The sequence below is a fragment of the Aulostomus chinensis genome, chromosome 4, assembly GCF_037954235.1.
Source record: "Aulostomus chinensis isolate RoL2024-O1b breed Wild chromosome 4, RoL_Achi_v1.0, whole genome shotgun sequence".
Classification (NCBI taxonomy): Eukaryota; Metazoa; Chordata; class Actinopteri; order Syngnathiformes; family Aulostomidae; genus Aulostomus; species Aulostomus chinensis.
This window is the reverse complement of record NC_141323.1, coordinates 19423082-19711439: the sequence shown is the minus strand read 5'-3', so window position 1 is coordinate 19711439 and position 288358 is coordinate 19423082. Positions and strand designations below refer to the sequence as shown.

Genomic DNA, 288358 nt, shown 5'->3' with positions numbered 1-288358 from the left:
CTTTAAAATACTTGAAATAATACTTTAAAATTTACACAAGGATTAACAATGAGGATATTGCTTTTGACTGGCTTCCTTCAATTTTGTTTTCCTTTGCAAGGTAATGGATAAAATGTTATCATTTAACAGCATTTCTATGCTATTCACACCTTTGAACACATCGCGTTTAAAGGAGACGTAGGCGCTGTCTGTTTTGGGCTTTTCTTTCTTTTTTAATTTAACAAAAGAAACACGATGTACAAACAATATGGCATAAATCTGTCTAAATCATGTTTTGAGTCATACTTTGATCATGAACCCTCCCTCCTCACTCCAACTCGCCGTCGCGTTTTGGTCTAGCTCACAAGCGACACTGACGATAAATTAGCGCAAATATAGCCTCTATAGCAAGCTAGCAAAGTCGGCAAATGGGTTTCTTACCTGTCCAAAAGATACGCTGCTACATGAACATCGAAGCTAAAGCTAGCTAAACCTTTTGATTCTTTTAGACTCCTCCAATGAGCAAATGAATCCCCAAGAATCACTTACGTTGCACTGAGCCTTTTATCCTTCTCCCTCTTATCTATTTCATGTTCTCTAAAAGACCTTTTTCTTTTTACTGTGTTTTCTTTTGGCTCCATTCTCATCCTCCTTAATGCTGCTCACCCAACACTGATCCAACAGGGTTTTGATACCAGCTTTAGGGTTCCTGGTCTCAGCCTATTGACAGACAGCTAAGCTGCCCAATCAGGTGCGTGCATTCTGATTTCGGCTGTTGCTGGACAGCAAAACGGGCCAACCAATTTAGCTGGTAGCAGTTTTTGATTGGTTGGAGGAAAATTTAGCCCTGCACCCCTTATGTTTTCAGGATTTTGATGCTTCCTTTTTTAAACATCATAGTTCATTGATTACCATCGAGACATCGTGACAATCTCAGGGATTATAACAAGAAGTACATAGAAATCTGGGAGCCTACCCCTCCTTTAATTAAGGAAAGTCCTCTCGCTTGTCAGTCATCAAAATCAGGCATACAGATTTACTGTCTACTTCTCTGGTGGAAAATCCTAAGTGGAGTGCAGCTGTGTTATGTATGTACCACCAATGGACCATCATCCTGCCCTTCTCTGACAGGCAACCGTATTTTTATTGCTTTCTGGCGTAACAAGTGAACAGGGGAGAACAAGCAAATTATTGTCAGTTAGCTGTATGCTGTATATCTGTCACTCATTTTACTAGGTATTCATGGTTCAAATGTATGCCATCATCATTTCTTACAAGGGACGGCAAATCCCCTGATGTTATTTATAGGCAGCTGTTTTCCTTTCTGTCAGTGCTGTCACCCTCGTGTGTTTATTGCATCTACTTGTTCATATCTCCAGTGACAAGAAGCTGCAGTTAATAATAAGAAACATTCCACTTTTCACTGTAAGTGCTTGTATTGTCAAGAGTTACTTTTCAGTGTCATTACAGGGATGTGGAAAGAAATCTCAAAGAAGCCCTATCATTTTGCATGCTTTCTCTATAATTACCCACACATCATACATTTATAAAACGGATCAGATAAAAAGCAAAAGATCATTATTGCGATCACATTGTGCCTACTTTCAGATTTTCAGACATGCGCGTTCATATTTGTTAGCATGTGTGACCTGAACTGTTCCTGTCGATGAAAAGACACTTTCAATTCAAATTTCACTCATAGCCGCACGCTCCATTCCTAAGAGACGATACATCAGGGATGCTCTGCATAAATATGAATGAGCTGAAAATACTGACAAGTGTTGCATGCAGTAGCCAAATCTTGCTACATATCTATGCAATACACCTCCATTACATTATTATAACACTTTGAGACACATCAGGTCTCCTTGTTGTGTTGACTGTGTTCTACAGTGTTTATTCACGCTGAGATTTATTTGAGTCTTTTGCACAAGTGGTTGTAAATAGTAAACTCTAAATCAGCTAACGTTCTTGTTACTTGTTCGGGTAAAGTTTGCTTGAAACTAAGCTGTCCATTTTGGCATATTTCTCTTTTGATTATGTCAGGAATCTAAAACAGCAAAAGGGTCATATATTTCCTGTCTGCTGTGTTACCTTCGAACTGTCAACAGAATACTTAGTTTGAGAGTGTCAGTTTAGTGGTTACCAAGCTTTGTGTTAAGCTAATCTAACCGCCTTCTGGCAGTAGCTTCCCACATATGCATGGCAGGAGTTTCTCCATATTTTACACCCAAAAAGGAAGTGAAGAACTCTCAGTTCTCTAACACCTTTTTCACACTGAAAAATGCATGTCGTTGTTCGGCATTAGGGCGCATTCAAGCTTCCAGAAGACCCGGGTCTGAACTCCTGCTGTGAGGGCAGCGTGCCTTTGTTTTTCTCTCTCGTACGTCATCGCGCTGACATCATCATTACATATAAACGTGCGCCAGAACACTGAGAGGGAAACAAATGATAACATGGACGTCGTCGAGTCGAACGTTACCGTTGTCGTTGCGTGCATTGCAATGGTGTCTCTTTTGCAAAGCATACAAACTCGGCGCAGATTGGAAAGTGTCTGAATGCTATTGCAGCGAAGGAGGATGGAGTTTTTGGCTCGTCTGGAAGGGAGCGGAAGAAGCTAGAGGCGAAGCCTGACAGGCGGCACAGAGACGAAATCAGGATGCGACAGGGAGGTCGCGTGAAACCTGAGGCGACACGGGTTGCCTTTTTCACACTGCAGGCGAGCAGAGCCAGGCCGCTATACACCCGGGTCACTTGGTGAGTCGATTGACGTGGGACGAAATGCAGAGTCGACCCTTTCAGAGTGCCCAAAAACCTGTGTTGACCCACGTTTTTGGTGCAGTGTGAAAGGGACTTTACAGGAACAGCACACTTTAGCAGCATTGCAAACTCATCAGTAAGGAAAGCTATCCTCAGCTACCCAGGTGACCATTGGCTATCCTAAAAATTGCTTGATGTCGTTGTCCATTTATTTGCTCAATAAGTAAATTGCACGTAATGGACACAAAATGGTGGAGAAAGGATAAACATTGTCGGAGAGAGACAAAAAAAGACTAAAAAATGACCTGAATAGGTTTAGACCTACAAAGTAAATTTTTTCCATCTATCTTTGTTTTGATTTCATATCACAATTCGACAGAAACAGTTCATGATGATGATGATGATGATGTTGATAGAAGAACTGGAAATACATAGCAGAATTGAATCAACAGCTGCTTTGGATATTTTTGTTGAAATATCAGATTTTTCAAAATGATGTCATGACTTCAGAGTGATGCCGTCAGTGAGACTAACTGCCGGAGTGCTTCTGCTTGTTTAGGACGTAAAGGACATAAACATGCTTCTGCTTGTTAAGGACATAAACTGGGGAACAGAGCAACTTAAATTCACGTCACTTTGTCACTAAAATGCGCTGGTATCAACAAAAATTCTCAAAAGGACGAGAAAAAGTCCCTCGTTTTTACACTGGTGGTTTCTGACGATTAAAGTTACCAAGGGGGTCTGGAAAATCACCTGATCAAGTGGCAAAGTCATCAAGCTGGAGACGCTGCACATCCGATCAGAAAGCATCAAAGCTAACCTTTCAATCATATTTTCAAGCTTGGTATCATAGAATAATTAAATAGAATACTGTTTGATTCCTCTGCAGGGCAGAGTTTAAATCCTTTCATACACTCTCTGCTCATGCGTACATCAAATAATGGCTTTTCTGGTTCCCTTTATTGCTGAGCAATGCACATCTGTCCTGCAGTGCTATGGATCTACTATTGCTGAAGAGAAGTAGATTATTGCATATGTCAACAGCACAGACCTTCCTTTTCGTTGCAGCAGTTATGGAGGCTATTGGTCAAACGCATTTTTTTTTTTTTTATAGTATAAGAACAAGACAAACAGAAAAAAAAGATCCACGAAGGCCAACTAAAATCACCAATGGCTAACATGTATGGTATACATGTCACTGTCTTTCTTTTGGCTAAAATGCTACAGTTACAGCATAAATGTAAAGTGATACAGACTTTGTTGTAGTTGGACCTTTATTTCGTTGTTAAAATGATTTTTTTTTTCTTTAAACCCTGTCCTCCTAAAAGGAATGCTGAGCTCCAGAACTTGCAATAAATCCAAAATATCCCCTTAATTTCTCAGAATTGTTTTATTTTTCATTATATTCATACATTACGTTCAAAAACTCTCTTGGATTTCCACTCCTTTACCCCTAAAAATCTTTGCGATCTCTGCACCATATAAAATGACAATTCAAAGCGGACTTTCTGTTGTGGGTCTGGACACATTTCTGTTACTCAAACTGATGTGGTGAAAGTGAAAAGAGAGAATAAAATCAGAGCGTGTGTTGACTTTCCCTCTGAATCTCTTGTTTTGTTTTACATGAACGTGTAGATTTACAGCTTGAGATGTAACATTCTGATGGCAGATGGACCAGATAACATCAGATTTTACAGCTCCCGAATCATCTGCTCTGACTCCGAGGGAACAGATTCAGCTTGCGCGATGTGCAAACATGCCCCACAGAAACATTGTTTGAAAATACATGATTCCTATTTATGCTGTTACTGCTTTTTACTCACAAGCATCATTCACTTTTGTTTTCATGTAAACATATAATAGATAATGGGGTTGAAAGGCTTATGCCATACCCTTAGGTGTAGTGTCCAGCATATCTGTACCTCTGTTGTCATTGAACAGTACAATTTTGTCACCGCTGCTGTGACTTTAAAAGAACTGATCACCTTAAAGCAGGTCACCACTAATTAGTTCCTGACCAGGTGAGAATGTCCTCTAAATGAAACAATAAAATGCAACACAATTGTCCTCCGCAATGACACAAGGGACATCATCCTTGACAAGATGTCAACATTATCAATCTCATCTACCGGAAATACGTGAGATGGTACCAGGACATCTATGAAGAACGCAGCCCGCAGCACCTGACAAAAAGAAGAAAAATGTCCAAAAACTAAACAAAACTGGTGTGGACTAACTAGAGATGCACATAAACACAAATAAACATGTTAAATAAACATAACTAAACACAAAAAAATAATAATCAAAGAACACAATATAGTTTAATGAACTAGTTCAAGAAACTTAACTGAAAATAAACACAAGAAAATATGAATGAAAAAAAGAAAACAATTTAACACAACAAGTGAACCAAAATACCAAAGGAAGATGAATAAACTCAAACGACGTAAACAGAAAACAAATACAAAAGGGTTTTAAACCAGTCTTAAAAACAGAGGAAGTCCAGGCAGCAGTCAGCTACTCCGGACAGAGAACTCCCTCTTGCTCCCCACCAAATGGCCAAAACAAAACCAAAAGAACAAAATTACAAAATCCCAAATAACAGTGAACTAAAAAAGAACTACATAAAAAAAAAAAAAATCCCAAATAAAGAGAGCTCAGCCCATGAGCTAAAACAGGTACAAATGAAAACATAGAATAAGAATGAGAGAGCCAGAAGAGCAGCGCAGCCCAGGACGTAGTGGTCAATGGTGGGCCAGACAATTACAGATCACTGCAGGTGCAGAGAACCCCAGTTAACCGGGGGTCGAGCCTCAGGACACAGCTCGAGTACCACCTGAGAATTATGCACAGGTATAAATTAGCTGAGTGCAGAGAGACAGGTGGGACGTGACTGCAGACGATGTGCAAACATACCAGAACAGGCAGATAGTAACTGCTCTAGCAGGTCACCCTGTCTCCCCTGGCCCTCAATAGTCACAGCGAGAGTGGAGATCAGGTCGCCAAGGTTGGCATTACGCACATTGTGCCTTGACAGCAAACAAACGGCATGAAATTATATGCAAATAACCCATTTGGAGTGATAAATGTACATATTTCTTTGGCTCTGGGTCTCCACGGTACCTGCCAGTAGCCCTTCAGAAGATCCAGCCAAGTCACAAATTTTGCACTTGCAACCACTTCCAAACCCACAGTCCTCAATATGCGGCAATGGGTAACAACCTGGTTTGCTAACTGCATTCACTTTTCTGAGATCTGTACAAAATCTATTCGTACCATCATATTTGGGAACCAGCAAGCATGGTGAGGCCCAGCCAGGTGACGCTGGCTCTGTAATATCATTCATGTACTCCACCTCCTTTCCATGTGTGAGTCCATGATGGAGTGTCTGCAAACAAAGGAAGGTGGTAATTAATCAAATATCTCAAATTTACTCTGTGCCTCATACTAATCACTCAGTTGACTCTCCAAGTTTTCCGAATAGGCAGAGTTGTTCAATTTACCCATAGCACACTGCTCCGATGGATCTGCAAAATTCATCCATCCATCATGCATTTTGCCACAGATCAAATGATACATCTATAAAACTGATTTTGATTTCATGAAAAAATGTAGTCAGTGCTTGATAAAAGGGGAGTGGTTGGTGCAGTCTTTCTAGATTTGAAGAGGGCCTTTGATACCATCAATCATGGTGTACTTCTTGGTAAACTATCAACATTTAACTTCTCCTCAGCCACCACCAACTGGATACATCCATTTTCTTCCACTTATCCTGTTAAGGGTCGCGGGGGGGCTGGAGCCTATCCCAGCTGCCTTCAGGCGAGCGGCGGGGTTCAACCTGGACGGGTCGCCAGTCCATCGCAGGGCCAACACATACAGACAGACAACCATTCGCTCTAACATCACAGGGAGAACGTGCACAGAAAGATTCCGTGCCCGAGCTGGGGCTCGAACCCGGAACTTTCTTGCTGTGAGGTGACAGTGCTAGCCACTGCACCACTGTGCTGCCCCCATTACTGCCATATTTTACTGAAATACAAGTTGTTACACTGGGGAGGTCTGAATAAGTATTGACATTCCTGTCTTCAGTACAAAATCATACATGGACTTGCTCCTCCTGTGTTGCGCCATCCACACGGAGTGCAGCTAGAAGAGACCATGTTGCCCCATTAAATTTTAGTTCTTAATTTCCTCCTTGTATGCTGCTTTTTGATGCCATCTGTCCTGTCGTGTTGTCTGACAGTTAACTAATTGTCTTGCATCATCGTTGCTTTATGTACATGGCTTTCTATCGTGTTTATTCGCTATGTCCTGCTTGCTTTTGAGGCCGTTTTTTTTTTTTGGTGCATTGCTTTTTGGAGGTACTTATTGTCGATTTCCTGCTTGCTTGTGGCGTGCTCGCTTTGTTGATGTGATTTGTGTCATCAGTCGTTGATGTCGGTGCTGCTACTCAGTGTCGTTTTTGTCCGTTGCAACTGCCTGCTGTTTCAGCTGTCTGTTAGCATGTGGATGTATGTATGAATTTTTATATTTTTGTATTGTTCTTTGTCACTTAATCTTTATTCACAGTTAATCCTCTTTATTTTAATGTATTTTTTTGTATGCTTATAACTGAATCTCTCTATTCTCTCAGGGTGACTATTCAACATCAGTCTAGGGACAGCAGATGTACAATAGCCTTATGGCTAATTCTGGCATGTTTGCTTGTCTTATTAATGTGCATTGTCCCTGATCACTAAACCTATAATTGAATAAATAAAGAAAGAAAGAAAGAAAGAAGGAAAGATTCTCCAGCTGGTCCAAAATGCTGCTGCTCACGTATTGACTAGAACTGGTAGAACTGACTCCATCTCTGCTGTACTGGCTTCTCTGCATTGGCTCCCTGTTAAATTCAGAATAGAAACTCACTTCAAAAAACTTCTTCGAACACACAAAGCCCTCAACAATCAGGCACCTTCATATCTGACAGAGCTCATAGTCTCGTATTTTCCAGCTGGAACCCTTTGCTCTCAGGATGTAAGGGCAGAGCCTTCAGCTATCAGGCTCCCGTCCTGTGGAACCATCCATCCATCCATTTTCATCCACTTATCCTGTTAAGGGTCGCGAGGGAGCTGGAGCCTATCCCAGCAGGTTTCGGGCGAGAAGCAGGGTTCACCCTGGACAGGTCGCAGGTCCATCGCAGGGCCAACACATAGAGACAGACAACCATTCAAACTCACAGTCACACCTACGGTCAATTTAGAGTATCAATCAGCCTCGTCCTCTCTTTGGACTGTGGGAGGAAGCTGGAGTACCAGAGAGAACCCACACAGGAACAGGGAGAACATGCAGATTCCACACAGAAAGATCCCGTGCTCGAGCTGGGACTCAAACCTGGAACCTTCTTGCTGTGAGGCGACAATGCTGACCACTGCACCACCGTGCCGCCACCTGTGGAACCGTCACCTAGTTTCAGTCGGAGATGCAGACACCCTCTTTACTTTTGAGAGCAAACATAAGACCTTCTTTTTTGATAAATCTTATCGTTAAGGCTGGCTCAGGCTCGCCCTTAGATATGCTACTCTAGGTTTAGACTGTCGGGGGATGCCCCATGGTGCACTGGGCTTGTCTCTCATCCTCTCCATCCTCTCTGTCCTTCTGTACTCATATGGGTTACTAAAGCCCCTTTCACACTGCACCAAAAATGCGGATGAACATGGGGGTTTGGGCACTCTGAAACGGTCAACTCTGCATTTCTATGGAGTCAGAACAGTCTCATAAGTAATAAATGCACACAGAAAGGAATAAATGGACAAAAAAGATTCCCAAATATATTTTCAATGCACACACTAATATGTGTCATTCCATATTTGAGTAAAAAATATTCACGTATAAAAAATCCGATTCATAAACATATTTCTGATGCACACAAAATAGAAACTAATTTCACAAACATATACATGTAAAAGTATTTGCAATCTTGCAATAAATATTTGTAGCTTGTTACATGCATATATAAGCTGTTGGACCTGTATTTACGAACTGCTTTTAATTTGTAAACCTCACTGTATTTGTGTGTGAGACTTTTGAGACTCCCCTGACATGACTCCGATCCACAAATGGGTTTTTTCTAAAAGGAGATCGTCTGTAGCCAATCAGATGTCTCACTTCTTTACAGCCAATCACGTAAGTGCCTCCACACGCGGGGTGTTTTATGACGTCATTAAAATGCAGACAGCCAGAGCATCATGTACTTGGGCAAGAGGCTGGAGGATTTCCGCGCGCCGCTAAAGGAAAAAAGACGTCGGGAGACTTCGGCCAGATGGCCTCTGGTCACTCAAATGTAAGTGAAAACATTTCTTTTTCGTAAGTCATGTTTTATAAGAATGAATGATTGACGTTAACTCAGATTGTCAGAGAATTATTTGAAACGTGCTAGGTGGCTAGCCATGTTAAGTCGGGAATACTCTGGAACGTTGGGGGAGAGCCCAGCAATCAGTCAGGGACAATCAGGGAGGAAATGAGAACTGTTACTGTTGCTGCTACTTTACATACGTTTCGACCCGCGTCCACCGACCCTCCAAGCTACCAGGGTGTTTAGCGGCTCGCCTGGGCTCACCTGCAGTGTGAAAAAGGCAACCCACGTTGTCTCAGGTTTCCCGACCTTCCTGTTGCATTCTGATTTTGTCACTGCGGTGCCTGTCACGCTGTCATTGTGGAAGCTCCGGGAAAAAAAACCCCAAAAAACAAAAATTGGGCTAGGCTGCACTGCGAGAGCTGCTCACTCATCTCTCAATAGAGTTTTGGCCTCTGCCATGAGATCAGTCTTCCTGTTGATGTCCCCGAGACTCTATTTCACTCCTTTATTTCAAAAAATGTACATACGTATGATCTTACACTCTGAATTAATCTATGCTTGGGAACTCCCTCCAATCAGGAGACACGGTGCACTTTTTATGTGTAACGTGAACTGCTCAAGCGCGACCGTGTTTATACCAACTTGTATAGCGATCTTGCACATCTATTTTATTGATCATAGCAAGATGGTTAAGTCCGTGAGCTGCTCATCATCCGCAGGGAAGAGGAGATCCGGTGGCAGATTTCTGGAACCGTAAGGGACACTGTGATTTATGGGCACATCACTGGTATTTTGAGACACGGCGCACTTTTATGTGTAATGATGACGTTGTCAGCACGATGACATAGGAGAAAGAAAAATACAGGCAGCTCAGACCCGCGTCTGCTGGAAGCTTGAAAGCGTCCGAACGCCGAGCAAACGCAGGTACAAAAACCGGCTTTGACACCCTTGTTTCAGTGTGAAAGGGGTATAAGTTGTCTTCTTCACCAGAGCATTTGTGCTTCCCCACTTCCCAGATCCCTGACTGCTGCTGCTGCGGGAGAAAGCTATATTCCTGAAAAGGCTCAAGCTGCCACTCTTAGCATCACCTGTTCATGTCCCCGTCTGTCCGTTATTCTCTCCTCCTGTCTCTCTGCCCTTCTCTTTCCTTCTGTATATGTCTTTGTCTCTGCCCCACTCTCCTGTCCCCCCCCAACCCGTCACAGCAGAAGGCCGTTCCCACTGAGCCCGGATCTGCTCGACATTCCTGCCCGTTAAGGAATGGCTTTCATCAACACTGTTGCAGGATTTTCTTGCTTATGGAGAACTGTTGGGTGTAAATTCACTGAAGGAGTGTGGTACTAGACCTGCTCTACCTGTAAAGTCTCATGAGTTCACTTTTCCTGTGATTTAGCGCAATACAAAGAAAATGGTCTTGACTTGACTGATAGGTGGTAGTATGCCCTTCGATGTTTGCATGAGAGGTGTAACAATTACTAAATAATTAGCCAATCAGCATCTCTGATCAAATTAAATGTACCATTCAACATCAATTTTGCTTTATTCACCCATTCAAATATTACGGGTTTTTTAACGAATATATTATTTTTGCCCTGATTGTGTGCCGTTTGACCTTCAGGATAAATAATACTGCAGGACCTGCAGATCATGTGCAGAACACCCAGATCAATTTGGGCTGATTGAAGTGTTTATAGGCCGGAGTAAATCAATCCCCATTTGAATTTTTACAAATTAAAAGTCCAGTTTTACCCAGACTACTCTCCATGAGCAGATTCTGTATATAAATACACTATCTGTCGGTAAGGGAATAAATGTTGGAACAGGGAAGCGTCTGGTTTCCGTTTATCATTGAAGTAGCATTGACCAATCACATTTGAGATGTGGAGTGCAAAGGAGACAGAACTCATCGGTCCAAATGCAAGGTTGGAAAAATGGCTGTAGTCTCATTAGCAAAGCCGTTGTCACAGTGGTTTTAAACTGTTAAATGAATGTAAACTGCCTACTTTGGAAACCATCCACTTGTATTTGTCATCTTTCAACTCCATCCAAATGTCTAAAGTTGATATATGGATGGAAAACAGCGAGTGGCGGATGGAACGAGGAAGTCTTGGCCACACAGGAGCCCTTAAATACTGCCCCTTATTCGTTGAGCATAAGTCAACAGACATAGCTGATTGGGTCCAAAATTGCAGTCAGACTAACTCTATAATTTTTTTTTTTGTTAGAGAATACAATATGTTGAATTCAGATTGCTCTCCTTGCTATATACTTGGGTTTCCTTTCTTAGGAACTTGTCTCACTGATGTTTTCTTTCTCTGTCAAAATTGTCTTTGGGAGAATGCTTTTGAAACGATGCACAAGATGTCTGAAGTATCAGGTGTCAGTGGCTTTCTTGAAGGCTGCTTTGTTTTGTTTATATCGCGAGAGCTGCTTTAGGTTTCTTCAAAGAGTCATCTTCCCTTGCCGCATAAGCCCTCATTCCACCTGTTGGAGTTGACTTTGCTCATTTCCTTCTTCAAACTGATTTTTCTTTTCAGTTAGTCTCTGTGGTAAGGCTCCAGTTCCCTGCGGACAAATAGCATTTTCTCAGTGAGCAGCGGCATCGGTCGTTTCAGGATATCGATAAAAGAGAACAACGGGCGTTTTCTGGTTAAAGTGGTTTAAAAACCACTACATCTTTGATAAAGCAATAACCCACAACTCTGATGAGATTACTCTGTTTGCTCAGGATAACATGATCACAGCTTTATCTGCATCCATTTCCAGTTTATTTCTGATGGCTTTCTATTTGGTTTGCTTTGTTTTGCCTCCTGGGATCATCATTAATACTTTGCTTCAGTAACTTCCTGAGTAGAAATCTCATTGCTAAGTGCCAAGCTTGATGCCAGTGACATCTGAGTTTTACTATAAACATACATCACACTGTACATCCAGAAGGGGGGGATGGAGTCCTCTTACTTATTTCACAATATAATTCCTCGTTGTTCACCGGTTCTTTTATAAACTCCGAGATACAAAGAATGTCAGAAAACAAACTTTTTAGATTAAACTATACTTGAAGATAAAAGTCTAAACTCCCAACAGCCACTGTATGGATTCAGCAGGTTCAGAGACCAGACAATGTCAAAAGGTAAAAAGGTAAAGGTTTTTTTTTTTTTTTTTCTTTTTTAAAACCCTAAGCTACTAGAGTACAAAATGATGAGGAGGCAGAATGGAAAAGTTCAAAAATACATCAAAGAGTCTGATGCAGTCTGTGCCAGTTTTTCAGACAGTGTTGTAAGAAACATGAAATTGAACTCTCCAACAGTGTCGGAGAAAAAAAAAAAACAGGAGACAAGATAAATTAGTGTCTTAAGCAGAGCATAGAATTACAGTTTGACGAAATTCACATGAAAAAAAGGAACCAGCTAAGAAGGGGCTCAGTATAATTTACCCCCAAAAGAAGGTGGAAAAAGGTAAGAATGGCAGACGACACAAGACACTGAATGAAGTCTGGAGGACGAGATAAACGAGAAATAAAAGCTGTCGCCACAACTTCATGAATCCATGACATGGAAAAACATCCACAAAAGCATCTGCAGGAGCTTTATTTGCCAGTGTATTTAATCGCAATTTCGATGATCATAACAAAGGATAATAAAAACATGGATGGATCACAAATGTATATAACATGCATACGTACATTTCATATCCCCTGGGAAAAAAGGAAGCTGTTCCAGGGGTTTTGTGCTGATCTGCCTTGGCCTCACTTTGACGATCACTCTGGTCAAAACAGAATGATGATGGTTTCTGCGGCGGCACCAGTGGTTACCACCGTCGCCTCACAGCAAGAACGTTCCGGGTTCGAGTCCCGGCTGGGATTGTGGGTTCTCTCTGGTACTCCAGCTTCCTCCCACAGTCCAAAGACATCAAGAGGGGACGAGGCTGATTGATACTCTAAATTGACCGTAGGTGTGACTGTGAGTGTGAATGGTTGTCTGTCTGTATGTGATGGACCGGTGACCTGTCCAGGGTGAACCCCGCCTGTCGCCCGTAGCCGCTGGGATAGGCTCCAGCCCCCCCCGTGACCCTTAACAGGAATAAGCAGAAGAAAATGGATGGTTTCTGCTGGTTTTCTTCAGTCTGCAATGGATCCTTGACCGCTCGACTGAAGATCCACTGGACCTGTAGGCTCACAAGGGACCACCACCTCCAGTGATGATAATTTCAGAAAAAAGTCAAGTCAAATTCCAATTACTGTGTCAGTCAAACTAAAACTGAACTTTTGAAAATACATGAAAAAATGTTTGTCTGCCTCAGACGGCATATAAGTGAAATTTCTTCAAGTCCAGCTGACACGCCAGGATAAAGCAGTTGGGAATTTGATTACTCCAACATGTATACACTTAAACTGGCCCCTAACTGGCCTGGTGTTCTGCACATATTCCATAGGAGAAGTCAAATAGCAAACTGAGAAAAGAGGTATTATCAGAGTGGGAATAATCAGCAAAATCAATGCATTTCGAGACAAAGACACCAACTTTTTTTCTGTCTCACTCCCTTTGATGAACTTGCTGTTAGAACTGAGCTGGTAGGATAGGATATGTCATCAGCTGCAAGGGGAATAAATTGATTCTTCTCCAATTATCTATAACAGGACAACGACAATAGTCAAATTAAATGATCTAATCCAGCCTATAACCCTCTGTAACCCAAGCTTGACTTATATGCATGTAAACGTAATGAGCATTTTATAACAGTAGTGGGTTTCTGCAGTTGCTAATCAGGGCCTAAATTGTAAGGGCAAGTTTAGAATGACAGTTTTGTTCTGGTCATGATATTTCCTCCTGTAATCTCACGATGCTCATCAAAACAACAGTTTGACGTGCATAACAGGGACTTTAGGTCAGAAAACAAATCAACAATAAATATGAACGAAAGAGCTGAAACAAATGATGCTTCTATTCTGGAAATATTGCCCATGTGAATCTATCATGAATCTGTTAAACATCATGTTTTGCAAAGTTGTGCAAAAATGCAAACCTTTGCATGTCCTTGGGTACAGAGTTACCATGGTAACCAGGCAGCAGGAATCAGCTTTTGTTTTAAGTGTGATCATAACATTGCATAGAATGAAAAGTATTTAAGGTTTGGTCAAGTCATTTTTGAATTTTAAAGAAAGCAGAGCACAGTCATAACAGGCTTTAATCAGTAAGCCATTTATCGAAACGTTTCCAGCTATAGGCATCATAAAAATGTATCATATCTTTCGATAGATTTGTGGTTTTGAAAGAATTAAAACAAACATGAATACAATTATCATAGCCTCCAACATCATGTTGTACATAAAACATGTATTTCGAAGCATCTAATAAACCTGGTATGACTTCAATCTGTTTTGTGCAATCTATTTTGTGTGTTTAACAGTTCATTCAATCACACATCCAATGGATTTGCATTTCCTAGACTAATACTCAAACGGAGGCGCATATCTTAGCTCTTGTGCATAAATCAACATTGATAATCATATTGTAATGATCCCATTGATGAGGTGCCACTCCTGCACAGCCAAAGAACCAAGGAGAAATTTCCTCAGCCAGGAAAAAAAAAAGACCATCTTGACAGAGTATATGTCAGCTGATGTGCTCGTCCGGCAGGAGGAAAATATCGGTCTTCGGAAAAAAAAAACCCAACCAAATCACAGGTTTCAGCTATCTCATTACCTCATTCCTGCAGTCTTGAGATGTTAACCTCATCCAATGAGCTCTCTCCTCAACCGTTTAATGAGTCGCTATGACAACAGCTCTTGACATGGGGAAATCGGGTTTGATGTCTTGAAAAAAAACAAGTCTCAACCGGCATCAAAAGGACTATGACTAAGCCCCTCCAGGAGACAGCTGTAAAGAAGCTTGTCCACTCCGGAGCATAATGAAGCCACTAAATGTTATTCAGATCATTTCGTCTCTGTCAAAGAGGGAGAGATTATGAAGAGGGATTCTTGTTGCATTTGCAGAGACAGTGAGTGTCAATGGGATGAGTTTACCTAAATCTATTGACCTCTGGACAGGTGACCCACAGCCTAAGACCCCCACAGCTCATTACTGATGCTCAGTAATTAGTCATTTGCTTCACTTTGGTCCCACATCTTGTTATTCACCACCACGACTTCCTTGCCCTTTGGAAATAGCAAAATCATTTCTTCTTGTGCTGTGATTTATAGTTATGGCCCACTCGGTAATGTGGAGCTGAAAATGACCAGGGACAGAGTCTGTAACTCATTTCCACATCCTCCTCCTCCTCCTCCCACACAGTGTAATAAGTAATAATAAGTAATAAGTCAGTCTTTGTGTCCACAGCTGACTATGTCACCTTAGTCGGAGCATCTGATCTCCAGGAATGTTAAATGTGAGGTTTGGTCAAATTGAACTGCACATATTTCAGCCAAAGACAGATGGCTGTCAGATAACAGATAAGCTCTTGAGCAAGCCAAGTACGGACATTTACACATCAAAAAAAGGATTTGGCAACATTTCTCCTCAGGTAAAAAAAAAAAAAAAAAACGACTCCGTGCACTCCAGGTAGTTTTCACTCTAGTGTCATAAAAAAGTCAAATATAAAGAAGGGATTTTAGAAGCAACACATAGGGAAGATCATATATGACTAGACGATGCGGGTAATGTCTTCTTTTCCCAGCATGATCGTGAAAGCCAGTCAAACTGGGCAATGAAGCAGGATGTCAGGTTGTCGAATTTGAAAACCATCCTCATTTAAGCTTGTTTTTGTTTTTGTGTTCGTTTTGCCTCATGTGGCATTTATTTAAATAGCACATCCTGTTTCTTCCTTTCCTCTTCCTCTACGGATCACAACAAAATCACTACCCGGTAACCCTCCAGAAGAGGACATCGGCTTTAGGATCTGTAGTTGATGCCTCAGACCTGGCACAGTGAGGCCAGTAAACATGGATGATCTGCCTGCAAACACCTTGAAACCACCTGACCTCATCCCGGAGGCTGCAAAATGTGTGTGTGTGTGTGTGTGTGTGTGTGTGTGTGTGCGCGCGCGCGCATTTGTACGTGCATGTGTGAGAGAGAGCGAAAGAGAGCAAGAGAGAGCAAGAGAAAACGTGTGCAAAGGAGGACAAGGAGAGTTATAGACTGCACTGAGTGTTTTGGGAAGAGACAAACAGGGATGCATTCATATACTGTATGTTGAGTGCAAGTAGGAAAAGACCAAGAGGGATAGACAGAAGAAGGCCTTTGCTAAACTATTCTATATTCAACGTGCGCGTGTGTGTATGTGTGCGAGTGAATGTTTGTGTTTGTGTGAATGTTAAGGGGTGGGGCTGCTAGTCAAATGTCAGAGAAAGAGAGAGACACCTGGGGCCAAGAGCTTTTAACTTAGCCTTCTTGCTGGGTCAGGAGTGATTTTGAAGCATTCTGAACAAGGAAAGAAAACATTTTTACATGTGTGACAGGTTGATTGAAAAATAGGAAAAAATGCACTCTTATTCGAGCATGTTGTCCTCCATTTTTAGTGTCAGACAAGCAGATACTCTTCTCTTGAGTGATCACAGCGCTGCAGACCCTCCAATTAGTGTCACATCTGGTTCTGCTGAATGGGTTATGTTTTTTTTTTTGTGTGTGTGTGTCCTGTGTCCTATCTAATGCTTTTATTTTGTTTCTCACTTGTCTCTCTTACTTCATATCCTCCACTTCCGGCCCGTCGGTGATTACTTAGCTCTGTCCTAATGTCTTGCACCTGTTTCGCGTTTTCTTCCCTTAGCGTATTGAAGTCCTTCCTTTCCTGAGAGTTGTACCTGCTGATTCTCTACTATTGCTCGTGCTTACAGATATTTGTGTACCGACCCTGGACTGATTAAATCTTGAGATCATTTAGTCTCAAGAGTCTTGAAGTGAATGTTTGTATCACCTCACACCTTTGTGATAGTTAGCCTAGTCTCAGTGAGTGCTAGAAGCGGGGAAGATGAAGAAGCTGTCTCAAAAGTCATCGGTTAATTCTTAATCCAAAATAGTCTCGTTGAAAATTTTTGAAAATTCGAACATGTTAATTTGCAATCATCGGAACCATTACCATAAACACCACAAAGTTTAAGCATAATCCCTTGCTAATTAATCCACAAAAAGACTGTTGTAGATTAAAGTGTATGACTTTTAAGAAAATGCTAAGAATGCTAAGAATGCAAAGAATATGCTCCCATGTGGCACTAGTCGAGAGCTCAATGCACACAGAAAGAAGAGAAGGGTATCAGTCTGCTTGTCTAGTCTAAAAATGATGGTATTATCTATCTGGCATACATGATAGCCCTGTAATGGATGTGGATGTCGAGTGGAAATGAACTGAATGAAATTATGCCACCGTAAAATTACTGGGATTGTTAGTTTCACCGCTCTGCTCATGAAAGGTTGCAACATCATAAATATCTTTAGGGGGGCCATTGTGCTTTTCCAGCTTTTCAGACATATATGTTTAAAGTGTTGGATACTTGGTCCGGTGGATGTGGATGTGTCATATTATGTAGTTGGCGTGTGTTAAAGCAATCCCCGGGAGCAGTTTCAGGCAGCTCTGCACCGCTGGAACGCTCGGATTTGGAGAGTTCTTTCATAAGTCTCATTTTGTGACATCACAACTTCAGGGGAAGCTGATACGGCAACTGCCCTGGCACTTGTCTCAGTGCCCAGTGGTGCTGCCGCCCACCCCACTTTGCCACGGAAGTATATGGTGGGTGCAAACTACAGAGCTACAGCGTTGTCCAAATGGCTAACATTAAGTGTTTTTTCAGTTGCAAACATTTCTTATCTTTGCATGGACTTCCCAAAGAAGACAAATTAAGGCAGCAATGGGAAGATTTTTTGTTTTCAGGGAGCGCCCGAATGCTCTTGGCATTTCATGGAAAACAGTATCCTAAAAAGAAAAACCTCAGTTTGACGCTGGATTTGCAAAAAAGCTAATCCTTAAGGCAACTGCTGTCCTGTCTTTACATGGTCGTGAGGAGGACACGAACCACGGGCTGTAAGTAACATTCACTCAGTGTCTTGTCTGGTTTTAGCTCTGAACTGAGGTGAAAGAATTGCTCTCAGTATAAATACAAGCAACGGGTACGTACAGTACAGCGTTGGAGAAAACAGTAACAGAGTAGCGTATTAGTAGTTAGTAGATAATATGAGATGTGGTGGAATTTACCGTTTACCATTCAGAGACAGCTTGCAAAAGTAGTTGCTGCAACGGAGGTTCAGTGTATGTATCGTCGTTGCCTGGCTCAGATTCTAGGTCCAGGACATATGGTTTTATCTTTGAAGCTGACTTTTTAAAATGCTAAAATTGTAAACAAGCCGGTTACTGGGTGAGACAACTTCCTTGTATGTGAGAGGAGGCGTATTACAATGCAGAGGGGGGAGCTGGCACCTCAATACGCTGACCAATCTCAGCAGAGTGAGCACGGTAGGGGTGAGAAGGTGTGTGTGTATGTGTGTGTGTGTGTGTGTGGAGGGGGAGTGCTTTCAGAGGGAAGCAGGAAAGAGGCAGAATAGAGGGGTACACAGACTGCGATATGTGCTAATTATGGAGTTTTTTTATTGATCGAATCTTTCAGTAGTGCCCAACTGGGGTCCAACACCATATGAAAAACCCCTGAAATGAGCATAATAGAGCCTCTTTAACAGTGCCATCACTTTCAACTCTGTGTTACTGTATTGGGTGGGAGTTATGAAGGAAGCGCTAACGAGATGAGCTATAAACATTCTCTCTGCATGATCTAATCTGTGGCATTTCAATAATTTAGTGTAATTCAGCATTTTAAGAATATATATCTCTTGTTTCCCTGTCTGCTTAAAGCCCCTTTCACACTGCACCAAAAAGGTAGATGAACACGGGTGTTTGGGCACTCTGAAAGGGTTGACTTGGCATTTTGACCCGCGTTCACTGACCCTCCAAGCGACCAGGAAGTCTCGCGACTCACCTCGGCTCGCCTGCAGTGTGAAAAAGGCAACCCACGTTGTCTCAGGTTTCCTGCAATTTGACCCGTCGACGTAGATCTACCTTCCTTTGCATTCTGATTTTGTCACTGTGCCGCCTGTCAGGCTGTCATTGTGGAAGCCCTGGGAAAAAAAAGAAAAAAAATTGGGCTGGGCTGCACTGCGAGAGCTGCTCACTCATCTCTCAATAAAGTTTTGGCCTCTGCCATAAGATCAGTCTTCCTGTTGATGTCCCCAAAACTCTCTGAAAGGCAGCCATTTCACTGCTTTTTTTTCCAAACAATTTACATGAGTATGATCTTACGTGAATTATTCTATGCTTGGGAACTCCCACCAACCGGGGAACCCTAACGTGAACTGCACAAGCGCGACCATGTTTATTAACAACTTGTATAGCGACCTTGCACATCTTTTTCATCGATCATGGCAGCACACTGGCTAGATCGTGAAGTCCGCGAGCTGATCGCCATCCGCGGTGACGAGGAGATCTGGCAGCAGATTTCTGGAACCGTAAGGGACACTTCGGTGCACTTTTATGTGTAATGACGACGTTGTCAGCGCGATGACGTACAAGAGAGAAAAACACTGGCATGCAACCTTCTAAGCGGGAGCTCAGACCAGCGTCTGCTGGAAGCTTGAATGCGTCCAAATGCCGAGCAAACGCAGGTTCAAAAACCCGCTTTGACAAGCGTGTTTCAGTGTGAAAAGGGTATCAGAAACTTTAAAAAAAAAAATTTAATTCGACGTCCACATGCCAACAATTTTACTCCCACTTGCTGGATATGCATTAAGAACATACCACAATTCGAATCATTTTTTAAAGATTTTGTCATATGGCGCAATTCATTGTAATACAGCCCATTTTCCTCTAATTTTTTTTACGAATAACATGCATATGCACTCACATAAATACACACATGGCTCAACTGATCACAGCACAGCCTTAGAGGACCTAGATGTCTGCAGGGATGGAGTACTGTAATGTAATAAAGGTTAAGGAGGGACAGCTGGAGATGTGGCCTCTAGAGATCTGGATTACACACAACTGATGGACTTGAAGAAAAAAGTGTCAGGTGTAATGTGTGAACCAGCCGCACATTTCCAATCCAAGTTGACAAATTTTGGAGCTTGATCAGTGGCTTTAAGACCTCTGGAAATAAATATACAGGGCTGGTCAATAAAGATGCCCTCTGGCACCTGCAGTAAGTATGACCTGAGCAAAGGAGAGAACATGGTCATATGTAGAGAACAAGTCTGCACGGTACAGAGATCAGGATGGTGGATGGATCAAACAATGGAGACCGATGCTTAATTTCAGTGCTCATCTAAGACAAGGCCGTCTTTTAATAAAACTGAAATTTTCCCTGTAATGACATTGTCATTGTAACCATGACAAGAAAAGTAAGTTAGTAATCGTAAGTTAACAAAAGTCAAAGCTAACCAGATACTTTTGGGGTCTAAATAACTGGACCACAGTTGCAGTCGTCACACACCAAATAATACAACTGATTTTGATTTTCTTCCAAAGTACCACCAACAGGTGTATGTGATGATTTAGGAATGGCCAAACAAAAAGAAAAATACCTTTTAAAAAAAAAAAAAGTATCCAATACGGTTAAATGGAAGCGAAGTAAAATCTGGTCAACTGGACGTAAGTTTATCTTGAAGACGTTTCACCTCTCATCCGAGAGGCTTCTTCAGTTCTAGTGAAGAGTGTGGAAACTCCAGCTTATAAACCTATGTGGGAGTGGCTATAAGCTGGAGTTTCCACACTCTTCACTAGAACTGAAGAAGCCTCTCGGATGAGAGGTGAAACGTCTTCAAGATAAACTTACGTCCAGTTGACCAGATTTTACTTCGCTTCGATCTACGATGACCTGGATGAATGAGAACCTACACAGACTATACAGTTAAAGTATTGTTTTTGCTGTCAATCCAAAATATGGCCTGTGTGTGTTTATGTGTGTGTAAGGGACACAAGCAGCCTGCCAATACTGTCATAAATACCTGCTCACAGTTGCCAGTGGAGCCTTAGTGAAACCTATTGATTACCTGTGCTTTTCCCTACCGAGGACCCATTTGGTTTTGGGAATGAGATACGATTAATGCAGCTGCTGAGCGAGTGCAGCAACATCAGCGACAGCAGCCACACCAATAGCACCAGGCACAACTCAGCAGAGTTTTTGGAGTGCACGCACTGGTACTTAACCTCGAAGCTTAACCCTTCTGTGAATGATGCCCTTGGGAGTGGGAGGATGAGGGTTGGACAAGAGGAGGCGTGATGGAGGGGGAATCAAGGTGAAGGAAAATACAAGCAGAAACACACTTGCAGGGTGTGCAGTTTAAGAGCTGCAGAGTGTGGGAAGGTTGTATGGGAGGGTAGAAGGAGAGGAAAGAGTGTAGGAAAGGATGCCAGAAAGGTCACGAGGCAAAAGTGATGAAGTCATCTGTATTCGATTTTCTTTGCTTGTTGCCTGGATGAGCATTGGCTGCTAGCCAGAGAGGTGAGCCTCCTATACCTGTGGCCAGAACTCGTCAGGCATTAGCAGTTCATCAGTTCCCTGGATTCACATCATGTTTTACTCAGTATTTAGGATTTATTGAATTTATACAGCTGCTAGAAAAGGCGCAACTACCATCTCTACAAGCACAACATCCAGAAGCTCAGTTAAATTTTTCCACCAACTCAAACATACATGGAGAAACTGCGAAATGATCCATTTGACGTTGTGCCTTTCATGTGTTTTTTTCCCCACAAATCCACAGTTGTTTTCCTGCGGTCTGGTATAGTTTTCGATGTCTGTCTCAACAGGGCCACTTCGTAAAAAGCTAATAATTGTTCCCAAAAAGTTTGGAGACTCGGGTTTCCTTGAGGGCCTTGCATTCACTCCCCCTACCCGCCTCTGCAACGGCTAAATCACTGATGCAACAAATAGGCAATCCACTCCCTGTGGCCCAGGACAGCTCTAACGCTGAAGCTTCTGCAGTGAAGGCCGTTCCACTATTCGCTGCTAACCGCCACTGTCATAAAAAAATTCACATTTGTGAATCCAACATTCATCAAGGTCTTGACATCAGGCTTTTATATTTCTGCCAATACATGCAAGCAGCAGGAATTATGTTTATGAGGACTTGGTTTCATGTATTCACTATCTTCAGACAGTTTTGGTCACTATGCATTTGTGGCAGTTCGATTAAACCTGGAAAATACATTCTGGAAGAATTTGACTCTGAAAAAAAAAACTTGCTGTTTTTCCCCTGTAATTGGCCAAATGTGGACAAAATGATCACAACTGAAAGTAATGGCAAAGCACTCACAAGGAAAATTGAATCTTTAACACATTCGTAAAGGGCAATCATGTTATTGGTAAACTCTTGTCTCTGTAACAATCAGTTTATCAAAAAAGTAGAAAAAATATTTTAACCATGGAGGAAATTCATGATTCAAAATAATAATAAAAACAACACTGTCCCCCGTTAGACAAAAGCTTATACAGAAACACAGTTTTCTGTCAAAGTGAGCCATAGTGAAAGAGTTGTACTAACCAATGACAATAAAGAGAGGCTATATTTGTTTGCCTTTTCTTAGAATTTATAGTGGGACAGCTGAATCCCCATAAACATCACAGTGACAATGTACCCACAATATGAACAATATGCTCAGTTGGCCCGTGCCTCAATTATTCAAAGTTGCCGACAAATTGCCTCCTTAACATGGTGGAAGGGTCTGTGTTTGGCTGTGATCATGGGAGCTGTATTAGCAGGGTCATTAGCGTCTGCTAAGGTGTTTGAAAGAAAAGTGGACCTAAAGTTTCTTGATTAAACCTGATTTGGTTTCCCTGATAAGTGTTTATATTGGTGTGTGTGCAGAAATGTTATCCATGGGCAGATCTGGGACCTTCCTGTACACAGGCCTAGTAGGGGAGTTGCCAGTGTCTAGTGGCCGGGCTTTGACCCACTGTCAGAATAAGTAATGTAGCCACCACTATGTTGGTGTAATGTCGGGTTCAAATCCAGATGGGTGAGCAAGCAAACTGGTTTTAGGGACAAGGAATATTGCTTCTCTAGAAGGGCACCTGCTAGACTGTCTAGCGGGTGCCCCACTAGAAGAAGTCCAGCCTAGACCCAGCGTGAAAGGTGAAATGGTACCAGCAAGATATAATTGAGGTCACCTCCACACAGCATCAGCTCTGGGACCACAGGATGGACAGGTGAGTGGGCACTCACAAATCCCTGGTTGAGCAGCAATGTCATGGAATTCTCTTTGGCAGACTTAGATGCATACATACCTCATCTGCCCTCTGTATCCCCTGGGGGGGGGGGGGGGGGGGGTGGAGTATTTTACTTGGGTTTCCTTACTCAACCTGCTGCCACCACAACCTGGTTCCGAATAAGCGCTAGAAAATGGATGGGTTTAAAGGCAGCTGGCATGATGATGAATTAGTTATATCAAACACATTTAGTTTCAACAATGTCTGGATTTTCTCTGTGGAATATCTCCAGCCCCAAATAACACAGTAAACATGCATGTTTTAAATGTTTCACCCAGTTTTGTATCAAAGGGGTTCATATTTTCCAGAAATGTATTCATCTTCTGTGGGGTTGTTATCATGGCTAGTGTAACATCTGTCTTTAGAGTTATCTGAGTCCAAGTGAAAATAACATTTGCTGGAGTATTTGGAGTCACATGAGGTCAAATGTGAATGGTTGTGTAATATACTAATGGACTACTATTGCTTGTTTATTGGGAGGGGATCTATAGAGAACTTCATGAGTAGGGAATAAATGTTGTGTCATTGACTTCTATCTTATCTTCTTCCCTTCTTCATCTGTCTTAGGTGGGTGCGATAACATGCAGAAGTGTTGTGAATATTTCATAGTGAATGAACATGCAAGCTTACTGAAGGTTTAATGTACAACCCCGATGGATTGTGATGGCAGGGTTGGGGCACTCTGAATCACTGTGGAAAGTTCCACAAGGTAGGGACTGCCACACTAAAAGCTTTGCACCCAAAGATTCAGCAACTGGTGCGGAGGGTGAAGAACAGACCGGATGAAGAATGCCGGTGGAGACGGTCAGATAGGAACTAGGGGGCAAGGGAATGGAGGGATTTGTATGTGAGAAGGAGGATTTTATAGGTGATCTGGCACCTGATCTGGGAGCCAATGGAGTTCGATTAGGGTGTGGGGATATGCTCCTTATGCTTGGTGTGGGAAAGCAGAAGCTGGAAACTGAGTTCTGAACATACCGGGTCCTGTCTGGGGCTTCATTTTAGCTATGCTGACCAGGAAGCTTGCGAAGGTTTGTTCACATCATAACATAATACACCATAATATTGCACTGGGAAGTGATGCAAATACGACAAGCTGGTACTTCACACTGTTGAAAAACACGAAAAGTAGCAACCAGCTTGTTATAACTTGCCATTTGCCGTCAATTTCACAACATGAAAATACTTACCCAGTGCCCTCACATTGGCAACATGTGACATACAGCGCATCCTCCTAAAAGCAAGATTGGGGGGGCGGTTGTTCCCAAACGTTTGGGTTATTTACACTGGCAATTTATTTTGGCCTAATTTGCATATTTATGGGTAACTTGTTTTTAATGCAGCAACAAAAGCTACAATAAGAACTTATTTCATCATGTTTGTTCCTCCAGAGGGGCCACTCAGCCAAAGAAGACAAATTGTCTGTACTGGGAAACAATGGCCTGTGACTATGCACATCCTTACTTCTTACCCTATCATTTCCTTCCTTGCCCTTGTGTTCCTCCACCTGTTTCTTGGTGCATCATGAATAGAGTCTGTATTTAAGTTCAATTACTCATGTAAGTTCTTTGTTTCCTGCAACCTTGTCATTGTCCGAGTATAGGTCCAATTCCGCCACGTCAACCTGACAATTTCAGACCCAAAAGATTAACTTTGTTCAAACAGCCCTCAGTTACTCATGTTAACAACTATAACTACCTGCCCTTTTGGGAACATTATTATTAACATAATATCAATATTATTAACAAAGTCACTCAGTCCTCCTAGTGACAGCAAATATTTTTACTTCAACAACATGTATTGAAAAGGTGCTGTGTTCAACAGAATTAGTTAAAACTTTAAGGCTGCAGGCTGTACCTCAGTGAAGGCATATTTAAAAAAAGAACTCTTTTAAAGAACTTTTTAAAAAAAAATCATGGAAAGTATGTCCACATGATTAAATGGCTTTCTTTCAGCATGAACCAATTTTGTTAGTCCAACTTGATGCACTTGGGTAGGTTCAATGTCATTTATGGGAGTTGACTGAACTTATTTACTAGGTTTGGGTCCAACTCAATTTAGATGGGATGGGTCAATTAATTCATTGGGGTTGATTTAACTTGTTTCCTAGGGCTCGGACTGACTAAATATAATAGTATTGGACCCACTAATTTGACGAAAATTAGGAAAATTACACCAGTATATTAAGTTGATCCAATCCAAGTAAAATAAGTTTACCCAACAGAATTGGTTAATGCTGAAAAAAGCCATTTAATCACATGGAAAGACTTTCCCTCATTTAATTAAAGTCATTCCAAGAATCCAATTTCAGTGTAAACACTTTAAGGTCTGCAGTGATTAGTAACTGAAACTATAAAGTTGTATTTTCCAAATTAGTACTGGCCACAACACATATGAAATTAAAGTGCAACTTGCCACAACACAAAAATTGGGTTTTTTTTTTTAATGACAAACTGGTAAAATAATCCAGCACACTGGTTCCCCTTGTTTTTGAAAGTGCCAAGACAATGAATCACAGTACCAAGTATTTAATTAATCAAAAAAAAGTTACTAAATGGACTAAATGAATGTAAGATCATCTGAACTCCAAGATACTTTTGGGAGTTGGATCCCATCTTTGTAGTCCCCTTCAAACATTTCACTTTCCCCTAAAACATTTGCAAAACAGATTTTAACCAAATGGTGAAAATCAACAGAAACTACCCTCAAAGTCTACAGCCTGCTGAGTGTCAATGTTAGAAACATAAGAAACAGGTAGATGTTGCCATAAAATTGTTTGTCTCCAAATAATGCAGCAATGTTTTATAAAAGAAGTTGCTTGCAACAAAATAAAAACATAGTTTCTATTTTTCTCTGAAAACTGGTAAAATAATGCAGTACACTGCTCACCTTATTTTTGAAAGTACCAGTCAAATGGATCACAGTACTTAGTACATAATCCATCCATCCATTTTCTTCTGCTTATCCTGTTAAGGGCCGCTGGGGGGCTGGAGCCTATCCCAGGAGCTTTCGGGCGTGAGACAGGGTTCACCGTGGACAGTTCGCCAGTCCATCGTAGGGCCCACATATAGACAGACAACCATTCACACTCATAGTCACACCCACAGTCAATTTAGAGTATCAATCAGCCTCGTCCCCACTTGCATGTCTTTGGACTGTGGGAGGAAGCCAGAGTACCAGAGAGAACCCACGCATGAACAGGGAGAACATGGAGACTCCACACAGGAAGAACCCATGCTCAGAACCTTCTTGCTGTGAGGCGACAGTGCTAAACCACTGCACCACCGTGTCGCTGCTACTTAAGCCATTAAAAAAACGCAGTCTATAAAATCAGTCAAGACAAGATGCTATCTTGCCTTGCTTTTGTCCTTTGACCTGTTGGGAAATTGGACAATGCCTCCAGTCACATTCCCCTTAAACATTTACACTCATTAAATTTTACATATGTATGTGCTGGTGAACTCACAGAAACACAGATTAACAAAGGAACCTTCCATACCACAATTAGAGGACATTTTTCCGACCTGTTTTTAGGCCATCAGTGGCCAGGCTCAAGCAGCCCCTTAAAGTATAGAAAACCAGCAATGCTTTGAGAACTTGTACCTTTCTGGATAGTCTGTTTCCATCTAGTTCCATTATGATCTTCTGCAATCTTCAAAGGTATATTTTAGCTCTAGAGGGTAAGAGGATAACAAAATTAGTTAAGCTTTTAGCACTGAGATAGGATAACAATATAACTCTGAATACCAACTCAACAGTTACACACATGCTACTGGGCTAGGTGTAAATCATAAAATACACACAGCCTAATTGCTGCCAATTTGCAACCCAGTAATCCAGCATGGACCTCATTTGGACCTCATTTATTGATATATTTCAATATCAATCTAGTTTACAACATTGTGCTATGATGTCAAGTGGTGCTAAAATTGCTGGTGCAAGCCAGTGAGTGCAGAAATCTGTTTATGTGGCTAAGTTAGCATTAGCTATTATCACTGATGTTTGTCAGTGGAATTTCAGCACACAAAGGAGCAGTTATCCAGATATCTAGCTATTGGCTGACTGTTCATTCTCATATCCTTCAATTTGTAACATGAAGTGAGTCCAAAAGCTATTGTAGAATTACTATGTAGCATTAGCTTAATTCATTTCTTGCTACTTAGCTAGCTAGCTGCTACAAATGAAACGTCTGACAACATTACACACAGAACGGCATTTAAAGATAAAATAAAATGACATACCTCTATATCTTTAAAGGGGACTTTCTCCCCTCCTCCTCTTTCCTTCATTTCCTCACTTGTGTACCTGAAGGCTTGGAGCTTTTCATTTTTATGAAATACAGGTAAAATGTAAATACCTGCCTATCTTGTCCAAAATACAGACTCGGGCTGCCATGCATACGCATCACACGGTGACCCATCCCCCACTCTTAGTGCGCACAGTGCAGGTGCAGGGGCAAGGTGCAAAGTGTATTTCTTTTTTTCTTGCTTGCTTGCTTTTTCTTCTTTTTTTTTTTTCCTGTATTTGTTCATTTGTGACCACAAAAAATAAGGTGGGGCACCTATTGGCAAATTATTACTTGTTCATTTTTTTCCTCCCCAACCGCCTACTTCGCCTATGCCTAAAGCCAGCCCTGTGAGTGAGGCAACCTAGAAGATAGCATTGGCATGTTTAATATCCCCTACAACCTGTAGTCTCATTAAGCCATTCATTAGCAATCCCCTTCTCTAAGACCTGTAAAGTCTTCAAAAAGTGTGGTATTTACTGACGTATTTTATGCTGTAGAACAAAACGTTAGCATATCTAAGGCTTATATGAACCACAGACATAATTCCAGGCATTTACAGAAACCCCATTAAAAACTTTGAGAGGGGGGAAGTGAACATTTCTGGGCTTTGGGAATCATCCACTCTGTAGATTCATTTCTTGCTGCTGGTCTTCTAGGAGAAGGATAATAGCAAAACACATGTTCTCAATACAAAAACTCTTTTGTGCACCATCTTATTTCTGATCCATCACACCTCAACTGGAATGCAGTCAGCAACTGAGACACTTGTGCTGGTGAGTTTGTATATCCCAGTGTACAAAAGTTCACATCTCACTTTCTCAGTTACTTGCTGTTTTATCACATTCGCAAGGTTTTTTTGTTACAAGAAAACTAAGTGATATACATTTGTTTTCAGAGGTATACCTTTTGTGAATCCATTCACACGGAGGAGAATATTCTTGATTGATATTGATCTTCTCGCCCTACTCTAAGCAAGAAAGAGAATATTTCCCAAAATGTCAAACTCTTCTTTGGAAAAAAACTATTTTCTCCATGAGATTTGCTGCCTGCAGTCACATCTGCCAATTTGAAAAAGGCAGGTAAAGTGCAGAGTGAGGGCACTCCCCCCCCCCCCCCCCACGATAAAACAGATGTTGATGACATTGCTGTTATATTAGCTGATACAGCATATAGTCAGACCTATACATATTTCAAAAGGAGAGGACAATCAGCTCTTGCTTAATCACCCGTTGTAACACTCACCCTCGGCTCTGATCACGCACCGTTAAGTGTGCTGCTTCCATCAGTGAGCTCTTTTGGAAAATCAGTGCAGTCATGCCTCAAGTGTCGACACAGAGGCAGAATATTTCAAAGTTTTAATAACTGGGATTCAACGGATCCTGAGCTGCCTCCCCTACCGTTCCAGCTCTTCACATTTCTAAGAGCTCTTTGCATAGCTCAGCATGATTGGTTGTGATTTCTCAAGCAGAACTCCAAATGTCTGACAAGCCAGTGCAACATCGTTGAAAATGTCAAGGCCGGTCAATCAGCACATTTTGAAATGAAAGTTGCCAATTACCTTACAACCAAAACGTGGTATGCAGGGTTACATGCAAAGTAATATGGGTAGTTTTTTAAACAGTTTCTACAATTCATTGCTGTAAATTGTGCAAGTTCGTGTTAAATGCTGCTGTCACTGAAGGCAGCAAAGCGTTTGGCTATCACACTCCTATATCTAAACATGGCGCTTTTGCTAGTCAGCTAGAATGAGCAATAAATATTTGGCTATGTCATGCTGTTGCTCAGAGAGCGAAAAAATATGACACAGCGCATTATTGTATTTCTCATAACACCAATAAATTCAGTGCATGGTAAGAGGAGAAAAAAGAGGGAGAAACGAGGAAATGCAGGAGAAACGAGGAAATGCAGTCCACCTGGAGGCGACTCTATCATGCTGTTGTGAACCTTGGATTTTTGCACGTATAAATCACTTCACTAATATGACTGTAGCAAGGTAGCTGACCAAAAGACCAAGACTTCACACACACACAAAAAAAACCTCCCCCTCCATCCTGAGGTCCAGTTGTACTGACCTGAAAGGCACAAGGCAATTTCAGTGGCGAGTACAAGCATAATTACAGGTCTTGATGGAAATGAATGGTGGGGTGGAGAGCTCGACAGGGTAATACTTCACATTCCTTCTACTACTTTCTGGGTCAGGCGTTTTCTAAGATTCCCTGCATGCACACAAAACACAGAAAAGCACATACGCACATGCTGCCTGGCAGCAGTAGATGCATACAAATTTCATAGTTTGTATTCTGTAAGTGAGGCCATTCGGTCGGGTTGTCTAAATTTGTTATTGACTGATAATAGGACTGCTGGCAAGGACGCCCTGCTGGCAACATCTTGGCCCTTAACCATGTTACGAAGGAATATGATGCAGAGTCACTATGGGGGAACATGTTATACAATGCTGTAGGAATGAGCTTTAAACCTCAGTTCCCTTGTTTCAATGGGATATTTTTAACGGGTATTTGGTTCATTGCACGAAATAAGGTTCTTTCGAAAAAATGTCAGTGAATAGTGCGCCAGTAAATTTCAGAGTGTTAAAAACAGCAGTTGCTAACAAGTGTCTAAACATGCATCATCATGCTGAAAGTATAGGAATAATAAAATAGTGGAGGAATCATGTCATATGTTCCGGGCATAGTTCAGAATAAATGAAATAAATTTCATTGAAATAAATTTGTACTTCTCACGTTTGCATTCATGCTTCAAAAATCACGAAAGAGGTGTTAATTTGCGACAATTGTCATTTTCCTTATCTTATGTTTGCCACAGAGGATATATTTTTTGCAATAATTCATGATTCTGTGGAAAAATTCCTGCTACCCTCGAGACTGACCTACCAGAGTATGTTATCCCTGCAACTATTATGCCCCACACCCACCTGCCAGTGATGCCTTTGATCAAACTTTGTCTTTTATGATTTTATTAATAATAATACACAGATTATTGATCATTATAACATAGATCTTAATGAGATAGATCATATCAAAATAGAAAATAATTAATACAAACCCAAAATAAAGGTAATGAAATAACATCTGTGTGGTCTTGTTGGTCATTGGTGATAGTTTTTGTTCTCATATTAAGGTATTTATGACCGTGAAGTGTGTCATGATGATGCCCGCGGTTCGCGGTCAAGTATTCAAACATTCCTTCAAGCATTTAAATAAGGTTTTTAATTTTTCAGTGAGATTAGTTCTCAAGCCAACACCGATTCTACGGTGAACATGTTTTCCGGGACTTTGCTTTCAGAATACAACCACAGATAGTTGAGAAAGGACAATAAACACTCTGACTGAGCGAGAAATTAATTTCTGCTCAACATTAATTATTCCCTTTCAAGAATGGCACCTTAGCCAAACTACATAGGATGTTTAGACGTCGATAGCCTCAGAACATCCTTGTGTCCAAAACGCATCCATTCAGAAATTAATTACAGTCTCACCGTGGCAGAGCCATCACTGTGAGTGCAAGCTGTTTTAATTAGCACAGCGAGAGCTTAAGTTATTCAGTCAGTTAATTCACTGTGTTGCAGCACAAGCCAATACATGTGCACAGTTCAACGAAGTGAAGCGTGTCTGTGAATGCATGCAGTGTATGGCACACACACAGCTGGAGGGCATCGGGCCAGACACTCAATAGAGGGATGACAAAGACGGAGTGAAATATTTACTAAAATGTTTAAGTCATTTAAAACCTAAAGATGTTGATGCACGCTGCAGAGATTGCTTACACAGCTGAGTCTTCTCAGTTCCTACGCGTGTTTCCAAATCTCCTTCACTGCTCTGAGACAATCAATACAAAGCTTTTTCACTTCGGACTGCCAAGAATACAAAGGACCCCTGGGTAATAAAAGTCAGTCCCTGATGTCACAACTTCAATCTCTTGGCCTCTGGTAAACATCATTGATGAGTAAATAAAGAAAACATGAAGGGGCCCCAGGCAGCCACTTGTGTTTGCAGGTCAGGATTTCATTTATCTTCTCCTGATTATAAAGAAAAAAACACAATAAAAACACGTCCGTATTACCTTAGTTGACATTAAATGCAAGTCCTACATAACAAATGTGCAGCTTATCGGGATAGGCTGAGGGGACTGTGGCGTGATTGCGACAATATTAGGAACATAAACTCTGGATTTGTGTCATGTGAGCTTGACTTTATGGTCATTTTGCTTTCAGGTGAGCTTCTTGCCCTTCACATTAAAAAGAAATACCGACGGCTACAGAAAACAACAGTGCAAAGTCATTTATTTCCCTTGTGATCTCTTTGTTTTCCATTCCCTGCTACAAATGGAGGCATATCTGATCAGTTTAGTGGACCTTTCTTTGCATTGTGGAGAGATATATGGCATTTCAGTGCCGGTTGAAGTGGAAAGATGCATGAAAAGGGACTCTATATCCATTGGGGTTATAGATGGTGCTACATGGTAGAACCATATAGCTGAAACATAAAACATATACTTGAATTATTCATAGCTTCTTTACCCGTCTCTAATTCCAAACAAGCAAACAGATTTAAAGGCATAAGCAGTCCTCAGCATGCAAAAACCTTCCTTCACCAAATATCAAATGAATTTCTATTTCTTTTGCTGCGAATAGAAAGATGTCATGTGAAGATTGACCTTCCATAAAATCCTCAGTGCACAGATGAATACGCATCACAGAGTGCCCATTCCATTTGCTGTTTCAGTCAATTTATTGAATATGCATCAGGTCATGATTACTAATGCTCCTGTGGTCTATGCAGAGGTAATTAAAGTGAATATGATCAATGGTCTGGTGTTAAACAGCTCAACCTGAAACAGCAACTTAGCAATTGGAGGTGATGCTTAATAGGAAAAAGGCGAGGAAGGACGGGTGCAGATTAACGGTCAAGGAAGAAGGTCATAGAAGATAAGCTGTTCACGTAACAACTTAAGACCTGGTGGTGTCCTTGAAGGCATCATTATAGTGCTTCCAACAAAGCTGCTTTGGAAATATTTTAACTTTGCTCCAGTTCAAAATTATTCAAATCCACAGTCAAACTTAATTTATGGCAGATTTTGTAATTAAAATACAATCAACCTTCAGTTGGGACAGGCTGTCTGTTTTAATGTTTGATTCACAATGATCAATGATGCAATTAATTCCCAAATGATTCTGATAAAATATGATTTCTTTTCATGAAATTGGACTGTTTATGCAGCTGAAATGAGATTTTCTGTGCAACTTGACCAGAGGAGACTGAAAACATTTTTGTACTTTACTCCTAAGGTAGAAAATAATTCTGGGCTATTTTTGTTCAAGAAGCCACCAACAGGAGAGCTTAGCATAGCTTAGCATAAAGGCAGGAAGAAGGAAGACTCAACGAACAAGGTTGACCCTTTCTAACCCATCCATCCATCCATTCATTGTCTACCGCTTAACCTGTTAAGGTTCGCGGGTGGGGGGGGGGGCTGGAGCCTATCCCAGCAGCTACGGGCGAGAGGCGGGGTTCACCCTGGACAGGTCACCAGTCCATCGCAGGGCCAACACATAGAGACAGACAACCATTCACACTCACAGTCACACCTACAGTCAATTTAGAGTATCAATCAGCCTCGTCCCCTCTTGATGTCTTTGGACTGTGGGAGGAAGCTGGAGTACCAGAGAGAACCCACGCAGGAACAGGGAGAACATGCAGATTCCACACAGAAAGATCCCGTCCCTGAGCCGGGACTTGAACCTGAACCTTCTTGCTGTGAGGCAACAGTGCTCAACCACTGCACCACCGTGCCGCCCCCTTTCTAACCCACAATACCAAAAATTAGGTCAGTGCTAACTATGAGTCTCTGATTTAACACTGAGTGACATTCATATTTGGATAAAATTACTTAGTTTGAATAATTTAGATAAATTACTTATTCAAATGCAAATAAGTGCCTGGGAGAGGCTTTTTCATCTTAATGGAAAAGCAGGACTGGAAACACAGCAACAGGTTTCTCTTCATCCATCCTAACACATCATAACACATCACTTGACAGCGAAAAACACAACCGTCTACTTTCCTCTCTTTGTCTCCTCTCTCGTCTGTCTGTTTGCCTCACTTCCTCTCCCCATCACTCCCCCACCCCGCCTTCTTTTTGTTCTCAGTGAATTTCTCTCTCGAAGCAGTTGCACTCCAACCAAAACAGATGAGTCTGGAATGTTCCCACACACTGAGATGGATGACAGCAGTCCTCAGTGGGGTTGTGTGTGTTTCTCCCGCTCCGAGTGCGTTGTCACATCTTTTGCTTTTTTTCTTCAGCATTTTATGGGCCTCTTTTCATTCAAAACCTGGTGTCAATAGTGTGTTCCACCTCTCTGTCTCTGACCCCCCACCCCTTTCATCCAGTCAGCTGCCACTAAATTAGGCTATTCCATGCCGTTGCTCAATTGCCCAACAGCATGAGGCTCTGACCGTTGCAGTTAAGGCCTGGCGATACCATCTGTGTGCAAACACAGACACACTTTTCCTGCAGCATGTATATGCCAAAATGTGTATGGAGGGATATAGATGTGAGTAGACTGAAGGAGTGTGTGTTTGATCACCAACAGACCAGTGCACTCTTTCCTTCCCCCTTGTTTCACTGTGATACGCCATCATGGGAACACCTGCCTGCCTCCACTCCCCTCCATCTAGCTTTACCCATCTTTCTCCTCTCTGTTTATTTTTGCTGCTCCCTCTGATTTTGCCACACGAGCCTGCATGCTGTTTATCAGGCTCCATTCCTCTAATTCCTCTGCATCTTTCTTCTTTCTCCTTTTTACTTCCCTTACAGCCAGGCTGGGTATCATCTTGAGCAAGCTGTGAGTCTGCAATCAAATAAGCTTCTCCAAGACCCCCTGGGGTCTCTGCTGACATTGCACTTGCATTTCGGCAATCTGCCCTCATTAGCATTGAGTCAAAGGATATGACGTCTAATGTATATGCATCTGCTGGACAGTCACTCACAATGTATGATCAATCTAAATAATATGTCCTTTGTCTTTAGTGGTCTCATCAAATGCATACGGATGAAACCCCACTTTCTTCGGTCATTTTATGGCAACGCATTTTTTGTCTCATTCTCATGTGTCATTTAATGTCAGTGAGTTACCATATATATAAATATATGTACATATATATATATATATATATATATATATATATATATATATATATATATATATGTATATTTATTTTGTTGTGTTTCTGGCAACAAAACTAAATTGTTTATTTTTGAATACAAAGGAAACCATGATCTTTTCCTAAACCTTAAGACACACACACACACACACACACACACACACACACACACACACACACACACACAAAAACAACCACAGCAAATGTCAAATTGTAAAATAACACATTTATTTCATGGCATCAAATCTGACATTTTGATTTTTTTTTTTTTTAATATAGCAGCATAATGATGAAATTCTAAATCTAATACACTGATTCTTTATTCTACTCGGGTGCTATGTAAGCTCAATATATTAAAGATGCAAAAATGTGACTGACTGCAATGATTTACCAAAGGCTTTCAAAATAATGACCTTGTTAGGTTTTTGTCCAACAGTAGCATCTATAAACAAATAATGAAGCCGTTGCTGAAGTTACATGCATAAATCTCTTCATTATTTAGTTTTTCTTTGATTTTGGCTCTTTTCAGAAAAAAAATATTTACATTTTATTCATTCAGAATAGAAATTCCATTCTCTGTCAGGATTTTTGTGCCTCCAGGAATTGGCCTGGTAATAAATTTCAATTTCAATGTCTCTCTGAATGATATAAAGTGCATGTACAAAAAGGTGTGCATCCTTGCATAGTCACACACACACACACACATACACACACACACACACATACACACACACACACATACACACACACACACACACACACACACACACACACAAGGGTATACCTACACAAGACAAGCAATTGCCTACAAGCCCCGAAGTAAATACAACCCCTAAACATGCATCTTGTAAATCTATCATCTAATGAAGCAGCCATCCCATGCTCCCCTTTCAACCCAACCTTCCCCAGCGCCTGAGCAACACTTGCCCTTACTTGTTACAGGCAGTAAACAGGTATGTCTCCAGTCAGTATCTGAGTGCATTGTTATGTTATGGTTCAGAAGAGAACCCCCAGTGTGGCTCCATAACACACTTACTGTGAAGTCAGTCAAGACAGACTGCAGATCAGACGACCAGGCACAGGTGAGTCATGCACCAGTGCAGCATTAGCTAGAGACTATTTCAAGGTAGGAGAGAACTCTAAGCTAGGGAGCTTGCTGTTTCACTTCAGCTGTTTGGCTGACTCCAAGCCATCACAGTTGAGCCGTCTAATAGCAGGCTCACCTATCAGATCGATTAACGTATATCTTTTGTATATGTATAACGTATATAATTTTGCTTTGTTTTTGAAAGTTTCACAAGATATCAGACGTTAGTTCTATCTAAAGGTAACACATTCTGCTCAATACATACTTATGTGTATCTTTGAATGAATATTGTGTTTTCAATCTGCTCCAGAGTGAATCTCAAACCAGCAGCAGCGGCAACGTTACCACGTCCTCCGCTGTTAATACTGCAGATCATGTTCGCGCCGTGCCCCTCACTGTAAAACCTGCCATTGCTAACTGTTAAGGTTAAGTGAATGCCTTCTCTTGCATTACATTTAGATGACCATGACAAGAGACAGAGTCTGACTGTTTGTTACTCTTTTTTGTCCAAATAAGATGAGAGCATCAATATAGAACCGAATCGTTAAGCAGAATCGAAAATGGAATCATAAAAATCGTATCAATTCCCGTCCCTAGTCTTCAGTGTCGATAGAACAATCAGCCTATGCATGCCATGGTGGACACATGAGGTCCCTAGTTCAACAATGTTATTCCTGAGCTCGAGGTAACGTTCACTGTTGCAAAATGGCCAAGGTCTGGTTATATTTTGAACAAACCACATGAAGTCAACGCAAGGAAAACGTTATTGCTGAAGATGACCTCCTAGATGACCCATCTCCTGTTGCAAAGTGTGATATTTTTTGGAACCTACAACAATCTGAATGGACCTGATAAAGACTTTATAGACCTTATGTGTCAACGACAGTAACAGCACACAGAAACAATTAGTTATGTCTACCTTGGGGAAGCCAGGTGTGGGTTGTGTCCTAATGTATTAGTGCCTCCCCTTGTCAGACAGGACACCTGTTCTAGGGGGAGGAGTACAGGTGAGAATAGCATGATCCTCTCATATGCTATGTCCCCCTGGTGATATTCCCCATCACCATCAGATGAAAAGATGCAGTCGATGACTTCACATGTGATGGAAGAAGCATGTGGTAGTGTGGAGTGCTCCAAAGAGTGGCAGAGGAGTTGAAACAATAACCCAGACAGCTTGGTGGGTGAATTGGCGAGATGCATTCATTGGAACATCATTCTACTATCTTGAAAAAGGGAAATTTGTGTCTGTGAACATGAAACACTATTTTAAATTGCATGTCTATTACATGACAAGCAACATATACCATACAAATACATAAAAGTCAGCCAAAAATGTCCCTCAAAGAAACATGAAGTGGTTTGCTGTCTTTGTGACTACTAGGGTGTTTTCTTGAAATCTTAAAAATAGCAGCAAATAGTGCAAATCATGGATTGCACTGTTCATTTGGCAAAGCTATTTTTGAGATGAAGTCCGTAACTGATGGACAATTTCAGCCGATCCATATCCCAGGTGACACTAAAACATATTCCTCTCAATCTGAATAGGAAACTGATCTGTTTTGCTAGCCTAGCTCAGCTTCGTCTCATCCCATCTCAACCCAACTGTGACAACAAAGTTAATTACAAAAATCCCACAGAGCTGACAGTCTTGTTAGCCTCCAATTTACACTTTTAATTGAATCAAGTGTATCAGTATCAGCTGGCTTGCTACGTTCATCTGCCTCCAAGAGCCAATATCAAGAGTAACTCAGTTTGATTATGGATGAGTTCAAGTAATACACATGTAAAAGTATCCATTTACGCTTGAATCAACAGTCTTTATGTTTCAGTTTCTAAAGTAAATCTAATCACATTCAAAATATCTACCTTTGATTTTCTAATCCAAATAAACAGTGGCAGGGTTTAAAGATTACAATGAGATAAGTCATTCCAAATGCCCACCAACATAACACACTTAATTCCTTCATCCTTTAATAATATTGACCTTCACTTTACAAGAGCAAGCATATGTGTTATAACTAAGGCTACAAGCTCTGCACACACACAGCAGTTTAGAAATCCTTGCCTGGAGTCACTCTAGTCTTTGTACCGTGAATAATCTCCACACATTTCTGCCTTGAATTTGAAAATCTATACATGTTAGCTCATACTGACAGTGAATGTCGAAGGGCTAAAACTCCCGCCTTCCAGATAAAGAAGTCCTTGATATCTTAAATAAAAAGCTCTAGAAATTGGCAACAATCCACAAACATTTCTCTTTTCCAACATTGTGGAAGGAAATGAAGCATGCCTCATGTTTAGCTTGCCAAACAAACGTGTGGCAATTTAACATTCAGTGGCAATGATAATGATGGAGCCCGCTCACACAGCATGGAGAACAGTGCTTCTGGATATACGTTGTCTCTCTCTCTCTCTCTCTCTCTCTCTCTCTCTCTCTCTCTCTCTATCACATTCTGCCTCTATAAAAGTACAATTCAGCAATACAAGGCCCACAGCCTCGCTGGCATTCAAGTATCTTTCAATGTTGAGAAGTTGTGCAGATTTTGTCATCTTAATCAAGACCAAATTGCAACTGATATATATATATATATATATATATATATATATATATATATATATATATATATATATATATATATATATATATACATATATATATATATATATGAACTGCTGATGAACCACACTGATATTAAGGAACATACATAACCTCATGTCAAATGAGGACGAACTATCCCTTTAAGGCAGGGGCTAATGCTCATTGAAAACTTAAACTTCATGCTAAAGGGGTACATTAGTATTGATTCTTCAGTGTTTGACAGTTTCACTGTGATGTTTCAAGACTGATCTTGAATAAAGTCTGAATAAAACCAAATTAGTTGGCACAACTTTTTTTGTTCGAAATAATTTGTAGTATTTGCAATGTTATAATTTGTAGTATTTTGGACACTATATTGTAAGTTCATTTTTGAAAGAAAGCTAATTTGTCTTAAAAGATAATTAGTTGGCACAACTCAAGTATTAGTACGTATGGCGCAGCATTTCATGTTTTTGTTTACAAGAACGTCAGGCGATCTGAACAAAACAAACTATTAGTACATAGAACTTAATGGAAGTTGGCAGTATTTTTAATTTTTCTTCAAAACTTAAGATTTTGAGTTAGCCCTCAAAATGTAAAAAAAACACTATGCAGACAGTTGCCTTGAAATTTGAGTTTTGGTGAACTTTATTTTAACCGTGGATGAGATAACGCAGACACTGATCAGAGAGACCTAAAGGTGTATGGGGAACTGCACGATATGTGTCCTTTCCACTGTGTGTCAATTCATGGAATCCATTGCTGATGCCTTGTTCAATCTGGTGGACCAGGCTTGACAAATTAAGTTCATCCTATTGCCCTGACTCAGCTATCTGACTAGATATTTTGAATTCTCTTCTTCACTGTACTGACAGGCAGGATTGAGGGATCTTTTGGGCAGGGACATAGTCTGGTTCAGCAATGTTAACTCACTCATCCACTGACTTTTTGGTTTCACGACTTTGGGTTAGTTTTTTTTTTTTTAGGGACGATGCTAAAGCTTGTTGCAATATCTCTCTCTCTTTTTAACAGCTCCTCTGATGGTTGAAGGACCTGCTGATGGACCTCTTCTGTCTGTTTTGTACCTGTGGCTGCCTGTTCTGGTGAACCGTTTTGAATGATATATTGCAACTCAACAATCTTATCTTTTAAAATCACTACCTTTGACATACCCAACTCTTCCTTCTCCAAATGCCTTGTGATATGTACGATAAGAAAGAGAGGATGACTTTTCCCTGATACTGTACATTTTCAAACTTTCAACCAGCAAACTCAGAAAATCACAAACTTCAATCAAAGCATCTTTTGTTAGTGTGTACAGTCCACTACCAACTTCCAGCCTCCAGTCTTCTCGCTCTGAAGAATCCATCTCAGTCTGTAGCCCATGAACAAGATCAGTGTGATGCAGTTTTTGCAGAACAGGCTACACAGCTCTCTTGGCACATGTAGTTGACCTCAGATTGCATGCAAGTCTCGCCACGCAGATGAACCACCACACACTATTGTTGTCACGGGCTGAAGATATAATGGGACTGAATGATGACTGCGGATGTCTATGGAGGACAGCTGGCCCTTGTTTATATTCATCCCAGTGGTGCCTCCAGAATTTTACACCCTGAGACAGGAAATATGAATAAAGATTCTTGGACAATGCTTTTTCTTTAGCAGCTTCCTCAAGAAAGAAGCATCATAGCCAAGAGCTCCCCCTTCCGGCCTCTGCAAGCACAACTAATCGTGTCAGGTATATTGTAATGGAAAATTTTAGTACAACATTGTGTTTTTTATGTTTGCACTTTGTTTGAACTTTGGTTAAGTGACTGTATCTGTATCACACTGACACTGCCATCATGGGATGTGTGATGGGTTTTATATATATATAATTTTTTTTTTTATTATTCATATAAACAAAACCCCTTAACATGAAAATGAATAAAATTTTATGAAAAAGCATTCCTCCTGGAACCGTCACCTTACTGTGGTGGAGGAGTTTGAGTGCCCTGAGTACCCTAGGAGCTATGCTGTCAGGGGCATTGTGCCCCTGGTGGGGTCACCCAAGACAGACTGGTCCTAGGCATAGGGCCAGACAAAGAACAGTTCAAAAAGACCCTTCGTGGGAAGACAGAAAAAGAGAACATGCACCCAGCCTGGAGAGTTACCAAGGCCTCGCCCTGGAGCCAGGCCCAGGGTAGGGGCCCATGGGCACGTGCCTGGTGGCCGGGCTGCTGACTTCAACTGTGGAGATAATTGGACAGTGGAAGGAGTATTTGAGGAACTCCTCAATTCCAGCAACATGTATTCCATTGAGGAAACAGAGCCGGGGGAAGGACTTGGGGAGGGGTCGTCCAATCTTCGGGGCCGAAGTCGCCAAGGCAGTGAAGCAACTCCGCGGTGCTCTGGGGTGGATGAGATATGCCCTGGGTATCTCAAGGCTCTAGATGTTGTTGGGCTGTCTTGGTTGACACTTATCTGTAACACTGTGTGGACATCGGTGGCTGTGCCTTTGGATTCGCAGACCGGGGAGGTGGTCCCCATCTTTAAGAAAGAGGACCAGAGGGTGTGCTCCAACTATCGGGGATCAGACTCCTCAGCCTCCCTAGAAAGGTCTGTGCCAGGGAACTGGAGAAGAGGGTCAACAGGGCAGTAGTCAGACCTCAGATCGAGGAGGAGCGATGTGGTTTTTGTCCCGGATGTGGAACCGTGGATCAGCTCTTTACCCTTGCTGCGGTGTTAGAAGGGGCATGGGATTTTGCCCAATCAGTCCACATGTGTTTTGTCAATTTGGAGAAGGCTGTGTCCATGTTCCCAGGAGCACCCTGTAGGGGGTATTCCTGGAGTATGGGGTGAATGGCCCCTTACAAAAGACAAAGCTCTCAATTTACCGGTTAATCTACGTTCCAACCCTCACCTATGGTCATGAGCTCTGGGGAATGACCAAAAGAATGAGATTGTGAATACATGCGGCCAAAGTGAGTTTCCTCCGCAGGGTGGCTGGGCTCTCCCTTAGAGATAAGGTGAGAAGCTGGATCATTGGGAAGGGACTCAGAGTAGAGCCGCTGCTCCTCCATGTTGAGCGGAGTCAGTTGAAGTGGTTCGGGCATCTGGTGAGGATGCCTCCTGGGTGTCTCCTCCGGGAAGTTTCCTGGGCATGTCCAACCGAGAGGAGGCCTTGGGGCTGACCCAGGACACACTGGAGGGATTTTATCTCTCGGCTGGCCTGGGAACTCATCGGGAGGGCGATCTGGGTTTCCTTGCTGAGGCTGCTGCCCCCACAACCCAAACCAAGATAAGCAGAGGACACGGAAGAAAAACAGTTTCTAACCACTGCATCACCGTGCCAACCCCCCTAGCAATCGGACACACTCAATAAATACAGGATGCTTTTCTAAGTGACACTGAACATGGAACAGTATTACACTCTACGCTGAAACCTACTCTTGTACATGACTAACCCTAATGTTTCTGGCTTCAAAATTGTCTTTAGGATTTGAAATCGACAGACGAACTTTTAGGATGAAGTGAAAATGAGTGATATAAAAATTCCTGATTACTGACTCTACCAGTCATTTTCCCCCTCCTTTTTCAAATGACAGCTTCCTTCGTTTGACCAAACTTCAATTTAAATATCTGTAAGAATTTCTTCCAACCTTGTAACACTCAAGAGAATGTAATTGACCACAAAGAAATTGATTGTTTGAAGAGTAGACAGAAGGCAGTCAAATTTTGGCAGCCAACCTTCCCAAGGATTGTGTCTGCATGTTGTGGCCCATAGCATGCTTAAAACAGCCACTAAACTCCTCCTCAGCCCTTGTAATTTGAGATAATGGTTTTGACATTTCAGTGCTGGACCTACTGTGAGCCACAGTGAGCAGGCATCTTGAGGGGCAAGGCAATTTTTTTTTTTAAGTTAATGTTGCTGAATATGTAGTATCTCATTCTATGATGGACCATTCAGCAGTTTTGTATCATTGCAGAACATTTAGCTTTAAATGGACTCCTGCTGGCTGCTGCTGAGGTGTGATGGAAAAAGAAAAACATCCTAACTTTCAGAGCGTTCACTTGGGCCTTCAAAATAATTATCATTATCGAAACCTTCCTGCAGAGTTCACGCACCATTTATGTTTTTAATGAATGGACCAAATAATTTTAAGATTTGGAGAACTGTATTAAAGGGCGTAAAATTGCCAGATCCCCCACTGTGGCTTCCAAGAGATGTGAAGAAACAATAGTAGAGGAACAGTGCTGCTACGCTAAGATATAACTATAAAAGTACATTTATTTTCTCAATTAAATTGCAGGCAAACATTAGGCACATGACTTTGTCTGTACTAGAAGGTAACGTTCCATGACAGCCTGTAATTAGCCACAGATGAGAGCCTCGGCTGAGGAAGGATAGAAATAAAGACAGGCTGAGAGAAGCCAGTGTGTGTGTTTGTTCTGTATCCAAGTATGTGTGTTTATGTGTTTTTGAGTGTGTGCGACTGCCTCTGACTCAGCACATCTGCATGGGCCTCGGAGGCGGCTGGCTCTTTTATTACCTAATCCAGTTTAGAAGATGAATCCGGCCCATAATCTGATATTCTCATAAATGATACTCGCCATATACATGAATCCCTGACCTTAGCTCTCGCTGCAGTTCACAGGAGAGAGAAATCAACGCCCACACGGGACAGCGTTTCTGCTCTTCTCTTTTTCACTAATTGCTGCAGTGATTAGTTTAGCTACATCTGCCTAATGGTTTGATATTTGCTCTACCTAAACACAGCAACTTTAGAGTAGCAAAGGGTTCTGGTTCATGACAGCTCGCTCCCCACTTGCTCTGCTTGTCAAGTCTGAATGGATGCAAGCGGATGTAAATTTAATGTCAGCTTTCATCTCCCCAAATGTTGCTGTGCGGCTGATAGTGCCATCAAGGCACTTGCCGGGCCAAAGCCCCACGCTCTGAGACCAGTAACTGAGGTGAAAGCTCACTGACCAAATCCCTCAGAGATAATGTCACGCATTGTTTCATTTTTCTTGAATTTCCAGTCTAGCACCACACCACAGGGAAGAGTAACAATTTCTGTAAAGCCCACCATGTTAACATACCATCCCTACATTTAGCACGCAAACACATCAAATAAATCTTTTTTGAGTTTATTATCCAAGTTGAACATTTTCAGACTAACTTTAAGTCCATTGAGGCAAACAGGGAATTGCATATAGAATTACATAGTGAACCATGTTCTTTAAGGCAGCAATCCACTCCGGATAAGATTCAGGATGCGAGAGAGAGGAGTGGTCAATATCAGTTCTTAAGGTCAGTGCATCAATAAAAAGTACAGAAAGAGCTCACATCATTTGTTGCTCGTGTCTCATCTCACTGTGTCACAGCATGGGAAGGACAACTGCAGGAGAACGGTGCACGTGTTTGTACAGACGCAATACCTCTTTAGGTTGAATTCCACAGACAGAAGACAGGGATGCTGTCAGGGGAAAATATGGTATCTCAACACAGATGTGTCAGGAATAAATGCATCATTATACGGTTTAAAAGTGATTGTGTTTACGCTCCAAGAAACAAAAGGGCGCACTCCCACGAGTCATTTTTTTGCATCCTGTCTAGACACACAAGAGTGTTCCTAATATTTTGCACAAGGGAGAGAGAGAGCGCACACTTCCACCAAATCATTCCACCTTCTTTCTGAACAACTCCAAAATCTACTTGACTGTTTCTCAACCTGAGCTTCATCATTCTACCAACCTAATAATAATTCTACCAAACCCACCCCTAACTTTTTGAGTTTTCCTGCGAACAGACAACCTTGTCTGAGATCAAAAAAATAAGGTTGAACAAAAAAATAGCAGGAACACCTTCCAGTATATAACAGAACCCTACGGTAGGAGGACAATGATTCCAAATCTATCTTAAGGCACTTTTAAGGTAGTATTATTAAGGAAAATTGGCATATTGTATAAAATATGATTATAAAAACCTTCCCAAATACTCAATATTCAAAAAAAAAAAAACATAAAATACACTATGCTGAACTATGACACATTTATAGAAAAAATACAATCAGGTCATTTAAACTCATAAATATAACAACAACAAAAAAACCCAAAAGTGATGACATGTGCTCAGTATTGTAAGCGGCGTGACATTTGCTCAAAGGTTCTGTAAATTATATCCTCATTAATTTGCATTAATTATCAGCATAATACATAACCTCAAGAAAACGTGATGCAGTGGCACCTTTAGGTGGGCAAAACGTGTGTGTGCATGTGTTATCGCATTATTCTTTTATCAATCATTTCCTTAATTAAAAGGTGTTTCTCATGTAAAACCGTGTCTCAAATCCAGTTAGAAGGGGCATGGTCTACATGAGCAAATGATTATAGGCCAGGGGACAAAAAGGCAAAAATGTAAATTTTTACTCCTCTTATGCACTGCTCTTTAGGGTGGATGATCCACAAAATAGGAGATCAAAAATGAAGCGATTCTTACAAATATATGAACAAATATACCTCTCAAACCCAAGGAACCGGTAATAAAGGATACCTTCAACAAAAGCCTGATACCCTGGTAACGCTTGAGGAAATACGCGATACACTAGACACTTTGTACCCCAAATAATACAAAACAAAACAAGTACACTAACATCCCAGCACGTCTATGAGTGCACCAGTTTAATGCCCTGCCCAGTGTCCAGGACAGCAGGAGGGAACCAAGCTAGCTTACATCTCCTGAAGCAGCGCAAACACATGCTACAAAACCAGAACAGGTTCAGGCCACAGCACCAGTTGGACAGGTGAACCATTGGATATGTAACCTCAGGGAAATGAGTCTTCCAATGCTTGGCCACATCACTTCCTGTTGGCACATGAAGCGTGTAGTCGCTCCAGCGTTTGGACACACCATAGATAGCCGTTACTGTCCTTCCCTTCTCGGACCACTGGGTGTCACTGTCCGGGTTGCAGTTGAACTCCACCCATTCGGCTGTGAAGTCCCCGAGTAAGGGAATGTCTCCTGCCTCCAGGTCACTGGTGATACAGAGTTCGGCTGCCTGCACGGCTACATGGATACTCTCCACCCTACGCGCCTCTTTGACCCAGTGGAGGGAGTTCTCGGTGTCCAGGACAAGGATAAGTCGAGAACAGTGACCAGCGTTCTTCTCCTGCCACAACTCCAGCAGCTGGGCCAGACGGAAGCTCTCACCTCCTGCACCAGTACAGAGTGACAAAGAGGATGAGAAGAGATACATGGTTGAGAGATAAACAGAAAACAGAGAAAAACAGATAGTGATTTTGGAAAATAAAAATATAGACAGTTATTTAGTCACCACTGGTCCAATGTCTCGTTCAAGGACATCGCAACAGGATACCGGGCTCTTGATGAATAGACTCTCACTTGCAGTCCTGTCCATCTGAATGCTGTCACTCCAACCACATCGGCTATTGCGCTTTGCAGGTATATAGCAGTTCAGAAGTTATCCGACCTGGCTAACCCTTTCGGATGTGTTTAAATATCTTAGCAGGATACTTTGATGTCCAATAAAAAAAATTACAAAAATCAGTAGAGCCTAGCAGGTAAAAAAGTAACATCATAACCTTGTTTTTTGAAAGGAATGGTTAAAAAGTACACATTGGTGCGATCCACTACACCTGAATGCTCTGTATTTTCTGAATTATTGGACTATTCTTATTAATTACTGTTACTTATGAATTCTGCTTGTTTATCATGACAATTATTATTATTATTATAATCATCGCTATCATTATGATTTGTGCATAATGTACATTTATCTTTAGATGTTAGTTGTGGGTCAGGCTATTTAAAAAGAACCGAAATTGGACGTGTGTATTCTTTTACTGTGAATATTTGTGACTATTGTGAGAACATTTTAATTCTACACCTTATTCTGCAAAATCAGAACACAGAATCCGATCCGCTAAAGAGTGTTTGATCATCTGGGAAACTTTATATCTGGATCAGTACGAGCCAATCAAATGTTTTCATAAAAAAAAATAACAGGACGAAAGTAAGATTGATTTCTTGATCCTGGATAGCAAAACATATGATTTCCTAATCCTAACCATCCTGATTCTGAGTTTCGGAATGACTGAGATCACGTTACTGTTTTGTTTTGGTAAGATCACTTGGCCGTACGAACGTATTAGATCATGTTCAACAAGTCGATTCAGACTGAAATACTATTTCTTCCACGGATCACTTGATAATTTAGAATTTGACATCTTTAAACTGACTTGAAAACACCAAATGTTCCCACCTTTCCCAAATGTGTACGATCATCCACTGAAAATGTCTTAGCGCAGCCCTCAGAATGATGATAATGTTTTCCGTGTGGATCTTTCTCTTCATCTCCTTTGCTTCGGCACGCCGAGATAACGTGTCAAGTCATCTCTGAACAGAAGAGCTGACACACTGTTAACCTGCTGTGATTCTCATTTCTGTTGAGGGAACGCTTGTGTCGCGGCAGACTTTCACACAATCCTCTGTACTGGAACTGAACTTCTATGTGCTGTGTCCTTCACAGCAATTTTAACTCTTTTGATTCGTTTGTCCAATCTGTGCGAATCAGTCTCTAATTGACTGAAATGACGGGGAAGCCTGCAACACAAGATTACACGTGCCAGTTCAACTCGGATTCAACTCGCTGGTAATTGTTGCATGGTAATTAAATTGTGACAAATTGGACCAAACTCTTAAGGAGATAAAAAATGATTTTCATTTTACTTGCCACCTTTTTCATGACAATTTAAGGTGGATGTTTTCATGCTTTCGGTGTTAATTAACACAATTTATCTTGATGGAACTCTTTGACTCGAAGAGGAAACCATTAGAGACGAGAGTGAAACAGCAGAAACATTTTCCCGTTATCTCTATCAGCACTAAATATCAAGACCTATGGAGAGAGTGAGTGAGCAACGCCATGTGACACTTTTCCCACAATGTGTTGAAGCCCAACAGAGAGCAATGTTGAGCCAGAGGGAGTCTCAAGCTTATAATGATTTAAAAATTTGTCGCTTGAAACCCCTGGTTAACACAAAATATCGATCTGAAAACTCGTGTGCGTACCATATTTAATACCTCAAAAACTGAGCACGTGAGCAAAGCAGAGCAGCAGGAGTCCCAGCACAACCATTTATGAAGGAATCCACTCCGTCAGTTACTTCACTCACTCGGTATCACCTAAGATTTCACCCTGCTCCACCCAAATTGCTCAGTCAAAGAAACGAAAAAAAGCCGAAAGGCTGTGTTGTATTTTAACTTGAAGCTTAAACACGAACTCTGCTCTCTAAGTCAGGCATGCTGTCACCTCCTGGTTTGAGCAGAACCAGAGCGAAATTCAGCTGTTTGAAAAAACACGCTCCATTCAAAATGATCACACTCCACTCATATGCTCCAAGTTCCCATCCATCCATCCATCCATCCATTTTCTACCGCTTATCCCGTTAAGGGTCGCCGGGGGGGGGGGGGGGGTGGAGACTATCCCATCAGCCTTCAGGTGAGAGGCGGGGTTAACCCTGGACAAGTTGCCAGTCCATTGCAGGGCGCACAGCCACAGTCACGCCTATGGTAAAGTATCCCATTAGCCTAATCCCCTCTTGATGTCTTTGGACTGTGGGAGGAAGCTGGAGTACCAGAGAGAACCCACACAGGAACAGGGAGAACATGCAGACTCCACACAGAGAGATCCCGTGCTCGAGCCGGGGCCCGGACTGTTGTGTGTTGCTGTGAGGCGACGGTGCCGACCACTGCACCACCGTGCCGCCCCGTCTAAGTTCCCATGAAAGCTAAAAAATTGGCAGGTGCTCCAACTGCAATCCAATGTTGTTATCATAAAGAAACAAGTTTATTTTACTAGTATGAACATTGGTTTAAATGCCAATGCACCCAACCCTAATTCAAATGGCAATCAAGCAATTGTGTTAATTTCCTGAGTTAACAACAAAGAACGGCTCTCAACAGATCTTTGTAAGATTATACCTCTGATGAAGATTAATCTTGTTGTGGTCAAGTAATTCTTTAAAGTAATTCAAGAATTGTGACTTTGCAATTCCTATTATTACGTTTCACTTCAAAACTGAAGAAGAGGTTGAGAAATTTGCTTAAAATTTGCGACAAACTATCAACGCCAAATATAACTACTTTTAGCATGGAGTCCAAGAAGAAAAGAGGTCCTGATAATTTAGATCTCACCTGCGAGAGCCCAGGCCCCGGTGCTTTTGTGTGTGTGCCCACTGTAGAAAATCAGATAGGTGTCATGGCGTGGCCCGTCTTCCGTACGAAGCTCCATAAAGCTTCGAAGTTTGTTCTGCACAGCCTCCAATGTGACGCCGCTCGTGGAGTAGTCACAGCCGAACGTCTGGATCATGTGGTGAGAGAAGAGTCGCTGCACGTTGCTCAGCATGCCTGTGGAGCGCAGGTTCAGCTGCTGCACCTGCTCTGGTGGGAGCAGAGTGGGCTGGGCATCAGCGCTGGACAAGAGAGATGAGAGGACGTGAAAAGGTCATCAATGTGCATCTTTTTTTATATACTTGGGGGGGGGGGGACTCAAGTTAGGTGGCTTGTCAGAAGCATGGGTGGAGAAGAGAGATGAGCGCAAAACTGAGAAGAATAAGTGATAAGTTGATGGTTTGAAACACTGGGGTGGGGTAGCTGCCGGCATTAGTGGGGAGCCAGCAGACAGAGAGGAAAGGATGAGAAGAGATGGGGGGGGAGGGGGGGGCGGAGTGGTGGATCACCGCTGAAGGAAATCAAATTAGCCTCAGGGATGTAAAGAATAAAAGGGAAGTGAGATGGAAGAAAGAAAAGAAAGAAAGAAGAGGGATGGAGTGAGCCAGGTGACAAGAACTGAAAAACACAGTTGAGGGCAAAGGGATTTTATGAGTGTGGATACTTGTGTGTTCTGTCAGACAATAATGGCAGTTGGATGTGGTGCGCACACACAAACAAACTCAAGGCTGAAGGGTATTCATGGAGCCATTCATTTTCTTTCCATCTATGGACTTGATGCTATTCATGGCCAAGTGGATGCTAAATTCCCTCATGTACCCATCTTCATAACGGCACCATTATTCTCAGCCCTGTTCCACCACTAACACCAGCAACCTCACCTTGACAGGGGCAGGTGAAAGTTTATCAAATGGGCATGACACAGGATTGCTTTTCTTGGGTGGTGTTGCTTACGTAGACACCATTTATTCTAAGCTATTTTTTTCTTTGTCTCCTTTTCTGGAATCATACAAACATCTTTATTCATACTGGAGAGTAAATAAGCCTTCTATCAAGATGTAAAACACCTGAATCCGAGACATGACGTGCTGTAACCTCTGCATGGCTTGGCAAGCTCCCCGTTCATCTAAACCCATCTAATCTTTCCAAATCTCACGGAACCCAGAGGAGCGAAGGCTTGTAGTTTGAGATTCAGACCACATCTTACCCTGTAACACTCTCCTCTTTCATCTAAAAAAAAAAAAAAAAAAACAAAACCCTGTCCTTTTCTCCACAACTCCACCCTTCAAAATCCGCCCCCCCCCCCCTTTCTCCTCATCCTTGTGTACCTCACTGCTACTGTTTACAACCTCTCCTTGTGTTTCCTCCACTCCGCCCTACCCTCGCCTCCTCACCCCTATCATTCTAATCTCCCTGTGGGGCTCTTGTCATTGTGAAAACATGATCTGTAGCCATCAAACAGCCAATTATGCACTGCTGCATTCTCATCATGCTCGCAGTCCTCCCTATGGACGCTGCACATGCAGCCTCGCATACAGAACATCTGCAGCGCCAGTAGCACATTGGCCTGCTCCTAGAATTACCTACAGAGTTAAATACTAGTAAAGCTGGTCTCTGTTCAGATGGCTAACGATTAGGTGGAATATTCAGAGAGGAGTCATAAATATGTTTACGAGCTGAACATCTGTGGTGACCTGATTTCATAGGAAGGGCTGTTGGTATTGGAAATGCTTCTTTCTACCAAATGGCTAGCTGATATTGTTCAGTAGGAGACATGTCTGCATCATCAAAAGTAACTCCCCCCCCGCCCCCCCCTTTTTTTTTTTTAGTACTTGGCCAATTCAGTGGGGACTTTAAGCTACAGCAGCAGCAGGTAATGGCTAACTTCTCCAGCTGAACAACTTAGCATGCTACGGAGGGAACCCCAGAATGTTCCGTTTAGGGCCTGAATATTAGCAGCATATTTATGCGTAGTTATTGGCCTATTTATGCAGTTGGTTTTGTGTTAACTGAGAAGCGAGTTGCAAAGAGTGATCCTTTCTACCAGAGCCCATGATGGACAGGAGGGCTCACACATGTCACTCCTGTGTATTTATTTGGATAAATCTAACCGTTTACTCTAGCATAGCTGTGAGCAATTGCTGACAAGTAAATTAACTCCGGAGATCTCTTGTATAAAAGTGATGTTTCTCTTCATAAAACAGTTCAAATTCAAATTTCTTGAATAAGACTGTGATTTTTTACTGTGTTAAAATATACTGTTTACATATTTGTTTTCTTGCTAGCGGTCTTCCTCCTTTGTTCGCCCGAGGTATCACGGCTAGCTGGATACTATCACGCATGCATGAAAGAAGGAATTTGGATTACAATACACACGGGGAGAGGGCCTTAATTTCCACCCCTGACACCATTATTACAACATAGCTTTAGATTAAAAAAAAAATTCTTTCCTGCTATAGTAAAGTTTTATATCTTGTGTAGCATAAAAAAAAAAAAAAAAAAAACAGTTTCTCAAATGTACTCTCTTAAATTTTGGTATATTTGGGGGGGGGGATTTTTTCCCCCCTTTATTAGAGAGTAGAAGGATGACAGACAATGACAGGAGAGAAATGGATACAGATATATTACAGTCAGACTATAATCAGGAAGTTGCAGTTACATACTCAACGCATTAAACCGTTTGGCCACTATTTGGCACTTTCAGAAGTGTTAAATTTATAAAAAAATCCATCAAAATTTTCCTACATTTCATTGCTGGATGGTTGGTCAAAGGCTATGACAAATTTGGGTGCAACTGTGTTGCGGTTTGACATTTTATAGACTGAAATATCAATTGACTGATGAAAACTTCTGAGCCATCCAAGAGAGAAGTTTTCTGTGTTTTTGTCTATCTCAGTACCTGCAGAATGACGTAGGGATGACCAGAGCGTAGCCCACACAGGTTCCCCCAAGGCAGCTGCCCAGCTCGTGGAACATACTGTGGGTCAGAGACTCCAAAGGCAGCACCACCAACAGTATGCTGAGAAAAAGACCACAGGAAGGCTGCAAAGAGAGAGAAGAATCACTTTTGTGCGGCAAAAGCGATCAGATGCAGCTAAATGGTGGTGACACTTTGCTAGACAGTTGTACCCTACGGGACGGACACTGTTATCATCAGGCTAAGGCTTTTACAAAACCAACAGGAAGGTTGGCATATAACATAAACCATTTGAGCGACTACCTTTTCCGCTTCGGCGCTACTGTGACTGCACGTGGACTAGCATGGAGGGTTTGTTTTTAGCTTTTCAGGTGTCTGTGAATTCCAGACCTACATGGAGATGACCTGGATTATACTACACAATGCGCTTGAGAGTTTGTATGCAGATATTTTTTCGCACTTTAATGACTCCTGGGGCCACTAAGAGGCATTGCAGGATGGAGGAGGGAAAAAAAAAACCTGTTTTTGAACTGAGACACCTATTTGCAAGAACTCGGAAGGCTAAATGCACTTTTTAAATACTACACAGTGAAATGTTTTCCGTCAGTAATTCTAAAGAATTACACGACAATAATAATTCTGCCTTTTTTTTTTTTTAGGAACCATTCACATTATTTTTACATTTAAATGCTCTAGAGTAATTATTCAAACAAAGAATTGCATAATGGAACACACTAACACCTGTACCAAAATAAATGATACAATATGTTGACATTGCCTGGACCCCGTTCTTTAAATCTACTCCTGTGTGTTAAGTAGAACCAGCCCTCTAAATGTGATTCATACACTCACTAAACATTAAGTCATACCCCTTAAAAATTGAGCGTACTCTATGTTCTCCATAAGTAGTATAGGCAGAAAAGCATCAAACAATATAGTGGACTCTGCTGTAGAATTCAAAGTTTAAAAATTTCTAATAGATAGAGAATTATTGGCACACAGTCCAGAAGAATAGTGTCCGTGTGTGTTTTTGTGTGTGTGTGTGCGCGCGCGCGCTGCATTTAAAAGTGTGAGCTGACTTCAGACTAGAGATGCTGCTGTTATACAATGATGCATGGAAAAACAACTCAGTTTGTTCAAATTAGCTTTAAAAGGAAACACACTGGAAATTCTGAAACAGCGGAAAAAAAAAAAAAAATCACACACGCGAGCACTGACTGCTCCCACTTTCTAAAGCAGATTTGAAATTGGCTTCAACATTGTGCAGATCTCAAATTAGGACTCAGGCCCGTGAGACTCCTACAAGGTAAACGTCTAATAAGGCTAAATAAGTTATTGCTACTCTTTATGCAAGTAGATAGGGATATTAAAGTGCTAATTAAATCGGTTCCGCATGAGAGCTGAAGTGGCTCGGCTTGGGGAGCAACTACTAAGAGCGCACTGCCACTAACATCTCTCTCCAGAATTTGGAACATCAATGTTTGATATGTTTATGTGGTTCTTGTCATGAATCTCATTGTGATGGTAGGAGAAAGAAGTCCGACCTGCTAAATGCACTTCAAAAGGTTTCTAAATGGGCCAAGATTTAACAAGTGTAACAGTGCTGACGGGTGGAACGATAATCACAATAATAACTTTGTAGAAATATGACAGACTGAACAGTTGACAATATCCATGTTTAATGAGGATGAAGGGGCCATATTATGCCCATTTCTTCTTTTCAATTTTGTAATTTTGGTGGTTTCTTTACCATTATTAGCATGTATTTATGGTCAAAATGCTCTTTTACAGCACTTTAAGTAATGACCATGAATTGAGTTCACCTACAGATACATCCTGAAATGGAATTCACCCTCCTGACAGAGCACGCAAAAAGAAAGATCCAGCCAAGGGTGGTGACAATTTCAACACTTGTGATGCATTGTGAGGCTCACACCCAAATGACTGGGTTTTCTTACATCATCCTTGTGTTAGGAGACACATCAGAGATCCAAATAAAAATACAAACACTGGCAAAAGTGATGTTTTTAATTATATGGCCCTTTTACTCTTTTATTTTTTGAGCAGATTTCTACAGTTGAAGTAACAGCAACTCATTTGTATCGCCTACCTGCCAGGAAACCGCCCCCAGTATGACTGTGGATACCAGACAAAAGAACACCAGGCGTTCCGAAATGAGGCAGAAGTGTCGAATGCCCCTCGAGGCCATGACTTGTTCCAGACTCCGACGACTAGATCGCTGGGCCCGCCAGGCTTTCTGACACTCACTCAGCTTGGTGTGGAAGCCCCATATGGTGATCAATAGAATTATGTGGCAGATGGACCAGAACAGGCCAAACAGACAGAAGCCTGGGATCACCAAATACCACAGCTCCAAGTAGCTCAGCTAGGCAAGACATGAGAAAAGTGTTATGAAACACAGCCTTGACACATGTAAATATGAAACAAGCCCTGTTTTTCAGGTTACAAGTATGACAAAATAACCGAGAGTCGCAATGAACCCACATACAATAAACATCTCACATACATTGTTCACAAAATGCCACTAGGGTTACCTTTAAGGCAGCCAGGACAAAGAAGGTCAGCTCAATCAGACACAGAGGTAACATGGACAGCCGTCTCCACACCTTCCCCAGGGAGAGCACTGGCATCCAGCGCTCACTGGGTCCCAGTCCACTGAAATACACATCCAGCACAGGCTCACACAGCTGCCTGCCCAGGTAACAACCGAAGGCATAAGGGTTTGCTGTTATGTGTAAGGCACGGAAAAACACGAGGGAGGTAACTAAGGCAAAACTAATTAGGTTGGGGACAGCAAGGAGGGACTTCATCCTTAGGTCCACAATGAGAGCACCCAGGGCCACCACCAAGCCCATTATGGCCACTGATGTGGAAAGAAGCATAGCAGTGCTGGCGATGCCAAATCCCAGGAGCTCCAGGAGCTCCGATGATGTTAACAATACAGGTTTGTGACGGATGGCTCCACATATTCTCTCAGTTGCAGCCCATACTGTTTTCATGACCACACTGGCCAAGAGGAGATAGTTAGCAACGACTTCTTTGACATTTGAATCCAAGGCTGGGCTGTTGAGGAAGCACAGGAGACCAAGCAAAAAGCCAAACCACAGATGGAACAAGCTGTTGCTGGCTTGCTCCATGGCGAAGTAGTAATGGAGGATGCTGGCTATTCCCAGGACAAAAAGACCTAAGATGAAGATGACCAGGATCATAGGTTCGCTTGTCACCTCCCAGCGTACGTACATGCCAACGCATACTGCCACAAGGAGGTTGACGCTGGACAGATAACCTAGGCAACGTACTGACGTAAACATGTCCACCTCCTTGGGTCCATCAACAATCAGCTCTTCCTCTTCCTGAGCCATGACTGATAGCAACTGATCCAAATGCTGCTGAGGATTCTGGCTGCCAGTTTGCTCCAGTTAACCTCTATGGATGTCCAGAGCCTCTTGGTCACCATGTAAAATCAGCCCCTGTGAACAATTTAGAATACTATGTTAACAGTCTGTCTTTAAACATAGATAAAGCAATCAAAAAGCATACGAGTTATGCTTATGATTACTTGCTCAGACAAACTAAAACACAGTTAGTGTTACCATTATTGTCGATCTATAACAATTATATATACCTGTATGTACTAGCCATAGCATGGCAGATTTTCAACAAAACTAAACAGTGACTCTGGGCCTACTGTCAGCTTTTGAGGATGTGGCACTGCAGCAGAGAATTTTGCTAACATCGCGTTAGCCTCCCTTCTGACCAGACGTAACAGTAAGCTACCCGTGGTTTCACGATCCAATGTTGTCTTTTTAAATGTACACGAAAGTAGTAGCCTCTAAATATATGCCCATGTAAAAATCGAGATCATAAATGTAGCTAACGTAGGTACAATTAAAATATTGCTTACATGCTGTTTGTTTAGATGACAGCAACGCTGCTTCCGGATTCTATACTACGGCATCTCACAACGGTCAAAATAGACAATGCTTCGTCTTTCATGACAAGTCGGTAAAGCGCAGCTCTTCCAACACAGACCTGCTCAAACCCAGACTAGTTTTCTTCTGTCTAGCAATCACATCAGTCACCTCTCGAGTAGCAATAGCTGATTCAATGTTAATATAAAAATACATAACTCTATATCACAGTGAAAACTTACTGTTAAGCCCAGTGTCATTACATCTTCAGAAAAAGATTATGTCTCCATTTTACTATCGTCACGATATTATCAATATCTGACAAGGTCTGACTGATCCAACACATAGGTATCCTTAAGAAGGTGCTAATATACATTGTTAATTCGGAATATACTGTGTATATTTCCTTTTTCAAAGACTATAATTCAAAGAGCATTTATCAGCAGATAAAAATGTCACGTTGAGATGAAGCACGTGACCGAATCTAAAGTAGACCTTTGTTTTGATAGGTGATAAAAGTATAAATCTTGAAAATGCAAAACAACAACAACAACAACAATTGTAGTAGGATAAATAAAGATAAATCAAAGAAAGGACCAACTCTATGCAAAATTTCAACAAGCTGAAATTCTTCATTATATAGAGAAAAACAGCTCACGTTTGGAGACACTTTATTTATCAGGTATGATGTCTGAGGACAGCTGGTTACATGCACACAGACACACACATGTTGAAAAGGAACTAAAGGAATTCACAAAGATGTATCAATCACAAATAAAAGTGGACAACACAAAAGTAAAACTTGATAATCAAATTCTGCTAAACTTCTAAGTGTACTACCGTATTTTCTCCAACAACAGGTTAGCAAACTTGGCAGATCTCACCCAAGTGCCTCAGATTTTGATTATCATTTTATGTCATTTTTGCATGTTGGAGGACAGTAACTTCAGAGTTTTGAGTACAATAGAACCCACCATTAAACATTATTATGCTTTCAAGTCATTATAACATGCTTTAATTCTTATAATCTCTGAACAAACATACCTTGTATTTTTTTCACAGAGGAAAAAGTATTTCTCCATTCATCCATTTTCTACTGCTCATCCTGTTAAGGGTCGCGGTGGGGGGGGGCAATTTAGTGTATCCAATTAACCTAGTCCCCACTTGCACGTGGCCAAGCCGAAGAACCCAGAGAGAACCCGTGGAGAACATGCAAACTCCACACAGAAAGATCCCGTGCCTGAGCTGGGGCTCGAACTTGGAACCTTCTTGCTGTGAGGCAACAGTGCTGACCACTGCACCACCGTGCCACCCAAATACTACCACCCCTTACACTTAATACTAATATTAATTTCAATTAATTAAAATGTCTAGTGTATCTTTAATCAGTTACTTTGAGCAATAGAACTTCTTGGGCCTACTTACACGAATGTTAAATTTGATTATTCTGAAATGTGTCGTTTAAAAACATGAAGGGCTACATGAAACTGACTTGAGACAAATTTGAGGACTTGAGGACTTTGCCTAACTGATAAAAGACTAGACTTGATGTTGACTTGCTAGTCATGACCTCAGACTTTATCTGACTTAAACGTCTGATGATATCAAGATATTGAGAATTTTGCGTTTGATTTTGACATGTGATTTTCTGGTATGAGTGCAATCTGCACAAAAATAGCAACCTAGTAGGATGTGGCAGACCAGCAGAGGGCCAGAGGCCAATGCACACGCTAGTATTGATGGGGTGGCTACTCCAAAAATATCTGTAAAATGAAAGCAGGCCTATATTGAAATTCCCCTTTAAAGCATTTACTTGCTTCAATCATACTATGTCTGCCACAGAATTCTGTGTATCATAGGTTATATAGACCAAGATAAACCCATTGGCCTCTGGGATAGGAAGCCTATCTGCTGCATTACTGAGGAGAAGCCTGTTAAAAGGTTTATTTAGGATTTTCTACTGATGGAATTGTAACGATCAGGGGAACATGAAGAGGCAGGCTTACTCACTGCCCTCAGGGTATGCTAAAACAACTCTATGCATGCATGTGTGTGCATTTTTATGCCTGTTTTTATGTTTGTGTGTCTGAGCAAGCTGCTTTGATCGCAGGATGACAGGCGCAACCGGAAATACTCAGTCCTTTAGCCCCTCAGTTTTCTTAAGCATACGACCCTATTTTTATACAATGTTTACAGCTGTGAATTAAACGTAAACAATAAAATGTAGGATATATTTGTCCTCAGCATGAAATGTCAACATACAATTGACCAAAACTGACATCTTTGCCAAGCAATACTAAAAAGGGACAGGAATAGCCTAGGATGCTATGTTGGCTTTCAAAATTCATGTTGCACTGTTACAAATTATGGAATTTTGGCTGTTGCACACATAGTTCAAGTTGTTGAATGACTCCAACATCTCTGAGTATTTCATCGTTCAGTACAGTTTGTTCTCACACAAATCCAAGCAAATCAAAATGCAACAGAACAAACCACATTTGGCAGCCGTAAGGCACATAGCAACTGCTCATAAACCCAGAGAAGGAGAACATGAGAATGTTCACTCTGTTTATTGGTGAATTGTTTCTTGGGCAAAGTAAAAGAGTAACTACAGGTAGAAGGTCCTGTGTTTGGACTAGTGCAAATTTCTACTGCTTTTTTTTCCCTGCACAAACCGCAACAGTTGACTCTCTTACCTATCCGAAAACGCAAGAACACGGACACACAAGAGTTCTTTTGGAAGCCAACCTTGTTTGGTTCGCTTTTGATGTTCACCATAGTGGGATGGCTGGGTTCACACATGCCCAAACAAGTCACACTCAGGCTGTTTTTCATCTTGATATGACACTTTTGGATTAAACAAGGCAGATGTGGAAATACACTCAAGCCTTTGTAGAGGGCACACATACAGTATTTAGAATATGACTGCATGATGAAATTGAGCGCAAAGATCTATGTTCACAATCAAACCAATATATCTCTATTTTCATGAAAGGAACAATAGACAATATTGGGAAAACAAATAGTTAAATAAAACATCCACGGAATTTTTTTTTTCGAAAAATGCAGAATTTAATGAAAAAATATTATGATGGTGAAATAATTATTTACAATATCAATATTCCAGCAAGTTTGCCGACAAACCGCGAAGGATCTCTGGGCCAAAAGCAGGAGCTGCAGCATGGTGACTATGTGTCGTCACTGAACGCAGGAGCCAGTCAACCAGACAAATGGCTGACAAAAATAAATCTTCACTCTGTTATCCATCTCAGATACAAACAAAGGAGCAAGACAAGTGTTATCAACATCACGAAATGTATTGCAATGAGAAAGACCACAGGAATTGTCTGCCTCACCGCTTAACGCTTTTCCAACTCTGACCATACGTGGTTTGTTGTGTCTAGCAACCAGAAGAATAGCTTCGTGCGGCAAGACTGACCATTACACCTTGAAGTTAAAGATTTGATGACATCACGCTCTCACAAGATGTTAGGGTAGACTTTCATCATCATTGTGAGACAGATTCTCTTTGAGAAACTGGATGACATAAAGTCATTAGAGCTCCTGTTAATCTACTCTTTAATTCATTACATCCATTTATTTCTGGATAAAGAACAAGGTAGATAATACAATGAAGGAGTCACCACATTTATTTAATTAGCGCCTTAATGTTGCATTCATGTATAATTAAAGAATCTGGTGATGAAATCATCTTCCAGATCTGTAGTGTGTGCTGGTTGGGTATAATGAGGCATCTCTAAGGAGGGCAATACCACAGCCTGATCAGAGCTCGTGAGGTGAAAACATGTTATCATCTCCTGAAGGTTAAAGTGCTAAAAGATCTTCAAAAACACACATGGAGAGAGGCAGAGGAGAGAATGAAAACGAGAGAGATTTTAAATGAGGGTTACACGAGGATAGCAAAGAGTGAGAGAGAGCGGAGAGGAATATAGGAAATGAAAGGAGACAGGCTCATCTGAATTATGCAGAGGGTACCTTCATTCTAATGTCAGACACACCTCCACATCACCTGCATGTGCCTGACTACCAAATGTACTGCTGCACAGAAACGGACACACACACACACACACACACACACACACACACACACACACACACACACACACACACACACAGATTTACCTTAATTACTCAGAGACATTGGTGTTCAAGTCAGTAATCAGTTGTCTGCAAATACGGGATGATCATGACTAAAATGAAACAACACTAAATTCAGACACTTCAGCTTCAAGGTCGCACACAAAAAATAAATCATCCCAATCACCACATCTTCAGTTTTTACTTAATTACATAATGGGTACATTGCTTCCCGCATACCCAAGGACTTGCAGTGGAGGTACAGTTTTTCACTGTAACACTGGACCCAGGGAGGGGACTAAAGGGCAGGGAATATTTAGCTCCCCTTAGCCACCATCTACAAACAACAGCAAAACTGTACAAACACACCAGTTTACCAACTCAAGTTCATCATCTGAATCGGAGAATTGAGCTGTATTCTCAGGATAACTAAAGCATGGAAAACACGGCTTTGTATTCACAGGAGACAAATCAATAGGCCCTGTATTACCTGGTATTAACATGTACCTGACTAAAAGTGTGAACACACTCAGGACACACAGAGATGGTATGACTCGAGGCTGGATTGCATCCAAAGTGCCCGATGTTTGGTTATCAAAACACAAAGTAGTAATAAATAAAATGTTGTGATGGGTATAAAACTGCCATCTGCTCTAAACTAGTTTGGAGTTTAGTGCATCAGAGAGGCCTTGGCCTGATTTGAATCCAATCCCTGCCATTTAGAACGCCTGTGACGGGTGGAGTACTAGCCTTAATGGACGGTCCCATTCAGCTGATCAGCGCAACAAAACGTGACACCAAATTTGAAAAAAACATTTTTTTTCCTCCAAGAAACTCTGCTTGCGCATCCACTTGTTCTTATTTAATTGCTGTAAATCAGCATATTTCCACAATCACTGAACTGCCAGCTTGTTTGTTCTCCTAACTGTAGCTCTTGTTTGATGGTGTTCTCTACTACGCTCTTTTTCCAGCAGTGGTATAAATTCAACATCATCAAGTATGAGAACTAGAAGAACTACATAACTCTGACTTTCTGAATTATAATAGAGGTTCTAGGGATATCTGTCACCCCAAATTCCTGGCACCTATATCTTACTGCTTGAATTGTTCACTGCCAAAATTTATAGAGCTGGGATCGCTGCCTTGGAAAAGAGGGCATATGAGGCAGAGCATGTGTGAGGTGGACTTGTCTGGTTTTGGATTCATCTGGACCATCATTCTTGGACGTTGTGATGTGATGGGGACCAAGCAATAATTACGATAATTAAATTATTAAATTAAATGGCGTATATAAAAATGTGGTGGTGCAGTGGTTAGCACTGTGGCCTCACAGCAAGAAGGTGCCAGGTTCGAACCCCGGCTCGGGCACGGGGATCTTTCAGTGTGGAGTCTGCATGTTCTCCCTGTTCCTGTGTGGGTTCTCTCTGGTACTCCAGCTTCCTCCCACAGTCCAAAGACATCAAGAGGGGACGAGGCTGATTGATACTCTAAATTGACCGTAGGTGTGAATGTGACTGTGAATGGTTGTCTGTCTCTATGTGTTGGCCCTGCGATGGACTGCCGACCCGTCCAGGGTGAACCCCGCCTCTCGCCCAAAGGCTGCTGTGATAGGCTTTAGCCCCCAACCCCCCACCCCCGTGACCCTTAACAAGATAAGTGGTAGAAAATGGATGGATGGATATAAAAATGTTGCCACCTTTTCCTAAAATAGGGCTAGCTGTGTGGTGTGGTTTAGAAAATCTGACACAAGCTCCATAGGGGTGTTACAAAACAAGATTCACTTGCTATGCGTTTGGGCTGTAAGACTACACTTGGGATAGGTCACATTTTATGAACAATTGGAACACAAATGTGTCTCAAGCACAATCATGTACAGCAGCACGTCATTTATCTTCTTATGGCGCGTCTGATCATTTTTCTATGGTTCAAGGAGAAAGGGACATAAACGGCACAAAGCAGCTGTGGGAGCCATTTAATTATACACTCACTGTAGCAGTGCGGATTTCAGTTCAAAGGAATCCAGATACTGTACAGCTAACTTTATATAAGTCATTTATAAATAGGTTGTAGAGAGTGCACTGGTTCGCTAGCAAATTGCAAGAGAACATCTCACACCGCTCACTGGGTAGGTTACAGGGTATTTCAGCATCCTCATGCTGCCGCAGTGGAAGACACAGGTGTGGGCCTTGACCACCAGGAACGGTCGGTTCGATCAGAGTTTCATCTTCAGCCAAATCAGTGCAATAGAGTGGTTCACCAAGAGTGGATGTTGGAAGCAGACGGCATCAGAAACTGAAATCAAAAGATGTATGTGGTTAGTACATTCATCAAGGCTGAAATGAAAAACCTCGAGATTTGAAATCGAGAAAAAGAAAAGGCTGGGAAAGTTGACAAGGGAGAGAACATGGAATATAGGGCCACAAGATAAGATGCTCGACTTTTGTCTCTCCTTTTCAAGAAGAAAATGTCCTTTCCCGATGAACAGATTCGGAGCATCTTGTTGGAGTCTAGTGTCAAAGAGGAGGGAGACAAGGAGAGAATATGAACTAGGAGAAATCTTTAAAATCTCAGGATATGATAATAGCTTTCATCCTTCCTGTCTTACATCCCTGACATCAATATTCATAACAGCCTGGGACTTTATTTTTCTGTTTTTTTTGCTGGACAGCCTGTATTGCACAGCAAGAATGCAAAAAATGTATCCCTTTTCCTGATTGAGGCTGACGGAACTGAAATCCACCACTCGCAATCATGTACGGCTCAAAAGGAAAGCCATCTTTTTCGGACAAGGCTGCCAAGACACGTCATTTCGCAGTGGATTGGCTCGACCAAATGACATGCCGCTTTATCTCCTGTTAACAGACATGACGATGATGTTGGTGACGATAACGAACAGAAATGAACCCTCATGTCATATTGAATGAAAAAAATAGTGGAAAAAGTTCAAACTCATGCCACTTTAAGAAGGGTAGAGTTTGTTATGAAAAGAAAACCAAGACTCTGTTGACATTTCTCAGTTTGATAGTAGCTGTTACCTGAAACTATACTCTCAGTCTCTCCGTGGGCATGAACTTTGAAAAGAATCACAAATGGGGGGGGGGGGGGGGGGGGGGGAGACCACTTTACAAAACTAATGTATTCCTTTGCCTGAGAACCCTGAGGGAAGGGACAATGACTTTTTAATAACCTGACCAGTTCAGTTTCATTGAGCTGTGACGATGAAAAGTCTGATTCATTAATTGCGCTGACAGGGGGGAAAATTAGGATTCAAATAATTAATCTGTTTGTGCCATTGTCGGAAATGCTGTACTCTCCCTTAAAGTCTACCGCACACCTCCACCGAATGAATTTTCATTCATTGATTAACGTTGCTGATGATAATAGCATTGTTCATTAAACACCCACTTTTGCAAATGAGGGATTTGACTTCTATCTCCATTGCAGAGCTTTAGTGCTCGTCCTGTAATTGGCCTGGATTAGTCATCGGTTTGTCAAGAGTGAACACAGTTAAGTTGCACTTGCCTCCCCTTGCCAGATGGATCTGAGATAAAGATTTGGTCACTTGATTTTTTTCCACTCAGTTCTACAGAGTGCCCACGCCAGCTCAAAATGGGCTCGTCGAGGAAACCATGCCAGAGATTGGGCCAGCGCTCAGGAGTCTTGCTGTGCTTTCTCAGGTTTAACAAATCAGCATCTGTTGGCCAGTCTCCCTGCCAAAAACCCACTGACTCCAACCTGGAAAAGAGAGAGAGAGAGAGAGGGGGAATGAAGGGGCTGGGAGATGGTGAGGAATGCTGAGATGTTAATCGTTGAAGTTTAGGGTACGGCATAAAAATGAGCTGAAGTGCCATTTTGCCTGACATTCCTGTTTTTTGCCTTTAGCCATGACAGCACAGCACCGATGTTCGTCCATTACTCTGGTCCAAACAAAAGGATGAATCTAGTTAACCCCGTGAACCTCTGGAGTTCAATATTGTAAGTTGTACAGCAGTAACGATCGCCACTGATATCAGGGAGTCTGGCCGAATAAATTCGACTGATGAAACTAGATTGTGAGGTGATTTTGAAGTCCTAGCATGCAACCCTGTTTTAAGATGCATTGTGTTGAAAACATAGTTGTCTAAACTCACTCTTGAAAAAATGATTACGTCAGGTATAACATTTTGTTAGGCATATTATACACCTGGTTATAGGCTGTTCCCACCAAAATATTGTTTTTCTAATGAGCACTTTGAAAGACACTGACAGTCTCAACAAAATTTGAAAAGAAGTCGGTATAAGGTACTGTTCGACCTTTGCTTCACTCAAGAAGGATGCAACCACACAGAAAGATCCAGACAGACCGACTTGTCTGTCTGTGTGGGTTCATGAGATTTAATTCCTCATTTAATTCAGTCAACTGACCTAAATATATCGAGGGTGCTAAATATTTCCTCACGTGTGCCGCCACTGGGAACATAGCAACATTGCTGGAGATGCAGTTTGAATGGTGAATGCTCATCGTTGTTGTAGGCTGCCAGTGTCTTACAAATACACATATACTTCTTTATGAATGACCAACATACACTCGCATAGAGTTGACACAGTTCTCCCCATACCAATGCTGTGCAAATCTTTACAGTAAACGTTTGACTGATCATCTGAAGCGTGAGTTGCCTTAGAACAGAGAATTGACAAAGTGTCGGCACACAAGCAGGATTCATTGCGGTGTGAAGAGGTTTGCGTCATTTTCAAGATCATTATTACTGCATGACTCTAGCAGAAAGTAAACCACTGGAGCACAAATTCTTGTATCAAATGACGAACAAACATATAAATGCTACACTGGCTGTTAGTTGGTGTGCAAATTATGGAAATGTGCCATCCACAACTAGTGGCAACATTTGGGGTAGGACACCTTCTGTGCAATAGATGATGACTCACTTATACCACTGAGCGTACTCATTGTTAGAGTGCAGCTTCACAGGAGGTACTCATCATCATCATCTCTCTGCCTCCTCTCTTTTATTGTATCACATACGCCATTTTTTTGTGTCACTCCGTCTCCCGTTTGCATCACGCTCTTCAAATCATCTCTCCTTCTTGAAGACCGCGCCCGCACACACACACTGACACACACACTGACACACACACACACTTACACAGTGTCAAGGTGAGCGAGTTAAGCACTTTCATGCATCATTAGAGCAGTGATAACAGCACAGACATAAAAGGAGAGATGCTTGATTGACTTGGGAATGACTTTTACTTCACAAGATTATAATCGGGGAAAATGTCATGTAGGTGTGTATGTGTGAGTACATTGTGAGCCTATATTATGTGACTTGAGAAGCAAGTCTGTGTTGGATAATTAGTAGCCATAAATAATCAAAGCACAAGATGATTCACTCATCTTTTATTGAAGACAAACATAGCATTGTATGGTGGCCCTGCAGGGCAAAACAAAAATTGCAATTACGATATCAGAAAACACATTTCAGAAATGCTTATCGATTTTGTCACGTCAAGATCTGAGTATTGTGACAGCAAGTAGCACAAGCGAGGTCTGCCCACCATCTTGGACAACTCCTTCTCGTTTCAGTGTTGTGTAAAAAAAAAGAAAAAAACGAAAGAAAAGAAAGGAAAGACTATACTTGAAAAACATAAATCAAGGTCTGGTCAGTTATGCTTTCATGTGAACTTCAACAATGAAAAAGTGTGGCTATTTAGTTTTGCTAGTCGTATACTAAAGCAATATGCCTTTGAGTGTGCAAATATGTATGTTTTTTATTCTTTTTTTTATCAATCCAAAATCTTATTGTGGGGCGGCACGGTGGTGCAGTGGTTAGCACTGTGGCCTCACAGCAAGAAGGTTCTGGGTTCGAGCCCCGGCTCGATCACGGGAGCTTTCTGTGTGGAGTTTGTGTGTTCTCCCTGTGTCTGGGTGGGGCTGAATTTGGCCTGCCATATATTGCATTTTCCAAATATAAAAAAATAAATGCTTAACAATCATCATCATCATCATCATTTAACTCAAGTTTTTGCTCTCAAAGGAAAAAAAAAAAAGGGCAACCCTGCTATAGGGAGTCATAGTTAAATGTTAGCTTAAGATAAGAATATTGATTTACTGTATGCTTCCTTGCTAAGCAAAAATATTGCTATTCCTGTGGTATACCTTGCCCTTCACATGGATAGTCACGGCATAAGGTGCCTGCCGGTCAGCTATGTCTTGATTTTGATGTCCTCTTCATTCACCATCAAGAAATTATAATGTGAGTGTAATGCTAGCTTGTGAGTTAAGCTAGCACATGCGTGCATTACTCCTTTAGTCCTAAGATTGTCACGGCTCTCTTCATCATCATACTGGATTTTCTGCTGAAGCACCATTGAGCTTTCCAGCTGTCTGAATATTTTATTGCCAGCTAAGAGGGCACTACACTGCTACAAATCAGCAAACTATTTGAAAGAGAACAAACATTTTAAGAGCAAGAGAAAGTTGAAGAGAGAGAAAGATGGGGACTTCAACGAAATTAAATGAAAGAAAAATAAATGACAAGCTCGAAGCTAAATGCAGATTTATTGCAACTCAAGAACAAGCCAATAAAAAAAAGTTAAAACTGAAAGCTTGATTAATGATTTCATATACTGAATCATACATTGTCTACTACTGTTGAGTCCGAGGATTCAGAAAAAAAGACCCAAGCTAACACATGCCTGCATAAAGCTTGCTTATGGTCTTCAAAACAGAGAGTCGGTATCAATAAGCCATTCTTGAAAATGTTTTCGCTGGATGAGTCGGAAGGTGTAAACTCAAGCGTTGCCAGCATTCAGCACAGTTGCTCCCCTTCTCCCTCATTCTCTCCATTTCCCAGCAGAGCTTTCAGTGCCATGGTTCACCTGCAGCAATGTTTTCAGTCATAAAACAGCCGCAGTGTTTATTCAGAGCCAGCCTTCTCACTTTTTATGTGGTGACACCATTTAGTATATTGACCCAGCAAGAGCAACACACACACACACACACACACACACACACACACACACACACACTAGTAAGAATTAACTGTGCACAATCTTGACTAATGAAATGAATCATGAAATATATATGTGTGAAGGAGAGGTTCCGCAGGTCCTTCCTACCTGCAGCTGTCAGACTGTACAACAAGCACTGCTCCCAGTAACCACCCCTACCAGACCCTGGAAAATCTCATGTGCAATATTTAACACTTGCTGTGCAATACTTAACACGGTACTATACAATATCCAACACAACACTTATGCTGCTAATATTTATTGTAGTTGTTTGTAGTTAACGATAGTGTATCATAGCGTATTATAGTTTTTTATTGTAGTTTCTTGTAGTTTCTTCTATTTATTGCTTTGTCATTTTTCTGCTGCCTCTTCTGTTTTTCTGCTGCTGTAACAATGCCAATTTCCTCCCTGTGGGACGAATAAAGGCTTATCTTATCTCATCTTATCTGATCTTAACTTATCTTATCTCATCTCATCTCATCTTATCTGATCTTATCTCATCTCATCTTATCTGATCTTAACTTATCTTATCTCATCTTATCTGATCTTAACTTATCTTATTTCATCTCATCTAATCTTATCTGATCTTAACTTATCTTATCTCATCTTATCTGATCTTAACTTATCTTATTTCATCTCATCTAATCTTATCTGATCTTAACTTATCTTATCTGATCTTATCTCATCTTAACTTATCTTATCTCATCTCATCTTATCTTATCTCATCTCATCTTATCTTATCTCATCTTATCTCATCTCATCTTATCAGGAGCAATGGCATAAAATGATATTTGTTCTGTTTGTACAGGTCCTCTTGCTGGCAAGTTTATCCCTAGTGCCCACCCGCCCCGAAAGACTTTAATCCACACCCACATGAATGATGGACCTCTATTCTTGAGTGTGAGTTGAAACGAATAACTCCTGATAACAATGCTGATATTGAACCAATCAATACCTATATTAGTTACAAAAAGACACTTAAGATTGGTTTTGTAATTTTACTACCACACAAACCTGACGAAGCAAAGCACAGTCAATTTGCTTTATTGCAGACAGGAAATTTCAATTTATGTACATGTGACAAGTCCTAATCTTGCTTGTATGGTAGTGACAGTACATTCATGACACAGTATGACTCTAACCATCTTAAAAATATTCCAAAGATCAGAGGCTTGATGTCAAGACAGGATGTAGAGAAACACATGCTTCTATTTCTAGGCAGGATGACTGCAAAGGACTTTTCTGTCTGAGACAGCAATAAGACAGCCTCAGCTGCCAAGGTTAGACGAGAAATAGAACTTCAGTTGTCAGGTCACTGCATCCATTACAAGTTTCCTGCTTCAGAATTATATTTACTTAACCATTAATGACTAAATGGTTTAGGTCCAAGATGCCCATCACACCTTTAATTCTGAATGATCCTTGTAGACCTCTCAAGTCGGCTGGTTCAGGGCTGTAGACGATCGTTATCTGAGCCAAAACTCAATTTTCATAGTTTTCTCCTGAACCTTGTCTTGTTCCTCTTTGCTTTTCATTTTGTTTCTCCTGCTCTCATACCTTTCATCATCTTTCATCCTAGTTTGGACCCTCCCTCTCTGGCACCAATCTGTCCACACCCCCATCCCACCCCACCCCCTTCTTCTGTGCAGCCAGTGTTTGATAATGACATATCAATCTGTAATGTACTCTGGTCATGACTCACCCACAGATGGCTTGGAGAAATGCACTTTTTCTTCCCCTGCAGTGGCCCAGTTACCAATAAAGAGCTGCCCACAGCTGTCCAACCATGCTCTTTCTTGTGGTGTGATATTGAAATTAGATGATTTAGATGCTGTGGAGCACGGTGCCTGTGGGCTGGCAACTCTCATTCATAATTTGGAAATTGGGCCTCCATATATGTTATGATTAGGTGTGGTGCCCAAACCATGCAGAGACATTGGGGTAGCTGGATTTTCTTCTGATGTGCATCAAAACTGTCTGTATTGAGTGTTTTTTCCGATTGTAATCAGAAGTGACAGGGAATGTCTCGGAGACGAATGATACAGTTGAGACTGCTGGAAATGTAGGTGATGATGATGATGATGACCCCAAAACAGGACAATCGATATATGTGGGTATGTATAGGGGCTACAAATGTGGAAGTGAAGAATGATGGGAGTGTCAAGGGGCTGAGGGGAAGATATTTGACAACAACAAAGGCAGTCAAAACAGAAGAGGCTACTGAACATTTTTCAGTGATACAGATCTTGTTTTTTAAAAAAGAGTAATTTGTCAACCGTACAGTTTTGGAGAAGGTGGAAGGCAGAGACAAGGGTGTCTCATAGTACTGTTGAGATATACCCGATCAACTCCTGTCCTTTAGATCTGTTAATGGTCACCTGTCTGTCATTGTCAATGTAGTTGTTGCAGTTAAGTCTAACAGAAAATATATACAATATTTTAACACATTGGTTGGTGTGTTAAAGTTCCGTGCATTCACCAGAGAAACAATGTAAATCAGTGGTTCCCAAGCTACGGCCCGTGGAACGGACACGGCCCGCCTCCATATTTGGCCCGGCCCCCTGAACAATACCTGAGACGCATTTTGATTTTTTTTTCATATATGTGTGTTTGTATTTGATAATAAAATTTGGCTTTTGCAATAAAATGTTCCTTAGCTATGAACTACTTTCATTGTTAACAATACTGTGTGTTCACACCAAATGCCAATTCGCACTTTCGCCTTCACAGTTTCCATACACAGTCTATGCAGACTGGATGATTAATTAATTTTGCGTCGCGAAATTCGAGTCATTTGTGCAAGTTGAAAATATTCAACTTTGGCGAAAAATTTGCGTTAAGCTCGTTGAGGTTGTCCCGACATCACTCTGCTGACTGTGTCACAAGATGGACGACAAGTTGATTGTGGCTGTGTGTGGGAACCCGGTGCTTTATGACACAACGTGTAAAAATCACAAGAACCGGTTGAATATGTTGCTGTCCATTCGTGAAATTCTGTCACCAATCCTAGTTAGCTCGCCTCTAGATGGTGTTGTGAGCAAAGATACGACGGTGTTTAGTTTTCCTACGTATTTCGGCCTTCCACAGCAGGTACAACGCAACAGTTCTTTGAATATCCATGGTAAAATGGCGGTAAGAAACGTTGCTGGAAATAGTCGCTACTCGGGCAAGTGATCGAATTCGCGTTTGATGTGAACACACAGTCAGTTAATTAACTATTAAATACACGCATAGAACGTGACATTCTATTCCCCCCTTCGGCAGTCTGTGCCCATATCTGGCATTTGGTAGTGTTATTATGTATTTCCTGACTTTTTTCTGTGAAGAACCCAGAGAGGGTTATTTGGTTGTGTGGCTTTCTGGAAAACAATAAATTTTTACGTTTAGGCACCCCTGCGATCGTCACACTTTTTCTGTTACAAACTGACCCCGGCCCCCCCTCAGAGAAGGGGAAAGTTATGTGGCCCTCAAAGGAAAAAGTTAGGGGACCCCTGATGTAGATCATTAAGGATTATTTCTCTTGGTGGGCACAAGAGGCACCAGTTCCCTCGTTTAGCATAACACGTTAGCAGACAAGGTATTTGGTGCCAACAGCAGTGGACTCTCCTCTCTGCAAGCTTTATGGAGACCCAGACCCATATCAGACAGCTGACTGCCAGTTAGCTTAGCTTCAATGAACGCGAGCAATGGGAAAGGAAAGAAAGCTGACTATTTGTGCCTGAATCTAACCAAAGCTGAACTGTATTGAAACATAAAAAAAGTCTTTTATCCTGATATGATTTATCCATCCAACCACATGACCGCACTCTATGTGTTACAACATGATTTGCTATGTCTCCCATTCGTTTTACTCTGGGGGACAACTGGGGTGACCGTCATCAAAGTTTGTCCTTGACAAAATGTAAATGACGTGGGTTTGTTAGTGGATATGCTCACTGCCATTAAAGCATTCAGAAAACTCTGTACTACTGTAGATTTTCCATGTCTTGTATCATCCCTGTGGCTCGAGGTATTTTTTTTCTTTTGTTATTTGCAAGAAAACCGGCTGCACGGTGGTGCAGTGGTTAGCACTGTTGCCCCACAGCAAGAAGTTTCCAGGTTCCAGTCCCGGCTCGGACACGGGATCTTTCTGTGTGGAGTCTGCATGTTCTCCCTGTTCCTGTGTGGGTTCTCTCTGGTACTCCAGGTTCCTCCCACAGTCCAAAGACATCAAGAGGGGACGAGGCTGATTGATACTCTAAATTGACCGTAGGTGTGACTGCGAGTGTGAATGGTTGTCTGTCTCTATGTGTTGGCCCTGTGATGGACTGGCGACCTGTTCAGGGTGTACCCCGCCTCTCGCCCAAAAGCCACTGGGATAGGCTCCAGCCCCCCCCCCCCCCCCCCGCGACCCTTAATGTAGGAATAAGCAGAAGTCAGTGGATGGATGGATTTGCAAGAAAACACTTAATATGGACCACAGTAACAACATGACAAAAAGGTTGCATGTCAAACTCTTGTAAGGAAGTTACATTGAATATAGTTATTTATTGTGGGCGGGTGTCTTCACTCATTAGTTGGACTTTGCTGTAGCATGTAAAAAGTAATGTAAACTGAATATTACAATAAATAGTCGGATTATTGTCTGTGTAGGTTCTCATTCATCCAGGTCATCGCAGATCGAAGCGAAGTAAAATCTGGTCAACTGGACGTAAGTTTATCTTGAAGACGTTTCACCTCTCATCCGAGAGGCTTCTTCAGTTCTAGTGAAGAGTGTGGAAACTCCAGCTTATAAACCTATGTGGGATAGTCGATGATAGTCGGATTATTGTCATCCATGTAAATGTAGCCATAATAGGAGTTCAATCAAATCCTGCCAAAAATGTACACCATCGCTGCCTCCCATTCCCTGAGTCACAGAACAGACACCTATCACAAACACCCTGCTGCCTTCACCCTCAATACGTAGGGGTCCAAGACTGAGTTGACAGTTAGTTAGCAATGTATGCAGAACTGATGCTGGGACCCCAATTGTCATCACTCAGTTTTGGAAAAGTCTTATTTTTCTGTTGGTGAATGTGACACTGCAGCCTAAATGGTACAAGCTGGAAGTTCAACTATAATGATTGGTACATACCACTGCACATACCATGGCTGAGACATACACACACACACACACACAAATTATACTGTATATACCCACCACTGGGTGGAATTATAATGAAAATCAAAAATTTTAGATACATGTGGGCTCATGATTCTGAGAAACAATGCCCCAAAATTTTTTTAGTATATATGGACACATTTGCTGCGAGTGAACTCAAATTCTTTTCCATCAGTATATTTTTTGGGGGCAAAATCTCCTGATCAACAGTTTGTCTGATCAAAATGAAACTTGGCAGTGAGGATCCATAAACGGTCCTGACAAAATTTATCAAAAGAATTTGGATCCTGTCCAAAATGCAGAAATTATGAGGAAAAAAATCCTATGTGATGAAATCAAAACAGAAAGTTGTACATACCTTTCTAACAGAAATTTCTATCATCAACAAACTTTGGATTCTTAGTCCTAATGCATTTGAACTTAAATGCCAAATTTAACAACATTTTGCCACTAGGGGGCTTCAAAACTGAAAGTATATCATATTTTAAGAACAATAAGTTCAATCACTACCAATTATGAAGAGTAGTACACCACTGTACACTATGAGTAAAAAATAAAAAAGGCATCTATTGACTACTAGGTGGTACTTGCAAAAGACATTCAGAGAAAAACTTTTATAAAAGGGCAGCACAGTGGTGCAGTGGTTAGCACTGTCACCTCACAGCAAGAAGGTTCCAGGTCTGAGCCCCGGCTCAAGCACAGGGTCTGTCTGTGTAGAGTTTCCCTGTGACTGCATAGGTTCTCTGCAGGTACTCTGACTTCCTCCCACAGTCCAGAGACATGCAAATGGGGACGAGGCTGATTGATACTCTAAACTGACTGTAGGTGTGGCTGTGAGTGTGAATGGTTGCCTGTCTATATGTTTTAGCCCTGCGATGGACTGGTGACCTGTTCAGGGTGAACCCTGGCTCTCGGCCGAAGGCAGGTGGTATAGGCACCAGCCCCCCTGCAACCCATAATGGGATGGATGGATGGATGGATGGATATATATAAGCATCATGTAGAACATATAAAATAAACATATTTATTGATGAAAAAAATATATAAAATGATATATGACTCTTACTTACTCAATATTTTTCCTAAACAATTACAAAACCTGCTTTCTGTTGGCCCATTTTAGATTTTATATACAAACATTAGGGGTATAACGAGATATGTATTTGTATGGAAAGGTTTCAATATAGTGTTCAAGCCCACCCTCCTGTTTGGACTTATCCCGGACCTTTTATTTTAACACGGCTTCAGGAGATAAAAGACCAAGAGGCTAGTCTTTAAATCTATGAGTGGTGTATTCACTCTTCACAGCAGAATTACAGGCACAGACAAGCCCAGTGCTGGAAGACCTCAGACATAGCTTCCGTGGAAACCCAGTGAAAAGTTATATTAGCCTACATTATTTTAGAAATGCCCCTGAGTGGCCAATTTGGTGGAATGACAAATATTGGCAGAGCGTGGCACATATTGTATCAAAATGTTTTGAATCAAACAAAGATGTTCTGGGTGTGTGTGTGTGTGTGTGTTGAACCAAATCTGGTCAGTGCTAGCCACATTCAAGGATATCATCATCGTTAGTGAGGCAACGGGAGGAGAATTGGAGCAAATAAGCTTCACTTCTTTGGCCAATCTCCAAAAATCCCCCTTTTGATGTGTTCAATCAACACATAACTACACAGACTTAGGGTTAGAGATACACCTCTGGCCTTATTGGAATAGACTCATTTCCAGTCCCCCTTTAGAATTCCGATTTCTGAGAGGAGTTGGCTCACATCTTGGTTAGGTTATTTTTACAAACATCATTCAACGATTTAATCATATAATAGCATTTATGAATAGCAGACTCGAAGCATTCTTCATTGCAGACTACAAGCACCAAGCATCTCTCAGCACCCTTCGGGCGAGATGTGGGGTTCACCCTGGGTGACTTGCCAGTCCATTGCAGGGCCTCATTCTGTTCTTGGAGTCTATCAATATGATGTGTAACGTGTTTTCCAATTCAGATTCAGAAAACATTTTTCATCCCCGTGGCCGTGGGGTGCAATTAAGGGAGCAGAGAGTGGTACAGTTGGTTACACAACGACAACAACACAACAACATACATTAGGTAAAGGAAGTGCAAGGACATTTATACCTCCCAGGGTTAGCAGCAGTTGCCTTGTAAAGTGCATGATGGAAGTAGTAGTGCAGTAGAGGTAGTAGTGCTGAAGAAGTAATAGTGCACAATAGATAAGTAGTATAATTACATGAATGAATTTACATTAATGAATGAGAATCGTTGAAAAACATAGTGCTTCACGCCACTGTTCCCTTTAAGCCAGTCTGTATTGGGGGAGGTTGAGATTGCTCCAGAGCTCACTGGAACAGTAACACCATAAGTGTCCTGGCCTGGAGACCCCCTCCTATGCAGTGTTCCCATATCTTGAGTACCTCACTAAATCTTGGGTACCCATTTCTCTGGACCGCAATGGCATCTTCACTAACTCTGGTGTGTTTATTTTGGCTGGATAGTGTCCTCTCAGACCCAGCCATAGTGTGTTGACAAAATCTGACAATGGCTCACTGTCCTCGTGTGTGTCTATACCTGCATGTCTTTCCACCTTCCTGAGTTCTTCCAGGGATAATTCAGAGTGAATTCCAGTCACCTGAGCTATAGGTTATTCCCTTTCCTAATTCTAAAATTTCTTTATCCATGTAGAGGTGTTGTCCTTGATGGAAGGCAATTTAGTTTTAAGCCCTTCTTTATCTTACAAAGGGTGTACAGGTTACTTGTATATGGCCCTGGGAGTTGGTGGATGGAATCGGGGGCATCATGTAGTTAGTTTTCTGCATACAATGGTATGCATTTCCCCCTTGTTGTTTCTGCTTTCCTAGCCTTTCATGTGTGTTAGCTCCTGCTCCATTTCGATAGGCTATTGGCTCATCCTCCGATTCATTGTCTTCTTGATCCCTCCTCTCACTATCTTCTCATCCCTTTCTTTCCCTCTCTCTCTCTCTGCCCTGTCTTTTTCTGCTTCCTCCTTTTGCAACTTTTCGAAGAGCTGTCGCGTTGTCATCCAGGTGCCATCTTTATGCTGCACCAGTTTTTCCATATTAGTTGAGACCCAATCAGCTGTTCTTCTCTCAGGTACTGAGGTGAATATATGGCTATAAACTTGACAAAATCATCCTCCCTTTGAAATTTCTGTACTTATCTCCCTTTTGTGATTGCTGAGGCAATAGGATGTTCGATTGGGTACAGAGCTGTGCATGCATGAGTTCCCTGTAGGTTCTGGTTGTATTCTGCTTGGCCTGCCAGATGCTGTTGCTCATAAGAAAAGCCAAACATGATGCAGCACCCAAGCCGATCTGGCATCCCAAGCAGATCTGGTACCTATACCGGAATGGAAACTGTCTGTTTATTCTCCACCTGCAGCTACAGGCAGAGCCTGTGTATGTCATGGCTACGGCTGGCGAGAAACCAGAGCTTGAAGACCCTCCCTTTCTCATTAAAGTCTCCTGCTTGGGAACACTTTGGCTTTTTGGTTAAATATTGCAATCGAGAAAGATGAATGGATAAAACAAGGGCAGTGTGCTGACATTGTTCAGCCAAGATCGGGTACGTTTGTGGCAACACGTCAAACATGCTAACTCACTTCAAATGGCACCACCCAAGTGTGAATATCACTGCTACAAGAAAAAATTGCCTCAGTGCAAACGGAACTGACTTCAACATTCAAGCAGCCTCTCCCTAGCAGTTCAGATTGGGCCAAAGCAATAACAACTGCCATCAGACTTTTTATTGCAGCAGATCTAAGTCTGTAAACAGTTTTTGGAAATGCTGGTTTTAAACACATGCTAAATAGTGATTGAGCCCTGGTATGAAGTACTCACTCATCTACACTTCAGCCAGAAAATAATACCAGGCCTTTATGAAGAAGCTTAATTTGCTGTTGTCCAAGACTTGTCAAAGGTATGTGGAGGAGCACTCACCACTGATGGATGAACATCCAGAGCTCACGAGAGCTACATAACTGTGACTGCCCATCACATCACCCCTGACTAGAACATGGTGAGCCATGTTCTACAAAATCAGCCCATGTGTTAACAACACACCAATGCAAACCTGGCAGAGGGACTTTAAGAGGCAGTGTTGGAGTGGACATTGGAGAGCCCAGGAACAACAATTACAGTCACAACAGACAATGCCAGGATTATGGTAAATGCAGTGAGTGAAGCTGGAATGGGCCCCCTTATTGGGGGTTTTGCGCACATTATCAATCTAGCTTCACAGAAAGCAACAGGTCTTAACCAAATATCAAGACTCCTTGGTAAAGTGAGACGGATTGTGTCTCTATTTGACTGTGCCCCGACAGCTGCACACATATTGGAGAGTGAACAGGAGATGCTTAATGTAGCAAAACACACCCTTATTCAGGACGTCACCACCTGCCCAGAGACAGGACACCCAGAGGCATCTGAATCATCTCTTGTCAAAACGTCAGCAATGGCTGAACTGTTTGGTGAGCTGATGCAGGTGGGAAACAAGGAAACTTTGCAGCTGTTGAAGGAAGAGGTTGCCGCATATAAGGCAGTGAGCTATATTTCAGTAAACTCTGACCCACTTCAATGGTGGTGGACCAATGAGCAAATATATCCCGTACCTGGGCTGCACGGTGGTGCAGTGGTTAGCACTGTGGCCTCACAGCAAGAAGGTTCCGGGTTCGAGTCCCGGCTCGGGCGCGGGATCTTTCTGTGTGGAGTTTGCATGTTCTCCCTGTGCCTGCGTTGGTTCTCCCTGGTACTCCAGCTTCCTCCCACCGTCCAAAGACATGCGATTTGGGGACTAGGCTGACTGGATTCTCTAAATTGACCGTAGGTATGAATGTGAGTGTGAATGGTTGTTCGTCTCTGTATGTTGGCCCTGCGATGGACTGGCGACCTGTCCAGGGTGTACCCTGCCTCTTGCCCGTTGATGCTGGGATAGGCTCCAGCCCCCCCGCGACCCTTACTAGTAAGGAATAAGCGGAAGACGACCATGGATGGATCCCGTACCTGCCAACTTAGCAAAGGGCTACCTTGCTATAAGCCGTTACCTCTGCCCCTAACAAGAGGGTATTTTCAATCACTGGGGACAGTGAAACCGCCAGCAGTTCTGCACTAACTGCAGACAATGTCGACAAATTAATATTTCTGTTAAAAAATATGAAGGATGAATAGAGCAGAACAGGGCTACATGATGGAACTGTTAGTGCTGCACTTTACATTTTGACGTTTGTTAATCTGAGCTACCTCAAACTCTGAGGAATTTAGTTTTATAATATTTTATGCATTTTTATTTGAGAACATTTTATTTGAAAGCTTATTTTTTAGATATTTTGTTAATTTGATAATTTTATTTAAATTACCGACCTCAAAACCAAGGTATGTATCGAACCGTGATCTCTTTGTATCTTTGCACCCCTAACAAACATACATGAAAAGTTTGCAAAAAAGTTTTGACTACCCCAAAAATGCAAAGGTTATAAAAAAATGTTGCAGTTCAAACAGAGATTGCTGTGCAGTGCTGTAGTAACACAGGATTCTCCAGTGCTCCAGGCTTTTCATTAAATAAAGCTGGCGCTCTCAGAATAGGACCTTAGATGTTGCAACAGGTGGCTGATGGACCAAACAGTCGGCTGATGGACCAAACAGGCAGACACGGGTTAGCTCGAAAACACGATTTATTCAAGGCACTGAGGGGTGAATGGCAGAGGGAGTGTGGGGGCTGCTGGTGGTTCAGCGGGGTAACTGACGGTGGTGACAGACGGAGGAGGAGGTCCAGGATGAGGCCCAGGGAGGATTGAGGTCAAGGAGGGAGAGGGTCCTTTTGGCTGCTAACTGGCACGGCCAGGGATTCTGGGGAGGTAGGAGAGCAGAGCGAAGACGTGAGACAGGAAGCACAGGAGATCAAAACTCGAGGTAGCAAGTGATAAAAAAAAAACAATACTCGAGGGGCCTGACACAGACACCACATGGTAGACTGTAAAGATCTGGTGGGGAGTGGGTGGAGAACCGGAGCATTTAAGCTGGACAGTGATGAGTTGATGAGTAGCAGGTGTGCCAGTCAGCAGCTGCCACCATTGGGACCCGCCCCTGAGGAGGAAGGAGGAAACGCACACAAGGAAGGAAGGGGGCACTGGGGGAAGACCAAGGTGGGTGTAACATCAGATGTGTAAAAAAATAGTTCAATGGACTCTTTAACACAGGTAAAATCCAAAGAAACAGTCCAAAGCAAACAAATCCATGTGTGTATCTGGGCAAAAGTTGGTCCAATCAAAATTAAACTTTACCTTTAAATTTTACTTTTCTACATTTTATTCCTGTACCCCTGAACAGCTTTACCAAATTTGTTGGTGGTAGGAGCCACTGTGGCACAAAATTGCACCTAGATTTTTTTGTTGTTCATGTTTGGATTGAAATTGGCAAATATTGTATATACGCTGTCAATGAAAACTTATCAGAATAATTTTGATAACCAACTGCAATGGTGCAGTCCAAATGGGAAGACATGCCTATCTTGGCGTTACACAAAAATGAATGACTTACTTTACCAAACTCACTTGCCAATTTTGGAAAAACAAATTCCACACCTAATGCATTTGCATTGAAAAGGATAAGTTATTGAAAGTATTTTGATAAAATGAACGACCAAACATTATGAACACATTTTTGAATACCACACAAGAAGTATGGAGTTTCTCTAAAACAAACAGTCATATGAAAAAAAAAATGAAAAGAGGCTGAGTTGTTTCTGACATTTGGATGAGTCTTTGTAAAATGGGAGGTCCAATTTACATCATATCCATTCCATTATCACCAGGTTTTGACTTGGCAGGACTTGTTTTTTTGTGTTTTTCACACTTCATTAAAAAATAACAATCAAAGTTAATAAAGATGTGGTAAAAAAAGATACTAGGTTGCCTCTGGTTTTATCTATGATAAAAATACACATTGTAAAATAAGGAATCAATTTATGAAAGTGATCAGAGTAAAAAAAAAGGCAAAAAATGGATAGAGCGCAGCATGACAGTAAGAAATGGTGGACGGTGATGAATGAAATAATAGGCAGGTGTACCAGTAATTCTGCATCCTTCACTGAAACTGATAATCGTGTATTTATTACTAAGCCTAAGGATATGTCAAACTACCTTCATAATTATTTCGTGGATAAAGCTGAAAAATGAAGGGGGCGCTTATGCGCAAATGTAAACAACGAATCATGTAAGCTCACTGATGATCTCATAATGAGCGGCAAACATTGTACTTCTGAGTTCAATTTGGTTGAAATCAAAGAGGTTGAAAAAAATATTCCAGTCCGTGTTTCGAGACAACTCTGCTGGCACAGATTTTTTTGATGGTAAATAATTCAGAATAGCTGTTGATTATATGGCTCTTCCTGTTTGTCATATATTTAATCCCTGTCAGTCAAATGGAACCTGTCCAAAGCACTGGAAACAGGGAAAAATCATTCCCATACCAAAAGATCCCGCATCTACATTCAGTGGTCCTAACTGTAGACCACCGTAGACCTATGACAATCCTAGTTGTGCACAACATGCACCCAGACAGGGTCATTCCATTTGTACAGTCTTGGTAAAAATGACCGATGATTGGTTAAGGGGGACTGACAATTCAATGTTACTTGGTGCTGTTATGTTGGACTTCAGCGCTGCTTTTGTCCTTATTGACCTCACATTGTTGATTGAAAAACTAACACACTGTGGTTTTGGACCTACAGCAGTCTCTTGGTTTGAGAATTACTTATCATTAAGAACTCAGCGGGTTCTCTTAAATGGTACTCTGTCCACTAGCATTAATATTGATTGTGGTTTACCGCAAGGAGGTTGTTTGGGTCCACATATTTTCAATTCTTACAAATGATCTCCCTCTTTATTCAAAAATCCACTTTGGTTTCATGTGTCGACGACTCTACTCTGTATTGTTCTGCATCTACATGTTGTAAACTTAAGTCTGTTCTGTCACAAGATGCAGTGGTGAAGTGGGTTACAGCAAATAGACTTGTTTTAAACATATTAAAAACTGTGAGCACTGTCTTTGGATCATGGCATAGTCTTGCCACTGAGCCTACGTTTGATTTGCAGATTTCTGGACAGCCAGTCAAGCAGGAGAGAAAGATAAAGCTTCTAGGACTTTCCATTTGTAACACTGTCCTGTACTGATCATGTTGGGCTGACAGCTGCTAAGATGAGTAGAACTATTGCTGTAGTCCAGAAATGTGCCATCTTATCAGCTGCTCTATGGAGAAAAGGTGTTCAGACAGACGTATTATGCCATCTTGACGACTGTTCTGTAATTTGGGCCTCCACCTCTAAACCTGACCTAAGCATACTTCATATTTTACAAAACAGGCTGCAAACTTGCCCTTGCTGGCTCCTACAGATCAAACGTTGACTGGATGCATTCTAATCAGAATTGGCTTAAAGTTCATGATCCATTAGGTCCTTGATATTTATGAAGAATGTAATTTCCTCTCATGTTCCAAGAGTTTTCTCCAATGAAATTGATTTCTGCTCTGAAGTGCATTCGTACGGTACTAAAGCCGCAACAGCAGGACGAGTTCTACTACCACACTGTAGAACGAGTGCAACGAAGCCTTTGAATAGGAAACTTTTAGAATATGTTTACAAGTGTATCGGGTGCAATTCTTTCTTTTTTTTTAATCTATTTAAGAGGAACATCACACCTCAGTTTTCATTATGTATAGAAATACACAATGTACATACGCTCAGTGAGAAGTTAGCAAGAATGGTTATTTGCATCCCTAGTCACTCAGGAGGTACATCCAGCCATCAATCATAAACCCTTTATCCTGTTAAGGATTGTAGGGGGACTCCATTTTTTAATTCCGCCTCATAACATGCCATCTCAAGTTCAATAATCAAATTTACCGGAAGGGACCTTATTTAAAAGCTTTTCTAGTCATGCAGGAAGAGTTTGCTAATCCCATTCTCAGTTTTGCATTTTTAAATTCCTCAAATGGGTGATTTACACTGCGTTGTCTTTATTACTCTAAAAGCTGGGAGTGAGTGAGGAGCTATGACAGAAGAGAAGAAGGACAATAATGCATGAGGATCTTAAACTGCCGAAGGCTCAGGGCAACACTCTCCAGTGTTGTAGCACACTGAAGCAGGCAAAACTAACAAATGACTCCCTGGATACATAAGCCAGACCTCTTAGCTGTGAAAGCCTGAAATCCCACCCACCACAGCTATGATGGTCTCGTCTAGCGTAAGCAACAATGAGGGCTGTATCACCGCTGCAGGCTGTCCTTGGCTACGCCATCATGGTGAACCACAACACGTTCACATAGAGAATGGCAACCCTTTCTTGTCACATAGTTATAGCATATCCATCCATTACAGAGGGTGTGACAGCACTAATTGGAGGATACCTGTTTGTTTGTTCTGTGATAATAGAGGTGAACTGAAAAGGAAGCGGGTGGAGGTAAAAAATGAGAGGATGAGAGCAGTTGAGACAAAAGCATGTGTCACAGTCACTGTCTGTTGACTGTGATAAGCATGTTGAGGTGCAGCCCTCACTGCTCCCTGAAAAAAGCCCGAAACATAAAGAATGCAAAATTTCTGCTCTTTTGCTTTTTCTTCTCTGCCGTGATATTTTTACATCCAGGCTTGTTTGCCATATTTGTAGTAAAAAAAGCTAAAAAAATGTTCAGGTTCCTCTGTGCTTGATTTTTTTCTTGAGAACGTTTTACTTTTTCTCCCTCCATTTAACACACAAATAAATGTTCTTTCTACTTCATAAACAGGCTCAAAATTGACTTTTGATGCAACAAAACAACAATGATAGGCGTAAGAAGAGAAACAGAAAAGTTCTGTTCAGGAGCAGATGTTTTTTTCAATCTCCCACATAGGGGGCAGTAATGCGATATGGGTTTGTTGCAACTCGCCAAAAAAATTGAAAGGAAGAGGGAGAAAGATGAAGGATCTTGATGAACATATTGGTCATAGTCACTAAATAAAAAGAACAACAGAGTCATGTAAGGGACACTTGAACACAAAGTGGTGTCTTGTCTAGTTAAGAATGTGTTGTCTATGCTGTGTCAGAGCAGTAGCATCAAGTGAGTGACGACATGGATGAAGCTAATACTGAAGGAAAAGCAGAAAAAATACATGATGTACATTTAAGAGCCTGCATTTCTTTTCTTTGAGTAATTGATTGAATCAGAGATTCAAATTTTGCCAGAGTCTTGAATGATGAATGTGCACTTTTGCCAGTTCTGTACAGTATATGCACATCCCTTTTTTAAAATGTAGGCAATACATTTTTGTGTGTGTGTGTGTGTGTGTGTGTGAATCACTTTTTACTATTGGACTGTCAAGTGAATTAAAAAATGTATCCAGTTACTTACTTGTTTTGTATTTCATTATTTTATCAAAATGAATGACAATTTTGGCCGTGGCAAGCATTTGATAATCTTCTGTTCAAACTGATTTTGGTAAATGCGTATGTCACGCTTTTACTGTGAATTTCTTTTTTTCCTTAAGCAGACTAGTTGCTATCTGTAATCATCCATCCATCAAACAACCATTCACACCTACGGTCAATTTAGAGTATCCAATCAGCCTCGTCCCCAATTGCATGTCTTTGGACTGTGGGAGGAAGCTGGAGTACCAGAGAGAACCCACACAGGAACAGGGAGAACATGCAGACTCCACACAGAAAGATCCCACGCCCGAGCCGGGACTCGAACCCGGAACCTCCTTGCTGTGAGGCAACAGTGCTGACCACTGCATCACCGTGCAGTCCATCTGTGATCAATTCATTGAAATAAAGCACTGTTTTCCAACCACACTGTTTATGCAAAATTATGTGATTATGAGCATCTTTGATGGTGGCTCACAGACTGCTCTAAAAGGGCCATTAAAAAAAAGTAATGACTGAATTTAAGATGACTCATCTAAAATTTGGTAAACTATGGGGAATTGGTCATAAATAGTTATGAACTTGTGTGTGTATTCATCCTCCTTCATGGCTACAGTTGAATGTCATCTCAGTCACATCTAGTTTTAGGCTTCCTATTTGCTTTAGTGCTGGCCAGTGCCCTGGGGGCTGAGGAGGAGGAAATAACTCAGCACGCTGAGGCAAAGTTCAGCAGAACAAAAGACATTTCGGTTTAAGTGACGCAGTGAAACTCTCCTGGCTCTGCAGCATTATGTATACCACCACACAGCTACAAGGCATACAGCTGCTTGCTAGTAAACCACTGTTCTGATAAATGGAGATAGAAAGGAGAGGGAAGAATTTCCGAAAAAAAAAATTTTTTTTAAAAACCCATTAGCAATGGGGTTCATAGATGGTTCATATCCAGAAAATTAGAGTAAAGTCTAAGACAGCACTAGAGGCCATGAGCGCCTAAATGTATTGTCAATATTAGTGAGGGGCTGCACGGTGGTGCAGTGGTCAGCACTGTCGCCTCACAGCAAGAAGGTTCTGAGTTTGAGTCCTGGCTCAGGCACGGGATCTTTCTGTGTGGAGTTTGCATGTTCTCCCTGTTCCTGTGCGGGTTCTCTCTGGTACTCCAGCTGTGTGAATGGTTGTTTGTCTCTGTATGTTGGCCCTGCGATGGACTGGCAACCTGTCCAGGGTGAACCCCGCCTCTCGCCTGTAGAAGCTGGGATAGGCTCCAGCCCCCCCCATGACCCTTAATAGAAAGGAATAAGCGGAAGACGATGAATGAATGAATGAATATTAGTGAGCAGGATGGAAATGGTGCCAAACTAATATCCCCCCCCCCCCACACATACACACACATACATGGAATTATTATTTTATTTTTGGTATGTCAGAGATAAAATTAAATGCAATCTGACAGAAAGAACATTCAAATGGTTTATTATATTGGTTATAAACAAGTGTGTTCCTTTCTTGTACCTTTCTCCTGCCATTTGTTTGAATTGCTGTCCAAGCAAATGACACCATAAATGACTCATCCACTAAGGGTTAGGTTCTGAATCCTGACCAGTCACATACCTTGCGGGTGAGTGTGTGTGTGTGTGTGTGTGTGTGTGTGTGTGTGTGTTCGTGAATGTTTATACGTGGGTGGCTGCCTTCACCTCGATGTGATTTGTGTGTTATTGATGTTGTGTGTGTGAGCAGTCAGTCGTGTTGTTGTAAACATTTATTCCCCGTCGTGCTTAGGCATCATTAGGGAACAGCAGTGGCAGACAGTGCAGCTTCGAATGCAAATGAAGCTCAACAGCAAAATTTTAGAGGAAATTATTAAAGGAGGTTTTACGTCTGATGTCGGAAATGTAAAGGGTCCTATTTGTTGGTGTGGTAACAGTGTGAGATCAGGATAAGCACCATCATTATTATAAACCTTAAACAGTTAAGTAGAGGAAACATATCAGTTGCACGCATCATATGATAAAGAAGTAACTACATGAAATGAAATGATCTCAAGAAACTGTGAGATACACAAACAGTCCTTCTGATGCCATGTGGTGTGAATTTTTTCTGATTGTGCTCCTCCATCAATCAATCAATACTGTTGCCATTTTCCAATGTAGCTGAAAAAAATGTGGTGAAGATTGGTAGGGATAAACAGTAAAAAAAATACTGTTTCTGTGATTTTTGTGTCAATTAAAAGTGACAGGACTGATGCACCTCTCACTACTGATATGGTAACGGCAAACAAAATATATAGCTGCAAGCGGCAAGATACAGTTGCCATGGAAACTTGATTGGATCAAGTGTAGCTATAAGATAACAAATTTCATGTCAACAGGTAAAAGGTTGGTATGACAAATAAACTTATATTTGTCCATGATTTGGTTGGACAAGCAAGTTTGAGAAACCTATTATTCTTTTATTTTTCCAATACCTCATGCAGGCTCTATATAACTTGTTTTGGTGTGAAGGCATCATAGAGTTTCATTGGCTAAGATGAATGAACTGCTTTGAAAATCTAAGTCTTTATGATTTTGTGAAAATTGGTCTGAGGATCATTTGTACAATTTTTCTACTAGATTAGAAGAAATATATGGCCTGTGAATAATGTTTCATTAAATCCAATATGGAGAAGGAAAAAAAAAAAAAAACTCCATACAAGATATCTCCCAACACGAACAGGATATCCATCTGACTGAAATTAAATTTCAGTCCAGCCTGAGTAATTAGTCATAGCATAATTTAAATGGTTACTGTGGGGAAGCTGCAGGATTTGTTTACATGTGTAATGTGGAGCACTGCAGTCAAGAGTACGCCAAACAGAGAAAGTCAACTAACTTTTTGTGTTTTAAAAAAGAGATACAGTTGTAATTTAGTGTATTTCCTGAGCTAAATTAAAATGTAGCTACTTCCTGTATGTGTCCTAGCTTGTCGTACCTGCTGTCTTTAATGAGTGTTGTCAGCCTGCTGCTACACCTTGTATTCTTTACATGACCTGAAGATTTTGTGTTTTTCGTCAGACAAATACATGTCAAGTTGATTGTTTTCTTCGCACCAGCTGACATCTATGTTTGAGCCCCACTGCCTTAAAAAAAGACATGCAGCATTGTAGCATTTCTGCCTTTCAGCATTGCCTTCATATTTTTCAACTGGTTTTTAAATAAGTCTACTAATGTATTTGAGTCCAAGAGACCATTCCTTATCCATAGAATCCTGCATCATGCCTAGTGTGTTTAAGAAGCTCCTCTATCAGTTAGTTTTGGATGTGGTACTTTTTTTTTTAATTCAATGGTGGCACGTTGGTGCAGTGGTTAACACTGTCATCCCACGGCAAGGTTCCGGGTTCGAGGGCCGGCTCGGCTGTAGAGTTTGAATGTTCTCCCTGTGCCTGCGTGGGTTCTCTCCTGGTACTCCAGCTTCCTCCCACAGTCCGAAGCCATGCAAATGGGGACCAGGCTGATTGATACTCTAAATTGACTGTAGGCATGGCTGTGAGTGTTAACGGTTATCTCTCTGTATATGTTGGCCCTGCGATCGTTTGGCATCCCATCCAGGGTGAACCCTGCCTCACGCCCCGAAAGCTGCTGGGATAGGCTCCAGCCCTCCCACCCCCCCAACAGGATAAGAGGAAGGAAATGGATGGATTGGATGGATTTATTTTATTGTGTTTTGAAAGACCTTGGACAAAGAGTATAGACGCCCAAGTCATCAAACTCTTCTTCCATTTTGAACTGAATGGGAACATCATAGAATAACTTCTACAGAAAAAAGTGAGATGACCAAGTAAAGAAGTGTGGCATCAGTAAGTTCCTGGAAAAGTTAGCACAAATTTTCCCATTTATCCTTTAAGTTTTGCAGTCTGAAATAACAGAAAACCCTGAATTAAGTCCCTCGCAGGGCTCCAGAGGGGATTCCATAGTCCTATAGGGGCATTTCAACCCACACGTGTGCAACCACAGAATCACTTGGAGTGGCACGATTAGAAGGAATGGTCTCCCTGATCTGACTCCAAATGGTGTTTTTTTTTTTTATTGGATCTCTGTACAAGTCATGTATTGTCCATAAAAACCACAATATTTGAAGATAAGGATGTTCATGAGTGTACTTGGTACCAGAGCACCCTTGGGTGAAGGTCGATGATCAATTTCATTATTGTCTCATCAGACCTGAGGAAATATGTCTTGGACACTGGGGTTAAGAAAGGGGCTGAGTGGTGCGGGTGACTGGGAATGTCTGAAGGAGGTACCTGTTTGAATGGCCTTCAACTCTCCCCTCGGGAAGAGCTTTTCTGGCATGCAACCAGAGCAAGCAAGATTCAAAGCTTCTGTTGCCTAAGCTGCAGCTTGGAGCTGTGGCCTTGGGGTCCTAGGGACTTTGATGGGTGGATACCAGTGGTAAGGGAGGCAGTCTGACTGAAGAAGGAGGCCTTTCAGGGTAAGTTATCCTAAGGGACTCCGGAGAAAGTTGCTTGGTACCACTAGGCCCAGGACACTGTGGCCTTGGTTACCACCAAAGAGCTTAAAGACTGCTAGAACTACTCAGGAAGTGGTGTCACTGTCCCAGCATGTCTTCAGGTGCGCTGCTTTGGTGCTGTAGATGTGAGAGGGGCTAAGTTGCCAAAGGCACCCAACCAGCTGCTCATGCTTCATAGGACATTTGCTTGCCTAGGGCCCAATGAGATTCTAGCCATTGACTATACTCTCTTGGAACCCACTTGAGATGGGTTGGAGAATGTCTTTGTCATGACTGATTTGCTCAGTAAGTAGATTTAGGTTCTGGCAGCAGATTGGTTATCAAAGTTTGGAGGTCCCAGCCTGCATACATTCAAACCAGGGCCAAAACTTTGTGAGCCCCATGATTCAGCAGCTCTGCAGCTCTATGGCATCCAGAAATCCTGCATGATTTCATAACATCCAGCTGGAAACGGCCAATGTGAACAGTTTAATTGGGCCAAGTTGCTGCATACTCTCTCTGCCCACAGAAGGGGGACTAAAACTGTTGTCTTCTACAGGTCCTGTTTTCATATAACACCACTCCCAATAAGGCTACTGGTGACACCCCATTTTTTCTGATGTTTGGGCAGGAATCGTGGCTCCCAGCTGACTTCCTGGTGGGTTGAGTTCGGGATCTGTTGGTGGCAGCAGAGCACAGAAAGAGGAATCATGATCAGCATGTCCGAGAGTCCCCTCTGGAAGAGAGCCAGTAAGTGCTGTTGAGGGATTTTTATGCGAAAGGGCGTCATAAAATAAAAGATGTTGGAGTGCTGTAGTCTATAAAGTTATTCAAGTGCCAAAGAAGGGAGGCTTAGTATACAAATTTGCACCTGCAGATGACCAGACCAAGGCCGAACAAGTGCACTGTACACTGTTAAAGGCAGGGGGTTGAGATAATTCCCTGGGGAATGCCCTGCGCCCTTTTTCGTTCTCTCCTTTCATGTGAGTCTTGACACAAGAAGCGCCTTATGAGACCCCCTCACAAACTATGACAGTGTGACAGACTCCCGCCCAGTGGCTCCCACTTTCAGACCCAGTCCCCACTGGGCCAGATCTTGCAGTGGTTCCTGCTGCTGTGATGGTGGATTTTCCATTTGCCCATCGGACTGTGCAACCAGTCACCTCCCTTGACATCACTGAAGGGACGATATGAATGCAGGTCAGCACTCCAAAGTTCATCATCTCCCAAGATCCATGGGAGAACTGGCACATGGGAGTCTGAACTGTAGTCCTGTGTCTAATGCTGTCTCTGTTCTTTTAGAACCTGGAACAATGTTTGGCATTTGGCCTTGACTGAGTAATCATTGGGGTGATGATACAAAAAGGAGGGTCCAGATTATGGCAGGAGGGCCAGTTTGGTCTTGCTCCTGGACATGGAACCCTGTATATTTCTTGGTTGCTGCACTTTTATCCTCTTGCCACCTGAGATACAGGTACAGTATGTTAGTGATGACTATCTGTGGCAAGAAAGTGTCGGCAGCTTGTTTGCAAACATCAGTTTTTAATTTATAAATGCTACCTTAAGCAGTCCTGTTACGAAGTGTGTGCAGCATGCAGATGCCCGCTGATTTTTGCTGCTGTTTGAGCAGAAGATTGCTTCTTCCCTCAAGTGATTTCAGTTGCAACTGATCTGTATGTGTGCCTCAGAGTAGGTTTTGCTACTCAGCCGCATCAGTCAGAACGTAGTTAGTTCTTCTTTTTTTTTAATAATCAACTTCAGGTGGAATGATCTGACTGGTGGGATATCAAGTCAGAGAGCACCAGAAATACTCCTGCTTTGCTTGGCTTTACCCTGTTTGGCCTTGTGTTGCCTTTACTGCTGCGCATTCCTGCTCCACTCTGCCTTGCTGCCATCTCACCTGGCTGCCTCGCAGCTTGATTTTAAGTCTGCACGCCCTTGACACAAACTGACCAGCCATCGTTCATATCAGCGGATCTGTATTTTAATGTTTGAACGGTTTGTGGGGTTAACTCCCCTTGAGTTCTTTGATTGTTCACGATCTAGGGTGGGACGTTTGATTTTGTTTAATTTATTTAGCTTTTTCAATTATTTGGATTAGTGAATTTTTCAATAATTATTTTTTGGGGGGAATTGTTGTATATTCCTTTCATTGGCTTGTTTTATTTTAATTGAAAATTTTGTTTATATCATTTAATTTAGTTTCTGGTTTAGCTGCATAGGGATTTGCCTAATCCCTGCAACTGGCCTACTGTGGGTTGAATTATTATATTTTTTTCATTTTCTATTCTTTGTTTCATTGATATTCTTTTTTGAGTAAATTGTTTTCCTTTATTGCTTAGATTTTGTTGCTATTTGTGTTCTTTTGTTTGCTCCCCACTGGTTTCATCTCCTGTCCATTCAGTTGCAGAGAGCCAAATGTGGTGATGCTAGTGTCTGGGTGGGAGTCTCCCCTCCTTCTTGTGTGCTGAGCTGCTCTTGGTTGTGAGTTCCTTCACCGAAGTTTGTGTGGTTATCACGTGTGATTTAATTATTTTAGTTAATTTATTTATTTTACAAAATTTCATTGGATTCCTCATCTTGTAACAACTCATCTCCACTGGTAAGCTTCATTTCTGATAAGGCTCCCCCTCCCTTCTGTCACTGTATGAATGCGGGCTTTATAGGGTTTTCATTAATATTAATAAAATACATATTATTTTTAAAACTGGAACCACATCTCCTGTCCCTCAGTGGGATCAACCCGTGTGCCTTGCTTTGATTATCATCCCTTTAACAATTCCCTGGGTGAAATTCCCAGGATGGCCCTAACCCAAAAGAAAAGGATTTAATTCCTCTTACCACTTGTGGTTATATGCTGCCATGTAGTCTGCGGTTGTCAGGGCAGGTCATACCCAAGGAGCATCTCAACAGATGGTCTGCCTGTTTTGAAATGTGCTCGTGGACTTTTTCTCCAGTTGAAAAGAAATTGCAAAATAAAATTAAAATCAATTTTTAAAAAGAATTCCACCTTGTCAGATACAGCAGGGCTGTGATAATTACCTTATCTGCATCGAACCGCTCCGCTCACCTTCCAGTTGATTGATTGATTGATTCACAAATACTCACAGGTACGCTTGACCTAATTTCTCTGTTGTTTGCGTTCTTGAGCAAGCGCTTTCTCGCTTGCTCTCCTCACTCCTGTCCAATCAACATGGAAAAAAGCTGCCATCGCCATAGGTTTTGTTTTTTGACCAGATTTGTTTGCTGCTATGCTGCCCTATGATGAAAGGGGTGATGATGATGTGTGCTTCATTTGTAGATAACCCAGTTGACAGGTCAGAGGACATTCAGCATATGATGAATGAGTTTGGGGGCTCCCTAGCAGCCCTAAGAAGCTACTTATTGGCTTGTGGGAAGGGCCCTTGTCATGCCGAAAAGTTATTCTTTCCCAAAAGGAATTCCTGTCTGCTTGAGTGCCTGTTAAAGCTGTATTATCCATACTGCTACAGCTTAATATTCTTGTCTATATGTACATTTGGAAATATACTTTAAAACAATTAATGGGTAGCATACGTAAAAAAGAAATGATTTTAACTTTGCGATCAAGCTCATGACTCATAATTTTGTCTACCTGCAGGCTCTATTTCTGGTTTCTGACTACACTTGGAAACTGTACTGTAATAAAGATTGGGGGTTACAGCTTTAACAACCTGTGTACACTTCAACAGATGGGAATAACTTTTTTTCAGAAAAAAACAAAACAAAACACTTTTTGGACGATACTGGATCTGAAGGAGTCGCATGTTAACCCTGTCCCTGCACATACACCTGTGTATCCATGATGTACTCATACCAAGAGTGCTGCAGTCCCGCTCAAAAAATTACGGACAACAGACAAATCTACGTGGAAACAAAGCGCCATAGTTCGGGCGATGCAGAAATGACTAATGGGCCGCATTGTTAAATATTAAATGTTCTTACACATGTAGAACTTTTTTAACCCTCAATTTAGTCTTTAAGACAGGAAACGCGGCCTGATGACTATCTATTACTCCTTGCTGCTGACATTTACTCTGCACCTCTCGTAACTGGCCACCACCCAGGCTTGCAAAGACTTAACTAATACAAAAGGCACATAGTAAATGTCAGGAGAAAGCTTTACAAACAGCCTTCAGGCTACAATGCTATCATGTGTACAAACATTTGTGCATATAAACATAGCATGAATTCAGGCATTTCAACAAAAATTTATATCTGAAGTTACCTCTCACCTACATTGAAATTGCAGATTTTACCAATATAATGCAATGAATCTGAAGGGTCACAGTTCCTGGGACTGGCATTGTTCAGAACCATTGTTCCAAGTATGCAATTAAGTTGATGAGTTATTTATCGGATAAACCCACACGCATACATATTCAGGCGCACACAAACATATAGATGATAGTATACCCAAGGGAAATGTGAGAAGGCACAAAGAATCACTTTGTGAGAATTTAACCATGAATCATGTTCCCAGTCTGGCTCCACCTGTCACCACATTGAAAACAACGCAGCATTACCTCCCACTGGGCTCTGGGGAGTGAGACTCTATGCAGATGGATGGGCTGATACTGGAGGGATCTGGTTCATGGGATTGGTTTCTATATGCAGCCTGAGAATATAGGTCAGTAACACATTTACACTTTGTAATATTGAGCTTTTACACCAAGTGCTCCGCATCATTATGGCTCCCACTCTCCCATCACGATCGCTTTGTTGCCAGTAACATGAATCAGAGAGAGATTTTTAAGGGAGGGGGTAAGAACAGCAAAACATTTTCAGCTCAGCAGAGGAATGATTCTATAATAATTCCATGTTTAATAGTATTTATCCAGACACAAGCAAGACGCATCATAGTTCACCCCCCACCCAACCTCCCCCAAGAAGTTTAAATTGAACATTTTTTCTTCAACATTTCAAGATTGTCACGATAAATTTCTCTTATTTGCTGCAGGAGTAGGTTGTTTTGCCAGCACTGGAATTGTTTATGCTGTAGTTTGTGCTGTGTTTACAACAGATACGGAAGAGAGGGAGGGAAGGCGACAGCCGAATACAGTGAAATGGTAACGAGCAAGAGGAGAAGAAGGGAGTAATAGAGGGAGATGGGGGGGGGGGGGCATGCTGCAGTGTTCTGGCTGCTATCCAAGGGCAGTTGTGCTTCCAGTGAACAAGCAAAAATACTAACCTCAGCTAAATATAACATTTCCCCTCATACACAAGGCTTCAGTAGAATGACAGAGGCGAGAGAGGGAAGAGAAGATTGTGTGTGTGTGTGTGTGTGTGTGTGTGTGTGTGTGTGTGTGTGTGTGTGTGTGTGTGTGTGTGTGTGTGTGTGTGTGTGTGTGTGTGTGGAGGGTATTGGTCACTATGCCCCTGGACCGTGCAGCCGGACAAAAGGAGCCACTTGGAAATGAGAGTAGCTTTACAAACATGGGGGGGTCTGCTCCCGTTTGAGCAGCATCACACCTTCCTCTTCTTATTTCCCTTCTTCCCTCCAGTGTCACACTGCTCCTACCACCCCCAACATTCCATGAGAACTAAAGCTGTCTTAATGTAAAGTGCTAAATTAATGACTAAATAAATAAATGTAGAAAAAGCTCCATTATGGTGGCACGGTGGTGCAGTGGTCAGCACTGTGGCCTCACAGCAAGACGGGTCCGGGTTCGAATTCCGGCTCCAGCACGGGATCTTTCTGTGTGGAGTCTTCATGTTCTCCCTGTTCCTGTGTGGGTTCTCTCTGGTACTCCAGCTTCCTCCCACAGTCCAAAGACATCAAGAGGGGACGAGGCTGATTGATACTCTAAATTGACTGTAGGTGTGACTGTGAGTGTGAATGGTTGTTTGTCTCTATGTGTTGGCCCTGTGATGGACTGGCGACCTGTCCAGGGTGAACCCTCGCCTGAAAGCCGCTGGGATAGGCTCCAGCCCCCCCTTAAGAGGAATAAACGGAAGGAAATGGATGGATGGAAAAGCTCCATTATTTAATGTGTTCATTTGAAAAGAAAAATAAGCAGAGAAATGAAAAATAAATATATCTAAATATTATCCAAATTAATAAATACAAAAACGAAATAAATGAAGAAAAAAATATCCAGGAAGACACACTCGGTGGATATAATCATTTTTAAGGGAAAATACTAAGTATAACATTTAATACTGTAGTGCCAACCATGACCACTCATACTAATTATAGTAATAATAATGACAATAAAATGCTCTTATATTCATAAGATTTACACAATTATCCGATGTTGTATTTGCATTTCTGCGTTTATTTATTAGTTACATCATGGCAGGTTCAGTCTTTCATACTTCTTCACCTTGTGTTAATCTGGCTTGACAAACGGTAAAGATGACCCCCCCCCATTAAACATCTTTTTCTTGCTCTACATTTTCTGCCTCTACAGCTATTATACGATTTCAGCTTGCCTCTCTTTTCATCCGACACAAATACAGAGCTTTAAAAATGAACTACTGCTGCCGCCGTCGGACATTAATAATTCACGGGGCAGCTGAAGCGGCAGGAGAATGGAAATTAAACATAGGTTTTAGTCTGTGTATGCAAGACAGGAGACCAGCCATGCATGGCGTAACTGCTGTGTGTGTGTGTGTGTTTGTGTGCGCGCGCGTGCGTGCAGTGCGGGATGGTGGGAAAATGAATATGAGCAACCACATATACAGGCTACGATGTTCTATCATTAAAGCAATAGATATTGAAATTTAACTCCCCGCAGGTGTTTGTTGAACCCACAATTCTTGAATTACTGGTGAACTACAGACCAATACACACAAAACCATTTCACCTGGAAATCAAATCATGGCCGGTTTACTCTGCACGTGTGCATCGGTGTATGAACATTTTACATCTTTATCTTCCTCCAAGCTATTTTTCTGTGAAAAACAACTTTTTCAAAGACGACAACAACATGAGAAGGAAGACAGCCCGACGTTGGTGGCTACGAGGCGTGGACCAAAGACCTGGCACTGTTCCTCTTCAAGGAATTTGGATCCAGCCTTACTTGTGTGATGGTGAATCTTTCAGGTGAGAAGCTACAAAATAATCAACTTTCAACACCACTGGCAGCACATTTGCCTCCAACCGGTCAAAGCGGAAGACCGTCCCCCTGGATCTGCTCGACGTTCCTGCCTGTTAAAAGGAAGGTTTTTCGTCGCCATTGAGCCTGGTGTGCTTGCTGATGGAGAATTGTTGGGTGTCAATTCATTGAAGGAGTGTGGTACTGGACCTGCTCTACTAGTAAAGTGTCATGAGAGAACTTTTGTTGTGATTTGGCGCTACATAAATAAAATTGACTTGACTTGACTTGACATATCCAATACAGGAGAAGAGAACAAAGGTTGACAAAATTAATTTAGCACCACTGCCTGTCCTGACAGCAAGTCAGATCAATAAACCCCACCGCTTACGCTGTGAACAACAAACCCGTTTTCAAGCGGGGAATTGTTTGTCTGAATCGAATCAAGATGGCATTCACTGTTACCATTATGATCACTGCCACAGGAAGAGCTAAATTAATCACAGATAAGACATTCACACCTCCCTGTCAACTATTTCCCGTCCTTCAACAAATACACAGGGAGACAGACGAGCTGCGTTGCCACCCTCCGGCTGGGCATGACTCGCTATGCAAATTGACAGTTGAGCACATATTATAGACTTAATGATGAAATACTAATGGTATTTTGAGCCGGCGTCTCCACTTTTTGACATGTTTTGATTTGACAGCGCAGAACCTGTGACCTCCAGGTGTGAACGATGATATTTAGAGGGACAACCTCCCTCAGAGTGTGACAAGCTCATACCCTGGATGGAACAAATTTCACTGGAAGACGAAATTCTCTCGAACACTTGGGACATTCCTCGGGCGGTATGAGACATGACTGTCAGACAGTGACAAAAGGGGAGGGGGGTGACTTTTTCAAGACAGAATAGTCAGTTTCTCTGCGGCTGCTGTCGTGTGACAGTGTGATGGTTCACGATTCCCGCCATCACTCTTTAGTTACTGCAGTGAATCGTGCCCCAGGTAACTTACCGGGGGTTAACTCTTAGTGTTACCAGACACTTTCCCCAGTTTCATACAGACATGCATAACTCTGCTGATGCAGCTAAGTATCCTCACTGTGTAACCCACACTCCACACTTGGAACCTCAGGGACCCATTTGTGATGTGACGCACTTTGTCTTCTTTGAGAATTTTTCTGTGATAAGCCACAGGACTGAAAATCTGTCCGACTTAGGTCTTTCATTCCTCTTAATTTTGTAATAATTTAATAAAGGCTGAAATAGCTTGACATTTGCGGCATCTCATCATTTTCTTTTAGGATGAATTGGACACAGGGGTCCATCTTCCAGACACCCTGGATCCATTTCCTGGAGATAGTGATGAAGACTGACAGCTGCTGCAATTTTTAAAAAAAAAATTCATTTTATTAAATATTCTTTGTCCGTTCATGTTGTGTGACTGGTTTTGTGGACCAGCGATTATTGGCTTTTCAATTGTTTAAACCTTAAAAATGGTCAAAAAGATTGAAAGACAATTGTACTGCAATTTGAATGCACAAGATTAATATCCAACTTGTAAGTGACTTAATGAATTGTTTTTGCCACTCAATTATTCATTGTTTCCCTTTGTCAATTTTTTTTTAATTAAATTTTTTTTTTATCACAGATCTGTTCGTAGGCTGTCCAAATTATGTCGTTAATCCAAATTTAACTTGCGGTGCTTGCAAAAATAAAATCTCTCCTTTCCTACAAGCATGATTATGCTGTACACTAAATTCAAAAACCCAGAACTACATCTTATCACTGATTCGTCTCTATTTTGAATGAATGCATCAATAAATCCAATTCCTAGTATAGGAAAAAAGTATCCAGCAGCATATACCATTGAAAACTACAAGCTGCACAAGCTACAACATGTTGTTAAATTAACCGTTCAGACAGTGATGATCAAAACTGAAAATTATTCACCCCTGCAAAGTCGGAATAACACGGCATGTTGATCTGGATCACACTGGATTGTATGAGAGGATCTAAGACAGTGGGAGATGAAGTTTACACACACACACACCATTCAGAAAAGAAAAAAAAGAGAGAAAGAATATCTCTTCATACTCTGACTCCTCGCATTGAAAAGTAATAACCTCTTCCCAGGCGATTATGTTGTCAGTTGAAGTTTGTATTTCTGAACGAATATTCTTGAAACTTTAAGCAGCAACAGAAAGTTTCCAACTTTCCCTCTTTTCCATCACCCCCCCCCCCCCCCCCAAGCATTGCATGTATTTATTTGTGCCAGGTGTTGCAAAGCCAACCAAGTCCCTTTTTTCAGGACTCAATAAAAACCATGATGATAGAAAAAGGCAGTTCCGCTGGAAAGGGAAATGAAAATTGTCACACTTTCATATTGAATATTTATTGAAAACTAAAAACGAGTCAAGACAAGTCACAAACAGGATTAATGGGAGGATGGGGCGTGAACAAAAGAAGACGGTCTTCATTTTCCGAGCAGATAAGAACATAGTAGCAGATCCAGGGTTTTTTCAAATCGCATTAAACGTGACAATTTTGCAGGTTTCTCGGAAAGTACCAGATATATCACCATGAAAAAAAAAAAATGTAGGAACGCATGATATGAAAGGTTCAAACAAAATCTATATATTTTGATATGATTAAAACTGGGTACTTTGTGGATGCTTTGTGTGTGTGTGTGTGTGTGTGTGTGTGTGTGTGTGTGTGCGCGCGCGCGCGCGGGTTTGTCAAGATTTCTCAAAAACTATTTTGATTATAGCAGTAGAAAGATACGTTATACCACATGAGGAATGATTCATTTTTGGAGATGTTTTTCTTCTTGGTGGAGCTACCTACCTGCTTTCTAGCTAACCGTAAAGTCATAACCATCCAAGGGAGATTTAAGTTTTGATTGAGATTGTGAAACATTGGTGAGTGCTCATGTAGAGACCTTAAGGTCAAATCTTAGTGTCAACCTCGATGAGTTGATCCTGGTTCTGAGCGGGATCCAATGCGGGCTGCTTGACATCTGAATCGGTTGTTTCCAAAAAACTCTTGATTTATTCCCTCAATGCTCGAGTAAATATTCATGAATAGGATATATACTCTATAATACATGCATGTCGATTGAACATTTTTGCCATTCAAATCTATGGAAAATACATTTACATTCTTGTCATGGGTGTAGTGCTCTACGTCATTTGTAAAGCTAAAGTCATCTCAATCACTCATTTGGGGAATTTTCCACAAAAATTTGAATGAGTGCAATTATCCGCATTGCATAACATCACACCAATGGTGAATGTAACACTGAATGATTTCTGCAGCGCAGAAGGCCAGCTGGCTGATAGTTTATCAAAGTTTTTGCCTGACATGATGGTCAGGTGGAGTTTGTGACATTGATGAATGCAGGTTCGGGCTTGATTGCCCGTTAACACATGGAGTTAATAGCCAAACACTCTCTCTCCTGTTTATTTTCCATAGTTCCTGGCTTAAGGTAAGGCATATGCAAACTAAGGAGTTAGGAATTCATATATTTGATCTGAAAAGGAACATACTGAGGAATATGTAGGGATAATGTCATATAAATGTACTTTTTTCCTTTCTTGTATGAATTTATTCATTGTTGAAACTGTATTTTCTTTAAGACTGTGTGTGAGATGAAAGATGGAAGGTGGCTTATGGTTAAAGTGAATGAGCTTCAAAGAGCTAATGTGGTAAAAGCCCACATAGCTCATGATATATTAAAATTACCTCCATCTCACATATAATGTTTACTTCTTAAGTTGTCTAAACATACAGTCGACTGCCTATGAAATGAATATTTCATTACACTTAAATGGCTCTCACCAGCTATTTTAATTGAGCTGCAGCAACCGCAGAGCAAACCACACATTAGAAAAAGTCTATTAGACTCCCATTCACCATCACGAGAGAGTCTATTAAAGTTAACAAGGACTCATAACCTCCATGACTTCTTCTGCTGGAGATCTTGTTGTTCATCTCTCTCTTACTGTAGATACCAGCCTCATTCTGTCTCTTCAGAGGTCTTTGGCCTTGGCCTCTAATGTCAGTCGTGTGCAGAATAACATGCACTTGGCTCCGTTTCATAATTAATTTTGGCAAAAAAACAACAACAACAAAAAAACAGGTGTCTGACCCCATATTCAGCAACCACAATGTGGTGGCTGCTGCCTTAAGGCAGTCACTGTACTCCCACAGTCTCTCTTTCTCACACCCATTCACCCCAAATGGGGATCACTCCCCAAATACAGATTGTCACTGAAACATGGAAACATGGACATAGAAGTATTTAATCTAGCACTTGGAAACAAAGTTATTCCAACTTGAGCTCCTGTCATATTATTTTGAAATAAAAAAAAATATTAAAAAAAATACTGATGTGGCTGATGAGGCAAGGCTGCAAAGCCCAAGCAGGGGCCAGTTGGCGACCAAGCCACTTCCCGTATGAGACTCGACACCTTCTTTCTCAGTCAAAGTTCCAAAGTTCGAGACACAATTAGGTTCTATTGGTGGAGGAACTGAATATCTATTGACGATACATCTCCTCGATACGATTCATCGTGTGGGCGCAGGGATGTGGTTCTTGCCATGTCCCTTTTTACCAATACTCGTCATCATTATCCTGTTCATAATGGAATCTATTCAGGTGGCCAGCTGCTGAAAAACAGCTTTTTATTAGAATCATAAATCATGTGTTACTTTACCCATGGGAATGGATACATTCATTGGTCTGGTCAAGCTGTTTTTGCCATCGGGTGAAAAGTTCTTGTATCCTGTAACTTGTCTTTTTTCTTCAAAAGAGGTCTCAGTGTACACGTACAGTACAAGGGCTGCTGTGGTACAGTCAGGTTGTTTGAGTTTCAGCGTTTCTCAAGCAGATACATTTTAAATGGGAGTGCAGTCGTAAAAACAGTCATGATATATAAAAAAAAAAAAAAGTACAAATGGTGATCGGGAAAAATCGTCCTTAGATTTTACAAATGAGATACCACAACATTCCTCCAGAATAGTTTTCAGACACTCAGAATAATACAGTACTGTGCATCGCGACATATAATGCCACACACGTCATGTTGTAAATTTCACTAGCCATGATTGAAAGCATATTTCTACAAGGCTGTAAATAACATCCCCTGGTGAGAGTCAGGAGACAGGCCGATTACATACATTTCTTCTCCATCCATAATGCATTACCAGATGTTAGTTTATATTGAATTCCAGGTATGCGCGAGCAGACCCTGTGGTTTTTGGAGTCTGTCTCTGTGAAGGCATATAAGACTACTTGGAGAAAAATACCTTACAAACTCACCCCTAAGGACATACTTGCTGAGACAATTTCTTATTTTAGTAGCATGATGTTATCCTTTTGATCTTTTTTGTCCTATTGTTAAAAAAACAAGGTGAGAGCGGTGTGCAGCACTGCTGGGTTGATGGCGCGCTAAGGAGGACCATCCTAAATATATATTAAAATGCCCCCTAACCTTCTAGACACCTAGAAACCGGCATGCCACTGTTTTCTTTAAAGAGGATCGTCTTTGAAGGAGAGGATGGGGCCGCAGTTGTGGGACTATGTACTGACAGTGAACATGGAGGAGTTGTGAAGATAATGCTCACGCTCCCGGAGACAAAGTGTGTTATTCTAGGCAAGCCTCTGAAAATTCATTTGAACACCCACTCAAACACCTACGAGGCTGGCTCATCCATAGCCAGATCAGGTCTAGCGCTCAATCCATTACTTGCAGCTTGGAATGGATGGCAGAAGATTCCCGCAATGAGGTTTCAATTGTCAAAGAGGAATGTAGAGAGAGAGGGACTAGGAGATGGAAGGATGCCCAAAAGAGATGCCTGGTAATTAAGAAGGATATAAATATCAATCGGGGCTGCACGGTGGTGCAGTGGTTAGCACTGTGGCCTCACAGTAAGAAGGTTCCAGGTTCGAGTCCCGGCTCGGGCACGGGATCTTTCTGTGTGGAGTTTACGTGTTCTCCCCGTGTCTGCGTGGGTTCTCTCCGGGTACTCCAGCTTCCTCCCACAGTCCAAAAACATGCAATTGGGGATGAGGCTGATTGATACTCTAAATTGACCGTAGGTATGAATGTGAGTGTGAATGGTTGTTCGTCTCTCTATGTTGGCCCTGTGATGGACTGGCGACCTGTCCAGGGTGAACCCCGCCTCTCGCCTGTTGACGCTGGGATAGACTCCAGCCCCCCCGCGACCCTTAATGTGTAGGAATAAGCGGAAGATGACGATGGATGGATGGATAAATATCAATCAGATTTTTCTGTTTCTCCCCGGTTAAAGGTACCATTATTTTTTTGCTAAAATCAACACTCAATAGTTTTTCTTCACGAAGCTTGACAACATCATAATTATCCATCCATCTGTCCACTTATCTTATCCTGTTAAGGGACGTGGCGGGGGGGGGGGGTGAAGCCTTTCCCAGCGGCTTTCGGGCGAGAAGCGGGGTTCACCCTGGACAGGTCACCAGTCCATCGCAGGGCCAACACATAGAGACAGACAACCATTCACACTCACAGTCACACCTACGGTCAATTTAGAGTATCAATCAGCCTCGTCCCCTCTTGATGTCTTTGGACTGTGGGAGGAAGCTGGAGTACCAGAGAGAACCCACGCAGGAACAGGGAGAACATGCAGACTCACACAGAAAGATTCCGTTCCCAAGCCGGGACTCAAGCCCTGAAACTTCTTGCTGTGAGGTGACAGTGCTAACCACTGCATCCCCATGCTGCCAGAAATTGTTAGTTTCCATCTGACAAAATACAGATGAATATGACTGAATGGACATGACTGAAAATGTTTGCTAAGTACTGTTGGTTATTTATGAATTATTCTACATTACATAGTGTGGATGACTACTGACACAGGTACACTGTTGTATTACGGTGTACACAGGAAATAATCACCTGGCCTGAAGCTACCATGGCTTCATCCTCAAAGTCTGCTGTCTGAACACATTGAACCACTTCCCCCAGACGTGATAAATCAAACTCCCACACAGCCTCTCTGACAGAGAGATTCTCCAGTATTAACTGTGTTCCCTCATGGTGCTCCACTTTAATCTCTGTTTGGCCAACTGTCTCTAAAGGTTCAGGTAGTAGCTTTGCAACCGAACAAAGTGGATCAAATGAAGAGAATAAAATTCAATGAATTTTTAGAAGCAGTGAGACAAAAGGCGTCACAGCTCCCTTCGACAGAGTTCATGGGGTCCCCCGCCCATTTTTTTTCAGGGGCCATTTAAGTGGGAGCATTATCTGAATCTAAGCGTTTTACTCACTCACTCTCTCTCTCTCTCTCTCTCCGAGCCTTCCAATCTCTTCCCCTTGACTGCCCGTGTCACGTAGGATTATGGCTACATACACCAGTAAATGTTTTTGTCACAGAAAGACACTCGCAGTTGCATAAGGAAAATACTCCGTTCATAGTTCGCATGATTTGTAACGGAATACTCATGAAGCTATGATATCGCTCACACACACAGAAAGATCCCATGCCTGAGCCGGGGCTTGAACCCTGGACCTTCTTGCTGTGAGATGACAGTGCTAACCACTGCACCACCGCGCCGCCTGACACAAACAACAGTTTAGGGATTTTGATAATAGAAATGAATGTGCCTAAGGTGAACTATTATTAAGACAAAAGTATTTTATTGGCAACATTCTGAAGATGTTTTGCGGATGTTGTTGAATGCTTCATGAATTAAAACGTTATAATGTATTGCTTGAACAAACATTTGCACAATGTTTTCCAGAATTTCGTCTTACATTGCGGAAGAACGTTCTGGAACAAATTAAGTGCTTAGCACAATATGGGACATTGTAATATTAGAAAAACGAAAAAAAAAAAAAAAAACGTTACGGTGTGTACACATAGAGGACGACAATGCAGCAGGGGAAAATCTGTCCCCCAGCGTCAAACAGACATGGCCGTGAAACAGCATAAATACAAAAAGCAAGGTAAATGGAAGTATTTGCCCCAGCTGGAGTACACCAAAATCTAGCAACACAGTCAAATTGCAGTGCTAAATGACTTTCAAAGCCTGTGTTGTTTCTGTATGTATGTAATTATGTAAATGCAAGTACTTCAGGAGACTAACAATATTAATGGATAAAAAATAATTAATGGCATTTTTGGCCTGCTAGCAACAGATACAGAAGTTGTAGAATATTAAGGCTGGGGGTTGGGGGGAGTCAGGGGGATATTAATGGTGTCCTAATTAGCTTCTGTGCTTTGAATGCTTAATATTAGTGTATAACTGTTTGAACAGTGAGGCCCCAAAACTCATCATCAGCAATCCCCTTCAAAAATTCTTGATGTGCAAATTTTCTATATGAGCAAGCACCTCTCTCTCTATCTCTCTCTACATTGAGGCATGGCTTTGTCATCAATTGGCCCCCAGCGGGTAATTAGCTTGCATCTTATCATTGCCACTACGACTTATTTCACCCCAAATAACGAGACAAGATAGACACGTCATATTAAATCTGCCAGCACAGAAAGTTGGTCATTTATTTGTCTAGTCATATCACACAAGTGATTCATGGATGAATTAAGAGGTTTTGCAGTGAGAAAAGCAGTCCCAAGGACCCTCAGCATACATGTGGGTCTCAAAAAATGAGATACAGTAAAGGAGGCAGAGCAAAAAATAGGGTACACGTAGCTGCAGATGTAAATGCCTGTGCTCACTATTGTGCTCTTTCCCTGCTAAAAATGTAGGTGCCCTTCTGTAACACCTTGATGAGAATGCAAGCCAGTGCTTTGGAGGCGAAACTCTCGCTATGATCAGCTGAAGTCCTCCCTCTTTTCTTTGCTCTGGATTAAAAAAAAAAACACTGAACCACACATGGTAAGAGGACAGACCCACAGGTCTCTGCGTGATCCATACGTTTTTGTAGATGAGGAAACATTTTGATAAATCCAATTTTCTATTTCAAGAGATACAAAAGTAATGTGTTTCACCTATGTACTGTAATTGTGACCCGTGGCAACCTAACTGCTGTTTTTGTTGGATTCGTTACATTTTGCGGCAGTTTTTTTTTCCTCTACCAAACTAGAAGTTAGACACAGTTATCGCAGCGTTCTTAGAATGATTGCACTTTGAATTTCTGGTATTTTGCATGAGGTTTTCATTGCAGGGATTACATTGATCAATCAAGCTGTAGAATCAGGCACAGAGAATAATGCACAACATGAAAATATGTTTGATGGTTGTGCGTCACCGATGGGATTTGCCATTTGTATCAAAAGTGACAATGACACACGCGGTGTTTTACCAAAAGTTGAACATTTTTCATGTCTTGGGGGATGAGAAAAAGCCCTTTGTCATGGCGCTGCTGTTTGTATTGTGTATTCAAAAGATATCCTGACTTCATGAAAAAGTGCTTTGGTGGACACAGGCCCTAAGAGAACCCTTCTGCTATCTCTGAACCCATTAAATAACACTCATCCAGCGGCTCTTGGCTGGGTTATAGAGTTATCAGACCTGGATATTTGCTGTCAAAGGCAAAAAGGAGGAGGCCAAGCCCTGAGCTTGTACAGGCCAATTCAATTACTACTGGCCGCTGTCTAATGGAGAATGAACTAACCAGGCAAGGGGTTACTTTGGGATGTCTCTGCTGACTACTGCCTCTTGTCTACAGGATCTAATTTACTAAGACACACAGCTATTGATTGGCTCCTGCATGCCAACGGAGGAAAACCATTATAGATGCACTTTTGCCATCTAGAAGAGGCAGAGTAATATGCTGCTGCTGAACATTTATAAGCATCCAGAGACATAAACATACAGGTGTGCACATCGAGCGAGGTAATTTTCTTATCTGTGTAAGCTGCGATAACCAAATTGGCGAGGACGTCAAGTACATTGGTCAATGAACACAATCAATAGGCTCAACTGCGAGAAAATGGCTGATTTGTTCATTCCTTTATCCATATCTGCGGTTGAACAAGAGGGTCAAAGGGCGAACACAAACAATGTCATCACCCTACATTTGTCAGAGCAGCATTTTGCATACCATCTTTCTCCTGAACAACATCCCTTTTACCCCCCCCCCCCCTTTTTTTTTCTACCTCGAAGCTGTGGCTACAACAGTCTTATCTAGCGCTGCCTTGCTGTCAGCAAGAGTGGTCTATTTTCAGGTTTATCTTGAGCAAAGGCTGGGCTCAAGCCGTGGGTCTGAAGCGGAGCCGGTGCTGCGAGAGATAAGGCAGACAGGGACACTGTAACCTGCGTGTCTGCGGTCAGGGTGGGAATAGATGGCGGCTGCTCCACAATCAAACAGCTTCCACTTTGTGCTCGATGGATCGGATCAGGATCAAACAGCTGTGGAGGCAGGCTTAAAAATGTCTTTAAAGGCACAGTTTGTTTGAAAGGCTAAAGAAGGCTTTTTGCGGGTGTACACTAGAATTCTGTTATACTGTGGTGAAAGCTTTCATACCGTTGCAGATCTGGATGAATAGGATTGACTTACCGATCTACTTACACGCTTTAAACTTGTCGTCGGAAATTAAGTTCATAAAATGAGCTTGAATTGAAAAGAAAATTTAAAACCAAAATTAATTCAATGTTCACAAGTGATTAAGAACGTAAGTTTTTTTGTATTTTGTTTTATTTTGGACAAAATCAAACACAAACAATAGTTCAAGAACCGGATGGAGTCCGAAAAGTAATGAGGAAATTGGAGGTGTGCCCAGCGTGTGATCTGCATGAAAGACCCCAAGGTTAAGTTGACTCCTGTATGACAGATTCCACAAATGGGGAAAGCACAAGTGCGTGGGGCACCTTGGGGGTTTGAGAAGTGCAAGGGAAGATGGCGTGTAGAACGTGGGATGTGAGGTGGAGCAATATCACTATGGTTGAAGAAGTACTCTGCCACTGCCACGTCAAGGAGTCTGGTTCTTTGGTGATGTGGTTTTTGAGCATGTTTGTTACCCTATGGATCTATGTTCAACACCAGGTTGGTTAGTCAACCCTCACTACTCTTAAAAATACCGGATCTTGTCTCGGGAGATCATCAGAACATCCCAGCAAGTTGCAAGTTTGTTTGAAGTTGGAAAGACATTCGTTTTCTTCCACCTTGATGGTTGGAATTTTTTCCCCTTCCCAAGTACGAACACAGTATCAGCACCAAAAGATGCCAACCCAAGCCATTTGGGAATGGGGACATATCAGAATGCAGCATTATGCTTGCATATGTCATTCAGTATTGACAGACTATAGGGGTCTATTGTTTGCTGTGGAGCGTATTGTAGTACATGCCAGCTTCTTGACATGACATAACAGAGCAGCAGCACCTAGGTGAGAGAAGCAAAAGACAAGCTAAATCAAAAGAGGGTCCACTCAGACACTCAAGACAGCCTTCGCTACAACACAATGCAGTGAGACTGCAGATGAGAATATGTCTGTCTGAAGAGGGGGGGTTGGGGTAGGAAGGCAACGAGGAAGATAGAGAGGGAGAGACACCAGATGAGACGAGTCAGAAATACTCAAGCTCTCTCCCGCTGATCGGCATACTATGTCAGTCGACCGATTTCATTTTTAAAGCTTTTGTGTGCCAACGTGCCAGTGTGCGTTATCAAACAATGCCTTTTTGACTATCAACTGCTCTCCTAATGAAAAGCCCACCGGCAATGAAATAGAGTTCCATCCCTGAGGATTTTGAAACATATATATTTACTTAAGCGCTCTTCTCCTTCCCTCAACTCTCCTGTCTCCTGACTGAACTCTCACAAACATAAGCGTAACAAACATCAGCTCTGCTCCTCTGCAGCATGTTGTGAAACCCAGTCTTATCACCTCATGAGCCAACATGACATCCCCCTTTGTCCTAGCTCTGTGGTTATTTAACTGAATTGGCGTAGTGTTATTTCAGGCTAAACGATTCAATTACACATGGGCTTTTTTGTTTTGTTTTGTTTTGTTTTTTGCTTCTCATTGGTTCCAAAAGGACTTGCTTTACAATCAGAAATCATTCAGGGAACAGACAATGTAGTGACACCTCATTGAATCACTTCAGTGGTTTCAGAGCAATCTTAAGCAAGCAGGTACAAATCAAGGGAAGGTTTTCCTCATTTAGCCCTGCTTGAATCATCTTTGCTGTCACTTTATAATCTACACAAAGCTGCGTTGTTCTACTTTGGTCTCCAATTTCTGGCGGTATGAATGTCAGATAAAATGTTAGTTTCCATCCATCCATTTTCTTCCACTCTGGAGCCTATCCCAGCGGCTTTTGGGTGAGAGGCGAGGTTCACCCTGGACAGGTCGCCAGTCCATCACAGGGCCAACACATATAGACAGACAACATTCACACTCTTTAGAGTATCAATTAGCCTCGTCCCCATTTGCATGTCTTTGGACTGTGGGAGGAAGCTGGAGTACCAGAGAGAACCCACGCTGGAACAGGGAGAACATGCAGACTCACACAGAAAGATTCCGTTCCCGAGCCGGGACTCAAGCCCTGAAACTTCTTGCTGTGAGGTGACAGTGCTAACCACTGCATCCCCACGCTGCCAGAAATTGTTAGTTTCCATCTGACAAAATACAGATGAATATGTGCTGCGTTATGGTATGTGTGGTGGAAACAATGCCAGTATAAATCAACTAGGAGCCGTCTCCTGGCGGACACACACATTTCCTGGTTACAACATCACGCAGCGTTGCTCACTGTTATAATAAAACAAAAGAAAGTCCATCTGAGTGGCAGGATGGGGTTGGTTGTTAGAATCAATAAGTAGATTTTTTCAGCAGGAGAAGGGTGTTTGAGTCCTGTCACAGCAATGTGTTTCGCATTTACCCAGCCAATGGTATTTTCCTAACCATAACCTGCTGGGGGGTTTTTTTGGTTCTGGATGTAATCAAGACCTAGATGCAGCTGTATTGACTCATAAATCCTCTTTTCAACAGATTTATTTCAAGGAGCTTTTTTTCATGGAAAAAATTATATGAACATTCTTCAAAACTAGAAAAGAGCATTGAATGTCCTCTTCTGTGCTTTTTTTGTTTGTTTAACCAGAGCTTTCACATCTCCAACACAGAAGAACTCAGAGAAAGTATCTGTGTGGTGCCACTGGGATGTTGTACTTTTGTCAGCCATCTTCAAACTCAGCATCATCGTTGGTTCCCCCGATCAACAGCCAGTTGGATTTTTACATTGGATTTTCTGTCATGAGCCAAAAGCAAACTCTTTATGACATGAATTTAGTTTTTTTTAGTGTAAATGCAATTTGAGATAAATAAAGCTAAGAACAAAGTACACAGCCAAGCTTTGGTATTTTATGTCAGGCCTTATTTTTAGGAATTTAACTGAAAACTCGTTTAAAAAACTCACACAGACTTTGACACGAGGACCGATTCTTACGCCATCCTGTAGCCATTGCCCATGTGGTGCTGGCTCCTAATTTTAACAGACGCTGTACCACCACCACATAATGCGGTGTCGAGATGTTGTGCTCATTTTAGTGGTAATTTCATATAATTCTGTGAAGTTGTTGCATTCAAGGATTTTCTAATGGACGAATCATTTTGTCAACATAAACTTGCATCTTGTTTGCGCATTTGACCCGATGGCATATAATGGATTTCACAAGCAACTGATTTTGTACCAATAAGTGTTCCTCTGCCCACTGTTTAGGCTGATTTACCAAGGATGTGTTTAATTTCAATGAACCCATAGGCTACGCTAATGCATATTTATATCGGGAAGCTTCCCGGTTGAGCTGCAGTCATCTCTTATTAGCCACTATGCAGCACCACTGCGACAATTAGGTTGCACATCAATGAGGAGTCTGTCTCTACCATGCTGACCTCTTCATTTCATATTCAAAATGTTAAGGACTGTTCTGCATTCCCAACTGCGTGCGTTGCTTTGATGATAAAAATATTTCAAATTACAGCAAAAAGATGGCACGCTTCAAAGTGGTTTTCAATTGTTGCTAAGCAACAACAAGACCAGCGCTTCCCCTGTTTGGAACTATTAGCTTTAAAACAAGTCCCCCGTGGAGAGAAAAAAAAAATGTGTTCCTCATGTGAATATTTTTAGAGAATAAAGATTGATTATTCACCTCAGCAAATCAGTTGTTCTCATAACCCCCTTTTTTTGTTTTCCTTTGAGTCATCATGATGTATAATGCAGTTTTTTTTTCATGCAATCTGTTAGGCATATGTTAAATACAACATGTTTTCACCGTAGCTTTACCTTTGGGGCGCTCCTGCTTTATCGTGCATGTATTATTCAGTCACCTCCATGTTGGGGAACAATGAGATCAGTGCTCTGGATTTGCAGGTAATCATATCAGTGACACACATTGCCCTCAGCTGCCAAGCAAGCTGCTGATAGAGCTGATTATATTAAAACTTCATTCTCAGTAAGTTTTTTTTTTTTTAACTGTTCCCCAAGCTATTGCACGTATTCATACATTTCCTTGCCTTAAGGTAATTTTCATTTCATTTCATCTCATTCATCACCACGTACAGTATATACGGATGTTCCCTGACATAAGGACACATGCTTCTTATAAACTATAGGAAGAACAATCAATTCAATGTGTGTAAATGACAAAAAAAAAATCGTACAAAAAAAAATGTAGATTCTGCATCGCCGCTTTAAAAATGATTCTATCCTGCTTTGCTGTTCGTAGATGAAACTACCGCAATTATAGTGGAAGATAATTTTAGAAATAAGCAGCTCACTGTGGGCATCTTTTCACCCACGTTCTTTTCCTTTTCTTAATTTTTGCTGGCTCATTAAAAATCAGCGCACAAGCAAATTTCTATTGTGATTTCTTTTTGAGAGGAAACATTATCTGGAGACCCAACAGACTCGTGGTGAGACCCTCTGCGGTAGCTTAGTCTTTCATTGTAGTTGTGAAGTGGGGGGGTGGGGGGGGGTGTCATGGAGTAAATGATCCTACATCAGAACTGGCTTAACACTGCTACCACCGCACAACACTACACATCACTACTCAGAAACTCGTGAAATCGCAACAAAGAAATACATGCTCTTCTATGCCATCTACACAAAGATCACTCCTCAGCTGTGCGCTGTACTCTTCCTTTTCATGGACTGCTACAGTAGCACTCATGTGACCCAGTGTTCATCGAAATAATTGGAGTGAGTGATGAGAATTTCTGATCTTGTTTAGCCAGGGAGAGCTTTTGACCCTGGAGATGCAGTGAGGCTGCAGCACCAGTGGGGATAACTCAGATAATTGGCGAGCAGGAGAACCAATAAAAGGGCATCTGGGAAGAAATACAAGAGCGCTTACATTTGACAAAAGTGAGTGATAACACATCCATGTATAGAGCATTTCAGCTCAACCAAGCCTGTGTATTTTCAGTTTATTTGACTAAAATATCTTGCTCCTTTAAAAAAAAAACACGTTAGTCATGCCTGCTCTTTCAATTACTGTTAAGCTCCCTTGACCACATACCTATGGTAGAGTATACTGGTACTTACACCACTATATCTGACTGCAGTCAAATTACAAAGTAATTTATTTTGAAAATCGATTGAACTGTGATTAATCGTAGCACAGGTTAAATCTAATCAAGGAGCATAGTGATGAATGGCCTTGCTGACATAATGAGAACTCCATCCCTCTAGTATTTACTATGTCATCCCCAGCAAGTTAAAATGCTACTGCTCGACTTCTAACTTCGAAAAGGAAGTGGGAATACATAACACTAGTACTGACCACCCTTCATTAGCTTCCTGTCTGCTATGGGACTGATCTTAATATTTGGTTAACTGTGTGTAATGCTTTGAATGGGCTACTGCCTTTTTATCTTTCAGATGTCCTTAACTACCACAGCCCCTTTTTCATTTTGGCGTTCGATTCTAGCTGAGAGAAGTATCCCCTCTGCCCCTATTCTTGATTACGTCTACAGTTATTGCTCCTGTTTTTATGTACTATTTCTGATTGTATTTTCATTTATTTAACCTGTTAAGTGCTCTGTCAATCACCGCTGTAAAAATGTGTGACAAAATAAATATGAAAGAACTCATTTAGATTTTGAGCATTTTGAGCAGACTTTTTCTGACTGTAGGTACAGACTAATAATTTGTGTTTTCTACTTTTGGAAATTGCGAATGGTCCAGAATCCTAATATGATCCTTGACTTTTCCTGTGATGCCACCATGAAGTACACATTTCTCACTTCAAGTGAATTATCCAAACAAGCATTTAATTCCATCCATCCATCTTCTTCCGCTTATCCTGTTAAGGGTTGCGGGGGGGCTGGAGTCTATCCCAGCGGCTACGGGCAAGAGGTGGTGGACACCCTGGACAGGTCGCCAGTCCATCACAGGACCAACATATAGAGACGAACAACCATTCACACTCACAGTCACACCTACAGTCAATTTAGAGTATCAATTAGCCTCGTCCCCACTTGATGTCTTTGGACTGTGGGAGGAAGCTGGAGTACCAGAGAGAACCCACACAGCAACAGGGAGAACATGGAGACGCCGCACAGAAAGATCCCGTGCTCGAGCCGGGACAAGCGTTTATTTTTTTTTTGTAATTTTCTTATGTGTTTACATAATACATAGCATGCCGAATTTACTTTGTGACAATGTATTTAATCAAACAGTCCAGCTAGCATGATTTTAGGTTCTAGAAGTAATTTGGAATTCTTCCTTCAGAAATCATGTCCAAGGCAAAACTACGGAAAGAGACACTTTTTCTAGAACACCAAGACTAGGCCATCAGTCAACTGAAACACTACGAGATTGTTGGATCACTGCAGCCGACCAGGGTCAGCACAGCATCTTAGATCTGTTCCAAAGACAAAAAGAAAGAAAAGAAGGATGTAAGGAAGGATAACTATAAAAAAAAAATGGGCCTATGTGCCATTGGCACCAAGGCGTTGGATTACCCAGGAGGCACGTGATCAGCAGGCCCAGATATGTACATGAAGGGCAGATATATAAAGAATGCTCCAAGCACAACTGAGCTTCTTTGTGAAGGACTACATACCATACCCTTGGCACTCCCAACAACAGCACCTCTGGTATCTTGGAGAAAGGGTAGCAGGGAGATTTCCAGAGGATGGACCTACATCCTTGCATTTTTTGTTGTGGTGAGGTTTTCTTTTTAGTTCTCAATGGGACTTCTTTGTGCCACAACCACCAGCAAATGACAAGGTGATGAGCATCTTTTCAGCACAGAGTTCTTGGCAAATCAGACAATTGTATTCACATTTTGCACATTAACCAGATGAAGCCACACAAACCAGCATGTCCACCAGCTCCCCCACAATGGCTTTGTCCTTATTTCATCCAGAGGAAGAACTCTACTCAGTGCAGACATTTTAACTTCTGCTGAATTTCAGTACATAGCGATTCCTGTTCCTCTAAAGCGCCCTCAAAGGCTCCAAACCGGGAACTTTCAGAAGAGTGAATTGCATTTTCACCTGGAAAAACCTAAATAAACAAAACATGAGTATAGGGTGCTCCCAGTGGATGACCCTGCAGCCAGCACAGTGTCACCGTCAGAGACACATGATAGTCCCTGAAAACCTAATGTGACCTCATTGGCTAGAAATAGAAGCATGCATTCACGCCGTTCTTCCCTTTATGAAAGTAGAAAAGAATGGTTGATGCAAGTGTCTAACAGGTCATATTCATTTAGTTATATTTTTCTTCCCATACAAATGTATTATTTTCAGTAACACCCGGTCAAGTTTGCTTCATATTTCGCATAATTGTGAGCTTTTGTTTTGCTCACTTTGCCATGCGTGCACAGCTCTGCAACACCAGCTACATGATGCATTATTACCGAGCAGCAGTCTGATTGTTTAAAGATGCATTCCTGCCATGCTAAGTGGTTGCTATGCTAACTGATGCGGTAACCAGGAAGCTGTAATCAGTGAGTTGTTTATGTGGTAAACGAGAGCAGGAAAAAAAAAACAAAAAAAAACAACCTGGCATGAAAAGCCTTTTAGTTAGACTTATTGCTAAAACATCACCCAGAGTTCATAAATGTCACACGCGAGACTGCCTGGCTGGCTAAGATTTAGCTAGCCTTTAACGTTTACTGTTTTCATTGCTTCTCTTCTGAGCTGAGTGGAGTAGCCCTCTATGAACTTGAGAAGGAAGAATGTCTATTTGTAAAGTGACAAAACAGAGGTTTGTCGTCCTACATCAAGAGATTAAAAGTGACCGCTTTCCTCCGTTGCTGGGAGGGATTCGGGTGAGGAACAGCTCAGTGGGGAACAGATGCGAATTAAACTAGTGGGTGGGAGATTTGATATGAAAACGTATCACATAGGACGTGGGGTTATTTTTTTTTTGGTCTTATTTTATATACTTAAACCTTTAATCATTCTTATAGAAAAAGAAAAAAGAGCGCAGCAGGTAAAAATCACGCATCTCGTGTTTGCCCAGTGTCTGGCCGTGGCGTAACTTTGGTACAAATTGTTAGCTTTATATCCGTCATGAATATAAACACAATCCAGATAAAAATCTTGAATCCGGTTCTGAAAAATCTTAAAAAGCAGCAGTGCACAAGCAGAAAAATGTCAGTCGTTTGAAGAGCTTTTTTGAAAAGCAGGAATATCAATTTATTCCTGAATTGTAACGTTCCTGTTTCCACGCATGTGAACCATAACAATCTAGGACAGAGGAGCTGGAGGAAAAAAAACACACAAAAAAACAAAAAACTGCATTGATAAAGAAGAAAACTTTCAAAACACTGCTTTTTTCGGGGCCAAATGTAGTTGTTGATGACTAATGATGCCGCTTTGCTCTGGCTCCTTTTCAAACATTTTGTTTTTGTTCTTTTAGATGCATCAGGTCTGTTTCAGTGCTCACTCAATACACACGTGAGTCATAAAACAAGTGGTACCGCTTCACAACATATGATACACACATTTTTGCTGCAAATGGGCTCAGTCTTTGAGAGAAAGAGAGCCACTGCAAGCAAATATAATTCTTCGAGAGGAAAATTGAATTCTTTGAACGCAGGTGGTAGAAAATTACTTCTTCACTGTGGTGACCATGTTTATGGCAACATTCTTGAGGAAAGTCGTTAGGTCGCTTTGTTCCGCTTTAAAGGTTTATGTTTACAGCGGGGGGAAAAACAACTTCTAAATGAATGCAGCACAGGTTTTAAGATGTAATCAAAGTAGGAGATGATGCCTGCAGATATGCATCCTTTGAAAATTCTCAGGGGAATGAATGCTCACCTACTGTCTTGAAAAAAAAAAAAAAGTTATTTGCAGTGGAATATGACTGCAAAAATATGAAAATGTTGGTTTAACATTTTGCACACGCCTATAGGCAAATTAAATCCTTATCCAAGACAACAAGCGTCTATCCTTATTATTTTTGAAAAGTGCAGAAAATGCTTGATTTGTTCCATCAGGTTATCTCTAAAATTAGCACAAAAAGATGAATCATCTTCTCCACATACGCTCACAGATAACAGGCTGAGACAAGTATATATTTCTGCCAATAATGTAACAAAACAAGCCTTTAACCATGCCGAAAACCTCACCAGGAGTATGATCAAGTGTGCTGGTCTTTCCACAGTAACTTCATTTAATGGCTTCTCATTAGATTTGTCAGAAAAAGAAGTCATCGTGATTTGAAAAACCTGTTATTAGCATGTCGCTTTGCAAGCACCATAGATGGGATACATGACAAATGGATGATAAAAGCGCAGGTGACGTGAGGATCGGTCAAGTCGAGCATCGTTAATCAACATCGCCATTGATGCTGCTTGCCAAATTAAGATAGATGCCAAAAAAATGTGGTTGCATCATCACATTGATTTTGTTCCACAAATGGAACATAAATTCAGCCTGTTTTAAATCCACAGCTTTGAATGAGAAATTGCTACCTGTCACCTTCTGGAGCATTTTTTCCCCTCAGTCAGCTATTACACACATCATCCATAACCTGTCAGATATTCATAAAATTAAAGATGACAAATTAACATGAATTATTCCCTTCTTCTCTGAGAGAAGTTCCCTTCTGCTTGCCACTCCTCTCAAACAGCAGAGGAGAGCGCTCTGCTCGACTGAGCCTTTGTGAGCGTGATGGGCCTGACTCACGAGAATGAGATGTTTCCAAAAATAAAGTGGGGAGGGAGAGTGAGAGAGACAGAATGTGCTGAATAGGCTGGAGCACAAGAAACGAGTGGATTAATTCCCCCTCCCCCTCTTTTCCAAAAGCCCTTGGATTCAACACAAAACATGCCGAATTAGTGGGAACAAATCACCCGTGTAAAGCCCCTAAACAACTTACCCGATTGTCAGGATGCAAAAATAAGATAAATTAAAAAAAAAAAAAATTCAGAATGTTTTAAAAGAATCATATCTATAAAGGAAAACTGTGAATATGAACCCAGCTAGTATCTTCCCCTCTACTCCTCCGAGGGCAGATGTGCCTCACTGCAAGCAGATGTAAGCAGTTGGTTGCATGTTGTAAATAGGCGCAATCATGTATGTTTGGCTTTTCATCATGACAGATTTCCCTCTGCAAATGTAGTGTGCTATGAGAATATGGTACTTTCAGCCTTCTTGCTGTGAACCATAATACTTTGAAAGCCCCTATAAGCCAGATAGAAGCTTCTGAATATTTTAGTCTGCCGGGAAAATGTTTGCAATGCCCGTTAGTTTTGTCAGTTTTAGTCCGCAAGCGTGATCTAATTTGAGCGCTGTAAAAGGACTACTGGCTTATTGGTGGAGACAAAAATCATCACAGATATGTTCCTCTGTGTGCTGCTGTAGGTATATCTGGATCTTAGTGGATAAAATGATTATCTCAACATTCTTGCATATACAAAGAGATGATTTGAGATTGTGATCATCCACAATCTGGAATAAGGATTCAGCGCCAAGCAAAATCACCCTCATCACCAAGCTGATAACAAAAGAGGTCATCATTCATCATCAAGAGCATTGATTCACTATCAGGACTCAGACAGCATGGCAGGGTATCATGGGACCCTTTAATCTAGCATGAAAGACATGAGTAATCCTTGTGGGAGGGATTACTCCTAACCAGTACTCTCCCTTTGCATATTACAACTTTGGTGTACATGTGCTTAAGTACAAGCCTGGTCACGTCTACCCATCATGATTTATCCCTGGCTGCATCACTTATCCTGAGACTTAGCGGCGTAAAGGACATGTTTACTCTTGACTCCCACTGCAACCAAGAGGATTTACCAGTGAAGAAACAGAACCTATGAGAGCTTAGATTTTGACCTGTGCTCAAAACAGATTCCATTGCTCGCACCATCCATTCATTCACAGCAAAAACAACATTATGTAAATGCATTTACACTCCCATGAACAGCCAATCCTGCAGAATTTGTTCCGTCCAAAAAAAAAAAAAAAATGGAGCCTGCAACTGACAACAACATTGAATTTTTCATCCCTGTGCATTTGTGAAAGCCACTCTCAGAAGAAATGACCACAAAGATATGAGACATCATCTAACCCTGCATGTGTCACGCAGCAGGCAAGGCAAGGCAAGGCAATTTTATTTGCAGCACTGCAGCATTTTCTAAATAGCTCATTCTGAAGGTGGAACCACAGGGCAGCAGTGATGTAGCATTCAAATCCTACCCAAGGTTTTTTCAAACTCAAAGGAAAATATCGATATTTTGGGACACGCGTATTCTCTGCCTATGAGATAAGAGAATGGATACAACTCTCATTTCTGACTGGGCACTAAATATGCAGCTAAAGGAACCTAGTTTAGCTTAGCATAAAGACTTGAAACAGGGGGATACGGCTAGCCTTGCTCTGTCCAAAAGTATCACACTCTAAATCTCACTAAGAAATGTGTTATCACTATATTTTTTTTTTCTTTTTTGGCCGGGACCAGTTGCTAGGCAACCAGGAGCTCATCTCAAGGAAGTTACATATTCTGGCCAAAAAAATAATCTGGTATATAAAACAAGGAATTGTGATTTTTTTTTTTCCTCTTCTTTCCTGGTAAAACAAATAGAACCTAAAAATGTTAATCAACGAGTTTCAATGCCGGTGATTGTAGGCTGGTTGTTGAACCTTTAGACATTTCTAGGCTAGCTGAGTGTTAAACTGGCTGTCTGCTTTGGTTACATGTTGAGGCAACATTTTCATGCATTTATTTTCATTTGGAATATGAGGAAAAATATGAGGAAACATGATGATTTTTAACATAAAGCATGTAAACATATTCAAGTAGACATCCAAAATAAAAGTAAGTAAGTAAAACTTTAAAAAAAAAAATGAGAACCACATAGCTTCTTGAGCAAGTGGAAACCTGCTCTGGAAACAGTAAAGAAGGAATTCAATTAATTGTATACAGAAATATGGATAAATCATAATAAAAAATATTGTTATATCATAAACCTATTCTAGTAGTATCCAAAAGTCATAGTGAGAACCTTAAAATTCAGAAATATAGCCTCTACAATAGACTCAGCCACATAATCAAGCAACAAATTCATATGCAAATATAACAATAACAATGATAATTGAGAATTAAGCAGGTAAAACCCGTCGAGTAAACAACCAAAATAAAAGCATTAACCCCGAAAATTTGTATAAAATGGCCTCTTAAAAGAACAGATCTCTAATGCGGCTAAATATTTAGACAACATTTCATTTATTTTCATGTACAAATAGGGGGGAAACAGCAATTTTCGATTAAAGTTAAATTAGCATAATTGCCTCTTTAGTTAATGTGTAATTGTGGCAGTGGCTACATATTTAGAAATGAGTTGACAGGCAGTAGAGTGGTATCTGTACTCTAACCCTTAGGGAGGAAGAGAGTAACTAATCTGTTCAATTATCAACGACTCCTTCAAACCAGAGTCTTCAAAAGGTGCGTACCCTCAGCTGACGAGCAACCTTTGCCGTAGACTCATTCCTGTCTAGTGACCTTAATCAGAAATGTTTTTGGTCGACATGCTATCATCCAAATACAAGCTATAATACTTCGTACACAGTGTGTCGAGAAAACTCAGCATAGCCTAGAGACACATTCAGGTGCATACACGTGTGAAGCCAAAGATAGAACCAAGACTAACTCCTCTTCTAAATTTGCTCCCAGCAGATTTCCGCAGAAATGATCCAAGCACCGAATCTCACGTTACAGGCGGGAGAGCTAGAGAGAAAAATACTGTTTAAATATGCAGAATGGAACCTTTGAAGCGCCACCCGCAATTTAATCAGTTAATATTTAAAGCAGGGATATTCTTTATATAAGGCATTTGCATGATGGTTTGCATGAGCTGGGAGGAAATGAAGACATGAAGACTGGGATGTTTTATGTTGGACTCCACTTGCGAATTATTATCAGGCCTGCTGATCATTGCTATTCAGAGGTCTACACCGCCTGTTATAGCTTGTCTGACAATAAATACAGCAACATGGTTGTTTTTTGGGTTTTTTTTTTTTTTCAGGGCCTACCCCTGAGGAGTTGGAATTACGCTTATGTTCTAATTCATTGGAGCTTCTGTGCATCTTTGCTAATATAGTCACGTTACCTTTCATGAACCTACATGTAACTGGACCATGCGTTAGCACATGTTCAGAATGACATCTTTTTGCTTTAGAGAACCAGCTTGCTTGTCAGTGGATTTTCTCACACTGTCCTTGATGCTTAAGTGACGTGCTTTTTTTTTTTTTAATTATAATCGTCTTCGCTATTAATGGGCGGGGAGCAAACCATAATAAAACTCAAATTTAAAGTGTAGATACAAACATGTGAGGCTCCCACTATCACCAATTTGATGATAACCTATTTGCTGCGATACATTGGTTAGAAAGCTGCAACAGAATTAGCAAGAGAAGCACAGCGGGAAATGGACTATTTGGCTTCACACACACTCTTATTGCGCAAGTCAATGTGTGTTGTCACTGGACCGCGCTCTTGCATGCACATCTGACCAAACAGAAAATGCCACGGCAAACATTTTGTAAGTACATTTTCCATTATATGTCCACATCCTGGCGACACAAAACCAAATATACAGATCAGGGTGATGCCAAAACATAAAGCAAGACCTTCTTTTTCCTGATTTCCTTATAAGAAGATTGAGTCATCCATTCCATCATCTCCAGTCATCTGAGGTGGCTTTGAGTGCTTTTCTTTACTGCACTTTGGTGTACGTGACACAAATAGAAAATGCTTAAGGGTGCACAAAGGCTCACATTAGATGAGCCCCCCCACCATTGTAGAAAAACAAAATATCAACAGATGGTATTTACTCAAATTGTAGACAGCAAGCCTACTGGCACTCAATTAAAAACAATTGCGATTGTACGTGTAAATCCACTGAGATCGAAGGAGAGTGACATGGAATTAGGGATGGTTGTGGTATTCCTTGGCAGCCCAAGTCCAATAGTTAGTCCTCTGATCATAAAATGAAAAAGTATCTGCAGCAAAGCGCTATAATTGCCACATATAAAAAGAAATTACACACATTTTTTTCTTTCTTCCGTGATCTAAACACAAGCGCAGAGCCCATCCCTGTCAGGCTGTACAGTCGACTACAGCATCCTAATTGCTTTGATTAGGAACAATATGTTTCTCAGGAGACACGCTACCTTGCAGGGAAAAGAGTTCAGTACGAGAGCTTGTCTGCCAGAGTGAATCGCTTTCAAGCCAACCACCTCTGCCTGTCATCTTCCCTCAGTCGTGGAGGGAAGCGGAATTACTGGGGCAATCAAATGAACGTGTGAGGAAACGGGCCAATCCTCAAAAGTGCCACTGTATGGGATTTGGATGTGGTAAATGAGGCTAAAATATACATAAGTGAAATGTTAATTCTTGCTCAAGTCTCAAGTAGCACACTTTCAGGCCTAGTTTAAAGACTAAATCCCACAAAATGTCATGTCTTTTTCTTCAACAACAATGCCCCCTCTTAATCTCAAAGGGCACTTTCACACGTTTCATAAAACAAGACAAAAATTAGGACAGCATCGTGGCCAAAAAGTAAGACCATTCTCTAAAATTTCTGTCTGGGACCCAGGAGCGATCGATGTCTGAAATATTACAGTAATGACCAACCTCGAAATGAAAGTGGAGGGTTAATAGCAGTTTTCATCAGTGTATCCCAGTATGCAATTACCTGGAGTGTTTACAAGCCATTCAGCATCATTTTTTTGTTTCCAGGCCCTGGACTGAAGTCTGTATTAAACTGAATGTTTTTAGGATTATATTAGTACAGCGAACAGATTTCTGGTCAAAAACAGAACATGAAATTGACGTCAGAGCCATAAATATTTAGAAATTTCCGATATGATACTATTCTGTTCTTGGAGATGCACACGCCGGCTTACAAACGTAACAGAGAAATACCACTCAATTTAAGAATAAAGATGGATTACTCGTGGCCCCTGTTTTATACGGTTACGGTGCTCAACAAGAGCAGCTCTATTGGAAAAAGGTTTCTTTTTTCTTTATCCTTGAAGTGATACACACTCAAAAAAATGTATTTTGCTTTCACAAATAGTTGTCTTGAGCTCACTGAAAGTAGGGTTTTACTTTATTTTCTAGGCGATGGTTACGAGACATCTTTAGTTTCAGGCTAAATACATGTGACTGGCTCTTCCTGCTTTCTGGAATCACAAAAAAGGTGACGCAGCAGTAAAAAAAAAAAAAAAAAAAAGTTTTCGTGAGCTCAAGACATTTATTCATGAACATTGAGAAGCATGATAAACTTTTTAGGTGAAGTACAGCTTTGAGATACGCTGACAAATGCTGGCCTGAAACTGAAAATGACTTTGCTTGGAGCTTGGATCTATCATTATGTTTTTTGGGGGAAGCAGTGGAGTTGGCACATTTCTTCCAAAGTGCATTTAAAACAACTTAATTTTTTCACATTTAGTTTCACTTCCATCTTTCCCAAATTCATTTTCTGTGCAGCTGCACCTCAATTTGCACCTCGAGAATGACACAAAATGCTAAGTCATTTGGAGCTAAAGACTTGGGCGGGGAGGGTGTAAAGGTTTAAACAGTTGTGTTTTTTATATATATATATATATATATATATATATATATATATATATATATATATATATATATTTCCATCCAATATATCTGAAAATTCAGTGGTATTTTCCTTTAAAATGGTATGACAAACTACACATGGATGCTCCCCGTACATGGTCATGGAGATCACTCCCATTAAATGTCATGTCATGTTCCAGGACAAGTTTCAGGATACACTGTGTTTCAGCCAGGATTCCAATCGCATTCCAGAAAAGGTACATTTGCAATGTCTATCACTTTCACATGTAGGAAGGAAAGAGAGCGTTGGCATGAACACAAAATTATACATATAGTCGTCCTGTTAATACAAGATAACATCATTTCGACAATGCATTTCAAATATGAACCAATCATAAAGCAGCAACCTGTTTTCACCAGTGTGGATATCCACTGTTTTATAAAGAATCCAGGTGATACAACCTCATTGTAGCGATACATATGTAAATCTATGAATTGCAGCAAAGTCAGAAGCGTTAAGTTAATGATTTCCAGCTACTACCTTGACTACACTGAAGGCCGAACAGTATGATCTCCATCAAATGACAGGGATTAAAACAACCAAAAAAAAAAAACAAAAAAAAAAACAAAGTTGCAAAATGGAAACTTTTTATTTTCAAAAAAAGCAACAGATTACACAGTTAACTTTCAGCAAATGCAATCCTAACTGAAACTGTACTCACATTCGGGACTTCAAAATGAAAGACTCACATACTTACACACAATCTACCTATAATATACAAAAAAGAACACATAATAAATATTAAAATGGCCACAAGAGAAAAAATCATCAAAAACAATCAGTAGAGAGCAAATGTAGGGAAAGTAGAAACAAGACTGTGTGCCTTAAATGTCCCTCTTTTTTCTCCTTTTTTTTTTTTCCTTTTTTTGTTTCTTTTACATTTTTTACAAATTGTGCAAGATTTCATACTAAGGCTCTGGTCTTGAAGTGACTGTTGTCTGATCCACACACTCTGATCCACACACACACACACACACACACGCGCGCGCGCGCGCACACACACACATGTTCCCTGTGCTCTGAGCACTCGGTGGGGTGTAGCAAACCATTGCAGAATAAAAATGGGGCTGCTCAGTGTATGGCCTGTGATGCTCATGGGAGTGGACCAGCTTTTAAAATGGACATGCACTTCATGTGTGAAGACAGAAAAATGGCCCTTGCATCTAAAACAAATTTTTTTTTTTTTTTTAGGAGTGCATGAAATTAAAACAAATAAACAAATAAACCAACAACCAAGAAACATGACAATATCATAACCATTAAGGCAAGAACACCCGGAGTGGCATCAGCAATACTGTAACAATATGATAAGTGTTTAGGTACATGGATATGATGAAACATTGAACTACTTCTTCTTCAGTGTCTTTGTTGTTGTTGTTTTTTTGTTTTTTTTTTAAGCACAAGGTTCTTTAAAAGCAACTTTTTTAAAACATCATTTCAACTTTTTTTTTCCTCTTTTTTTTGTAAAAGGTGATAAGAAAATAACAATGGAACACTAGGGACATATGGTTTGTAAAACTACAAGAAATAATTTCTAGATTTTAAGTTCAAAACCACACGATGTAAATCCCCATTTTTAAGCCCCCACCCGGTAAATGAAAAAAAAAAGATATCACTTACATTAAAACCATTTTATCCTCTTGTGATGGTGTATTCCAACAGTTTTTGCTTTACTTACAGCGATTGTGTAGTCTGTTGCAAATTAAAGCATTCATTGTTTAGTTTGGAGAGAGACCAAAAAAAAACAAAAAAAGGGAAAAAGTTGTCCTTGCAAAGCAACCCAAAAAAAAGCATCTTACATCTTCTTTTTAGTGCAACTCTTAAAATGTAAAACATTTCCAGTGATTCCTTGAGAGGTATCATTTCTTTGTTTTGTGTTTTTTTTTTTTCCCCGTGTATCTTTTCATATTTTTCACACCTCACAGAGTAATGCATCTTCAAAAATATCCAAAGCAAGAGGTTTTTCATTGTTTTGTCTTTTTTTTTTCCTTTTTTTTTCATGACTTTTTGCTTTTCTGCATCGGCATGGCCTTCCATGGTGTCTGTTTACTAGAACATAAACACAGGAGAGGGATCCAGACCTCCTGCGTATTCCATTCCCCCTCAGCCTCCACGTTTGATCACATTCAATCACTCTGGCAGTGCCTCGTGATTGGCAGTCCGCCTTCTACCTCGCAAATGAAGGGAAAGGAGAAGGAGGAACAGGAGACAAACTGGAGGATGAAGAAAAGAGAGATAGAAAGAGACAGTTCGCTGTACAGTGGGAGCAAGCCCAGATCAAGATCAATCAGGGAAATAGAGACATTGAAGAGAAAAAAAAAAAACACACAGCACAACCTTCATATAACGCAGTAGGGTTCCCTTGGTAACCTGGATTTTCTGCAGTAGAGGAGTGTGGTGCTGAAACAGCGCCGCAGCTCCCTGTTGGAGAAGATGCAGATGAAAGGATTGACCCCAGCCTGGGCAAAACTCATCCACACGGCTGCTGTGAGGTAGCCTGCAGGAACCACGGGGCCCCTTGCAAACACCCGCCAGTAGCAGGCTACCAGATAGGGCCCCCACAGAGCCAGGAAGAAAAACGTCATGATGTAGAACATCCTACTAATCCTCTTCTCTGTTTTGAACTCATCCAATACCAGTAGGCGACGGCGGCCCGCTGCATTGCTGTTCTGTCGGATTCCCAGCAAAGTAGGTGGGGTGGGGCCTCGACCAAATCCGGCTAGCCAGTTGGCTGCTGCCTGCCCGCTGGCACCTGGACCATGGAAAGTCCAGTTCTGGCTGACAGCAGGCACAAACTGGACGGGCTTCATCTTTCGGCGGTCGTGGACGAAGAAGATGAGCTTGAGGTAAACCAGCTGTGTGGCCAGGAGAATGAGAGCCAGCAGGAGCATGAAGCCCAGTGAATCATTTGCCCTGAAGGAGCGGTGCTGGAATGTGCACTGATCCTCCTCTTGGATAAAAGAATACGTCCCTACGTCTAGCACTGGTGGGAATGCCATAGCGACTGACAATGTCCACACCATGCAGATGACAGCCAGACAGGTCCAGAAGGTCAACCTCTTAGTATAGAAGCGGTGATGTGCAATGGCCAAGTAGCGTGTGACACTAACACAGAATAGCATGAATGCAGTGTGGAAACAGGACAGCACACCCAGGAAGGCGATCACTTTGCAGGTTAACGTGCCGTATGTCCAGGCGGAGCCATTCTTGACTGAGGTGAAGACAAAGGGGAAGCAGATGGCTGAGCGCAGGATATCAGAGGCGCACAGGTCCAGCAGGAAATAGTAGGGTGCTCGGTGCAGGCTCTTGTCTTTGACCAGCAGGATAGAAATCAGGAGGTTCCCAACCACACCAACACCAATAATAAAACCCAGAGAGGTCAGTTTGAGGAAGGTAGCGAGAGGAGAGACATTCTGCAAGATGGTGTGGTCCCCTGCATGGCTATAGTTCGCCATAGATGGAGGAGGGATCATAAAGATAGCGGAATAGCTTCAGCCAAGTATCATGATCTAGAGGCAGGAGGGGGAGGCGATAGATCCATTTGGCGGTGTGCTTTGAAGAGGTTTCCAGGCATATAGGCAACCTCTCCTCTAAGGCATCCTTTGTTCTTTTGTCTCATCACACCTAGAGACAAAAATATTAACAACCCATCAGCATTCAGGGCCATAAAACAGCTGCATAGTTTGCATTTGTGAGGAGCAATCCGTCTGGTTGTCAATTATTTATTTATTTGTTTTAGATTTGAGCGTGGAACGGTATGGAGATAAACAAACCACATAGTGATTATTTTTCTTCTTTATAATGACCTTAATAATTAAAAACAAAACAAAACATTGTGTTAGCAGCACAGTCCTCATTAACAAACGACGCATTTTTACCCTTGATGGGTTGGGGGGGGGGGGGGGGAGTGCACAGAGAGCAACGATTGGATTTAACCGGACATTTCAAGCATATATGAAACATTAACAGAAATGCAGTCCAAGCTCGTCTCGATCACACCCTACAGCCTGCAGTACGGGAGAAGACGTATAAACTCACCCAGCCTTTTCTGTGCGTTATTGTGGCAAACTGACGGAGCGCGCACACAATGAAGCATCCATGTTTTGTCTGATTAAAGGTTAACTGGATTACGTTAATATGCACCGTTCTTAATGGGGCGATTATTGAGCCAACCTCCATTTTCCAGATCATCTTTTACATGACTAATTACAAAGAGTTGCCGTGGAATATTGACAGCAAAGCAACATTTCGACATCATAACGCGGGTTGACAACAAAAAATAAATAATCAGGTAGTAAGGATATGACTATGTTTTATTCAAGAGCAATTAGATAAGAACATATCTGCTTTCATTCATATTGGCTCTATACTTACGCGTCTTCTCCCCTCCGATTCCAGCCAGCGTCGGTCAAATAAAAGGAAGAAAAACACACAGTCGCCGTTGCTGCATCCCAGTCGTTAATGGTCAAATAAAGCACAAGAGTGTGGCTGATCCCCGCGTCAAATAGAGGAGAATTATCCCCAAGTCCTCTGCTAGGAATCGAATCGAAGCCACTACACAAGACGAGGCCAAAAAAAGAGGTGGGGGGGGGGCGGATTGTCGATCACAAAATCAATCAAAATCCTACCTGTTGATAATCCGATTTCCTCCTGGAGGTTATTTACATTGCATGCGTCGGGTTTTGCCGTTTTTAAAAAGCCTAATATGTTGCCTGTCCCCCTTTTTTTTCCTCCTCCACGGTGAATATCATACAGTAAACGGAGCCCAGTGCGCATGCGTTCTGCATCCCTATTTGTGATCCAAGACGCGTCTTGTCTCTTGTTGCAGCAGCGGCGGCGGCGACGGCGGCGGCTCCGTCTCTCTCATCTGCTCAACTAGGCCGCAGCTGCTGGCCGGTAATACGTTACAGTATTTAATCGAGGATCGCGGTGTCATTATTTTGATATCTGGGTTTACAAACGCCGACCTAAAAACAGCCACCATCATCCTGAGGGGTTCGAGATCGGTTTCGACCTACCTTCAAAACTCATTTTGTAATGTCACTCAACACAAAAGCGTACTATTTTATTCATCCGACCTTTTTGAATCCTGCTTGCGTCTGTATGAGAGCGTGAGTGACAACAAGTTTTCACCTTTTGTGTGTACAAAGTAAAGGGTTAAACGGGGCAGGGGAGTTCACCTCAAGGTAGAGTGACTTCCCTTTGCTGTATATGCATAATTGACAAGCACTTTGCCCGCTGTTGTTCGTCCTGCAGAGCCAAGGCAGCATGACAAATTCATTGACTTTGATTTCTGCATCATGTATGGGGAGCCCAAAATTCCATGTACACTAAAAAAAAAAACAAAAAAAAACGCACCCATATTAAACACAGCAAGGAGTAGTTGGTGTTGGTGTCTACCTGAGCCAGGAGACATAAATGTATGATGATCATACATGTAGGGAATCTGTTACCACTGGCAACTGATGAAAATTTCACGGAGTAGGACTGGCGAACGATGCAGATTTCTATTTTTTATGATTAAAGAGCAGTTAACATGCTTCTCAATTTCAGCTTACCAATGATCGCAGATGTGGTGAGTTAATAATAAATAAAAATGAATTATGAACAAGGATGGCGCGGCGGTGCGGTGTCAGTCGCCTCACAGCGAGAAGGTCCCAAGTTCGCGCCCCGGCTCAAGCCCGGGACCTTCTTGCTGTGCGGAGTTTGCATGTTTTCCTTGTACCTGCGAGGGTTCTCTCCGGGTACGCCGGCTTCCTTTCACAGTCCTAAAACATGCAAGAGGGGACGAGGTGAATCAGATACTCTAAATTGACCGTAGGCGTGGCTGTAAGATGGATGGATGGATTATGGACAAGAGCAGGCGTGAAAAGTCCTTGGCGATGCCATAATGTTCCAATTTGGACCTTCACTCATGGCAGTAAAATCTTTTGATATATCATCATGATCAAATGTTAAAATCGTTCAACAACTTTAAAAAATTGCCATTTTCTCATAAAAAAAATGTAGCTGACATCAAGTAAGATAGGATCTTCAATACCTGGTTTCACCTGCACAGTCGGCCCATAAAACTACATGCAGTGCGCTGTGTTTTCTGTCTTGTGTTTTCTTTGGACCTTTGGATCTGAAAACTAGATTAACTTCTTTCAGTCAGCGTTACCCGAATCGTGTATGTTATTGTTGTTGAGGTCAATTTCACAACGTTTTCTGACTTTAATTCCTTTCTAAATATTTATTCTGGCCTGGAAATTGAAATTCCATGATTTTCCAGCTTTTACGTGACCGTATGAATAGTATCCCGTCCCCTATTCAACTTTAAAAGGCTTTTCGTGAGCGTGAGGACAAATATCCAAGCAACTCATACAGGATATACTAGCTAAAAAGTGTTGCACCACACCAGTATTAACTAAAAGGCAGACTGCAACTATTTCCTGAGTTAAAACATCCCAAAAAAAAACCTAAAAAGTCAATTCAAAATCATGACCTTGACTTGTGAAGAACATGAAAGCCATTTATTTCCCACAAAGCTGTATTGTCACGATTTTAATAGCAAGTACACCAGCACTTGTCATATTGTGCTTCAGACAATGTTGTGTCACCAAAGAGGAAATTCACTCCAAAGCAGGAAAGATAGGCGAAAAACAGCAGCTTCTTCAGTTTCTCTTTGTATATAAAAATGCTTCAGAGTTTGGTCCTTAATCTCAGCTGTGTGGCAGCTTCCTGGACTCGCGCTTCCTCATTTTACACCACGTGATTCCTGCATAAACAAGGCACGTTTCTCCTCTCAATCGCTTCTTCGACACAAACCTTGTGCCAGGAGCTCCAACGTTCATCGAAACATGAGCACGGGGGACTGTTATAACAAGGACGGGAGCACGACCCCGGAGATCCCCTCTCTCCTCTCACAGCTGTCCGTTCCGCCTCCGTGCGTACCAGCCCAGGAAGGCGCAGAAGCCCACCACCGCGAGGACGGTCCCCAGCAGCAGGGCCAGTGCGTCGCCCGCGTCGTACGCCTCCACAGGGGGGATCATAGAGAGAAAAAGTAGGCAAATTATCCCCAAAATGTGAGAGACTGCAAGTTCGGGGACCATATTGAACTCTTCCGCGGTTGGCGTGTTGAGTTTCTGGAAGCGGTTGCTGCGTAAGAGTCACGTGATAGCAGCGTACTGACGGGACTTCCTGCTACAATCAGCCAATCAGCGATGCGACTTTATTTGCGCCTCTTGCCCCCTCGTAAAAGATCCAGGTCGATCTTGGAAACCTTACAAAGACTATTTCGTTTGTATTAAAAGACACGCCCACCTCATTACCCTCATTTCACAGAGGACGAGCATGTGTTGATATTATTGGCACACACAAAAAAATGACCCTTTCTGTCAGAAAGTCCCCTTTGAGTCTGTCTGTGGTTTACAGTCTGTTGAATCAGAAGCATTCATGAAGGTTTTCTGACAGCAAACCTTAAGATTCAAACTTCTGCTTTTTACCACTTTTTTACCTTGTTGGTGAAGGTCAGGGCTGACAAAATGTTAACAAGTGAAATGTTAGCCACACCAGTGAAGCTATTAGCACGTCCACATGCGTGTCAGCACTCCTGGCCCGTTGTAGTTTGTATTTTTTGTTTTCTTTTACTTTCTAGCTGTTCTGTATTATTTGATTGCATATTTATTCGTGATATTATTTTTGCTGTTGTTTTGTCACCTAGCAGGCAAAGCGCTTTCGACTGGATTCATGTAGCATAGGTACTTGCCCCTGAGGAAATTTGGCTGTTTTTCCACCTAATTCATTTTAGAGTGTGGGACCTGTAAAGTGTCATAAGATAACTTGTGCGATTTGGTGATATGTAATTAAAACTGAATAAAAAAAAAAAAAGAAAAAAATCAATTACTTCATTTGTCATGGCAGATTGAAATACACCAAAACTTCATTTGATAACAAACCGTTCCAAGAAGCAGCATATTCATTTTAAACACAGTTATTTAAAAAAAAAAAAATGCTGTACGACATCATGAACAACAATAATAATAGGAATAATGATAATACTAATAAGAGGAACAATGATATTAAACTACTTCGAATCAGCTGTGTTAAGATGACATAAAATTTCAACTCATTCTTCTTTGGCTATGCTGGGTCTTTGTCTGTACGCGTGTTCTTCTGGGGCATTTTGTTCATAATTTACTTAGAGAGCACAAGCCAAAGTAGAATGTTGACCCTGTAAGGCTGCCATACCTCTGTACCTACCAGCTCCAAAGCAAGCAACGAGACAAATAGGCACGCATTTCCTCTCCTCACGTCATACACACTCTCCCTTGCTCACTCCTGCTGTCTATTTGGCAGTTTGACTTGTAGCCTACACACACTCACACACACACACACACACACACATAGAGAGAGAGAGAGAGAGAGAGAGAGCACAACAGCAGCAACACTTATGCTGGATCACAGCGGTGTTGGTAATTGATCAGTGGGAGGATGATCCAGAAATGCGAGTGTTTGTCTAACAGGCCAGAACACTGGCATTAATCTTCCCCACTTATGTGATCTGCATTGTAATGTGCTGCCGGGGCACCAAATCCAAACTTTGTACATTATTCACTTTGTACACTCACTCGTAAGGAACAGTTTATTTTGAAGGAGCCCTAATTGCTTGTAAATTGAGCGAAATGTGAAGGTTAAAGAAATAAAGAAGAGTGCATTGGTGGCAACTCTCATGTTACAGAAGAAGCTAAAAACACCTTTTTTGGTCATTCTGGCCTTAACTCAGCCTAAGTGAAGAATGTTGGAAAAAAAGAAGAAGACATCATTCCATTTTCCATTGAAGAAATCTATAGAAATTTGTATCACATTATTTCAACGTTATTTTGTATCAGGTTTTGGTGAAAAAAAGTAATAGAATATAATTCGAATTGTAAACGTTTTCTTTATTTTACTGAACAAAACATGCCACTTAAGTTTATTTTCTGCAAAATCCATAATCCAGTGGAAAAAATCATATCGGCCAAGGGGAACCACTACGCTGCTTTTGTTGCATATTATTCCGAAAACCTGCTCAGCGCACATTTGTCCCTTCATTGCCTGAATTAAAAAAAGTCCATCGAAGAGACCCTTTCACACCAGATATTTATTTTTTCGAAAACACAGTTGTAAATTCTGGGATTAATTAATTCGTTCGTATTCATTCGTACACTCAAAACAAATGCTTCAGCAAGAGCTTAGAACAACCAACCCGGATAATTTCCGGTTTTCCTCTCCACACGGATGTAAGCATCGTAAGACTTTTGATCACTGAGTTTAAACCTCATTGCAAAGGAGGGTGTTTTTATGATTTTCAGTTTGACTTTGACAGTTGAGTCAAACTGTGACTGACTGCCAGGAATCATGTTTTCATCCATCCATCCATCCGCTTATCCCGTTAAGGGTCACGGGGAGGGGTGGAGCCTATCCCAGCTGCCTTCAGGCGAGAGGCGGGGTTCACCCTGGACAGGTCAACAGTCCATCGCAGGGCCAACACATAGAGACAGACAACCATTCACACTCACATTCATACCTACGGTCAATTTAGAGTATCAATCAGCCTCGTCCTCTCTTGATGTCTTTGGACTGTGGGAGGAAGCTGGAGTACCAGAGAGAACCCACGCAGGAACAGGGAGAACATGGAGACTCATGGAGCCCGGACTCAAATCCGGAACCTTCTTGCTGTGAGGCGACCGTGCTCACCACTGCACCACCGTGCCTATTTTAGTTTTCCTTCAGCATGTAATTTAATTGACTGTATTTTCATCTTGCCTCACTTGTGTTTTCCTTCATGTGATCCAAGGACATGCTATCCTCAGGTTGTCTGTCCTCAAATGATTCAGCTGCAGGATGAACTTCTAGATTTTGAATCTATTCCTTTTGTAAACATCACCCAATCTCAATTAGGTTTCATGAAGCCAAGACAGCTTCACCTTCACCAAATAGCACAAAAATCTCTCCCTGAAGATTAATTACTTTCTGAAATTGGTTTCTCAGAAAACACTGAAAAGCTTACTCTTTAAAGCAATTGCCGCTTTTGTAGAGGTTCAGTGCACCATCTATAATGAATTGTGCAGTGAGGGACATGACAAATGGATTTTCCTGTGTCTTTTATGTCAGTGTTCTAGATGTTAAAACACTAAAAGGGCCTGAAACCACAGTTGATAAAGAAAGAAAGGGCAGCTTGGATCTGTAGAACATGGTGTTGGACCACACTGACTCATGCTGTAAGGGACGTGGGATGAAGTGAAACGCATCACAGACCTGCAAAGAGATGACGCAGTGTAATTATTCACATTGAAAGAGAGAGTCTGAGGGTGGATGCTTTACAATCGTGAGTGTGATGCTGAAATTTATGTAATGCCTTACTTGAGATCATTCATCATGCATTTTGTGATATTATTATTTTTTTGGGGGGATTATATTCATCTCATATTTAGTCATCATTGCTTTAATCAGACTGGGATTACTGTCATGTGTTACAGAGTTGTAACCTTCCCTCTGGCTGTGCATAAAAGAGTCGCTCTCATAAATAACGTCGGCAGAAAATCACGCACCCAAAAAGAACTGAACAATCATATTACTTCCACTTTCATTGTGTGTCTGCAGCAAAGCGCCCAACTGTCAGTTTCCTACTCGCACCTGATCTTAATGAACAGAAAACAGCATCTACTTGCAACAGGTGAAAAATGAAGTTCGTGGTTTCAATCTGAGATTTACCGCGGAGCTGGAAATTGATCTGACGCTGTCGTTGAGCAAACGGTCGTGTTTCTATAAATCTGTCGTCAAGGGTCCGTCAGTACGAGTCCAATGTTAATAAATGGAGCATTTCATATTGTTAACTGCTCAGATATACAAAAATAAGAACATAAAGATTGATTGGTACCACTTTCCAATCAGTGTCCTAAATGACTGTAGGCTAATTGGGCTAGCTGATCTTGGTACACCTGTATAGCAAACCTTCATCTTCCCGAATAGTGACCCCGCGTTGAGTAAGGTAAATTAGGTTACAAGAAATGTACAACTGTTTTTTGTTTGTTTGTTTGTTTGTTTGTTTGTTTTGTGCAATGTTGACAATGTAATGAATAATGCAATTTCAATCAATTCTTATCCTTTAAAATGAAAGACTTTTTCTACATTGGTACTGATTCACTCTGACATGTCGGAGTGGCTGCTATTTTCTTTAGGGTTGAAGTGGTGGACCCACTGGCAGATTTGGCTCACCCCCAATGTTAACTCTATGGCAATTGCCTTGATTTGGACCCCTCACATTAAAATTAATCCAAAAAAAAAAAGAAATCATGTTCTTTTTTTGAGCTACTATGGAGGCCAACATCAGCTGGACTTTATAGATTGTACACATGACGCAGATCGTTAGATTCATCATGTTTCAAGTGACAAACGTTAGGGAAATGTGTTTTGAGATTTTTGTGTATTGGATTTATAGTGTTTGAAAGAATTGATCGATTGGCTTATTTCATTAGCTTCTCCAAAACACAACGCTGATTTATTCAAGGTGATCAAGCTTTCTTCAGACGCATTCTAATGTGTAGCCAGCATTAAATATGGCAGACAGTGGAGTGCATCAACGTTACTCATGGTGTGTGCGTGTGTGTGTGTGTGTGTGTGTGTGTGTGTGTGTGTGTGTGTGTGTGTGTGAGTGTCTGGCGAGAGAGTTTGTGTATGCGCATGTACACAGATGTGAGAAATTGATAGCTCATCACATAATGTAAATGTCACCTCTGTAGCTTGCTATGATGAACACAATCATGTGGTTGGTTTATCTCTCTCTCTCTCTCTCTCTCTCACACACACACACACACACACACACACACACACACACACACACACACACAGGGTCATAACTACCAGATTGAAAAACAGATATGTAAAACCTTCTCTACTGAGATGATGCCCTTTCATATCTTCACTGCATACACACATTCCCTGCATACATACATACATTTGTAGGATTATTGCTGCTGGAGTTAGAGTGGTGTACTTAAACATGCTACATAACATCAAGCCAGATTTTATGTTGGATTTTATGTTGGATCTTCCACGACAGTACCTCTTATTTTTGTAATAATCAGCTTAAGTTAAAGCCACTCTGTCAATGATTCAATCAAATTCCCAAAGATATTTTGTGTGGACAGATTTGAGGAAAGTAGCGTTATTGCTTCACTTCCTATTAAAAATGAAACGAGACGATAAAGGTCATATTAATGCCGCTTTATCACAGTTGCAGTCTCTTACTTTCCGATTTACTTGACAGCCGTAAAACACACTCAGTTGTCATTTATCATCTTGGGGTTACAGGTACAATCGGTAGTTCATCTAACAAGAGTATTTCATCCTCCATGCTCTAAATCAATAGAGGGCAGGGTATTAGCAACATTTCGGGTGCTTACTCTCAATTTACCAGTTTAGTTACTCTCATCGCTCAGTTCATGGTCAAAAGCTCTGTTTTGTGACTAAAAAAAAAATATGAATCTCTTTTAAGGAAGAAAGGTCTGGACCACAAACCCCTCATCATTTTACATTATAAAAGGATCGTGGTTCGAGTGTTGTCCCAGTTTTCCCACCGCCACCAGGTGAATAGCTTCAGAGCGACTCCAGCTTCTTTGCGGTGTGGTGACACACTTTCGCTCACTCTGGAGGGATTGGAGTTGAGCTGCAGCACGCTCCAGAGTGGCATCACTAACCAACTTGATTGGTGAGCATCAAATGATCCTCTAACAAATTGTACCTTTAAGCGACTGTTTTAGTTTGTAGTTATGTCTGTCTGTGTATTTGCAGGACTGCATAACATTGTGCTCAAATTTTTTTTTTTTTTTTTTTTTTTTTACAAATTAGGAATGTGTTTAGTTCTGGGGAGAGCAAATTAAATTCGGCAGCCTTTTTTGGTGGTGTGTTTTTCAAAGTGACACATCTGTGATGGTTCATTTTTTGGATTTCCATATTCTAAAAGAGTGGGCTTTTGTCCTTGGGAAAGCTTGTCCCCTAAGTGCACTTGTTCCACTATGTTTTTCTTTTCCTTTTTTTTTTTTTTTCAAAATAAGAGTTTCATGCATTGATATAGTCAGGCAGCGAAAGGAAATGTACTTTTGCTACCTGCTCAGTGGATGCTCTTCTCTCACCATGTTTATTTCATGGCAGTTGATAAGTGCATTATCAAACAGGCTCACACTCAACGCCCTTGGTAGCTGCTGCCCTTCAACAGTTTAGGGAAGAAGAAAAGGGAACGCATTCTTCACAAAATATGCTATATTTAAAGTTGATTAATAACACAACCAAAGCCTATTCTAGAAGACCTTTAGGTCTAGTTTAGTTTTTCATACTTTAATTTAATCCACCGCAGAAATTTTTTTTTTTAAAGAAAATGAAAAAAATGCTTAAAGCAGGAGAACAGTAAATAAGACCAGTGAAAAAGAGTCAACCAAATGATGCGAATATAAAGCAGGGAAGTCTGTGGATGGATCACAAGAACAGTGCACTTTCTTTTAGATGTAGGTGTTTGATCCCCGTTCACAGACACACTTCACCCAAGAAGTGGGTTTTTTTTCCCTTTCAAGTATCCAAAAATATGCATGTTGAGGACCCACATGACATTTTTCCACTGCTCTAACCCAAAATACTACTACTACTAATGATAAAAAAAAAACGTGCATGTGCTTAGAAGTGAAACTCTGAAGCGAAGTGCGTAATGAGTCATTTTTGTTTCAGTCAATTTTGCGAATTCTATTACGAGACGACTGTAAATGACTCAAGGATTCAATACTAATTGATGATCAAAGCGATTTCAGGGCCGGTGAGATTTAATTTAGTATAACGTCCCATTATAAAAGTTAGTCGGTGCAAAGGCATCGTTTTTTTTTGGGGGGGGGGGGGGGGGTTTGGGCTTGTTAAACAGATCTTTTATGTTTCTTCCTTGAATCACATTCCACCCCTTCACCAGGTACTTTTTGCATAATCCTACAATCTGACAAACAACCAAACAGGCGCGGGTGAACACATAACCTCTTCGGGGGAAGTGATACATTCTATGCCATGCTCTCCTCGTGGTTCTGTCAGACCATAGACAATTTTTCACTTGCTGCAAAAGGATGCATCTCAGGCTGAATCCCTTTTGATTAGATATTCCACGAATAATGATTTAATGAATAACTTGGGTAGCACAGGGGCATGATCTCATAGTGGAGGGGAGAAATTCTTAAAGATAATTCATGATGATTACAAAACATTTGCAAAGGTGCTTTAGATTTATGCATAAATTGTATTCAAACTTCCTCGACTCTTTTCCCACCTGCACCAGTTGGAGCCCCTCTCCTGTTGTCTGTTCTCTCATGCATCATGTTAAATCGCTGCTGTAAACACCCCATTAAGTGATCTATTTATCTGGGCCATTCCTGCTGGCTCACTCACCCCAATCACTTTGCAGGTGGATTGTCTGCTTCTGGATTGCTTCATATTGCTTTGCACTGAAATCAATAGTCCTGCAGACTCTAAAAGCTCTCTCATGTGTGCAACCAGAAGTTGAAGGCTGTGCAACTATGCATTCATGTCAATGTCTTTTTGGTTCTCATCTCATGTTTCAGTGGGGTGGAAGGATTTACATGAGTAGGTACCAAGCAGAAAAAAAAACAAAACATGGTGTCTAACTTTAAGTATTCATGTGTTCATAATAATATGTACTTTGTTTGCGCAACCTCTGTGACTGAAGAATGTTACAGGGCATCAGTTCCATTTACTTATAAAGTTGTACCAGTGCATTTTCTGCAATTGAGCTGTCAGCGGCTGCCAGTCAGGGGAAATTAACGAGTCTGCTGATTGCACTGCTGGTAATTACAGAGTGCAGATGGAAGAGCACTGTGTCAAGCCTGGGAGATATTTTCAGCTTACGTCTGTCCTTTCCCCCAGCAGCCAGGTCAAGTAATGCTCGACGGAGGATCAGCAGAGGGTTCTTAACTGACCGGACGATTTCTTACCACCAGTAGTGTCCCAGTGTTTACAGAAATGGTGACAAAACAAGAACGTTACAAGTTAATTTCTCGCCATGTCCAAGCCTGTGGCGTTCATGTGACCCCGTCGGAACCTATTTCCTTCAACAACAACTTCAACCACCTGCATGAGTACAGGAGAACATGCATCTCGGCATTCAAGGGGACTTGGCTCAACAAGGATGTTGACAACAGCGCGCTATGGTGTCCAGCAGAGGAGAACCACCTTTGTTCCTCCTGAACTCTGACCTCTAGTACCCCCACAAGGATCGGCACTTGCCACTTGTCGTACACTCAGTGTACACCTGTACTTTCTGTATGCTGCAATTATTTACACATACTCTGTTCATGCAGGAAGGCAGGAACATAAATGAAGGAGACCAAACCGTAAGGACATAATTTATTATTAAACGATCAAATAAAGAATACACAAAGTGGTAGCGATCTGGGAGTTCCCAGGGTTTCTTGACCAATTTATTCTTGCCTGTCCTTGTACAAGTTTTGTTTTATTTATGTCCTCATGTCTGTTTTACACATTGTTTTCTTTATTCCTCTTTTGTCCGCTTGCTGGATGATTTGTCCAACATGTTCTCCAAGTCATCATTTCAGTCTCCAGTGAGTTCCAATGTAGTATTCATTTATTTAATCTTATTTTTGTTGGTCAAGAAAACCAAATTCGCATTATCTGCCCACTTGTAAACTTTGCGTTTGGGTCCACTTGCTTCAACGCTACAAGTAAATGCTCCTCTTAAAGTCAAGGATAAATCACTTTAGTGCTTCAGATGTTGTTGGTTTTTTTTTTGTTTTAATCTCACGGGTTTATGAGCAATTACCCACATATTACATGCTATTGCTGTAGAGATTACCTGCTTATACAAACAGTGAGGGCTGCATAGATTAAAAATATTAAAACTGTGTGTCACCTCTTCTCCTTCACAGGTTCTCACTGCTAGCTTCCCTATTTGGCACGTACTCACATGCTCTAAAAACGTGGGTGGGCAGACTGTTTCACGTTAGTTAAGCTAAGGGTTTGGGCCCCTGCTGTGTCAGTGACATCTGAGATTTTGTTTTATCCTTTGGACTAATGGGTGGCACGGTGGTGCAGTGTTTACCACTGTCACCTCACAGCGAGAAGGTTTTGAGTTTGAGTCCTGACTCGGGCATGGGATCTTTCTGAGTGGAGTCTGCATGTTCTCCCTGTGCCTGCGTGGGTTCTCTTAGGGCACTCCAGCTACAGTCAACAGACAGGCAAGTGGGGATGAGGTTAATCGGATACTCTGCATTGATCGTAGGTGTGGCTGTGAAAGCAAATTTTGCCTGTCTGTATGTGTTGGCCCTGTGACGAACAGGCGACCTGTCCAGGGTGTAGCCCGCCTCTCGCCCGAAGGCAGCTGGGATAGGCTCCAAGCCTCCCGACCCTTAACAGGATAAGTGGCAGAAAATGGATGGATGGATGGATGGATGGATGGATGGATGGCCCCAGCAAAAGCGCCTGATTCACCTCTCACCTTGCTACGTCAAATAGGAACAGTGTGACTACTTTCAATTGAAAATATTCCATAACCCCACAGAACTGTCCCATTTCAAAAACGTTGGACATGACAGGTGTAAATGAAGCCGGGTGGAAACCTGGGCCACATCCCCACTAATAAGGTTTCATTTCAAAAGGCATAACTTCAGCTACGTTTATGCCTTTCATCCACATAATTTCACCATTTCAAAGCTAAAAAACCGTTGAAAACTCTGCTGCACTTTGTGTAGGTTTGTAAACTCTGCAGTGGCTATGTCATGAGCATAGGTTAATTCAGAATGGGTACTGGATTACAGGGGTCACTGAACTTGTTGTATTTGCCAGCAGCAGTTTATGTGGAATCGTTCCAGAGAAATGGTGAGAAACTTTTTGAATGAACTAAAACATTGTGACTGCAGACACACAAAACTGAGGACGCCTCTGGGTGCAACATTACCCAAACATTACCCATTATATTAACATGAGTGGCAAGGGAAGACTCTGGAAAATGCTTATGCTTGTGGACTTCCCCAAGATTTTTCATGTGTCTGTGTTGCCACCATCTTCCTGCATCCAGATTACAAACACCAAGTCCGGAGTCTTAGGGATCTGGTTGCCATCACCTTCCACTGAACACGGCATGTCACCATTTTCACCTTTTTTGGAACGTTGCCCCTTTTGTGTGTGTACTCAGGAGCGATACTAGGATCTAACTTTTAGGGAGGGGCTCAGCTCCGAGTAAGAACATCACTTCTCATTGTGTCATTATCGTGGTATAACAGAGCTTAATATTTCATGATATTAAGATAATATCCCATTATAACGAGTAATCATCTCGTTATCACAATTTAACAGCAAAAAAGAATTGCTAGAATGGCCTCTCTTTGCTTCAGTACTCGTGTTTTACTTTTCCTTCGAAGTATTTTCTGCACTCAGACCCGCACTTTTACCTCAGGTGTGTTACCACTGACGTTATTCTCTCCCTAATATGATGCACAAATATCCTCTTGTGTGGATGAAGACTGTGTTTGTTTCAAGAACCTCTTATAAGCTACCTATCTGCTTTGAGTTAGTTGTATCCAAGCAAGCCTGACACAAAACACGTGGAAGGACAAACTCGCTGTGCTTCCAGCAAACGTGTGTACATCTTAGACCTTTGCCCCCCAAGTAGAGTTCTTGAGTCTGTCCATTGAGGGTATATTCAGCTTTATGCAGGAGAAAAATCACAAACGAATTCAGACAGTATGTCCTTAGTTTAATTAGTCCGTCTGGAAAGGTTGGCTCATCGTTAAATCTTCTTTAGCACTCAAGGTGGTGAACAGAGCAACGCAACCGTTTCATACAAATAATTCCAAACAACAAAACAAATCTGGAGATTTCATCCGGACAGCTTTAATGACAAGTTGTGGGCAAATGCAGCTATCAAGTCAGGGTCACTTACTTTTCAATATAACTGGCATTTTATTCTTCTGTATTTGTTTCATTCTTTTCTCCACTTCATAATAGTAACTGTGGAGAGGGATGTATTCAAGGTGTTTATTTAGTTATTTTTTCTTATCATTTTAATGTGGTGATTCAGGTGTCGAAGCATGAGTCACAGCTCTCAACACCCTCATTTTCGCATGTACTCTGGTCAAAGCCTAGTAAACAATATGAGAAGAAACAAATCAAATTGTGTAAAGTACAGTAATGTTTTACCTCTATATTGCACGAATTTAAGATGGGGATTAGGTAAATAGGAAGGTTTTCATCTATAATATTGACATTGTTTGGGAAATTTGTGCTAAATTATTTACGCTAACAGAAAATGGTAGCAAAAACTGCAAAGCTGTTCCAAGACACATTTCATATTACATATATAAACCAAATGTTAGTGTTTTTCCTGGAAAAAGAGCCATTGGCCGAGGGTTGCTGCCTCAGTTTAGCTTCAAACTCTCGCTGAGTATTACATAATTCTTCCCTTGCCTCTGCATCAGATTGGACAGATAAGGGTTGTGCAGCTGTTTGTGTTAAGCTTGTGAGTGTGTGTGTGAACGTGCTTCTTTGTGTATGCGCGGATGTTTGTGTGTCCAAGAAGCTGCATAAGGTTATCCAAGTTGCTGCCAGGAACGCAGGGAGTGAGGCAATGTGAAGGATGTAGTAACATAATCCCTGCAACCTCATCCTAACAGCAGGGGAGATGTCTTTACAGTTTGAGTTAAAAAAAAAATCCCAAAAAATGAAGCTAGACTATTCTTTCCCTTATTTTCTTCTGTTAATTAATTTCCCCCTGACACTGTTCTGCCTTCATTTGTATGATTTAGCCATCTCTGCCTGCAAGACATATTTACAGTGGAAAGAAATAATGGCCCTTACTTCACTTTGTCTGGTTTATTAGTAAGCGCGTTTGCTCTGATCTATAAAAACATGATTTTGCGTGCAGGGCTTACATAGATTTTTGCAGTCCTGCCATTGATTGGAGATGCAATTTTGCCATCCTCTGAAATCCTTCAGGCCAATTTCCATATGCTTCTCGCTGGAATAACAAACAATGCAAGCAAGGCGTGGGGGAGTGAAATGATATATATGCCAAGGATGGAGTGAACAGAAAGTCTGCTGTATTAACCTGCATGTAAATGAACAGCCATAAAAAAAAAACAAACAGCTGCAGTGTCGCTCTCATTGTATAGTTTTAGGGCAGTGCAGCTGCATTTGCTGTCATCTGTCTGCAAATTGCTTGTAGCTGAAATAATACAGGCGTACTTGTAAGGTTTGAAATTGGAAAAAGACTATGTAGGAAAATTAACCATTACTAAACACAGCTGAGGGATCACTGAGTTAAAGAAAAAGTTAAGCTGTCTGAGCCTGCAACCTTGGGGAGGAGGCTGTTGGTTGCGTGATGTAAAATCAAACAGCAGTCAAATGCTCGCAGTGTGTCTTTGTATTTCTATGAGGCATCAATTTCACACAGAACAGCAAGTGTCATTTGTTTCTTTCTTCTCACATGTCTGGGCCTCACTTGCATGTTTGGCGAAATGAACACAGAACATTCTTTGCCAAGAGCGGTTGACCTTTCATCTGACCTAGGAGACTTATGAGGGCCCCTGGCTCATGGCCCTGTCAGCACACGCACGACAACAAAAAAAACCCAACATCTAGGGTTTTCACTTTTTTTTTTCTGTGTGTGGAGAGATATCAGCCTGACTGAACATTATAGAGACCCAGAGGACTACAAGCATTCAGGCATGCACACACACATACAGAGGAAGAGGTAGCTAGTGGAGTAGGACGCAACCTTGAAAAAGCTGTGCTCCCGAGGGAACTTCCCTGAATGGCCTGTTTGCAAGAGCAGAACAATTGCTTGTTCGCTCCATCGTTTCATCCCTCTCTCCATCTAACAAGGGAAAAGAGTGAAACTTGGATTCATGAGCGCAGAGCTGTGTTGATTGATGTTTTGTGGGACACACTGATGTGCGGCAATGAACATCAGGTCAGGCTGTCTGTGCGTCTTTGTCCTGATCTATCATCATTACTGCCCCATGTGTCTCGAATAGAACATACATACACACACACGCACACTGGCTGATCAAGAAGCTTGTTTTACAACGTCATGGGATGGAACGTTGTAGGGAGATAATATACTTTTTGATAAGAGATCTGACCAGGAAATTGTTCCACTGATCCATAAGCACCTGTAACATTTGTGTGTCCTGCATAATGTTGCTTTATATCTTCTCTTTAGTCGATAAGAACACGCTCATGCTTCGGCAGCAGATTGAACTGGCCATCTTTTCAACAGTGATTCCTTCCTCCCTTTTTTCTTCACTCTCCATCACTGGCGAGGTTCTGTCCTTGGTTCAACCTGCCCCCAAAACGAGTATACATTTGCATGCATTTGCACTCTCCCGTAGCTTGCCTGTTACCCACTGTGCCGTCGAGTCTGATTAATGAGCTGAGTGTGCCACTTCTCACAATAGCCAAGCAGCCAGCCTGCTTGTGCTAACATCAAATATCCAAGATTACATCTACGATAAAGAAAATGAAAACTATACTTGCTATACAGCTGAATATACAATAAAATACATAATGTTATTATAGAGGATATGCGAGGTGTGTTCATCCCAGGTCATCAAATATCAACCCTTTCTCATATTCTTTAGCATCCGATACCTGCTATTAAGCAATATCAGGGGAGAGGAAGTGCTGTTGTACTGAATATGATGTGTGTACCTTTAAGTTTTCTGTTGTCACACCAACATATAATCCAAACACTCACTACAAATGGATGCGATTAATTTTTCATCTATAATAATAATAATAATAATTACTATTATTATTATTATAGATGAAAAATTAATAAAATCAATAGAAATCCAGCAATTTTTAACAATGTGTGAAAGGCTCAACTGTGAACATCCGTAATCTGATCAAGAATAGAAACGAAGAATAGAATAGATCAAGAATAGATCAAGAATCTTGAAACGATGATGACCAGACAGAAGTGGTACTATTCCCTCGTGGGGGATTTGCTTTTGCACAAACAGTACAAGTCATTTCCCACTCGTGGAATGCCTGTTGTCTCATTAAGTCAAGTCAAGTCAACTTTATTTGTATAGCGCCAAATCACAACAAAAGTCACCTCATGACATGTTCCAAGTAGAGTAGATCTAGCATCACAATCCATCAATGACTTTAAACCCAACAATTCTCCATGAGCAAGCACATCCTGCAACAGCAGCAACAAAAACCTTTCTTTTAACAGGCAGGAACATCAAACAGATCCAGGCTCAACGTGAACCATCACCCGCTTTGACCAGTCGTGGGGAAAGAGAGCAGGCGAGCGGGGCAGAGACAAAGACAGATAATGGAGGAAGACAGATATACAGAAGGAAAGAGAGGTACAGAGAGAAAGGGGGAGAGTGACGGACAGACGGGGATGTGGAAGGCTGGAAGGAGGACAGTAAGTAATAACAGCAGCTCGCTACCAATAATCACATCTACTGTACACCATCAAATCTGGCATAATATGCACAATTGTATGGTAGCAAGCTGAATGCTGATGCAAATGCTAATACAGTATTGAGAATACTGACATAAATACTACGAGTACAAAACTAGAACAATGATGCTGAGGGTGGCAGCTTGAGCCTCTTAAGGTCTGTAGCCTCCTCCAGCAACAGTATCAGTCAGGGATTTGGGGAGTAGGGAAGCATAAATGCTCTGGAGAAGATAAGCTAGTAACACAAATGAGTAAAGGAGGACAGAGAGGACTGAGAGGAGAAGAGAGAAGCCCAGTGCACCATGGGAGATCCTGCAGTCTGAGCCTATAGCAGCATATCTAAGGGCCAGCCTAAGCCAGCCCTAACTATAAACTTTATCAAAAAGGAAGGCCTAAGTCTGCTCTTAGAGAGGGTGTCTGAATCCTGGACTGAAACTTGGACAAGCTTCCACAGGAGGGGAGCCTGATGGGGGGGGGGGGGGGGGGGGGGGGGGACTCTGGCTCCCATTCTACTTTTAGAGACCCTTGGAACCACAAGCAGCCCTGCGGGAGTGAAGGGTTCTAGCGGGATAACAGGGGACTATGAGCTCTGTCAGATATGAAGGTGCCAAACTATTGAGGACTTTGCATGTATACATGAAGGCTGCTTGCTCATGGAGAATTGTGGGGTGTAAATAAATTGAAGGAGTGTGGCACTCGAGCCGCTCTACTTGTAAAGTGTCATGAGATAACTTTTGTTGTGATTTGGCGCTACACAAATAAAATTGACTTGACTTGACTTTGTATGTTAAAAGAAGAATTTTGAATTCTATTCTGAATTTAACAGGGAGCCAATGCAGAGAAGCACAGGAGAGGTATGGTCTCAGGTATGATCGTGGTACAGGAGAGGTATGGTCTCTTCCACCAGTTCTTGTCAATATACAATGGTGTTTTGGACCAGCAGGAGAAGTTGTAAAGACTTGTTGACATAGCCTAATGGGGGGAGGGGGGTTCAGTCACCATGCCTTGAAATAATAAATGCACGGACTAGGTTTTCTGCATCAGTAAAATCCCACAGTGTTTTTAGAGGCTCAGTTGTGACCTGTTTGACAACACATTTCATTTAGAATAGTGCCCTCTACAAAGATAAAGAGACACTGAATTTTTTTTTTCACGAATTGCAAAGAGAGACTATGTTACAAACAAGAGCTCAGATGTCATTGTAGCTACTTGTCACTCTTTTAAAACAAATACACACCTGGACCAGCTGGAGAGTCTTTATGGACTTATTGGTGCAGCCTGATATCAGGGAATTGCAGTAATCCAGTCTGGAAGTGACAAAAGCATCGTCAAGTTTTTCTGCATCTTTTTGAGACAGGATGTGTCTGATCTTACTGATGTTACATAGATGAAAGAAAGCAGTCCTAGAGATTTGTTTCATGTAGGAGTTGAAGGACAGATCCTGATCGAAGATGACTCCTATGTTTCTTACGGTAGTGCTGGGGGCCAGGGTGATGCCATCCAGGGTACCTGTCTCATTAGATAAGGTGTTCCTAAGGTGTTTGGGCCCAGCGCAATAACTTCAGTTTTGTCAGAGTTTAACAAAAGGAAATTATGGGTCATCCATGTTTTTGTTTCCTTTGGACAGACCTCCAGTTTAGTCAGCTTATTTGTTTCATGTGGATGCATTGATAAGTACAGCTGCGTATCGTCTGCATAACAGTGACAATTACAGTGACATGTTTCAGTCTCTGTAATAGGATGTAATGGTCAGTGATATCAAAAGCTGCACTAAGATCTAATAGTACCGGCACAGAGACGAGTCCTTCATCTGATGCCAGTCGGAGGTCATTGGTAGCGTTGACTGGTGCTGTTTCTATGCTATGATGAACCCTGAACCCTGACTGGAAATCCTCTATAAACTGTTCCTCTGAAGAAAGTCACAAAGCTGCTTTACAACTGCATTCTCTAAAATTTTGGAGAGAAAAGGAAGATTTGATGTCGGTCTGAAGTTGGCCAAAACTTCTGGATCCAGGGTTGTTTGTTTTTTTGAGAAGGGGTTTAATTACTCTTACTTTAAAGGACTGTGGAACATAACCAGGTAACAGTGACACAATGATCACAATATTGATCATATCTAAGAGAGAGGCTCTCACTTGGGGTTAAGAGTTTTTAAGCAGCTTAGTTGGGATGGGGTCTAGGAGACAGGTGGACGGTTTAGAGGAGGAAATTGTAAGTTCTTGAAGGACAATGGGAGGAAAGCTATCCGGGTATCTACCCGGGCCTACAGCTCCTCTAAGGTTCTGAGTATATAGATGATGTGGTGCCAGCTGATAGGATGAGAAGAACTGCCTCTCTAATAAGTAGAATTTTGTTATTCAAAAAGTTAATGAAGGGAAATGCATATTACTTTGTTGGAACAACAGTAACTGCTGTAAAATGAACAGTGTCAGTTCGATTTCTTCCAACTAACATCTAGAGTAGTGCTTTTTGCAGTGCGTTATATTTGTGGACAGATGAATATTGTTTTTATCATTTTGTTTATTTTTTTAGTTGAACATTGTCTGAAAAACATTAAAATCCACGTTCTTTTGTTTCTCCTTTTTTAAAATATTATGGGCTATCCTGATCACTTTTAGATTTTTTTTTCCTAATCAGTGAAGCATTTTTTTTTTTTAATTACTACGCAGTTGTGGAAAAAAGGTACCTGCCTTAAGTTAGCACCCAAAACTGCATGTTCTATAAAGGCAATTATGATTATAAGAAGAGAAATAAAATGAAATACATCATTTCCCAAAACCTTAAGTTGTATTTCTTAATGCTTTTTGAAATTGCAGAGTGCTGAGATTGTTGCATTTTTCAATGATTTGACTCACTCTGGCAAGAATATCTGTCGCATTGGCAGATATACTTGGCCTGTTTTCACAAAACATTTTATCTTATCATGAAAAGTTCCCACTGACTCAGGAGACACAAGAACTTTGTTGCCGAGTTTCCTCTTAAAGCGTATTTACAATGCTGTTGTTTGTAAGGAAACCTCAGGCTAAGAGAAATGGGGTGGGGTGAGCAAACAGTCTAATACCCAGTCTAATGTCTGAACAAGTCACATTCATTTCGGCTGTTGTACAATATGGCTTTTTGGTAACAAAATTCTTTCCAGAGTACCTCCCTGGGGAGGCCTGCCTACACTTTGAAAAACACTTTCCTACATTAAATATGATTTCTTCCGAATTTGGCCTCCATATTCTCTCGAAAATTTGGCCTCCGGGCTTTTCAACTTCATGCTGTCATATTTGGGGTGCTTCCTAACTCGGTATCCAAATTCATGCCTAGAAATTCAGTAAGCTTCCAAATTACTTTCAAATTCAAAATTTAAAAAAAAAAAAACCGCTTCTAATTAACCAATAAACAAGAACCAAATTTTCTTCAAAATTCAGCTTCCATATTTGCACGTAAAAGTTTGTTAGGTTCCCACCTTTAGCTTCGAAAGTTACGTGTCCAAATGGATCTTCCAAATCGTTGGAAGAGATAGATATTCCTCTGTATGTACTTAGGTGTCCCCCTGTCAGCAGAAAAAAACATCAGACCAACTGCTTGCCTGGTGTTCTTGGGTACTAAAGTTGAAGCATTTCTACCTGCTGAAAATCTCATTCATATTCATGACATACCTCAGTTTTTCATTAAAGATAGAAGAGAGGTCTTCCCCATAGTCACTTTTTATTTCCAAATTGGAGCATCCACTTGTGCATACCCAATTACTCAACATGATTCTCTGGAAGAATGTTGCCCGTACTAGTTCACTCAGTCACTTTCTGAGATTTTTCACTGATGCTGTGCAGCTATGCCTGTAGAGCCCATGGTTTGCAGGTAAATGGCTTAATCTTTTAATCAGGCTTAGGCAGAACAGTTGTGATGACAGTGCATCTCCTTGGTATATACCGCACTTGATGTTAACTTGGGCTATTGGCTTTGAGTTGACCTGTAGGGTTGTCTTCCACATCCCCATCGAGGTTCTGATGAAGCCTTTCAGTTTAATGTTGATGTTTTACAGTTCAGACATTCTAGTATCCATGCGCATGGCATTGAGTCATAGGCTTTCTTGTAATCAATCCAGGTGGTGCACAGGTTGGCCTGTCTGCTCTTGCAGTCTCGGGGCAATTGCTCTGTAAACCAGTAGCTGGTGCTTGGCTCCTCGGTTGTTTGTGCCGATTCCTTTCCTCATGTATTCACACAATCAACTAAGTGTGAAAGATAGATAGCTAAGCTCTTTGATCCCCTTTGTCTTTGTTCTCAGGTACCTAAATTTTGGGGGAAACAATTACAACCACAAGTTAAGAGGATGTAACACCACTCCCAGTTTAAACCACGACTATCAAACTTTAAACCAAAATAATTAAAAACTTCCCCTTATTCCCACAGTTTTCTAACCTTCAAACATTTTTTGTTTTAAAAGAAGACATTGGGAAATATGACCCTCAGTCAGTTTAGCCCTTACGATGATAGGATTAATGGTTTTTGATTAAACTGCTACAGCAAATGTCCCATTGATGGCCATGTCAAACTGAGTTGAGAAGGAATTGAAAAACCATATAAAGACAATTTTTAACTAACAAATTAAGGAAGTTTCTGTTCCGCTGACACAAACTAGTGCAACCACAGACAGGACACCGGTAATGAAGGAGAATGTCCGAAGGCTATTTATTAAATGAAATAGGCAAAAAACGACTCTGGACTTGGGCGGCTAGAATGGGGTAATGTGGTGCTTAAGCATTATATGAATGGGATGTGTGAGTAATTATGTTTGTGTGTGTGTGTGTGTGTGTGTGTGTAGTGCTGCATGAAATATTTAGATGCACTAACAGTCCAGGGTAGGGAATACCTAACACTGGGGGTCAGAGGTCCCAGATGAACTGTAGGGGTCCAGGAGACAATCGGGGTCATAGCAGGGTTGGTTGTGTCATCATGAAGGAGGTCTTGGGAGGCAGAGGAATCACGGAGGAGGACTCGGGAGGCAGTAGAGTCATGGAGCGGTTCTGGAGAGGCGTTGGAGTCGCAGAGGAACTCTTGGGGAAGGGAAAACAGGGGAAAAACAACATATGAGTAAAAATCTGCAGAGCAAAAACTAGAGTGCTGGCAAAAGGGCAGAGAAATCCTAAGAGCGCCTTTTGGTATAGTTATCATATGGGTTCAGTACGTTCAAGCACTGTGTGCAGGTCCAGGCTTCCTTTTGAAGCTGGGCTGGTAATTGGCTGCAGGCGTGGCTGATTGACGATTAGCATCACCTGTGCTGCTGGTCCTCCCAGCCAGAGGAGGAGGGCCATGGACAGCACCGGGAGGAGTTGGCAGAATGACCAGTTTCACTTGTTGGAAAGTGCTTATTTGGTGGCAAATTTAATTAAGTCTCTTCTGCCAAACTCTGCTCACAGATTCACTATATCGGGACAAACATAGCTATGCAAAGAATTTGCTGTGACTCGATAGAGAGGTGTAATTGTTAAATGTTTTTGTTTTCCATTTTGAATAGACCCTAATATCTGGTACATTTTTTTGGCATCATCTCTGTTGTGACCCTTGGTATGTTCTACATATGTTTGTATGTACATCTGGACACTCTTATGGGCAGACGTAAATGGAGTAACACTGATGTACCGCAGCGCTAAAAGAGAGCAGGGAGGCCAATACCTGATATAAAAGTCAATATGCTGATGTTTGTTTTTTATGTGTGATACAAAAAAAAAATGATACCAATAAGCAACTATACTGCTGGAAGTAAGTTTATGACACATGCACTCGCCCTGCTTTGCATATTTTTAATTAAAAAAGTTAATTAAGAAACATAAACGATGTTAGTTAATCAACCTTTTGTGAACACAGGTGTAGACAATATTAAAATGACATTAATTGCGCAGATTTTCAGTCAACCTTGATTTATCTATTACTGTCTTACATATCCTCCCAAGTCTTTTCTATCTATTAATTTTCTATTTTAAGAGGAGACGCTAATGAATGATCATTCCCCGTGTGAGTGAACTCACATTCATATACAGAGAAGGCCGCCTCCAGGCATCACATTTTGATTATCACCACATAACCTTTTTAAAGATAGTTTTACTCAGTAGTTCCCATTTTACCCAGGAGCTTATCTTGATCTGAAATAATTATCCCTTCAAAACTGAACCACTGAACAGAGTTTTCCGTAACAGGGATGGAACTCACCTTTTACATCATGCACAAAAATTACACATACATTTTCCTGGCAATACAGCTTATTTAGTCTCATACAGAAGAACATCCAAACTTTCAATGCACAACAGCGCAATACTACTAGATATAGAAAACTTTAACCTTCATGTAATTTTACACAGCCTCAGCATTAAATCTCTTGGATTCAACCAAGTCAGAGTACAGACAGACTGCTGCTAGAGAATGAGGGGGTGGTGACTCTCCAACAATGCGCCGGATCAGTGTGCGATGACATGGTGTAACTGAGTAGATTGATGCTTAAAGCACGATTTTAGCAGTATTTACCTCACAGATTTATTCAATTATAGCTCCCTATTTGTACTATTAATGAGATTGATATTGAGAGAATATATGGCCCAGACTGCAGTAGAGATATTATTTTATTCACGTCAATGCTTGTCATTTTATCTTTTTCATCCACCTTCAAATCTTTCACAGTAGAAAATTGAGTTTGTCACATGGTTAAATAATTTTTCTGCCGTCCTTGCTTTGTACATGCACACGTCTCACATTTGTCGCTCCCTCGTCGAATCCTGACAGACTGACCAACTATGACAGTTATATGGAACAGCTGCACATGCTGCTGTTTTTTATTAACCATTTGACATTTATTCCAAGGCAGATTAGGATTTGATAGAAGAGAGGAGCGAGAGAGAAAGTAGGAAGGAGGGAGGGACATGGGAAGAACTGATGGTAAGGAAGGTTGGGGGTAGCCGTGGAAACCCTCCATGCGTTGGCCCATTCGTGCATTGCCATTGGCGGAACACTCATCATATTCCTGCTGAGGATTGCATCATCTGGTGCACGGAAGACACCTCTCACGGTCTCTCCCTTCTGTCTCTCCTTCTCTCTCTCTCTCTTTTTCCACTCTCTGAGTCAAGCTGTCTCCCACAAGCGATGCAGAAGCTGCTTGTTCAAATGGAATCCCCATCCCCCCTCCAGTTTTCAAAATGAGGGCAGAGAGAAAGCAAGAGCAGGGAGGAGGACAGATTTTAAGAGCAGCAGTCATGTGAATACATGGATTTTTTGACATTCACAAATACCAATGTGCACTGTGTTTGTGAGGTAAATGAGTTTTCTATTATTGTCACAAGCACAGTGGTCACATCTCATTTCCCCCGGGTTTACACACACGTACAGTGCACTCAGCCTGCCAGGCTTGCACTCACTCTCTCCTATTTCTAGTGTCACAGATGCTGCCTGGGAAGTTGGACCGAATTGAACCCTCTGTAATGGGGTGTATTGATGTAAATAAAATTGTTAGCGTCAAGACACAAACCCTTATCTCATTGCACCATACTCAATAGAAAGCTACATTTAAAAAAAAAATAAAAAAAAACCAGGAGGCTAATGGTCATTTACTTCTCTCTTTAGGTGACTGAAGAGGCAGTGTTACACACTATTTTCAAATAGGCAAAGGTGAAGTGCTGAAATTTATCTGTTACCATGTAAACGGATTTACTGAGCATTGTGTAAAACGTGCAGTGCTCGGAAATGTATCTCTTAGCAATGGTCACACACATTTTTAGGGATCAAACTACATAAATCCTTTTCTATCTATTCTAATTCTGTTATATCTATCTTTTGCTATCTGTCTTATTTTGCATCAGAGGCATATTTGATCAAAGGATAATTGGAATGACACATCATACAAGACCTGACACTTTCATCATTATCTCCTCATCAGAAAAGGATGAAAACCTAGAGATGTTTGCAGCGCAGCCAATGAAAGTGAACCTCAGGTCTTTGTTGATTCTGATGCAAGGCTTTGAGCCTCAACCTGTCAGTTTTTAAAGGGAGCCATGTCAAAAATCATTGCCACCCTCACATTCCTTCATTGACATCATCAGCTGCATTACCATCATTTTATTTCTACATCCTAATGATATTGTTTCATGTATCTTTATGTGTCAACTTGATTGTAAAATATCCACACACACACACACACACACACACACACACACACACACACACACACAAAATGTTTTGGGGTATGTGAGCTTGTGGGACATGAGAATGTATATGCAGGCAAAGCAAGGAAGAGACAAGTCAAGAGGGAGTGAAAGAGAGAAAGGAAGGAGGACTGCTAAATCCAAGCATCTCTTTCCTCTCTTTTTTGATGCAAAGACAGTCACCATGGCAACACACCAGTCCCACTTTAAGTGCCTTTTTCTCTCCGCCCCCTCTTGCTCTGCTCACCAACAAGGTATACAGGCGCCTGCTGAAACCGAGTGATTATGATGTCTTCTCTGACTGAGTGTTGACAGGCCAACTCCAAACCCTGTTCCTTCAAAGTACACCTCCCTTTGTGTGCTGTCCTGCATCTGAAAGGAGAGAAAAAAAGAAAAAAAAAACATTTCACTAAAGGTTAGGAAATACTTAATATTTTTGAGGCTAGGGATGGTTGGTTTATTCTGTGTGTTGCGAGGAAGATGGAGTATGTGAAAGTGCAGGAGAATGAAAGACCAAACAAGGTTGAGGAGAGTGGCGAGGCACTTAATCACATAAGCTGACAGCAGCAGGCTGAGGTGCTATTTCCTCTCACCTGTCACTCAACCAGAAATCAGTTGGTATAAATTGCAAGCTGGACATCAGCCAGTTCTCTCTTCCCTGTTGGGCCGTGATCACTCCCCCACTTGCCAATCTTTGTGTTTTCATTGGGCAAAGGTTGTTGATATCATGGAGAAGATAATTCTGAGAACGCGTGCATTCACCAAGAAGTGGATGCAGAATAGGAAGATAATATAAGCAAAATATGGTCATTAATGTTCTACCCTGCTGACAGAAAGTCTTCCTGATTACAGATCTAGAAGATGGTTTCAAGTCAAGTCAAGTCAACTTAAGTCAGTTTTATTTGAATAGCGTCAAATCACAACAAAAGTTATCTCAGAACACTTCATAAGTAGAGCAGGTCCAGTACCACACTGCTTCAATGAATTTACGACCAAAATTCTCCATGAGCAAGGACATCAGGCAACAGTAGTGATGAAAAACTTCCTCTTAACAGGCAGGAATGTCGAGCAGATCAAGGCTCAATGGGGAGGCCTTGTGCTTTGACAAGGGGGGGTTCAAAAGGTGTCCTGAAAAATACCTTTAATAACTAGATCCTGTCAATGGCCTAAAAGAATCTTCAGGATCCAGGATGTAATATATGAGATCAACTCTAAGAGTGAATCAAGGTTTTATGTAATATTTCCGAACTTTCCTTTAAATTTGATCAAAATCTGTTAATTTTCTTGTGCTATTCTGCTGACAAGCTAAGATAGAGATCATGGTAATTGGACCCCAAAAAACTGCAACATTTGTGACATGATTTTACATCATTTCTGGATGATTTGGTAACTCATTGCAGTGACAGAGTTAATAATATTCGTATGCTCTTTGATCAGACCCTTTGCTTTAAAGGAATATTGACTATTGCTCAGATTCAATCAGTCCTGGTATTTAAAGATGCTTGGACCCATATGCATTCTTTTGTTTAATCTAGTTGGGATTATTGTAATGTCCCTCTGTCAGGTTTGCCAAAGACGAGTTTTAAAGGTCTTCAGATGGTAGAGAATTGAGCAGCTTCGGTTCTGACCATTGCATCGTTCCAGCACTGGCCTGTCTTCATTGGCTTCATGTTGATGCTAGAGCAGACTTTGTGGTCCTGCTGCTAACGTGTGAGATAGAAAATCCCATTACACCGTTGTCCCTGTCAGACCTGGTAAACACTTATACACCTACACATGCTACACAAACACAGGGGACTCAGCTGTTGAGTGTACTCCAAGTGTGTAAAAAGATGGTACTGTAGGCCCGACACTTTGGAACAGTTTACCTGTAGGCACTCGGCAGGCAAGAAGAGTTGACATACGGAAAGCAAAGCTACAAACCCACTTGTTTACTGCTGTATATGAGTCTTAAATTGTCTGTTCATTTCTCTGATGTACTGCCATGTAGTTTTCGTGCGTTTTGATTTGCTCTCAGATTATTTTTAATTGTCCTGTCATGTCGTCTTCGTGTATTTTTAATTGTTTTTAGATTTTTAAATGTTCTAAATTATCATTCGTGACTTGAGTGACAATTAAGTGGAAACCCAATAACAGCAAATCAGTTCCTGTTGTCAGGTCTGCAACGGGTCACAGTCCGTTTTGATCCTTTGATTTTAAGTTCTGGATGCAGCTGGTGATACGAACAGTTCTGGCCACCATAGCAGCAGGCGCCCTGTGGCACCTTCTACCTCCTTGTTGTAATCAAGCTGATTATTTCAATCCCAACATTTGATCGTGTGCACCTCTGCTCTGTTCCTCTGGTCCTTTCACGAGGCAACACAAGCACTGTTTCTGGAATGTGATCAGTGCTGCGGGTTCATCAGATCTATGGCTCTTGTTTACACACTTTCTGATACGTTGTAATTCCCACTTTTTGGCACTTTTCTTTGTTTTTTTTTTTATTGTATTTGATATTCGGTCCTTTCAGGATTGCAATACTGTGCATGGTGGGGAGTGTGAGGGTTGGAGGGTTTTTGGTGAAAGAGTTTTTCCCTTTTTTACACCAAATGCAGGTTTTGACCCACATATTTAAAGGATTTGCTCCCTTTTAGGGCTCATTATAATTGTTTAAAATTGTATTTGTAATCTTGTGGGGAATTCCTTGACTCTGTCCGTTTCTTTATAGCCATTATTATCACTTTTGAGATCTGAATATGAATTGTGTTACACGTAATTACTTAATTTTGGGTTTTTTTTGTCAGTATTAATCATTTAATACCTGCCCTTTATGTCTCCATTTATGTCCACTTCCCTCCACCAGCACCACAACCATTGCAGAGTTTGTACCAGCATGAAGCAGAGGGTTCTGCTGGGACTGGCTACACCTCCCCACTGATCCAGCAGAGACGATGTGTTATTGGGGAGGATCTTTCAAATGGTCAAACACTGCAGCAAATGAACACACATGTCCAGCTTTCTCTCCCCTTTGTCTTGTTTCCAAATGAACTGTCTCACACACACACACACACACACGCACGCACGCACGCACGCACGCACGCACGCACACACACACACACACACAATTACAGTCCACCACATCCGCTCATCCTCTCACATTTCACTGGCTTGTACTGTAGCTGGTGAAGCGTAACAGGCCTTTCTCCCCTTACGCTCTGCTTGTTAGCAGAGAAAGTAAGAGAAAGAGAGACAGTTAAAGAGAAAGTTAGCGACTGTACATTTTTGAGGGACTCAGGTGTCTTTCGAAGTTCATACACCTCAAAGAAAGAGATAACAGTTGCACAATGAAGAAACTGTCAATGATTCAAAAGTCTGTCACAGCACTCAAGTTTCTTTCCTTTTTACCGATTGAGAAAATGTCCTCTGTCTATTATCTGGCTTCATCTGGATCTGCGGTCCTGTTCTTGACAAAGATTTTGCATAGATCAGTGAGTGTTACTATGGCAACCGGTTACTATACTCTCTGTCTAGTAGATATTTGCAGAACCAATCTCAGCAGCAATAAAAAAAGAAAAGAAAAAAAAAGACTGTGGCTCAAATATGTCATAAAATGACAAAATTCCTTATCGTCCTAACAGCATCCATGTTTCCTTCCTCAATGGTAATGATCATAATATGTGCCCAAAAAAAGTGTTCATGTTCCCCAGAGGGGGACCCTATTAACCTTCCCTCCAGCAGGTTTTTCATAAAATTCACTCTGGGGACAGACATCCTCCAGAGGATAAACCATTATATGATCTAGAAATAATACTTACATTTTAGGCTGAAAAGAGTTTTCCTTTCTTTTCTCAATTCTACAAGAATTGTGTTCGTGCCTGTACTTGTGAGACTTCATAATTCCTTCACACGAATATCATGAACAACCAAATAGCTTAATAATAACTCACATTGAGCTGCTGTCCTGTTATTACCCGGACATTTCTGACTGGGAATTTTTTTTTTCCATGGTGGGATATTTATATCCAATTGGGGACTAGGCTGTGAGTGTGAATGGTTGTCTGTCTCTATGTGTTGGCCCTGCGATGGACTGGCGACCTGTCCAGGGTGAACCCCGCCTCTCGCCTGAAAGCTGCTGGGATAGGTTCCAGCCTCCTGCGACCTTTAACAGGATGAGCTGCAGACAATGGATGGATGGATGGATATCTATACATCACTTTGTGAGATGAGCAATTCTCAGATGAGCTCAAAAATGAAGAGGAAGATGAAGTTAATGCAGTTTTTCTTCACGCTGTGCAGTGAAGCATTTTAAAAAGTCTAGTTTGTATCTTCAGTGACTTTCTGCAATTGTGCACTAAATTATTTTCACAAAGCTGAGACACCAGCCAACATCCAATGAACTGTGATGAACTCCGGGGAAAGTAGCAGTGGAGAAATTGCTTTTTGAAGAATACAATTTGGAGAAAAAAACAGTAACTTTGTTATCTATTGCACTGTGAGGGCAACATAATATTTTTACGTGCAGTGAAATTCCGGTGTAATCCCTTCCACACATAAAACATATTATTATAAAACTTCTTTTCCAATTGGCTCAGGTGTCAAATACATTGTTACCAGTTCTCATGCTGTATTCTTAGTGTGTGTGTGTGTGTGTGTGTTTGTGTGTTTGTGTGTATACATACATAAGCAAATCAGAGCAGTACATACATGTGTGAGCTATGTGCATGAGTTCCCATTGGGTATACTTTAGAGAGCATAAATAAGACCCAGGGGACCCCAGGCTCAGACTGTGCCTTCTACTGTGTGCGAGGTGTGTGTGTGTGTGTGTGTGTGTGTGTGTGTGTGTGTGTGTGTGCGTGCGTGCGTGTGTGTGTGTGTTGCCGTCTTAACCGACTTGAGACATGAACCAGACATAGGACAAGGTTGATCACTAGAAGGGAATCTCAAGGAAAATATGCAATTAGACCACAATCTTTTGACATCACATTGCTTGAGGGTGGCAGGAAATGTGTTCAAATTATGAGGGAACAACAAAGAAACAATGCCAAATCATTAGAATGGTTTTTTTCATTGTGGAAACAAGAATTCCACGATTCAATGTCATACATCGGGCGGGGGTTACAGTTGTTAAAACATCGAGGTCTCTACAGGAGACAGGCTGGGGTGGTGGTTGACTGTGAGACGACAGCGCTAACCACTGCACCACCATGCCACCCCTGCCTCAATCAAACGTAACCAAAACTTAACCACAATAACATCACAAAAGATTAATTTGCCATGGTCAATGTAATTTCAATAAGCTGTTGTCAGTGAGTATCAATTCAATAAAGTTGTTCTTAATTGTTTTTTTTTTCCATGGTGCTGGCGAGTTATTTGAACAGATGTAATATGACAGGGTCATTTCATGTGTTTGAAGTTAGGTTGGGGAATTAAGGATGGAATACACAGGCCACAAATGGTGACGGGTTAGTGTTAGGCATATTATAGATGAGTCAATATGCGTGTGTGCATGTGTATGCATGCGTGTGTGTGTTTAGCCACTTAAAGGGACACATAGCACACTTAAAGCAAGGTTAATCACTAGAAAGGGATCTCGCCGAAAATATGCGACTTGACCGCAAGCTTTTGACATCCCATTGCATTGGTGGGGGCAAGTGATGTTTAGAATTTATTGGGGAGCAACATAGAAAAAATGCCAAATAAATGAGGTCGGGCGTTTTTTTCATTATGGACACATGAAGTCCAATGTTACACAACGGGTGGTGGTCCCTGTTGTTAAAACATAGAAGTCTCCACAGGAGACATGTTAGAGTTTTAGCTGACACCAACAAGTACCAGCGACCTGTCCAGGGTGAACCCCGCCTCTCGCCCGAAAGCCGCTGGGATAGGCTCCACCCCCCTCGCAACTCTTAACAGGATAAGCAGAAGAAGATGGATGGATGGCAACAAATACCAGACTTTGCAGTGGGAGACTGCTGTGTGAGTCGTGTGTTTTCTCTGAGCATCAACCGACTGCCCTTTTCCGCCTAAACTTAACTACATTGACATCATGAAAGATTAATTTGCCATGGTCCATGTAATTTCAAGAAGCTGTTACCAGTTAGTATTGATTTACTAAAGTTTTCTTTAATTGATTTCTCCATGGTGCCGGCTAATAATTGAAACATCTATAATGTAACATGGTCATTTCATGTATTTGAGGTTGGGTTGTGAAACTGAGGATTGAATACACAGGCCACAAAGAGTGACTGGTTATGATTGGGCATATTGAGTGTGACGTAAAAGTCACTCACACACACACACACACACACACACACACACACACACACACACACACAAAACACACACACACAGACTTACCTTGTAAGGGCCCCTAGTCCCTATGGGGACCAAAGACGTCTCCCAATGCGGCATACCATAATTTCTGTTTCCAGTTGAGGTTACAATGAAAGTGTCATTTGAGTTTAGGTTAAGCTTTGGGTCAGGCTTCAGTTAGTTAGATTAGGATTAGCAAATGGGTTACGCGGTCTACATGGATGAAAGACAATGGAATGTCTGAACAAAAATGGTGTATCAACCACACTAAGACATTTATATGGGATCAAATAATTACATTTTGGATAAAAGGCTTTCTCCTTCGTGTGAGGGGCTTTTATTTCCATGTTGTAAATGTTTGTTATGTCAGAAAAAAAACATGTTTTCATGAATTTGTTTACAAGAAAAGATGCTTTTAAACAATTTGTGACACCATTAACTAACCTGTTTATCCCTCCTGATAGATTGGATGCTGAGTGCCCCTCCTGATAGATGGGTTGCTGAGTGCTTGTGCGCACAATATTATGTGAGTGGTTGTGTGCATGTAAAGATTGCAGCAGAGCTAACTGAAGGTTATTAGATACCCACTTGCACAGAGGACTTTCACACTGTGTCACATTGACCAGGTGATTTAAGTCACACTTAGAAATGCGTGCAATAATGTGCACTCTCGCACGGTGTTGTACAAAAACACACACGTATGGACAGGCAAGCTGAAATCTATGCTGATGATATACAACAGCTGAGCAGTAAAAATCGATTGAATCCAGGTCCCCTCATACGTGGCAGCAATGTGTACACCTCATCTGTTCTATCCACCCTTCTTCACCTCCTTTTCCCCGTCGTCCAGCTGCTCATTCTTTGCTTGTTCCATTTCCATTTGCTCCCCCATCCTCACACTTTTTCTTCAAGGTTCCACATGGCTCGTTACCTCTAATAAATAATGTCTTTCCTGTCACAATCCTCAATCCCTTAGTGTCTTAATCCGCCTCCTTAACCACTGGTTTTCTGTTCCATCAGTTTTGTTCTGTCCTCCTCTCATCCTGTAAAGCCTGCAATTCCATGTGTGTGTGTGTGTGTGTTAACGCTGTAGGACCACTGAAGGACATCCACTGGTAAGATGAACTGGAACATTTGAGGGAGAGAAACATAGCATAGGTGAAGTAGGGACACAGACAGAAAGAGAAAGTGAGGAAGTGGCTGGCAGGGATGGGTTATTAGACACACACCTTTTTAACACAAGTTAATTTGGTAGTAAATTGAAGGCCTGTCAGATGATTCTTCCTGAAATAGCTCAAGTGTCTTTGAGTGCGTCAGCGGACTCTAATATCATAATTAAATTCACACTATTTGAATGTGCTGTGCATCGAAAGTGAGTGCAATTTCAAAGCAAGATTAAACACGTTTTGATTTATTATTTTTTTTCATACCGCTACCATGTTTCATATAATCCTTTTTATAATATGAAAAGTAAATACTCAAGGGGGGAGAAACACAAGTTTAAATGAGGAGAAAGATGAAAGCAGTATCAAAACAGATAGATAAATCCTGCTCTATGTCTGACCTTTACCTCAAAAACAGAGATGGATGGCGAGAGAAAATTCTAGATGATGAAAGCCGTTTTTATGAGTCTGGCTGCCAACAATATGGTGGCTCTCAATATGGTACAGGCTTTGTGTAAGCCGAACTGCCCACACACAGCCATATAATATACACACAAGCATACACTCTTGTGCATCTTGTAGAAACACTTATACTTCACACATTCTGCAGCATCTCACACACCTATACCCCCACACGCCCACACGCGCAAAGGCATTTGCGCAGACACAAATGTGAAGTGAGGCTTCACAAACAGAGATGCAGTGAAACACACATACATATGGTACACAGGCACAAAACATGACACAGTTACCTTGGCTCCAGACTCACTGAATGAATCACCCAGAAATCTGTCCCTTCTGTCCAAAACTCTTAGGCTCAAAATCCCATTCCACTGTGAAGAGCAAGCACCAAAATCAGAGGATAATGTTGTTATTTTCTTTCCCTTAAAAAAAAGCAAAACAAAAAAAAAACCACAAGACGCACTGGAATATTTATAGCATATATAATCTTTATCAATTTACATTTAAATATGAACTGAAACTGTTTTATTAATAGGCAGCGTAACAGTGATTTGTTGAAGGGGTTCAGAAACAAATACAAAATTTCAAAGAATTTTATGGTCCCCACATTCAATTCCTGATTTAACAGTCTTATAGGAGCCCGAGGGTCTTGGGAATCAACATGTATCTGAGCGATTGAACTCTTCTATAAGGGCAACATCACTATTGGAATGAGAAAGAATCACAATAGGGAGCACAAGAGTTATATGGTCAAATGTCTTTCTGACATTTAGGTCAGGCAGGCACTCTAAATGGCAGCCAGACAGATTTACTGAGGGCACTGAGAGAGGCTGACGACTTGTCTCCTGACTGTCACACGCTTACGGCCCGCCTGGTCATTCCTAAAGCTTTTCTTAACCCTCTTCTGCTTTCCATGGCTTCACTTCATTTGCCTAAATCTCGGTGCGATCCTTCAGGAACATATTTTTGTCTTTGAATAATCTGACTCCACTATCTACTCCGACAGTTCTAGCCTTTTTTTTCTTCTTTTTTTTTTAATCTTTTTTGTCTTTTTCATCTCAGCTTTTGAAAATAATGTCACCTTTGCAGTCTGCCCAACGCTCCAACACAACTGCAGTGGGTGTTGATTATCCATTCAAGGTACACATTTCTCTCCATCATGATTCATTTCATCCAAAGATTCCATTTGAATTCAATACACATATTCAATAAAGTCTCCTACCCGTACAGCCATGTAAATTGTTGTTTCGTATAATTGTAACATTTTACTTTGTGTTATGAATTCCTGAGCTTGATTTGATGAGGATCTATCGCTATGAGGGGCAAGGAGCAGCTTGAATTTAGGAGAGTGTTTGATTAACTGTTCTTCATGAAATAAAACTGTCACCTTTTGAATCCCTTTTAAGTTTCACAAATAGATAGAGCCGTGCAACTAGGCTGAATGCCTTTTCCCATCATTTCCTTTTGAGTGTTTTGGGTAGTGAGTAACAAAAATTAGCACTGATTTTGACAGAAACTGGAAGCCTATTCTTACCACTGCTGACACAAAAGTGACAGCCCACTACTGCTACCTTTGCTTAGTGTTCAAATAGCCATTCGCATATCTCAACAAAGGTTTGCTAAACTCAGGAGCAAACATGAGTCTCCTGCACTGCAGTCATCATAACACCACCCCACCCCGCCTCGCCTCACCCACCACCTCTCTATCGATATTTTCCTCTTTTTATTGATGGAACTTTCAATGATGTAACGTCCCCCTTTCCCTCGGTCGTAATCACTACGGCAACTAGGTGGCAACCATCTCTTACATTGTAATCATAACCTTTCTGTTCATTCCTGGTTCATTCTGGGCTGCACTTTTTATGAAATTCAATTACTGTCTCCTCAGGTTCCACTCGTTCATACACAGCTGTGCTTCGTTAATGGCACTCTGACTGGGCCACGTAGTCAGCAACAGGTTATTGTGCGGCCTTTTTCCCTCGGTTATATCCTCATCTACAAAGAAAAGAACGGGGAAGTTCTTTATCTTTGTGTGCGATGAATTAACCAGAGAGAATTAAAACTAAGGTTTGAGATTGTAGTCATACTTTGTATACATTCACAATGCTAAGATTACATATAATCACTACCCATGTGGGAGCAGACTGGTGAGGGATGTACTTGTATAGCACAAGTACCAGCAGCGGAGGAACCTGAAGCAGAGCCAGGGGAACCAACCCGGCTACAAGAGTGAAGACAATGATCCATTAGGTTCTGAATTTGGCAAATGTGTCTGAAGCACACCATTCCCAAAGCTACAGTGGTGATAACAGGCTGAGCGCTGCACTGCAGATGCTGCTCTGATGACTTCTGGATGAGATACCTCCTTGCAAAAAATTCCTGTCTTCTTATTTTTCTGACGAATTTCAGTTAAATTGATAGTTGTTGTTGTTTTTTTTCAGCCCAAGGAATGGGCTTGTCTCCCATTAGTTGGCTGAATCCTAGGGTAGCACAGTAACACAGCTCATCACGATTCACTCTGCACCGCAAAAATGTGTCCATCAACAAGTAGTAGTCCTTTTTTTTTTTTTTTTTTTTTTTTCAAAATATGGTGAGATCATATCGGTTAAAAATGCAGTCAGTAACCTCAAGTCTTTCACTGCTGCCATTCAAAATCCACCTTTTTTTTTTTCCCTCTCAGTATGATGTACTTTGTAACATGTTACTTAAGTAGGGTTTTGTTTTATTCATGTCCTTCATGATTAATTCGGGGCTACAGGCTGACAAACCCATCTCACCTCGTACTCCTTCCCTGTCACTCTCTTCTCACCATTTCTTTGTGCAAAAACCATGACTACATCTGCTTATATGAATATAAGATTCCGAGTGAAATATCTGCACCTCCTCTTCCTCGCATGCACATCTGCCGCTTTTTTTTTTCCCCCCCTCACATCACATCTTCATCATCAAGACACGAACCCAGCAATCTATGGAGATGGTAGACAGCTGCTACTCTTGTGGTAACACTGCAAATGAAAGGCAGGGCAATTGAAAGAAAAAAAAAAAACAGCATATACTGTTTAGTGCGTTGTGAAACAGTGGAATATACGTGACTGAAAGAATTATCATACTCACCTGTTGATAAGATATTAAAATCTTCATACTTATCCAGAAATTCGCTTCAAGGAAGTTATTGACTGATTCCGTGTGACCATCGTCCCTCATTTCTACCTACTGTCTGACAGTAAGCACTTGAAACCAAGTAGAGAGAACTTGCAGTCTGCTTTGCTCTCAGACGAATTCCCAGGCAGTCAGCATACTGCAATTAGTGTTGGATGGGAGGTGATGGTGTCCCACCCACACAGTCTCCAAATGCCAAGTGGCAACAGCAGAAAGTCTGGCTGTCTCAGTGATGTAGGGGCCAGTGGACATCTGGGAAAGTCAAGTGGCTGAGGGGAGTCAGAGAAGGAGTCATGGCAGAGGCGAGGAGGTTTGGTGAGAAAGGGAGAGGTCAGAATGGTAAAGGGGGTAGGGTCTGGAGGGGACATGAGGCTGGCAAGGTTGTAGGTTGAGAGAGAGGTGCACAGCCAGGGAGGCTGCCAGAGTGCAATGGAGAGTTGAATGCATAAAAAGCGGTTCCCTAGACTAGAGAGTGTGCAGACAATGCAGTCTGTCAGGTCTCCAATCTGTCAGCAGAGTGCCTCTGTTCCCCTCCGGCCTCTCAACAAGGCCCTGCCTCATTTTGTGCTCTCATCCTCTCACATACAATGTCCTCATCCACCCTCCTGTCCCTGGCAGTGTGCTTCATAATACTCTGATTTCACCACAGGGATGAAAATAGATTGTTTGTGGTTTGTTGGATGACCCATCATGCAAAAGGACAATCTTAATATCCAGAATTATGCAGATGGTGTCAAATTATTGCTTTAGGTGTCCACGTGATTCTATTTCTTTTGTTGTTCATGTCAACCAAAACAACCCTGATTTAAGTATCCCAATAACTGAAAATGTGATGGATTTTTCGATAAATGAAGCTGCAGCACCATCTGCTGGAGAAAAGCTGTTGTTACATCTGATGATTTGTTGTGTCCAAAATAAACATAAATGTATTTTCCTTGTATTTTAAAGTATTTGCGATGTAGCCACATGATAAACTGAACCATTTTGTACTCATATTGCCGAACTTGCGAAATCCACCAACCTTTTTAGTGACTGCAGCAGGGCCACATTGAATTCTTTTTTAATTGATGTAGTGCCAAATTCCACCAGTTACCTTGGGACACTTTTCATAAAGGGGGCAGGTCTATGTGACCAGGGGTACAATTAGTTGTTCCGAGTATTTCATCTATGCCATTTATATAAATTGGGGTGGAAACCTCTCTGAAATAGATCAAATAAAAAGTGAACATCATAATCATCATCAGGAGTGGATTTATTGTAAGGTTTTATAATTATAGACCATTAGTCTGATCGAGGCAGACCTAATGAATTGGGAAGTGGGTGCACATACCCCATTAAAATTTAAAAGTCATCCTGTCATTGTTTCACAGGAAAAAAAAAAATGCTGTATTTGGAGGCAGCAGTTTTGGCCCTGTTAAGATGAGTAAGTGTTACATTTAGAAATGTATTACTTGGGATTCAAATAATTGCTATGGTTACGTCTTCGAGGCCGCGCAGATGTGTGATTTCACTGCTTTTATTGCACATGGCCGACCAGACCATAACTGGAAGACGTCTCAACAGAAGCCTGGTCGTCTGTTGCCTCACAGCAAGAAGGTTCAGGGTTCGAGTCCTGGCTCCGGCACGGGATCTTTCTGTGTGAGTCTCCATGTTCTCTCTGTGTCTGTGTGGGTTCTCTCTGGTACTCCAGCTTCCTCCCACAGTCCAAAGACATCAAGAGGGGACGAGGCTGATTGATACTCTAAATTGACCGTAGGTGTGACTGTGAGTGTGAATGGTTGTCTGACTCTATGTGTTGGTCCTGCGATGGACTGGTGACCTGTCCTGGGTGAACCCCGCCTCTTGCCCGTAGCAGCTGTGATAGGCTCCAGCCCGCCCCCCCCCCCCCCCCCCCCCCCCGTCGACCCTTAATAGGAATAAGCGGAAGAAAATTAATGGATGGACGATTTCAATATATGATCTGGGTTTTACAGAGAGGAAATTCAGAGAGAGGTTGTTTCTTTTTTTCTTGTCAGAATTCTGGATCAGCTGGAGAGTCTTCAGAGAGTATTTGGGGCATTCTAATAATAAATAGTAATTGCAATAACTCAGCCTGGAGGCAACAAATGGCATGATTGCACCTGTGAGAATATCTCCAACATTATCATACAATACTTATTATAGATTGCGTTTCTGTCAAACACACTTAAACACACACTCACTCTTTCTCATAATCTTGTATACAAAGTGAAATGTGAGAGGGGGAGTGAGGGAAGCAGCACTGCGTGAAGACAGATCTCTAAGACTTCAAACTAGACCACCACCTCAGGGACCAGCAGTGACCTGACATGGACCAGAGCGTCATGCATATTTTCAGAAGTCAATTCAACTGTTCTTGGTATAATATACTAATGTATCTCATAAACTTTGAATGAAGCAAGATCTTCTGCAGATTTGTTTATTGTAATTATGGCTACATAATTTGTGAATTTGAAACTTTCCAGACAGCCATTGTACCACTCACTAAAATCTGATTTTATAAATGTGAAACCTCAGGGCAGCACTGATTTATTTTATATTCTTTACTAGAGTTTTTAGTTTTCTTGACAGTTTGGCTGTAGTTGTGGTGGCAGGATCTGTGATTGCAGGGTTTAAAGGTACACCACTGATGCCTCTCTGGTACTCCAGCTTCCTCCCACAGTCCAAAGACATCAAGAGGGGACGAGGCTGATCGATACTCTAAATTGACCGTAGGTGTGACTGTGAGTGTGAATGGTTGTCTGTCTCTGTGTGTTGATACTGCGATGGACTGGCGACCCATTCAGGATGCATCCCGCCTCTCGCCCAAAGGCTGCTAGGATAGGTTCCACCCCCCCCCCCCCCCCATCGCGACCCTTAACAGGATAAGCGGTAGAAAATGGATGGATAAACTTCAGGAAGCATGTGCATGTGCATTCTTATTTAATGGCAGTTTGCGGGCCTGAAAACCAGGATATAGCCGATATATATGAGGGGCTCAATGCGCTTTGTGGGGGCAAAATGTTGTGCCCCACTACTTTGGATGGTTGTTTGAGAGTTAACTTGGTTTTAGGGTAATTACAATGTTCCTCGGCACAGAGTTGCGATGGGTAAGGTTAGTTTTTTTCCTTCAATGCATTCTGTGCAGCAGGTTTTAACTGGGCTTCTTCAGAGCACTGCCCTGCGAAGAGTCGTCTTCCACCATGGCAACATTGGCTTGTGGCCAATTTGAAGAAGGTCCCAGCGTAGGACTGACGCCACTTTACAAAAGGTCATCATACCCCAGATCAGATCAAGTGACTTCTACTGAACTGCGGAGTCTCTCTTGACCCAACTCTTTAACACCCACAGTGTCATATAATAAGGCTTATGCACCACGCGCAGCACCAGCATGTGACTGGGTGGAACCAAAATAGCAGAGGAGACAATGTCTGTTGTTACATTTCGAAGCGAACGATGTGGGATCAGTTTCTAAACGGCTAAAGATTGTTGATATTTCATGTTTTATGATGTTTTCAAGTTGAGCGTCACTTTTGTTTGTACAATTTCAAGGCTGATTCGGTTTCTGGACGAGGAGATTGCATTTTCCACAGGTGTCAGTGAATTTAAGACATATGCATGACTTTTTAAATCTTATTTCTTCTTTTTTTTTTTTTTTTAATTTGTTTAAGAATATAATACAGACCGCACCCATGCTCTGGCTGTTAAAAGGAAAATTCTTTTCTAAACGGTGTTCATATTGATTAAAGACGACCTAACTAAAAAAAAAATTATATTCAGCTTTGGCGCGCAGTGAAGAGCACTGAATTACTGACAAATTATCATTACGCTTAATGTTAACATACAGGAAAAAAAAAAAATCATAATTCGTCAGTGAAAGTCTTTGAGTCCCCTTGAACAAATTTCACTCACCATTAAATCCCCAAACTCCCATGACATTGTGCGTACGCATTATTATCCAGCAAACCTGTTGCACCTCCCTATTGCAGTCTTATTGTGATCAGTTGTACACTCCTGGATGAACTGGAGCAGGGATTTTCAAACTGTCTCTGATCCGATAGGGGCTTCCTCGATATTTTTTATTTTTATATTCATTTTGCATATCCTAGATTTTCGGTGGCAATTAATGATGATATAACTACGTCACAAGGCTGAATGTTAAACGTATTGCATCATTAACCTTGTGATGTATCACGTTTTGTAACTCTCGTGTGGAGAAAAAAAAGGGATAAAATGGTCTATTTGTAACGTGAAATTTGATTTGATTTCAGCTTCCGTCGGCAGGCAATGAAACTGAAGCGATAAATGACTCCTCAGAGGCAAGGATGGGGAAGTGTGCGACTGAGGTTCAAAGATTGGACACATCTGATATAAAAAAAACAACAACTAAAAACGTGTAATCCTGCTGAAAGAAACGAAACATCATAGAGCACCAAAGAGGTGTTCAACTTGTTTCCTAAGATGATGTCCCTCAAACACGGTCTTTATTCTCATCCCTTTTTTTTTTTTATTATTATTATCAAGGACTATATTTCCTTTAGCACTTTTTAAATGTAAGAGAGAAAAACAGCCAACAGACACGTGGGCCCACGTGATCATGACTTGGACCTCACTATTTTGATGAGCGGTGAATTGACATCGGCAGAAAACACATTACCTCAGACTTGCATCAACTCGATCCAAGAATAAATGGCATGGGACTTGGACCAAATTAAATGAGTCACATGTCAGAGAGCAGCTGTACTTACAGGCTGTGGAGGGTGTCGGTTATCACACTGTATGGAATAATAAGTGAATATACAGTGTGGTGTATGTTGTATACAGTGTTGCTTGTTTGTTGGTGACGTCTGAAAAACAGCAAAAATGTGTTCAAGGCTGCCGTAAAAATGATTTCCTAACATATATGGTTCTTATTTCCCATAGGTGGGATGATAGCGTGTTGAATAAATGAACGCTTTGTCAGCTAAATGTTCCCCTCGTGAGCCAAAATACAAGATGAATTCGTTTATTTGTTTCGATAGATTTATTTTATTTTATTCAAAAATAACATCAAATGACCAGTATTTCAACTCACACGATTGCAAACATACAACAGAGTATCAGGGCCACATTGAGAGAGGAAAAAAAAAAATTTTTGAGAATGAAGTTGTGAATTTATGAGAAAAAGCCATTATTTTATGAAAGTAAAGTTGTAATATTCCGCGAATGAAGTCTGAATTTTTGAGAATACGGTCGTAATTTGAGTCTTTTACTTTAAAAGAGAGCTACAAGAAGAGCAGTCGCCCACATGAAACCGAGGGTCGTAGATCGCTTTTGAAATTGTTCTCAAGTATTGTTTTTCTTTCAAATAAGGAAACACTTCAACCTCTGGCATATCAGCACCGTTATCTCGTATGTATCAGAATTTTAAAAAGAATATGCTAGAAACTGTGTGTATTCTGAAGAGTAAACTGTATAGCACCGGAGACAGGTTGCCAAGGAGGCTGCCTGTACAATCGCCTGTTTTGTTTGCTTCCATTGTGGGTACCATAATATTATCATTTACGCTTAAAATGATGCCTGTATTCTCATCATATTCTGATCTTTTTTTCATAAAATTATGGCCATCTCGATGTCCAAAAAAAAAAAAACGTCTTCAATGTGGCCTAAATAAGCCATTTTACAAACACCCTTATCTACACGAATCAAGCACTTGATTCATAACTTTGTTCCATTTGGTGCATTGTAAACTAATGTTGGGCCCATCATACACGGCAAATATACACACACCGTCCACATACACTGTACGTTGACAGTAAATCTACCTTCAACAAGACGTCCAATAAAAGTACACGTAAACTATAGGTGAACTAACGTGAAAGCACAAATTTTTAAGATGGAGGCTTTAAGTTTTCATTTAAATGTGGAATTTCAGAAATTAAATTCAAGATTATTTGGAATTAAATCTTTGTGTTCCACCTTGTCAACAAATGTCGAATTTTAACTCAAGAATTCAATCACAGCAAGAGCTCGGAGGTCAATTTTGTTTGGTTTTACGGAGTCACGGGCTGAATCCGTTTCATAACTTCACGTGAAATTAGGAAAGAACAAAAACAGCAACAAGGACGACAAAAAAAACAACCCCATATAAAACCGCACAACCAAACACACACGTTAAAAATTCTGTAAAAACAAGTTTGTGTTATTGCACCTGTTTCGTCAACTTTTCACCACCCCTGTTCAGACCTGGAATTAACGTGCATATTGGGACAATTTTGAGAACACGAGTTACAATCGCTCGAACTATTCATTCAAATGATCACTTCTGATTCTCTCTCTCTCTCTCTCTCTATATATATATATACTATATATATATAGATGGGGCAATTGATCATTTTAGCAGCAAGCTGTTGATTGTAAATGTAACATGAAATGCAAAACTGTGGGCAAAGATTATGAGTGACATATGATTCTTTTTCATTTTCTCTCAGCTGACCCCAAAATGACAATTTCGTCTTTTGCCTTACCCTTTGTAAGGAAACCTATCCCATCACATTTGTATTCACATCGCTAAAACAGCTTGCGGTCCAGGTCACCTCTGAATGTAGCCAGAGTGATTCGCAACTGTCCTTCGTGGCATGTTTTTGCCAGGTCTGAGCTGGACCATTGCCTCAACATCTCAGAATACAGTATGAACACGTTTGAATTTGACAGTAATGTAATGTTGTATATGTTTAAAAATGCCACACGCTACACTCTTTTAACACCTGTCCTTCTCTGAGGCCTCTCATTCTAGTCCACCATCCCCTTATTCATTGTCCCTTGATATTTCTTCCACTTGTAGAACCACCAGCTCAAGGAAAATATGTACATTGCAAAAAAAGCAGGGAAATCATACAGGAAAACAACAAAGAATCCTGCAACTAGCAGGCCACAGATGAGAAGTCTGGTGATGTGACTGAGAATATATAATACACTCCACCATATGAGACCATTGGACTGTTTGGATTTTTGAGACAATGGACTGAGGTGTGTGTGACATGGATGAGCCCACTGATTTAAACTCTCTTTGCGAGCGACGACATCATCTTCTGTTCGTCTGCCTTTTGCCTGTTGGGATCTTTCCCAATTTTGAGTGTGATCTTTCGCCGAGCCGAAAACTTGGGAGGCTAAAGTGGGGTTGAGATCTTGATTATGAGAAGCGCTTGAATTCAAATCTGTCTTTAATTGTGAGAGACAGCGTTGTTCTGGCTGAAGAGCAAAGCCACTTTTGGTGGGCTTCTTCCCTCTTTCTGTTGAGAATGCATTGCTCTCTGTGGATAAGGTTTGCTCTAAGCCGTGACTCAAATTGGGATAGGTTGGTTCTCTGACGGGCAATACACCTGGATCCAAAACCTCTGTTTTTGAAAAAGGATGGCAATCATGTGTACTATCAGACGCTTCAGTCAGTTGCATACCTAATCCAGCACCGATGTTTACATCTCTACAAGAGGCCTGTACATTGCTTTTCTGATCCAACGCCTCCTCCCAAATCCCCCTGACCAAATCTTCTCTAAATCTTTCTGTAAATGTCTCGTCTAATCCGGACTCTATCACTTCAAGTGCAGCCGTATTTTCTGTTACGATAGGGTTTTTTGTTCCATCTGAGAGTTCTTTATATTCAACACGTGGAGAGCTCTCAACTTCCGCGGACAACTTTTTCAATTCAGCTGGTGCATTACTTCTCTCCCCCTGAGGGTTCTCCACATTACCTATCAACTCCCCCACTGCTGCTATTTTCAGGTTTCTAATACTCACTCTCTCATCTTTGTCTCTCTGACTCATATCTTCCTCTATTCTTTCTAATATCTCAGGTTGGTCTCTCAGCTCTGGTGAAATATCTGCCTTTGAAACATTTGCAGTAACTTCATCTGAGCTTATTGCGCTGCCTACATCTTCATCGTGACTCTTCATATCTTCCTGTGAACGAGTCAGTCCCATTTCTAGCACCTCTATATGACTTTGGTCACATTTATACGTTGGAAAGGGTCCAAATGTGTCACAATCAAGTTGGAAGACCTTTTTCCTTTTCCTCAATTCCACTGTGTGTGCTGTAGGTGCTGATTGATTTATTTCTATGCAGGGCTCCTGCTTCCCTTGAATTATTTCTGTGCAGCTCAAGCTCACTCTTTCTTCTGCTTCATCTGAGATTATTTCATGTTCACCTGCTTGTGATTTCACTGCACTGTTTTCTTCAGTTTTTTTCAATGTTGGGTCCTCATCTTTTTGAATCCCTGCTTCCCCATGTAGGAGTTGAAACATTTCTTGCTCTGTGCCAGTTAGCCTCTCCGTGCCGTTCGTACTTCCTTTCTGTTTCATGCCCAAGTATTTGTCTTGTGATGCTGCATCTTCTTTTTCTGAATCACTTATTTGACTTTGTCTGAAAATATTCTCACATTTTTGGTTCAGATTGACTTCATCTGAATGAAACTGTGCAGGTTGTATTTCATTTCCATCTCTCTCATTGTGCTTAAATGGGTTTTCACTGTTTTGGTTCAGCCTGAATTCCTCACATTGATTTTCATCTGCATACCTCTGGGAGATTTCACACTCCTCTGCTTTCTGTGGCCTAAATATCATCTCCTCTGTAGATTCCGTACAGTTTGTCTCCACTCCTTGTCTAGCAGCGGAGAAGACAAACCTCTCCCCATCCTTTGTCTCCTGTGTGATTGTCTCCCAAAATGCCAGCATGTCATCCATCGCATTGTGTGCCGTTCCTGTAAGCTCCCCATCCCTGCTGTGAGAAAGACCCTTTTCCAGGCTCGCTCCCCATGAGATCCTATCAACAGCACTGGCATTCTGAGGGTCTGGTATTGCTGTCATGTCCGTTGTCTCTGTGTCCCCTGAGCTTGTTACTATGCCAGCTATGTGTGGGTTACAGGGCTCATCTCCTCCTTCTGCTTTCTCTATTAACCCTTCTCTTTCTAGTTCCAAGACTGCATGGTTGTGACACCCAGTCGAAGTGACAACAGAGCCCTTGGATACAGGCATTGCCCCCACAAACATGAATTCTCGCAGAGTGTCTGTTACAGAGTTTGTCTGTGACACTTTGGTTGTATCTTGTTTCGTGGTGTTTTCACCTCTCAAGACCCTGTCACATACCCCTGCTGGCTGGTCTTCAGTGTTCAAGGCAACACTAGTCACTGATATTTCATGAGTGTCTGACCGTAGTTGACATGCAGTTGAGGTGGGTGATTGTAAGAGTGTGGGGGCATCTTTCCCTGCTTGAGATTCATGTTGGATTTGGGGCTCTTTATTATTTGAAGGAGAAACGGACGCTGCCGTCTGCAGCCATTCTGACTCTGGAACAGTGGAATGGTCCTCGCTGCTTTGCCCGTTTAGAAATGCCTGCCATGCATCACACACAGAGGTGTCTTTATCTGTCGTATCATCTTTACCTTTAAGAAAGGTCTCCCATATATCACTAACAGACAGTGTATCCTTTTTATTTTTCTTCGACAGAGTCCATTTAACTCTTCCAGTCCAGATATCATCTACATTAGGAGTCTCCCACTGCTGTGGTTTGTCATTGTTCCAGTCCAGTGTGGTCAGAGGAATCTGGTGGTAAGTGAGGATCCTTGGATTTCCACTGGATTGTTTCTTCTGAATTTTAGAGAAAACGTTGGCAGTGCTACCCCATGGAGCTGCCATAGGTTGAAAAAAGTTCTTGTCATTGGTTGTGTCATGTGAAGAAGCTTTCGGCAGTTCTAGTTCCTTTACGCGTGCCAAGCGTGCCGCTCTTTGCCGACTTTTTATGCTATCCACCTGTCAAAAAGGCCAAAGGTCAAGTAAAGTATTTATATTCTACCTATATAAACCATAGGAAGAGGCCAAGTGCACGTGATTTGTTAGTCTTGGAGATCATGGACCACTTTAACTTCCAGCTGTCAAATATACAGTAGGCCTATATGTCTTTTCCTCCCTATTTGTAGAATGTTACAAATGCCACATTACCGTTAAGGTGCATTTCTTTGCAAACCTGCTGCGATCTCAAAATATACCTCCACTGTTGTTTACATCAACTTCTCTACACATTTACAAGCAGGTCACATGCACATTTATTATTAATAGCTTGCACATGTTCTCAAGTGTCAGATTAGCTGACTTTCTACATCCTTCTGGGACTCATTCAGCACAGAGTAGTATGACGGGCATCTTGAGCTAGATTTCATTCCTACCCTTGCAGAAAGTGCACATGTATTTTGTTTTTACTTTATATAGAATTGGCAGATAGAGACAGTGCAGCCAGTTAACATCCAATTAATACTGACTGTGGTTTTTTTTTTGTGTGTGTTTCTGTGTGTGTGGCTAGTACTGTTTACTTGTGAGCGATATGGGTAATTTAATTTGCTTCCCGGAGTTTGTAACTCCAAAGATAATAAATGAACCTCACCAAATTTCTGTGCTCTTCTTGGTATAATAATGTTTGTATCTGTGCACTGTCCACTGTGTTTCTGAAAGCCTCCTCTGCATTTTGTGGTGCCTCAGCTTCTGAAAGATAAAGACTTAGAAACTCAGGCTTAAAAGCAAGGGTCAACATTTGCTCACACTATGACACACACTTAAACAAATACAGGTATACACACCTGCACCAGCTGTTGCTGGGTTCATGGTGTCCCTAGCCATTCCCCTCCTGTGGTTCAAAATAACAAAAGACAAAATCGTTAAATCACATTCTTCTCATAGTTTATTTGCTATTGACATTATGTTGCTTTGTTGCATCGGCTTGATTCTTTTTTTGTTTTGTCGGTGTCACATCTCATCTCTGAGCTTAATTAAATCGTATGACTCAAAGCTTTCACCCATCAGTATAATTCTTTTTTGTTTGTTGTTCTACCTGCACCGTATGCCTGTTCTCATTATGGTTGCGCATTACATGTTTGAGACTCTTATGCTGCAGTAAGGCAGACCAGAACATCAACGTTCCTTAACTGTTCTTAAAGTAGATTTCTGTCAGAACGGACAAATTGAAGTGTATCCGTCTCTCCTCTCCAGTGAGACGTCACAGAAATCTGGACGGACATCTGACCTTACATGGGCAATATGTGGTCTACAGCTCAAACATTTCCTGCTGAAAAGTTACATAACAGCTCTGTGTAAAGACACAAAGGCCCGGCCAAAAAGAGGCCATGGCTATTACTTCAACGTAATTCGAATTTGTCACAACGTGAGACAAGGCCTTTTTTACTTGTTTCCTTTCTGTCATCAAGCAGAACCTATAAGACATGATCATTAGAATGTAGTCAATTTATGTGTTTTCATTAAAACAAAACTAGAAATCCATCAAAGAGGGCATATCTCACCAAAGAGGTAATATGGCTGTATAATATCATTGAAATCCCTTCATTAATGTTGTTCATACGATCGAAATGATCACCGGGGAGACTGTAACATTCTCTCAAGCATTTCCCTTTAACTATGGATAAAAGACTAAAGGACCCAAATTTATCTACATGTGCACACAAACACATCTGCTAAAACAGTCTGGGGTCTAGGATCTACAAACTTTTCCAGCTTATTTCCAAAAGCTTCTTCCAAATTTCATCAACATGTGTAATTTATTTTTTAGATAACATGCTAACAGACAGATTCATCCAGATGATCATGAGCCCCCTTGGGTGAGATACTAATTAGATCCAAATCCCCCACACTAGAGTATTGATTACTCCATAATGGTATCTATTGTTGACATTTGGAGGGGATGAGCCTTCTCCCTTGGACTGTGTTGGGCACAGAAGTGACATGTTTAAAAAAAGATTTAGCATCAGATTTTCCCACCTGTTAGCTTTGAGACAGCTCCTCGTACTCTTGAGTCTGGTACCCTCCTCTTGCACTACAGGCCCATGCTCCTTCACATGTACTTTCTGGTGGCAGAACATTACGTAGTTCATCTCCTTGTTATTGGCCCAAAAAGTGCCCACTGATGTTTCATAACGCAGACAAAACTCCACTCTGGTCCCATCTCTTTCAAGACGAGGAACAACCGTGTACTTGAAAGTAAACCTATCAGTTTTCCTGTCACTGGATCCTGGCACATACTCAGCCAACAGGTCAAAGAAGCTGTTCCACTTATCCAGGGTGATCCGGGCATAAACAGACTTACTGAAGCAGAGGTTGACCACCCTGATGATGCCACGGAACGTGGTGGTTCCTGGGAGAAGCTCAATGCTCTCCAGCTCGACCATCTGTGCCTGGAGCCTGTGGTCCAGCTCCTCTGGGGATGAAGGGACTGTAAACAGACAGGATATGTAGAACTCCTCGAGTGGATGTGTCAAATCTCTCTCAGCGGGTTTGCAGGCTTCTGACTCTGTCACATCAACATTGTCATACTCCTTGACTGAAACTAGGTCGAGGCCAAAAGCATCTGCAAATGATACCTTCCTTCGGACAACCGGTGGGGGTTCTGGTTCTTCGTCTTCGTCTGTTTCCTCATCTGTAGAGAAGCCCATGGACGAGGAGGCCTCCATGCCCCACTCTTCCTGTTCTCTACTTTTGTCCTCTTCTTCCTCCTCTATCATTGCCCCGTCATCTTCCACGAATTGAGTGTACAAAGCCTCCATAATGAGCACAGATCTGAGAGGCAGCTGTCTGCCCGGCCTACCGTCTGTGTGGCTTGGAGGGTGGCACAGACCAGAGTGCCCTTAGCCTGGCTGCGGTGATACTGTAGAAGGGAGAGCAGGGAGAGGACGTGACTTGACAGATGGAGTTTGGTTACAGCTGAACATTGTGATTCTGAGCCAGGCCTATTAATAGGACACATATAGCTAAAACAGGGCAGGACCGTTATCCCCTCATTTATCCAGTCACAATATGTTTGCTAGCTACAAAATAAATACATGAAAACAAAGCATATGTCATGCAGTTTAAACTAAAAAAAAAAAAAAAAATGGACCCAACAAAGTCCATGTTTGAACTTGTGAAAGAAAGTCATTATTTTGTTACTTCACTTCTGAAAAAAAAAACTCAAATGAAAAATAAAGACGATGAAAAATAAAGACTACGAAATTCAATCGGACTGTCTTGTGACTTTGTAAAAATGCTAAAGTGATGTGGCAGATACATGGTTTTCAAAATGGCTAAGATAGAGTATCCTAGATCCTTGTAAGTATTGTGCCAAGGTGATAACGGAGGCTATAATGTCACTGAGAGGTTGCGTGTTCTAAACCTAGAAATGAATAGTGCATGCATGTGATAAGAAACATGACCAGCATATTGAATGTCATGCTTGACACCTCTTTATGGCAACTATATTTTTCTTAGGCGTAAATGTGTTTTAATTGCCTGTAACAGACCCTTTTACTACCTCATGTGTTGTCCGGGATCGCAATGACACACACACACACACACATAGAACAGAAGCTACTTTCATTCACTTCCTCTTTCCATAAAGAGTACATACACTTGCAATAATGTGATGTGGTCATTCACTCCATTTTGAGTTAAGACATTGAAATCTAGTTTTTAATTCATTTTAAGGCCTTTTTCACCGAGTATTGCTCTTGCAGAAACGTTAGGTAGACATATATGTTTTTAAATGTTGACAAATGGTAAAGCCAAGACTAAGGTAAAATGACGATTTTAATTCCTGCGCGCCAGTCCTGCAGAAGATCACCACGCTCAAGTCTTTAAGGTTGTAGGGTGGTACAAAACCGAAGAACAATAGGAAGGAAAGTTCCCCAGATTTCGGTCTATTAAAACTTTCAGATTTACATTTACTCCCAAGCTTTCTGACATGCCCACTTCTATAAAGCAACTCAATAAAAGCTTTTTTTTTACTGCCAGGTAAATACCCAAATTGCACTCTCACAGGTTTAATGGAGATTCTGTATTAAAAATTTGAAGTCTCAAGCCTGGTTTGGATGATTTTCTACAGATTTCAGCAGGAAGCTTCCCCCTGACCACAGATTCGTTTCACAGGCTGAGTAATTATGAGCTGTTCCTGAATAAAATTAGTGGAGTAACCCTTTAATGATTGCATCGTGCCTAGAAATGCTGTAAATGAAACCAAATTTTGAAAAAGCTTAAAGTAATATCATGAAAGTATCTTGTCAGCCTTCTGTGCTCTAAAAAGACTACAAAAAGACTTAAAAAAAAAAAAGAAAAAAGGATTGGATAATTTCAAACTGATGAGCCTGAAAGACCATAAATTAGTTATGTAAATTTGCCATCTATATAAACTGTGCCTTCTCATTCTGTTTCACTATTTCGAATGTTGGATGTCGCCGTGATGTTTGATTCAAGCACTTTGCGTCTGCTGAAGCATCGCACCTACTGCAGGACTGACACTGACCTTTGACCTCTATATATTTTCAAGAAAAAAGGAGAATTTCTCCCCTGAGATCACGAGTTCTTCAAAGTCTTATCAATTCTTATATCATGCTTCAAAGGCACCTGAAAGATCTCCGAAGCTGCGATTGCAGCCCTCATATTTTAAGTTCACTGCATCTTGGACCGGAAGAGATTATTCTCGTCTTTGTGTCAGACTGACCTCTGCATGTGTGTGTGTCTGTTTGCGGGCGTCTGAAGTGCAATTCAATTCATCCCTGATATGCAGTGTTAGAACACACTCTAAGCCCAGTAAATATTGTAAATATAACTCAGTACTGGTTATAAAAGCCTGGACAGGTATGTGAGTGAGTTTTAGTACACACTGGACTTTTTGTTTTGAAAGACATGAGACACTGTTAGATTTTATTTACAGTTTTTGTAAAGCCAGATCTACAAATATGTATGAAAATACGACACAACATCAACAATCATAATCGTAATCATAATCATGTAAACGTATGTGGAAAGGTGTGTTTGTGACTGTTATTTAATCTGCTGGTTAATAGCCAAGTGCAGCATGTGACCCATGTATATCAGTAGATGGCACTATGTGATCAGACAAAAACTACATGTCCTTGTCATCCACACCTCAGCCAATAGCATTGTTTGTTTGCATTTATCATGTGATAATTTCATCAAAGTGTGGAGGTGATGTGAAAGAAAAATTAACTCAACAGAAAAGAATTTGAATGACAAGATAAACGAATAGGATAATTTGCATTATATGTAATGCAGACTTCTAAATGACCAGTAGGTGGCAGCAAGCGACCACAATTCCATGACAACTGGTTCCCTTTCCTGTCGTCATCAATTCCCAGATACTTCGAAATCTTTTTGATGGAATGCTTTGATGGGAATAAGATTTTATAACATAAACAAAGCCCTTAAAATCCGAATAGACACATATTATTGTCACGGAAGTAATACGACAGTGTTTTCGAATCTTGTCATTATTTTTGACAACAACATTAGCGAATGACCAGATTAAAATATTACATTTTGGACGTTATTTTGCACTAAATTGCTTCTCAACGACACGTAACAATATCATTTTCTTTTGAAAAGAATAATTATCAGCCATCGTTGATGTTTTTTAGCTGCTATAAACTGACGGTGTATTTACTATTATTTAAAATATGGATTGTCAGGAAACTAAAAGTGATGTTTCAAGTACTTTAAATTCTAACTAAATGACGCAATAAGCTGGTTTGTCACATTCAGCAGTGTAAAGGTGACGCAAATGAAGCATGAATGTTGGTGTTTAGAGTAGCAAAGACGGTCAAATTACCTTTTGATTTGTCTCAATTTTGTTTCAAAAAACTGTCCTCCATATTTGTTTTCTTTTTCTAAAATAAATGCGATCATACCTCGACAGTCAACGTCTTTGAGGCTTTAAAAAAAGAAAAAAAGAAAGAAAGAAAGAAAGAAAGAAAGAAAGGAGTCACTGTTAATGAAGAAATGCCCCGGGACCTGCCTTTAATGATTGGACAGGCAGAATTACCTGTGAAGGTATGGCAGAATGAAAAAAAAAAATGAAGTCAAGTTATTTTGTTACTTAGTAGAGGTCGTATAGGATGACATTTACGTTTGGTTACGTTTGTTTCAAACTTAATCCACTGAAATAAGATTTCAGTTACAATAATATGTTATGACCATGCACACACCTCAAAGGTAGTTTTCCCTGCAATCTGACAATTAAATAAATCTTTGCGGAAATTGTTTGGAATTACAAAATAATATATATCGTGCATTTTTAAAAAAAAATAATTAATTTATATTATTTTCGACACAACATATTTCCATTGTATTATATATACTGGAGGAGTCATAATGGATGTTTTTGCAACATACACAAAGGAAAGGCAGACAAAATATCTTATTAAAATAAAAACGTATACAAAATTCAAAAGAGCAAATGACAATAAGGACACTGACATTCACAACTCCACAGCGTTGACTCTAAAAAAAAGTAGATGTTCTTGATGAAATGTAGGAAGGAACAATGTATGAACATTGGCTGTCGATTTTTTTTGTCAACTCGTACTTTCCATTTACAGTGAGACGACTGAAGGAACATAAAAGCCTCTGATATTCCTCGCTGAATGCTTTCTTCTTTTTGTTTGTAAGGTCGTCTCATTAGCCAAGAGGTAACAGTTCATTACCCAACAACAATATAAAGATTTCGAAAGCCCTCACGTATGACCGCCTGCTTATAATACAGCGAAGCGTTTGAAGAAAAAAAAACGGAAACAAACTTTTGAAAATACTTTTTGTTTACATAGCAGGTGGCCCTGACGTCACATGGGGTCGTAGTACGCCCAAAAATAACAACACACATCCGCGCACAAGCAAGTGCCTCCCCTGGGGGGGGGGGGGGTTTCTAGTCCCAAATATACTTGCGTGCTGGGATATGACTTGAAGTGTGTTTGAATCCCAACGAAAAAAAAAAAAACGAAAAAAAAAAACAAGCCGCTTCTTCTTCTTGCGCGTCATTCAAACAGGACTCGGTGTACTGCTTTCCCCTCTGTTGCATTAGTAGCCTAATAACAGCGGCGTTGACGGGAGACAGCAGCAGGAGAGAGTGTGTGTATGTGTGTGTGTGTGTGTGTCTCCGACAGCGGTGCCCAGCGGAGGAATATTTGAGCTTTTTATTTACTCTGCACCTTGTTGTTCATTTTCTCTGCGTTATGGTGAACTTGGACAGTCACGTGTGAAGATCTCTGCGAGGACGGCGACTTCTCACCTGGCGAATGTCCCTTATTTGACTTCACCGCGAGGGAAATATACCTGCCGTTTTTTTTTCCTGGTAAGTTTTTCTGCCCATGAGCGTCTTTTCTCTTCACTGTCTGACTTTTTACTTCTCTGGCCACTGCACTTGAATTAGGAAGTGGACCGTGGGGCACCAGTTGGCCCGAGCGCAACTTGACTTGCAATGTTATTATTTAGTAGACATCGCGCGTGGACTTTAGGTATGTTTGAGTCTCGAGCAGCCATTAAGACAAGTCGCTTTGGCTTCATTTTGTTCTTAAATGTTAAGACCTTCTCAGTCTGTCTGACCGCCGAACTCTCACTTTTGAAACGCTGACGCGTTGTCTTAAATGATAAGTAGCCTTTCATAATGTTGTAACCCTTCTTTCATTTTGTAGTCATGACTTCCAGAATGTCCCGAAGCGCTCTCACGTTCACGCTAATACACTAAATGACCTACAACAAAACTAATTGTAGCTTTTTCGGATATGTGCCTTAACTTTTGTGTGCTAGTTGTACACACGTGTATTTAAAATAAATTTACATCTGCTTCAAAGTCTTTTACTATCGAAGTATTTAAACTATTAAAAATGTGACTTTTTTTATTTTTTACTGGCTATTGCTATTGCGCAGTAATTGTCATTGTAAAATAAACATGGAGATCCATTATATGAGATACGTTGTCATATTTATTAAAATCGATGCGATATCTCATTAAGCTTATTTATGACACAGAAGATGATTCCTTACGTCTAAAAAATAAAGTCACTTGTATTGGCTGCATATACATATAAATCCATGTTTATATTTCACCATAGTCTCAAAGCCCCCCCCCCCCCCAAAAAAATGCAAATATCATCGTAAATGCTTTGTCACTACAAGCATATCTATGATTATCAGCGGTCGAAACCTTACCGTGGTTGCTTGCTCCATTTTTATATTCCTTTTTTTCCCCACGTCCAGTGACTGTGCTGGCAGCATAGTAATTTGCATGATGACTGACCTGAAATTATAACTAATTAAATAAAGCTTATAAACTCCTCAGCTTACTTCCTTTATTACACTCCTGGCTGTGTCTTGCCAATGTTGTTTTGCAATCATTGTGGCCCACTAAAGTCAATACATGTAAGTTGTTTTTTTTTTTGTTTTTTTTTTTGTGAAGTGTGGCTAGCAATGCATTGGGAGCTGCTGAACTCTTCTGGCCCATCCTCTGATCAGCTTTCACCCCTGGATTAGCTGGACCTACCCTCCTTGTTCAAGCCGCAGGGTGCACAGGTGTTCCTTCCTCAGTTATGCAGGTGTGCCCCCCCCCCCCCCCAACACACACTCACTCAGCAGCTCTCACTCTTCAAAGGCTAGTCGGCATTAAATGCCCCTTGTGAAATATGCCAGCGACAGTGCACAATCAGCCTCTTTGTTGAAGAACCCCTGTAATAATTTCTTGAAGCGTTTTGCTCTTGTTTACTTGTCGTGTGTAGTAAGTAAGGTCACTTCCAAACGGGATGAATCTTGCCCCAATGCAATGAGAGAGAGCGAGAGAGAGAGAGAAGAGACTTGCCATTAGTCTGCCTCTGACTGACCGGCGTTGGGAGCAGTGCACTTATTACCCCGACTCTCCCCACTCTGCATCCATTTTTTGATTGCTGCATTTATCATCGGGCGGTCGTGCTCTACATTATGGTAATAGGAAAATGAATGTCCTCCACAGGATTAATGTGTGTAACCTGTCATACGTTTCAATCATTTATCAGAATTAAGATTCAGCTTTCAGCTCTATGAACACTGGCTGGTGCATGATTGTGTCTGAGATATGGAAATTGTTGCTTCCGACAGAGCCAAAGTTTGAAATGCGCTACAACTTATTTGTCTTTTTGTGTCAACAACAACAACAACAACAAAATCCTTATGTGCTTTTGCAGAGCCTGACAATGCATGACATTTCTGTTTTAAGTCCGATTACTTTTTATACAATGAAACACTTTTGGATTAGCTCTTGAATTGCACCATAACCCATCCCCCAACACCTCTGTAATGAAACCAACTGCTCACTCAACCCTTGAGGTGTTGCTCCATTTCGGGGGGAAATGGGTAAAAAAAAAAAAAGAAAAATATATCAAGGGAGTGGTGCACTAGCTTTACTTTACTAAACATCTTGCTGTGTCCATCAGCATAGCCTGCACACTCTCATGCAGCTAACTTGGCCTTACCACTTAGCTGAAAGGCAATTCAACAGCAAATCTTAAGGTTTATCCCTGTTAACTTCATAGAAATGTTTCCATGACAACCTCCATGCAAGTTAAGGCAACCAGAAATGATCAAGTCCTCCCCGTCTCCCTTCTCCCCCTTACTTTGGTCCCCCCCCCAGTCAGAATGGAATTTGTGTTGACAGTTTTGGCCTTTAATGGCACTTTTGTGCCTCGCGAAAGTATTTGTTTACCAGGATCATATGCTGCAAGCTGTCAGCCCTGGAAAGATTGACTCCTTAAGATAAAAGAGTGTATTACATGCTTAAGAGGCCACCCGTTTGCACTGTAATTATCCACATCATAGTAATGATGTTTTGTGTGCCCCAGTTACTTTGAGTCTTGAGACAGCTCAGACTTTTTTTTAGTTATGCGCTGGGTCACTTCTTAACTCGACACTGTTGTGAGTGAGAAGTGTTGGCTGGAGAAAGCTGTGCAGGGTGGGGTCAGGGGATGAGGATTAGAAAAGGGATTGTGTGCTACCCACACAAGAGTGAGTTAAATGCTGTCTGATGAAAGAATCAGTCTGTAACTTTCTTTTTATGCTGGCTATTAGATTTAATTTAATTTCATAGTCAAAAATGTATAGCTTTCTTCAGATTTTTAGGGGCCAAGATAGACTGTGTAGGCTGTGTAAACTAAAACAATCAGGCGTCAAAACATCCTACAAAGATTTTTTTCTGAATATTACATCTTTCGTCATCAAACCTCCTTCCACAGATTGTAAAGCCACAAACATGTTACAAAGTGTAGCTTTTGGCTGACGCATGTAACCTCAGTGTGACAGATTCTGAGCTAGGAAAAAGAACACACAGACAAAGTTATAAAACAAAGGTTTGGATTTTGTACACAATATTTTATTTGAAATAAGTAAAATAACTTACGCCTTTTCATAAGGGTTCACCCCTTGGCAGCAGTCTTGAGTCTGGCCTTGGTCTCCCATAAGCTTGGCCTGCAAACTGACCAACTTCATTTAAATCTCAGTGTACCAACATCAGCAACAAACCTTGCTTTTCTTTGTCTGCCCTCCATTTTTTCCTCCTCCTTCCTTGTTCGGTTAACAATTTTGTGTTTACTTGCTGGTTAGTGTGGTGTAAAGGCATGCCAGCTTTTATTCGAGTCATGGTCAGATGAACAGTGTTCCGGTGTGAAAGAATGTGTTGGTTTTGGGGTCTTGCCCTGAATTTAAGATAGAGGGTCACTCATAGTAAAAGGCAAGGTCGCCACTGCCCAGCCATCAGCCTGTCACTCGAAAACAATCAAATCTCATTTGAGACAGCTAAGGCTAACAACACTAGCTGATTCAGTTACCCTGTCTTTTTTGTCATGACATCTGTTATTTGATTTGTAACCAGATAGTTGTGGTTAGATTTGATCACATGTTGCCTCATGAAATGGATGTCAATCATCTGGCGATGGCAAAAATGATATACCACTGCTTAATAAGTGCATTACAAGTGAGGAAGAATGATTAGTTTTGTCTCACAAACAGTTACACTGCATTCACTGGTGCCTCACATCTCCAAGGACCTTTTCACTTTACCCAAAGAGGCACAGCTAGAGAAAAAAATGTGTATTTCAACATGTTGTGAGAAGAAAAAAACATTGGGATGGGGGGGTTCATGACAGTAACCATTTTTGACAGGCACATTAGGCTGCAGAAAGAGCATCCAGCTCGAGGCTGAGGGCATATGGTGCTGCCTTCTGCCGGCGTAGCTCTAGACCAAGTTACAACACTGGCACAGGGTCACGACTGTCTCAGGTTTGTTCCTTCTGTCTCACTCATCTAAATAAAAACAGAGGACAAACGGAAGTGGGGGGTTGGGTCAGTGGTGCTGATGATGAGTAGGTTTGTTGGGCAGGAGTGTTGTTGGTCGCTCAGTAAAGGACAAATGGAACATTTCAAGTTAACCCCCTGGGTCTAGACATAATTTGGTCAATATATGAAGGGGAGACATATGACATTTTCAGAAATCTCTTAGTCTTTGTTGTGTCACTACCACACACATTTCACTAAAGTTTTTGTTTCTGTTGTGGTAAATATAATCTTGCAAGCGAGTATAATTACTGTGTTCTTCATGTGAATACCCAACTTGTTCTCTTGGATGGTGATCCCTAATCCTACTCTAAACAATAGCCGCGTTTTCACCACATCGGCTCTGCGAGGTTTTTGGCCTCTGTAATGTGGAGAGGAAGGACTTGGATAATGTGTAAGATGACGCATGGCTCTGGTCTGAAGACAGCAGATCGGTGGGAGGGTAATTACAGGCTACTGTGCAGCGCTCTGGATTTTCCCTGGATCACTGCTATAGGCTTCAGCGCCACTGTTACTCTCGGAGAACGAGATGGGATGGCCACAACATATGGTCGCAGCAAAACAATGGTTTATTTTTATGATATTTGATGAGTGGTTTTTAATTTAAATTGTCACTTCTGGCAAGCAGCAGGGCAGATGGTGCAGACTTGAGTGCCCATCAGAGCCTAAATACCTCCAGGCAGCTGTTGGCCATAAACTTTTTTTCCCCTACATGTTTTTTTCATGATTTCCTCTCTTTAACACGGGTGAGGTCAAGAGGAGTCAAACCTGTTACAACACCTGTTTCTGCATATGCAAATCTGTTGTTTTGTCATTTAATTAAGCAAGGCAGAAAGACTTTGGTTCCCTTGTGGTTGCAAACGCGACTGGCACTGGGCCCAATTTGACATGCCTTACAGCGGAGAGACGCTGAGGGGAGGGACGAGATGTTGGGCAAAGTGACTCAGACGGCAGATGCCTTCGTTGTCTGGATGGGTTCCTAAAATTCTGATTCAGCTATGTTTTGGGTTCAAGAATGGGTTAGCTCCCTCTTAGCCACTCTTCATCTCCCTGTAAATGAATGACAGAGTCCATTGCCAAAAACTGGTACACGCGTGTCAGGCACACGCCACATGCCACCCCCCCCCCCGTCCTCCTCCTCCCATCTTCATCCCTTCATCATCTGGTGCTCTCCTGCAGCGCTCGCCTCTTAACCACATGTGCCAGTGCCGGGCCTGCTCTTGCTCCAGGGCTAATTGTTCACTGGTAAACTGCATCCTTGTTGGTGGGGGTCTCCCCTTCATCCAGACGCACTGCTACAAAGCTGGATGGTGGCAGCGGGGATGACGATAGTGGGTGGGGGGTACAGATCATGATCTCTCCATGCAGTTTATTTTCCCCTTATAAGTCTGAAGATTGTCGGTTGTAATCCTGCCTGTGCGCTGAATGCAACAAATACACCATGAAATTAAAGGTTATTGCAGGAGCATAATGCAAAAGCTCTGTTCCAGATTATCAAAGCTGTTTGCAGACCTGGGGGAACGAGACAGGGGGACAACAGAATATGGCTTTCTTTGCTTTGCTTGAGTGCAGGAGTCTTGCTGTCCCTCTAAGCACTAGATTATTTTTGTCATTTCAACATATATGCTTTGATTTGCTTGGATTCTAAAAAAGACTTGAGGGGACTGTGTTTAACTCTTAATCATCAGGGTATAGACTTTGTTTTCTGTAGTTGGTCAAATAAGTAACTAACCTGCAGCCAAGTCATTGTATTCTAGTACTTTTCTGGAGTGACCTCCTCAACCAGACTTAAAAGTTTTATGAATTGCTGAAGGAAAAACCTAGCACTAGTCGCCATGCTGAGCTTAATCTCGCCTGATAACCTCGGCCTTCTTCCTCCTCCTGTCTTTCTTTTCTTTTCTCCCCCCTCTCTGTCATCCTCCTCCCTCCTCCGCCATGGCTTGGTGGGTTTGATTTGTAGTTCTGCTCTTCTCTCACCGCACAGACAGCATTAAACCCAGGCCCCACAAGCCCCCTCTGATATGGGAGAGTTCATTAGAGATGCGCCTTTGATGGGCAGCCTTTTCATGTGACTACCGGTTTTTCAAATACCTTGATGTAGAAGCTTAAGAAGGCATTGTGCAGTAAGCCCTCCTTTTGATGCGACTTATTTAGATCTGCATACTAAATCAGGGGGGAGTAAATAACCAGCAAGCAGATGGAAGCAAGGAGATAAGGCACCGGCGAACAATCACATTTGTATTTTGTTATGATGTTGACAGCAGCTAAAATTCACTAATCTAGAGCTACTGATCTGCATTTCAAAGAAATCTCATTTAGCAGCGGGGAGGATAAAGTTCCTCTCATTGTGTCTATTTTATTGCATTCTTCACTAATTTATCTGCCCACAGATTTAACGTACAGGGCTTGGTGGTAGGAGCCAACATCCGCGCGTTGCATAGGGGGTCTTAAATACTGTGAAAGCGGCTACGTCTAGACTGTGAGCTGAGGGTAATTACACGTCTGACCATGAATAGAATGAGTTTGAAGACTCATCTTTCTTCGAGCAGGCCTGAATTGCTCGACTAACACTGATAAGGAGCATTTGGTCCCCACAGAAATATTGCCAGTGACTTTCCTTAACACCCCCCCTCCCCATTCCAACACCATGGATGGTATTTACTTTAAAGATAAAGTTATTGTATACAGTAATCTGACTTGTTAGCATAATGTCCTCTTTCATCACAGGACCCTCCTTTTTCTGCTGTGTGGAGGTATTTGTGGTGTGGGTCTTAAATAGTTTATCTTGACTTAGTGCACAAGCGCTTTATGTAAATATCAGCCTATAGCATTGTGAGGCCTTCATGAATACTTGAATGCATTTGCCATATTTATAAGTTGATAGAATTTACCATTGGATTTATATTTGGCATAAAGATATGTGTGGTATTTGTAAATCCCCACAAATTGGAGGTCATGCAGACTAATAGCATTCCTAATGCTTTTTCAGTGAATAAAATATGACATATGCACAGCCACGAGGTGTATGATATTAACTTGAAATCATTTAGATTGAAAAAGCATTAACTTTGGTCAAAACACTTAAAATTATACTAAAACTATTGAGCTTTATATTTTATTTTGTTGCAGTGTTTATAAGTGAATATTTTCTGTTGTTTACATTTTCATAGATGTACAGTTTGTAGAAGCACTCACACACATACACACTCACCTCTAATGTTCTCCTATTTTGAGTGCAGCAATCTGTGCAACATTTTCCACAAACTCAAAACAGTGAAAAATTATAGCAGTTGGCATGTTTTGTTTTCAGCTGTGCTCTTTGGGCTGAGGGCTTTTTCTGCAGTTCAGAGAGCACATTCCTTGGGATTCAGCAGTCGCTGGTTGCCTGTAGGGGTCATTGGAATTCTGGGAGAATAAAAGGGAGAAAATAAAATCTCAGAGTGGAGCATCCAGGCCATTTTGTGCCCCTCATGCCTCAAGCAGCAGAACTGTGCCTGCTCAACACTACACTATTAGAGGGATTGTAATTTTTCAAAAATGTGGTACTGCAAAAATGTCCAAAGCATTCAGTAGCTGGTGTCCTGGTATTACACATTCTTTCTTTCGTAGTTTCGTAGTCAAAACAAAAAACATCAGCACTAATGATCTGAATTATGTGGATGCCATAGACTTTGCAGTCCAATGTAGACATCATGATAGAAGTACATAAGAAATCAATTGTGTCAGGTTAACGATGTGATTTACTTGGTGTTGAGCGCTCAAGCCTTCAGGCACTGCGCCTTTTTAACTTTTGAGAGTATGTGTGTGTGTGTTTGTGTGTGTGTGTGTGTCTCTGCACGTGTGTGTGTGTGTCTCTGCACGTGTGTGTGTGTGTTTGTGTGCATGCACAAACAGGCAACTGAGAGTACAGTACAGGTTACGATCCCCCCACCACACACACACACACACACACACACACACACACACACACACACACACACACAAAGGCTCCACGCTACATAGCAAAATCCAGGTGTGCTTTGTTGTTTCAAAGTTTATAGCTTTCACCTACAAGTCATACAGAAAATAGTTATGCAAGATACAATCTAGCCCACACATGTCTGCTCAAGCAATGAATGTGCTGGGGAAACATTAAAAGATCAGAAAGTCAAGAAATGCATTCAGGCTAATGATATATGTAATGTTTTCTCTAATCTCAGATTGCTTACATCACTGGACTCCTTCCACACCTGTGACGGACAACAACAGGAAGTTCTCCCCCTGAGGGTGAGTATTAGAACATGGCCCCTTCATGTCCATCTGTCAAAGAATCCTTAACCTTGAGAAAGATTAGAGTGGCATTAATGGTGTCTTTTCAAGGATCAGTGTTGAAATTAAGTGCAACCTACATTCTATTCTCAAGATCATTCATCTGTCAAAGTAAACTCTGATAGATACCTAATTTTTTCTTTAAATTTTCTTTTATGCGTCCATACGAGTATGTCTCTTGTGCAGCACTATGGCATTGTTAGCTCTACTGTGTTTGGATGATTGTACTGGCCAGTCGAGGTCAAGGAGGGCCCATTCTCCCCCTCAAATATAACAAATCTTCATCTTGTCCACCTTGATAGAATTGCCCCTCCACTGGGCAACCTTTCAGTTTTGCCTGTTTGGTTTTCACACCCCAAGGCTTTTCAATCTACTCTTGCTTAGAAGTTATGATATGCATTACGGGGGACAAATGTGGGCAAGCCTGGGTATCACTTTTTTTTATTTATTTTGTTGATGTCTTGATTGAGATTTGTAGCAGAACAGAATGAAATAGAGGGAGAATAAGCTTTAAATTATGTTAGACTCACTTGGTGTGTGTTACCAATGCACTGCATGGCTATACAAAAGACAAAAACAGTCTTGTTCAGTGCATTGCTCATAGTTTTAGTCCAAACATCTTTCTCCCTGCCCGTTTGTCTTTTCAGGATAAAATATGCTCACTTTGCACCCGTAAGAACAAGTAGAAGACACGTTGTAAAGTCCAAAGAGGTAAGTGAAAGCACTTTTTATTGTCTCTGCATGCCTTCTGTTGTGAATTCTCCCAGACTACTGTGTCTACTGTAATGAGCCACATCAGTCATAGCAGTTGGAAGGGTTTAGCCCGGTCCTGGGTGCTGAAATTACAAAACAGCAGAGCCAAGTTTGAGAAAATTATGTCAGTACATGCAGTATTAATGCTGAACATATCAATCATACACTGGGGAATGTGTTTGAAAAGAAATATGAAATACTATATAGGAGGATTTACCATACACATTCACATAATATGCCTTCATCTTATCATACAGTTTGAAAACCAGTGTCTAAGTATTGTTACACATTTCTAGGTTAAGAAACAAAATTTGAACACATCTTTGAAACGTGTCAGTCTTTAACTTCTCTCTAGAAAAGCACTATTCAAGTTTTGTGCATTAAATGATTACACATAAATTTGTTGATTTCCGATGGCACGACAAAATTTTTATACATTCCTCAGGTGCTATGTTGTTTTAGTTAAATGTTAAATATTTACCACCATCATGAGAAACCTATTGTGATAATGAATAACTGAATAACTTGATTGGTAATATCTGCTCAATTTTAGCTTTCTGGTTTATCCTGCACATAGTCATTGTTATACTTGACCAATAAAAGCTCCCTTTTCCAAGCCAACAATACAAGTTAGTGATTGTCATCGAGTCGGTCCACAAATGAGTGTTAGGAATCTTGGGTCAAGTGATGGGAGTCACTGATTACATCACTGGCATGACATGCTATATTGACTGGCATACATGAGCATCTGTGCTGCACAAGTACACACATACACATAACCACACACACTGTCACACAACAGTAACAAATAAGAGAAAGAGCAAATCTTCTGATTATTTCAGTTGATTTTGGTAGTGTGTGTGTGTGTGTGTGTGTGTGTGTGTGTGTGTGTGTGTGTGTGTGTGTGTGTGTGTGTGTGTGTGTATATATATATATATATCTGTATATATCACTTAGTTTTTAATGTGTTTGCTTGAATGGAGTGATTTTTCATCTATTGACTTGTGTATACATGAGCTGTTTTTACATCATTTTTGTATTCATAATTTACATAATTTTCCAAGATTTTTTTTTCAAAAGGTGTGAGTGACAAGAGAGTAGTGAGTTTAATAGATGGGTTAAAGCTTGCAGTTGATTAGCCTTCTATCAAGGTCATTGGATTATTTATTATAAATATTCTGACTTAATGGAGGAAATATGTTTATCTTAGTACAGCATCATGAAGTGGACTTGAGGACTAATATGATGAAAGTCCATGATATTGGGTGGCTTGGCTGTCAAACCAGTTCAACCTCCCCAGAGTCATATCTCCACCGGGCAGCATCCAGATTCCCCTCTCCACCAGAGGTTTGAATGCTGCTTCTTAATTTGTCTAGTCTTCAGCCTTATCTTCAAAGATGAACTCTTACTGTGTATATGCTGGCCTAAAAAGTCCTTCTAATCATTGCAATAAAGTGTAATTGCCCCAGCACTGCACACTGCACTTTCAGTGTAGACACAGATATAAAAATCTACTGTAATTAAGTATATCTGGCTGCCTTTAAGAAGCTGCAGTTTGGACCAAGCAGCCCTCCGCTCACATTTCCAGTCCGAAATGGATTTCTTGTCATAGATCAGAGAGCTCTTGTCATTTCATTTTCAATCCTCAAATGGTTTCCCTGAGCCTGCTAACTGTTGGCCCTCTGAGTGGGCAAACGGTGGAAACCTCCATGGGTCTTTACCCTGGGCACTCAGCAGCCGAGGGGGTAAAGGCAGAAATCAAAGAGACTCGGATAGTTCCCCATTGGTAGCTGCTATTGTCTGGCTTATTTGGGATTGGTGGGGAAGGTGAAAACTGCAGGATTGGGTGTGGGGAGGATGGAGATCAGGCAAAGCAACCCCCCTTTTTTTTATCTTTATCCACCATTAACCCCAGTGCCCCAGTGTGTGGCTGAGATCAGGGCCATTGGTCAATCCCCCATTCACCACCACCCAGAATATTTTAAAGTTAAGCCCCTGCGCTTAACAAAAAAGTCTTACTCATCAAAGGTTTACTTTCCCATCTTTCCCCTATCCTCCTTCTGCTCTCGGTCCCAAGGATCTGCTGCGGTTCTTCACGCACCATTTTCTCTATGGTCCACTGTTTTGTCTTCACACTTAGGGAAAGGGGAGGATGAGAGAACTTTTGGAAGTTCCCCAAGTTTCCATATTTCCATTTAATGAGGTTTGGGGTCCGATAGTGTTGCACTGTGAGCAAATTGGAGCAGAAGGTTGCTGATCTCCGATTAGGGGCTGGCCTGTTTTTAAATACTTTGGATAGTGCTCACATTATTTCCAAAGAGGAAATATTTTTTACACCTGATATGTATTTTCTTAGCCCTTTTCTTTTGATCTTTCTTTGACGCAGTAACGCCCCATATGTAACCCATCAAATCTCCAAAATAAAACCATAAGAAATAAAAATTCAGTCCAGATTTCCTGTTTTTTCTCTTTTTCTCAAGTCTACATAAGCAACTGGGAGGTATTTCTCCTATATAGGTCTGCGACAAAAGAGAAATACCTGTGGGTCAGACAAGAAAAAACAAAAAACAAACAAAAAACAAAAAACTGGAGATGTGGGGTAGGAGAGAAGAGATTGTTAAGCGTTTGTCCAGAGTGCACAGTTGCTATGAGAATGGTGTTAAAAGGGGAGGTGAGGAAGCTCACAATGAGTGGTGCCATCATTCCTTAAGGAGAAGATAAAAAGGTTCAATGGGTCTATTGATCCTTTCTTTATGCTATTCCTCTTTCTTTCCTTTCTTTTCTCTTACAATAACAGCAACACATTCAAATGAGGAACACAGTATGTAATATACTGTCAAATGTTAAAATGATGCAGAGGGTTGTAGGGGGATGTGGGGTTGTAGCAGACCCCTTCAATAATTCTCTACACCTCTTATTAGAGACGAGAAAGACTTAATTGTAAATACCGCACACACAAGCTTAATTTCTATATACGGCCAGGGATCTAGTGTTTCACATGTTATTCTCTCCATGCAATTTAATTGGAGAAATGTTGGGTGCGGAAGCTGGCCTCGATGGCATTTCTCCAAGAGCCTGGGATTATTGTGAAACCCAAGCTGAGGCAGGCATGACATCAGAGCAGCCTGACATGAGTTTGAACTCCCCATTTCAGGTGGGAAGAATTACTAGTGGCTTCACTCTCAGGTGATCGTGTCCAATGAATCGGTCTCACATAGTTGGCCATTCTTCTCCCAAGGTCTAAATGCTGATTGTCTTGACAGATTGAACTTGCGTGTTATCACCAAATTGTCACGCAGACTCATTTTTCAGCCTGCACACATAGCACTCAGTTTATGTTAGCCCCTCACAGTCCACTGTTTTATTGGGATGTCATTATCATAGAAACGGTATCTACTTTAACCCTCTGATGACTTCAGTTATTTCAGTGACAGTGTATTGTGCTACAGAATGGGGTGGACAAGACCAAATTATTTGTATTAAAGTTGGGAAAAATTAGATTTATACTTATTCACAAACTTGCAGAAATAAGATTTAAATAATTAAATGTAAATGTGATTATGAGGGGGCAACCGAAGGGTGACCGTTTCAATCCTCACTTCCCCCATTGACTGTGTTGAATTATCCTTGAGTGAGGTACTGAACCCCTAATTGCTGATGGCCCTGCAACAGACTGGCGACCAGTCCAGGGTGTACCCTGCCTCTAGCCCAATGCTAGCTAGGATAGGCTCCAGGTCCCCCTGTGACACTCAATTGGTCAGCGGTATATAATTATATAAATATATGTGTGTGTGTGTATATATATATATATATATATATATATATATATATATATATATATATATATTTGTATATATATATATATATATATATATATATATATATATATATATATATATATATGAAATGGCAGCAGAATGATGATTGTGTTACTTTTCATGAATTATCTTTAATATAAAAATTTCTACCGTTTTAGTTTTGTATGATTCTTCTATCTATTAAAGTACCTTTTTTTTGCTCTAGCACAACTCTTTTGCTTTCAAAGTTTCAAATCAAACCACACGGTCACAGCCACTGACAAAGCTTTTACTCCAGAGGCAACAAGCCAAGTCCTTTGTTCATAATGATCATTTGATCGCAGCTTGAAAAGGGATACAGGCGGCAGCAATATCCTACAAGAGCTTGGAATCCAACTTCCTTGCCACAAACCGCAAGCCAAGACAGTGCAACTGTTACTACCTGGTTGGAGGCGGTAAGGGCAGAAAGGGTGTGTGTGTGTGTGTGTGTGTGTGTGTGTGTGTGTGTGTGTGTGTGTGTGTGTGTGTGTGTGTGTGTGTGTGCGTGCGTGCGTGCGTGCATGCTTGTGTGTGTGTTTTAGAGTGTGGAGGAACATAGTCATAGCATGCTCGATTTGGGTCATAGGGCTGACAGACAGTGGAATGTGAATGTGTGTATGTTGACAAACTCCACTGCACTCTGAATGGGGTTTGTGATTACACCTCATCATGCTTGCTGCATTGGCCCTGTCCCTGGCCCCCCATCTGTGCGCTCTCTCTCTCTCTTTCTCTTTCTCGCTCTCTCTCTCTCTCTCTCTCTCTCCGTTGTGCCTCTTGGGCAATCATGTGGTCACACTACCTGACTCCTTGCTGCTCAAGAGTACAGTTGACAAAAACAGCCCGAGGCTCGTCATGTGGAAAAGATTCAGTCAGCGCACAGCATATATTCAGCCCCCCACCCCACAACTCCTCACTTTCTCTCACTAAGTAACTGATGCGCGTGGGTGTTTGCTCTTTCTTCTCACCTGTGAAGCGACATAGCATAGCCTGCCTTTGTGTGTGGAGTGTGGAAATTTTAGCGTTTGCAACTTGCTGCTGGTTTAAAGAGCCAAGAGTATATTTGTGCTTCGGCCAACCCCTCTCCCTCACATTTTCTGTGAGATGCAGGCAGTTTCTCTTTGTCAGTTTAGTTAAACTCGTCATGTCATGTAACACAAAGCTGGAGGTCAGTGAAAGCTCTCAGCTGTCAGTCAGGTTGGTGGTCCTGGCCTGTCGAGCTGCTCACCTGTGTTTATTGGACAAGACCTGCTCGGCACTACCCAGGGAGAACACCATGTCTCCCTTTCTGTCTCACTCCCATGCTTTCTCTTCCACTTACATTTTGTCTATTTCTATCACTCTCTTTGTCCATCTGTCTCGTGCTGTCTCTCAGTGCAGTATCATTTTTTATTAAGCATCTCTCTTGTATTTTTTTAAATTGACCACTACAGTTGTTCCCACATCTTCTCCTCACTGTCCTGCACAGTACAATTTTTTGTCTGTTCTTTTTCTCCCCTCCTTTTGTTTCCTCTCCTCTCCTCTGTAGCTGTCCGTTTTTATTTTGTATTATTTTGGGACCTCTTTGTCAGTCCTTCGCTTTAAAGCTGCGCTGTCTCTTTGGCGGCAGTGTTCATCTCTTCTCTGCACCTGGCTGAGCACACGCACGCACATGCACAGCAGCCGCTAGACGTTTGATTGAAACTTGTGTCTCAAAGTTGCTAATGCTCACTGAAGCATTATATTGTAGATAAAGTAAATAAACTAGGTTACCTTGGGAGAAATCTCTGGGATAGACTGAAGTGATCTGGCAGATGACACACACATGCATGTGTGTTGCCTGTGCTTTCTTACACACACACACACACACACACACACACACACACACACACACACACACACACACACAAATAGACATTCAGATATCAAGTGAAGGGGCTGGAAAGGTGTCAGTGATGTTGAGGTGTGAGCAGCGCATGGGATGCAGGGATATTCTTTGGCTTACGAAATTCACAAGCTTCATGTTTTTTTTTTAGGAGCTCTCTGGAAAGTTGGATTCAAGGTCTTGCAGTCAAGTGGCTGCTTACAGTGCAGTGCACCAGGTTTTTATCATGCAAACTATGTTTATTTTTAGCTTAGTGGGTGTCCTAAAAGCCATGCTTTCCATATATATCTGGCACATTATGTACAGAAGCCAAAGTAGTCTGAACCATTCACCTCTAAACTCTGCAACTTTTTTCATTAAGGTTCTTTCAGTCTATTGTTAATCTATTTAATTTGAATGTTTTTTTTGTTTTTTTTTTGCTGGAAAGACTTATTAGCCCAGCTAGTTAGCATATTGGTTAAATTCTTTGTGGCTACTGCATTACAAAGCAGTGTCCACTAAATGATCCGTCCATTTTAGAGTGCTAGCAAGGCAGCAAAGCCACAGATGGAAAGAACCCCGCATTCATATTTTTGCCTGGTATTATGTAAAACTCCCCAGTGTTCACAGTGGTTCCATTCTCTGCTGTAAAGTGGTATAGGTGACATGGTAATACATTTGCTTTGTGCCTAGTGATAAATACTCTACCAGGTCTTTCTCACTCCGCTGCCTCCGAATGTGTTCGGACAGCGCTTGTATTGTCAAAGGCACAGGGGTCATTCAAAACTTAACTCTCTCTCCCCTCTGCCTTTTGTCAAATATTTCTGCGCGGGTGATAGTTTTCTCATTTATTTAGTGAATAGTCAGCGGGTGAAGAAGAAAGAGTTTTACATTATGGAAATGATGGAATGGGTTATAATCTCCCACATATTCATCACAGCAGACATTGGACCCTTGTGATACCGTCCTCCATTTGGCTATTGTTCCTATTCTCTAGCAGTGTTCCCCTCAATGGGCAAAGCAGGCTTTAATCCTGTCCTTCTTTGGAATGACAATGTTTACTAGCGATCATTCAACAAGGAGCCAGGAGCATGACACACATCCCTCTGTCCATAAATGTGCTGGAGCAAACTACAAAAGAAAGTTATTGTTAGTCATCTCAGGATTGTTGGAAAGGAGAAGCTGGTTTGACAAGAAATAGATGTGAGTGTGTTTGGGTGCCAACCCCTACAAAATGTTTTTCGCCACCTCTTTCTCTTGATATGGTTCAAATTCAGCTGTACTAATAGGCCTTTGGCGTTTGTGTCAGACCCATATTGCGCATTTACTTGCTTTCGAAAAGGGCAAAACAAGCCAAAGCATGTATACATTTTATTTTCCATCAACCAATGCTAATGCAATACTTCAAAATACACATCAAGATACAGTATTTTAAGCCCACATATATTGAAGACTTTCCTTTAATTAAGCCAATATTATTATCTCTGGGAGCTCTAAAAGTCACAGGCTTCCTTGCAAACACAAAGAAGGCATCCGTTATTGACAGCTTTTGAAGTACACTAGTTTTAATCAAACACAGTCCTCGTCACGCACCTACAGCATTTTGAGGTGTGTCAAACTGCCTTAATGCTGCTACTCCAAACTGGTTTTGATTGAAGACCACAACTTGTTTTGCTTTGGGTATTTTTCTGTTTGCTTTATTTGTCCCGTGTATTTCTTCCTTATTGTACATAGCCAGTTCACCAGCTACCACATGCCTTCTCTCTGGAGTCATCTCCACATCAATTGTGTCTGTGCAGATGTCAAACCAAGTTGGAGGCAAAACTAGGAACCAAACCAAGTCTTTGCGTTGATAACCTACACGATACATGACTGTAGCTTTTCTACAATTCCTACCTGGTTCTGTGGTGTGGGCATGAAAATGTGTGGTACATATCATAGTGGTCCTCACACAAAATAGGACAGTTCTAGGAAGAATGAAACAATCATTTAGTGTGGAATACCTGCTATCCTTGTATCAGGATCTATCTTACAAATGGTTCCAAGTTAATCTCAGCTTGGTTCTTGAGGAGTTTATTGGAAAATAGCCTGGAACTCTACACACACATATTACTATTAACATTACACAGTCACACATGCACCTCTTTCTCTCTCGACCACTTTTGTTAATGGCACAGACGCATCCTTTTAATGGAATCTGCTGCATGTATAACATTTGATAGGTGAAATCATATTAAGTAGCCCACTGCACAATAATAATCCTGAATTGCTTGCTTCATTGTGGACATCTCTGGCCTTCTTATATTTATTTTTTTTAACATTATCATGCAGAAGCACAAAGTTTGCATGTTGAACTGGTGTGTGAGTACAGGATTCAACCATAGAGCAAAACAATCTGAGGTCTAAGATGAGACTTCTTCCTGCTCTCCAAAAAATGCAGACCGTGTTTTTATTTCTGCATGTTTGCTTACGGTGTTGATTTTAAACTAGTTCTGAGTGTTTGTTTAACACACCTTTTGTGTGTATCAGAAGTGTATGTACAAATGATAAAACAGCAGCGCACTCCTTCTCCACATCACCCTTGTCATGTGTTTGAAGTTCACTTTTACCTGCCCTTATACTTCCATCACTCGTCTCATATTGTGAAATGATGAAGAATTGAGCGAATGAGATTTATGAATGTTTTAAAAGAAAGGCTAAGATGTTTGTCAGGCTTGATTTTCCTTCATTTCTATTGCTCCCTCCAAATTGTTTTCCCTTCATCGTCATGACAGCATTAAGGATTAGTGCCATAGCTGTTAACAATCATCACTGTGCTTTTGCCATTGTGTCATGCACAGTTTTCTAGCACCACTACCACAACTAGTCTCAGTCATACCTCCTGCTTTTGTGCCAAGTGAGAAATGAAAAACAATCGTTACGACCTCCAGTGACCCCTCCTGATGCACAGTCAGTTAAATGGTTTGTAAGACGTTTAATTACCAAATGGTATAATCGTTTCTCATCTCATCATTAGATGTATGATATTAAGTGAATTGCCTCCCTTGGGTCCCTGTGTTTCACAGATCAATAGATTTAGATGGAGCTTGAAGGAGGTGTCGGGGGGGGGGGGCAGTTAAAACACTTCTGAGCCCCCTGATATGAACACATGCATTGTTTCTGTGATGACATTCACTCATTTTATTTATGCAATTAGCTTTTATATAGGTTTAATTATGCTAATTTAAATGTCTGCACCCAGTATGTGCCATTATGTCACTTTTTAAAATGGATTTATGGCTCATGGGCTTATTTTGATGGTGAAAGGACATGAAACAATAGACAAGGTTATGGCACAGCAGACTTCCCATCGGCAGAGTGCTTGCGTTTGCACTTTGGGACACTTTGTTGGTATCAAGCATTGTTTGAAGGTATTGTGGAGATTGCTAATGCAGCGTGTACACCTCGGAGGCCCAGCAGCCTGCAGCTTGATATCGCCTGTATTCCCAATGTGAATATGGCTGAGTGGTGATTGGGGACTTGCTGCACCACAAGCTGCTATTCACTCCAGCCGGCGCTACTAGCCAGAGTTAATTGTCCATTATCTACTATTATCTAAGCTCTCTGTCTTTATTCTATCTCACTCAGGATTCCAGCCATCACTGCCAGTCTCACTCACTCAATACTCTGTATCCACCCCCCACCCCAATCTCCTCTTTCAACCTTATACCAGTCTGGTCCTGGCAACTGAGTTCAAATAGTAATAATGATTCCCTTTGTTCCTGAGGTGCCTCAAACAGGATTCTGAACACCGAGTCAGGAGAGCGCCCATGTACATTTCTTGTTTTATCATCTAACTACTTGACTGGGAGAGCCACTATATTCCCATCAAGACACTTCAAGATCATTTATCAGCAGGGAAGGCATGCAGATATACAGAATGTGTTTGAAATACAATACGTCTTAATGGCTTTCTGCTTAAGAAAAGAAAGTGAACTTCTTTATTTTGGAAAAATAATTATTGATTAATATTCAAGATGGAGGACTCTCATCTTCCACATAGTTACAAATCTATCTGCTGAGGTGTTTTAGGAATCCTCAGAAATTTCACTTGATGGCACTGTTTTCCTTTTTGCTTCGGCTGAAGCAACAGGGCATGTTTTATGTATGCTGGGCACATTGTGGAAAGTGTGTGTGAGTGTGTGTGTGTGTGTGTGTGTGTGTGTGTGTGTGTTTGTGTTTGTGTGCACGCTCCTGTCCCCATGCACTTAGAAGAAGGAGTAACTACAATTACAAACAATAAAATTATGCAGTACTACTATTTAAAAAATATTATGTTCAAACATAACGTTTGAAAAGAAATCTGGGTTGCACATACTATAGAAATATTTTTTTCTGTTTTTGTTTTCTTAATGCTTGTTTATTTGAAGTATTTATATATAGTATAAGTATTCATTATCTTAAGTCATTAAAGATGTATTTCCTAATTTCAATATTATTTGAAAGAAATACATTTTATGTCATTTAAATTAGAAAAAAAAATAGCATACCTCTGTTGTTGCCAGGCCTGACTTTAATGATTTTAATTAACAACATGATCCTTACTACAAGGCTTGGAGTGTTACACACACAATACACACTTTGTTCTCAATTACACCTGCTATCAGTTTCTACACACAAAACACACTCACACACGCAAACAGTCTCACTCCGTCAAACAGTTTATATGGCTATATACATATATTTTTTTTGTATTAATAAATAGAAGTTAAGGTGGAAATTATTTTGAAAGGGACAAATTGTCCCCACCGGGGCCAGTGGGGGTTGTTAAACTGAGCTTTAATGGGGGTTCGATGGATGGATTTTGGGTGCAAAGGGTGGTTGGGGGTCAAGATCATATTAAGTGCTCACAAAGCAAATGGTTGCGCATTAGGAAGTGTTGGTCTGGTGGCCCTGCCTCATGAGGAGCCTGTAAAGATGCAATATATCACAGTGAAAAATAACTGGAGCTTGTACTTGAGAATTGTGTGCATCATAAATAAAGGTGTTCCAAGTATAATTGAGGCTCTTGCATGGAGAACTCGGCTAGAGATGAGAAATGGAAATCTGTGTACTGGTAAATAGATAATCACACAAAAGTAATTGAGGTTTTCAAACCCCAATCTAGTCTGCCAGCATGAGCTCGTTTGCATGTTAATCACGTCGGTGATTTGCCTTCATCACAGGGAAGTCCGTGCACACTTCCATAACCAGCTTTTAATTGCATTTAAAATGTCACAGAGGTGGAACACATGTAATTTAGCCAGAACTGTGTCCAAATTAATGGGTACTACAGAGACGCTCCATTGGACAGGCTTGGAAATGATAGAGGCTGTCCATTGTTTGGGTCTTTATTAGAGATGCCTCAGTCTTCCAGGCTCTCCATGCTAACAGCACCTTTTGAAGCCGATATCAAGGCTTCAGAATGGAGTCTGACGGGCACTTTGTGAACAACTTAACACTACAATAGTTGCCAGCTCATTGCAAAATAAGCCAAATGGATGGATGTTTAAAAAGGTGGAAAATGAAACATCAAAGCGAGCGACCACAAAGTCAAAGTGTTGGGTTTTAAATGGATAAAGAAAAGGAGGAATCATTTATTTTCTTTCATCACCAGGTGTTCTTTAGCGTATAAATTACCAAGATGATGTTTCCATAACACAGCTTAGGGATCTCTTGAGAGGGGAAACCTGCAAAACAGACCTATTTAATTTTTCATAGAGGTGGACCATCAGGAGCAATAAGCCAATATTCCTCTCCCCCCTTTTCCAGATGCCTTCTCCACCACTATATCTCACCAAAAACCCAAGCCTCTCTCACTTTTTTTCCATAAAGAAAAAAGTTCTGCGGAGACCTACATGAAAGGAAGGAACTGTTGAAATGTTAATTTTACCATCTGCTGTTGGGGCCTGCTACCTTTTGTGTGTGTGTGTGTGTGTGTGTGTGTGTGTGTGTGTGTGTGTGTGTGTGTGTGTGTGTGTGTGTGTGTGTGTTTTTCCTGCCTTCTTTAATCCCCAGTCGTTCTGTTCTGTTTCATGAATGTGCTGCTATTTTGGCTGTTTGAAGTCATGGGGTCTCTGCAAGCATGGCTTTGACTGGCTGGAGAATAGAATGCCACATGGTGGATGGTGGAGACTGTCCCATTAGTTTCCTGTTTAGAGTCTGGTGCCTGTTGGTAACCTGGTATACCCGTCCCAAGATACTAGTCAAGCTCGTTTGTCCACCTCCAGTTTTGTATGTCCTTCTCTCCCTCCTCTCTGAGTGTCTTCAGGGACCTATTTAGTGTGCTTATCTTAATGTTGAGGACTTTAATCACTCGTTTACAAGACCTCTAGAACATTTTATCAATTTTTTCCCTTCTTGGCACACATTAATGCTAGTCTTCTTGTAAGCTCAATAAACCCCAGCAAATTCAAAAGTATGGCAAAAATGAATTCTGTCTCTCCCGTCGTTTTTCTTCTCATCACTGAAGTTGACACTTTTAAAAGCAAACGTATATTGCCAAGTTTGCTGTGAAGATTTTGCCAAATGGATAGATTCCATTGTGAGATTTGATAGTTGGCAATTAGGGTGAGACATCCTGTGTGCAGAGTTGCTTAGCATTTTCCTTGGCTGGGACCAGATTGTTTAGTCTGCTCTCATTGTGAGCTGTTTCTGAGCTGCAGTTGACGGTTGTTTGCAGAGCGCGGGGGGAAAATGTGAGAGGGGCCAGTGCCTTTCTCTATTTATTTATTTTCCCCGTCCTTGGAGCTGGAATCTGATTTGTGTTCATGTTTCTCTATTCTCTCTGAGCGTTTTTTAAGTGTGGCTGCTGAAATCTAGACTCTGTATGACCTCACTGCGCAGCCTGTGTTTCATTAATGACCAGCCCTGTGGTTTGGGGAGAGGAATATTTTTCATATGACACCGCCTTGCATTAGCGTGGAGCGGCAGCTGCACAACCACAAAACCATCCAATTTTGTGGCTTTGAAAGGTGTGAAAAGTTCAGCTCCCTATAGCAAGCCTTGCATTTATAATTATGCTCCATGTATGCAGGAGTGCGTGTCTATGTGTCAAGAAGCGGAACTACTGAAGACTTGTAAAAGAAGCACACACACACGTGCACACACACACACACACACAAAAGTCACCTGCTAATGAAACATTCGTCTTTCATTCTCCTTGGCAACATGTAAAGCAAATAGTGGAGATATATGTCAGAGTAAGATGTTTAAACAGTTACAGATTTGACATGTTACGCCTTTGAAAAACCACTGAAAATAACAAGAAATTCAAAGTGAAGTAGGTAGCATTTTGACAGCTTGATTCATATGTAATAAATATTTAATTTCAACATGGTTTTATTCTGTTTGGACCCTCAAAGTCCCCATACAAGCAAGTCTTTTAAGACTTCTTTCTCAGCTGCCACATCTGGCATAAGAGGTATTTTCTTCACAGATTGATTGATTTCCCAGGCTTTGTTGGAAGCAACTCACGCAAGCTACACAGCAATTGACTAAAAAGCATGCAACAATACCCAGACACACGTAGAAAGGCTTTGCACCCCTCCCCTAAAAAAAAAGGGGCCAGACACTAGACTACTGTAACGCTGTTTGGTACCTTTCAGGATATTGAATATCCAAAAGGAAACCTCAGATTTGTCCTGTCCCAAAACAAAGAACCCTTGTGCTGCCGCCCTTCGCATCTTTTTTTCTCTCTGGGTTTACGCTCATCATAATACAAGCGAAGATTTTCTGACAAAATGAGATGTTTATATTTACACATAACTCCTGTCCATTTATCATGGTGCAATCTCATAATCCTGGCTGTGTTAAGTGTTGTGCTGTCAGCTTGAAACCAGGAGTTGGTGCTGGGAGAGATTTAGGTTAGTCACTGAGGCTCAGGGAAAGTGAACAAAGGAGACGATTACCTAATAGTCCTGCTATGTATTTGAAGTGGAGCCTTCTGTTTGTTTGGGGCTGGATGTGTGGGGAGATGTCTCACAGGCAGTTGATGGGTACTTTTAAGCTGTCACAAACATCCCCTTTGCCATCTGTCTCCCCGAAAAGATGGCAACATGCTTTGACAGGGGCTAAAGGCAGTCCAGAGAGAAAGTTTCCCTGAGTTTGCAACTTTGTGAAAATGATTCCCCCCTGAATTATTGGGTGCCTTTCTGCAAATTAAAAAGTCACCATGGTGATACCTTGACAAGTGTTTTTAAGCCACTGACACATGCTCTCCTGAATGTTTATGAGTTTAGTTTTATGACACATCTAATGAGGCTTTTCTGTACTTACATTCTAAACTGTAATCTTGCAGGTTGTTACTGACATGAAATTCTGTATTGTGTTCAAATGAATTTGTAGCCAAAAGCCCAATTTACAACCAAAGTGCATCATCATCATGCTTTAATTACTTAATTACAAGATTGTATAAAACAAGCTGAAACTGTAAATTAAGTAATTTAATTTGTTGTATAATTTTCTCAGAATACCCTCATTATGACAATACAATAAAACAATGTGACAGAAATTTGCAAAGGTTTTGATGGGAGGTTTGTGATCCACGTGAATATCTCACAAGTGAGCTATGCCTTTTAAGAAATTAAATGTAATTCAAAACAGATTTTGGACAGAAAAACCCAAAGCACTCAATTGATGAATTGCAAAATGGTGTCACTGAATTTCATTTTTTTTTTTTTAATTCTGCAATTTTCTGTCTTCCTTTCTCCGGTAATTTTGGACAAATAGTTACAACCCTTGAGTCTTTGAAATCCCTGCCAGCCATATCTGTTTTCATAAATTGTACATCTATTTTCGAAGTCATCAGCGATTGCTTTTTTGCCACTCAGAGCACTGAGCACAGACAGCTTTTAAAGGTAGTGAGCAGGTCTGATAAGTGGCTCAATCTTTGTAGTAAAGCATTTTTACTGAAGCTTTAATAGCTACTGTATAATGAATTATAATGTATTCTCTCCAATTGCAAATTTCCTCTTATATTGCCTCTCTGCTATAGTCAAAAAAGCCCATCTGAATATTGTTGTGGCCAGCTTTTTAAGAATACAAATCAATTGATTTTAAGTAGTTAGATTCATACTTTTGTTGGAAATGTTCCCCAATGCCAAATGGAATGGCACTTGTATAAGTGGAATAGCGAACCTATTTCAAAGTAGTGACATTTTTTCATCCCATAGATGATTCACTGTTTGTGGTACATCATGGTCAGCTCCAAGTCAACGGCATGTGTTGGCGTAAAATACAGCTGTTCATTTGAACATTTCAGCCTAGTTTGAACTCAAAGAAAAGCTTATGAATCATCTCGCTGTGCCAGTTTAATGGAACATAGCTTTCTATGATGGCGTGTAGCGGCACATCATCAAAGTGAAACTTCGGAAGTTTCGCTTAACTTGTTGCTGAAATAGTTTCTCGTTTTCAAGAAAATTGCAGTGCGCCAAGTCTCAAGAAGTGTATCAGGGAATCTTGCCTGAAGGAAAAAATTGCCACTTGCATACTTGTGTTCGACCAAAGTGAAGCCCTCACCCACTCCAGGGGAACATGTGCTGTTTAGGAAGATATAAAGGAGTAATTTTATTACTCGGTACATCTCCCCTCAGAAGCCATTTCATTTCTCCTTTCAGCCTCCACAGAAGCCTTTATTTGATCTCATATTCCCGAGTATGACTGCCTCAAACCGGTCGGAGTCCGTTTATTTTCATTTGGAAAATACATTTAGTGTTGGAGGGGTGGTAAAGGATGGAAGTGGGGAGCAGGGGGGGTCTGGGTGTGGAATAGATTGTGGCAGCTTTCGCTATCATATGTTAATGTCCTGTAGGGATTTTTCATTGTGCCCGATTGTTGGGAGTTAAACTTAATTTAATTCTCTCAACTTGATCAGTGTGATGCGTCGTTCTTTAAGCTTAATCCAAAAAAAAAAGTGTTTTCCAACTCTGTGTCCACTCCATGACAAATTGGAGTGATGCAGTGATATTCCACAAAATACATGAAAATAGCTGTTAAGTCTGCATACATACAGTGAACCTGATACAGCTGGATACCCTTTATTTTGCACTTTGAAACTTTGGATCACTGAGAAAGTGTGCCATTTATTAGACAGTCCACTTAGGCCCAGCCAGATGTAGTTGGTCACTTTAGAGGTGGACGTCCTCATAAACTTCGGAGTGCCTTTAGAGTGGGCACAGCACCCAGTTTCAAAAAGAACCCTCCCACTCATACCCTCTCTTCCAATCTCCATCTCAAGCCATTTACTAAACCCTGAACCAGTGCAGCTGTCTGGACAACCACGTGAAGCCCCACATGTCCTGAAAAGATCTCTTCCATTCCCCTTATTTATTAGCCAGTGTTTTTAGCACCTATATCCTCTCCAGCTTGTGTCTGGGGAGAACATAATGAAAACATTTTTGTGTGTCATTTCAGGGGTCCGGAAGTCCCACTCTTTTAAATAGTTCCTTCTTGATGTCTTCTCTCTCTCTCTCTCTCTCTCTCTCTCTCTCTCTCTCTCTCTCTCTCTCACTTTAATTTTTTTGGGGGGTGTTATCATAGCCTCCACTGGGCTCAGTTCCTGACAATGAATTACCTCCAGATGTATTTCCTACCCCCAGCCCCCCACCCTTCGCCCTCAAATTAGTGGCTAGTAAAAATTAGGTTTGAATTAGCCGCGGTGTAGAGAATAGAGAGTTTGAAATGTCCGTATAATGAGTTTATTATTCTTTGCCGGAATGCCATTTTCCTGAATTAATTTCATCAGGGCTTTTTTTTTTTTTTTAAGTGTAATTGGTGTCTAGTTGAATGCTGTTTTAGGCATGAATGGTTAGCCACTGTGTCAGCAGTAAGGCCGAGGTAATCGCAGGATTCCAGCTGCATGCTCCACATTTCAATAGATTATTCTTCAATTCTCTCCATTATCTGATTCATGGTCAGTGTGTTTGATTTTTCTGTCATCCCACATGGAATTATTTTTCAGCGCTACATTGACAAAGTTTCTTGGCCCTTCGATAGTGGCTGCAGCACATACAGGTGTTGTGCTCTTTTGACTGCCAGTGGAGCTTGTCCCGCTGCCATTCAACTGTGCAGTCATAGTTCTGGGAATGATAATCTCTTTGGCAGAGCTGTTTCAGTGGGTTGCTCAGACATCACATATCACTGTCATAAATAGGGTTTCAGTTTCCTTGACAGGAAATCTGGATGCGTGAAATGACCATTGTATCTCACGTTTTTAAAGTGATTACTTGATCTTTATGCCATCTCAGCCATAAACATTAGAGAAACAATAACTCAGTATAGTTATGTATGTTTTTCTGTGTAGGAATCTTAATTTAAACCCCAACCACTGTTACTATATGATAACATCTAATACTGAAGAAAAAAATGGAAGCGCTAGTCCATCTAATTCCTGTCTGCGTCATAACAGGTCAACTGCTGCGAGCTGCTTTTGCTTGTTGAAATTGACCTGCTTGGCTGGGTCTTTGATTTCAGCAATGCGTTTAATTCAGATATACTTTTGAAGCAAAGGTGTGTGTGTGTGTGTGTGTGTGTGTGTGTGTGTGTGTGTGTGTGTGTGTGTGTGTGTGTGTGTGTGTGTGTGTGAAGTGCCAATTTAACCTTAAGCGTCTGTTGCTACCCTACCAGCTCTTTCCTTTCAAGAGACCCGGTCAGCTTGAACTGTCTGATTTCTGTCATTTCAATCTCTTTTTATTTTTCTGCTGTAATGTATACTTTAATTCCCACCCGCCTGCTGTCTGTGTGTAGCAGCGGTTTCGGCAGAAGCAGCTGGAGGGGAGGTGCAGGTATCATTAAGCCTTGGAGAGGCACCAGCGGAACGCTGCTGAGTGCTATACGTGGCTCCTTGCAGAGTGTGTTGATATTTCTGGGCCCAATGAATGTACAACCTGGTTTATTTTCAATAGGAACCTGAAGCCGGGCTTGGCTAGAGAATCTCCCTCCAGCTGCTTACTTGGGTTGTTGATATTGAGTCAAGCAAACACTCTCTTAGGGATGTCCTGTTGGGCACTCAGCCAAAGTCGCAAATGGAAGTCACATGTAGAGACTCCCAGAGGAAGAGAGTGAGCGTTCAATTCACACTCATCACTGCAAATCTTTTATTCAAGTTTGAAAAAAATCAAATACATAAAGAGAAACTAGATTTCAACAGCTACGCATTTGTAATATACGCCTCTTAAGAAATTGTATATTTCCTAAGTCTTTCAGTAAACAAACCAAATAAAATCAGTAATTGTGATTGCAGTAATCAGGCTCTTCTCTTCTTTTATTCATTGCTTTTATTTTTTGAATTGAAATACATATGCAAATATGTTTGGACACTGTCATTATCAGCCACTTAATAGGCATTTCATTAGGGAGTTTCTGAACAGGGCAAGGCAAGTTGCCATGGATACCCTGGTGCTTAAGTACAGTAAATTAAAATGGTGCTGCCTTCCAACCACTTATATAATCACCGGTCCGTAATGGTCTCTGCTCTCTGGCCATAAGCAACATATCGTGTGATCAATGTTGCCCAGGACTAAAAAGAGCTCTACCCCCTCATTATGCCTTATTTGGCCTTTTTTCAGTAAGCAGGACTAAGTGGCTCATGAATTGTGCTTGTACAACATTTGTGTGACAACTAATGAATATGGTTCATATGTGAGGTATTTTGCTCTTTAGTACCATTTGTTATCACTGTGCGAGAGTCGTAAGGAGAGGTTCAGCATATTTTAGCAGCCGTTGAAATCACTTCATTTTGCTTGACTGGCTCCTAAATGTGAGGGAGGAGGACATTCAAATGGATACCCTCCTGATACAAAGTGAAGCTTTTTGGCACTTGGGCTCCAATAAATGCAACCCTCATAGTCGGAGAAGCCAGAGTGTTTTCCATGTACTTTGCGGTGGCTTAGTAGCATGGAAGTGATGGTGGCAGAAACCACTGTGAAGACTGTCAAATGCCCCAGAGGCAATGCACTTCATGGTGGCTTTAACTGAAAATTAATAGTTCGTGGTAGTGTGAATGTAAACTATGGAAGTAATCAGTGTCAGGAGACGGGAAGCAACATCATTGTTACGGCGTTGCACCACCACTGCTCCGCTGTTGCTGCTTCTCTTGCCAGGGTTGGTAACCAGCTGCTGCCACCATCACCCCTCCTCTCAACACAACTACACCTCCCACCCCTCCCCCCCTTTTTAAACCATCTTTTCCCTCACTATTCTGCTGCCACCACATCAAGATGCTGGTGGGCCTGTTTGTCTCTGTTGACCTTGGCAGCGGAAAGCATAGGAAGAAGAGACAAAGGGGATAAATAACTGGGAGGAAGGAGGTGCATGATTGTCACAGATGTGTAGAAATAGGCATAGCATTCCCCTAGTGAAGCAAATGTTTCTCGTGTTTGTCTTTGCTAGTGAGGCACTCTGAGTAGATTATTCAAAGGGCTGAAGGAGCTTTCTAGCCTGAAGCTCTCAGGGCTGAAAAAGAAGTGGGAGAAATTACTGGCATAATGTGGATGCTTAGAGCAATTAACGGCAGTTGTTTAATGCTAGCCCCCCTTTGCTTCTCTCTATCGGTGTCTTTTTTTCTCTCACTTGCTTTTGCACTTGTCATCCCTCCCCCTGTCATTCTCTCGATCCCCTCTTTCTCTTTCCTTTCTCTTCCCTGCCATGATTGTTTAGTGTTTACCTTCCTGCCTCAGAGCTCAGACAGCTGACGCTAATGAAAATGTTGCATCTTTTAGTCTGTGGTGGTCTCTTAATAATGATATCATACGGCTGAAATATGCTCCAGCGGAGCCGGGGAGATAATGTGCTATTCAGAGCCTGTTAAATCATGCCAGCGAGCTGCTCAGAGCTGCGAGTTCAAGTGGTCTTTACCCTGTGTCAGGGGCTATGTCTTTTCCTAAATAAATCTGTCATAGTTGCCCCGGGTGCCTCTCTTTAAAACATAAAAGTTCCTGCACTCCACATAACCTCATGCTGTGGCTGCCTGCATGTCTGTGTGTAGTGTGAATTTAATTTTGGAGTTCCATCTCTGCCAGATTTGGATGTTTGCATTTGATTCTTTGTATATAGCACAAACTTATGTTGGCAGATGTAAAAAAAAAACAACAAAAAAAAAAAAAACAGAAAGAGTCCCCTCTTGTATAAAATCTCTTAGGCCCAAGTGGCAGCGAGCTGGTGGCAGATGGACTGGCTTTCTGCATCTGCTGCGAGCAGACTGGGGGCTTTGTACTCTTCTCTCCTGGGGAAGACCAAGCCTTTTTTCTTTCCAGTAGATTCCTGTCGGTTGGAGCGACTAAGAAAAACATCTGTGGCATGCAAGGGAGAGAGAGACAGAGAGGAGAAGAGAAAGTGGGGAATTAAAAAAAATGACAAAGGGTTAGCAAACACCATTAGCCCTAAATGTTCCATCTCATTGCCTGCTGCGCATATTGTTTACAGTAGGGGAAACATGTCGATACATCACATTCAGCACATGTGAGCTCCGCTTAATTCAGCTTGTGTCAGTTTTCATTGGCTTCTTGAGCAGACAGTAGGGATTGGCGGTTTTTGCGGTTCCAGTTAGAGATACTGCACTACTTCATTAGCAGAGACATTTGCAGATATCTGAATCTTCATCTGCAGACACGTTTTCCTTTTATCAAGTGGTAAACCAAGCTTTTAAAAAACTGTGGTTGAATGGAAAATCTGTGAGAAGTTAGTGTTGTGTGTTTCACTTTTAAAAAATGCATCTTCCCATATATTTTTCCATTAGTGAATTTGGCCAATGATTCATGGTTGTGCTAAAAATTTATTTGGAGAGTAAGCAGCGGTGATGGCACATTAGCAAATGAGCCTCAAAACACATTATCTTAGCAGTTCATCAAAGAAAAAAGTGTGTGGAGGTCTCCCCACTTCTTGTGGTCTCTGTTATATATCAGATTCCTCAACAAACGCTTCTTCTGAACCCCCCTTATACACACACATGCAGTACACCCCCCATACACACACACCATTCCTCTGCCAACTCTCGCCACCCTCCGCCCCCTCCTCTCCACCCCCCCCCCCCCCCCCCCACGGCCAGCCCCCCTACCCCACCGAACAAGCCACTGGTTTTTGTGTACTATTGGTCCTCAGGCGTCAACACAATCCAGCGGGGCTGCCTGACTTGTTTTAATTAGGCAGCACTGAAACGGCAACTGTCTCTCAGACGTGACCAGGCAGAGGTGCTCTCCCCTCACAATACTGTAAATACCGCTGTAAATACTTCTCTGGTGATGTTTTCAAGCTAGTTTCCCTCTACTTTTTTCTTTCTCCTTTTTTTTGGTTCCACTTGCTCTGTTTTCTACTAGTGGCATTTTTCCTCCTCTCTTCATTTTTTGACACACACTAATGTTTCCACGCTTCTGAGAGTACTTCTTCAAATGATTCTTATCGGGGAGAGTGGATTTCTCTCTTATTGCTTAAAAGGTAGGTCATTTTATCTGTCCTGGTCTACCTCTCTCTGGACTATTTATGTTTAGATGTGTACCTGGAAGGAAATCAGTGCTTTGTAATCGGGTCTTTCTGACCAATGCATGGATGTGATGTGGCTAATTGTTTTTAAGAGCCCTATTCACTCTCTGCCAGAGCACGGCATGGAGGCTACCAACTGCCGCTCAGTCCTTCAGTAATCCCATTCAGATTCTTTACACTCACACACTCTCAATGGCATGCACACAAGCAGATCTGAAGAGAAAAGCACTGAACTGCTCTAGAATAAAGCCAGACACATACCTCGGCAACTAGTAGTAGCAGCGTCCTCCAGCCCTCTTTCAGCTCTCCGTTCCCCTCTCGACTCAGCGACAGCGACTACGTAGAGTAAAGCAGTGAGCCGGTCCGGCTGTGTATGTGTGTGTGTGTGTGTGTGTGTGTGTGTGTGTGTGTGTGTGTGTGTGTGTGTGTGTGTGTGTGTGTGTGTGTGTGCGCGCACTTTCATCAGAGAAAGCGATGGTGAGAGAGAAACGGATGTGTGATTAGAGCAAGAGCAGGGAGAGCAGCGAGAGCTGCCTGGTAAGCAAGAGGTGCAAGGGGAGAGTTGAGAAGCATCCTGCAAGGACTCACAGCACTCCCCGTGTGAGGATCCCCACACACACTTTCTCATTCACACACAGAAGACCCACCCACACACACAGAGCACTTATACACAGTTTCACTTATGTTTCTACACCCAAATTATCTCTATTTGCAAGAAGTAATCTAACTAAAAAAGTGACATTTGTCCTAAATTCAAGACAATAGAAAACAAACTAAAATGGCCGTGCCTTTAATTACACGTCAAATGTAGAATCAAGTAAGAAGTAATGATTTCCAGTAATTGTGATATATTTCATTGGTAGCAGGCATAAGAAATGATGGTTGAGTTATTTCCAGTGAGGAGACAGAAAGACTCTTCCATGTCTCTGTCATAAATTTCCATTTTGTACACTACCCCCCCCCCCTTTCATTCACATTCATGCATACATGCACACACATATATCTCCTCTCTCTCTCACACACCCTCTCTCTCTCTCACACTCTCTCTCTCTCTCTCTCTCACACACACACACACACACACACACCTTCCGCTGTCCTCCTCTCCCACTCTTTTCCGTCTCTCCCCCAACTCAAGTCTCACCAATCGGGCCTGCATGTCCAACCTGCACAGGGGGCCCGGCTTGGTAATTGCCCTGGTGACAACTGGAAATGATAGAATAATTGTCAGGAGAGGCATCTGGGCTTTCTTTTTTTTTTTTAATGGGGCGCGGGTGATTTAAGTATGCATGAATGGCACGGTGGTGGTGAGGTGGCGAGAGAGGGAGAGGAGAGAGAGGGAGCAGGGGAACTGGGGCGGGGGCTGGTTGGTGGATGGTGGGGGGGAGCTGGCTTGTTTATGATGCCATCCCCCATAAACACGGCTGGAGTGATGACACAGATAGTGTTGCCTCTCCACGCGGTGACACCAGACGACTTGCGGCCGTTGCTGCTAGACACCCTTGGCGGTGGCAGAGGCAAGTACTCTGTTCTCTGGTCAAGCTCTCTGGCACTCTTCACCTTCAGGTAAAAAAAAGAAAAAAGTCAGGGAGACTGTGTCCATTCATCCATCTTCCCATCCACCCATTCATCAATCACCAATCCATCCATCAATCCACTGTCGTCCGTAGTCAACTTCAGGCTCTTGGCTGTGTTTAATGGTTGTATTTTATTGCCAGGCTGTGTCTCCTGCCTTCCCCGCTGCTCGTCCCACTGTGTAACTGTGCAGCCTTGGTCTGCAGGCTCTGATAATCGGCTGCTTAATTAGTGCTGATGAATGGCCCAGTGTGTGTGTGCGTGTGTGTGTGTGTGTGTGTGTGTGTGTGTGTGTGTGTGTGCATGCGTGCGTGCCTGCGTCCGTGCGTGCCTGCGTCCGTGCGTGCGTGTGCACCATGGTATTTTCTGGTGCTGCACTTTTTTGGTATTTTCAATTGTTGCTACTTGCTTGCTAAGCTAATTATTGATCATTAATGGTCATACAGTTAAAAGAATTAGAGGGCGCTGCCAGTGTGTAACCTCTCATAAGCTAATAATAATCAAATATTAATCAGATCCAGATGTGTGTTTTGTGAGGGCAAAGCTTTTCTTGTGTCTCTCCAGTCTCGTGGTGTTGAAGGAAAAATGAAAAACTCATACAAGCAGATGTTTAGTTTGAAGAGTAGAGAGGTCACGAGACTGATAAACGGCGAAGCACTAATTATCTTTATCAAAGGCGAGTGGAATAATTTGTTTACTTAAATATTGATGAGGGTGAGCAAGGCATGGTATTGGGCTATTGTGGGCATACTATTAACATTTCATAGAGCTTTGTGCAGGAATGCGAAAGGGACTCTTCTTCATAATTTAATACCCTAATGCATAATGAGCTATGTGATTAGTTCACATGGAGAATTGGCCAAACTCCATTTTGAAGGCAGATAATTTACGTTGTTCTCTAGAGTCTGGCATATAATAGGTTCTTTAGCTCAATAAAATTAAATGCTACACATTTTATATTTCAGCTTACAAATCCCCCTGGCAATATACAGTTTTGAGTCGTCTTTTTTCATTTTCCCCCCACGTCTGTCTTATTGTGGAAAAAAAAGGAAAATTGGAATTTAGAAATGATTAAAGTAAAACACATGTTTACTGATATGTTTTATTTAGGATGCACATCAGCCAATTAACATTGTTCATTAGCAGAGCTACGTTATTTGTTTTGAACGTTTAACCAATCACTTTGTTATGCTAATTGTGATGTAATTTAATTTGAGTTCCCGTAATGATGATGCCGCTATTATCCACATAAATGATGCAGTTAAGCAGCACGCTCTCATTTGCATGTGCTTGAAGGGAGAGAGTCTGAAAGGAGCCGGCTCCCGTATCACTCTTGCTTTAATTTTCCACCTCTGTTCACTCCTGCCCTATGGGTCTTCCTGGCTTGTCGCAGGCTATTGATGATCAGCACTTTTATCCGTTTTTCTCAACAGAGAGGCCTTTATTTTTCTTCTAGAATTAGAGCGTTGGAAAAGAAAATGGTGAAAATTTAGAAATTACTATTTCTTTCTAAATGTATAAAATTCAAATTGAACACTTGATTTGCATGCCACCCCACAACACACTGTCACACACACACACACACACACACACACACACACACACACGCACACACCCACACACACACATACAGTATATATACATATATATACACATATATATATATATTTTATGATTTTATTATGAAAGTGGATCTTTGTTGGCAAGGACTTCATTTTTAATCTGTTGATTCCATCGACATCTTCAGTTTGAAAGTGTATTCACATATGGAGGGAATTACGGAGTGTGTTCTTAAGGGAGGAGCAAAAAGTCTCTGCTTTTGCTATACATATTTTGATGAAATCAATTCATTCATCCTAAGAGAAGCAGGAATGATCATTTTACTGGACCGGTTTTCAAGTCCCTTGATAAAAGTGTGACTTAGCCCAATAAAAGGCTGGTTATTATCTGTTTGTTTTGGGTTTGACTTTGGTCATTTTGCTTGGGAAAGATGTTTTGCCGCTCCTCACCAGTCCCCCCCTGTTATGCTCCTAATTGGTTACATAAATCTTGTCTGGTATGAATAAGGAATGTTGCGGTGTTGTCAACTGCAATCTTCACCCTTATTTACCAATTCATTAAGATCTATCGATGCAGGACTGCTGAGGGGGAATGACAACATAAATCAGAGCTGGAGACATAATGGCCCTAATCAACCAGAAATAACTGGAAACGTCACAATGAGCTATGTCTCTGTAGCTGCGCCGGCTGCGGCTGGCTCCCTGCGCCTGTCCGCTGGATCTGCTGCGCTTTGGAGAGGAGCGAGGGAGTCAGGCCAGCCTCTTCTTTACTCATTCACTCCCAATTTTTCTCTTTTCCCCTCAAAAAGAATAAGTGAAAGAAATTGTCCATTCTCTCCTTTTCCGACTCCCCATCAAAGCGGTTCAGTCTTGATCTCTTTAGTTCGGGGTACACAGTAAAATGTGTCTCCTCAGAGTGGAACTCTTCCAAGCATGAGGTCTATAAATACAGGAAGGTCGGAAGCACCCTGTATTCACTGGTGCACCTCCTCTCCTCGTGGTAAAGATGATTGGACGAGACAATGAGGCCTCCCCTCTTTATAGGTCAATTAGCCCTGATTAGGTGGGCTGAGTTAATTAATGGAATTGGCGAATATGCAAATTAGAGACGACTGATCAGCTTTCGTCACTGTCTCGCTCAGCCACAGCGGTGGGGCATGTCTCCTGCCTCAGCAGAATGAGGTGACTGATGGGTAAATGATATGGGATGAGGCTCAACACAGGAGAAAAGTACTTTCTCTCCTCCTCTTTCTCTTTCTGTTTGGGACGATCCGCACCATGGTAATGTTTTTTTTAGAGAAGTGCATTAGCTCAATTTTATCGTAAAATATTTCCCCCAATTTTTTACTAAATTGCATCTTTTTGATTTAATTTATATCTGTCTTGCTTTACCTAGTAATAGGATAGTCAGTGTACAATAACAGGTTTTTCATTGTCAAGTTCCAGTGCTGGTTGCATTCATAAAAATGAACTTGTATTAATATAGTATCACACATACTATTCACTAGTTTCTCTTGCACATTTGATTCTAAGGAGACATTGTGCAGGCCATACAATTGCACATGCACTTTACACTCTTTCGTCTGGTTTTCTTTGTCAGTTTTTTTCTCCCCTTTTTCCACAAACACTGACTCTCACACACTCTCCATTCACTCCATTCAGGGACACTTACACACTATGGCAAATAGTCTGTCTTTTATCTTATTCTGTCTCATCTCCTTATTGTAAATAGACAAGAATTAAGTTCTGAACATTCTTGACTGAATGTCTCCTATCACAGAACTACAATTTATTGTCGGCTCAAATGAAGAATTGAAATTTTTTTTTCTCAATGTAGGGCTCATTGGACAGGAGATAACCACATTTGATTCTGTGGCTTTGAATAATGTTAATCCCAGAAAAGCAAAGTCCATTATTCATATTCATCTCCTTTCATTTAGCGCCACTCCTGATTTTGTAAATATGATTTCTTCAGCCCCTCTCTCTTCCAAAGCAATCTTTATTCACCGGTGAAGCACTTTTGAAATTCCTCTATCTGAGAGCAGAAACCATTACCATACACAGGTTTATAAGAAGTAGTCATTAAGGCTCTTTTATGGTGGCCCTTTACTGCCAAAAAGGAAGCTTTTCATTCTGAGGCACGGCAGCCTGGCTTGCTTTACTTAATCTGGGAGACTGGGTTTTTTTGAACATGGCTTTCCAAGTGGCCGTTTTTCCTGTTTCCACTGCTTGAATGTTGAAGTAAACCAGAAGAAAATGCAAACACATTTAACACACAAGTATAAACAAATCAATGATCATAATCTCAGATCATACATTTATATAAGCCAACAATAAGTTATTCAAAACTTTTACACTCCATGATTTGGTCTTTAAATATATCTTTTTAAAATGCAGTCAGCACATATGTGGCATTTTGATTTATTAAGCAATCTTAAGTATTGAATATGTGAGCCTGTGCCCTTGCCCAGTTACTTCTTTATTTTGTATGCATAGTAACTTATGGCAATGATGAATTAATTTCACTCAAGCACAGAATCTGTGATTATTTTAAATGGTAACCATATCTTGGCTTGATGAGAGAGCTGTGAAGAGTCAGCAGACTGTGAAATGTAATTTCTATTATTTTTTTTTTTTTTATTATTGTGCTCTTACACACCGAAAGAATTCCAGACAGCCACCTGAGATGTGAACTGAATAATGAACCAACATCTGGAATATACAGGTCATTTTTTTCCCTTCTTTTTTGTCACCCTAATGAAAATATTTTTTGGCAACTGAGGCATATAAAATGAGGGAATGGATCAGTGTTTTGGATGGAGAAGTAGTGAAAATGGATAGCCCAGAGAGTGTGAATGAACCAGTGTCAAGCCTGTTGTGTGTTAACAATGATATGTGTATGTGAGGCTCTGTGTGTGTTAAATTCACCAGTGTTCCCCAGACAGCAGACAGCTGTGTATTCCCGCTAGATGGATGGCCAGTGTCATAGTGTGTGTTTACTGCACATGATAGAGCGGGAGACAGGCCAGGTAATGAGGCTACATTAAGGGCTTTTAGAGCTCGCAAACAAAGATGGAGGGCTGCTTCTTTCCCCTTTAATGATAGGTGTGTGTATGTTTGGTGTGTATGTGCGAACGAGTGTGTATGTGTGTTAGGCAATAAAAGGCTCAATTCTCCTTGTTGTGTCACTTCTTGGGAGAAAAGGGAGAAATTCTCCCAACCTTCTGGGGCATATGTATTGTCACAGATTTTACACCTGATCTAGGAACCAGATCTGCAAATGAATATATATTGAAGAGGGGATTGCAAGCATGGGTCGCACGAGATGACACAATAGGTGGAGCTTTAAAAATGTAGGTCTTTGTCTTAACTTCTTCGTGAAATTCTCCACTTTGTTGGCTAATAAGCGATCGAAGCATTATACATTTTTGGGAATGTCACATTATCTCTGCCTTGCTTTCTCCATCTTCCCACCAACTCTCAAGTTAAACACCATGTAACACGACTATGGCTTTTTGCTAGAAGCTCTAGAATAACTGTTATACTATCAGGGCACGAGGAGCCTCTCTGTTTTCGATCATGATAATAAGTGGTCGAGGTTCTCCCTCATTGAAAGATTATGGCTTGAGGATCTGGCACCGAATAGAGGATGTGTTGAAATGCAGGACACCAGCAATTTATGGGATGTCAAATATACTTGCGTACAGCCTCTCTCATGCAGCATTAAAGCAGCCTATGCAGCAGCAGAACAGTTCAGGGGCCCCACTCGGTATTGTTGCTGGGGGTGCCATGGCTCCTTCCGACCCAGTTGGTTTAGGACAAGCTGAGCAAGGGTCAGGGCTGGTACCCCTCAGGGAGTGAGGACAGGGCATTGAGAAAGTGTGGTTTGCCGAACACACAGATACATACACGCACAAATGCAGATAGACTCACACATGCAGTCAAACCCTCAGGTGCTGAGTATTGTCACAACTGTCTCTCTTGAGTATTGTATGTGTGCATGCACGTGTGTGTGTGTGTGTGTGTGTGTGTGGGTGTGTGTGTGTGTGGGTGTGTGGGTGTGCGTGCGCGAGTGTGTGCTAGTGTGAGTGAAAAAGAGAGACAATCCCATCACCCCCACAGTCAGCTCGGCAGCTCGGTAGTCCGCTCATCATTGCAGCCTGGCTGTGTTTCTAATTGACACTTTAATTGGCAGATTTGAATGCCGCCTTTAGATGGCTAATTAATTTATCTCACCGCTGTCATTAAGGTTAAAGCACCATCTGATCTCTGCGAATATACTTTGCATATATCTGCATTATCATTATGTTGCAGTTAGACATATTGCACACTTTTCATTTTGGAGGAGGGAGTTAAGATTATAGCTGTGGGCCTGTATTGTTTGTTTGTTGAATCCCCATTTAAGATTTTATTTCAATAAAAACTCTAACATTTTTATGCTTTTTTCATTTATGTTTTATAGCTTATAGGTATAATATCAAAGGAGCAATATTCTTTCTCTCTCTGTATTTGCATTGCACGTATATTAAAAATCTTAATTTCTTTGTTTCATATATCTTCAAGTTTTCTGAACATGCTGTTCCAAGAAAGGAAGCAGAAAAAAAACGAGAGATCCAGGCTCCATTAGAATGTTCATAAAATCGTAGTAAAGGCAATCAGACAGTCTTTCTCTGAATATTTTAAACATTGGACATGTAAAATTTATGCCTAATTTGAATACTTATTAGCCGGCTGATCTCGACTGCAGCCTTGAGTTTCTTAGGCTGAGATTCATCTCCGGATTGGATGTCACATTGTGCCAGTCTTGCCGCCCCCCCCCCCCCCCCCAAGCACCACCACCTTCCTCCCTCCTCCTTCTCACTCTTCCATTCTCTCTCTCTTTTCCTCTGTCTCACCGACCGACCCCCCCCCCCCCCTCAAAATCAGTAGTGAGCGGTGCCGTGTTAAACGGGGGCCTGTTTGTTCACAAGCACGTCTTGTCCTGGCCTCTTCCCTATTTACTTGTGTCCCAGGCAGCTGTCGCCCTGCTCTGTGTAACAGCTCAGTCCTGTTTGTTCTTTCTGCCTGGATCCTGTTTATCCTGGCTGTGGACATCCTTTAAGGCCTGTCTTGTATCAGCCCCTCGTCAAAAACACACACACACACACACACACACACACACCCCAGCCCCCTGTCAAAAACACACACATGAACACACGCACACATGCCCGGGCGCACACACTCTCACACTCACAAACACACACGCACACACACACACGTACACACACACTTGTATTAAAACAAAATTTACTGACCAAAGTATACACATAGCACCCATGGCACATATGCACACAAACACACAACAAATTATCATTCATCCCTCTTTTCTTGTGTGTGGATTATGGGTTGCCCTTGTACTTTTATTTTATAAAAAGCTACAGGAATTTGTGCACTTAAAAGAAAAATAGGGAAAGCTTTTGTTATAATACAAATTTAATTAATGAAACGTATTCGCAAACCAAACTTACTCCATATGGTTGTGCTTCAAGCCTTTTAAAAGGCTGTGTTCTGATTTTATCAAATAGAGATTTACCTTTGTGTATCTTGAGTTGCCAGATCTGGGATTTTTTTTTTTTTTTTTTGCGCGAGAATGTTGACTGATGTTGGTGGGACTCTTCTCTGCTCCAGTGAAGGTGCAGAGCATTAGATGCTGGAGAAAATAATAAAAAATTTATTACTGGTTAGAGAGGAGGTAATATGCATAATTTATGCAGTTTTTAGCACAATCATTAGTGATAGCCGTGATAAATTTATTTCCCCTTTTTGCTCCTCTTTCTTTCACCAGTTTCCACAGACAAGAATTAATTTAGTGTTTTATGTTATTGTTTGCAGAATTGTCCTCTATTTTCCTCCAAAAAGTTTGATTGTGACTGGTCTGATTTTAATGTATCTTATTTGTAGTGGGATTTTTAAAACATCATTACAGTAAATAAATAACTATGTAGTTTAATTAACAGAAAAATAAAAGAGGAAATGTGAGTATCCTTCATCCAAGGCAGTTTTTATTAAGCAAAGATGACAAACCCATTATAGTCATCACCAGCTTGAACCATGTGTTCCGCTGCCTCCTCCTCCTCCTCCTCCCTGCCTCCAAATTTTAATTTTGCATGATTACCTTTGCGTCATTAGGCAACTTCATTCATACGCGACACTAAAAATCTTACAGCTTCAAGACAGGAAATATTTTAGGACTGCCTGTGCTTCAGTTTTGCTGTCTGGCTATTGTAAAGTGATAAAGATACTAAAAATTATGTATGTATGTAATGTTTGAGTCACATAATTGTATAAGCATATTTTTGTCTTTATTTCTACATATTAATTTTTATTTAGAGTGATAATTGTTCAGTTAATAGAAGCTTCTTAAATCTTTGATTTATGCCTTGATTTTAGTGGGTAGCAAGGTTTGACACAGTTAGGTTCCTCTCCTGCACCAGGACGTGAATCTCTTTGTATTGCTTCATTTACACAATGAATGCATAATTGCTCCTCCTGCATCCCCCTCTCTCCTTTCCCCCTCCCTCTTCTTTAAATGCTTTAATTTGCAGAGGGGGAATGAGGGCTTGATAATAGAAGCATAAAAAAAATATAGGAGGGAAAAAGGGGGGAATTGTAAGAAGAGCCCTAACCGGTGCCTCTTAATCACTTCTAGGTTTTAAATCATGATGATGCAGGAGTCGGCCACAGAGACAATAAGCAACAGTTCAATGAGTCAAAATGGAATGAGCACCCTAAGCAGCAGCCAATTAGAGGCTGGCAGTAGAGATGGGAGATCAAGCGCTGGTGACACGAGCAGCGAAGTAAGCACAGTCGAGCTGCTGCATCTGAAACAACAGCAGGTAAGTTGTGTTTCTCCCCCGTCTCTGCCGCTCTCTCCCTCTCTCTCTCACTCTGTTTCCCCCCTCGCTCTCCCACTCCTGCTCCTCTTTGCTCTCTTCTCAGGCAGCTCTGGGATTTTCTACACAGATAGGATGCACAGGAAGATTTTGTGTTGTATATATTTTCTTGTAAAATGTTTTTAGTGTGACAAAAACATTGCTTACAAAAGGATGTTTGTTGTGTTGTTAGTTTGTTGTGATGGCAACATGTTTTGCCTTTTAACTGTTGACTGCAAAGGTTTTATTGTATTTTTCTTATTTGAATTTGAACATTGGCAAGCTTTTTACTGCCATGTAAGAGTGAACAAGTGTGAGAGGAGAGAGAGAACATGAAACAGAAAGGGATAAACACAGAAAGGGAAATAATGTGTGAGTTGGAGCATTGCACTGACCACTTTGGTGTGTGTGTGTGTGTGTGTGTGTGTGTGTGTGTGTGTGTGTGTGTGTGTGTGTGTGTGTGTGTGTGCGCGCGCGCACGTGTGTATGTGTGTGCGTGCGTGTGTGTGTGTGTGTCATGGCAGTGCTGTAACCACCAGAGGGCCTCCTAACTCGGCTCTGGCTCATATAGACTTATTACAGACCCACCAGCAACAGAGAGACCTTTAAACAGCACACTTTTGAAAGACTCATTTTGCATGCAGTGTCCCTTTCCTTGAACCAGAAAATTTTGTTTTTTTTTAAATCCCACTTAGAGGTAATTTCTTCTCTGTGTGGGGCCAACTTCACAACTGATTTTATTGCGTAGTTCCCTCCTATTTTTTATTGATTGCGTTGTATTATTAGACTCACAGGCACAATTCCACTTGATGTTCCCTTTTTTAGTACCTTAAATGTTTCATTACTATTCCCTTCATCAGAGCAAGTTGAGGCTGAATGAACTGGAGGGGTGGGGTGGGCTGGGGGAGCAGGAGTTGTGAAAGTCAGGCGCCAGCGGAGTAAAGGAGTCAACTGCCTCTCATATCTTTTCATGGTGAATGATGGCTTTGACAGTTCACCAAAAGAGCAGTGGGAGATGAGGTCGGAGGGCCAGCTTTGGGGTGGATGAGGGACAACACTCCGGGTTGATGTAGGCTGTCCTCTGGTTTAATGGCAATGTTCATGCAAGTGTGTGTTTGTGTGTATGATTGGAGGCAGCTGAAGCCCTGCAGTCAGTTTGTTGGGGCAGTAGTGTGTGTGTCTACAGAGGGGGTGGGGATGGGGGATGGGGGGTGTTCAGTGGAGCAAAAAGAAGCATGTCCTACAGGGTCCCCCCATCACCTTTTTTCATCCCCCATCCTCCATCCAAAGCACAACAACAGTGGCCCTGCTAGGGCGCTTCAACAGCACCGTGGCCTCGCTCCTCATCTATCACCACTCTGCTCAGCACTCTTCCTATATACACACACCTGATTGGGGTCAATTCTCTCCCCCTCACAGTCATCACTCCTGTACATTTGAAGGTGTAGAGTTCAGGACTGTCTTGAAACTCCCTGCAGATAACAGGTACAAGAAAGAATTAGATGCAAAGTTATCCCTGAACTATTGTGCCATGAAGGGATTTGGAATATTCTGTTAAGAAAGCTGTGCATTTCATTTACATATATTACAAAATAAAGACTGTGTTTATGTAATTGGTGACTTTTTTCATAACCTTTTTTTATATTTAAAATCACATAGATCTGATCTGAGCTATAGAGATCTAATTAAAGTTTTTCAGTCGTCTGAAAATAAGCAGAGAAATATGTAACCATGGCTCTTCAAATCAAGATTGTCATGAAATATACGAGAGACATATGCCTAAAGTTTCCAGATAACTCTCTTAGATGGACGTGCAATGAAACGCTTGTGGTGGTGATGTGTCGGTGCCTGAATTTGGATGGGGGGATGACAGTGTGTGCCTTGAAAAGAGGCCAGTCCGTGCCTTCCAACCTCAAGACAGACACATTGAAATGAGCAGTCCAGCTAACAGGTCTCTGGAGACTTTTTAAAACAGGGGCCCTGCACTGTTAACTTCACATACTTCCTGTAGTATACTTGCACTGCATGTCTTTGGAGAACAAGGAGGTCCAAGACTAAAGATGGACTTTTTTTTTTTATTGTTTTAATAAATTTTTTTGCATTTATTGTATGTGACGTTAGCAGGTGACTGACAGCTTGCGAATATGTGGTTATACATTGAGCTTTTGGTGTTTTTGCACCAAAAAAAAAAAAAAAATCCAGTTCACATCCATTTTGAGGGAAGGCTGTTGGGTGTAATTTTCCGCCCGTATTTGGGATGACATTGAGTGGTCCAGTGGGTATAGAAGCTTGAGTCTCTCATCGTAGTGCTGGGGGGATGATTAATAATAAGCACTGATGAATTCTCCACTGTCCCTGTGGGTTCAGCCATTACCTAGCAGCTCCAAAATACCACCTGCAGCTATAATTAGAAAAGCTGCATCTTAAGGTCTCTTGCTTCAGATTCGACCAATTGCTTGTTGGACGTAGATCAAGACAGGAGCAATTTTTCCATATTCAAATATTTGTTGTCAAGTTTGTCCCCAAAGTACCTTTTGTCATGTGGTTTTAAACCCCACATACAATGTTCTAATTTAGTCAGTTCTCATTTTTGTATTTCTTAAATGTAGCAGATATGTACTTTGTTATTCATGGATTTGAACACAATTGATTTTCCAGTCCCTAATTTCTGCCCGGGTTTCACCACCCCATTCCCAAGGTTGTCTAAATAGACCTAATTTGATTTGAGATCACAGATTAGATTTCCACTGTATCTGATTGCAATTTGCCAGCCGCAGATATGTATCAGAGCAAATGATGAATGTTGCACAGCCCTAATTACTATGCACAATGATCACTATAAAAGCTCCCCCGTTGAAAAAAAGGGAAGAGAATTTGTGCTGAGCTCATAAAACCAATCAATTTGTCATTGGCCATGGACAGTCTTATGTTTTAATATGACTTTATGGTGCTGCACATATACATGCATTGATCTTCAAACCTAAGATCATGATGAAGAGCCTGTTAGTTGATTACAATGGTCTGTAGACGTAATCCTGCCAGGGTCATAAGCACGATTGATGAACCAATACTCAGGACCACTGCCCCCCGCCAAATGCACTCACTAATGTACAGGAATATTGAAATTAAGAAGAAAATGAGGACTCTGGCTTATGTATTGTGGTCGGGTCGGTACTTTAACCAAAGACCTCTTGCTAAGGGAGAGAGGAACCTTCTGGTCACTGCTACTCATCCACTTAATTGACTCAGTAAAGCCAAATATTAACATTATTGGGAAAAGAAATTGGCTTTAAAGAATACAAACAAAAATGAGTACTTGAAACATCCATTTTAGGCAGATTCCTAAAAAAAAAAAAAGGGCAGATCGGTTACAAAAAATTTAGCTTGTTGAGTTAAAATAAAGCATAATAAAGATTTTGCAGGGGGGTTTTTTCCAGGCAGAAAGCTTTCTTGAATGGAAGACCTGCTTCAAAAAGGGCAGTGATTACCATCAAGCAGCCAGTCAGACATTTCCTGTACGCAAAAAGAACCCAACGGGATATTGGAGCCATTTAAAAGACAAAAAAAAAAAAAAGTCACAAAACCATCTGTACATTATATTCGTTGAAATCTAATTTTCTGTGGAAATGCAACAGAAGAAATAAATAAGAAGAATAAGTTTGACATCTCAGATGCTCAGCAGTATCAAAACAGGCCTAAAAACATTATAAAGAATAAAGGCTGTAAAAAATAAAAAAATGATTGTCACAAATCAGTGATACTCAACCTTCCGTCAGAAGCCACTTACATTTACAAGGGCCACCGTTCAAAACTTTCCAATGTTCTTCTCAAAGCCATTTGCATTTGAGAATGAGGTTAACAGTACTAAGTTATTAAGGAATTAATAGCACAAGCCACACTCATTTTGCACAGAAATCCAGTTTACAAGAAATTTTGACAATAGTCTCCATGTTGGTAAACTTCCCTGAGGCACATGATGCAGCAGTATCCCAAATACCCCCCCCCCCCCCCCCCGAAATCACTGCAGCATTTTGACATAAATTACAATCAGTGCACCACAGTTCCATCTCACTTTTAAGCTACCTCTGTTGCTACTCCAGAGCTAGGCAGTGGTCCAACTTGTGGGTGACAGCAATTAACCTGCTTTTCTGGCTGTTTAGCTGGGGGGAAATACAGGGGATGAGAAATCTGACAGCAAGTGATGGGTAATATTTAGAGTTTGGGGGCAAATGAAATTCTCCCTAAAATGAACGTCATTAGGGAGAAAGTTACCCTACGCAGACAAAGGACAAGTTTGTGCACGCTCATGTGCACTCCCCTTCTTTCTACACTCGTAAGTTTGTTGGTTTGTGTAGGTAAATGCTCACTCACTCTAAAATGCTGACATACAGTGTTCACCTACCATCACCTCTCACAAACAAGCCTCAAGCATCTTTCTCTCTCTGCCCTTCACCTGTCCCTCTCTTTCTTTCCCTCTTGTAGCATATTTCACAAGACACACACACACACACACACACACACACACACACACACACACACACACACAAGATGCAAATCTGCGCTTTGCCCTTGAGCATAATTTAAAGGCCTAATCACCCAGACTGTCCCTTTCGGATGGAAAAGGGAAGGAGGGAGGGAGGATGGTTTCTCTCATTTGCAACCTTACACAAAGAAGCTCATTAGGTTTATCTTTGAGGCCTGAGATTGCCCCACTCAACTGTGTAAATAAGACACCGACCCTGGCCTGATGCATCAATCACCTCTCAGGACAGGAGAAAGACCTCCGCTGAAATATGGACAATTTCATAAAGGAGCCTATTGTTAACCATCATCATCTGCCTGAAGATTACTTTCCTCCACGAGGGCTGGAGGGCGTTAGTGAAACAGCATGCAGTATATGTCTTTTAAAATGATTTCCCCATTCACTGAAAAGACAGCTCCTGCCAGGCAATCCTTGTTGGACTTATTTACAATGAAAGCCATCCTTTTTATTTCAAGGCTGGCTATCGGCAGACAGTCCCTACAGAATAGTACATACAGGCTTGTGACATATAGGCCTGTAGTTTCCCCCTTCGTGATGACACTAAAGATATAGTGTGTGAATGACAGCATAGCTACTGTTTGCTCACCCTTCCCCAGACAAAACACAGTATTATTCTATTATCTATATAGACACCGGCTCTTCCTCCTCCTCCTCCGTCTCCCCTTTTCTCCCTTTTTTTTACTTTTTTCCCTGTGTCTTTTTCTTCATCTCCTTGAAACCCCAGCTGTCCATCTATGTTTAAGACACATTACGTGTGGCCTCCTGGAATTTACAGTGGCACTCTCCCAGTAACTCCATTCCGCGCAGGAGTCCCACGAGAGCATGGCGAAATGTCAAGCTGCAATGCTTGAAAGAGAGACAGGGAAAGGGGACTGTAAAAGAGGGGGAAAGAGAGTGACAGAGGAATTGAGAAGAGAGCATCAGAGAGCCAGACATGGAGAGACAGAGTGAAATCTGCTGGAAATAAACATTTATGGGTATTTTATGCTCAAGCAGTCAGAAGCTGTGGTGGAGGCAGAGTGGACTTTGGGTTTCAGGAGGAACACAGGTGTAACAAAACAGATTGTAGTGTGTGTGTGCGTATGTGGTTTGTTAGATCAGTGCCACTGGTCAATTACCGTGTCAAGCACTACAAACTCTAAATCTTTGCAAGTATATTTACCCAATTTCATGTCATACACAATACTGTAAATGTAGTATTTCAATAGAATAATGGTAATATTTTTTGATGATTTCAAGAAATCCTAAGGGAATTTTCACTGGTTAAACTTGAAGATTTTATTTTTACTTCACACATAAGAACATCTGTTCAAGGTTTTTGAACATGGAATACAGACACGGCTAATGCCATCTGACGGAGTTGCTGAGCTGGAACTGAAACTGACTGGGATTAGGTTTATGTCTGAATCTAACCTGAACCTGTTGTTGATGCACTGTGAGCTGGAGCACAAACACAATTGTTGCATGGCTGTCACGTGAATTAATCTTGAAAGAATACATAACTCATTGCAAATGACTAACAGAAAGAGCCATGGACATAGCCGCAAAATAAAAAGAATCCTAAACACACTCACAAGTGCAACTGAAACTACATGCACACGAACAGTCTTATACTCAATGGGAAATGCGTTAAATAGATGACAGTTTCATAACTCAACCTAGGTTAAGCCTTTTGTTTGACCTGACACCATTTTTTCTTTTCTCCTCCTTTTTTCATGTGAAGCGCATTAGCTTGGTGATAAATGAACTTGGCTGGGGTTAACCACCTCAGTGTAAATAAGAGGCAGCCTTTCAGCAGTACACACTGTGGCCAATAGTCCTGCAGTCTCTTGCCAACCTTGTGCGAGGCAGGATCAATGGTCACTTCACAACTCATTTCCTTTTACGCCTCCCTAACTGCCCTGTTTCAGCTCTGGGAAATAAATGGCACTGGATCTATAAGTCCACTCACACAAACACATATACAGGGATGCCTACACACTCCTACAAACACACACTCCTCATACAGACTCTGAGGGGACTGAGCAATTGCCTCAGCTCAATACTCTCCACAATAATTTATTTGCAAACTGCCTTGGTGGTGAATGGTGTATCATCTTTTGTGGCCTCACAATCGAAAACAGGCATTCTGTCATTGTTTGTTGCCACTCTCCTGTCATTGGCTTAAACAGAGTACCAGTCGTTAATATGGCAGGGTGGAGTGTTACTGTCACACACAGCCGGAATACATACATGTAATTGGCTGTGTTTTCCTGTAATGTGGAGTTAACTGGGGGATAGAGAAAACACGTGAAGTGGGGTGCCTTCTGATGCATACAAGGTGCCGCTTGCTTTTCTCTAAATGATTCCCTTCCCCCCTTCAAAAAAAGGAAAAGTGAAGCAAGTGGCTTACAGTCATTTGATAGGCCACGACACCACTATCCATTTAACAGAGCTTAAAAATCCTACATATGCATATGCCGGGGTGTCTTAAGCTGACAACCACAAGACAGGATTTGCTAGAAGGCAGCTTTGGAGTGTTGTGAATTTAACAAGCATGTCTAGTATTACAGTTTCTCTCTGCTTTAGCCATGAATAGTAACAAATCAGTCTCTGAAACGCATGCCCGATGGTTTGTTGTGTACACCCCCCTCCCTTCTCTAACTAATATTAAAATGACTTCAAATCTGGTTAAGAAGATGACGAGCAACGTCATTAATGACATCGGTGCTCTCTTCCGCTAATGCTTTCACAATCTCGGCTAACAGAATCCAGGTATGATCAAAGTTGTTTTTTTTCTCTCACTGCACTTGTTAACACTCTCTGCTGCTCAGATTACCTTCATCCCTGACCCATTTTTGAATAGATAAACGCTTCTATCCCTTTCCCAAGTTGTTTGTAGTTGTAATGCTACCAGGCTGCAAAAGGAAGATGCTCCTTATGCATCGCCCCCAAACACTGTATACATATGTAAGAGAGCCAGCCGGGCTCTCAGCCCTCTCCTCTTCACAGCCTCTCATACAAATGCAGTAAATAAGCTCAGGCCATGGGGAATTCAAGGCTCCAAACAGACAAACTGACAGACATGTTACTTAGTGCTGGCTTTGGCTCTCTTCACTGCAGGCTTTAGAGCTGAAGCTGCTGGGTTTTACAGTGCATCGCCCAATTTCAAGGCCTCCGTTGGCTGTCAAGGTGGACTAACTTCTGTGTCATTTAAATTGTTTTCTATATTTTTTTACATTTGTCCAAATAGAGCAAATCGCTGTACATACAAAAAATCTATTTGGTTTATTTATGAAACAAATCTACTTAGCATGAAGTCCTTTGGGAGTGGAAAGTGAACATTTATTCTGGATAGATATATAGAATAAAATGTATCCTAGTCAGAGGTTAATCATTGGAGTCAATGTAGCTCTCTGGCCTACGGCCTCTCTCAAACAGCCTGCCATTCCTCATCAAGACCTAACACTGCTTATTTACCCACACTGGGGGACTCAACTCGCACGAATTGATCAGCGATAGCGGTGGAAAGCTGCTTGTTCCACCCTGATAAAAGTGACGCCCATGAGCATATGCAGAACATGCTTTGTGGGCTAGGCGCTGCACTTCAAGCTTGACTAGACACTAAGCTGATATTGGTTTCACGCTTGAGTCCATGGTGCAAAATCTTCCAATGGAAACACAGAGATTTGATTGTTTCTGTATATGCATTTATCAGGAGTTTACATGATAAATATACATTAGTCTGGTGGCTTTGCCATGCGTGGTATTGTTTCAGCGATACACTTCTTCCTGCGTTCCCTCTCACCCGTTTAGACTTCATCATCCAATTCAGCGTGAACCTGATAATCATAATTTGCTCAAAACTTCAAATGGATTTGTTGGAGGTTCTTTGCATCGTTAGTCTGAATCCTCTCATAGTGAGGAAATACTTTAGTTGGCAGAAGTTTTAAATGGATGAGGAGAAAATCCCTCTCAAAATCAATGCTTGTTTTTACCCCTTCTGCTCTGTACAATAACATAATTCTCAGACACACAAGTAAAAGTTTCTTAAATATCTATGAAATAAACCCCGTCCCTCTCTCTGCTTGGTTCTAACTTAATATTTTATTGCTTTCCCTGCAGATCTAAATGATATGTAATTTATCATTCATACAAATTTCATTTTATTTTTTAATAACTGCTGTAATTGTTCTGTCCTTGTATAGAGTGCTGTGAGGGAGTGATCATGCTTTTGGCACATTTATCAAAGCTCATGCTAAAAAAAAAAATGCTGAAAGGAGTCCCTTTTCTCACATAGCCAGACTAAGTGTGCGACAGAGTGATAAATTTTCTTGTTAGGAGAAATTACATCCACTAACTTGAGCTACTTCAGCATGAAATTGAAAAAGAGGCATTTCTTGTGAATTTCCATTCTTGATTCAATGAAAGATGTAGATTAGCCCTTTGGAAAAGGGCGTGGAGTAAGAATGAAATGAGAGAAGTATGACTGCGCTCACTCCTTCTTGTTCTTAGAAGCGTGATATAGGATGCTGTGGGAAAAGGTTTTGTTTATGGCTCAGTCACCCTGTTCGTGTCTCCGTCCTTCTCAGTTCTGTTTGTGTCTGCATTTGCTATACACATGTTTTCACACACACCTCATACAGTAGTACATCTTTATCACCGGGCTCCTCCAAACCTTTTTTCTGGCCTGCCCCACAGTCTGTGCCCATCATACCGCCATATCTTCATCTCCCTCTCACGTTCAACACACACGTACACATACACACACACACTCAGGAAAATACTGTCTGTTCTTGTGAGGGAAGGGGGGGCTGGAACACTGATTGATAGACGCTGTGTGTCAGAGTGGAAGGCAGATAACTATATCTTCTACAGCTAACTTAAAGGTCAAACACACATCGTTGTAATTGGAATATTCACAAGACAACTGCCAAGGTACAATGCAGACTCGAGGAAAGAAATAGATTGGGAGGAGCGCAGATACTGAGACAGGATGGGTGAGGTGGTGGTGAATGTGATCCATGACCCCTCCACAGGCAGATGTAGTGGCTATTTATTGATTTGATCTTTGCATAAATTTTCCATGGAGAGTGACCTCAATGAGGTGACAGGAAGCTCATGATAAGACATAACTGGTAAACTGTGAAATTAGCATTGAAATCTGCCTTGTTGTGAGTAAACAAATAAAAGGTGTCCACCCTCTGTTTCGAGAAATAACCAATTATGACATAACACGCACACTAAAAATTCATGAACAGTTAATTTGCAAAACTCCAGTTGATGATCATATTGAGTGTGAACAGTAGCTGTAAGCTTTTAATATAAACATATTTTATCAGAGGTACAACCACCTTTTGTCAGTGGAATGTTGAGCCAGCTGGTGGACATATTCAGAGTTCACCATGCAGGAGGTGAACTGAGGTCATTCACAGCTAAGGGCAGAGAACAGTCGAATCGACCCTAGAAAGGTCCAGGTAACACTTTCACTCAACACTGAACTTGAGCTCTGCAAACCAGACAGACAGACAATATTGAGCTGCAACAGCAGAGCGCCAGAGACAGGATGTGAGGCACGAACAAACACACACACACACACACACACACACACACACACACACACACACACACCATGTAGATGCCGTCTTTATCTGACTTTTGCTGTTCTCAAGATGAATAACAGTGCACAGAGTAATTTATTTCATGATGGTGAGCGAAACCACAGCAAAAAACAATTCAATTATTGACAGAAGAGTCATCAAACTTTATGGTGTCTTAGCTTCAGGAGTTGGTATTTTGTCTTTAATATTCTGTAATAGTCTTTAAGCTCCAGACAACTGTTCAACGGGGATATCACTTGCTAACATGTTTGGTATATGACACAAATGTGTCTTGAAGAGAATCTGATTGCAACCATTTCTAAGAGGGAACAATGCCACCTGAAGTTCTAGAAACGGGCACTTTGTTGAATGAATCAGTTTATCCCCATTCATGAACAGAGGGAAAGTAGTAGTCAAATTCAGGGACCTTATCAACTTGTAACTTTGACTGGACTGCTGACTAAGTTGTATTCTTTTCTGGATTTTGAAGTGTATATATGTCATGTGTGTCATTATCAGAAGTTTAATGTAGGAAGAAAGAAGAAAGCGGTTAAATTACTCTCTATTCAAGATTTTCCCAACCTTTTATTTACCCTGCCCTCATCCCTTTCCTGAGTCATCACAAGCCTTAACTGCACAAATTCATTCATCTTTTCAACAGTAAATATTGGTCTTGATGTTACGCACCAAACCAGTTCTTCTGTGGTGATTACTCCTTCTCAGGAGTCACATTTCAGATTGCTTGTTGCCTCTGGCCATGTTTTTGGAGATAAAGCCTTTTAAAAAGGACTTGTCAACAAAGAAAGACACAATTGCTCTGTGAAACAACTTCGTTTGATCCTCAGACAACAGTGTTAAGAAAACCTTAGTTTTCACTGAAAGATAGCTGTTTAAATGTACTGAATTATAGAAATCATAGGTATATTCATTTTTGATTATGCTGTCGTAGATTTGCAACAGTGTATTGGTTTTAAGACATCCATCCATCCATCCATTTTCTTCCTCTTATCCTGTTAAGGGTCGCAGGGGGGCTGGAGCCTATTCCAGCAGCCTTCGGGCAAGAGGCGGGGTTCATCCTGGAGGGGTTGCCATTCCATCGCAGAGCCAACACATAGAGACAAACAACCATTCACACTCACAGTCACTGACACTACAGTCAACATAGAGTATTCAATTGGCCTAGTCCCCAATTGCATTTCTTTGGACGGTGGGAAGAAGCTGGAGTACCAGAGAGAACCCACACAGGCACAGGGAGAACATGCAGATTCCACACAGAAAGATCCTGTGCCCGAGCCGGGACTCAAACCCGGAACCTTCTTGCTGTGAGGCGACAGCGCTAACCACTGCACCACTGTGCCGCCCTGGTTTTAAGATATATTTAACCTTATTATGAAAACTGACAGTTTGTCATACCATGTATCACTTTTGAGAGGGACCTGCTTACATTATAAAAGTATCATGTAACCAAGATTAAAAAAAAAAAAGATCCCTGAAAAGTGGCAACCTAAATCGTTTTCAGAATGATGCTATTTGTTACTGAATCGTATCAAGCGCACTCAATATGCAAGTGTCCCAGTAATTGGAGTACCATTTCCAAGCATCTATGTTTATGTTTTCACTCCCCAACTGCGTTTTTTTTCACAGGCCCCTTCTCCAAATGAGCTATGGCTTGCCTGAAAGCAACATTTCTTAAAACTATTCATCTAGCTGTGTGACCTCCGATTGACTGAAACTGTGAAAAGGAGAGAGCTCATAATCACCTGGAGAGGTAATCAAGCACCGCAGGAGAGGAGAAGATAGTGTAGTAACAATAGGTGTGTGTGTGTGTGTGTGTGTGTGTGTGTGTGTGTGTGTGTGTGTGTGTGTGTGTGTGTGTGTGTGCTTGCGTGTGTGTGTTTCTTTGTGTGTTCTTGCAATGCTACATATTGAGGACAAACATCCTTGTACTTATATCTTTGTGAGGACTTTCACTGACATAATACATTCCCTAGCCCCTCATCCTAACCCTAACCATCTCAACTGACTGCCTGACCCTAAACTTTGACCCTTAACCTAACCAGAACCTATTCTAACCTCAACGCGAAAACCAAGTCTTGACCTTCAAACGGCCCTTTGAAGATGTGAGGACTGGCTTCAATGTCCTCACTTTCCAAAAATGTCCTCACTCTGTTGGTTAAATATGTATTTGTGTGTGTGTGTGTGTGGGGGGGGGGGGTGCTCTCAGGCAAGCTTTGCAAAATGAACACTTGACCCCACACACACTGTTCAACACACAAACACCGTCTGCTTTCCCTTCTTCTACCCGCACAAATAGCCTCCACTGTCTCCTCTGTTCTTTGTCCATCTCTATTTTTCTTCCTCTCTTTGTGATAATATATTGTGGAAGCGCCCAGCTGTCGGCCTCCAAAGGACTTCCGTAAGAGCAGCAGTAGATAAAGAGCATTGCTGAATGGGCTTGCTGTCACCTTATCTGAAAGTAGCGGTGCAGCACAGGTCAAAGTAACGACTTAACTAAAGCCACCAGCAGAGATCAGGAAGGGGAAAGTACCGGTAGGTACTTGTTGAGGTAAATTGAACTTCAAAAGTGATGAAGCATCAACAAGACGCTCAGATATATTAACTACATTTAGATGTGCACTGTTATTCCAAAAATGACTGTACTCTGTTTGATTTTCTGAATTGGTGTCTTTCACAATTTAGCATTTCCCAATTAAGACGTAGATATGTCTCTATGAGTTGACTTTAGAATTTCTTTTGATACGTATACTGCATATTGCACATATAGCCCTCAAGTCAGCTTTCATAGCAGTTTGCAATCTTGTGGCTCATGTCCTCTTGCTTATCATAACAACATAAGCACAAATTAATATAGATTTTAACATAATTATTTTCTTTCATCGATACACACAAGGAAAAGGGAGCATGGCTTGGAGGTAGCGTGGCAATGTAGCAACCGAAAGGTCACTGGTTCGATCCACACTTCCTCTGGTGACCATCTCGAAGTATCCTTGAGCAAGATACTGAGCTCATTGCTCCTTATGGCCATTTGATGGACTGGCAACCCATCCAGGGCGCACTCTGCCCAGTGTCAGTTGGGATAGGCTCCAGCCCCCAGCCCCTAGCACCCCTGCGCACGACCCTTAACGGATAAGCGGTATAGAAAATGGATGGGTGGATGGATGGAATACGTACAAGGAGATATATTAAAATATTTCGGACAGGAACACAGTCAACTTAAGTTTCAACCTTTGTTCTTCTGACAAGGCAGCTACTCAGGATTTGCGCAGCTGCAAATAAAGAGGACTTTTATTGTAGTATCATTTCCTTAGCTATGTAAACATGTTTTTCCTTAATAATAAGGGCAAAACCTGGAATAATCGTGGAATACTGGGTACATGTACATGGGGCCAGTGTTAGACATTTTGACAGGACAGAGGACAGTTATTTTAGATGGCTTTATTTATATTTCAAACTTGATGAGTCAAAATCAAATTAAACATGGCAATACAGACTTGTTGAAATTGATGTATAGCTTAAAACCTTGCTCTCCCTTGCGAGAACAGATATATCATATTATTTACTCACGATATCCATGGTGATAACACCAGGAGGCCGGACATTAGTGGATAGTAGCGGTTTGAGTGAACGACGGCAGGCCTTGTTCTCAGTTATTGCTGGCATGGCCAAACAAAGTCTTGGCAGCCACACACATATTGCTGCATATGCACTTTTTCTTCCAGCTCACCGATATAAACACACATTTTATCTGTGATGGGTAAAACAGACCAATGTTTTGTCTTGTTGGTGAAAAAAATAAGTGTGAGGTTACACAATGGCGCTAGAGTCCCTGGAGCGCTGCCTACCACTACCGCCGCTACCACTGCTACCACCACTTTCCTATCCTTTCCCATACAAGCTTTCTTCCTGGGGTAGCAGCGAGCAAATTCATCTCATCAATCCCCCCGGGAGGGTGTAGCTATGCAGCTCTGTTTACTGTGGCAGAAAGTTAATATAAATTTTCATCAGTGGGGGAAGTTTACACATATGATTCTATTTGTCCTTCATTATTAGCACCTGAGTCTGGGGCTGGGTAGGCATAATTGTCTACAGACACAGGCCAAATAGATGCAAGGGAAAGGCAAATAAGCACATCCCAAAATAATTTGATGCTTGTGTGTTACAATCCTCCACCCCAGGAATTCTTAATCTAGAGAATCAATAAACAAGGTGGAAGAGAGGGGGTAGAAAGACAGAGAGATGAGAGGAAGAAATGAATAATGTGATATGTGGAGAAGGGGGAGGGAAGAGGGGAAGAAGTTGAGGTGAATTCAAAGCGCAATGATGAGGTAAAAGGCAGCTGAGGCAAGCAGTAAAAGATCAATATGGAATACGTATTATTCACCTTAGAAAGACGACATGACAACAAATGATATTTTCATGGTTATTTGTTGAGACAGAAGAAGCTGAAGTAGTCGCTGAAAATCCTTCGATAGAGATAGCAGAACGGGACACAGAAGCCCATTGTTCTACTGGAGAGCTTTATGTCTGTCCTGAGGCCGAGTGCTCTCTCCATGGACCTCTCCCTGCCTCCACACTGTTGATTTATTGAGTCATACATTCAAATGCTCATTATGCCTACATACTTTCCAAATTTTCATGTTCTCCGCTCTGTCTTTCCCTTTTACATTAGCTTACATGTGGCGAGGTGGGAATTGTTTTTTTTGTTTTTTTTTTTGTCATGGACATGTATTGAGAAACTGGCCAGAAGTTAGATGTGGGACAATTTAAGACTGAATTTTGTTTGATGCTCACCATCAGCAGCATGTGTTGGAGTTATAACAGGACCCCATATTTGGGGAAAGAACATGGATTAAGAGGTAGCAACGATCATCTCTTCCAGTCTAGCAGTTTACATGTTTGCTCTCTTGTCCCCCTGCTGTTTGTATCTGCAACTTTAGCTAACTATGTTTTCTGCTGATGCTCTTTCTCTTCCAAGTAGGTAACCAAGCAGAGAGGATGTGCAGGCGTACTTTGTGCTTTGTAGATTTCGTAACAACAAAATGGAGCTGAATCTGCAGCCAGTATTCCTTGTAAATTTTTGTGTTTCTCATGGTAGGGATGCCTCTATATATTAGTGTCAGGCAATATTTTCCCCGTTGACTACCATCAGAGAAATTGAATTTGTTCTCAAAGGTGTGATAAAGGTCTAACACACACACACACACACACACACACACACACACACAAATTTCTTTATGATTTTTTTTTTAAATAAATGATGAACAACAATGGTTTGCACAATAAAAAAAAATCTTTGACACCAGGTATTGGCCAAAACATTGTCATAAATATTAGCATCGACATCGGTCCTGCAAAATCTATGCATCCTCAACTTAATGAGATAAGCTTGCTTGCCAATCTTTAGGTACACCTAGAAAAAAATGAGTCGCATCCCCCTCCATGAAGATTATATGCTCAGTTTATAATGTTTGGAAGAGGTGTTTATGTGTTTATATATTTTTGGGCTGTAATTTATGTTGAACTGTTATGGGTTGTACTGAGAGTTGGTCCTTATATCTTGTGCATCCCATTCATGTGATTTGATAGCACCACAATACAGTGAGTAGTCTCTGAAGTGACCTCTCAAATACATGTGCACCTCTCTTGAACAGATTCAGAAAACCTGAAGTAATTCTCATGAATGTAAAATTTATGGCAGGACTGGATTTTTTTTATCCAGATGTTCCTAAAAAAGACACATAATCTTCACACTTGAAGGGTTGGCTTGATGTTTTTTAGAATAATTTAGCAATTTAAAATGATAACTACCTACTCGCATGCTCTCTGGTCATGTTTGACTGAAGTTTGTTTCATGACCAGTGCCACCCAACAAAACTCATTCTTCCTGCATGTTTAGGGGCTCTGCTTTACACACAGTGCTCCCTGGTCGCACTTTTCTTGTTTTTAAAAACTCCTGACCCAATTTTGTATTCAGACATTGTCTAGGACATCTTATCCCTCTCCCCTTCTCTCCTCGTTTGTCTATCCTTTCCAGCCAGCCCCTCCAAATCTGTATCCATCCATCCATCTGCCCTGAATCCACTTATATAAGAAGATAGGGTGTAAATATTTTGGTTTGGAGTGTCAGCGCATATCGCCCCGGCCAACAGACCAGCAGCCTCAGTCCAATCAGCCATGTTTGTTTGTTCAGCTTAAACTGTTTGTGCCTTGTATTCAGGGGCATGTGACTCCCTCCAGCTTGATAAAGTGTTGCACTTGTTCTTTTCCTTTCACTTTTAACTATTTCTTTCCTACAACCGCCCTATCCTCCCGATTTCCTGGAATCAAAGATAGATTGGTGCTGTGAATGAGATTATGTGTGTACCCAACCGCATGCACGCGCGCGTGCGCGTGTATGTGTGTGTGTGTGTTTGTGTGTGTGCGCGTTGTCACTGCTGTCAGCATAACAGGAGTTTTTCTGGCCGACAGCCTGTTGAACAGCAGCCCTCCTACAAACACACGCGCAAACAGAAAACGTGTTATAAACAGCACGGAAATGCTGTTTTATCACGATGCAGCACATTTTTTGTTGATTAACAATTGATGCAATCTTTTTACTGTTACTTTCTGGAACTTTGACACTTCCTGTGCAGTCTACATCTACCTCTTAGGAAGCAGGTTATTTTGTTCTTGTGTCATCATTCCAATATCTGCTACATTCCCTAATAACAACAACCTGCTCTTGGCCAGGAAGTGATCTGCGCTGTCCAAACACAATGTCACAGCTCCTCAGATATATCAGGGTCCTGTGTCATGGCTGCGTATTCTGCAGTCTCCAGGTGGATTTGAAACAGTGACATTCATAGTGGATGGCTTACTCCTTGTGTGCAGCCCATCAGCCTCAATCTGCCACACACAATAAGCAAAGCAATCTAGAGATTTGTTATGGTTGGGCCTGCTGTAGGCCCGCTAATGTTTTTCATGCTTGTTGAAGATCTTTGCATGCTCGTTTCAAAGGTGCATTGTGATAGGTGTTGCTTATTACCCTTTCTGTTGAGTCTAAACACAAGCCGAGGCACGGGATGAATGGACGGATGATGTTTTTTTTCGGTCCCCTATCTCTTCCCCTCTCTTTTCTTCCTCTCCAGTGATTTCTGCATGCCTATTAATGTAGCAGAGGAATGCCTGTGTAAACATTCTTGTTTCTCAGTCCGTTTCGCATAATAGTCGCCTGTATCGCCTTTCTCCTGACCTCACTATCTGAAACCAATTACACCAGATCCATTTGGGCTGAATCTTATTTTCATAAGGATCCCTGTGTCGCGGTCTTGTGTGTTATTTTCCCTCCTCTTATTTTTTTTCCAACCTCAGTGATGGATATCAACATCAAATATGCCTCTGAGTGCCTTGTTATTTATATAGCAGGGCCCGGCTCTTTTACTCTTTGTCTCTCTCTCATATTCTCTCATATTCTGTCTGGCTTGTTCTCATTCGAAGGAATGTGTCACATTGTGCTATTTATACAATGTGCGCATTAATAGACTGGGGGATGTCATTTTTTTGTGCATAGCAACCCAGGTTAAATAGGCGCTGGGTCTGCACTCCTCTATGTTTTTGTCCGCTTCCCCCGGCTCTTCAGCAAACTTTTGATGACTTTTCTTGGCATTTGGTGCTTTTTGTGGGCTGAGATGGGCTTCTGCTTGCCATCTCTGTGGAGTGGGAGGTGGGTGACACAAATTGGTGCTTTTTACTGTAATGGTGGAATACTCAGAGCTGGTGAAAGTGAGGGGACATTTTTTCAGACTTTTTTCCTCTCCCCCTCTTACCTTTAGTCTCAGAAAAATGGCTAACCCCTCTTCCACAAAAGAGGTGACAGACAGTTTCAGGCCTGACATACCACTCTGGAAAAGTTTTGCCGGTTCTCAGAAGGTCTTTGTTTTGTTTGGAGAATGACTCTTTATTCAGTCTGAGCAGACTTCTGTTCTAATAAGCCTGGTGCAGCTGGTTTCCCTGCTTCACCCTTGTCCACCACCTTTCATACATCCATCGATGTTTACCTGGCTTGGATATTGCAAGTGCTGTTAAAAACATCCATTTCTTTGTACTCTTCACCGCATGTAATATATTGAGTGGCTTTCTTGACTATAACACTGGGAGTCATTATTGATTCACACATGGATAAACATTTCCTCTATGACAGCAACCTTAGGCTGCACTAATCAAGCAGCCTCTCCTCTAACTACTGTGTGCAGGACTCAATAAGCCTTATAATTACTTTGATTCACCAATCATTGTGAGATTAATTATCCCCCATGTTTTAATTAGCAAACCATTTCTGCATTCACAGAATTTGTTTTTGTCTTGTGCGTTCTGCTAGTGGAAGTGAAAGTCGAGCAATGTTTGACATGCATTTTGAAAAAGTCCACAAAGCTTCCTCTGCCTCGTGTGTGTGCCTACTATACCACTTTTTCGCATGTGTGTTGTGAAGGAGAGTGATGGCTCGGCTTACAGATGTCAAATTGCACACACACATACATATAAAGCAATGGCGACTGGGCTCCTCTTACCAAGGAGACAGATCAATGCAGTTAGGACCCAGTGTAGGTGTAATGTGTTTGTTTACTTCAGTTCAGAAAGCCTGGCTGCTCAGGAGGAGCCAGACAGACAGCAGCCCCCACCCCCACTCTGTCTTTTCATAATTGATCATGGGGTGGCTGCGTTCCCCCAGGGGTTAGGGCATGGCGACTTTTTTCCCCCCTCAATCTTGTTTTTACATTTTTACTGCCTCACACTTTCTCTTCTCCCTGTCTTTTCCTCTTGTTTGCTCAGGATCTCAATGTACTAGTTCAAACATTGTTCCCACCTGCTGGTAGAGCTGTGCCATATGCACGTCCTGTCAAGGCAGCTGTTGTCATGGATACTAGCAAGCACCAGAAAATAAAATGAGAACCCCTGTTTCCTGAAGAAGTGTCACTCTTTTTTTTTTTTCCTTATGTTTTGCTTCTTCGACTTGTCCTCTTCTTTTTTCATCAAAAAAACATCTGTGAAGTTGTTGTTTAGGGTGTGTGTGTGTGTGTGTGTGTGTGTGTGTGTGTGTGTGTGTGTGTGTGTGTGTGTGTGTGTGTGTGTGTGTGCGCACGCATGCATGCTTGCTTGTGCATTCCCATACTTGTTTCCCCCCCTCTCCCACTTGATGCTCATGGGCCTGAAGAATACAAGTTATGCAGCAGTGTGGAGCAGCAGCAGCAGCAGCAGTAGTAGCAGATGTGCACAATGTTCTTTTCTGCCAGACGCTTTCATCCATCTGCTCTTGAAGAATTGGAGTGAAGCTGCTAGCCCAGCTGCCGTTGTACCTGTGAAGCTGGAGCTTGCTCGTCGTACACATCCGGTATACACACCGCTAGGCGGGAGGAGATCTGTAATCCCATCCAAACCCTAGAGAAATAAATTACGCCTCATTGCAGCCTTTTTTGATTCTTATCATCTGGAAGTCTGGCAAACACAAATGGTGTTAATGGCACATTCTACAATTTACAACAAAAAATTCTTCAGGCCATATACAAACAGCTGTGAACTCTTTCTACCACCCATCCTCGGCTCATAAGCATCCTTAATGCATAGTGTAAAACCTGCACTGCTAGTTAATTCACTCTAAATGTAATCTGATGTTGATTTTGTCAACTTTAATTACAGCTCCCAGGGACACTTCACATGGTGCTGCCTCTACTTCAAATTGATATTATGAATATGCAAATGTGGCAGTAATTTGCAGAGAGAAGTGGGTATTTCAGTTGAGCACACACTAGACAGGTCAATTCTACCGACGCTCTGCCTTCTTTTTTTTTTTCCATCCCTCCACCCTCTTCTTCAGGGGGTACTCTAGACAAACTGTATTTATCCTTGATCACAGCTCTGTGAATTGTTACTAGGACCAGTGTGGTGTTAACCACATCAGAGAGTGTTGCAGAAAACACCACATGACATCATTGTTAGTCAGATTTTTGTTCCTTAAAACTTGAATTGTCTTAGCTGTCAGCTCCTCTTCTTCCTGGCCTTCCAATCTTTCATTCTCCCTTTTATTTCACTGTCTTTTTTTCTTTTTGTGTTCCTTTCTTCACAGGCCCAACAAGCAGTGAGGCAATTACTCTTGCAGCAGCCAGGCAGTGGCCTGAAATCTCCAAAGAGCCAGGACAAGCAGCGTCCACTGCAGGTAAAGCAGCTCCCAGTCTAATCTCCTAAGTCCATCCATAATACATGCTCCTCCGAAAAGATTTCCTCTGTTCCACAAGTGTGTTTGATTTGCCAACGCAATCCTCGGACCTGTCACTGGAATCCTAAAGCTGGACAAGCCAGTAAGCTAAGCGTCACATAGACACATGAAGGACGTTTTGTCTTGAAAGCCATCTTTCCATTTTCGTGTACACATTTTTTTTCTTAAGGGTGTAAACTGAACAATAATTATAATGGGGGTGCATCCAGGGGTTATATGATAGGATGACAAATTAGAAGACATATTTGATCTGTCCTCTTTTCTTCGGCGGATCTATAGTGTTGTTGACACGGGAAGATTCTGAGGTTAGTTATTGCATGAAAGGCCTGTCATCCTGACTAGTGGGTTATGCAAACAGCTAATTTTACTGCACGTCATCTCTTCTTGTCAACGCTAATTTACCTTATTGATTTGTCGAGCTGTCTATTCCTGTTGTCAGTGATTTGGTAAAGGTCACACTTGTACATATATGCACAAACACACACAAAAAGCACACACAGTTGCACTCTGACACCACACATGCACATATCTTCATCTTAACACATTGCAGCTGCTATCACTTCACTTCCTGCTGTTCAGATATCCTCACACATTGTTATTTATCTCAATTGATGTAAGGTCCCTTCACATCTGCTGTTTTTAATGATTCATTTTTTTTTCTCCGTTTTATTTTTAGCCATTTGAAATTGAGGTGTGGGAGTTTTTGCTCTCCACTCGGCTAATAACTACCATCAAGGACCAATGGTTTACCTCATTAGGGACGTTGTGTGTTCCATTAATGACAGGGAAATTGGCGTTAACCTCACTCGTTGATATTTTCACAGAGTCTAACAATGGCAACACCTTCAATTGGAGTCACACCCCTGTGTACCTAATTACGCACTGTCTAAGAGATAAGGTTGGCAAAGACTACTCGTGCTTTTGCATTTAAATAATTCAACTTGACCTTATCAAGTGTGCTAATATTATCAGTGTATTCACACACAACCGCATCATAAATAAAAGGGCTGTTTATATGGGAGGAATGAATTGTTGGGCTTTGAAGTTTTGTATACCAAAGTGTTTTGACTCAAACAAACAAGCTCCTGATCTAAAAATGCTGGCACAGTCAACAAGAATAATAGCAGGAAGAACAATATTGAATGAGAGCAGTGTTGGTGCATGATAACAGCCCACCCATGCCCAAGCCCCTGCCTCTAATAACACCTGCAGAAGCTAAATATTGAATATTTGCATTTGCTTACGCCATCCCTGCCTCAGGTTGGTGATATGAATCAATAAGAGTTGCCGATTGGCTGGTTCACGTCAGCTCCAACTATTCCATCTGTTGATCCAGCCTTTATTAACATCCTCACCTCTTGGTTCTAAAACATCTCCATGCAGAACATTATACATCCGGATTCTCCAAGTGGTACAATGATCATTTTTTTATTCTGGGACTGTGCTACTGTACACCTTTAAATCCACTCATTTCAGATGACATTTTAGTTGTAATACTCCATTGTACACATATTAGGATAAAACCTTGTTTTGCTTCTCTTATTTTTCTTCCATCTTGTCAGTAGTCACTTTTTATTTATTGTTGTCCTTGGGGAGTTTACCCAATAAAGCTGCCTTATTTACCTGGATTATGAGGCCACAATGGATGCTGCCGTGCAATATTTTATTAGCTTCACGGCTTTATAAGAATCGGTGGCAGTCATGTGACATGTTTTCCACCAGAGAGATCACGCAGATTGATCCCCTTGTATGAGTAGTGCAGTAGAAAGTGGGAAAAGGATTAATATTACCATGACATCCTGCTTATGACAGAGATAGTGATAAATCCTCTGCCAGTCTTTTTTTCCCTCTTGTTCTCCCATCTTTGGTATTTAAGGGAGGGAAATGATCCATAGATCATGGCATGTAAATTATTTAGTACACAAGCATCTAAGTGCCTCAGCTTGCAGTTTTAATTACGCGTATTAGTGGCTAAAGGCTCTCGCCTGACTAATTCTATCCGCTCGCTCATCGCTGCGTCTCAGGAGTTGATGATGCGGAGGCAGGCAGCTCTGGCATTCACATGCGCGCTCACACACACGAAAGAGAAAAAAATCTAACAAACACACATACAAACACACACACAAACTGCTTCTCCACATTTGCGTAATGTGACAGGTCTATTATTACACTGTAAGCCCACGGGAGCACTCAATAAACACCTATTTCTCCCTGTAAATCCCCCTGCCTCCGCCATGCTGCTTTCTCGGCTCTCCCAAGGCGCACGACACCCTCTCGTCTCTGCTTCTTTCCCCCCCTCACTCTCCTCTTCTCTGTGGCAATATCCCCCCTCTGAAAGGCATTTATACACTGACATTTGGAATACAAATAAAGAAACGCGGACAAGGAGAGGCGGAGAGGATTACAGAGGCCTATGAGTCTGACAGTTGTTTCATTCGCACACACGTACATAATGCATTCACACGCAGCCCACACACACACACATCACAAGCATGAAAGTTTTACTGTTGTCAGATGTAACTTTGTGCCAGTATTAATTGTTTTATATTGTTGTAGTCTATACATGTCATTATCGATTACAAACAGGGTAGAAGTTGACTCAAAGCAGCTTTAACGTGGTGGCTGAGAGATGTTTCTTGTTGATGATTGGCAGAACAGCTCAAGTTTATGAAAATCACCTGACTGTTTCAGGAGTTGCTAAATTTTTCAGCTTATGTCCCCCAAAATAAAGGTGTCAGAGACTTTTGATCCCCAATATCCCAGAGGTGGTTAAAGCATACAAACATTGTTGCTCACATATGCATTAGAATTCCATCCAAACAAAGCCAAATTCAAACTGATTTAAAATTTGAATGTCTTGTAATCTTGTTTTCATGTCTGGAAAGGTTGCCAGGTTGCCTTCAACGAAGCATCACTGCCTCATTTTGACTCAGCCACTACTTCACTTCAATATGTGACCGGACACACACAAAACCACTAGACTGACCCCCCTCACCTGAACTAATGAATTTGTCAGGTGGGGCCTTGACAATGTAGACGAACACCTCCAACCCTCCATATAGTCTGGTCTGATTTTTCTCCATCCAAAACCAGCATTGAAATGCAGTTGTGAATACCCTTTTATGAGTATGAATGAAAATGTTTAAGGTTTTATCGCAAGGTTATGGATGGGAAGAGAGTAGACTTGTTTACACCAACTTTGAGATTGGTTGTGGGCACCGGGCCCTAGGTCAGAGGAAGTATCACACTTAAAAGATCAGATCTACACGTTTGAGCCAACATAATCTCACGAGTAGCTGCTTACTGGCCCTCATCTGGAAAACCAGCATAAAGAAAGGGCTGGCTTGACTATAGGTTAGCTGACTTCAGCAAGCATGGCTAAAGGATGGCATTTCACATTTACATTTATGTATCCCCTCTGGTTGGATCTGAAAATGGAGAAAAACTATCACAGCAAAGGGAATAAAGAAAGGGGGAAAATATTATGTTATTCATGAGGAAAACTTCTGTTGACTCTGAGAGAGAAAGAGAAAAAAAACGTCAGCACATTTTAAGTCAAACACCCTTGGTTACTGCTTTTATAACCAGAAAACAAGATTTTTCCCCTCTCTCCATCTCCCTCCCCACTTCTCTTTTTTCTTGCATTTACAACACCTACAGGACAAGATTGCTAAATTGCGAGGACAGAGCAGGTTCATCATTGTGATGCAAAAGAAGTTGAAATGCAACCCCAAGGCGAGGTAGCTGAGTTTGGGGGATCAAGTGAAAGTGAGAGGGAGGGAGGGATAAAAAAAAGTAGCTCAGACCTTTGATGTAGCAGCAACAAATTTACCTTGTGACAGAAGATACATGGGTGCAATAAACGAGTTATACCAGCCCTTACACATGCAATCAGATGATTCTGGCCAGGGTGTTAATTGGATCCTAACCGGCAGATCTGATACGCCTGGGCCCCAGTAGTGAGGGGGAAAGCCTTTCCAAGTGATGAACTATAATTCACTGAGCTGCTTGAAGCACTTGTAATTTACTGTGTGTCACTGATGAAGAGGCTGATCCAGTGGAGGCTGTATTACCTGCAACATCAGAGGGAACCCCCCCCCCCCCCCATCACTTGTACTCTCACTTCTTTATATTTCAACACTGTCTCCTCTCTGCACTTTTTATTCTCCCCCACTATCTGCCACCCCCATTTACTCTTGAAATTCTGCAGGGAGGCATCAGTTGGGGGTGAATTGTGCCAGTGTAATGATTAAGGTTCTACAATTTGTAACGATAATGATACAAACAATGTGCACCAGCAGAGTCATGCAGCTAAACTCCTTTTCACTACACTCAAAAGGCTTAATCAATGATTATCTGCATATAGAGACAAATCAATATGGAAATGGTGCTAAGCCAGTCTCCTCTAGCTTTTTATTAGAGGCTTTTACATGATGGTTCTTTATGTTATGATAAATTGCACTTCCCATGTACTGCTGCCAAACCTTTATGGAAATTGATTTTGGAAAACATTCAGTAATCTACTTAGCTTGAGTCCTGACAATCTCAAGTATTGATCTCCCTAAGATGAAAGCATGTGTTTGAGCAGCTCACATGCATTTAACACAGCAAACACACATGTGCTTCTCACGTACTGCACACTTGAACTTCAGAGTCGCATACTCACCCCAGCCAGCTTGCCCCAGAGCTTTGGTGGTCCTCAAGTGGAGAGTTCCAGCTATCAATAATTGTGCGGCCACATTTGGCAGTAATTGGATAGTAAATGAGCAGTGTCAGCTGAAAGGGAGTTGAGAGGTCAGAAGTCCACAAGCTATAAGGGGGGTCTGAGTTTTGTCTCAGTGCCCCCCTGGGATGTTCAGGAGATTGAGATGAAAGAGAGGATGAGAAAAGAGGGACTTTCTCCCTTTTTTCCCTCAGTTTCTCTCTCTCTCTCTCTCTTTCTGTGTGCACAATGAAGCTAGTGGCTTAATTAGCAGTGATCTCCCTGCCAAGGATCCACAGTAATTACCAGCTAGGACCCTCCATTCCTCATTGCATTTATCTTAGCCGAGTGTGTAATGCTGCTCAGCCCTCTGTCCAGTTCTGCAGGAACTACCTCTGTCATTGATAACATCCCCTGGCACCACAATGTTTATGGGCAACATCTAATCACCTGTTTCCCCTGCATATTATCAGTAAGTGAGCAGTGAGGCAGGAAAACGAAAATAAGGAATGAATCTCTGCTGCACATGTAATTGTTTCCGTTTGAACATTGACACACCAGCAAAATCCCACTACTCTGAGGACAAAGGGCCAAATACCTGAATTGGTGCAGGGGAATTTGTCAATTGGCCCAAATGTGTGTCGTGTTTTAATGCAAGAATGGCTCGGTTACATCAAACAAAGGTGCCAACTCTGCCTGGAAATGATACCTGAGATCTCCGTGGAAGAGCTTGACCTTTCACGAGACATTGGAGAGGCTGCTTACAGGCTGCTGGGGTGACAAGAGCGCTGTAATGATCTGCTTGTTCTGGTGAGGGCCCCACTGGTGTTTTCACATCAGGAGCCAATTTAAAGGACCTTTGTTTTGCTCTCCAACTTTGTGTGCAAACCAGATGGCTTCAAAGTTCATGTCAATACTGATTATCACTCTCTTGTAGTTTTTAAGACAAGGGGGCATAAATTAAAAAAAAGGGGTTCAAATGGAGAGAACAACACAATCATGTTTCTGACACATGTCTAAAAGGAAAACAGTTGTTTGGACACATCAAGGGAAAGAATCTTTCCTGTTGCCGAATAAACTGCAGGAATTGTATCCTCCTGGATCACAAAGAACCAGAAGTTCAGCACGTTTGGATATCATGGCTCCTCTTCTCCAAAAGATTCATACTGTGTGAATGTTTATGCCACCGCCATCAGCTCGTAAATGCTCATTAATTTCATCCTTTCGTGGCAAAATCATTTCTAGGAGAAGCAATTCAGCCTCCTGTTCCTTTCAATTCACTGCTCACGTCAATCAAGCCCTCATGCAGTATCCTGCAGAATGGAGGTGTTATATTCCTGCAATTATCATGTCATATACTCGAAAATGTAAATGAACGTGTGTGTAAAATTAAATTTATGGGTTGTCAGTGAAGAATAAGAACCAGGAGAGCAATTACTTATCTGCTTTCATCTTGGAGCCTCTGATACATCAAGCAGAAAAGCATGCAGTTAAATGCTGGAATTAGCATTGTGGTGCACTTCACAATGGACGTGGGCCAATGCCTTTTCTCCCCTCTCTCTGTCCTGTTTTCCCCTTTTTCTTCCCCTATTTTGTTTCGAACAGTGGTGAAAGGAAGACTATTATACCCCATTTCGCCACTAAAAATGAAAGCACTTCTGAGTTTTGATCATTTTGTTGATTTAGCTCTATGTTGAAGTTTTGTTTGGTTTTATTTATTGTTGCAGAAATGCTGCATTATTCATATCCAGGTATTACACTATGAATGCATATATTTCACTTCTGAGACAATAAAAAACACTTTGAAGTACAGTTTAGAATTTATATTATTCTATTCTACATATGCATGCGCATACATTTATGTTAAATCCTAAGCCTGCTTTGCTTTTGTGAACCAAAACATCTTTGAGCCAGCATCCAATTAATAGTCTTAATGAGTGCATCTTTAATGTTGTTTCTCAGCTGCACTTGTCCTATTGTCATGGCATCCGACACAAAACCAGGAGTGACTGCGGGGGTAATTACTTACCTTGCAAATGTACCTTTAAGGGTTAATAACAATGAAGGTGTAAGCACAGCATTTGCATAATTACACGTGGACTGTTTAATTTGCAACTTTTGACGTCTTTTGTTCAGCACATCGGTTATTGTGAGTGGGTTTTCTTTTGCGCTCCTGTATAGAGGGTCCAGAGAAGAAAAGAGATGTAGCACAACATCCTCCTCCTCCTCCTCCTCCTCCTCCTCCTCCTCCTCCTCTTCCCCCTTCTCCTCTACGTCCTCTCCCACCTTAGATGGAGTCCCTTCTCTCTAAGACCCTAATGAACAATGGAGGCAGGATTTGTTTGAATATGAATATGAATGTGCAGCGGGGCCGGGTGGAAGTTGACCTTCAGCTGTGATTTTCAGTTCATCAGGATTAGTCAAGGCGGGCGATCAGGAGCCACTAATGCATAATGACTTCTAAAATGAAAAATGTGTAGTGACCATGCAAATGTCTCGGCTAATCAAAGAGGGGGGAGAACCTGGGTTGGGGGGTAGGCGATGAGGAGTAGAGAGCTAAACAAGGACGTGTCAAGGCCTGACAGTGAGAGAAGGTGTGTGTGTGTGTGTGTGTGTGTGTGTGTGTGTGTGTGTGTGTGTGTGTGTGTGTGTGGAGGGGTGCGTGAGGGAAAGTAATCAAGTCAGCTTGATTAGCTGGCGATGAGGACAGGGATGTCTTATTGGCCCCTTGACACACCATATAGGCTAGCTACTGTCATGGCAGCTCCGTGCCAAACACAGCTGCAATTAGTGTCAGTGAAGCTGGTACTACATGTTGATATTTTAATTGTCTTATAACAGTTTAAAACCTCTTTGTTGATAAGATGTAGCCTAATCAATAGGCGATATGAGTGTGAGAATTTTTTGTTCAAGCGTAATGTATCTTAAAGGTCATCTTAAAACAGGAAAGAATGATTTGAGTCGGTCAATTGAAGTGTGTATAAGTCATATGTAGTCAAGGTGCAATGATGCTGTTTTTCCACATCTAAAATGTAAACTAAACCAAACACAAAAGTATATTTCTTCCCCCCAGGAGTTGTTTTTTTTTTGTTTGTTTGTTTTTTTACACAGGCTGCTGAAACTGACAATGACTTTTAGCCACACTCCCCTGTTTCCATGTGTCCACATAATCAAATAGCCTCCTCTTCCCACCGATCTGCCACCTCAGACATCAATAGCACTGGCATCTTTTGAGGAAAATTTTAAGGAACTACAGAATGCATATCTTTGTTTTGTTTTGGTGAAGTTCTTCTACAGCACACAGGTATTTTACTCATTATCACCTAAAATTGCAAGTTTTTTTGTCAGAGTTAGAATCAACAAGGCTTTTGGCTGCTTTTATGAGAATAAAAGATTATGTTTTTTTTTCTGTTTCCCCTTTTTTCCAACCAAGAAAATATTGTAGGACGAACCCCCAATCGCTCAGCCACCACCCGCCTCATCACTGATTGTTCGTGCTCTATGTCCACTTCATTAATGTAGTTTTAATCGACTTTGGAGTTGTGCATTTTCACACTTTCGCAATAGCAGCACTGATAGACGGGGGGGGGGGATTCAAGAGTCTTGCTAATTAAGGTCTATGTCTATTTAAATCCTGTACTTTTCCCAGCGGGCTGGAAGAAGGAAAATAAGATGAGCAACATAAAGGCACAGCACCTTTCTTCTTTCAGCATCTCTTCTAGGCTGTTCAACGTCATGGCCATAGGAGGCCTGCTCTCCCTGCCTTTTAGCCACCAATTAGACCTCTTGCAATATGCCAATCTCCTGTTGCACATCTGCAATACTATGTTTTTCCAACTTTCTCCACTTAAACGATCTCGCACTCTAATTGTTTACCATTCTCTTCTTTTCCCATCCTCTACATCTTATACCTCCCCTGTTCCCCCCCTGTCGTCATCTCCCTTCTTCCTCCCTGTGCCTCATCCCTCTTTCATCCTCCTGCTTCAGGTTCCAGTGTCAGTGGCCATGATGAGTCCCCAGGTGATCACACCACAACAGATGCAGCAGATCCTCCAGCAGCAGGTGCTTTCCCCCCAGCAGCTCCAGGCCCTCCTCCAGCAGCAGCAGGCTGTGATGCTGCAGCAGGTACACAAACATTCTCATCCAGCAAAACACTGCAGTACATGTGGATACACATGCACTTGTAAATGTAACACATAAATTATCTCCCTTAATGAGGGATGTGCTGTGCTAATGTGACAAACTTCTGGCATGCCTCCTCATCTTTGATTGTAACCTCACAAACCAAATATAGACCTGTTGTCACTAAAGACCATTAACACATAAACACAACCAACCCGCACATGGGATCAGTGCACACTCACAAACACACGTGCACAACCTGAGTCACTCCTTTTTCAGTGTATTGCAGCCACCAGCTGCTTACACCCGACTCACCACCGCCCCTTGTCCTTGACACGCTTACCAAGAGGAGTCTGAAATTGACTTACTTGTTCACGTCACCTCTAATTAACCGTCTCCTGTGTGTCACCAGTTCAATTCCCTGACAGGCATCCATCAGGGACTGGAAGAGTAGGGCACAGTTGGCTTGAACACCAGAAGCTGAATGATAGGTGATGGATGATGTAATATTAGGAACTGGCTTGTGAAAGTACACACTCAACACGTGTCAGAGTTGGAATCCTTTTCTCATCCATAGATGATTAAGCAAAAGCGAATTGTTTAATTAAGAATGTCACTTATTCTGATGATTCCTCATTATTAAGAGCAATCACACTCTGTATTTGGTGACTGTTTCAGCACACTTTGCACAGCATCTGTCACAGCAAATAAAGGAACTTAAGATTCAAATTAATAAAATTCAATTTGAGCATTTTTAGTTCTCATTAATATAGAGATTCTTTGGCAGTTTCGGCATAGCGCAGTTGATCATGTCGTCTCAATGGGTGCTTTGGCAATGTGTCATAGCACACATTAGCTAAAAGTAATCCAGAGTAAATAGGAGCCACTTGGTCAAAATTTGTCTCAGCTATGTTCTCGTGTTGATTTATGTTGATGAAGTAACTGGGGCAAGAGTTTGCATTCGGTCCTTGGGATCTCATTCATTTTTAATATGGTGTCTGTTAAATCATGTGGATATTTTTATGGCAGTAAGCCGAAAAACTCGACCATCCATCTCAGCTTCATGGACTTCTTCATCACGCCAAAAAAGCCATCTGAAGTTTCTATGAAATTAAGCTGAAATCATTGCTTAAACAGATATCACCGTATGTGTGTCTGTCTGTCTGTCTGTCTGTCTGTATGTGTCTGTGTGTTAAATGAATCAGTTCAATGTTGTGAGTCTGTCTCTGGGGCAGTTTATTTTGTTTATCTCAGCTACTCAAAAAGAAGCCATCACATTCTGGCAACCAAATGCGCAGTTAACATGATGAATTGATGCCCCCACCAGATCTGTGGGACTATTAAAAGCCCATATGGAGAGGAATGTGAAAGACGAGGATACAAATGCCAAAGCCACTTGAAATTTTTTTTTTTATATCATGCAACAGTTTCTGCCTGAGCAACATGTGAGGTATAGTTGGAGCTGAGGCAGGGTAGGCAATGTTAAGAGAGACTGTCTGTTTAATTCCAAGGGATCTTCTGTGAGGGTTTTCCATGTAAATCTATTCAATTCATCTCAAAAATGGCATACAGATATTCTTGTATGTAGTATATTGTAAAGCTATTGAAATCAAACATCTTTGTGAGAGAGTTTTTACATTTTTTTTATCTTTTGCCCGTGTGCATGTGTGCGTGCAGCAACATCTGCAGGAGTTCTACAAGAAACAGCAGGAGCAACTTCATCTACAACTTCTCCAGCAGCAACACCCTGGCAAGCAGGCTAAAGAGGTTGGTCCTCCACATTCACACATCTATCACCTGTACCATGGCATTTTAGATCGAAAAAGGTCAAACGTTAACAGTACTGTGACATAATTTTCTGCAAAACGTCATTATTAAAGGCCATACCTTTGAAACAGACGTTGGAAGTTTGACCGTATTTGGCATTTGGCCAGATACTGAATAGGTGACGCTAATCTTGGTAGTTCACCTCAAAACTGTGATGATTGTATCGACCTTCTATGCTGCAAAGTTTAAGTATCCACATTTCAGATTTTCAGCCCCTTTGCATCAGCCCTCATTTTTGAAGAATTGTCTGCTGTTATGGTTAATACCTTTATATCTATTCTTTCAAAGTCTTCTTTACTGTATATTTTTTTGGATGTAAATGGGCAGTTGTCAGTCAATCATAGACTAACCCCTAATACACACACCACCTTGCAACAATTTCTGCTACCCTCACGCACAACCTGGCAATGACTGCATTAATGAAGCAGGATTCACAAAAACGATGCATGCACACAGTCTCACCCCCTGATTTATAGAAAGAAGACTAGAGACAAAGAGGTCCCAGGTCCAACTCATTAATGAAGTGTTTCTACAGGCACACACAGAAAAATACATGCTCTACCTCTAAAGTTACGGTGTATGGCACTCATAAATCACAGTGATAGGAAGCCGGTCGACAGACATAGCTCTGTCTCATACTTGTTGGATATCAGAGAGGGGGAGATAAGCGTGACAGCCATAGCTACATTTGCATAACTGTGCTGGTTGGTGCTGAACCCTGAGAGCCAGTCCAGGGCTTCATTGCGACGGCACTGTAAGTGTGAGAGCTTTTAAATTGATCAGAAGAAAACTGTATATCACAGAAACATTCTGTCCTTTTTTCTTCTCTCTGTTATACATCTCAGTGACTCCTCAAGCAGCCCATTATGCTGCCCCTACAGGAAGCCACGACTGACCTCCCGGCGGCTTTGTTTCTGTTTGGATTTGTGAATAGTTTTTCCAGGGCCCTGCCATCAAATATGGAATAGAAATTGCTCCCTTATTTCTCTAGAGGCAGGGTGAAGAGGTGGGGGACAAACCACCTCCCTGCATCACTCCATTATGCAGCCTGTTTTCCAGTGAGCGCATCACAAGTTTTTACTCCCCCTCCACCACACCCTCACAATTCCTCCTCCTCCCCCCTCTTCCACGCCTCTCCAGGTCCATCATGATCTAAACATACAGAAATACATGAGCTTGACATGCTGAATGCACACACATGTATGTGGTAAGGAGAGAAGAACAAAACATCCAAGTCGTTCAAAAGATAGCAAAAAGACACTTCAGACTGCCAGTCATTACCTTAGTCTGACTTGTGGTTTACAATTTGATGAAGATTTTTTTTTTTTGCTGTTTGTTGTTGTTCACCCCCTAAAAACTCACTCCCTCTCTTTCTTGTTTTGCTGCAGTTATGTTTTTCAGTGTTTTGTTGTTTTTGTTGTTGTTTTGCACAAGGCTTATGCAACAAACAATTCTCTCTGGCAGTCGGATTGGGGATATGTGTGTGTTTGTACTCAGCAGTCACATACACGATGCTGTAAATCTGTCATCCTGCCAACTCCCTCTGGCCATATAAGCACCATCAGTGAAGGCGAGACAATTAACTATCAGGGGTGGTTATTGGGGGGGGTTGTTCCAGGGACTTAGTATCATATACGATCACAAGCAGGCAATGGTAGGCTTGAGAGCTGGCATATTAGCACAGCTTTGTATCTGTTTGTGTGCACTCATGAACATGAACACAGTAACAGAGAGGAACTCTGGTGCAGCCCAAAAACAGGAGGAAAAATCAAGTGCGCACAGACAGCGGGAGAGTAGAAAAGAGACAGAGGTATAAGTAAGGTCACGGCAGAGGCGAGTGAGTGCAGACTCTCACACACACACACACACACACACACACACACACACACACACACACACACACACACACAACCAACACTCACACACACACAGCCAAATCCGTCCTCTCTCCCTCTCCCTCAGTTGTTAATTCGTCTGTAATTTTCCCTCCCTCTCCTCCTCTCTATAGCAACAGCAGCAGCAGCAGCAGCTGGCCGCCCAGCAGCTCGTCTTCCAGCAGCAGCTTCTGCAGATGCAGCAGCTCCAGCAGCAGCAGCACCTGCTCAACATGCAGCGGCAGGGCCTGCTCTCGCTGCCTGGGCCCGCTCCTGGCCAAGCTGCCCTGCCCGGACAGACGCTGCCCCCACCAGGTAAGAGTAGAGGTGGGACGAATTAGGGTAGGAGTGATGTGCATGTGACTTGTAGCACTTATGGTCACATGCATCCTGTGTTTTGTGGATGGTTTGTGGAACAAGTGTTTGTCACTCTGCTTTTATCTCTTTCATTCTGCCTCACTGCTGTTTGATACCTATCTAGTGTCTCAAAGCCTGTCTGCCCAACTCCTTGTCTGTCTTGCTGAATTGCCTGTCTTTGTTTCTCTCATTGGTATGCACCTGTGTCTCTTCTGTGTTATCTCTAAGTATTTCTGTCTGTTTGCCATCACCTCATTGGTATGCCTTCCTACTATCCGCCATGTCCCTAACTCGCCACATGATCGTTTTTTTTAGTCTTTAAAATCCTTTTCCCCGCTCTTCTTGTCTGATTAGGACTTCCTTTGTCTACCTCCCTTTCTCCCTCAGCTCTTCTCTGCTTATTTTTGCTGTTTTTCCATTTCTATTCCTATTCTCCTGCCCCCCACTCCTTTCCTGATTCTTGTTGTTGTTGTTGTTGTTTACTGCCTTCACTGAGAACCATAGAGAGGAAAAAGAGAAGAATAAAAGGACACAGAGGGAGCAAGAGCGAGATAGGCTCCATTTTCTCCTGAGTCAAGTAAACACCTATGTTTATTGTTTACAACCAAAATGGCGGAGACAGAAAACAAGAAGCAGAGAGACATTAGAGTGAAATCAAAGCAGTGAAATTGCCTAATTAGTTGCCAAGCTGGAAAGAAGGAGCAGACAAAGACTGTTTATTTGAACATCATAAACAATAATGCCATTTGTACACTCAAACCAATTCTTTGCAAATCCTCTTAAGATTTTATTGCAACACTCAACATTTTGAGAACTACATCAACAGGTAAAGTTGGCAGTACCTCAGTGGGCAGAAGAGTAGAAGAGCTCAAACTCAGCCTTGCAGTGAAGTAGTTCGGGAGCATCATTGGAGGCCTTGAGTCATGCAACTCTTCTGGATGTTGAATAAAGTGGTCAGGGCATTTTTGTTAGGCAAATCTCTCATTTTTTATGATACACTGTTTACATTAATTATTCCTTCTTCCTCTTGTCTTTCCCTCAATTCCCATATCTGTCTTGCTTTCTGTTTTCTGTAGCTGGCCTGAGCCCTGCAGAGCTCCAGCAGTTGTGGAAGGATGTGACTGGAGGCGGTGGCCATGGCATGGAGGACAACGCAATCAAACACAGCAACAGTGGTACTGGCACTGGTGGGGTAGGCGGTGGTTTAGACCTCTCCACCAACAACTCTTCTTCAACTACCTCTTCCTCCAATCCTCCCAAAGCTTCACCACCCATCTCTCACCATTCCATTGCCAACGGACAGTCCCCAGCCCTCAATCACAGAAGAGAGAGGGAACGGGAAAGGGAACGAGAGAGGTATCAGCGACCCTTTTTTCTTTCTTCTTTACCAGAAAAAAGGGGTTGTATATGAAAAGTTTGTGACCTGCCACACATGCACAATACAAAAAGAACTCTCATCCAAAGTAAAATAACAGCATTGTTAGCCACAGGGAAAACCTGATGTTTTGTTTATTTGTTCAATAGTTTATTAGTGTCGTGGTAATATGCACAAAAATAAGAGCCTTGTTCTCCCAGAGGACCACATGTGCCATTGAACGCACTTAGCTTGTATACAGATATCAAACGCAAGGAGAGGAAGCCATGCAGGCAGGCACACACACAACAAGCCTCTCTGGCAGCCAAGACAAGGTAACCTCCTTGTACATTAAGTATTTAGTGCTTTCTCACAATTCTTCCCTTTTGAAAATTACCTTTCTTGCTTGCTTGTCATGTAAACAGAATATGTGATGCCTTGAGTGGCGTTTCCAGGATGTTTATCCTTGTGATGGCGTGTTTTATAAATGCGCCCCGCACCAAAACACTGACTGTTCACATATCTGCCTATCTTGGCCATGCATTATTCAAAGGCTTTTCTTGGGCGATATTATAATAAGGACTTAGCAGTGTGTGTGTGTGTGTGTGAGTGTGAGTATGTCTATGTGGAAGCTTCATAGAGACTCACACTGGAGGTAGAAGTGCTATGTAATTGGTTTAAAGTAGATGCTATCGCTCCAGCACCACTAAAAGGAAGCTTGACAAAAAGATTTTTTGAAAGGAAGACAGGGAGAGGTAGAGAGGGAATCAGAAGAGGAGTAAGACAAGGGGGAAAAAACACTTTTTATCTGCCTGTGTCCCGAGGGGTGTTTGGTGTCTCATAATGATCGAACAAGGAGTATTGTAAGGAGCGCTGCTTACTAACATGTCATGGATCGATGTGGGGGAAGCCCCCTTTGTGTGTAAAACACAGTGTGAGCTACGCCAGTGCTAACACATATTCATGTACCACACGCACACATATAGTCATTGACCACACAAGCGCAAGCATAACCTATAAGCAGACATAAAGAAACACACTGTACACAACACATCCACACAGACATGCACACACACACATCCGAGCCAAGCCTAAAGGTTAAACTGTCATCTTTAATAGGATGTGCTGTCTAGGCAGGGTCGTAACTTATTTGGGTGCCATTTGAGAAACGCCAGAGCACCCCTGCTCCCCTTGTCCTCAAAGAACATAAGTTACACAGAGTATTAATCTTCTGATGAAAATTATATGGCTGTCTGGATTTTTAATGTTTACTTGAAAGCCTCCAGCCCTCTTTCCCGTAATAGCTTTACAAGATGGGCTGGGGGCTGCATTGAGACTACAGCTCACTCAAGATTTCTATGAGGATTGTTAACTGATTAAATTCTACCTTGTCTTGTAATTAAGGCACCTGCATGTTGGGACATATAGACTGAATGGAGATCAATGCCCAGTAATAGTAGCTTTCCATTTATCATTTTCTATCTATGTCTCTCTCCCACTCTCTGGCCTCAATTTTAGCCCACTGCAGACCTGTTTTAACCTCTTGGGTGTTGACTGTAACCTGGAAAACTTTGTCATGCTTGCCTCTCCTTCTTTTCACTTAATCTTTAGTTCACAACATGAAGAAAATGGAGGGTCCCATCCCCTGTATGGTCATGGTGTGTGCAAGTGGCCCGGCTGCGAAAGCATCTGCGAGGACTTTGGACAATTTTTGAAGTAAGACCATGCACCTGTATGTTTATATGAGCTTCTTAACTCCATATGAGAGTGTTTTTATGTGTGTGTGTGTATGTGTGTGTGTGTGTGTGTGTGTATGCGCTTGCAAAAGCTAACATTTTATCCCATGGAGGTAGCCCCCTACACCTTCTCTCCCTGTGGATACAGAGTGGCCTTACAAAGAAGACACCACTACCTTTTCAAAGAGCCATTTTGACCTCCCAGAGAGCCAGTTGACAGGGTTCATCTCCAGTAGCGCAGGATTCAAACCAATTGTGATCCATAACAAATCTCCTTTGCCGGCATGGAAGGGCCTGATAGGTTTGTGAAAAACGTCAAAAGCTAATGGCAACTCGCACGGCCGCACACTTACCTCCACAACAAAGGCCCCCATTCACTGTTGTCATGGTGCAGGCGCCAGAGCGAATGAACTCTTCATGCTCCATCAACAATTTAGTTAATTAGCTCATTTGTAATTGGCCGGCTTTGTTGCCAGGATGTTAGTGGGGGGACATCAAAGGAAGAAGGTGTTTGCAGCGCTGCCGATTACAGGTTATCACAATGACACTCACTGAGTCTCTCTTGGCCTTCTCTCTCTGTCTGTGTCTCTCTGCCTCTCTCTCTCTCTCTGTCTCTCTCTCTCTCTCTCTCTCTCTCTCTCTCTTACTATCACTCTTTCTCTGGCTCCCTGCTCTCACACAGAGAAGAAAAGAAAGGGAAAGCTTTAATTTGAATATTCTAATTAGATTTGTAATTAACTGTGAAATAACGATCTGGCGAGTGTTTTTCACGGGCTGTAAACGTCCATGTGAATTCGCATAAACTCTTGAAATCAGGACATTGTTCTGGTGTATTTTCTAAAATATGCGTTTCTCTACAGTAAGAAGGCTAAAAAAAATGTACTTAAATGATGAAGTAGTCCACTCAATTAGAGCTGCTGATGTAGGGCAAGCTTGAGAAATAAAGTTAAAATGGGCATCTATGAAATGAAATTCTGTCATGAACATATCGGTCTTTGAAAAAAAAAACCAGCCAGACTGAACGTTAAACTGCATTTTCACTCTGTAGATTCAGAATACTCACAGCAATTGTAATTGACAGCGTCATATATAAATGAATCAAAGGTGAACAAATATTACAACACTGGCCTGAGTGTTTGTGTTTGTGCTTATCCCTTTGGGAAATTGTGCCACATACATGTCAATATCAATCTCTAGAGTGGCAATCCATGGGTAAAACCTGATATAATTTCAGTCATGCTTATGAAAAAAAAACAGTGTAGACTACACTTGTCGAGGTAGAAGAGGCTACCGTACATCTTGAGGAACACGTGTGTGTGTGTGTGTGCGCGCGCATGTGTGTTTGTGTGGGTCTGTGTATCTGTGTGTGACTGTATGTGTGTGTGACTGTGTATGTGTGTGAGAAGGCAAGCCAGTATCGGATTAACTTTTTTCTGATATCTAGTTGTATCACCTTAGTACGCTTCCTTAAAGAAGGCATCAGTCTTTCCCTCTGCACTGTACACGCAAACACACGTACATCTGTGTGCTTTAAGGATACTGTGTCTCAGTGGCTTAGCGGGTCATTCAGGTGAGGGGCAGAGATACGCTGTATAAAACGGTAAGCTGGTAAACTGATGCAAAAGGATGCATGCTTGTAAAGGCAAGCAGCGAGATAGACAGAGGGAAAGCAGGTAGATTACAAACTTTAAAGCTAGAGCACATTTTGGCAGATGGTTTTGTAAGGATGCTTGCTAGATCATTGGCTGCTACAAAACAGAAACAATGTCTTGGTTCAGCTCTCCGCTGTCTCTCTCTCTCTCTCTCTCTCTCTCTCTCTCTCTCTCTCTCTCTCTCTCTCTCTCTCTCTCTCTCACACACACACACACAAATACACACACACAGACACACACACATCCCTGCAAGTCAGAGGCTGTCGCTATACTGTAACTCAGCCAGCACATGAAAACAGACACCAACAAAGAAGGCAGGCTCGTCATCAGAACAAAGATGGCTGCTCGGTGGCGTGCCTTGGAGCGGTGATTGTCGGTGTCAGAGGCACTGCTTTTATGTTTCTGGAGATGCCACTCGACTACACACACACGAACACACAATGATGCTCACACATACAAGCATAGTTTAAACGGGGTTACATAAAGCGGGTGTCAGATTTAGATGACAGTTTGGATGTTGGTAGCTGGGTGTGGGTTACGCATGTGAAGAGGGGGGCAGCCAAGTCAAGCTGGCATCTCATAGCTCACTGCAGGAGCTAAGCTCAGCGGCAGTGACACGTTTAGTCATCTATTGTTTTGTTGCATGAAGAAACTTGTCAAGATCAGCATTTAATAGCTCCTCTGTGTTCTTTTAAGTGTTTTCACCTGGAAATGGTAGCCGCAAGGTGCCTGGCATCCTGAATTAGCTCTCTGAAGTACAAAATGAAATCATATCAGTGGGAATGTTGCTTGAGTGGTGGGTGTTGGAGGTGTGTGTGTGTGTGTGGGGGGGGGGTGTGGGTGTGGGTGTGTGTTTGTATGCATGTGTGTGTGTGCAACAGTGAGAGAGATAGAGAAAGCAAGAGAAAGGACCATAAATGGTAGTCATGCTAAGACTAATTTTGTTGGAAATCCAGTAGCTTTCTTAATACACTCCTCTACCAGCATGTTCGTGTCTCTCCTTCTTTGGTATTTCATCTCATACACCCCCATTAAATCAATGTCCTCCCACCTCAATGAGATGCAGTCTGTCTACATATAAACGATATAACAATACTTGCTCCCACACACACACTTAACTCTTCCACTCATTGTCACCACCATGCTCTCCTTATTACTAGCAGAAAGGCAGGCTCTAAGTTAAAATGGCAAGCTCAGGCGCTAACCTGGTGTCTGTAACCCACTGCTAATTAAACCCACAAGGCAGCAGCCAAGTGTCTTCGTCTCTATATAATGTACACACACACACACGCAGACGCACACTGTGGAGGCAGTCAGGCAGGCCCCTGGCCCCTAGATAGCCAAGCTCCCCCTCTACCCTTCCACATGTCTGCTGCACTGTGACAAGACCTTTAAAACGGAGGGCATTACTTATGCATCACCACCGTGGGGAGAGTGTCTGCATGTGTGTATGCATGTTTGTGTATATATACTTGCTTATGCATGGAAGTACAGTACATGCTTCTTTTGTTTGTTCTGTGTGTGTGTACATTACCTTGGTCGAATTAGCGTTGGTATGTGTGTGTGCATGCCATGTCTAGTCGGGGTGCGTAACTTGCTGTTCTCTGCTGGGCCTTAGTAGCCCCTGATAATACACACAGATAATTAGCAGAGGTACATCATCCATATATGCTGGGTTGTGTAGATTTATTATTGGGCCCTTAGTGGACATTGATGGCCTATACATATTCATATTCACAGCTGTGGGGTAAAACCTTTGAGATGTTTTGCTCCCATCTCTGAGAGAAAAGAGACTGCAGGATCCAATAATATCCAATTTCCTCCCCTTTTTTTATTGTTATGTCTTTCTTTATCAGGTTTGTTTTTGTTTTTTTACACCTTTGCAACATCTCTAAATTTCCATCTTTCACATGCTTCATGTCACATGGTGGTATGTCTTCCAAGACAGAAATTCAAAAAGACAAAATCCAAAAAGACAAAAACAAAACAACACTGTTTCTATGAACATATTTGTCCTTCTTTTTTTAAATCTTTTTTAAAAAAAAAAAAGATTAAAATGCACAAAATCAGGATAGAAACCCTTACTGACCTCTCAAATAATCTTCAAGTCACATGGCTGACCAGCTGCTTGCCACAAAGTCATGACGGATATTACCAAACTTTCTCTAGACAGCATACAACACGGCAAATGTTCACTGGCACTGGAAAGTAATAACTCCATTGATTTTGCTGGCTGTAGATGGCCTGAACAACCTCCTCTTCCTCTACTGCTAGTTCTACCCATGCGTACTATTGATTTTACCGCCATCTTCTGATAAAAACGGGCATTGTGTAGTCTAGTTTATTCATTCCAAAGTAGGCCGAAACACAGCAAGTTCGCGTTTCCTTTTTGGCTTAAAATTTGCTCGACAGTTGCATGGAAACTTCCATGGAAAACTTGAACTTTATGTCCGACAAGTAATTTTTCCACTAACCTTCAGCAATAAGCTCTGAACTTCAGTGTAATGACAAGTTTCTTATCAAGATATCCAAATCATATAAGAGAAAGAGCTTGCATGTTAAGAGTTATGGGATTTTGTTTAATAATGGAAGATAATTTATATTTAAATGGAGAGGAACAAAGTACTTTTCAGCCACATCTCAGTAAATAAGGTGTTCTTTCATTATTGTTTCCTGGCTGCCTGTCTTCCCCCTCCTCTTTTTTTCCTGTCTTGTGGCATTATTAATGCACAGTAGGACATGCTGCCATTTCAATATTTCATAAATGCATGTAGTAATCTGCCTATAATCGGCTCGCTAACTGGCCAATAGCTGTGTGAGGGAAATATCTGGCTGAAGGACAGACATGAGGCCTTTGCACAATCCCAGACAAACATCGACAAGGTATAGAAAAATATGCTGCTTGTCGACAAGAGGCAAACTTAATAAAGACGCCCTCTTTTTTTCCTTTTTTTTTGTAATGAGGTATCTTCAGGGACAGCGAGCAGCCCGCTCTGTGCTTTTGAAGCAGCTGTAATTCATGACACACGCCATACATCAAGTGCATAAGATAGCATTATGGGCAGTGAAATGAAAAGGGTATTTGCAACATTAGTTCCCTCATCCTGCGAGGGACGTGATTAAATGATTAATGAAATGCCCCCTTTTTGCATGCGCATTCTGAAACAGCAATTAGGCACAGGGCTAGAGAAATCCACCGGTTCATCCCTCCTCTCTCCACCCCCACCACCAGCCCCTATCCATCCCACCCCTCCTTTTTTAATGCTACCTCCTTTTTGATTCATAATGAAACATTTCTGAACATTAGAACTGAAATGGTGAGAAAAGTAAAAGCAAAACAGAGATGGAAGGGTTTTTAAATGTGTTGGGTGTAATTGAATGATACAAAGCTATTGTGATTGTAGAGTGTTGATTGGCAGGCCAGGAGGGAAGTCGGCACAGTGAGTTGTCTTGTTTTGCATGCTGCAGATAAACAAGAAGCGAGGGCTTTAGAGGAGACTATAGAAATATTTCTGGGTGTGTGTTTTTATTGTCAGTGTTTGTGAGAGCTCATGATAATGTTAGAAAGTGTGTTTGTGCTCTTAGATAGAGTGAAAGCCGGAGAGAGGGTTTACTCTTCTAATGCACTGGAGGCAGCACTGTAAATGATCATTGAAGGGTCTGCAAGCTAACCTATAATTACTAGAGATAAAGTGGCAGCTCTGGCATTTCATAAGCATTCCTCCTCAGAGCTTGCTTTGTGAGTTTGTCACCAATGATCATTTAGATAGAGGCTCATTACCCAGCATCACAACACTTTAGAACCTCGGTATTTGCCCCATATTTGTGTGTTTTTGCACGTATACGCTCACGTGTATGGGGAATAAAGGTCTATCTTAATGGCAAGGCTCTTTTGTGTCCTACAGACGAAATCCAATCGAGACAAAAACCCTCATTGACTGTTATGGCTGTCTGACTGCCTTTTTCTTTTAATGAGGCGAACACGCCAGATACATTTAATATGTCTGCCGCCAGATAATGCACCTCCAGCTGAAGAGATGCTTCTACTTCTACAGTACGTGTCAAATGTTGCTGGTGTTAAATTGTGCGTATTGTTTTCGGTAAACGAAGGAGACAAAGCCGTTCTGCTGGGCTAGCTCCTTTTATTCTCAGCAGAACACAGCGCTCAGGGTGGCACTGAAGTTAGCCATCTAAACCGGTGCAGTCCTATTGTCATGTTAAACGTGGCACCACACACACCATCATGTTACTTCTAATTACCTCATTTCAGAGCAGAACAATGATTCCTAACAGGACCCTATAGATAGTTGTCCCAGTATAGAAATATTATCATTAAAACAAGGGAAGTTGATACTGTAATTATCATGCTCCACATGGTGAAAATGACAGATCTGATAGGTTCTCTCTCCACCCCCCTCCTCTTCCCAGGCACCTAAACAATGAACACGCTCTTGACGACCGGAGCACAGCCCAGTGTAGAGTGCAGATGCAAGTCGTACAGCAGCTGGAAATACAAGTAAGTTTTTCTGGCTCAAAGTTGCAACAAAGCTTTACATTCTGTCACAAGGTACCCTCATTCTGAACCAATCTTTATTTAAGTTACTTATCATCCTGTCAAAACTTTGTTTTCAAAGAGACAGGCCAAAGTGTGGTCTGCTCAGTACTTCTAGGCACACAGGATCTGCCGAATCCAACAAAGCCACTAAACAAAGGAATCCTCGGGCCTTACAACGAAAGCCATTATGGCTGTTTTAATTGAATTAAGCTTTGCACTTTATTTTCTCTGCTTTCTTTTTCTCTCTCCCCCACCCTCTTTTCTTTCCAATTAATAGCAAGTGCATCTCTCCCAGTCTGCTGTGTTAATTAACTGCACTTTGCACCTGAAGAAAGCTCAAAAGGAGGGAACTATTTTCAGTAGGTGGAGCGTGACCTTATTAAGAAGTCATGCTGGCTAGATAATGAGAGCGCTGATTGAGCGACATTATTACTCAGCACTGACGGCAACTGCTTCCCTTCCTTTGAAAACAAATAGATATCTATGTTTGGAACTGAGGCTATAACAAAGTGGCAGCTGCAAGTATTTAGTGTGTTATTTGAGACCAGGGTCGGAGGGGTTAACCTAGCTGACCAGTTCTCCGCAATTCGTAAAGTTAGCACCCCTAAAAGGGATCGGCACTGGGACATACTGTTGTACCATGTTAGGAATTTGATAGAAAGCAGTGGAAGCCAAGATGTTCTTCTGCGCATTGAAAGTTAATGCATTTGTCGTCTGTATTTGCAGGATTAGGTGCTTAAAGTGGTGAAAAATACAAAAAAAAAATAGATAATAGCATACGTCAATCATGTGATGGTCAGGGTAAAGGGCAAATACACTGATATTATTTGTCCAAAACTCTTGATTTCTGTTCTTCAACAAGCTTTCTATCCATTTTGTTGTTCTTGTTTGGTTTGTATCTCTTTGACTGGCACTGTTAAAATAACTTCATCTCACTGCACCCTCTTCTCTTACAGTGATAGATGGGAGAATTAGCTTGCTGCTTATCTCAATGAACCAACGCCTAATACTTGCATAAAAGTAGTCGATGGAACCAAGCATAGTTTTGCATTTTCTTTTCTTTTTTGAAAATTTGTTTAAAATTTTTGATACATTCAGATGAAAACTTGACCAATGTTCTGAGGGGTCTTAAAATAAAATGTATTCTGTTGTTGTGTGAAAAAAAAAAAAAAGTACAAAAAAAAGGATTTATGTTGTATTTTCTGTTTTTCCTTGAAACCCCAAGCTAGCGAAGCTTTACAGTGTGACCAATTACAGTGTTGCTCTTGTGTTGTCTGTCCTGTCTCTTCTCTCTTTTTCTTTTACTACTTACACCCTCCATCCCTCTCTTCCCCCTTTTTTTAAGACCCGTCACTTGTAATGAGGACCAGATTTGTGTGTGTGTGTGTGTGCGCGCGCGCGCCTGTGCGTGGGTGGATCGGTGCACTTGCACTACTTGTCTCTTTCTCATTGCCCTGGTCCTTCTGTGTGTATATTAAGGGTGTGGGGTATTTGAGCCTTTCACGTGGTCCAGTCCCTGTCACTCCCTGTGAATTAGATTGATGATAGGCAATGGCTGGGGCCACTAACTGGACCAGGGAGGCGGAGTCGCCTCATACCCTGTTTGGAAGACCCCTTCACCTCTCAGCAGCTGCTGGCTGCGTTCCATCCCCCTAACAGTGTCCACAGGACTTTACACACACACTCAGGACCACCTAATTTATGGCCCAACTAGCTTGTTACTGTCAGAGCCTTGCTGACCTAAATTCTGCTATTGACAAAAAGATGAAATGCTATTTGTTTAGCCTGACCTGTCAGCAGCAGCAGCAGCACCCCCCCACACACACACACCCCCACCCCCCCAAGTCTCTCATATTCTCTTTAGATCAACAGGAGAACTACTGTCTGGCTCTTTCTCACTTGGCTTAAATATTTTCTTTAAATCTTACATCTTATTTTTCCTCTCCTCTCCTCTCCTCTCCTCTTCTCTCCTCTCCTCTCCTCTCCTCTCCTCTCCTCTCCTCTCCTCTCCTTTCCCCTCCCGCCTCCACTCTAATCTACTCTAACACACTCTCTTCTTCTTCTCTCTTAACAGCTTTCTAAAGAACGTGAGCGTCTTCAGGCGATGATGACCCACTTGCACATGCGACCCTCGGAACCCAAGTCATCTCCCAAACCAGTGAGTGCATATTGCCCTGGCTACCGTAAACAGCCAATGAAAGTCTCTCTCTCTCTCTCTCTCTCTCTCTCTCGCTCTCTCGCTCTCTCTCTCTCTCTCTCTCTCACACACACACACACACACACACACACATAAAATGACCAGTTTAACCACCCAGCAGTTGTGCAAGTGAGAGGCCAAAGATGAAAGGGAGAATGGGATTTGTAATACCGAGTAACATCTGCTTCTTATCAGGTATGGTGCACCATGAAAGGACAATAGTTTGGAAGTATATTAGATGGCAAAGCCACAGAGTCCTTGGCTAAAGCACAGGGTCATTTCTGTGTGATGGATATAATAGCCAAAACAACCTGTTGGCTGCTGATGACTGTTTGGCTCACTGGCAGCTAGAGCACTCCAAAATGGAATGAGAGAAGAAGAAGATGTGTCATTTTAACAACAAACACCTGAAAATGATTGCTGGTGGAGATGATGTTGATTAAACACATAAAGTGCTGCTATGAATTGTTAGAGGTCTTTGTATAAGGAAAATTGTCATTCTACATTTTCTTTCTGTTCCCTTTACTTTTAGATTTTAGGATTATAAATGCAATTCTAACATTCGAATGCTTTTCTGCAAATATTTCCTTCGTATTTAAAAGCAAATCATTGTTATTGTGTTTCTGATGCTTAGTAACTACCTACTTTCAATATAATAATATTGTGCATCACCTCTCATCATGAAGCTGTATAATCACAAGATAGCCTATTTATTGCATATTTTCATCAGGAATCAAACTTCATATTTTCAGTCTGTCTTTCTCTCTCCCTCTGTCTCTGTCTCTTTATCTCTTTTCTCTCCCTTTCTTTCTTTGTAGCTCTTTTTTTTTTTTAATCTTCACAACTCCAGCGGCTTGGTTCCATCTTGTCCAATAAAGAATTTGCAGCCTATAATCCATGCCTGAATATGAATGAATGATGCTAATGAAGTATTGCATTACATAAAGCACACATGAAAGAGCAGCTAATTGCATTTGATGGTGGGGGCAATTCAGACAGAATTTTTAAACGAATAGTTAAGTCCTCAGTTTTAAGGCTCCCCTCGGTTTTAAGAGTAGGTAAGGCGAAATTTAGGTGGAGTACGCGCGGCCTCTCTTGTGGATTTTACTGGCAGCATGGATTTAAACCCAGTCCAACATGTGACAAAAAGTCTGAAATGTATTAATCTATCAGGTTGGGAAGAATGTCAGATTTTTCTATTTGTAAATCCAGTGACCAAAAAAATGCATTACATCCAGCACAACATTTTTTCCTCACTCATTTTTTCTCACTCATTCAGTAGATGTTGCCTTTTAGGAGGCAAAGTTAGCAAGGCTGCAATTTGCAAATAAGGTCTTTCCTAACCTCAAGGGTGTATTCAGATTAGTAAGAGGTTACTTGTTTGTTTGGGTTTTTTTTTTAATTTGTATGTCATTAATTTGTCATTTGTCATCATCAATCATGCCGAAAAATTGGAGTGAATGCGTGTAAGTCACACAAAGAGCAGGAAGTTAGCTTTTAATGCATGAATTTACATGCCCATTCATGTTTTTGAACAAATATAGTATGAATTATTAGGTTGCATTCGACATGGGAGAAAAAATTGTACAGTCGTCTCTAGGATTTGAGATGTTTTCTGCCAATGCTGTATGACTGTATGATTTCCCCTTTTGGGTAAAGCCACATCATAGTCTATAGACCATTGTCCAATTTTGTCACCTGCTTCAAATAATTGCCTAAAATTTTGGACAGGTTTTTTTGGGCATAAATCAACTCCTTCTTATGTTTTATGTCAAGTTTTTTTTTTGTTTCCTGAAAAACTTTAAAAAAATGACTCAGAAGGTTATTTTAAGGAGGTGTCGATTTACAATGTTCTGCAAAACTGTTTGTGAAATTGATTGAATTTTGGCTTAATGGCAGGTCTGTCCGAAGGGAACTAAAAGGAGTAGTTATAGGAATTTAGATAGCTGGAAGCTCTTGAAAAATTGGAAAATTTGCATTCAGAAAATAAATCGCATGCATATATATATATATATATATATATATATATATATATATATATATATTCCTTGCCACATGGTATCCATCCTCCATCTGTGTGGGGCGTGTGAGTGTATGTGTGTTTGTGTGCACCTGACTATTGTCCCACTGTCACTGTAGCAGCTCATTACAGCTAAGTGGGCATATGATTATCATCTGAAAGCCCCTGTATCCACCCAGAGTGTTTCAAACTTGACATTTTATCGTATTTATCAACACATGCCACAAATGGCCGCTGATAATTTCTCCTCACCCTCACTCCTCCGTCTCTCAGAGCCTCCATCCCCTGATTCCCCTCTGTCTTTCAAGTCCGTTTTAATTCAGACTCTCACAACGGATGCATTCCACTTGCAGACTCACAATTAATGCAATTTGGTTTGAATATGTAACAGTGTCATTACCATTCCAACCAAATTAGCGCCAAGACTAAAAGGTCAGTTAGGAATTTTCCAGTCGGTTAGAGCCTCTCACATGAGATTTGGGAAGCAAATGCAAAAAAAAAGGTGGAAGAGCTGGACAATTAGCGATTGAGGGAGAGGAAGTGTGTAACTGTGTCTGGAGGCAGCTCACGCTTTGAAAGACTGACATATTAAATAACCGTCCATGCAGGTTTTTTGAGTTTGTGTCTGGACAGTTTTGTGTCGAGAAAGAACACGAACAGTAATCATTAGTGGTAAATGCACCGTAACTAATTTCTCCAAGTGTATATATTCACAATTTGATGTTTTGTAATAGGAAATGTCAATCCAACTAGTCAGAGTAGGGTCTCATCCATCTGAAGCAGTCTGCAAAGTTTTATCAAAAGAAATTAATACGGGCTTTCATCTGCATTTTCTATCTTTGAAGAAACAACATTTGATTGCCTCCACCCTCAAGACCGTATGCAACAGCCACGTACTTTTAGGGGTTGTTTATTGACTTTTTTTTTTTTTTTAAGTTGATGAACTGCAGGGGAGAGGGAAGTATTTCACATAGAAGCTGTGGGGATACAGTAACCTTATTATTGGTTGGAATTTTATGTTTATATCTGCTATAGAGGCAGAGAAATAAAGGCTTTAATGGACACTGCTAATTAAGAGACCTAACAATTCCTTCTTTTTTCTTAGTTTCAGTATCATTCAGATCGTCTTTTCAGTACCAGTACTGAGTCAAACATCAGACCGTTTTTTTCCCCTGAATATTGCCATTATCATTGTTGTTGGTATTGATTTTAAAGTTACATCATTAATCCTTACTTACTGAAGAGCGAAAGGGTACTAAAATGTAGGGCTTTGATATGAAATGTAGATGAGAGGTTATCATAGTAACTGTCAGATGTTTTCAGAGCTAATATATGGACATCTAGCACAATAACACATTTAGAGCTTGACCAAAACATGTCATTCACCTAAAGAAACCAAATTTGGTTGACTACTCTCAAAGAGTAGAAATAATAATAATAAAGGAAGTGCCTTTTACACCTTTTACAGCCCTCCTCTGATACCTCTGAGCTAGAGTTCTTCAATCAGGGTCAGATAAACTATGTAGATGGAGTCACACCAGCAGCAAACAAGAGCTTTTACCAGCTTTGGGAATCTGGATCAGTGTAGTGAGGGAGGTATAGGAGGAGGGAGGGAAGGAGGGAGGGAGGCAGTGATAGAGAGATAAAGAGAGATGGGGCCGGGATAACACGGAGGCTGATCGTTGGATAATCTTGAACAGCGTGCTCTAATTAGAATTCTTATGATACAATTTGGTGGTTGTAATTAGTGGAGATGGGCTGGCTCCTCTCCACGAGCCTTGTTAGTGGAAACACAGCTGTGTTAGAGAGGAGGAGAGCAGACACTTTGCACTGTCACCGAAACCACAAAATAAGACTCCCTCCCTCCCTCCCTCGCTGTCATTCTCCCACTCACCACCTGCTCTCTCTCTCTCTCTCTTTCATTCTCCAAGCTCAACTTGGTGTCCAGCGTCACCATGTCCAAGAATCTGCCCTCCATATCACCCCCCAACTTACCTCAGACCCCCACCACACCCACAGCACCCATTACGCCCATGGCTGCCATGCCCCAGGTGCCGTCAGTACTGGGCGGAGCAAACGTCCCGAGTATGGGAGCAATGCGCAGACGCCACTCGGACAAATACTCCATGCCTCTGTCGTCAGGTAGGACCAACTACTCAGCGCACACACACACACACACACACACACACACACACACACACACACACACACACACACCAGATATTCTCCTTCTGTTCATCTGTTTATATTATTATTAAGAATGAAAAAAATGGCTAAGTTTAGAGGAGGAAAACTCACTTCTTCCCTTGGTGACTTAGAATTGAATTTAGAATTTTGACTTTCAAATTAAACCAATTCATACTAAGAATTACAGAAGGAAGAATTAGACACTTCAATTTTATCACTCTTCTAGACAAAGCACGCATCCCATGATCATCTCTGAACACTTTCTCTGACTCACACAAAAAAGACTCATTCTCACACTCTATACATACACAGCAGCTTGTGGGTTCTACTAGTGGGTTTCTAAAAGCAAGCCTATGTTTAATCACTCTATATGTAAATAGACAAGAACTTCCTCTGTGCATAAATATTACATGAATGTTAATTAAGTTCAAATAATTGTGGGGAAAAAATACAATATTTATTACATTAAGACATTTCACGTATGAAGCTTTGCATTTTAAATGGTCCGTCTTTGATGTTTATATTTACTCTCTCTGTGTTTAGTGTGAAGACACATAAATTATTCAGCCTCACCCTAACTAACTACATGGATCTTATTTTATAGACGTATTAGTGTTTAAGATCTCTCGCGAGAGAGATTAATTAAAAATGCATTTTGTTAGACATGGAAAATGCTGATTTGATGTGCCCCCTCTCCCCCCACCCTCTTTTTCTCCCCCCTCTCCCCCCCCCCTTTTAATTTGATGAAACCTTGAGTAAATTCAATACCTAAAGGAATAAAATTTACCAATTATTTCAGGTGGTGACACAGTATTTATTTTTCCAGAGATTGCCCCAAACTACGAGTTTTATAAGAACGCAGATGTCAGACCGCCATTTACTTATGCAACCCTCATAAGACAGGTGAGTGGGAAATAAATTAACTTTGCCTGATTAGATTAAAATTAATTGCAGCATGAATCATGGCCGCTCTTTCAACCTGTCTGTGTGTATGTGTGTGTGTCAGATATGTGGTCTCGTTAGTAAACCATTATTTGATGTCATCTCATTTCAGGCTATCATGGACTCTGCCGACATGCAGTTAACACTTAATGAAATCTACAGCTGGTTCACACGCACTTTTGCTTACTTCAGACGCAACGCTGCAACTTGGAAGGTAATCTTGATGAAGGCACCATCTCCACCCCACCCTGACCTCCTTCCCCTTGCTAAGACAAAACCTCAAGGAAGCCGATATTTACTCAGCACTGAGCCACTGGCACTCCTCTCCACCGTCTACCTTTCTCCTGAATAGAAGCCAATTCGTCCTCTATTTATTTTTTCCGCTGCTCTGCCTTACTGTTTGGGAATGACAGCTGAGAGAATTCTTCGTCCGATATCGTTTTTTCATTTGGTGCAATTAATAGCGGAGGCTTGGCGTGGAGAGGAAAGGGCTCTGACGCACTAATTATACAGCAGCCACTCCATCATCAGCACCTTTTGTTAAGAGAGACCCCCACCCCACCTCCTCATCCCCTCATACTCCTGAAACCACATCCTCTTGCATATCATTGTTTAATTAGGAAGAAAGATGGCTGCTTGCCTGTTAACCAGCTCTCAGCCAAAGAAGCACGCTCATATGCTCCTATAAAGCTCTGTCTGGGTTCAGGGTGGTGTCATGTGCAACTAAAGCAGGAAGTGAGAATTGGCCTGTCACAGAGAGAGTCCTCTTTATTTACCCACACAAAAGAGCCCATTTGTATATCTGTCCCTACAACTTTATTGTCCTGTCTCTCTCCACAAAAATGCTAAAAAAATGTTTCCACCAGAAGTGTGTCTGCCTACTGATAAAGAAAGCCTCTGTGTTTTATCCTGTGTGCCCCCACCACGTTATTCGTTAGCTGCCTTTTAGCCTTTGTGCGCGGAGGACTGGAGGGAAAACTCAGCCGTCGCTCATCAGCATGCAAGCCATGTCACAGCACTAGATTTAGTAAAGTGAATTAATTTGGATTTGGGATGCAAATGAGCACATGGGCGTGTGATCACCAATTCAGAAGGGCACACGGGAAAGATCAGTGCCCTTTTCCAGTTTGTTAGGTACAGTGCTCGTCATGTTTCGCTGTGTGATAATCTTGTGTTCTCAAAGATGCTGCAACACTTGTTACATTTATAGCACAAACAAACATGTTTCCGTTCTTTCCTGGTTTCCTCAAGAAAATACACAATAGCAATGAAATCACAATCAGCACGCACACATACACACACACACACGTAATAACCATGGTGATACATCTCGAGCTCATCGTTTCCCTTTGTAAGCATTAGTTTGATGGCTTGTCAGCTGATTAATGGAGAGAATTTGTTTTAAGAAAAGAAGAAAAGAAAGGTAGTTTAATATCTCAGCTTGGTCTCATCAGCTCAGAACAGGGGATCCCCCCCCCCTTCATCCCACTTCTCTCTCTCTCTCATCCAGAAGCTTATTAGTTCTAACTATATAGCATGCATAATAAAACTGCTCATTTGCTCATTAATATTAAAATTATCATATTCAGAGCCATGGGCATTAAGATCAATCAAATCCAGGGATTTTCAGGTCAGATGCAAGATCTGCTTATGAGGTTTTTTTTTCTTCTTCTTCTCTGAATCCCCTTTTCTAAGAGAAAGAGCAGTACACACCAAGCTAAGGGAGATGATAAATATGAGCAGCAGGGATATTAAAGCCAAGGTTATTATTTGTTGAGTCTGAAGCATGTTTTAATTATGGTCATATTAATATGAGAGGCATTTTCTATAGGTTGTCTACATTTTGTCACGGAAAAAAAAAAAAAAAAAAACACCCCTGTGGTTTATTTTCATGTTTTAAATTTTAAAAATATTGACAAATTTGTAGTAGGAATGTAAGAATTTGAAGACATACAGACGTCAGGTTCACTGACAACAGTTTATTTTTTTCTCAACATACTGTCACATTTAAAGTGATGTGTCCATTAAGAGCTTTTCTGGCGCAGAAAGGGTTACTGACATCACCATTATCAAGGCCGGCATTACCACTTCTGTCACCACCATAAGCCATTCGCTATGCTGATTACCTCCTTTTAGCCTACTTACTCTGATTGATATCTACTGTGTGCAGGACTTGTAAGAGCATTCGCTTTCACTCAATTTTTACTAATTAAATCAATGGTGCATGAATGTTAAGAATTTTTTCAAAGTGCACAGGAAAAAAATCAATTTCCAAGCCTCCTTTTTTTTCCTGATGGATAATGAATGATTCGTTTTACCTCATCTGCTGACCTGTGTGCCATCTCTGTCTGCAGAACGCCGTTCGCCACAACCTCAGTCTGCACAAGTGCTTCGTGCGAGTGGAGAACGTGAAGGGGGCTGTGTGGACGGTAGATGAGGTGGAGTACCAGAAACGCCGGTCGCAGAAGATCACAGGGTATGAATCCTGTTGACTCTCTCCTTAGATCTGGTTCTTGAGGTCAATGATGGCTAGACAATCAGAGGGAACACTTTTGTCTCTCTGTTTGGAAGTCTGAACTCATGTTTATGTCTTGTGTGTCTTCTGTATAGCAATTTTTAATTTCTCTCTTTTCACTGCTTGTTTCTTTGCAATGCTTTCAGAAGCCCATCTCTGGTCAAAAACCTGCCCTCCAGTCTCGGCTATGGAACTGCATTAAATGCCAGCTTACAGGTATGAAACCAAACACCCAGAGACTGCCACATCATTCTGCTGACCAGGGGTGTCTCACTCATGTTTGCAAGCAACATCTCACCTGATGATAAGATTCCTCCCTTTTTATCTTCTTGTGTTCTTGCATCTCCCCTCACACCTTCCTTACTTCCTCCTTCTCTCCACTCCTCCAGACTCAGAAGGCCACCCTGTGGTCGAACCAGGAAGCTACTCTCCCTCCTTTTTTTCCTTTCTGTTCTTTTCCTCCTTTCAGCTCTAGCAGCCACCCCTCAGATTGATAGGGGCATGTGCAAATGCAAGGGCATGCGCATTAATATTTATCTAAGCTGTCATAAATGATTTGGCTTCATAGTGAACGCCAGCGAGCTGCTCATGGCAAAAACTTTAAAAATTTAATCACAGTATATAACTTTAATGCACAGCAGGCGAAAGTGTCAGGAGTTTTTATTATTTGGAGGTAAAGTTTTTGGGGACTTTTTTTAATAGGCCAAAGCACACAAGGGCACATGAACGGCAGCTGGGGGAGGGAGATGGCAGCAAGGTGTCACAAGGCGAAAATAGTCTGTGAATGAGTGGAAATAGATTATTCTCATAATGAAGATGTCAAATCTTTGAGTAAACAGCACTGATATGACTCGTTTCTTTTCATCTTTACACTTTTTAAACTTCATTCCCCCTTTGACATGATCATCATCCCTTATCCTTCATTCTTGCTGCTCTACCTGCAACCAATTCTCCTCCTTTTCCTCCCTCGGTGGCAGGCTGCCCTGGCTGAAACCTCCCTGCCCCTACTGGGGACCCCGGGCCTCATGAACAACAGCTCCACAGGCCCAATGGGCGGTAGCTGCCACGGCCTCCTGGGGGGAGACCCGTCCGGACTGATGGGGGGGAGTCCACCAGGACTGTTAGGTGGGAGTCCACCAGGGCTTCTGGGTGGCAGCCCTCCAGGTACGCTGAGCGGCAGCCCACCCACCCTATTGCAGTCTGCTCATGAGGACCTCAACGGTTCTCTTGACCACCTGGACACCAACGGACACAGCAGCCCTGGATACTCCCCACCAGTACACATGTAAGTTCCTGCTGCTCTGCTGCTGAAATGGAGCAATTTTCATGATTCATTGATAGACCTTTACTCTACAGGAAGATACGAACATGAATATTCTCCAATCACTGCTCTATTTGTGAGATACCAGGTGCATTTCCATCCTCTTCATGTGCATTTTCAATTTGAGTGTAAAATAAACAGATGGAAGATCTGCCAATTAAATCACCCGTTAGTCATGTGATGGTCAGGGCTCATCATTGTAATATTAGTTAATCAAGACGATTTCTGATGTCCCTCAGGAACTTTTATATTCATCCTTTTTTGTTTTCCTTCATTTGCATTTTTGCATTTTTTATATCTCAAATCTGTCAAGATCCCCAGAATGTTCTGTCCTTTGGTCACAAAAGAAACAAAATATCAAAACAATAAGACTCTTTTTTTTTTTTTCATTAAGAAAAACACTTTAAGGTCATCCATTATTTTTGAATGGATGAATTTATTTGATATATTTATTTGTTCTTGGGCTTTTTCTTACTTCTATATGTTAACTTCAATTGAATACTTCGATTAAAAATGTCTTTAATGATAGGGAAGCGTTGGCCCATACATGATGGAAAATCTCTGCAATTGCAGAGAATGAGTGAATTATGTCACCTTGCTGTGCCCTCCCATTCCACAGCTGTAGACGGGAGACTGAGCACTCCTTTTACTGCTTATCATAGTTAACAAACATCTCATATTCTCACGCCAGAGGTGGATGGAATCGCACGCAAACTTGCATTTTCTTTTGCTGAATATGTGAAAACTGTTAAATTACGCCAAATTTGGATGGAAACCGAACTCACACGATTTGTGTACCTCTGTGATGGTAAAGCATCCACCTCTACACCCAGTTCATTGACTGTCCTTCTGGCCTTTGTTAGTGTAATTGCCTGATATTTAACCCACAGTAGCAGCGTTTCCTTCATCACTCTGACCTGAGGGCAAGGCTTAGTTCACACTCTCTCCGCTGCAGTCACTTCAATGACACTGACATTTTAGAAAACAGTCAGTCTATAAATAAGCTCAGTTACACATTCCTCCTTAATTACGCCACCGCCTGCATTACAGCAGTTGAGCCACTATATTTTATGCAAGACTTTTCCCTTTAATATTTAGAAACTGTAACATTAATTATTTTAAAAATCTCTCCCACTCCTATTTCCATTTTAATGGAGCAGAGAGAAAAAGAGTGTTTAAAAAAAAAAAAGTTTCAGGAATGTCTGAAATAAAATGTGTTCTACCTGAGCTGTTGATGTCTCAAAACCACACACACACACACACACACACACACACACGCACACACACACACACATATGTTCAGAGTCAAAGGCAGAAATGACATATTAATAATGCTCATCCTTCAGTGCTCACGCGACATTATCTCACATCTTTTGCGTATTTCAGAAAGGAGAAGTGTGTTTGGTGAGACCATCCAGACATCTATACTTTAATCTATCCGGACATGTTTACCCTTCTTTGAAATGGGGTGTTAACTGGAGCAAATCTGTCCAGTTCTCGACTGAATCCCAGAGTTCCCACTCCCCCAGGTCATTTAACTTTTAATAACAGGACAGCGTTGACTGTCTTTCTTGCCTCTTCTTTTCTTTCTGGCCACGCTGCATCACCACTGACATGAGTGGTGCATCCATCCCTCCCTCCTTCCCTCCATCTGTTAACACAGCCACGAGAACCTCAAAATGGAAGAAATGTGTTTTTCATGACTGACTTTTCCAGGATCTCTCTAAATAATGGAGTGGCGTGTAGCACTAAACTCCAAAGTACATCACCTTAAAGGCCTTTCTCCAGAAAGGACACCAATGCCAACAATTAGACAAACCTCTCACTCTCCTCAGTGTCTAAAGGTTAATGCTATCTGCTTAACCGCAAAACCAGCTCGCCCCAGGCCATGCTCTGTGTGTGTTTGTGTGTGTGTGTGTGTGTGTATGTGTGTGTGCATGTGGGCACGTGCAATACACTCATGTACACCCTGAGGGGTATGCTTAAGAAGCAGCACTTTATACTAGCTTCAAATTCTGCAAAATTACCGTCCTCAACTTCAGCAAATTTCCCAAACTTTATCATGAAAAAAGCCCGTTTCACCTCCCCCACCTGCTCAACCCCTCTCTGGTCCCCACCACAGCCACCACCCACACCTCTCCTGTCCCCCAGCCCACCATTAGGCCTGTGGACTAATGACCTTATTTGCATCCCTGACATACCGCTGCATGATTGCTGGCACTAATCAGCAATCCAGCGTCCAGCGTTTACTGGTGAATGATTCAATAATGGCGGCTAGTCATTAAGTACGAAATGGCTCATCGCTATATTTTAATAAAGTGTCGGAACAGTGAATATGCACCGGCATATTATTTTTCAAAGCCACACAAATATCTAATGAGCTGCATATTAAAGGTGCGTGAGCCCTTGGTTTCAGATATCTCATTCTACTCTGTTGATCAATGTGATGTATTCAAGTACGGACCGACTACCTTTTTTTTTTCTTTTTTTTTTTTTTCTTTCTTTCTTTTTCCACAAAACATTTTTTGAAAGGCCAGCCGTCATTATCTAACTTACATTTCTCTCGAATTCTACGACAATACAAGATCCAACTTTATCCTGGCATCGTCTGAAAATAATCAAATGAATAACATATTGGGATGAATCTGTCGTAAAATAATTCAAAAAAATTAGCTGACATAGATGCAAAATGTTGATCTTTTGGCAAAAATGTAATCCAAATTTTGGTTATATTTAACTGTCTAGAATCAAATTTAACATGAGTAGAAGAAACTTATCCAAGTTGTTTCATCATCTAACCTGTTATCTTGATAAACTGGGAATCAAACAATTGTTTCAACATCAGTTGGATATTCCATTAACTACCAATTTAGTGGCACCAATTTACACCAAATAATAACAGTATTACAAAATAAAATTGCCCTCAATTGTGATTTGATTCAGGATTTTTAAACAAGTCGGTGCTGTCAGTGGCTGCCATGTGTTATGTTTTACAGTGTCTGTAACCTCTTACTGGGGTGTTTTGCTTTTGACTTACACTGCCTTGATGAATGTGATGGCGAAAACAGAAATATTCATGGCGCTGCTCGCATCCTGCTAAGATCAACCTCCTCTCCTTGGCCCACCACATCAGAATATTAATTTACAGTATTTGCCTCTGAATATTAAAGTCATCTGTACCTTTTAAAATTCTTTTCAAATTCAAAGTCCCCCCCCCCCCCTCCGTGCGTCCTCGCCACTGATGAAGGCAGCCCAGGAGAGCGGCTATGAGACAAGTCCTAATGTACTACTACTTGATAAGTCTCCCTCTCTCTCTCGAAGTCTGCAGGGATTTCGGATGCATTCGATGTGTCAGAAATAATTAGGTTTTGTCAGATTTATCATCGTGGCACAAACCTCTCCCCAGCTAGGGCCCCAGATCATGTTAGGCCTTGTTTGTGTGTGACAGCATTATTATTCTTGTTAGTCGCCCAGCACTTTCTTCCTTCCGCCCACTCCTCTGTTGTTGTGAAGGGAGAGGCGACTTGCTCACGGCCCTATTGCTTTCTGCCCGCCGCTTATTGACAGTGGCTAAAGATATTCATCCATTTAGAGTTAAAAACATGTATCATGGTGTCCGAGCGAACTGCCAGGGCTGAAGTTGATTAATGGCAGAACCTAGCTGCCGGTTTTTCCTCTTGAGGAGCGACATGCACAGCCCCTGCATATTAACGAGTGGCTGTGCTTTCTATTAACTAGATAAAAAAGCCTCTCCTCTGCCTTTGCTCCAGGGGGCTTAGGGATGAGAAATTCTCCATTATTTATCATGTGGCCTGTTTTTTTCCTCCCTTTTCCTTTTTCATGTATTTCAACCTGGTGTCATCAGTAAACTTTTAAATGCCAAACATGTCTGAGACATCACAGCTTATCGGCCTTACATGGGCCGTGTTTTTCATGAAATTTTCATGCACTTACTTACAGTAGACGTGAGGCATCATGTCAAATTAGCGTCTCGCAAACAACACGGTTGTTACTTCTTGCTAGATAATGCATGTAATGGCATTTTTGATGCAGCAAAACATTTGTGATTGCATGCTCCTAGAAGCTGTTGTCTCTTTATTGTATGAATATATGTTCGATCTTTTTATACCTTCAGGTGTTTCTGAAGATGCTGTAAAATATGCAGATTTAAAAGTGAGTGTGTGTGATTAAACCTGCGAACCCCTTATATTGAATGTTGTGTTGTAGGCCGTCAGTTCACGTGAAGGAGGAGCCACTTAACATGGATGACGACTGTCCGATGTCATTGGTGACGACAGCCAATCACAGTCCAGAGCTGGAGGAGGACCGTGAGCTGGAGGAAGGGAACTTATCAGAAGACCTGGAGTGACTAGGATATGGTTTTTGGTGGATGTATCCCTTCGCCCAGCTGCACTGTTTCCCTCACACAGACTCCTTGCAAGACTAAGAAACCACTCCCACAGTCCAAGCAACCACAGCTCTCTCTCTCTCTCTCTCTCTCTCTCTCTCCCTCCCCCCCCCCCCTCTCTCTCTCTCACCACTGGGACTATTTATTGAGCATGCATCCGGATGGAGACTGGGCCAAAGGAACTCTTTGTTGCAGCCCTTTGGGATCCCCATGACAGGCATGAGATGTCTGATTTAAACTCTCGGAGACCTATTTCATTAGAGATGGCGTGGCCACATACAGTACAAGGACGATGGACTCATGGATGGATGGGGGCGGGAAACACAAATGAGCAAATCATGTTCCGTTGAAAGCTAGGGGCCTCATATACTGCCAAAAAGGAAGACATTTTATGTTTGTGAATAACCCAACTCACAGTAGTTGTTAGAGACAATTGCTGGTTCAATTCAAGTTGTTGCTCTGTTCTCATTTGCACAGGAGTAGTCTCAGAAATTTGTGTCACTGCCTGTATGTTGCTACTATGAAGAAAACCAGTATATTATTTTCAACTTTTTTTAACCATCATTAATTTCAGTATATGATTTTTAAGACACCACCAACTGTAAATGCCATCTCCTCCTCCCCCCCCCCCCCCCCCCGAATAACACCAGTCATGGAACTGCAGCACCAATGTTGCAAATGTCCAAAAAAAGGAAAAAAAAAGAAGAAAAAAAAAGGTTGGCTTCCAGTCTTTGTGATTAAAAGTTAAACAAAACAACAAAAAAAAAACTGGACTTTGAGGGAAAAAAATGCTCGTTTGTGTAAAACACCATTAATGAAACATTTGTGCATCCTTTTCTTCTCGCTGTTCTCCTTACCTCCTCGTTCGAAAGCTTTGTCTACCTGCAAGCAGTCACAGGCAACAGCTAGAAACCAAAGCCAACACTAGCAATGGCTAATAGCTTATAAAGACAGAAGCCACCAAACACCTCTTGGTCCGCCTTCTGTCACTTTAAACTAGTACAAAGAGAAGCTTTTTGTTCCACAAACTACCTTCGAATAACCTCTGGGATTGTTTCATTTAGCCCTATACAAAGATGATCAGGAGAAGGAAGGAAAGTGTAATTTGAGAACGTCCACTTTTGGAGATTTCTTTGAACTGTAAGTTTGTGATTTGACTGGTAGAAAGCAACTTAAACTGTAAAAGTGGATCATGACCAAAACAAAACATTTGTGTATTCCATGGAAGTGCAGAATCATTGTGTCACCGTTGCTTGTTTTGGGTTTTTAAACCTTTTATTTTATGCATTACACATGTCGTTTTTTTTTTTGTTTTTGTTTTTGTTTGTTTTTATTATTTACTATTATGTTCCTAACCTGGTGATTATGTAATGTTCTAAATGGCACTGTCAAAAAAAAAAAAAAAAAAAAAGTCTTATTTCTGTGGCGGTTTTGTTCCAAACCGTGTCGAAAACTGAAAACATTGCTAACCAAACATGAAAAATATCTAGTTAAGCCAAATAAGTCATAATTTCAAGTGGATATGAAATGATGTGGCTCTGTTACCATAAAAACAAATGATAGCCATTTCAGATGAGGATATCAAAGGTGAGGGTGAACTTTTCTAGGTGATATCTGCTTTATACTTGGTGGTTCAGAGCTTCAGATACAGCTGTTGTTAGCAAAAGGGATACAAACCCTCAACTGCACTGATGTATTCTGTATAGCTAGTCAGCTTTTTTCAAAAGAGTCCCGTCATTTCCTCCCAGCTAATGTCATCTAGAAAAGTGTTGTTGCTTTAATGGTCATTTCTGTTTTCAGTAAACCAAAGTTACACAAAATTCTGCCTCCTCTTGTATGGGATAAAGAAAACAACCATACACACTCAGTCAGACGAGCATACATGCGCGGAAACACACACACACGCACACACCCTGAATTTATGGTTTGCCAATTTTGGGTTATATCTCCAGCTCAAGCAAATGTACGCTGTCAAAGAACTGAGTTTGTATTGTTCTCTAACAGCCGTTGCGTCTGCCTGACCAATATGGAAACACTGTGTTGTATGTTGTTTTTAAGCCGAGAAGTTGGCCGTGAAAGCTTAACACAGAGACACATACGGTACAGACCAGAACACACACACACAGACACACACACACACACACACACACACACACACACACACCAGTTCCACGTCAAGAGGGGCCCAGGAACAAAAGCTCTGATACTCAGCTGGAGTCAGTGACTTGAAGACGACGTCCTTAATAATCTTATCACACCAAATAAAAAGGACGCTACGTCTTTCAAAAAAAAAAAAAAAAAAAAAAGGGTTCTCCCACTTACCCAAAAAGGCTTTTTAAAAGCTTCTACCTCTGCACCACAAATTCAGAACAATTATGACAGATTGCACGAGTTATTAGAACGCCACAAGAGCTGTTACGTTTTCCTTGTCTCATAGGAACCAACCAACGTTTACATTCCCTGCGTCAAAGATATGGAAGATTTGCATTGTAATAGGTTGTCCTCAAACATTTGTAGAATGATAATGTATAGATTACCTGTAAGGGAATATTGTGTTTTAACCATGCATGTCTAAAATCATTTGGTGGACTGGAAACAAGAACTAATAAAAATAATAAAAATCAATGGGATGATGGCCTAAATATACGGACAATGCATCGGCGTGCATTACCTCAGATATACTGTTTTGGGAGGGATAAAACCTGTCAGCCACAGAATGCATATTACCTGTAGATTTGCATGGGTTTTGTATAAATTAAGTAAAAAAAAAAATGTCTAAAATAGTTGCTTGCACATGATACCAGAAAGACCTCCAGAACTGCGATCTGCTCCTCCACTAGATTTTAGGATTGTCTGGAATTTCTGGGTTAATTTTGTCTGTATTTTGATAACTGTGCATACTTATGTAAAAAAAAAAAAAAAAAATGTTGGTGGACCCATAAATTTACCAGACTTTTTTCTAAGAGGAAAAAAAAAAAAATCTGTGTTTCTTTTCTGACTTACCTGAATTTTTACTGTTTCACTCTCATTGCTCGCTAAGAATAGCAAACCTGCTTTTTCTGCATCTGCTTTGCGTAGCTGTAAGGCTTAACCTAATGTGTGTATTTATTGCTTGTACCTCTGTGCATACTTTATGAAGCATTATGTCTGGCAGTTGAGTCATGTATCCTTTCTACTGCTATCCTTCTCTAATAATTGGGAATATGATCCTCCTATGTATACAGTAAATTGGGACTGTAGCAAACATATGTTTATGTAATTGGTGAAAACTTCTTTTTTTTTTTTTTTTTTTTTAGTTTTTTTGTTTTTTTTTATTTCTTTTTGGAGACTTTTTTTGATACTTTTCATTACTGTGTACTGTGTCCATACGTTAAAGGTTCTCTGACATTAGAAGGTCATGGTTGAGAATTGTAACAGACGTTATTATTTTCTGTATTCATGGCATTTCACTGCTGAATAAAATAAAGGACCAAAACTTGGAATTTAAAAAGCAACTGTCTACCTCAAGCATCAGAGAGTTTAAAAAAAAAAAAAAAAAAAAAAACACCGCTGTTGCACATTTATCTTTTATTCTACAAAGGCACAGCCATGAAAATCTAGCTGGCATTTGAGGAGCTGAGATGTGAAGGAAGGGTAGGGGGGGGGGAAAAAAAAACAATTAAATTTTAATGTATATGTTACAAGGCTTTGTTCCAGCTTCCAGCACCTAGAGTCTTGTTTAGAGGAGTGGGACAAGGCACTGTATTGCCCACCCCTCTGGACCTGTAATGGGTTAGCCTTTGTATGATTCAAGCCCACTACTTTTTCATGTACCACAAGCATGTTCCAGTGCACACGGAAGAACTGCTATGAAAGGCTTTTCTGAAGAGTGACTAACCCCTTATTTCTACTGCCATAGTGGTTTTGGCACGAATCACATTATTAAGTCATGTTAAAAAAAAAAAAAAATGTCTGGCTAATTACCATTAGGCTTCAGCATCGTTTAAAGAAAACAATGATGTGAAATTTTGTTCATTTTTTCCATCATTCTTCAAGACGGCAGTTTCCTCTTGACACTTCAAAAGCACGGAAAAAAAAAAAAAAACCTGCCTTGTAGCCTTTCGATTGATGGATGTTGACTGTTAAAACTCTATGACAAGCAGTGTGCCTAAATCAACTCCAGCAGACCTACTACACCTTGTCGGTCACACTGACACCCTCATTGAGATTCAAATGGAATCTACCATGACCAATAGGTTGCCCATTAGCTCGTCTGTATGCCGAGAGCCGTCTACACGTTCCAAAGGGTGCTCAGGGACATCGTGGGACCCTTTGAATGATGTCCGCTGGTCATTTAATCGTAACGCTGATGCATGTTCTTTTTCTTTACCATATGATGTCCCATGAGAGACCTGAAAACAACAGCATTTTTCATAAAGGCATACACACACACACACACACACACACACACACACACACGTCTCTCATGACAGTCCCAGGCATCAGCCATGGCAGGCTCCTGTTATCTCCTCAGCAATGGCGTTCCAGAGCATTAGCTAGCTCGCAAGGCACACATCTTCCGTGCTATTTATGCACTTGGAAGTGTTTGTGAATTCAAGTGAGGGATTGCATACGGAGTGCAACAAGAGCCGCTGTGTACTACACAACATCAGAGGGAGCGCCGGCATTAAGTGTGAGAGCGCCTGCTATAGACCCTTCTTTCAAAGGCCATGAAATAATAATGGGTTGTGGTTAGAGAGGTATCTGTGAGTCACACTGGCTGCTTTTCATAAAGTGGAGTTATTTACAGTGCGATGAATAAAAGAAAGGGTAGTTGGTGATGCAAGCCTTTTCCACATGAATGATGGGGGAAAGAGGACCCTCTAATATACTGTGGCAGTGAGGTATGGGACTGGGGGAGAGAGAATGTGCTGGAATAGGAGTCGATTTTTGAAAAGGCAATTCTCATTGAAATAGTTGTTGAAGCTTCAAAAGTGTTATATGTAAGTATTTTAGTTGAAAATGTTCAAAAGTTAAAGGGAAGATTTAGAATATGGCGAAGAAGTATTTAACTTCTCTGTAGCCAGCATCGCACGATAGTATTTTCAAAAGTACTTTCAGTCTGAGCTGTATGTAAAAAGTTTTTTTTTTGGGGGGGGGGGGGGGCGGGGGGCTCCGACGGCACCACGGGCTCTTCTCCGTTATCAGAATCTGCCTAGGAAGGCAACAAGCCACTTTGGATCCTGTCAGCTTTCCACCATCCGTATGAAAGGGAGTGCCACTTTTTCTCTGTTGTCTTTGGTCATGCAGGACCAGTTTTAAAAAAACGAAATTAAAAACAACCTGTATGGACAGTGCAGTTTTACAGAAAACTTTTAATAAAAAAATAAAAATAGGTTTCCCTCGTACTTGTACTTCAGGAAGTCTCACAATAACAGACACCAGAAATCTCCAAATACCCAAAAATCTGGAAGTTCTAAAGACTTTGGATTGGTTCAGAGTTCAACCAATGAGATAACAGCTAGGTAACCAGATGAGACGTGGACTTGGTAGTGCTTCGTAAATAAGAGACTTTAAGTTTGGGACATTTTGTGGTTGTAATGCCATGGTCTCGGTTTTGATCTCTGCATTATCAACGTGACCTGCTTTTTTTTTTTTTTTTGGAACTCCTGCCTGTTCGCTGTACTTCCTATCATTGTATGTTTTCCCACTTTGTCAGTCACCTGTGTCTCAGCCGTTCATCGCTCTTGTCCATCCATAGTCCTCTTCCCAGTGTCTCTTATCCGATCAGCTCCTTCCCTCATGTTCTCCGACCTGATTGTTGTTGCTTAACAAGTTCGGCTGTATTTTGTCATTTTTCGTCATATGGTGGAATCTTTTGCTTCCATCTGTTGTTTCAGCTCCAGTTGTGTCCTTACTTGTATTTATTAATGTATTTTGTAGTTGAACAAATAATCATCCAGTCACTCAAACCCAGGGGTTAATTTGATCCTGCCGGATCAAGATCCGGCACCTCTGAATTTTGGCCTCCCTGTGTTCCGGTACTTATTTGGGCACCTCTTGTATTAAAAGAAAATATGAAAACGTTTTAAAAATGTTTAAAATACAACAATAATGTGCATAGATAAATTTACAGACCAAATCCTTAGAATTTCATGTTGTTCATTAAGATTCAACGTCATTTGAAAGAGTCGGAGATCTGTTGATGCACTGACGCCAACAAACCGCGCCCCTGACACAAACAAATCACCTTTCGAATTTCGCCGCCTCTGAGGAGCAAGCAGAGAGGAAATAAACAGCTGCTATTTCAACGCCAACATGTCAAAAAGACAGTTAAATTTGCTGTTTTTTTTTTCAAAAAGAAGGAAGAGTCGCATGACGCTTAAAACGAGTCAGAAAAGCCTCCACAAGCGGCGACGAGGGCAGCTGCAGCGGTCATGTTGACGATCAAAAAGCGGCTGCAGCAGGAGGCTAGCGCCGCCACAGCTAGCCTGGCTCACCTCCAGCTAGCCAGGTTCACCTCCAGCTAGCCAGGCTCACCTCCAGCTAGCCAAGCCGGGTCTAACGTGATGTGGGGTGTCCAGGACAACTAAATGGTGAGCATACCGTCTAACAATAGGCCGCCGTGCCAATCTTTAAGTCCCGTAATAATAATAATGGAAGATTTGTGTGATTTATTGTGAGCTCTTTTTTGTTTTACAAGTTAGACCTGTTGAGAATCAATTGCTGACTGTAGACTCCAAGTCCCACCTGTGGTGATGTGGGCATTCACCTGTGCTGCGCAGAGGAGGCGAAATAACTGAATTATCGTCATAACATTGATACCATGGATATTATTTGAAATGGAGGCTTGTAAGTCCCACATCATGGCAAGTGGGCATTTGTATGTTGTTTTCTGTGTAGGATCCGGGACCTGTGCCCCTTTCTCACCCCTGAGCCGTCATATGTACTTAGCGTTCCGGCACCTTATCATTTACAAATTAAGCATTGCTCAAATCCTGACTGTTTTTGGGTCCACGTACTTCCTCCTCCCAGCGTGACAGATATCTTGTGTGATGATTCCCTAATTTTAACACCACCACATTAAAAATCACAGGAAAAATGATCGCTTTCACAACAGGAACAGCAACAAATGGTAAACGTCTGCAACCGTGTCATAAAACCTCCTCCTGCTTTGTGACTCACGAATCTTTTACAATCTTGTCTAAATCTGACGATAAAGTTATCGTAGCCGTTCATTAATTCATCTTATTTTTTTGTTTGTGTTTTTTTTGCCTAGGAACCTACGTAGCATTTGATGGTATAACTTCCGCTTTGCCTCTGCACCACCGTGTCCTGCACCCTACCTCTGGGTGAGTAAAGAACAAATCTTTTGAATCTTGTGGAGTCTGTATCTCTGTCTCTCCATTCTGCTCTCAGAGCAACATGAGAGGAAGCAGTGCTGCCCGAGTTTCATTCTACGCAGCAAATTCATCTGGTAGACTGACATTGTTTGGATTCCTGCAAAAGGAAGTCGTGAAGGAGAAAACCGTCGCGATGCTAAAAAAACGTAGATTAAAGATCGTATGTGAAGATTGCCAGCCGTTTGTGCTGTCTTGACCAGCTCTTTGAGTTTCAGCAGTTGGGACAAATATTGTGTAGGGCAGGGGTGGGCAATCATGTGCCATGGAGGGCCGTGCGTATGCAGGTTTTCCTTCCAACCAAACACTTTAACGGGTGATTCCGCTGTTTAACACTCTTCTGTGGCTGAAGGTGTGTTAATCAGTGGAATCACCTGTTAAAGTGTTTGGTTGGAAGGAAAACCTGCATACGCACGGCCCTCCATGGCACGTGGTTGCCCACCCCTGGTGTAGGGTATCGTCGTGATTAGTTGGTGGATTTGTTTATGGAAGAAAAATGGAGACACAAAATTACACGGAATATATCTGAAGGACTCCATAGCTATTTAGGAAAGGCATTTAATTAACTTTTAAAAAACAGGACTTTAAGTTATCAGCAGTAGATAACTAGCATAGCTGTCAAAAGGGGAAATAGCTCAGGTATAGCCAGCCAAGGAATGGATCATACAACTTCTTCTAAAATCATGTTGTTGTTGTTGTTGTTGTTGTTTTTGTTTTTGTCTCGTCTCTGTCCTTTATTTTAAGGGAAGCGAAACAGCTGCTAGCTCCTTTCGCTTCCGATTCACTGTACCTACATGAGTACGGCGTCAATCTACTTGGCGAGACAATGAAGAAACTTTTAAATGTTGCACCATTTCTCTTTGACATTGAGCAGATCTCTGTGTAATGGTATGAGGCCAAGCGCTTTACGTTCCACCTCTCTCAATTATATGCCACGTCCTCATATCATCCATTTCATCTTCAACACTGACCAATTAGGTCAGTTTATGAACCATTGCCTTGCGGGATTGAGACGGTAAATAGTCTCACAGTTTATTGATTAAAAGTGCAGACTTTCTCTCTCTGTCTCTCTCTCCATCCCCTCCTGACCTGACGATGCGTGTCAGCTCCTTAGACCCTCGCCCCCAGGCTGCAAAATTGCCTGCTAAATAGTCCGAGGCAATGGCAACGCTAATTGAGATCATCATTATTATAATTGCGAGCCCTGAAAAGCGCGTCTTAAATAATTTGCATTGCTCTCAAGTTGATTTTGGACTCAGTGCAAAAATAATTGCATAGCTTGGAGGCATGACACTCGGTTTGGTGGCAAGCAAAGAGACTCTTGTATCCCATTCCCCACCCAAGTCCTCTAACTGGTTTGGGTGCCATCATAAAATCTGCTGGCCCGCATTTTTGTCGAAACATCCCTTGTTTAGCCTTTTCAGTCAGCAATTTTTCACCTTGACCGAATAAAATCCCATTGAGGTCAGACTTTTAATTCTGCCTTCCACTGGCCGCTGCAGCTTAACAGAAACCCAAACCTAAACTCACCTGCCCCGTTGCCACACATCTGAATTTCCACTGTGCTGAAGGCACTGTGCTGCTGAGACAGGCAAAAAGGGGAAAAAAAAAAAAAAAAAAAACCCCTGTGACCTGGATACATGAAACTTCACTCATCATTACATCAGAGTGTCTTAACGTAAAGGTACTTTTCACTTTGTGTGGATGCGATTTGCAGGAACCGGTGTAATGTATGCAAGAGCAATGTCTATTTCTGCAACTGAAACACGGGATTAACCCAACAAAATGGTGAGAAACTGCTGATATTCATGAATTCTAGCCTGTGGCATTATCTACCACACACACACACACACACACACACATTCCCATCCTATCAGCCTCTCTGTCTCTCACACACACAAGCCCAGAGGGACTTGACAATAGCCCTAATGAATACGATATGGTAACTTGATACAGTTTATTTGTTGACACTAACAACAACAACAACCTTTCTAAGCTGCGGGTAAATCTTGCGAAAACGAGCGGATCAAACAGGAACGATCAGATTAACGAAATCCTCTTAGAAACAACACTCCCCTGAACACACACGCTCACAAACCTGCGCGCGCGCGCGCGCACACACACACACACACACAAACACTTATCAGCTGTGTTTCCTCTCATTTTCACACATTTCATCCCTCTTCCAAAAGAACTCTCCTCCTTTACACGTTATTGTGATAAATCAAGCTGTTGGAGCAGTTAGCTGAAGAGGTGATGCTTGAAAAAAAAAATCATCTTTAATCCATAGTAATCACATGTGGCCTTAATCACTAATTCATAATGGAATTTATAATGGAAGGATTTCAATTACCTGCCACCACCGGCACAAACTTCTGCAATTAAATTACGACAATGCAATTCTACGTCTTTGTCTCAAACCTCAATATGTTTAAGGAGTCTGGTGCTTTCTTTTTTTTTTGTTTGTGGAACTTTTAAAAGAGAAGTTTGGCCTCCTGGAAAAGAATATTTTTAATAAAGAAAAGAAAAACCAAGGGAGATCATCATATTGGGTTGGGGGGGGGGGAAGCAAAGGGGGGGGGGGAAGAAAATCTAGCATTAGTGAGGAATGGTGGGTTAAATCACTTACTGAAGATTTTTAATGACATTTCAGTGTTCCTCGTATAATTACTCTTCATCCGAGATGGGCCGTAATGCTGTTGGACAGTTGCGGTTCAGGCTCGCTAGCTCGCTTCATTAGCGTGTCATTCCTATTTCACATCAGAGGCTTTAATTGTAATGCTGAATATGCACAGCTCTCCACAGAAGCCTAATCAAAGTGGATCCACTTGTATTATTAATATCAGAAATCAGCCCGCTTGCTATTTTTTTTAATAAATAAAAGAATACAGACGCATAAATCAGCTGTCATTTATTAGCATGGCCCTGGCATATCCGCCAGACATGCAAGAAGAACAAACCCCACCTCATCTCCGTTCCTCCCCTCATCACTCATCAAGATTTAAAAAGAGGAAAAGACAGAGAGGAGGAGAAGAAGAAGAAAAGGCTGCATTAAATATACATACTAATTCTGCTGTGAAGAAATCCGATTGCAAAGCAGGTGACGCCAAGCGCAAAACATTCAGATGGATGGCAATAACAACGGGATGGAGATGTTCTCGTAGAGGGAAAATAATGGAGGGATGGATGAAAAAAAGGTTTTATATTCAAAATGCCACAATATAAAGGGACTAGAAGAGTGTTTGATGGGTCAGGATGAAGACCGAGGAGAGTGGCCCTGCATAGGTTGTGCTGACCAGCCATAAAATCCAGCTGTGTTTTGGATTTTGCGAGAGTCAAAGTGCAGCATACCGCTAATCCACATCAGTGATGGGCCTCTATGCTGATGCAGATGACACACACACACACACACACACACACACACACACACACACACCTGGGCTGAGTAGCAACTGGATACCTGCTTTGTTTCTGAAAAGGAGATACTGGAGCTCTGGAATATTAACCTTTACTCTGCAGAGGAGGGAGAAGTGTATTTCTTTTGATGTGTCTGGATATTTTTCAAAGTTGCAGATGTGCAGTGAGGTGCAATTTGCTGGTGGCTTTTTTGTGTTTTGCATAAATGAATAAGTTGATTTAAAGAATATGTGGAGGGGAAAGGAGAAAGAAATTGGTCCTCATCACTTCAAATAGGAAATGTTCTCTCTGCCACAAAGGGAACCGTCCAGCCCTCTCGGGTCATCTGAGACCGGAGGTAGGCAGTAGTGAAGTACAAACACTTTGTTATTGAAGAAGAGTTTTCATTTATCAGATCAGATATTCAGCATTTTGATGATTGAAATAAAAACAAAAGCATTACTCCGTGAGCACTGTTGCTCCCTGTGTTCCGCCCACACTCCCATCTGTCACAGGTAATAGCCAATCAGTGTGGAAGGCTACTGTGCTGCAATCACACAGGAAGAACCTGCTACGTTTTCGTAGATTTGACAACACGATTTTCATTTCGTTTTTCATTTTTCTTTTCTTTTCAACTGTCAACTCCAAATAAGGTCAATGTCAAAATGAAAACTACCCCTGAGGGGAAAAAAACAACAACAACAATACGCTAGTTGACCTGTACATTCCATGATTTCAAATTTTCGTGACAATTATTTCCCCCAAATTTAACACAAATATACGTACGCTCTACAGCTCACGATTTCAAAACCGGCTCATTAGTCGGAAAGCATTCGGGTCGATTTTATACGTATATATGATCATCCAACAGTATCCAAATCCACCCTTACCTGCCCACATCTGCATGCACGTTCACTCCACCTATTTTACATTTAAATCATGCTGTGAAGAATACAAGTCCAACCTGTTCGGTGAAGCGAAGTAAACTCGGTGTAAAAACAGTTTTCAGAGCTGCCCTTCAAATGCTCACTTTCTAAATTCTAGCGTAGTTCCAGAACGGTGTTACAGGTTGGTGGTCCTTGGGTGGTTTATTTCAGTCAGCATTCCCCATCCATTACACGTGCAACTTCCTGCCGCTACATAAAGCGACCACATCTGTGCTAGCGAGCTAGTAGCAACGTACACACCGAAAATGGGACGACCCGACAAAGGTTTGCATCGTAAAAAAAATCCCAAATCCATTCAAAAACCCGCCCCCTACTACAGCGCTAACAGAATGGCAGGTGTCATTAGTCAGACATCTTTTTTTTTCCTTCACAAAAACAGCCTGTCGGAATATCCTTGAAACGCTAACTTTGCATGTTTATTTTTTTGCGCACATTCCAGAGCCTGCACTTTTTCCGCTCTTACCCGAGTAAAGACATTGAATGAGTAAATTTAGGAGGTGAGTGTTTGCTCA

At 41.5% G+C, this 288358-nt stretch overlaps 6 protein-coding genes across 15 annotated transcripts; 1 reads left to right on the top strand and 5 right to left on the bottom strand.

The window, feature by feature from the left end:
- Nucleotides 1–43594: 43594 nt before the first annotated feature.
- Nucleotides 43595–55581, bottom strand: tmem168a (transmembrane protein 168a). 2 transcript variants are annotated; one of them, XM_086202279.1, is made up of 6 exons: nt 55529–55581; nt 54159–55094; nt 53714–53989; nt 51586–51728; nt 48651–48928; nt 43595–45647 (listed from the first exon to the last, which is right to left on the bottom strand). In XM_086202279.1, exons 2-6 carry the CDS (start codon nt 54984–54986, stop codon nt 45100–45102), a joined length of 2073 nt encoding a protein of 690 aa, XP_086058405.1. In that variant the 5' UTR covers nt 54987–55094; nt 55529–55581; the 3' UTR covers nt 43595–45099. The 2 variants fall into 2 exon arrangements, with proteins under 2 accessions (XP_086058405.1, XP_086058406.1); XM_086202280.1 differs by lacking the exon at nt 55529–55581 and adding an exon at nt 55250–55504.
- A 22008-nt stretch (nt 55582–77589) lies between these two features.
- gpr85 (G protein-coupled receptor 85) lies at nt 77590–124552 on the bottom strand. 5 transcript variants are annotated; one of them, XR_015112599.1, is made up of 3 exons: nt 124166–124543; nt 121412–123415; nt 77590–77658 (listed from the first exon to the last, which is right to left on the bottom strand). XR_015112599.1 is itself a non-coding variant. In XM_086202489.1 (2 exons), the coding sequence occupies exon 2, from the start codon at nt 123262–123264 to the stop codon at nt 122131–122133; it is 1134 nt and encodes a 377-aa protein (XP_086058615.1). In that variant the 5' UTR covers nt 123265–123415; nt 124420–124552; the 3' UTR covers nt 121156–122130. The 5 variants fall into 5 exon arrangements, 3 of the variants coding, with proteins under 3 accessions (XP_086058615.1, XP_086058614.1, XP_086058616.1); XR_015112600.1 differs by lacking the exon at nt 77590–77658 and adding an exon at nt 87337–87361; XM_086202489.1 differs by lacking the exon at nt 77590–77658 and having other exon boundaries at nt 121156–123415; nt 124420–124552.
- A 1729-nt stretch (nt 124553–126281) lies between these two features.
- LOC147262953 (small integral membrane protein 30) lies at nt 126282–126963 on the bottom strand. The gene has a single exon (XM_086202487.1). It carries the CDS (start codon nt 126880–126882, stop codon nt 126694–126696), a length of 189 nt encoding a protein of 62 aa, XP_086058613.1. The 5' UTR covers nt 126883–126963; the 3' UTR covers nt 126282–126693.
- Nucleotides 126964–166252: 39289 nt separating this feature from the next.
- Nucleotides 166253–171163, bottom strand: LOC147262952 (uncharacterized). The gene is made up of 3 exons (XM_086202485.1): nt 171144–171163; nt 170951–171048; nt 166253–170322 (listed from the first exon to the last, which is right to left on the bottom strand). Exon 3 carries the CDS (start codon nt 170206–170208, stop codon nt 167311–167313), a length of 2898 nt encoding a protein of 965 aa, XP_086058611.1. The 5' UTR covers nt 170209–170322; nt 170951–171048; nt 171144–171163; the 3' UTR covers nt 166253–167310.
- A 1056-nt stretch (nt 171164–172219) lies between these two features.
- Nucleotides 172220–173178, bottom strand: LOC147262951 (protein phosphatase 1 regulatory subunit 3A-like). Its single transcript, XM_086202519.1, has 2 exons — nt 172336–173178; nt 172220–172277 (listed from the first exon to the last, which is right to left on the bottom strand). The coding sequence occupies exons 1-2, from the start codon at nt 173115–173117 to the stop codon at nt 172220–172222; spliced, it is 840 nt and encodes a 279-aa protein (XP_086058645.1). The 5' UTR covers nt 173118–173178.
- Nucleotides 173179–176948: 3770 nt separating this feature from the next.
- On the top strand, nt 176949–279618 carry foxp2 (forkhead box P2). 5 transcript variants are annotated; one of them, XM_086202274.1, is made up of 21 exons: nt 176949–177032; nt 177590–177691; nt 178796–178931; nt 185892–185958; nt 186648–186711; nt 217741–217927; nt 238206–238295; nt 247045–247182; nt 248857–248946; nt 251015–251195; nt 252314–252593; nt 254203–254307; nt 260408–260495; nt 262609–262692; nt 266683–266893; nt 267738–267841; nt 267993–268094; nt 270235–270356; nt 270542–270611; nt 271373–271680; nt 275944–279618. In XM_086202274.1, exons 6-21 carry the CDS (start codon nt 217751–217753, stop codon nt 276083–276085), a joined length of 2292 nt encoding a protein of 763 aa, XP_086058400.1. In that variant the 5' UTR covers nt 176949–177032; nt 177590–177691; nt 178796–178931; nt 185892–185958; nt 186648–186711; nt 217741–217750; the 3' UTR covers nt 276086–279618. The 5 variants fall into 5 exon arrangements, with proteins under 5 accessions (XP_086058400.1, XP_086058399.1, XP_086058403.1 ...); XM_086202277.1 differs by lacking the exon at nt 176949–177032 and having other exon boundaries at nt 177310–177691; nt 267765–267841; nt 275944–279617; XM_086202273.1 differs by lacking the exons at nt 176949–177032; nt 178796–178931 and having other exon boundaries at nt 177309–177691.
- Nucleotides 279619–288358: the final 8740 nt, after the last annotated feature.

Coding starts and splice junctions, on each gene's coding strand:
- tmem168a (XM_086202279.1), bottom strand. CDS start 54,986: ATGGCTCAGGAAGAGGAAGAGCTGATTGTTGATGGACCCAAGGAGGTG. Junction 53,990..54,158: donor TTGTCCTGGCTGCCTTAAAG/GTAACCCTAGTG, acceptor TGTCTTGCCTAG/CTGAGCTACTTGGAGCTGTG. Junction 45,648..48,650: donor CGGGGCCTGGGCTCTCGCAG/GTGAGATCTAAA, acceptor GTACTGGTGCAG/GAGGTGAGAGCTTCCGTCTG.
- gpr85 (XM_086202489.1), bottom strand. CDS start 123,264: ATGATCCCTCCTCCATCTATGGCGAACTATAGCCATGCAGGGGACCAC.
- LOC147262953 (XM_086202487.1), bottom strand. CDS start 126,882: ATGGTCCCCGAACTTGCAGTCTCTCACATTTTGGGGATAATTTGCCTA.
- LOC147262952 (XM_086202485.1), bottom strand. CDS start 170,208: ATGGCAGCTCCATGGGGTAGCACTGCCAACGTTTTCTCTAAAATTCAG.
- LOC147262951 (XM_086202519.1), bottom strand. CDS start 173,117: ATGGAGGCTTTGTACACTCAATTCGTGGAAGATGACGGGGCAATGATA. Junction 172,278..172,335: donor AGCTGTCTCAAAGCTAACAG/GTGGGAAAATCT, acceptor TGCCCAACACAG/TCCAAGGGAGAAGGCTCATC.
- foxp2 (XM_086202274.1), top strand. CDS start 217,751: ATGATGATGCAGGAGTCGGCCACAGAGACAATAAGCAACAGTTCAATG. Junction 248,947..251,014: donor CTGGCAAGCAGGCTAAAGAG/GTTGGTCCTCCA, acceptor TCCTCTCTATAG/CAACAGCAGCAGCAGCAGCA. Junction 271,681..275,943: donor TACTCCCCACCAGTACACAT/GTAAGTTCCTGC, acceptor GTTGTGTTGTAG/GCCGTCAGTTCACGTGAAGG.